General features: G+C 44.0%; 5 protein-coding genes, 1 long non-coding RNA gene and 3 pseudogenes across 18 annotated transcripts; 3 read left to right on the top strand and 6 right to left on the bottom strand.

The window, feature by feature from the left end:
• Positions 1–11,429: 11,429 nt before the first annotated feature.
• Positions 11,430–12,380, bottom strand: LOC114503841 (annotated as a pseudogene).
• Positions 12,381–13,934: 1,554 nt separating this feature from the next.
• LOC114503557 lies at positions 13,935–15,230 on the bottom strand (annotated as a pseudogene).
• A 14,058-nt stretch (positions 15,231–29,288) lies between these two features.
• LOC118502289 lies at positions 29,289–39,869 on the bottom strand. Of its 3 annotated transcripts, XR_004905003.1 has the most exons (3): positions 38,798–39,869; positions 37,846–38,012; positions 29,289–35,157 (listed from the first exon to the last, which is right to left on the bottom strand). It is a non-coding gene; the product is annotated as an uncharacterized LOC118502289 (long non-coding RNA). The 3 variants fall into 3 exon arrangements; XR_004905002.1 differs by lacking the exon at positions 37,846–38,012; XR_004905001.1 differs by lacking the exon at positions 38,798–39,869 and having other exon boundaries at positions 37,846–38,441.
• Positions 39,870–56,687: 16,818 nt separating this feature from the next.
• CDK12 (cyclin dependent kinase 12) lies at positions 56,688–102,521 on the bottom strand. Its single transcript, XM_028519899.2, is given in 19 exon segments — positions 56,688–59,881; positions 63,750–64,202; positions 65,134–65,345; positions 67,145–67,276; positions 67,750–67,866; positions 68,854–68,931; positions 74,518–74,619; positions 75,237–75,293; positions 80,521–80,710; positions 85,841–86,011; positions 86,886–87,025; positions 87,817–87,865; positions 87,868–87,995; positions 94,791–95,049; positions 95,052–95,084; positions 95,087–95,152; positions 95,155–95,284; positions 95,286–95,670; positions 100,870–102,521. Coding segments are annotated over 19 exon segments (4,437 nt in total). The 5' UTR covers positions 101,919–102,521; the 3' UTR covers positions 56,688–59,195.
• A 7,109-nt stretch (positions 102,522–109,630) lies between these two features.
• Positions 109,631–138,535, top strand: MED1 (mediator complex subunit 1). Of its 5 annotated transcripts, none has more exons than XM_036034410.1 (18): positions 109,632–109,874; positions 112,069–112,175; positions 116,044–116,122; positions 117,712–117,766; positions 117,871–118,003; positions 118,714–118,742; positions 121,124–121,195; positions 121,944–122,018; positions 122,646–122,719; positions 123,022–123,111; positions 126,050–126,161; positions 126,674–126,798; positions 127,028–127,146; positions 127,899–128,100; positions 130,265–130,360; positions 130,479–130,584; positions 132,178–132,318; positions 137,628–138,535. In XM_036034410.1, exons 1-18 carry the CDS (start codon positions 109,850–109,852, stop codon positions 137,818–137,820), a joined length of 1,833 nt encoding a protein of 610 aa, XP_035890303.1. In that variant the 5' UTR covers positions 109,632–109,849; the 3' UTR covers positions 137,821–138,535. The 5 variants fall into 5 exon arrangements, with proteins under 5 accessions (XP_028376816.1, XP_035890303.1, XP_035890305.1 ...); XM_036034412.1 differs by having other exon boundaries at positions 137,528–138,535; XM_036034411.1 differs by lacking the exon at positions 137,628–138,535 and adding an exon at positions 132,513–132,676.
• A 1,211-nt stretch (positions 138,536–139,746) lies between these two features.
• FBXL20 (F-box and leucine rich repeat protein 20) lies at positions 139,747–233,017 on the top strand. Of its 3 annotated transcripts, XR_004905000.1 has the most exons (16): positions 140,532–140,902; positions 182,604–182,665; positions 200,148–200,202; positions 202,776–202,850; positions 204,056–204,150; positions 204,646–204,714; positions 210,371–210,466; positions 212,573–212,699; positions 213,808–213,882; positions 216,809–216,939; positions 219,507–219,567; positions 220,126–220,170; positions 223,549–223,605; positions 224,593–224,805; positions 226,275–228,978; positions 229,112–233,017. XR_004905000.1 is itself a non-coding variant. In XM_036034418.1 (15 exons), the coding sequence occupies exons 1-15, from the start codon at positions 140,046–140,048 to the stop codon at positions 226,380–226,382; spliced, it is 1,317 nt and encodes a 438-aa protein (XP_035890311.1). In that variant the 5' UTR covers positions 139,747–140,045; the 3' UTR covers positions 226,383–233,017. The 3 variants fall into 3 exon arrangements, 2 of the variants coding, with proteins under 2 accessions (XP_035890311.1, XP_028376818.1); XM_036034418.1 differs by lacking the exon at positions 140,532–140,902 and adding an exon at positions 139,747–140,093 and having other exon boundaries at positions 226,275–233,017; XM_028521017.2 differs by having other exon boundaries at positions 226,275–233,017.
• Positions 148,149–149,556, bottom strand: LOC114502523 (annotated as a pseudogene).
• A 1,822-nt stretch (positions 233,018–234,839) lies between the features above and the next one.
• Positions 234,840–244,578, bottom strand: LOC114503347 (transcription factor CP2-like protein 1). Of its 4 annotated transcripts, none has more exons than XM_028520870.2 (16): positions 244,377–244,578; positions 243,852–243,934; positions 242,974–243,125; positions 242,767–242,840; positions 241,744–241,849; positions 241,530–241,636; positions 238,772–238,924; positions 238,434–238,544; positions 237,829–237,926; positions 237,550–237,604; positions 237,179–237,272; positions 236,732–236,822; positions 236,210–236,292; positions 235,582–235,727; positions 235,407–235,458; positions 234,840–234,973 (listed from the first exon to the last, which is right to left on the bottom strand). In XM_028520870.2, the coding sequence occupies exons 1-16, from the start codon at positions 244,410–244,412 to the stop codon at positions 234,936–234,938; spliced, it is 1,479 nt and encodes a 492-aa protein (XP_028376671.2). In that variant the 5' UTR covers positions 244,413–244,578; the 3' UTR covers positions 234,840–234,935. The 4 variants fall into 4 exon arrangements, with proteins under 4 accessions (XP_028376671.2, XP_035890316.1, XP_035890314.1 ...); XM_036034421.1 differs by having other exon boundaries at positions 234,841–234,973; positions 236,174–236,292; positions 244,377–244,576; XM_036034422.1 differs by lacking the exon at positions 244,377–244,578 and having other exon boundaries at positions 234,841–234,973; positions 236,174–236,292; positions 243,852–244,029.
• A 9,637-nt stretch (positions 244,579–254,215) lies between these two features.
• Positions 254,216–267,389, top strand: STAC2 (SH3 and cysteine rich domain 2). 2 transcript variants are annotated; one of them, XM_028520702.2, is made up of 11 exons: positions 254,216–254,699; positions 261,078–261,384; positions 261,717–261,814; positions 261,984–262,074; positions 263,105–263,217; positions 263,519–263,591; positions 263,683–263,744; positions 264,182–264,285; positions 264,674–264,725; positions 265,084–265,221; positions 265,701–267,389. In XM_028520702.2, the coding sequence occupies exons 1-11, from the start codon at positions 254,610–254,612 to the stop codon at positions 265,803–265,805; spliced, it is 1,233 nt and encodes a 410-aa protein (XP_028376503.1). In that variant the 5' UTR covers positions 254,216–254,609; the 3' UTR covers positions 265,806–267,389. The 2 variants fall into 2 exon arrangements, with proteins under 2 accessions (XP_028376503.1, XP_035889759.1); XM_036033866.1 differs by lacking the exon at positions 254,216–254,699 and adding an exon at positions 254,803–255,005.
• Positions 267,390–270,904: the final 3,515 nt, after the last annotated feature.

Raw genomic sequence — 270,904 nt, 5'->3', positions numbered from 1 at the left:
CTCCGCGGCTCCCCTAAATAAATGATCTCTCAGTCTCCTGGGTAGAGTCCCTGTCCTCCCTCCACCTCCCCCGGAGTGCAGGCGGAGCAGGGCCCCAGCCGGGAGCTGTCCGACCCCGGGTGCTGACTCTCCTGCAACCTCTCACTTTCCCCCCACAAAGGGAGGGAGCGTGAGCCTGGACCCCCGACTCCCCCCCTCACCGAGGCCCTTCCCAACGCGCTGCCAGGATTCTGGGTAAAATTTGCCCCATTTCCCCCGAGAACTTCATTGTGATTACTTTAAAAATTCACTGGCTTCTCTGGAATTCTCCTAAAATCGCCTCTCTAGAGCAGGATTAAGACATGGGCCTTCATCTCCAGAATTTGCTCCTGTTGGCAGTCTAAGAGGATCTTATAGACCTGTGAATCACCCCTATTCTTGGGAGAAAGCTGTTGACCCATCTTCCTTCTCCCCCGTGTCTTGCGTGGAACATGGAGCAGGGTACGCACGCCAGACCCAGATCCAAGGGAGTCTGGTCTGCTGGTGGCATGGGGCATGGGGCAAGGCCTGGCAGGGGCAACTGGGGGAAAAGCCACTCAGCACCCATCCTGAGGCCCGAGTCTTAACCTGCCCTGGAAGCAAGGCGAATTGAGCTTCTGTCCTGCTCAGCTGGCTCCCCATAACCCTCTCTGGAGTCTGGGGCTGGGCGGCATCAGCATTTAGGTGTCTTGGGGCTGGGAGTAAAGGACCCCTCCATGGGGCTCCCCTGGTCAGACTACAGACCTCTAAGCGTCGTTCTTCAGGCTGCCCCACGCGGCTGTCTTCTGTTTGCAAAGCCTGAGTCCAGCCCTTTTTGACAACTCTTTGGGCTCTGTGTCTGTGGTCCCTTCAGGTGGGTGGGGGTGCCTGGGCCCCTTTTTGGTGGGGATCCCGAGTGCCTTGGCTTTCTGTGGCTCCCCGCCCACAGTAGACACCTCTCTCCCAACTCCTGACCCTCCCCCCGCCCTCCCTGCACTCTGGCTGCACTCTACCCTCTCCTTGCCCTCCTCCCCGACACCCGTCGTCCCTGGCAAGGCGGCGAGATGAGCACGAGAAGAAGATGTGTGAGGACACCAGGCCCCAGACTCCCCCTTGCAGGTCCTTCTCTCTTGCTGGCTCTCCCGCTTGCCCTCTCGCACACAGACAGAAGCTCCAGGAACAGAGGGAGGCGGGAGGGGGGAGATGGCAGAAAGGGGCCAGAGCGGAGGGGAGGAGGGGGCACAAGGGGAGAAGTCACAGAGAGGACGCCCTCCTTGCCCCAGCCTGGGCGGCGGGGATCTCCGAGCACACAGCACCTGGCTCAGCTCCAACCCCAGGGCTGCGAACGTGATGGCTGGAGCCATTGGGGGGGGGGCGTGTTTTTTTCCCTGATTTCCCCACTCCCATGCAAAGTCCAGTGTTTGGAAATGACAGCAAACCAGAGATGTCTCTGAGTCCAAGCCATTTGTCTATCACGGAGAAAGGGAGGAAAAACCATTGCTGCTTCTCCCTCTCCGCTTAACACCGTCCCAGCCCTGACTGCCACGGTCAGCCCCGAGGACTCCCAACGGCCCCCAGCTCTGACTTCAGCACCCAGAGGGGCAACCGGTAAATAAACCGCCACGTGTGGTCCGGGTAAACGGAGCCGCGTTGGAGTCAGCCGCATAGAGGCCCGGACACTCCCCGGGCTCTGATGGGCCGAGTCTGCTTCTCTCTCCTCCTTCAGGGGAGAGTCCGCACGGCTGTGAGCTCGAGGCTCTCCCCCAGAGGCCAGAGATGTCACTCCCTCCTGGGCGACCTGTGTTTTCTCCTCGTCCCCAGAATCTTTTGCCTGAAAGTACCTGCTCCTCAGAGGAATCTGTTGATTTGAGGGGACAGTGAAGCCAGAGGGTAGTTCCAGATCCCACAGTCCAGCTCGGAAAGGAAATGAGAAGCAGGGACAGTGCAGGCCAAGCCTGACCAGCCTTGGCCTCGACCTCCACCCTCAGGCTCCGGGTGTGGCAACAGGGGCCGGCCGGCCCCCAGCAGCGGCCCTCCCGACCCGCTCCCGCGAGCTCTGAAGAGGACGCATCCTCGTTACAGGTGCGGGAAGGGGCAGAGGGGCCTCGGCCGTCAGGACAGCCTTCCCATCTCACCGTCCCTTTTCCCCTTTAGGACCGGGGTGCCCGGGCTCTGGTCACAGGACCAGGGGCGAGGGGATCACCCAAGAGCTGTGAGAAACCTCAGAACCCTGCTCCTGTTCCAAATCCGAAGGCGGTTTCTGTCCCTCATCTGTATAAAAATGCTGGACAGCTTTCCTGGGTGAGAAGTGGTAAGGAAGGGCACAGACACCTGGTGGGTCTGTCCGGCTCTCTTAAACTTTCTCCTCCCTAAGGCGCTGGGACGGAGAGAAGCGCCCTCCCACCGGGAGTGCCCGCAGGGGAGGACGGAGGCGAGAAGGAGAGCGAGCGGTTTCGGGGGGTGGGGTGGGGGTGGGGATGCCCAGGGCTGGGGGCCTCAGTCCCCCAGTGTCGGGTGGGAACCTGGGGCGCTGGTGAGAGAGGTAGAGGAACCCCCGGACGCGGGCTCTGCCCAGGGAGCTGGGGCGTCGCCCTGGGTGGAGAAGCTGCCCAGATGCGCGCCCGGGTGTGGCTCTGGCGTTGCCAACTCGCCCGCCGGCTCCGGGGCGGAAGCGCAGCCTGTCCCCCCCCGCCCCCCGCCCCCAACAGCCCGGGGCTGCAGCTTCCACACCCGGAGCGTGTGCCTGGCCACCGGTCACTCGAACCTTTCTCTCGGCCTCTCTCCACCTCTGGCGGCTGTCTCATTCTTTTTTTCCAGAATTAATTGAATTAGGAAGGAGTCTTTCCCGGGCGCTTCCGCCTCCCGCCCGAGGCTGCCTGCACTACCAGGAGGCCCAGGCTGCGAGGTCAGGTCCCGCCTGGGCCCGAGGAGCCCCCAAGTTCTTCTGGGGACCTGCGTGCCAGTTCCTACCCTCGGCCAAGTATTCGCCAAGGGCACAGCTGGGCGGGGTCTGGGCAGTCGGCCCGGCTTGGGACATCTGTTCTCGCCAGAGTCGCATTAAAGGCGAGGGGTGGGGGGTGGGGGCTCGAAACCAGCCCCTGGATCCCAAGCGGACGCCCGTCCTCTCGACCGCAGGCGGAGGCAGCAAGGGACGGCGGGCTCGAAGAGTTCCTTCTCTCTCCCCTTGGGAAAAGAGAGAGTAGGTGTGGGGCGGGTGGGGTCTTCCCTCCTGCCTTCCTCTCTCCAGCCCCGCAGTCCGATGCCACCAGGAGCCTCGCTGCTGCAGGGCAACGGGGTCCCCCGGCCCCGCGGGAGCAGCTCGGGAGCTCCCGGAGGCGCGGGCGCGCGGGATCCGCTGAGGCTGCGGCCGGCGGGACGTGGAACGGATCCCGCTTGCAGCGAACTCGCGTTCGGTTGGGCTACGAAGCCGCGGCCGGGGGAGGGTTACAAACAACTCAATTAAAACATCGAAAACATTTGGGTTTACAGGAGGGGGAGGGCGGAGCTTTAAAAAAAAAAAAAAACTAAGAAGAACCACAAAGCCCCTAAGCAAAACCAAACCCGAACCCTTAACTACTGATCATTTTGTTCCAGAGACAGAAAAATCTCTCAGATGGTTCTCCCCTGGCGCTGCCACCGAAACAGCTCCCGCCTGGCGAAGCCGGCGCCCGGACCCCCCTTCGCCACCTCAGCGCCCTGGCGCCAAGCCCAGGTCGCCCCCTGCCCACCCTGCGCGCGCGCGCCCGTGCCAGTCTGTGCCACTCAGCCGGTGCCCGGTGCCCGGTGCCAGGCGCGAGGGGAAGGCGGGGAGGAGCCGAGGCTCCAGCTTAAATTCCATGGCATCTGTTCATTATTATACAGTGAGGATTTTTATATGGACAGCTAAATTAAAGACAGATTTTTGCCAGAATTGCAGATCCCATAAAAATGATGACACAGGATGGGGGCTTTTTTTTCTTAAAAAAAAAAAAAGAAAGAAAGATTAAAAAAAAAAAAGTCGGCCCAACAACCGACAACCCAGACCCCTCTGTGCCCTTCTCCTCCGACGTCAGCGAGTAGCTTCGCCCCCTTTGCCCACCTCTCCTCTTCCTCCGGCGGGGCTGCCCAGGGAGACTCAGCCCCCAGCGGCTCTGCACACCCAGCGGCTCACAGACGTCCAGCGGCCAGCCAGCTCGCTCCCCAGCCACCGGGGTGGGCAGAGACAGGCCGGCCGGGGCTGGTGCGAAGGGTCAGGAGGAGAGCCGCTGCAGCCGGGCGGAAGCCCCGGCAAGGGTCGGGAGGCAGGGGCTCTAACCTTCCCGCCCTCCCGGGCCAAAGGGCAGACTGTGGTTTTGGCGGGCTGCCAAGGCTGGGGACAGCCAGCGAGGACCAGGCGTGTGGGGCTCTCCCGCCACTTTCCCCTCTAGTAGAGAGGGTGGTGCAAGGGCTGAGTGCTGGGCGAGATCTGCCCAGGTGTGGCAGTTCTGGAATTTGGGATCTCAGAGGTTCTAGAACGCTGGAACCTGCACCTTGGCAGGATCCTGGAACTCGCGGGCGTTGGGGGATTCTGGGTCCCGCGGGAGGGAGCACACTTCCCAGACTTGGGCGGCTCTGGCTGCGACAGCCACTCGTGTTGGAAGTTCAGGGATGAGGCCGCGGGCGGAGCGGGGGCTACAACAGATTGGGCAGGCACCCAGGGGACGAGGGAAGGAGTAAGGATCACTCTCAGGGATTCAGACATGTCCCCCCCTACCCCAAAGCAATGGCAACCTTTATTATTTTTTTTTCATTAGTTTTTTTCCAGAGAAGGAAAGGAAATGTCTGTGGAGCTCTGCGTCCTCCAGACAGTTGCTGCGCCTGTGTCGGTGTCTGTGACCCTGTCTGTGGGGCTGTCTGCTCGCGTCCCTGGGACTGGGAGCTGACAGAATTCATATCAGAGGAGCGAGCGCAGGGACATCTGTGTGCGGAATGACTGTGCCTACTCGAACCTGCCAATCGCTCCTGGCACGCGCCGGGTAACAAATGCCTGTTACCTCGGAATGCTGGCGGGTGGGGGTGGGGTGGGGGAGGGCGCCTGGCACCACCCCGGCCGCCAGGCCCTGCCAAGTCCCCCTCCTGCCCTCGGGCCCCCTTCCCCGAGTCGGGGGTCCACGGAAGTGGATTGTTCATTAATTAGCAGTGATTAGGAAAGTGGGTGTCTGTGCGCCCGCACGACCGGGTATCCTGGGCCTCCCCGTGATCTCGATCCCCTCTCCGCCGCTGCCCCCTCCTCGTTTTCCGGATTAACTCGGGGTTTCTGCGGAGGGAAGGCTGGCGGCCAGTGGGGGGTGGGGCGGCCCGAGGAGCGCAGGGGAGTGGGTCTCCGGAGGGGAGCACGACGCTGAAGTTGCCCAGGGGAGTTGCAGGGGGCAAGTGCGAAGGTCTGTGCGGAGCGTGTGCCCAGGCCGGAGGGGCGTGGGGTGGGGCAGAGCCCCAGGGAGACGGAGCCCGGAGATCTCCGACAGATGGAAGCGAGACGAGGCTGAGGAGACGCGGAGGAAGGGAGGGACCCAGAGGAGAGGGTCGAGGCCGGGGCAGCGCCGACGCGGCTCTCTCCGCACCCGGAGCCTCCGGGAGCTGGCCCACCCCGCGGGCCTCCCCCGCCTCTTGGCCCAGGCGCGCTCCCTGATCCATCAGCTGGCTCCGCGATCGGAGACGGGGGGAGGGGGAGGGCGCCATGCCACAGCCAGTGCCAGCTGGGGGGGGGGAGGGAGGGGGTTATTGCGAGGAGGGGCGGAGAGCACATCTAAAATTCCGAGACATCTGTTCACCCAGGGAGGAGACACCGGGCTCGAGGAGGCTGGGCGCCCTCGCCCCGCTGGCTCTGCCCGCAGTTCCCGGGGCGGGACTCCCGCACCCCGCCCCGTTCCCTGCCCCAGACACCTAGGCCGGCCGGCGGGGCAGGGCGGAGGGGACGCCGAGCCAGGGGTCGGGCTTGGGGCGTGGCGTTCAGGAAGTGCGGTCCTGCCGGTGGGCCTTCGGGAGGGAAGAGTCGGGGCTCAGAGGAGGGGTGCGTGGCGCAGAGACGCTGAGAAGGAAGGCGTGGAGGGGCGCGTGTCAGAACAGACCTCCCCCGAGCACCCGCGGGCAACCCCCCCCCCCCCCCGCACACAAGCACCCAGACTCCGCGGTCACACACACACTGGGATAGAAAGCCTCCCTCCCCTGTGAGCACACGTAACTGGGCCCCCTCACATGCAGTCACTCATTCATTCAAGCAGCTTTTCCGGATGCTGGGTCTGTATTGGGCCTGGGCTGTGTAGTGGGGAGTTTCCTTCCTGCCCGCCCGGAGCTGGGAGCGCGTGCGGAAGCCCAAGTGCACAGGCCGCACTGCCCTCACTGTCACCTAGACTCTGACCTTAATGGGAGGGGGCCCGCAGGGTGGGGGGGGGGGGGTCCAGGAGCAACCCCAGCCTCCCCCATCCGCATCCGCAAGCAGCTCTCCCCAGGGAAATGGACCGGGTCCAGGAGCCCCAACAAGGGGCTCTGAACCTGCTGCCAGACACTTGTCACCTTTTCACCCCGTCCCCATTGGCAGGAGCCCCTGCCCCCAAGTTTGGCCACAACAAGACCCAACACCACTTCCCTCCGAGCCAGGATGACCACTTCCCGTTCCCGGGCCCGGCTTGGCACCTGCGCCACCACCAGGGCTGCCCTAGCTGGGCCAACAGAGGCCAGGCCTCTCAGCTGGGAAATGTCCATGTGGTTGCTACTTAAAAACTGATTTATGAGGCTGTGGCGGCTGTGGAGGCTTGGCCTGTGGTCCTGGTAGTAATCAAGGGCATATGCCCATCTCGCCTGCCACTGCCCAGCTCGTGAGCCCAGCCCTGGCCTCTGCTCTCCTGCTGGGAGGAGGGAGGCGCGAAAGGCACCAAGGCTCCTCTCTCTTCTAGCCGGTCCTCTCTTCCTCCGCTCTCTTCCTCTTCCTCCTCCTCCTCCTCTTCCCCTTCCTCTCTGCCTCCTCCCTTCATTCCTCCTCCTTCCCTCCCTCCCCTTCTCTTCCTTCTCTCCCAAGTGGCACGGACCAGCCTGTGTGCCGGGCTGGCGCTCACAGCTGCAGCCCATCTGCTATGATTGAATGGTGACAGTGATGAGACAGGAGCTGGGGGGAATGGGAGGACATGGGGGCTGCCCTGCCACCCCCCCCACCCCTCCTGTGCCAGCCCCCATGTGCTTCCTTGACCTGCAGACCGAGACCCTCCCTTAGGCCTACGCAGGGTGGGGCCACCCCTCCCCTCTAAGCAGTGAGGGAATTCCTTCCCTCCCAACTAGATTCCTGAGAAGGAAGAGACTAGAGAGGAGCAGAAAGATAGGTGGAGAAGGGGAAGGGGCTGGGGCTGGAAGGGTGGCCCAGAGGAAATGACTCATGTGTTCACACATGCACTGACTCGGGCGGAGCACCGAGGCTCTGTTCTGGGCAGGAAGGCACCGGTGTGGGTCCCGGGTCCAGCTTTTTCAGGAGCCCAGGGAAACATCCTTGACAGCCCCTGGGGGTGCCTTGTTCCCTAGACCCTGTTGCTTTCCTTACCGTGGGGTTCCCACTCTGTACTCCAAAAAAGAAGGTTTTTTTAAAATTATTTTATTTTATTTTATTTTTATTTTTAGATTTTATTTATTTATTTTTAGGGAGGGAAGGAAGGGTTGGGGGGGGAGAGAGAGAGAGAGAAAGAAACATCAATGTACGGTTGCTGGGGGTTATGGCCTGCAACCCAGGAATGTACCCTGGCTGGGAATCGAACCTGGGACACTTTGGTTCCCAGCCCATGCTCAATCCACTGAGCTACGCCAGCCAGGGCTCAAAAAAGAAGTTTTAGTTACACGTGAAGAAACAGTTCCCAACCGATCCAGTGCAAGACCAAAATGCGGCAACATGGAAGCTAACTTGTATTGGGAGCTTATTACGTATCAGTGGCGGACGTAAGCGTTTTCCGTAAGCTGGTGATCACCACCACCACGCTCTGAAGTTGTGGTTCTCATTGTACCACAGGCCAAGGCACTGGGGCGCGCACACCCAGTCTGTATCCTAGGCTTGGCCTCTTCTTTTTGGTACAAAGTAAGAGAGAGAGAGAGACTAATTATGAGGCCCTGATTTTTTAAAAAGGATTATTTATTTATTTATTTCTAGAGAGGGAAGGGAGAGAGGAAGAGAGAGGGAGAAACATCAATGTGCGGTTGCTGGGGGCTGTGACCTGCAACCCAGGCATGTGCCCAGACTGGGAATCGAACCTGCGACACTTTGGTTCGCAGCCCGTGCTCAGTCCACTGAGCTACGCCAGCCAGGGCAGAGGCCCTGATTTTTAAAGAGCATCCGTATTCTTTCTTTCCCACTCACTCCACTCCTCATGCCTCTCTCGTTCCTGTGCCTGCTTCCCACCCTCAGTCAATCCAGCATCTATTCCCCACTGAACACCCACTCGTGTGGTTTCTCGTCCCGCCCCTGCCAATATACAAAGAGGTGGAAACCCCCAAAAGGCAGCCGCTCTCCCCATCCCACCCTCGAGGAAGCCACAGACACGGACGTGACTGCATCTGAGGCCCCCCTTCTTTGCTAGGGCAGCGGCTGGCCCATGGAGTCCTTCTGCCCAAAGTTCTGGGTGGAGGATGTTGTCGTGAACAGCCGCAGGGCCAGGCTGGCCTTCCAGGGCAATCCGGGCCCCTAAAAGGATCAAGGAAGCAATTTGCTCCACCTGGCGTGTTTCTCCTGGCCTTTCCCTGGACACTGGGGTCTGTCTGGGGGCCTCACGACCTCTCTTGCTGCTGCCGTCTGCATGTCCACCCCCTCCTTCCTCTTTCTCTAGATTCTTTCCTCTTCCCTCCCTTCTTTCATCCGTCTTCACAGTTCTTTCTCCTCCCCTTTTCTCTTTCTGCTCTCCCTCATCCTCCCCTTTATCCCTGCTTGCCACGTTATATGACAAGCCCTTTGGGGAACGCCCCCATCGGAAAGTGGCTATTATTCATGTTTCATAAACTTCACAGCTAAGGGGCTCATGGCGGGACAGCCTTTCCTACCAGGCAACCTCACCTGAGGGGAGTTTTCCTCTCAAGAGACGGAGATAGGAACCCACGATCTAATCTTGTGGATAAGCGCTAAGCAGCCACCAAATCCCTGCAATCCCCCGAACAGACCCCGATCAGCCCACTGCACACTTGTCCCACACAAACTGGGAAGAGACGTCAGATGGGAGCTGTTTGCCGGTCCTGATAGGGCTTGCCTGGCATCTGTCCCCTTCCCCTGCTATTCTAGGGTCCGCCAGGACAAGGAGGCACCTGAGAAGGGGCAGCTGCAGGCCACCAGGCACCACACATCCTGGGCCCTCACCTGCCGTGGCTCCTTACAAACGCTTCCCATGTGGGGCCCTGAAGGGCAAAGATGGATGAATCCTTGAGTTTGAGCCTGCTTTTTGGCAAGGATGGGGGGGGGGGCTGAGATTACCTCCCATCCTCACTTCCTATTGTTCAGACATTCCTTAGTTCCCCTTGGCATCCTCTTCTCTCTCTCTCTCTCTCTTTCTCTCTCTCTCTCTCTCTTGTCCCCCCCTCCTTGATCTGTGGATTTCTCCCACCCTCCCTTCTCTCTCCTTCCTTCCTTCTTTCTTGTGTACCACCCATCCTGGGTCTGGACCTTCTGCAGGGAAGACGGGGTCTGGTTCAGCACCACGAGCAGGTACGCCAGTGGGGTGGGAACCCAAGGTCTACTTCTGCTGGGATCTGTGCAAACAGTGACTGCCCAAGGGCTTCTTTGGGTGCGTGAGTGTGTGTGTGTGTGTGTGAGAGAGAGAGAGAGAGAGAGAGAGAGAGAGAGAGAGGGAGAGAAGCAGAGCCTGTGAGATCGCCTGTGTCTGTGTCTCTCCGGGGCACAGCCTGTGGGTGTCTCGGGTTGCATCTGTGTGTATCTGTCTGTGCTGTGTCCCTGCCTGCTCCCTGTGTCCCTGGCTGAGAAAGGGGACAGGATGAGGACGCTCCGTTCTGGAGGTGGGGGAGGCAGCGGGTGGCTTAGTATCCCAGCCGGGCCTGGGGGCGTCATCCTTGCCCAGACGCGCCAGGCACCATGTGGCATGTGTGCCAGCCGGCACAGGCTGAGGGCATTCTGCCCGGCATGGGGAGGGGGGGGGGTGCGGGGAGCTGGAGACAGGCAAGGAGAGGTGAGGAGCAGAGCTCAGAGCCCCTCCCGCCCTGTGTGAACCCCACTCACAGGCACATGCAGGAGGAAATGTACAAGTCACTTGCCTTTGTGAGGGCTCAGACAGCCACAAAACCGTCCCCTCACACAGACATATCCTGAGGGAAATGCACCGGGGGCAGGCCTTTCTGGTTTGCACACCACCTTTTGCACACCAGTTCCTGCACAGATGCACACACACACACAAACACCGAAGCCATCCTCAGAGGATGGGGGAGGCGGGAATCCCCCCTTTGCCTCATGGGACAGGAGGGGCCAGAATCACCCCTTCACTCACTTCATGGGTGGGCACTTCCTTCCTGGGGTGCCAGGCAACCAGTCTAGGGAACTGGTGGCTCCTGTGACAACTGTCCACCGCCACCAGCAAGTGGGCAGGTCTCCCCAGCACCATGCAGGGCCTGGGGCTGTCGTCAGGAGTGCCTGCCCTCAGCACCCAGGGGCGTCTAGGGACAGAGCGCTGCCTCCGCACTTCATCCGGAAAAGACTGCGTGGGAGATGGAAAGGCGTCCGATGGCCCCTCCCTCCGCCTCCCCGTGGGGCCCTCCTCCCCTCAGTCTCATGTCCTGGGGCCCTGCCTCAATACTAATGGGCCCTGGGACCCTGGGCAGGGCATTCCTCAGTGAGACTTAAATAGGACCACATCTGTAAAGTGGCTAGCTGAAGAGAGCTGTCATCAACTGGTCACTGTTAGTATTGTTACATTAATACAACGGAGAGAGCGGTGAGCAGGATTAGATGAAAAAACGTATTTCCAGCACAGTATCTCACCCAGACTGGGTGCTCAGTGACAGGTGTGTAGTATGGATGCAGTGGCAGAATTTCAGGGATTTGGACAGTTAAAGGATTTAACTGCCCAAGAGGCAAGTTAAATCCCCAAGAGGCAAGCGCTCCCGAGTGCAGCAGGAAGAGTGGAAGTTAGACAAGTAAACAAGCTGAAGGGCAAACTGGGAAGCAGGAGTGGCCGGTGAGAGAGTCCCCTCTTGTGGCAGGGCATCCTTATCTCCATCCCTCAGGGCCAGGGAAGCCCCGAGAGGGTCTCCATTCCAAGTCTGAACTCTATTTTTTACAACATCCAAAAATTTTTTAAAGACTGTATTTATGTATTTTTAGAGAGAGGAGAAGGCAGGGAGAAAGAGGAGGAGGGAAACATCGATCGGTTGCCTCTTACCGCCTGGCCCCCAACCCAGGCGTGTGCCCTGGCCAGGAACCCAAGGGGCGCCCTTCTGGCTCACAGTCCGGCACTCACGCCACTGAGCCATGCCAGCCCAGGCAAAAATTTGTTAGTAACAAGGTAGGATCTGGGGTTGGTTTTGGTAGCCATGGCTTGAACTTCCAGCCCTGGGAGCTTACACAGGGTTTAGTGTGGTTGTGAGGGCTTCCAGCGGGGGCCTGGCCAAAATGCCTGTATAACTCTGGGCCCTTCTGAGGACCAGAAAGTAGGATAGGGCCACCATCGCCCTTGCAGGAGTCCAGGGCCAGCTGGTCGAAGGTGAGGATCTTGCCCCTGGCCTTGAGGGTGCCTCGGGGGCAGCTGCTCACACCAAGCGCACACTCCTTTAGTGGGGCACCTCCTGCACATGCAGGCCATCGTCACGGGTTGTAGTCCCTACAGCTGCAGCGGCTTTGCCCTCCTGCCCAGGAAGCTTCATCTTCCGGAACATCCGGGAAAGGGACAGAGACGGCCCATGGGTGGGACTCATGAACGAACAACCTCTTCAGCACCACTTGCCTGAAGGTGGAGTGGGTGCATCCGGCTAGAAACCTGTACAGCTTGACCAACAGCCTTGGGTAGTCGTCCCGGCTCTTAGGCTCATTGTGTGGAAACTTTTGGTCTTTGCTGTGGGAGATGCCACTGCCCATAACGGCGTCTCCTGCTCCACCAGGTCTGGGTGGGGCGTACGTCTGAACACTTTATCCACGGGTCTCCCCAGCTGTTTCTTCTCTTGGCTTCTCCATTTCAGTAGATGGCAGCACCAAGTCGGTTGCTCAAGCCAACACCGTGGGCATCCGCCCGGAGTTCTCCCTGACCCTCGCTGTCCATATTGACTCTGTCACCGAGACCCGTGGGTTCTCTCTCCGGTGTGTGACCCAAGTCCAGGCTCCTTTCTCAGCACCTTCCCCCAGTCCAGATCACATCACCTCCCATCTGAGTCTCTGCTCTGACCTCCCGCCTTGCCTCCCTGGTTCATTCTCCCCCAGCATCAAGGGTAAGCTTTTAAAAATATAAGCTGTGCCAACAAATAAAAATTAAAAAAATAAGCCATGCCTTTCACTTCCTGGGTAAACGCGGCACTGGCTTCCTTGGCACAAAGATGAAAATCCTACTCCTTTCCAGCTGGATCCAGTCCCTGCCTCCCTCCCCAGGGTCAGCTTCTGCCTCTCCCTCTCCGTGCCCCAGCCTCCCTGGCCTTTCCCTCCACTCCGCGAACACCGAGATCACCTCCCCACCCCGGGGACTGGGCTGCTCTCTCTCTCGGCCCAGGCAATCCCCACGCCTCCCTCCCATCCTGGTCTTGGACAAATCCTTTTCATCCCTCAGTCCTCAGTTTGATCCCTCACCCCGACGATAACCCTTTTCTGACGCCTTTATCCAAAGAGGGCTTCGGGTTATGCTCCAGTTCAGCCTGTCGTTTCCTTTGCAGCACTTGACTTAACTGTTGGCTTGTTATTTGCCTGCCTCTCCCGCTGGGCTGTAAGCTCTCTGAAGGTAGGGACCACCGTACTTGTTCTGTCCCCATGGACAGCGCCGTGCCCGGCATGGAGGAGGTACTTCCTCAATGCATTTGAATGACTCTGAGTTAATGAGTGCCTTCTTCGAGGTGGGGAGGGGGACAGCCAGCGGTCCGCAGCCTGGGCTACAACCTGCTCCATCAGGGGTCTGTCTCATCTCTCTTTCTTTCTCTCAGGAGGCCTGTCTGCCGGCAGCCTACTAATTATATTTTACTTGACTATAAATCTTTCCGTTAAATGTAATTGAAAAACATACCTTTCGAATCATCGAATTAACCTAGCATCCACTCTCAGGCGGTAATTAAAGACTTCCTAGAATCTCCCACTGGTTTGGGGAGAACTGACTCAGAGATCGCCCTCTGCCAGCCCCACATGCGCGGGCGCCAGTCCTCCTGCCCCCGGGACGCAGGGGCGCAGGACCCGGGCTGCCCGCAGCTGGGGCTCAGGGGCTTTGCATGTTGCCTGTCTTCTCCTCCCACTGCAGGGCTCAGACAGCTGGGGGCAGTGCCCAGACCCCGGCCCCGCACTCCTTCTGGCCCAGGGTGTCAGTGTTCCCCTCTCCTGGGCTCCTGGCTCAGCGCTGGCTCGGGCGGAAGGTCAGGCAGGAAGGAGAAAGAGAAGGAACAACTGTTTTCCCAGCACCTTCAGTGAGTCAGGTCTGTCCCAATCAGTCTTCGCAGCTCCCCGAAGACAGGCTGAGGAGACTGACGCTGTGAGAAGTCTGCAGAACGGCAGGGTTAGAGTCCAGACCAGAAGGCCAATGTGCTGGAACCTAACTCATAACGTTTTCTCTCTCCAGAGCCCCAGCGCTGCCCTTGGTGACCTCGGCCCTCAGGCCAGCCCCTCTCCCTTCCCAGGACTCCAGTTCCTCCGCGCTTCTGGTTTCCGAAGCCCCAAGCTCTGGAGTCATCCTTGACAACGCTCTTTGACACCCCGCACCTGATTCAGAAGCAAATCTGTCTGCTCTCCCTTCGAAATAAATCCAGAACCTGAGCTCTTCCCATCAGCCCCCTGCTGCCACCCGGGGCCTAGCTGCCAGGACCGTCTCCTGGACAACCATGGGTCCCGCCTTTGGTCCCCTTCAGTCTGTTTTTGGTACCGCAGCCAGAGTGGTTTTTAAAAATAACAGCTCCATTATTATTATTATTATTATTATTAAAACCACGAATAGGAATTTTTATTTGCTACCATTAAATGTCTGAATTTTAAATAGATTCTTGGACTGGGGGCTGGTATCCATCAGCTCAATCAACTTGAGCACCTCCTCCTCCCCAGCAGCTTTTGCAGTGGGTGAGGAGCTGCGACCTTCACCGCGAAGCTCTGTGCGTGTTCCCCATTCAAGCCTGGGCTTCTTCAGCGTTTTGACTTTCCTAAGAAGGACATCATGGAGCAGATAAAATAGACTGGCAAGGCTTTTCTATGACTTTTCCAGTGCTATCTGGAGCCAGTTTATCGACTACTTCTTTCCTTTTTTTTTCACTATTTATTTACTTATTTATTTATAAAGAGAGAGGAAGGGACAAAGAGAAGGAGAGAAACATCCATGTGAGAGAGAAACATCCATCAGTTGCCTTTCATACTCACTCTGACCCCAGGACCAACCTGCAACCTAGGCATGTGCCCTGACAGGGAATCGAACCCGGGACCTTTCACTTTGTGAGGACAACACCCAACCAATGGAGCCACACCGGTCAGGGCTTGACCACTTTTTTGAAGTCATTTGTCTGCACCTCTCGAGTCACGGTTTCCAGCATTTTCTTCCAGACTGGATGGGCCTGCTGACGCTGAGCAGAGGAGGTCTTCTGAGTCTGATCGCTGTGTTTTTCAGTAAAACCAACACAGAACAGAAGCAAAGACCCATCGGTAGTCTTAACATCAATGTGAGCTTCAGCTATGGTCTGTCAGTTTTTGACCACGAGCACATTTTGTTCTGAGTGAGGTCTGCGGCATGGAGATAAGTCAGGCAGCTTTTGCCCTGACCGTCCCCAGTAACTAGCCTGAATTTTCTGAATGCAGCTTCATCATTCTGCACTTCAAAAATGTGACCCTGGAGACCATCAGATGCGATTTTGGCCCTTTGAGGTCTCATGACTGGTGGTTTTCCAATATTTCTTATATTGAACATAGCTGGTGCTTTCATATCACACCAATCTTTCTTAGAACATGGACCCACCACTTTCTTATTGGCTCCCTTTTTGCCGCCTTTCCTAAGGCGCTTGTTCTTGCCCACCACCGTGGTGCTGCTCAGAGAGCCAGAAGGCAAAACAACAGCTTTATGAAGATATAATTCTGGCCCTGGCCAGTGTGGCTCAGTTGGTTAGAGCATCATCTCGTAATCTGAAAGGTCGTGAGTTCGATTCCTGGTCAGGGCACAAGCCTTGGTTGAGGGTTCTGCCCCCCGTATGGGAGCATGCAAGACACAACAGATTGATGTTTCTCTCTCACATCGCTGTTCCTCTACCTCTCTCTCTAAAAACAGTGAAAAAAAAAGTCCTCAAGTGAGGATTAAAAAAAACAGCTGTCATTCCGAACATGCAATACAACATGTAGATGATTAATATAGACTAGCACACCTGAAACCTATATAATTTTATTAACCAATGGTGCCCCAATACATTCAATAAATAAATTTTTTAAAAGATTTAATTTGCTCATTTAAAGTGTACAATTCAATGTTTTTTTTAGTATATGCAAAGCTACGTGACCATTACTACAATCAATTTTGAACATTTCACCACCCCAGAAAGAAACCTGTACCCATTAGCAGTCCCTTCCCATGCCCCCCATTCCCCCTCGTCACTTGGCAAACAAAATAGATGTCACCTAGTCTAAGAAGCTTCTCCTGGGTGCCCATCCAAAACTGCACCTCCTCTCCTCTCCTGTGCTTTATTTTTCTGTTTAGTACCTACCATTACCTACCATGCTGTGTATGTTACACACTCATTATGTTCACTGTCTACGTCCCTACCCCCGTATTCATATAAGCTTCCTGTGGGTGGGACTTTATTTATAACAGCACTCCCAGCACCTAGGACAGGGCCAGGTGCATCCTGATGCTCAATAAACAAATATTGTGCGAATAAATGAATGAACAAACTCAATAACAAAGGCTTTGATATCAAGGATTTCAAAAGTGGCACCCTTTCTCTAGGTGTAGACGATGGAGACGCACCCTAGGGTCCAGCTCCTGGGCACCCTTTTCCTACTTGGTCTTCTTTTTCTTCCTGCCCAACACACACACTGCACTCACCTCTACCCGCTGTGCAGTCCCCAGCACCACCTCCCTCACCTGTAGACTTGTCCCTCCTTCTCCTCTCCTGCCCTGCCCGGCCCCTGACTCTCCCCCTGCCCTCCCCACTTAGTTTTCACGCCCAGCCCTGGAGAACATCAGACGGATGCTCTTTGGCAGGCTATCAGAAGAAAAATCAGTCTTACCACCTAAGTCCTCCCAGAATGATGGTGTTTGCTTACTTTGCATTCAACCTGGGCCAGGCTCTTAGTTGAGTGATGTAGACCAGTACCGCCAGACAGAACTTTCTGCAATGGTAGAAATGTTCTATTTCTGCTCTGTTCAGTGTGGTAGTCATTAGCCAATATGAGGTTATTAAGCATTTGAAATGTGGCTGTAACTGAGGAAATGGATTTTAAATTTTATTTTATTTTAATTAATTTAAATTTAAATAGCCACATGTGGCTAGTAGCTTCCAGTTGGGGGTGCAGGATTAGACACGTTATTTTATTTAATCTTTACAAGTATCTTGGGGAATAGGTATGATTATCCTCACTTTACTGATGAAAAGGAGTGGCTAATCAAAATGAGAATCCAGGTCTGTTGGTTTCCAGAAGCTTGCAAGGAGCTGTTTTGGGGCTTAGGGGTGCGAGTTATGTACATAAGCGGGGCGTGGAATGACAACCATTCATTTTTTTCATTCAACAAGACTTCGTTGAATCTCATCTGCTAAAGGCTGGGATATGCACACAAATCTTTTCTTGGATATCCCCTGGGACGTGTTTTTATTCCCATTTGACAGATGAGAAAATTGAGACCCGGTTAGATTCAGCAACTACCTGATCTCCCTGCTCCTTCCGCCGACTCTTCCCCACTCCCCTCCTCCAGCCCCAGTCCGGTCTTCCTGTAGGAGCTACAGCGAGCCTTTGAAACATCTGTCTGATCGTGTTTTCCCTCCACTGGAAATTTGGCCAGGGCTCCTCATTTTACTCCCGAGGAAACGAAAGTGTGTACAGAGGCCCATGGGGCCCCATCTGTGCCCCCCTCCATTCTCACGGAGACCCCGCCTGCTGCTGCTATCCCGGGTCGGGCCTACCCGACAGCCTGTTCAGTGGCTGCTCCCTGACAGCCACACTGCCAGTGTCTACCCCTGCCTGTCTTCGCTCCAATGCTGCCCTTCCAAACGAGGCCTACCCAAACCTCCCACTTAAAATGGCAACCTCCACCCCCTAGTCTGAATCACCTCTTCATGAACTTTGCACTCACGACCTTCTCCCGAGCGTGGCGGGCAAGGCTGTCTGAAGGAGTTAGATTTCCCGATGTTCAGAGCAGGGCTGTGAGAATGAAGCCCCTAGCCCGCCCACCCAGCCTTGTCTCCTGCCGTCCTCCACCCGAACCCCGTGTTCTGGTCGGCGCAGAGCATGCGTCCCCTACACGGAGACTTACTTCTTTTGGTGCCTTTGCACGTGCTGTTCTCACTGCCGAGAATGCTCCTTCTCTCCTTGCTCACCTGGTAAACTCCTACTCATCCGTTAAGACCTTGTTCAAGCCTCTGTCCTCGGCAAAGCCTTCCCAGATCCCAGAGCAGGGCCGGTCACATCCTGGTGTTCCACGCCCCCAGCCTTTACCTCTGCTGGTGTCAGGTTAAAAGCCGTAGGCCCAGGCTGCCTGGGTTGGCATTCTAACTCTGACACTCCCTACCTAGCCAGGTAACCTCAGGTAACACACTTCATCTGTCTGTGCCTCAGTTTCCCGATGTGGAAAGTGGGGTGAAAATAGCAGTATCTGTCTGACAGGGGTGTGAGGAGTACATGAGTAACGCTATGCAAAAAATTCACTCCCACACTTGGTACAGGGTGAGTGCCCAGTAAGGGTAAGCTGCCATATTTATTGTACCTGCTTCTCCCCCCGCCCCCCGCCGCCCCCCCGGGGCAGGGCTCAGTTTGAGTGTTTGTCTCCCTAACACGCTGTGTGCCTGGAGGGTAGGGGCTGATGCTGATTCCCGAGGCTGGTGCAGAGTGGACATTTGGCACCTTGGCCTGGATGGATGGTGATGCAGGTTCTCCTTTTTCCAGAGCTTTCTCATGTGTCCCTTCAGATAATCCTATGAGCTGGTTCTAATGTTCTTCCCATTTTACAGATGAGAAAATTGAGGCCTGGAGGTGAATGCCTTAGGCCCCAGTAAGCAAGCAAGTAGCAGAGCCAAGGTCCACCCTGGGACCCAGCTGACTCCAATCAACCCCCGCTGAGCCTCGATGTCCTCATCTATACAATGGACCTATAGCCATTCTTCCCCTCTCGGGCTCACTGTGTGAACACATGTACGTGTAAGGGGAAGAAGGGCGTTTGAGTCTCCCTTATGAACTAGGTAATGCTTTGTCTGAGAACAAGAACCGTTCTGGGGGTGAAGCTGAGGAGTGGCTGAGACTCAAACAGCCCCAAAGCCCCAATCAATTCACCCCTTTCCCTAGGGTTTGTCTGGAGCCTGGGGCCAATTCAGCAACCTGCCCCCTTTCCTGGGCCCACTGCCAGCCCCTCCACCCCTTCCCCCCACCCTTTGACACTGGAAGACAATGGTGGGCAGGCCCAGCCTTTGTGAGAGGGGTCAGGCCAGTTAATCTTGGGCCAGTCGAGGAGGAGGAGGAGGAGGAGGAGGAGGAGGAGGAGGAGGAGGAGGAGGAGAAGGAGGAGGAGGACCAGGGGAAGGGAGAGGGGGCTGCGTGTGGGGGACAGACAACAGCGGGCCTGTGAGGGTCGGGAGGACGTCGGAGGCCAGGGGCCCGAGGAGTGAAAGCTTGAACATGCTTTGGGGAGCGTTTCCTCTGAATGTAGATTTGAGATCCTATTAAACTTGCCAAAAATTTGTGTTAGCTAATGGATTCTTAATTCTGTCTAAAATGAGAGAGGGAAAATTATGCCATTCATCTTGTATTGGTTTGAAATTACATCTGACACCTAATCGATCATACTGTGGAACATTAACTCTTTGGAAGAGACCCAACTTTTCCTCTCTCCCTCGCTTTCCAGAGCTCTCCAGCCACCCCCACCCCGATTCCTTCTTTTGTATTTCATTAACTAAGCAAAGCTCCGGATGCCTCTTGGGGCACGGCCCGGGGTGGGAGTTAGGGAACCGGTCCGTTTGAGCTGGAGGAGATAACCAGGACCCCCAATCCTCTGCCCAAGATCATTGGAGCCCCTGCTTCCAACCTTCAAGTGACCTCCTCTCTCCTCCTGCTTTTTCCTTTGCATTCTGCAATCTGGAGATGCAGATTTGAAGGCATCGGGGTGTGGGGTGACCTCAGAGCCACCTTGGGGGCACCAGGGAGAGGCAGTGAGCCCAGCAAAGCCGGGCTAGCACCTGGGGCTGGGGCAGGGGCCTTGGCAGGGGGCTCACCTGCGACTTGCTTGGCAGATGGGTGAGGAGGCGGAGGGCAGACGACAATAGAGTTGCCTCTGGGGAGCCTGATGCGCTCGGACTGAAAACCCCAGCCCCAGACCTGTTCTTCCAGGGGGAGAGGACTTTCAGGACTTTCTGACAACAGAGAGAACCCACTGGAGGCAGACAGACCTGGGCTGGGATCCTGGCTTCCACTCCTGACAAGCTGTGTGACCTTGGGCAACTTACACAACACCTCTGAGTCTCAGTTTCCTCCTCTGTCAGAGCAGGATAGATAACCTGGCACGGGCCGGGGCGAGAGCTGGATGAGGTAATCCAGGTAAAACTGGGACAGAGCCCACAGCCTGGCACACAGTAGGTGCCCAATAAAGGTCACAGTCACTCCCCTCCCCGCTTCTGCTGCTTCTCTCTGCTCACCTTTTTCCCTTCCACCCCCAGTCCCCTGGCCCCTCCCCCAGGGCAGACCTAGGGGCTGAGAAGCCACAAAGTCAAATCAGGCCATGCCGGCTGGCCAATGTCTCCTCCTGAAAGGACACCTGAAGGAGGCCTGGGCCTCCAGGGTTTCTGCAGTGACCCCCTTCCTTCCTGGAGCCCTGTATCTCCTCCAAAACGTGTGGGGGTTGTCTCCTACAGGGAGGGCTCTCTCAGCAAACCCCACTCTGCCTGGAAGGTGGGGTCCCTTGAGGAAGGGGTGCTCTAGGAAGTGAGGTCAGGAGGAGGGGCACTCCAGCGGGGAGAGGGCACCTTGCATTACTCACACAGCCCGTGTTTTCCAGGGAAAGGTGGATTCGGTGGGAGTGGGAGCTTGGTCCCTTAAAAGCAAGGGAGAGCAAAGGGAACCGAGCGGGTGTGAGAGAGGAGGAAGCAGGGACGTCGCCTCCCCCCCCCTTCCCCAGGAGACAGCTTAGGGGCTTCTCCCCTAAGTTGCCTCTGGGTACAAGGTGAGGAGAGGTTTCCAGGACCCTCCAGTGCCATGGGAAGGGGGGTCATCGTGGAAGGCATGTGGTATGCAGCTGGCCTCTGGCATAGGACAGCATGGCGGGGCTGCTAAGGTGCCTCTCTCATAGAAATCTGGGCAGTCTCTGGGCCCTTTCTTTAAAAAGATTTTATTCATTTATTTTTAGAGAGAGGGCAAGGCAGGGAGAGAGGGAGAGAAACATCAATGCATGGTTGCCTCCTGCACGCTGCCCCTGCCCCACCACAGGGACCCAGGCACGTGCCCTGACTGGGAATCTAACCAGCGACCCCTTGGTTTGCAGGCTGGAGCTCAGTCCATGAGCCACACTGGCCAGGGCGGGACCCCTTCAGTGCAGACTTCACCCTCGTGAGCACCCACAAATACCTGAGTGAGTGTGCAGGGGAAGGGCTCAGGCTGGTTTAAGTGACCAGTCAAGGTCACACAAGGAATCATTAGCTCCTATCAGGTGTCTGTTCCAAGTGCAGGAAATAACCTGAAGTGCCCCCCACTGTATTCCTGGATCTTGTGGAGGAGCCCCACAGTGCTAAGAGTAATGGGGAAAGCTCATCCAGCACTATCAGTTCCAGAGCAGGAACCCAGAACCCAGAAAGCGGGTACGCTGACCAGGGACACCAGGTGAGGCAGGGCAGCCGAGGACACAGGCTCTGACTCCCAGTCCGGCGCTCTTCCCCACCTGCACCTTAAATCTGAGCGACAGTACCCAGTCCCCGCACAGCCTATGCTGCTTCTGGGGAGGGGGCCGGAGTTTGGGGAGGGAGTGAGAAGAGCTGCTGAGAGAGGCTTTCCCTGAAGAGAGGGAGCAGAGGGGGCTGGGGAGGTTTCTTCGCTCCCTCTCCCGCCCCAACACACGTACAAACACACAGTGGCAGGGATTTTATTTCCAAATGTCCCTTCTCTGGGGAGCTCACTGTTTCCCAGGAGACGCCTGATGGAGATGCCCCTTCCTGCCAGCCTCCCTGGCAGCCACTAGGCGGCTGTGGCTCCCTCTTCTGCCTGGAGACGCCACAGCGAGGTCCCATATGGTTCGTATTAATAGGAAGTGGAGCCCAGGCCTATGGGTGCTGACGATGGAGCAGGCCAGGCAGGGGTGGGCGGGCGGCCAGGCCAGTGGGGAGACTGAGGAAGCTGCTCACGGGGGTCACATTGATCGAGTGCGTGGCATGCCTAGATACACATGCTGGCCTGCTCACCAGAGTGAAAAATTCCTCCTTGACATTTCTTTACCCCAAACTGGCAATGTTTTTATTGTGTCTTTACCTTGAATATAAAAGGAATGCATAATTGTTATAAAAATAGACCATTCCGACAAAAATGAAATGAACAAAAGCTCTAGACTCAAATTTTATAATCTGTTTTTTTTCCCCTAGGAAAGCAATTAGCCTCTGGCTGAAGAGTCCAGGACAAGAGCCTGCTGTGTTCAGGAAAAAGGGGGAAAGCATCATAACACTGTGGAATGTTCTAGAATCTGGAAGGTCCTCCTGCAGCAAAAAACCTTGTATGGAAGAAGAGGCTGACCTGTGTGTCTATTTCCCCGCCCCCACCCCCTGCCCCCCCCAACCGGGAAGATCAGGGATTTCAGAGTGCAGTTTCTCCAACTCTGTTGTTTCTGCTGTTCCCACCTGCTGGGTGCACCATGCTGCCCCAGTGTGGTCATCTAGGAAATATGGGTTGGAAGTATAAATTAATGAGCTCCCAGATGGGGAAACAGACCTAGAGACACTTAGTTGCCTGAGTGGCCCAGATCGTGTTCACAAACACCATTGCCGTGGGTCTGGAAAAGCTGGCCTCAAGTTTTCCACTAGTTCCCTCTTTCCGAGGACTGACAGGAGCTAAAGATGGGAGTTGGCTCAGGGGGCCAAGCCTGTGTAAGAAATTTCCATGGTCTGGCCCTTGAACAGAACAGGGCTGAGACATTAGAGGGAGACTGTCAGAACTTGTAGAAAGAGGGACCCCAAGGAGACACAGAGAATGACAGGACTGGCGGAGAACCCCATGTGAACTGAGACATTAAATCCACGCCCTGCCAATGAAGGGGAGAGCAGTTTTGCCCCTCTGCCCTGACAGGGAAGCAGCCCCGGCTGGCAGGTTCCACGTCATCTCCCAGTTAAAGGAGTTGGAGCATACAGAGACTTACCTCCTTCAAGGAGAGAGGAGGGGTCTATCCAACACAGCAGCGGAGATGGAGGCCTGCCTCTCACCTCCCTTTCTCCTTGCCAGATAACGTAGGTAGGGCCCTGCCATCCACGCATGATTCCATTTAGCCATTGACAACTGTCAGAGAGGTCTTAACCCCACTTTGCAGATGAATAAGCCAAAGGCTGAGAATGGTAAAGTGACTTGCCCGGCTCGGAAACCCAGTGGCAAAACTAGGAAGACACTCTCAAGCCTAGCCCCTAGATGCTCAGCACTTGGTTTCCTTGGTGGGGTGGGGGTGGGGGTGGGGTGGCACGACTTTGTGCTAGATTTTGTCCCCGGCTCAATCTGGGGACAGGTTTTGTCCCCTGCTAGATCCAGGGACAGGTTCTCGAAATCACAGAGGCCTCTGGCCTGCCTTTAAGCTCAGATCCTTGCTGTGTCCCGTTTTGTTTTGGCAGACCCTGGACCTGCCTCCCTTGAGAACTATACTTTAGGCAACCTGGGAGGCATGTGATAAGACCTGTGCCATCTGCCCTTGACCTTCACCCCACCCTCCACCCGCCCCGGTAATCAGTGCTCCTTGAAGATGTCACCTTTCCCATTTGGCCAAGGCTTATTCTTCCAAAGTTCTCAGTCCATCACTGTGCTCCCTCTGTACCCCAAACCCTCCATATCCCCCTGGGGAAGGCCCAAAACCTTTGCAGAAACCCGCAGCATTCATGGCCCACGGCTGGTCCACTGAGATGGTGTTGGTCCCGAACACCAAGCCCCAGACGGCTCCGATCCATCTTGGCGCCCTTCCTGCCAATCGGGTTAGAGGTTGGGGTGGGGGCCAAGGCCAGGCTGCTCCCCCCAACCCGCCCTGCCGCCAGCAGCAGAGCCCCAAGGGGCCCGAAGCCCGAGCAGCGGCTGGGGGGAGAGGGCCCGGAAACGGGCCCGCAGATGCCGCCTCTGCCCCCCTTCCTTGGTCGGGGCCCCCACGGTGTCGGGGAGCAGGAGGAATCAATCAGGATAATGAAGCCGCAGCCTGCCACGCACCGCGGGGGCACCGAAGAGTCGGGGCCGGTGCCAAGTCCGCCAGACGGTTCGGAGGAGCGGAGCCCGGCGCGGCCGGGCCGCGGCGACCGCGGCGGGTGCAGTGGCGGAAGCATGGAGCCGGTGAGCTGAGGCCCGACTCCTCGCGCAGGCCCCTGGCAACCGCGCCTTGGCAACCGGGACGCCCGAGAGGAATCTTAAAGCTGCAGAGCACCCTTTCCTCGCAGCCGCCGCCTCCCGTACCCCAGGGGAAAAGGTTGTGCCCAGAAGGGTCGATGGTGGGGGTCAGGCTCTGTGCCTCTCGGGTCTTGGGGGTCCGACCGATATCCTCACTTGTTTGTCAAATGTAGATCGAGCCTACGTGCCCAAGCACGGGCTAGACAATGGGGGAGAACGGGCGTGATTAAAAAATGAACAAGGTCCTGCCAACGGGAGTTCACAGTCTAGCGCGCAAGGCAGACCAGACTGGCCGAGGTGAGCAGAGCCCTGTGTTGCCAGGATAAAGGGGCTTCGGTTGGAGGGCTGAGGGGCTGTTACAAAATATTCCCGCAGCAGCTCCCTTGCTCCAGGCTGTGAGTTAAACGTTTCTTTCCTGTGAGATGCACTATTATCACTGTTATCGATCCCATTTTAAAGATGAAGAATTACAGGCCCTGAGAGGTGAAGGTAGTTAGCTAAAATCTCATTTTATGTTTTGGACAATCTTGGACAATCTGACTCTGGTCAGCTTTCATTAAATCATGATGTCTGAAAGGTTAGACCTGAGTGAGAACCTCCCAATACAAATTGTGGGAAAAAGTAGAGAAAGGATAGCTAAAGGAAGAGGTGGCTAATTTTCCCTTCTTTTGCCGACTACTCTGACCCTGTCTGCCCTGTCTTGCAGGTCTGTGTATGGGCAGAGGGGTAGAAGACGTGACCTCCAGAGGTCCCTCTGGTTCTGTGATTTGATACCTTCTGCCTGAAGCCCAGGCACTGTGCCACCCTTCTGGGCAGCAGTAGTTGGCAAAGAACTACAAACTGGGGGAGATTCCAGGCTTCTGAAGCAAGGGGTCAGGGGCAGTGCGGGGGGGGACTAGGGGGAGTGGCAAGAGGGCTCTAGCAGAAGAAAGCCTGAGTTGATATCATTAGGAAGGCTGGGTCTTATCTCTCCTCCTCTCATCCACCTCTCTGTTTCTGCACATTCATTCAGGTAAGAAATTTGTGCCAGGGCCTGGGGGAGGCTATTGGTGAGGCAACAATCATGCTGGCTTTGGAGCCAAGCCCATCTGGTTTCAAATCCTGGCTCTGTCACTTATTAGCTGTGTTAGCTTGAGCAGGTGACTCGATGTCCCTGAGCCTCATTCAGTTTCCTCAACTGTAGAGACGCTACTACCTACCTTTCAGGGTGATTGGGGGTCTGAAATGCAGTGAGATAAATGTATGTGTGGTGTCTGGCACGTGGTAGATGGGTAACCACTTTAAAGATGTCTTTGTTTATTTTGGTCGTCTGACAGTGGCTCCCAAAGATGTGTCCACATCCTAACCCCCAGAACCTGTGGGTGTTCCCTTCTCTGGGAAAAGGGTCTTTGCGGATGTGATTAAGCTGAGAATCTCCATGTGGGGAGATTATCCTGCCTGGATCGTCTGGCTGGGTTCTAAAGGTCACACCACACATGTCCTTGTAAGAGACAGGCAGAGGGAGATCAGATGCACACAGAAGAGCGGAAGGAGCTGTGAACAGAGGCAGAGATTGGAGTGATGTGGCTACTAGCAAAAGACTGCCAGCAGCCACTGGAAGCTGAAAGGACAGAGTCTCCCTTAGAACCTCCAGGGAGAGCCCTTGGAGTCCTGCCAAAGCCTTGATTTTGGTGCAGTGAAACCGACGTTGAACTACTGGCCTTTGGAAATGTGAGAGAATAAATTTGTTTTAAGTCACCAAGGTAGTGGTAATTTAGTACAGCAGCCCTGGGAAACTAATACACTTACGAAATACACTGGTGAAAGCTAGCACCTGCCCTTTAGGAGCTCACAGGCCAGCGGGACACAAGAGAAGGAGACAATGCATAGGGATGCCCAGACGGCGGGAGGCTAAGGTGGGTAAGGCTGTTGGAGGCAGAGGAGTTAGCCCGGCACTAAAGCAGGAAGGGCATTGCCAGCACAGGAAACTGTGAGTAAAGGCACAGAGGAGGAGAGAACATTGTCTTAGGAATCTGCTCACACATTTGGGACGGTGGGTGCATGGGGATGTGGCTCGGCGTCGTGATAGAAGTGCTGAGGTGGGCAGCAGCGGCCAGAGAGCCAGGTGGCTTCCACCCCAGAACAGAACCTATCCCTCCACTGTGTGCTGGCATTTGGGCCCCTGGTCAGAGAACCCTAGACTGTCAGTAGTGGACAGAAGCCTTGGAGTCCATGCAGTCCAGTCCTGCCGTCTCACATAGGGGAGCTGAGGCCTATAGAAAGAGAGCCCGTCCAGGGAATGAGCAAGAGCCAGATGGTTGCACTGTGGTATCTCTCTTGAGCCTAAGTGTCCCATGTCTGAGGGTCTCAGGGACACTGCCTGGTGGTCCCTCTGTAGCCTACTTCCAAAAAGCACAGGCCCTGTGGTCTCCAAACAAAGAGGGGTGATTTGCATATTATTTACATGTTGCTAATTAGATGAGCGAGGCAGATTCACTCAGCCCCTTCACTTCATGACCCCCCAGCCCCCATCATGTCTCACTCCCATTGAGTTCTTCCTCAGCCATCTCTTGACGTCAGCAACCTCTCCCATAATTCCAGCCCAGGCCTCACCCCTCAAGGCCTCCTACCTAGTCCCAGCCCAACCCCTGCTGTATTAAGTATTTGGTCCTGCCTGGAAAAAGTACCTGGTAGATTTTTAGTATGTGTGCTCTGGGTGAAGTATCTTGGAGCAGGTTACAGTGGAAAGAAAGATGATGGGCTTTCCAGCTGGAGGTTTACTCTGGGAATGGCGAGCAGTGAGCTCTGGTTCTCTGCAGCCCAGGGGCCATCTGAATAGGGCTATGGAGTGGGGGAGGAAGGTGCTCCTTGGGGATCTGGTGGGCAGGTGCCAGCTGCATGCCCCAGGCCTGCCCCAAGCCTCTTGGCTGGCAGCCACAGCAGCCTGTGAAGAAGCTGACTCCTTCTTTGAAGGAGGGGCAGTCTTGGAGAAGGTCAGGGAGCATCCTTTGGCCTGGCAGCCTAACACTGGTTAGGTTGAGGTTACCATGCAAGTTATTGTGGATCCAACTGGGATAGCGCATCCAGATTCTCGGGGCTGTCTTCCGCCCAGCACAGAAAACTGGGAGGCACTGTGTTAAACTAAGCACGTTGTCTCTTTGGGGACAGGCATTCAGTATATATTTTCTGATAATGAGGGGCCACCTGTTTCCTGGAGACAGATAAGGAAGAAAGGGGGTCACGGACAGGCACAGATTCTGCCTCTTTTACCTCCCGTCTGCCCCCTCTTCCCTCTGAAACGAAGGCTACCTCTCCCAGATGAGAGGTCTGAGCCTGTCATCTGATGGTCACCATACTGTAGCAATGACAATGCACAAAATGAGTTCAGGTGCCCCAGAGTTGCTGTGGGGCTGTCACCACCACGGCTGACTCAAGGTAGCTGCCAGGGGCTGGGGCATATTAATGCATTTAGGATTTATGGAAAAACCTGGAGCATAGCTCAGCCTAGCAACTTGCAGAAGCCAGCCTGCTCTGGTTAGGACAGGGGCCTGGATGTGGGAAGAAAGACTGCCCTGCCTGTGTGAATAACTCCTCACCATGCATAGGCGATGTGTGAGCCCTGTGCACCTGTGCTGCAGGCGCGTCAGCAAGCATCCCGACCTGCCCGGACAACCGTATGCTGCGCGTGTCTTCGTGGAATTCCACTCCACCTCCTCTGCTCTGGGCCTTCTCTTCTTGCTTCCGGGTAAAATGGAAAGTGAGGCAGGCAGGTCAGTTTCACCACCCCCAGGCCGGCTCCCTTTGGAGAGTCTCTGCCTCCACTTTCCCATGACATCAAGCAGCAGATCCCTCCTTGGTGCTGAGTGGGGAGAATCCTAGCCCCTTACTGACATAGATGACTCCATCTTGCACCAATCCCTCTGCCCTGGTAGCTCCTTCTTCCCCTGGTGTGCGCCATACCATTCCCTCATGTAGTGTCCAAGTCAAGGAGAGAGGTAGGAGGAAGTGGGGTGATTCTATAGGAGTGGGAGTGGGAAGGGTGGATCAGATACTGTTCGATTTTGCCCGGGTCCCTCTGGAGCACTGCTGCTCATTTAAAATTCCGATTTAAAGCTGAGCGGCTCTTTAAATTTCCACATTAGCATGCCGCCCTGATGCCAGGCCAAGATGTTGGGATGGATTTGGCAGGAACGCCTCTAACAGCGGCAAGCAGCAGCATTTGCCAGCAATAAAACAACGCATGAATAAAAGAAGGCTGGCTTGGCGGCAGCAGCAGCAGTAGCACAGGTAGCCGGTGAGGCCAGGAGGGGCCCACAGACTCGGGGGCTCAGAGGCATGAAGGCCCGTGCGGGGGCGTGCCTGAGTTCAGGCCTCCGTGGCCGTCTTGGCCCTCACCCTCAATCTGCGCCTGCAGTGGAATCTGGGGTGAGAGCCTAGGCAGGATTGGGGTTTCTCCCCTGTGCCTGTCTCATCCTCCTCCCCACAGGGTTATCATCTTGGAGGAGACAGATGTTGCCTTTGATGAGGACACAAGGACTTGGCCCATAGCCCAAGTTGTCCTACTTCATTAGGGGCCCAGAGAACAGGTAGGGTTCGAGAGCACAACACTGCCTAGAGTGGATTCCACATCTATGACCCCAGACACCTGGGGACTGGATGAGGGGTAGCTGTGAGGACTGCACAGTGGGGCTGGGCTGGGTTGGGAGAGCTGTTCTGGGCTGGGCAGGTAGCTAGAATGGGGAGTGGTCAGGGAGAACAAGGAGCTGGCCTAACTTTAACTTCCTGTAGACTCATGAATATTGTTTGAGGTCAAGGGCAGGAAAAGGTCAGATGACAGCCTGGGCGGAAGGCTGGCCACCTCCCAGAGGTTGTTTGGTCCACTCCTTGCTTCCCAGGGTCAGGAGAGTGTAGCCCCAAAGAACTTGAGGCTGCTGTGTCCTGTGTCCCTCTGTGCCAATCACCTGGCTGAGGCTCACCACCAGCCCCGTCAAAGAACAAGCAGCCTGTCGCTCTCTTACCATCTCTCCCTCCCACTGGGTCAAACCATCCTCTTCCCTGAAGTCCAAGGGAAGCGGACAGAAGCAAGCAGAGGGGTGGCAGCAGATGGTCTCTGCAGTCTCTGCTAAGGCGGAAAAGAGACACTTCTCCGATGGAACCCCTCCCTTCCAGCTCACAAGGGATTTCAGGCCCCTATATGGGGAGGAGGTGTTGGCACTCTGAATTCTCTCAGTCCCTGGGGAAGCTGGAGAACAGACAGGCAGGGCCAGGCTGTAGCAGGGCAGAGGCCCCGTGTCCTGGAACTTGGGCTAGTCCTGTCTGATGGCTTTTTCCAAGGAGATGACCTCCCAGGCACCCTGTTCCCTGGCTCATACATTGGGGGTCAGTGAACTCTAGGGTGAGGGAGTGGCTAAAAAGCTGAGTGTAGGCAAAAGAGATATCATTTTGTCATTTATTCATTCACTCAACAAATGTTTACCAAATAGCTGCTTTATGCCAGGCGCTGTGCTGGGCGCTGGGAGCACATGGGTGAACAGACAGACATGGTCGTTGTCCTTGTGGAACTTTCCATCTGGAGGGGAAATAAGATTATTCAAAAAGCTGCACAAATAAGTGTGAAGTAACTGTTCTAAGTGTGCTGAAAGGATATACAGTACCATGAAAGTAGATAATCGAAGGCCTTGGCTGAGCCCAAGTTGCTGAGGATGAGGTTGCAAGGGAGACGGAAGGAGCGGCCAGAGCAGGGGGAGAACTGGCAGTGACATCACAGAATCAGAGGGGGAGGAGGTCAACTGCGCCGAGGTGCTGAGAGCTCCTGAGACACCTATTCGTCCTGACTCCTCACCTGCTAGTTGTGACTACAAGTATGGAAAGGCTCTGGCATCATGCCTGGCTCACAGTTGGTGCTCTGTAGTGTTAGCTCCCTTTCTCCCCCTCCCCAAGCTAAGCCTCCCTCCAGGGACCCCAGCTTTCTGGAACAAAGGAGCTGCCTAGGCTCAGCCTCCTCTGTCAACTCAGGCCCCAAGCCCAGCCACCCAGTCCTCAGTGAGGGATTCCGAGCCTCTCCACATTAGTTCCTTCACATGGAGCTCTACCATTCCCTAGTCTATTTCCTCCTTGCATCGGTCTTCTACGAAGAGGGGATGGGGTCTAGGTCTTGGAGAAAGATGCCATGCTGGCTCTGCTTCTTGAGCTGAGTCTGAGAAGGAAGAGTTGGAATTCTCAGTAGCTCCTAAAGCTGCCCAGGGTGAATCTGAGTGTCTTAGGTAGGAAGAGGGGGAGTAGTGGGAGATGGGGAGGGGGCTGCCCACCCAAAGCGGCGTAGAGCCCAGAGCCTTTTCCATTGCAGACACCCCATCTGTCTCCCACAGAAGGCTCGGGTTGGAGGAGGTGCTGAGAAGGGGGGTATGAGGGTGAAACCGCACAGTCTGTGAGCCAGCACAAATGCAGGGAAGGTGCTGACCCAGAAGGATGGAAGGTCCAGGGTGGGGTGTTGGCAGGACTTTTGTCTTGGCCACTCAGGACTAAAGGTCAGAGTTAGGGGCTGGAGGAGGGGAAGATGATGGGAACACTGCGTGCTACTTTCCCTAGACGGACTTGTGTTTGATTTTGATTTATAGCTCCCCACCCCGCCAACTAGAGGGCAAAGAATCATGCCTCTCTGGCTAAAAAGCTAATGGCGTTCCTAGCCCAGGGCAAGACTGGATTAATGATGCCTCCCTCTTCCCAGCAATTAGACCTCTTCCAGACCTTAAACTAATATTTTAGTTAAAGTTGTCAGTTTTCAGAGTGTTTCCTTTCACATATTACTCTAAATTGATCCCACAAAAGTCCAAGGAGGTAAACATCATTTCTGATCTGCAGATGAAGCACAAGGGAAAGGTTAACTAGGATCACAGGAGAACAGGAAGAGGGGGCTCAGACCCAGGCCTTCTGACTCCACATACAGCCCATAGGCTACACGTAGGCCTTCCTTGCTCCTCATTTTCGGTGATACTATGCAGCCCCCACTGCTAGGTCAGCTCTGGAGCTTCCTAGGAGGGAGCTCAGAATCCCTTCCCTGTGACTGAAAAACTTTGGGAGACACCCAAGAGGCCTTGCTGGACATACATCCACACAGCCCCCTCTCGGATACCAGCATGCAGATGCTAGGAAACCGGACAGCTCCAGAGGGGTGGACCTCCTACGTACAGAAATATGAGAGGGCTCTAGACTGAGAGTTGCTAGGAAGGAGGGCAGGACAGGGTGTGGGGGGTGGAAAGTGCCAAGCCAGGAAGCAGTTTTTAGGGTCCACCCCGGGCTCCTGAACAGACCCTTGGGAAGCCCTGTAGACATCCTCCCCGCACATTCCAAGTTCTCAGTGCTTCCCCCCGCCCCACCTACATACACCTAAAAAAGTATCGCCCCATAACTTCCCTATCTACTCCAGTCTTTTCTCCCACTCTTGCCTGCTTGGGAGTTCTTCATAAAGTACAACTTTATTTCTTCAGCCTGTAGCTCACTCCATCTAAAAGCACTCTAAAACAAGTGCCAAGAGAACCCAAGACAGGGCTTCAGTTATTAAATATAAATAGACAGGGGAGGGGGACTGAATATAGAGACAGATATTATATCTCTCAGTCCCTGCAAGTTATTAGGAAGAAGGCACTAGTGGTTGCTAAGCAACAGGTCTCCATAGAGGACAAGGCACTGAGAGGAAAAGCCTCCTTTGACTGAATTTTGGGGTGAGAGGGTAAGGAAGGTGGAGGTCAAAGGGCTGTGGTCTGGCAGACAGTGCTACTGGGAATGGTTGGTTTGTCCTCTAAGACCAGGCCTCTATTCTCAGAGCCTTAGCAAACTCCACCGTTACAGCCTTCCGGATTGGTGGAAGGAGGCAAGCCTCAGGCAGTCCTCCCTTTCTGCCAGGAGGAGGGAACCTGGTTTCCATAGCAACCTAGAAACAATCCTGGCCTTGTTTTGTTTATGGCTTTTCTGTAGCCCTCTCATGGAGCACTATCATGGACCGCTTTCTCTACCCCTCAACTTCTGGATTGAGGGGTAGGGCCCACAGAAAGGGTAGAGGAAGGGGTGCCACAAAGCTGGTCTTACTTCGACCTAATGTGACCTATTAAGACTCTAAAAGGGTGGTAACTTTCCAGGGGAAAGGGCTTCCAGGTGTCCTCTGACCTCTGCATCTCCTAAGGGGCTGCAAAAAGCAGAGCCAAATGGTAGCATCAGATGAAAATTATGGCCCAGACTTGCTTCCTAGAGGGCTAGTATAGACTGGGGTCAGGAGAGCAGGAGGGGTCGGCCTTGGGTGCCCCTTGGCCACCCACACCCCCATCCTCCTTGACCTGAAGTCCATTGTCATCAAGACCTGCGAATGGAGATAGAGAACATTAACTATTGTCAAGTATAAGTGAGTGGCACCGAGGGGCATAATCTGTTTTTCTAATATGACCACAAGCAGAGTGTTAGAAGAATTAGGCCGACAGCTGCTGGTCCCCCCGCCCCTTCTACCCCCACCTCCTTGCTCTCCCTCTCCCTTCCTCCTCGGCGTTTGCACACACCAATGGCAGCCCAGCCCTGCTCGCGATTTCTCTTAATCTTCCTCCGCCATCCTGCGCTCTTTCCGCAGGCGGTGCTGCGAAGCCGGCAGAGCCCCGCGTCACACCTTACTGCTCTCTGAGATTGCTCCACAGAGAGCTCAAGGAGATGGCAATTCGGTGCTGATGCCGGCTGGCAGCAGTTGGAAGTGGGGAAGGAGGAGAGAGAGGGAGGAGGGGAGGAGGGAAAAAGTTGGCACAGATACCAAGTTTTTCCCTAGAGAGACTGGGGGGCGGGCGGCACGAGAGAAGAAAATGACACAGAGGAAAGGAAACAAGGAAAAAGAGGCAGAGAGAGAGAATGAATTAAAGTTCGCTCAGACATCCACATGTGGACACCCCTACCCCACCTTGCTCATGACCCTCTGAAGATCGCATCGCCCAGTCGGGGTTCCTACACACACACACACACACACACACACACTCCCTCTCTCTCTCACACACACACAGCCAACCTGGAAATCAAAGCGGCCCAGGCATGTTGTGTGTATTTGTGCAAGTGTATATGTGTGTGTATACGCCTGTATGTTGTCTCTGTTTTGGATCGCAGTAGAATGCAGTATGTAAATGAGATGGTTATTACCGCAATGTTCATCAAGCTGAGCCGAGAAGACATTAATAGCCTGATGAATATGCATGTGAATTTGTTAATTAAGTTAATTATTCTGCTGAAAATGCATTCGTCTTCCAAGGACATTTTCCCAATGATTTTTACATGCTCTAGCCATTAGTCATGCTATATTTTATCAGGGAAATGAGTTTGCTTAAGTTGTAAAAGAGAGAGAAAGAGAGGGGAAGAGAGATGAAGAGAGAGGAAGGGTGCGAGGGAAAAAGGAAGAGGAAAAAAATGAAAGAGGAAGGAAGAAAATGCGTTGAAGTTGAGAGTGGGAAGGCGTCCGAGGCCGGCCTGAAGCGTGAGGCCCAGCTGGGCTTTTGAAGCCTGCCCTCAATTTTTATGGGTACCTTACTCTACAAATTTTTGCCCTTTTTTTGATGACAAACTTTTTTTTTCCAGTGCCAAATTTCCAACACATTAATTAATTGTTGTAGCCAATTAACTGTAGTTGTGCAAATGAGTTTAGCACTAATTACCATGCAGTGCCTGTAATCACATAAAAAACTTGCTGAGAGAGAGAGAGAGGAGAGAGGAGGAATGGGAAGGGAGTGGTGGCAGGAGAGAACGGGGCCTGGAGTAGAGAGGCAGCCAAAAAAAGCGAGTGAGTAGGGGCCCTGGTATTTCCTGGTTAGAAGCCATTTTGGCTCCAAGGGAAGAGAGCTGTCTCCTAGCCACATTTAGGACCTCTGACAGTCAGGAGTCTCAGCGGGGTAAGAGCTGGTAAAGAATGGTCTCCCTTGGGTCTAAGAACTTCCAACCAAAAGACAGGCATGCAGAATAGGTATCTCTGGTTGTTTCAACAATGTAGTGCTGACGGCCTCAGCATTTGTCTACATGGCTGAAATTACTGGGTAAGGATGGTGGCTGCCACTGGGAGAACATGTGCCATTTTTTTGATGGGCCAAGGGAGATGGAGAAGAGGGATCTGTGCAGCCAGCCTGGTTCTGGAGCCATAAGTAGATGGGGAAAGTTGTTATAAGTCCACAGTCACTGCGACAGGCCAAGGGAGCAATGGTGACATGGACTATAAAAGAGCGGGTTCCAGCAAGAGGTGGGAGGAGGCAGCCTTTGGCTAGACACAGCTCCCAGGAGAGCAGCCAAACCCTCTCTCCTGCAAACTGGCATCTCTACCATCCATCACGTCTGGGCCAACTCTAGGTTTCCACCTGTCAGTTTCAACTAGTGCCCAGAGGCTGGGGGACAGACCAAATAATTTCTACCACTCCTTCTGACTTAGTTGGAGGGAAAAGAGCAGTGGTGAAATCGGGACTAAACACTGGACTGGGATTTTTGCTTCCACTCTATTTGCCCCCTGAACCACGTTCCAGACACTGAGCCTGTCCAAGGTGTAGTAAGTACGTGTGCAAATGAACTGTAGTTACCCTCACCACAACCAAAACCCAAAAAAGGTGCTGCACCTCCCTTACCCCTTCGGAATAGAGAGCTCGCTCTTTGTCATGGGCCTCAGTTTCCTTAGACCTGTCAAACATACATTAACCTTCACATTTCCAAGGAGGACCTTGCCCACTTCTTCTCTGACACACAGCCAAAGGCTGGATCCTCCTTTTCCCATTCCAGGTCTCACGTCTGTGGGAAGATTTCTTATGGGCTCCACCCACTTCAGTCTTGCTCTTCTCTGGAGAAGGGGAAACAATGTCAAGGACACATGCCATATCATCCCTGCTCTATGATACTGCTACTCTTCTAAACTATGAACCGAATTGACTGAGGCTGCTCCAATGCTCTTCCTGCCTCTGACATCTCTCTTCAAACACACCCTTTTCCCAGTGGCCGTAGTCAAGCTCTCAGAAAGCCTGGTGTAGTGAAAGAGCCCTATTGTCTTAAGTTCCAGGCTCTCTTCTGCCATTTAATAGAATGTGATAGTATGGAAATCACTTACTGTGAGCCCCAATTTTCCTCATCTATGAAATGAAAATAATTATAGTGCATGCGCCCTGGCCAGGTAGCTCAGTTGGTGGAGCCTTGTCGAAATTTGTCAAGGTCGTGGGTTCAATCTCTGGTCTGGGCACACGCAAGAGTCAGCCAATGAGTGCATGGATAGGTGGAGAAGTGGATCAGTGTTTCTCTTACTTCCCCTTTCTCTGTAAAAAACAAACCAAAAAACAGGAAAATATTTTTAAAAATAGTGCAGTGCCAGCCTGAAAGGTTAAGAAACTTAATAGTTGTGAATATAGCTCTGGCCAGCGTGGGTCAGTTGGTTGAACATCATCCTGCAAAGCCAAAACTTGCCAGTTTCATTTCCAGTCAGGGCACACGCCTGGGTTGTGGGCCTGGTCCCTGGTTGGGGCACATGTGAGAGGCAACTGATTGATGTTTCTCTCACACATCAATATTTCTTCCCTCTCTTTTTCCCCTGGTTCCCCTCTCTCCAAAATAAATAAATAACATTTTTTAAAAATTGTGAATATTAAACACTCAACACACCAAGTAAAATGAGGGACTTCATTAATACCTAGCAAGTACAAAGAATTCTTTGACAGGTGACTGGTTAAACTGCGGCACATCCATACAGGGAACAAATGAGAGAACCAAACCATTGGTGCATACGAAAACTTGGATACCTCTCCAGGGAATTATGCTGAGTGGAAAAAGCGAATTCTGAAAAGTTGCATAATATATGATTCCATTTTTAAAATGATAAAATTTTAGAAGTGGAAGATAGATTAGTGGTTGCCAAGGGTTAAGGAGAGGGTGAGATAGGCATGATTATAAAATAGCAGCATGAGGAATCCTTGTGGTATTGGAATTATTCAATGCCTTGGCTGTAGTGACAGATAGTTTTATACAGATAATAAGGTTGCATATAATAATATACCCATGAACAAGTAAAACTGGGGAAATCTAAGTAAGATCAGTGGATTGGAGTCATGTCAATACTCTGGTTGTGATACACTGTAGTATTGCAAAATGTTACTATTGGGTTAAAGTAAGCAAAACGTACAAGGGATCTCAGTGTTATTTCTTACAACTGCAGGGGAATCTACAATTACTTCAATTTAAAAAAAGCTATGATAGATTATTAATGTCTCTGCTGGGGATAAAAGGGAGAAGGGGCTGCAATTGTGTTTCCATTGCAGAATTCCAAAGAGAAAGATTAAAAAATATTGTTCTCATTAGGGTACATCAATAAAATGATCATAACCATGAAGGTGGATATTTGTATCTGTTGACCCAATAATTTCAATTCTTGGAATTCATTATAAAAAATGCATGAAATTTTACGTTAGAATGTTTGTTGTGGTATTATTTAGAACATGAAAATATCTAAAGAATTAAAAATAGTAGATGAGCCCTGGCTGGTGTAGCTCAGTGGATTGAGCAAAGACCTGTGAGCCAAAGGGTTGTTGGTTCGATTCCCGGTTGGGGCACATGCCTGGGTTGCAGGCCAGGTCCCCAGTGGGGGTGTGTGCAAGAGGCAACCACACATTGATGTTTCTCTCCCTCTCCTCCTTCCCTTTCTCTCTCTCTAAAAATAAATAAAATTTTAAAAAAGAAATAGGAGATGAGCCTTATTAATCATGGCATATCTAGGTGATTAAATATTTTATAGACTTTAAACATATTTAAGTACACCCAGCACAATGTAGCACTCAGTAAATGGTAGTTCACTTTACCAGGGTGTTCTGGGCATCAAAAGAGCTAACGTAGGTAAACGTACTTAACAAACTGTAAAGGGCCTGGCAAGTGCGAGCTACTCTAATGGCTGCCTCTCCAACCTTCACCCTGGATGCAGCTGTCCTTCAGGCAGAACACCGCCTGAGGTGCTCTTGGCTTGAGGAGAATGGGAATGGGGGAACTGGGTTACTGGGGAGTACGAGTCAAGGGATTGGGGGTATTTTACTTCCAGGAGACTGCCACGCCGGCTCCACACCAGGAAGAAAACTGACCACTCTCCCCAGCACGCGCACACGCACATATCTGGACTATAACTTCGGGGCACTCATGGAGCCTTTGAGGCAATGTCAGCCCTGCTAACTTTGTAAAAGTGACAGACTTTATCGAACCAACCCCTGCTGACTGGGCACCTACTGAGTACTAGGCACTGTCCTAGGTGCTTCACAAACCTTATTTCACTCAGTTCCCTCCGCAACTGTAAAGGGTTGTTCCCCTGTACTGCAGGCCAGGAAACGCAGTGCTCAGAGGCCAAGCGGCTCACCATGGCAGTGCAGCTATCAACAGCGCTGGGACCCACCTGGGACCGCAGGGCGGTGCCCTGTGCTAAGACTTCGGTGAGGCCCACCTCTGGAGGAGCCCCAGGAAAGTAGCGCTGTCCTTTCAATGCCGCTTGTGTAGGTACAAACTTAAATCCATCCCAGGCAGAAGCAAAATCTCTGGAGAGAAGCAGGCCCATTCTGAAGCCTTACATCCTGTGAGTTTTTCCGTAAGACTAACCTCTATCCTTTACACTAAAATCTGATCCTTCTTCCTCTCATTAGCAATGGAGATAGTGCACATATGATAGGGTGCCCCTCCATGAAAGGTCCTAGGTCAGGAGGGGCTAGAGGAGCTTCTCCTCCCCCAGTTCTGTTGAGGCCATGACTAGAACACTTCAGTCCCCTTGGTCTCCTGCATCTGCTCCAAGGTATCAAACCAAAGACAAGCAGCAGAAAATGGACCAGAAAGGAACAGCCTAACTAGACCAAGGAGACAAGCGTGGACGATGGCCTGTAAGTCCCTAGGGACCTTAGTGCCAAATTCAGGGTGAAGTTAAGGTGGGCCGTTTTTCCCACCAGGCTCAGCAGTTAGCTTCATGTCTGACATCCACCCACCTGTGGAGGTCTGGCCAACATTCCTCATGCCAGAGCTTCTTGTCTGTCTTGATAGGGCATCTCTACAGAGAGGCAGGGGCCGGGGGTTCTGCCACTCAGTATTTATTCCCCCTGTTTCAGTACTACCTCGCTAGACTTGCTCAGGACCAGGCAGTCCACTTGCGGGCCTTAGAGATGCCCAGGGAAGAGAAGGATCATGTTAGGAGAATGTTGGGATCCCAAGGCTAGATCCAAAGTTCTTTCTCTCAATAGGAGAGCCCAGAGGGCAGCTGGGGCCTGAGTCTGGACACACAGATTGGGGAGGAAAAGTCTTGTCCCTCCCTCCCTGCATCCTTCCCCCTCCAGCCACTATTCTACCCAGTTCTGCTGGGGCCCAAGCACGCCCACTGCTCACTTCAACTTCCCTCAAGGCCCACCCTATGGATAGGAGAGGGTTAAAGGCATGGTATGGGCAAGCTATAAATTTCCCATCAGTGTGGGGAGAGTAGGACTGTTGGCAGGGAGGGGGCTGGGCTAGGGGGGAGGGGGAGCTGGGAAAAAGCCAGGAGGTTGTCTCTAGGTAACAATAAACACTGCAAGCAAGGAGCAGCTGTTACACTTACTCTCTCTGCATCACAATGCTGAAATAACACTAATAAACCAGTGTGCCCAATGCACAGGCATACACGCAGCTTAGGGCCGGGCTCCACAGCACCCCTAGGGCTGCCCTCGGCTTTGGGTCAGGGCCCTCGGCACCGGTGGACATACCAGTTTTGGCCTGACTATACTTGTGGGGAGGATGAGGGTTGATGAGTCAGCCTCAGGCAGAGTGCAGAGGCTGGGGGCTCTGGGTTCAGATTCCGAAGGCATTCACTGGTGGAAAGAGTTCAAATGGGATAACTACTGTCTGCGTGTTGGGAGGGAGGAAGGAGAGCGAGAGAGAGAAAAGTACAGGGAACAGACACCTACTCACCATGTCTCCTCAGATTCGAGGGGATGGAATGGCCAGGAGTGGAGTTGGCTTCCAAGCGACATGGAAGAAAACAGGGTCCAAGGCGAGTTTGAGGAAGAGGAGAAGCATGTGGTACTGAGGAGTGATTCTTAAATTTCCCACTCACTCATTTCCTCTAATATTGCACCCCACCTGGTGCACCCCCTCACAGCACCACTTTTACACCAGAGTTAGGTGATCACTGGTTGAGGTCAAAACCGAGCTTTATTGTGGGTATTCCAGCAGGGCCCCTGAGCCCCTGTTGCTGTCAGGGAGAGCTGGGGAGTGGAGCTGGTCCCATTTCCTTCATGAAGAGTAGCTGATTGGACCCTTTCTCCAACCAAAATGGTCTGTGGATCTCCAGAAGCATCCCAGCAGAAGATACCTTACCCCAGCTGCAGAGCAGAGCCACCAGCAATGAAAGGCATAGAAACAGGCATATGAGTACTAGAACTCTGTTGGAGAAGTCCCCTCCTCTTAGCTCATCCTTCTCTCAGTTTAGACAGAGGGTATTTATTAGCACGTATCTGGATACTTGGTATCCAAGATCCCTGCTTCCCTTTGCTGAAACAAGGAGGCCACTGGGACTATGGTCGAAGGCATGGATGGTTCTCCTGGTTCATCTTCTGGCCCCTTGCTGTTGGTGTGACATCAGATATAGTCCTCTAGCACCCCGCTGACTGAGAAAGGATGGAGATGATGCACGCTGCCAACCTGGCCTATAGGGGAAGAGAGAATCAGCACCTTTGAAGACCTAAGGAGCGCATTTCCAGGGAAGAGAGTACAGAGACTAAATACTCCTATAATAATGATTTTTTGAAGGTTTTATTTTTCAGTAGGTGGGGGAAGGTAGAAAGAGATGGAGAGAAACATTGATGTGAGAGAGAAACATCAATCGGTTGCCTCTTGCATGCCCCCAACTGGAGACCTGGCTCACAACCCAGGCATGTGCCCTCACGGGAAATCCCACCAGCAACTTTTTGTTTGGCAGGCCCCATGCTCAACCCACAGAGCCACACCAGCCAGGGTTGTTGTTGTTGTTTTTTTTAAGCAATTTTTTACAGATTTTTATTTATTTATTTTTAGAGACAGGGGAAGGGAGGGGGAAAGAGAGGGAGAGAAACATCAATGTGTGGTTGCCTCTCACGTGGCCCCTACTGGGGACCTGGCTTGCATGCAACCCAGGCATGTGCCCTGACTGGGAATCGAACTAGCGACCCTTTGGTTTGCAGCCCATACTCAACCCACTAAGCTATACCAGCCAGGACTTACTTTTTTTTTTTTTTTTTAATTCCTACGTTGTGAGACGTTAGCTGGGTGGGCACTCAGAGCTCTAAGGCAAGTGAGGGCGGGGAGCAGTAGCTGTATCTGCCTGGAAAGCCCCTCTTCTGGAAGGTGCCCGGGAGCACAGAGCTGCCCCAGCACAAGTGGGTGTCCAGTGTCTTCTGTGCAGCCAATGGTTACAGCAAGAGCAAGAATAACCGGCCTCTCCTTTTCTCACTGGAAGGCCTCTCACTGGGATGCTCAGCCTCCCCTGTTCACCTTCCCATTTCTTTCTCTTCTTTCATAGCTAGGGCCTCTCTTTGCCCCACAACCCAAAAAGATACCTTCATCCAGAGTTCATAGCGGGGGGAAATGGGCAAAAGAGGGCTCGAACAGGCCTGGTCCTCCCTCCCTCTCAGCTGTTTTCATGAGCCGCCCCCAACTGCTATGAGTCACCAGAACCTTGAGCTCAGCTGAGCTGCCAGCAGCCTTCTCCCCACCCCTCCTCCAGCCAAGCAGATACACCCAAAGGGCCCCAGAGCCCACCATCTTCCTACTGGAAGGGCCAGAGCCCCCTTCTTTATTTCTAGGAATCTGCCAACACACATTGAGAAAAGTGAGCAAAGGAGGGCAAGAGATCCCAGCATGCACTCTGTGTGGAAACAGAGAGCCGGCTGCCTGCACAGAGAATGGGGTCCCCAGCCAGGAGAGCTGGTGCACTTGGCCCTACAGCCTTGTTGGCGTGTGAGAGGGTGCGCAGGGAAGAATGGGGTAAGGAGGCTGTTTCCAGAGCAGTTATCACCTCCTGGGTCCCTCTCTGGTCAATTTCTTTTCCTTGACCTCTCTCCCAGGGCACTGATGGATATAATGGGACAGCCACCTCTGAGACGCCTTCCTTGCCCTCCTCCATGGCTGTGGGAGCTAGAGAGGGGATCTGCATGATAACTTTCAAGGTGTCAAAGTGAGAGGGTCAGATATCCAGACCTCGCACCATCCAGTGGGACACACTGAGGGAGGAGGAGGAAAGGGGTCCTACCAGGAGTCCTAAACCTGGACAAATACTGAATTCCTCAATGATTCCCTTTTCTCCAGAGCGCAGGGGATTCTGGGTGCTGCCGCCTCTGTACTACTGCAAGTCTATGCCTCTCTCCCTGCAAAGGCTCAGGGTTTCTTCTGGACTCCAGAGCAGGCTGCAGGCTTTGACTCCAGGGATGAAGATCTGGCACCCTTGGCCGAACCTTGGTAATATGAGGCAGGGTTGGGGGAAGGGAGGCCCTGTTCCTTAGAGAAATATCCAGAATCTAGACTGAATGGTTTAAGGGCCTTTTAGCCCCTCCAATATGCCTTCAATGTTGGAGTAGGGATGGACAAGGAGTAAGAAAGAGGGTCTATAAAAGCCTGACATCTTCTCCCCTCCTTCTTTTTTAAATCCTTACCCAACAATATGTTTATGATCTTAGAGAGAGGAGGTATGGAGGGTGGGGGGAGGGAGAGAAAGAAACATCAATGTGCCTTAACCAGGAATCAAATCCATAACCTTTTTGGTGGATAGGTGACACTCCAACCAACTGAGCCACCCCGCCAGGGCTCCCCCTCCTTCTTCACAGCATGCTCTTCTCCACTGTTCTGTGTTTCAGAGGAGAAACAGAGGCTGTGTAAACAGGAGCCATCTAATAAACACCCGCCCGCCCAAATATTCAATGTGAACAGCCTGCCCTATGTTAGGCAGCCAGCCCCATGGGTAGGACTCCAGGCCTCGCAGGTCCCAAATCTTCCCTATCTTCTCCCCACTTGCAGGCTTCTTCCTGATCTCCCCTGACAGCAGGATCTTTCTTTTCAACCCCGGTGCACAGTTCTCCTACCCTACCCTAACCTCTCCCTGCAGGCTCTCAGGAGCAGCGGGGGAGCTAGAAGGATTCTTTCCAGACTGTTTTGGGGGATGCAAGGGCCCCTTCTTATGCTGTCAGCAGTAGAGAAGGCAGAGAATCTGACAGCCAAGGGGATGACCCTGAGAGTCTGAGGGCAGGGCAGAGTGAGGCTGGGGACACTGAGAGAGGCACACCCCGCGCTTGCCCAGGGCCTCTGAGGCTGTAAAATGGGATGCTCAGGCAGAGGAGAAGGCAATCTGGGAGTGGGAGAGAGGTGTTGGGGGCAGGAGAGGGACTAAGTTTCCACCCACACTGCTTTCCAAGCTCTCTGCCCATCGTTACCCTCATCTCAACTTAGTCTCGTGAAGCATAGAACAAAGAATGTTAAATTTTTTGAGGAAGGAAGATGGTACCAGGAAATGCCACCTTTGGCAACTTGGTGGGAAAGTCCCTTTTCTTCCCTCTCTTCCTTCTTAACTGCAGTGCCTGAATAGTGAAGGAAGCAGGGGGTGGGGATGAGGACAGGAGGAAATGTACCCTTCGCTCCAGCGCGCACCAGCACCACGCGGAGCAGATGGGGCCTGACTAAGAGCTCTGGGGCCAGAGCGCCACATGCAGACAGGGGCATTCTGACTCAGCTTTCGGGCCCGGAGTTCTAGTTCCGTTTCTGCTCTCAGCTCAGACGTGGACACCAGGTATAAGACCACCCCTTACTATATTTTTTGGCTTACTTTTCTCTAGCAGATTATATTACAGCAGGGAAACCTGTGATAAAATCTCAGAAAAGCTGAAATTTAGTCATCATTGGGGGATTTATTTCTAGGTTAAGGAACTGGGGTAGTTGGTGCATTTCTTTCTCTGTGGACCCTATAAAATATGGTAAAATCCCATGGGAGTGGGGGTGGGGTTGGATCTGCCTAGAAGCAAGGAAATGGATGGGATAATCTTGGGAACACGCTGTATAAGGGAAATGTCCCCCCAGTAGTGCACCTGCCTGACTCCCCTGAGTTGCTTCCAAGACTCAGGGGCCAGAGACACGAGACTCCAAGCAGTAGAGGATAATATCCTGCTGACTCTCTTCCCTTGACTTTCCTCTCTGCATCCTATCTACCTACCTTTCCCTGTGCTCCCACGAATTCTTCACATCCAGGAACACAAAGCAACACCAGGACAGAATTCAACTGATTTCTCACTTCTGGGTCTCCTTTTCCACGTCTGTAAAAGGAAGGGTTCAGCGAGATGAGCTCCAAGTTCTCTTCCTAGCAACACTAAGGTTCTATGATTCATACCCCAAAGGCACCAGGCCTCATTTGCATGCTGTTCTGCATATAATCTCCATGGCACTTATTTGATGTCTAAACACACTGAAATATCTCTGAACCCTGCACTCCTCCTCTCTTTTACCAGCCTCTGGTTCTATGGTCCCTAGCTCTGGTCCTCTCTCTTCAAACCTCTGCCCCCCATCTTCCTTTCACCTTGTTTTATAGAACTCACTGGGACAAGCCCAACTTGACAAAACCCTAGGAACAAGGAAACAGCCTCACCTAATATCCTGGCTGCAATTTTGGGCCCCAGACCTGAGTCAACCAGTACAGTTCCATTCTTTCTGGAGCTCCTGGCAGTTGGGGGTAAAGCCTGGCACCTCTCCTCCATGCCTCCCCTCCTCCTCCACCTCACTGCTCTCCATGCCAGAACGCAAAGTGGCCAGTGATTGATGGGCCTGGGTTCCCAGTAACCGCACCCAGTGGCCCAATCCTCCTCCCTTACCCAATCCCTCCCCTGTCCCTATTCAGAGATCAGATTGTCTCATGTTGGTCCCTGAGGTCCCATTAATTAAAAATACATCCAATTAAATGGCAGGTGAAAACGTGCTATTGGAGCTCTCCACCCCCCTTGCCCCAGCTTGGTCCCCCCACTGCCCCCCTTAAGGCTCAGCTGTGCTTTGAGCTGAGAAAAAAAAAAAGAGAGAGACAGAGAGAGGAAGAAAGAGGGAGAGAGAAGAGGAAGACATAGGGGTGGGGGTATGGAGGTGGGGGGTGCTATTTGAATCTCTGCCAGGGTAGCATGTGCCAGCCTGAGAGGGTGGCACTGTGCCCTGATGTCTAATTTCTGGAGGTGTGAGTCAGCTGGGTACCCACTTCCATTTCCCTTAAAGGGGCAGAAGGAAGTCAAAGGGCATGGCTAGCTGTGCTGCCCTCCTCCTGGGCTTGGTGGGTAAAGGGCAGAAGTGTAAATGGTAGAGGGCCCTTAGGTGGGGTTGTGATGTTCAAGGGTTGGGAGAGTCTGTGGCCTCTATTCTTGGCATATCACTGCTCCTCCCCACACTGCAAGGAAGATAAAAAAGAGGCGGCTGGGACCCAGGTGGCAGGGCATGGCAATGTTCCCAAGCCAGGCTGGGCCTACCCCTGCCCACAGGAAAACTGAGAAAAGAATGGAGGAAGGGAGGAAGGAAGGAGTCATAATTTGGGCGGGAGTAAATGGCTCAGATAGGATAAAATATACAAAAATAAATGATTGTATTGGCACTACATCCCCCAGCAACTATAGGTAAGAGGGCCTAGAAAGACTTGTTCTGTTTGCTCTTTCTCTAGGCAAAAAGAAACAGCAGTAGTGTGAAGTCACCTTGACCTGGCTGCCTGGCAGGCTGTGAGTAAGGTATCTCCCTTGACGAGAGCACTGACAACTCTCATTCTCCTCCACACTTGCTATGTCCCCAGCATTTTGTCAGCACCTGCCCCTGCCCCTCCAGGTAAAGTCCTCTGGCCCCAGGCATTGCAAAGCTAAAGGGCACTGAGAGTTGTTGGGAGAGGAGCTAGGGAAGAAGGGGTGGCTAAGGGTGGCACTTAGAATCCAGGCAGGAATGGGGGTGGTTTGCCAACCCAGGGCCCCCGCCTGGCCTCCTTGGCAGCCTCAGTACCTCCTCACTTCACTTTAACGCTAATTGGAGATTTTAATCTGCGCTGCTGCTCTGCTCAGGGTGCTGGGGGGAGCGCCAGCTGTGCAGTAATTCCAGCAGCACCGACTGTTTAATCAAGCTGTCCTCCTGGGGAGGGGCCCTCGGGCACGGGGGTAGGAGGGAGGAGGAGAACCTCTGTCATCTCCCTTAGCCTGTTCAGCCTGGAAGGGCTTCATGGAGACTGAGGATCGATTGTGGGGTACCTCATCCCCACAGGGGCCCCATGGCCACTTGAGTCCCTGGCAGACATTATACTGCATGAGGTCAGTATGAGGCTCATGGGCCAAAGCAGCCTTCCTCCCTGTTCTGCTTTCTGACACCTTTTTCGGCTCAGAGCCCTGGGCTATCCTGGGGTACCCTCCTGCCACTCAGGCTGCAAACCTCCACTGGATTATCCTGAGCTCTGCAGGTTTGTGCTGGGGGCACAGAAGGCTGAACTTTCCCACTCCTTGTCTTCCCTGTCCTCTCTCGAACACATTCTCACTAACAAAGATACTTCTCTTAAAACAATTTTAAGAGATTTTTTTCTCTCTGAAAAGCACAGGTACCCCTGCCCTCTGGGCTAAAAAGTGACTATCTTAGAGGCAGGGACACAGCGGAGTGGACAGCTGGAGGCTGCTCACCCTGAGGGAGAGAAGCACCTGTGCAAGGTGTTCAGTGCCTACAGCTAGGGGGCTTCCCAAGATCAGCTGGGAAAGTACTGAGATATCCAACTGCTAGGGCAAAATGTTCACAATTTCAGGCCATTTTTAAGGAAGAGTGAATGGTACTAATTATTCTTTTGGCTTTTTAGGCCCCACTCAGGCTCTCTTGCGGTCTTGCTGACCTCTGTCTTGGGGAAAGGGTGCCCTCCTTGCCCAAAACTCTATCAGCTAAGGGGCAGTTTTAATTGGTCAGCAGCACCCTCGTGTGGCAGAAACCAAGACTGCAGCTGCCCTAGTGGCCTAGCAGCTTTGAGGGATCAGCCAGGTTGACAGACAGGTGGGCAGGGTTATAAATGTTGGTGCACTCTGTGCCTCAGACTCACTGCCAGACCATTTCCAGGGGCATTTCCTGCTTTCTAACAACTGCCTATGCCTCCATCCACCCCATCCTAACTCCAACTCAAGGTATATGCCTCTCAGGGGAGGGAGCACCTTACCCAGAGCTGGCATTTACTGAAGCCTACTGCTAGTGCTGTCTAGATCGCAGGCATGAAAGAGGCACTGCTGAGTGAGGAGCCCTAAGATCAAAAGGGTAAGTTGATGTCACCTCCAATGGCAGGAAAGGCTCTGGCACCCGTGCCAACTCTCTACAGGCACCAGACAATCCCTGCCACCTGAGCTCAAGACACAGGATCACCAAGTGGTGGGGTCTGCCCTACAGCAATCCAGTCTCCACTCCCGGGGGAGGTCTGGGAATGAACAGGGACAGACTCTTCAGAGTCTGAGATCCTTCTCCTTGGGGATGGACACCAGATAAAACATCTTCCCTCAAAAGATCAAGGTATTCTATAAGGATTCCAGGCCACTGGGCAAAATGCACATCTTCTAGCTTCAGATTTCTAGAACCAAGAGAAAGGTGACCTGTCACTAGACCCTTCCTCCCCAGTGTCAAATACCATCTGTTTATTGGCCACTTCTCCCATACCCACTAAATGGGAAAAATGTTTCTGAACTACAGAAAAGGGGATGGAGATTTAACATCAGGAAGTTCTCAATAAAAGGTTATGGCTAGAAGTCATCAAGGCAGAGAGCTGAGTCAACAAGGCCTTCCTCTTGTTGAAGATATTTAACAACAGAGATAAATACTCCCAGAGAGAAATATGACCCTGCTTGGGGTTGGTAGGTGGGGAGAGGAGCACACCTACCTGGCAGCAAGAAGGGTGAGGCTGAGTACTAGAGGCTGGTGACCTGCCTGGTTCTGTGCATTGAGGACACAGAAACAGCCTGTAGGCCTCTACTTCTGGTGTCGAGCACAGTGTTTGGATAGGTGGATCTCCCATCTAACCTGGAAAGGAGGTGGAGAAGCTGATGAGAGGTAGTAAGAAGGGATAGCACTGCCCTATCCTGACTTAGAATAAAGGAAAAGAAAATAGCTTCTTGGGGGAAACAGGGCTATGTGTATGTATGAGGTGGTAGGTGTGTGTGGCAGGTATCATAGAGGAGAGGCTGAGAGTAACCCATATCAGCAGCCCACCGAAGAGAAATATCCATTAGAACAGGTGGCCAACAGGAAAGAACAGGAATGAAATGACTGCTGATGCAATAAAGGGGGTTAACCCACAATAGCCAGGAGAGAAAAATGGTTAATCAGAAGGTAGGATACCATAAGAGGGTCAAATAAAAAGCTAAGGAACCACCTCTGGAAATCACTGGGAATAAGAAACTTTCCTGAGACAGGGTGTGAGAGAAAACATGTGAGAGAAAACGTGTGTGTGTGTGTGTGTGTGTGTGTGTGTAAGTCCCTTCCAAAAGCAGGCCTGTATCCTCTGATTGACTTTAGGTTCCTACCTGGCTTAAATCTGTGAAAGACATTGAATTTGCCAGGGCTCCGGATATCAGGTGAGACTGATCGGTGTCACCAGATTCCTCAGGGGCCATCCCTCCTGTGGCTACTGCCACCTGTAAAAAAAAAAAAAAGACAGGTTACATTAGACATGAGACAAGGGATTAGACACCGAAGAGGGTCTTGGGCCTTTTACCCAGGAGCATGGCCTTGGTAGGTAACAGTGATGGTGATGGCTACCATTCTTCCAATTCCCTGCAACCTGAATTCACGGGACCCAGAAGAATGTACTTTAAGTATGCTGCCAGAGAGAGTTTGAACTGTTTTAAGAGCCCTACTTCCAGGAAACTAGTTCCCAGTCTAATAAAGTAAAAACCATGGTTCCTATACTTAAAAGTAAAGTTTAAGAATTCAACAGAAATAGAAGCTGTGAAACCCAAAATTATAAAGGGCGACGAAGGTTCAAGGTGAAAGCAAAGTTAATGCAAGGAGATGACTGGAAGAGGCCATTTAGTTTTAGATCAGACCATCCGCTTGGACACAAGTCTCTCTTGTCCAAAGCAGCTTCTTCAAGAAGGGCTCACAGGCCCCCCTACCCCCTCAAAATAATCCTATGAGGCAGAAAAAGGATGTTCACAGGAAGCAGACATGGTGGAATTTGAGTATGTAGGTCTATCATATATTTCCTAGATCAGTGATTTTCAAGCTTTTTCATCCCATGACACATACAAAATAATTACTAAAATTCTGCAGCACACCCCCCAAAATTTTGCTGATCTGACAAAAAAATAGGTACAATTTTGATTCCTTCACATATGATGGCTATTGTGTTGGCTGTTGTCATTTTTAAATTTGACAATCTAAAGGAAAAGAGGTCAGTACCCCTGACTAAATAGTCAGGTATTGCATGTTTTAAAAATTCTTGTGGCACACTGGCTGAAAAGCGCTGCCCTAGGTAAAGGTGGACCAACTCCACCTTCCCCCTGTGCTATCAGGTCGGGTGTGATGGAGAAAACTCGAGGCTTTGTACTAGGCTCTATTTCTTTGTTATTGGGAGACAATGTTCACTTTGCAGACCCACTGCCCCTCTGACCTAGACCCATAACTCTATCACTGAGAAGGCCATATGGTGCCTTTCTCCCTCCAAGATTCTGCTTCCAGCTTAGGGACTCTTCAGCACTCCCCTCCCTGGTCATCAGTGGCTCCCAGGCTCATATGCATAAGCATCAGAAGGGACCTGTAGATACATCTAGGGGAGGTCCAAAGAGGGGAGTGAGTCTTAGCATCAGAGGAAGGTAACTTCAGAACCTGCTGTGCCTGCTGGCCCACTGAGTACATGATCTAGGGTTTAGATCGCTGTGGACCACCACCACACCCCCTCTTCCATCTCATCAAGGGAGAAAACCAGTAACTCAAATTTACAAAAAAAAAAAACAAAAAAAAATGGGGTGGGGACAGGAGTTCCCACCCCCAATTTCCCTGTAATCTCAAATATCCCATTTTACTGTTCTGTAATCCCTCCTACTCTCAGAGACTTCCTTTAGTTTCCCGGCAGGTGAGATGTGTTTTGTTTCTCTCTTCCTCCTGATTTTACTTTTTAATATAACTATATTGCAATGTAAAAGAAACCTGAATTGAGGTTTAGGGGAAATTCCTCGTATTGCCTCAAAGAGTCTTTTCTGGTTCTCCAACCAACCCCCAGAGATGGTGGTGATATGCTCCTTGAACTTGGGAGTAACTCTGAGGGCATTAGGTCTTTCGCTATGGCTGCTATTTGCTTCCCAATAAACCGGAACCCTTCAGTCTAAATAAAAATTAAACTTGTACAATTTGCATGTCATGGAAAAGTTAATCTTTGAGGTAAACATACATAAAGCTTCTTCTCAGTTTGTTTTTTTTTACAAATTTTTTCATGTTTATCTTTCCCCCTCAGTCTGCCTCTCCCCCCTCAAAATCTTACAGCCCTGCCTTCCTTTTCTAAGGGAGCTCAAGGGCTCTCAGGAGTTGGTGATCTTAAAAGTTTGGGGCCTCTATACTCAGGTTAAGATTCTGGTTAACATTCCGGCCACTTGGATTCTAGTCTTGGCTGGCTGCCACTACCTTACTATGAAACTGTGGGCAAGGCACTTCCCTTCCCTAAGCCTCAGTTTCCTGCTCTGTTACCCGAGTGGTTGAGTTGGGTGATCTCTAGGGTCCCCTTCTGGCTCTAGCCATCTATAATTCTATAAGGGAGAAGACACAAATGTCTTTCCATCAGGAAGTGAGACACTCCTGCCCTTAGCACCTTCTCTCTGGGTCAAGGCCATAAGAAGCTCCTCTATAGATGCCTGCCTTTCTCATGCTGGCATAATTAAGGGGAAAACAAGTGATTTAGGAGGCCTTCCTTTAAATGTCAGATTACTTCTATTACTAAAAAGATATTAAGACAGTGATTTAACTCTAACCCTGAATCTTGATAAAGCAGAGAGGAGACAAGGCAGGTATAATGGGCAGAAGAGGGTACAATAAGTATGCCTCCTCACAACACACACACCCTAGACTATTTAAGAGTCTGAGCACATTTTTGGCTTTTCCCTGGAGAGCCCCATATAAGTAATGGCTGCTTCTCTAATACAACTGTGTGTGGACATGTGTAAACACATTCAGAACATCAACATACATGTCCAACCAACGCACTTAAGTTCACTCCTGTTCTCTCCTTCTTTAGACCTATATATGCCTTGTAAGAAGCTATGGTGGGAGCACAAACCACATCCCAGTCTTCTCCCTCCCTAAAGTCAGAAAGGAAGAGACAGTGAGACAGGAGCTACTTGGCTTCCTATAAATTGTTTTGTCCTTCCTCACAGCTGCAATCAGAAGCTAAGGGCTCCCGCAGGCCTTGTTCTGATCTGCTGCAGGCGATGGAGGGTTTTTGAAACGGAGAGGACTTGGCTGCGGCCCCGTTTCAGCTGCCATTGGGGCTGGCTAATGGGCTCATTCGGGAAGACCCCCGCCTGCCACACTAAAGAGTCCCCCGCCGACCCCCTCCCCAGTCCCAACCCAATTAATAAATGGGGGCTCCCACTTTATGGCTCTGGGAGCAGGAACTAGAGATACAAATGACCCCCAGGGAGGGACAGAAAAAGGCCTTCCAAGAATCAAGCCAGAGAATTGTGCATCCACAGGCACATGCTGCCACAGGCTAGTCATATCCCATTTTCAAAGCATTAAAGGGGAAGAAACTGAAACAAACAAACAAACAAAACCACTCTTTTCTTTCCCAGGTGCGGAGTGGGCTAGTACTCTTCAAGTCTACGGGCGCATCCCAGCGATAAACACTCTTTAACCTGGTTTCCGTCCTGAACAGGACAGAGCTCTGCGAACATCTAGGTATACACCACATGCACAACTATTTTCCAGGGGGCGTGCACCCCCTAGACTCCGCAACACTGAACGAAGACACATCCCACCAAGTACTAATAATAAACACTTCCTACTTCTTAAAAACAAAGCAGCTACCACTTTCCAAGCTTTCCTCACCATCAACAGCATAAATGTGGCCTGTGGTCATCATCTTCAGGCTGTCTTTTATCCCTCCCCTCACACTCAAAACTATCACCAAGCCCTGCTAATTCCTATGAACCCACTTCCTTTCTTCTCATTCCAGTCTTACTCTAGTTCAGGTCCTCAGGGCTTCTCACTGAACCAGAAAAATGATTACCTAGGCAAACTTTCCTGCCTCCTTCACTCAATACAGCTGCAAAAGTCTTCAGCATCACATTCACCTCATCATGCTCTGCTGTTACCACTTATCAAATTAAATTCAAATGCCTCATTAGGTCAGCAAGGCTGCCCCTCTGACTTCATTTCCTAATATTCCTTTCCTGTACCACCCTGACTAGTCCATTCATAGCCCTCTGCACAAAACACACATAAACCTTCTTTTCCATGTTTCCCCTCTAAGTACCATCCTCTCTTCTGTTCCATGTTCACTATCTTCATTACCTTCTTTCCTGGTTAACTCCACTTTTTTCTAATTATTCCTTTACTTTGGCTCCCCTATTGCTAATTTTTAAAAAGTACTTTATTAATTTTAGAGAGGGGAAGGGAGGGAGAAAGAGGGAGAGAAACAGTGTGTGGTTGCCTCACTGGGGACCTGGCCCACAACCCAGGCATGTACCCTGTCTGGGAATCGAACCGGTGACCCTTTGGTTTGCAAGCCCGAGTTCAATCCACTGAGCTACACCAGCCAGGACTCCTAATTTTTTTTTTAATACCCCGACTTAATACCAATTCCCTACTTCCCACTCAGGTATGAGACTTATCTCATCCTAGACCTAGAAGCTTCTTAAAGGTGGGATCCTCCATGATTTCACCCCAAAAGTTGCCCTGTACTCAGGATATGACTCAGCTAAAGACACTACTCCCTCTCCACTGAAGCAGCCCTCATGGTATAACTCTTGGAGTACACCAAACAACTACAAGGAGTACAGTCTTAATTCTCAGTGTCAATTTTCAAGTTGTCACCTGCCCCTACCAATACTGAACTTGGCACTGAGTCTTTCCAAAATTACAAATTGTCTCATGACTTCAAAGTGCATTGCAAAACAAACAAAAAAACAAGCACAAGCACCAAAAGAATGTGATTACCTCCTTGAATCCTAGTATATAAACACTATTTTCTCTGAAGACCCTTTAGGATGAGAAGCCCCATTTTATTCCCTATATCTAAGATTAATCCTATCCTCTCAGGTCATGACCCAACTTTCTAGAATGTAAGTCAATCCCAGAGTCACTAGTAATACTGTTCCCTACTGGCCCTGCCTCTAGCCTATTTCTGACCATCACATTTTTTGGAAGGTCCTTAGGAACAGAGAAGTTATTCAAGAGTCTCTTTCAACTATTTAATGAGCACTTCCTTAAATTAACCTCACTCTCAAACCCAACTCTTTACTTCCTCGACTTTAGCCCGATGTGGTTAGACAGGAAAAAGTTATCTGCCACTCCCCTCTCTCTCCTACATATGCTCAGGATAGTGAGATGAATTTGTCTTTTAACTTTTCCATCCCTTAACCTCGGGTGCTTACGAACCAAGGTAATAAAAGCAAAGTGCTTAGCAGAGTACCTGACACATAGCAATTCCCTGACAGTGTTGGTTTCTGCTGGCTCTCCCTTCTTCCTCCCAAGACCTTAGGCTTCTTTCTGGGCCTGTTCCCACCCCACCCCGACATGCCGCTGGCTAAAAATGGCACTCAACAAAGGAATGTCCTTTGGTAGTTCTAATATTCTGGTTAGTTTGCTCCTCTACATACTACCTTCACTTGGATCTAAAATGAAGGGGAGAGGAATAGCACGTTTCCAGGTTGACCTAAATTACATTAAAACTACCTGCAGGAGTTTTAAAACTCCAAAAATAAAAATAACTTTTTAATGTGATGCATCCATATCATTCCCTCCTTATTCCTGAATTGTTCTCTTGAACTATGAAGATAGCAGTGCTAAGCAAAATGTCCCTATGAGTTATTTGTTTAATATAATCTAGCTTCCCTAGTGAAAATGTCTTCATAACATCCCCCAGACTAAGGGTTCCAGGCCCAACCTCCAACCACAAAGATAACACTACTATTACAATGGTGCTTTAATATGGAGCCTCCCTGAAATGAATTGTGAACCTTTAAGGCATTATCCCTGAAATTCCACTTGCCCAACCACATTTTTTTTCTTCCACTACAGTCCTATCTGTCCTTTGTAAGTAATTATATGCTGTCTCTTTCCACATCTCAGCCAGCAGACTGATCTAGTTCTGCTTTCTTCCCATCTCCTCACTTGCTTCCTTTTTAACGAGACCTTTGGCCCCCTAACCGAAATGGCAAATAGTGGTAATAAGGCCAAACCCAGAAGTTCCTGAATTTATAAAAGGGATCAGGCTCCTCCTCAGCTTTGTCTTTAAATTCAGCCTCTCTTCTCCAGAACCAAAAGCATTCCAAACTGCACTAACTTTGGTGGAGAGGGCTGTCTGCCTATAAGATGATCCTCACCAAGGGTAGTTCTGAGACACAGGAGCGAGGAGGATCCACTCCTTGAGACAGCCCATCAGACAGGCTCCTTCAAGGAAGGAAAAGACACCCTCCTCCAAGACCCAGGCTTTGTTCTTCCCTTAGCTGTGACTGTTACATTGTAGCCTTTTTAAGGGCTCTCCATGCTGCCTCCTCAGGGATGGCTGGCTTGGATAAAATGCCCTTCAATCCTTTAGAACAATCAACATTATCTTCGGTTTACAACCATGGCATAACAAAACATCCAAAAAAATCCATCTAATTCTAGGTCCTAGGGAACCTATGTCTATGTTAATTTATGTCATGGTTATATTCTCTTATTCCAGAGAAGTATGCTGCGGCTGAGGGCTATATATTGAGAAAGCTTCACTAACAACCCATCATCTAGAGTACTGAAGACTAACTTTGTATCAGACTCTTTCTCTCAACCTTGGACTACTGATTTTTGAAATAGAGAGTATAGAGACAATCCAGGGGCCCAAGTGTTTTTGGCACCCTGGTGATTAATCATCACAGTATCAAGGCAGCCCTCAGCTGCTTTCTCATGGGGAGATAGCAGGGCCCTCTCCTCACCAAACTTTTACTTCCCACAGACACCATCTGCAACTGAGCTTAGAAATGTCATCAGCAAAAGCAATTCTCAGGATGAGCGAAGAGGATGGAGTGAAGGTTGAGATTCTGTCTTTCCTAGACTAGTAAAGAGTCTCTTGTACCCCACACAACATAAATTAAAAGCTCCTCTCACAGCTCCTAGCAGTGAAAACATGGTTACTTTGCTTTCTCCTTCACCTTTCACCCCGTAAGTTGAGGATCTAGAAGAGACCTTTGTCTTCTGAATTGCTTCTGGCTACTCTTCAAAACTGCATAGCAACAATCACTCTAAATACCTCTCCAGGTTAAGCAACTGATACCTCTGGTAAGGCCTGAGGCATGAGAGTTAGGTAGTGAGCAGGGATAAGGAAGGAAAACAGTGAATGGAAAGAAGGTGGAAGAGAGACAGCTGCATGTGGTGAGAAGTGGTAGGGTAGCCTAGTACTTCCTTTGGGTGTCATGCTTCCCCCAAGGTCTCAACTCCAGCTTGGAGTTTTCCTACATCCGCAAAAAAATGCTACACGGGGACAGTAAAATTAACCTAAGTGTCCAGGAATGCTCACTTTGCCTCTTAGGACAATGAGAAAACTTAGCAGTACCATCTCTGCCCTGAAATGGTTGAGTACTTACTTGAGGAACTCCCCATTTCCACTCTGCCTAGCCCTTCAGTTGACTAAGTTGTGAATACAGAAGTAACTCAGTATCTAAAACACAGTCAAGCTATGGGGCAATTTTTAATAACAATGGAAATCCCAGTTTATCACCAAGAATATTAATTAACATCCTTGAGGCATGAACCTTACCACACAGTTAAGGATACCTATCTGGGAAATGATGGTGCCTAAGCAATTAGGTACTGAACTGTATAGTCTAGTCAGAAGTAGCCTTGGGTGTGAAAAGAGGAAAAAAAGTCCATTAGGTCCTCAGCCTTTAGGCCCAAAATTGAAAAGATAGCCATTGCTATAAAGTGGAAATATTCTCTAGAAGGTTGAAGATCACACTCTTAGCCATGAACTTCAAATATATAGGTTGAAAACCAATTCCTTTTCTCTGGAGGTTAACCAAGAACACAGGATTCCAGGAACACAAACAATCTTGAGCTCTCCATCCTCCTGGATAAACATGTGACAGCCCATACGCAAAGGAACATACTTGGGGTCTCAAAAACACTGGGCAACCCCTGTCACCACCAGTTTTTGAAAATTCAACTTTTTCCTAATTTCCTTGTTCTGGTGTACCCCTTAACTTTGTGTAATTGCTCACCCTGTTCCTAACTTTCTGATACCTGTCTCCTCTTTTCCTGTCTCCTGATGAGTCTTATCTCCTCTCTTCCTACTTACATCACAACTAGCAGGAATGCAGACCATACTACCAAAAAAAAAAAAAAAAAAAAAAAAAAAAAAAAAATTTCAGTGTGCTAAACCATGGAAGAGAAGGGAATGCAATTATCTCCTCAGGTGGGGTAGTAAATAGTTTGGATAATAGGAATTTTAGCCTTATAAACAACTTGGACTCACTTCCTAGATTGGCAATGTCTCAGGAAGTCTCAACACAGCTAGAACACAATTCCCATGCTGACCTTACTCATGGTAACACAGGAACTGGTCAGAGGTGGTGGTGGTGTTGGTGGTATTGCTGGTTCTCAAGAGACTATTCTTTGGTCTAAACACCTTCTTACCAACTTCCCTTGACGACAGGTGAGCTCAAACCCACTTACCTCTCCTTTCAGGAGGAGTCAGGGTACATGAAGCTCAACTCTTTTGATGGCCTGGGACTATCATTATTTGCAAAACTGTCTTCTACTTTGAAAAAATCACATTTTATGGCTTCCTGCAACTTTTTTTAATTCTCTCGTTCCTAGTCTAGTGTTTTGAAGCACCTCTTCAAACCCTAAGAACTTTTTTTTTGGTAGTTTATGTATCTATGGCGATTCTGAAACAAAGAACCCCTAAGATAAAATGGAGGGGAAAAAATGCCTTTTATACCTAATAGGATTTGCTCAGAGGGTACAGATTAAGAAGTAAATGCAATGGAGCAAAACTGGTATAGTAACAGGAAATATTTAATTTTCCAATCTCCACTTTCCATTTTTATAAACTGAAAAAAATGTAATATATTACAAAATATCTGTACATAGACACGGTACACCCGATGGGGGGCAAAAACAAGAGAGAGGAATACAGTGTCAGGAACCTAAATCAGGGCGAGTGTGGTGGCAACTGACACTTTTCTGATGTAGCATTCTCTCTCAAAGCCTACTAGTAACCATTTTAGGACTGTAACTGTATATGCATATTGTATATATATGTATATATATACACACACACACACGTGGTTGGGTGATGTCTATGGCATAAGCTAACAGAAGTCCTACTTACAAATTTGTGCTAACTGCCCTGCTTTTAGACATATAGATCTGATGTCACTTTCAAATCCTTATCATGCCTATGGAGAGTTGAAGAAAAAAACTAAGAAAACTGGGTCAAGAAAAACTGTTTTCAAAACCACAAAAATAACCATGGTCAAACCAGTTTTGCCTCTCATTCATGAACCAAATCAGGTTTCTCATCTGTTCAAAATAATGTATTTAATGGACTTAATAGCTCCGAGGGTACAATACTTAAAATAAAACCACTTTCGAATTATTTGAATTTGTAGTTTTCTAATAGTCAAGTTGAAATTCTGCCAAACCTTTACTTCCATCACGTTTATAGAAAACACAGCTGAAAAATTAACAAATACCTTTTCTTCCTCCACACAGATTCCAGGATACTTAAGTGAGTTTCTTTTTTCCTCTGCTTTTAGAAACAGTCAAAATTACCAAACATTTTTTTCTTTTTCACTTTAAGGTTAGACTCCCAAAATGGGGGCTGGGGGTGAGATGGAATCATGCACACACATACACACGCACACATACACTCACCCCCTTCCCTAGTAGCAGGGATGGGTGAATGGAGCCTTAGGGATATTATTTAGAATATTTGGCATAATTAAAAATAAGAGGTGGGAAGGGAAAAACATTATTGATGACTGATGATAACCAAAATATAATTAAAATATATAGACATTTTTTATTCATATTTGGTGGGAAACCAATTTTTTTCCACTGGATACTTTTGAGTTCTTTAATCAAAAATGGGAATGGGACCCAATGCCTCAAATTCAAATATTCTAAAATACAAAGGGCCACGTCCGAAGACTAAGAAGTCAACAGACAAAAGGTTCAGATAAACTTGAATGCAATTTACCAATACCTTATCAGTGAGCCTAGCAAAGCTAATTGGACACCACTGGTATAAAAAGTCATCAATGCCAAAATGGCTGGAAGGTTCTTTCTAATCAATGTTTGGCCCTGAGGGCAAGGCCAGACCAAAACCCAGAGAATGATAAAGAAATACACACACCATAAATCTACCAATTTCAGTGATGGGGAAAAATAGTCTTCGTGTAAATATCTGAAGAGGGTTCTTCTTTCATTTCTCTAAAGTGTTTTATTAGTGCATCTTTCTCTTACAAGTAGTTTTTAATTTTTTAATATAAGAATTTGGCATTAAAACATGAAACTTCACTTTAGTTCTGAAAACTATTCTTCAAGATGCTGAAGCACATTTGCCTTTTCTTTGTAAAAGAGGGAGCTAAGCTATGTTTCACCAATGTCTAAGCCTGTGCAGATAATTTATATGAATGTGCATGTTTTTAAACACATTATATGCTGGTACTCACAGAGAAATGGAAGCCAGAATGAGAAGTTTCCCAAGTTATCCCACCCTGAAGCTTTTCCCTTTTCCATTTCCTGTTTATAATAAAGAAAAACTCTTGCCATGAAATCATAATTTAACCCTTTTTACCAAAACCAAAACCAAAACTCTCCAGAGGAAAATCCTAAAAGAACTGGCAGGATATACATGCTGAGATATGTATATGTCAATACTATTCTTTCTCATGGTCTGCTCTTTTCAAGTTATTTTTTAAGAAGGTCTTGGGTATTGATATATCTTCAGAAAAATACCCACCCTAAACTAAGTTATATTTCCATGTATTTTTCAGGATTTTTTTCATTTTGACAATATTACAATGCTGTTTCAAAAGGGGTTATTTTTGACATAAAAATATATGTGTAAACAGTATGCTAACTGCTCTTACTGGCCCTCTAAGTGTGAAGGCATAATCAATCTCTAACCCCAGCTCAGCAGCAATGGCCTAGGCTGTCTGCATTTATAAATCAACTTCACCATCAGAGCATGGTTTAAAAAAAAAAAAATTCAGAATTGAAGAGTTACAGAGAACAATATAGGAGTTTGAATTTCCTTTCCTTTATTTCAAAAAAGGTAAAGAATTATCCCAGGTTCTTGGGCATCTCAACAATTTTTTCCAAACAAATGTCTCGAAAAGAGAGACAGAAAAAGAAAAACTCTATAGTCAGGGTGAAAAAGGGAAAAGATGGGGTAAAGTCTACCTACTTGCCCAAGAATGCCACTTTCTGCAGCCTGCTTCAAATGCAGGGAGTGAGGGCATGTCTTTTGCCAAAGCAGAACAAACTTTAAGGCTGAGTAATTTATTTGGAAAAAAGGAATGTTTAAGATGCTCAATGGGGGAAAAAAAGAGTTTACTTGAAAGCAAAAATGTGACGTGGTAGAGAGGAAGGAAACATTTATTTCAATCAGCCAATCACTTTTTTCCCTTACAGCAAAAGCCTAAGAGCAGCTCAAATTTTGTGAACACTATTCTCTTTAAAATATAAAACAAAACAAAGTACTAAATCGAAAAGAACTATTAAAAAAAAATCCAAAACTTTAAAAACCTAAAGAGAGTCTCTCCTGAGCCATCTCAAAACTGAAACTGTTTTCTTTTTCTTCTGCTCAAAGAAGTGCAGGCAATGAACTAATAAAGCATTTACTTGTCAATTTAATGGCCCTCTCCATATTCTCTACTTGTATCTACTAGGTAGAGTTGAAGTAAATGTTCTGGCTCTAACCCATCCAGGGGGAACTGGTGCCAACATCATTATTTTGGAAGTCGCCTGCTTAGTAGCAAGTGAGCAAGGAATACAATGGATAGCTTTGAAGTAGCCAAATGCAGATGATTACCTCACTCTGGCAAATGATTTCATTAAAGGTTCAGAGGACTGGATGGAAGATGGACAGGGAAGGAATCTTTCAGGACACTGAAGTCTCTCTGGATTAGTAAGGAACTCCTCTCCCTCTTCCCCCTCTTGGCGGGACTCTTGTAGGACCCCGATAGAGTTTTCCATAAGCAGAAGACTGAGCTGGGACCCCCCAGCTAAGGCCTGCTCCTGAGCTGCTGGCTCCACTGGTTCCAGGTCCCAGCTCCCCATAGTTTTGCAATTTGGTCTCTGCATGTGCCACAGAGTTGCTGCTTCCCTCAGCCTTCAGGAATGGTTGCCCGACCACTGAGTGTATTGCTAAGGGGACCCTGGCAAAACGGAGGTCCTGGTCCCCTGGAAACTGCACTGACCCTGTACCCTGGTAACTGCTGGACTCCCCAAGGTGGCTCACAGAGCCTGAGAAGGTCCTGTTCTTCACCAGGGTCTGGGCCAAGGATTCTGTCACAGCTGGACCCGAGTTGCGTTCATCAGTGTCAGTGGCACTGAACCCTGTTTCGGGCCCATCAGTGTTTCCATAAGTCCTGTTGGGATGGGGTCGGGTGGAGTATTCCATTGGTCTCATGGCCTGGTGCTCATGTGGCAGGCGGCCAGAAGGCTCTGCTTCAGGCTGGGATAAAAGTTGCAGCAAGGCGGCTGTCACGGCTGGGTTCAACTCCTGGGGGGCGCTGGAAAGATCGCCTTCAACCAGAGGGGGTGGAGGTGGCGGCGGTGGAGGTCCAGGGGGCTCAGGGGGCCTCTTCTCTGGTGGAAGAATGTGAGGAGGACATGCTGTGGAAGGGTTACTTCTTTTAAACACCATCTTAAAAATCACATGTGATTATAAACACAAACACACACACACACATACATACTGCCCAACATAAACATATCAATACAAGTAACCAAAATATATATAGAATAAAATCTTAGGATCAGGAAATGTCAATTTATAAATAAAATCAAGTGATTAATAGCAAAACAGATGTATTCTGGATCTAACAGCTGGTGTAAAAAGATCACATGTTTTAAATATTGTTCTGATTTTTGTCTGAGATTTCCTCCATTTCCTTCCTTAAGGAACTGTTCTAATATGTAGGCTGTTGGCAGCCTCCTGCCCCTTTTTGCTGTTGAATCAAAACATTAATGAAAGTAAAGTAGAAAGAAAGAAGATGAGAGGGAACAATACACAAGCTACAGTCACATTTCTAGGACATAATCTTGCTGTACAATAGGAGACCTTGCGTGGACTCAGCTAATACATTTTACAGAATGTTTAATAATATAAGGTTAACACCTGAAATAGAACTTAGAGAACATACAGGAGAGATGAAATTTAAAAAAAAAAAAAAAAAAAAAAAAAGGAACCCTTTCATTACCATCATGTATACTTGCTTCTCCAAGTTCGGTCCCTCTCCCCATAACCACATTCTAAAGAAAAGAATGTTAACCACCACTGTCATTCAGCGTCCTATGTTACAGTAATTATAAAGACCAAAGTGATTATCTATAATAATTTTCTATTTTGTTTCCCAATCTCCTGCATTTTTTCCATACTATGACTAAAATTACTGTAGCAATAGCATGCAGAATGGACTGTTAACATCTATTTATCTTGGAGACAGTGATAACCAAATATTCAGAAATGTATTAAATACTATATACTCTGTCTTTCCAAAGATCTTTGTCTTTTTCAAACCACTCCTCAGACTTTGCCCTGCAACTGCCCGCTTACTTTCCCCAAGCATGCCAATTGTCTGAAAATGAACTCCTGCCAAGACAGCAGAGTAGAGATGTAAAATGGCATGAGTCTGAAAACATATAAAACCAAGTTGAGTCAAAACAGTGCATTTAGACAGTTGGAAGTCACCCCACTGAAGAAAACGCTTAATGTTTTGAGGTATCTTCCAGACGATGGATTTTTCTTTTTCCTTATTGAAGCATATTTTGAAATGTCGATATAGTCAATTCCTTTTGTCTGAGCTAGTGATATAAAGTTATTACTTAAACAAGCAAAAGGTGGTTTTTAGTTATTAGATATTTTGGTAGCACATTTACCACAATTATATTTTGCAAATATAATCAATAAAGTAAGTATGTATTTCCTTAGTGTGCAGATAAAAGCACTATGAAAATACTACAAAACTGTCAGGGTATGCAGTGGAAGGACGAGGTCAGATGCTATATATAATATACATAAGTAGGACAACCAACGATCCCAATTCACCCAGGATTGATGAGAGGGTTCCCAAATTGCCAACTCTCACTTTTAAAACCAGGACTGTACAGGGTTAAGTTGGCTACCCTATAAATAGCAGCTGCCCAAGTAACTTGTTGACAGACTGGCTGGTTGACTAGGTGGTAGAAAAAAAATGAATTTAAGGACAAAAAATTAGCTATGGAAAACTCATAACCTGAAAAGTAAGCATTCTGAAAAAGGAGAGCTAACTGGACTACAAACATCTATAGATTTCAGAACTTTTTAATGTCAATGCTACATATCTCACTACATAAAAACATCACAGTACCAGTTATTTTTAAAAGTATTTTTTGGACAATACATGAAATAGAACACCAGGCTGTTGTTGTTTTTAACACTGAGGGCAGACAATTTTAAAAATGCCCAACTGCAAAAGTTGTCAAAACTAAACTTACACTTTTCCAGGCTTACTACTTTTCACATTTAAATTCTTTTATGTTAACTAGCCTAGTTGTTTCAATAGAACTAATTCTTGAGCTCAATTTCACATTTATGAGAAGATGAAAACTATTTCAAAGAAGCAAAAGCAGATGGGTTGTAAAAACTATTAAAGGTTAATAAAACTTCTTAAAGGAATTAAAAATAAAGATCACATTAAAAAATCATACTAAGATTTAAAGTGTTAACAACATTACCAATCCTTAACAGTCTGTACTAATGGAGGGCGATATTAATGAAATGTACAAATAACTTAAAAACTTTATTTGACTCATCAGATTTCAACCATAACCTTTCCCCAACAAGTACAGAGAAGCTAAACAGTAGCCAAAGTGATCAATTTTCACCTTCTCTGGTTTATTTAGTCTGCCCTCTGGTGGAAGTGCTAATGAACAGTAAAATGGCCTTAAGAGAGGCAGCAGGGGAGAAACATGACAGACATAGGAAACACCAACTGGTTAACCCACCAGGGGTGAGTGTAATTATCAGATGTGGCATTTTTACTCTCCCCTGAAAAGCAAACCCAACAATTTTTGGCTATAAGGCAGGCCTTAATTTTAGTTCAATTTCATCATTTCGCTGATACCTTGTTGGCGCAATTATTAAGTGAATTTCTTTTAATCACTGTATTATTTAATTTGAACCACTTCTTTCAGGTATTTTGATTATAGCTAAATTTTTTTTGAGGGAGATGGGAGGTGGGTATGAGAGATGATACAAAGAGGCTTGCTTTAATTCTAGATTAGCTTTCTCTTATCCCATGTTTTGAAGTCTCTTAAAAAAACAACTGGAATCAGATGACAGGATAGCAAAGTTAATTAAGAAACACAATTAAGAAGGTACACAAGTTCTAAGTTCTGGCTCTGCCAATAATATGGTTCCAGCAGTGAAACCATAGGTAGGTTAATTTAAATTCCCTGGATTGCAGTCTTCCTATCTGTAAAGTACAGGAGTCAGTTTCATTTATGTTATCTTCCAGTTCTAAAGACTTTACATATGAAAAATAGCTTATATTTTGACCCTATACCAGTGGAAATAAGGCATATACTTTCTGCAACATCCCATATAAAATGTGAATGCAGAACCCTGAAATTGAAGGTTAGTGAATCTCTTCAACCCTTGTACTTCTTCTCATTCCTCAATTCATGAGGTCTTCATGGACAGTGAAATTTCCAAGAAGTTGAAAACACTTTTTAGATAAGATTTTGCAAAGACTGTGAATCAGAATTGATTAGGAAAACTTTTCCTTCTAATAAATTGCATGCTGTGGTCATGTAAGATCGAAGTATAACATATTTCCTTTTTTTTTTTTAATAGAATGCTCATTTCCTAATCTAAAATCCATTCAATTGTCTCTTTCAGGAACACAGCTTTTAAAGGAATCATGTTTATATGCTATTAGTTTTTGAAAAGGAAATGTATAGTGTTATTTACTTATTATTCCCAGATTAGTTTTCAGGAGATTAACAATGATATTTTATTAGGTTTTTCTTGAATGTACCTTTCAGACAAGACTCTGGTATCCAGCATCCACTACACTAGAGTAACATTTACTATTTGCACAATCTGATGATGGTTTGTTTGGAAGGCAGATTTTCAAGTGCAAGTATTAGTTGGCCACTCTATACACAGTGGTTCAAATGCACCACTAGCTATGGATGTGGTTTTTGTGAATTAGAACACAGGGGCTTTACTTACCTATCTCCTAGGAAATGGAAAAACAATCAGTATATGAAAGGTGCTTTGAGAAGCTTTGAGACTTAAATAAAAGAAGCCGGGCAAGAAATGCATCACTTGTTGGTACGTTCTCCTGTAGACTAGGTTACAGAAAAACTGAAACCGAGGCCATTGATGTGAAAAAAGAAATATTAAAGAGACTTTTTAAGAGGATCAACAGCACCTGAGCTCAATGAGATTCATGACCGGTCTGTTTACCTGCTGCCTCCTCCTGTGGCATTGTGGGAGTTCTTCGGGGCCCCTGTGGCCCACTGTTTCTGTCACTGTTGTTTTCCTCCAGGTTGCCTGCTGGCTCCTGGGTTTTCATCAGCTGACTCAAGAGAACTGCCAACATATTCTGCATGTCAGCTGGTGTGCTTGAAGCTTCAGGGGTCTTCTGTTCTGCTGACGGCTGGACCACTGGAGCAGGGGGTGCCTCCTTCAAAGACTCCTCTGGGGCCATGGGCTCCGAGTCCTGCTGCTGGGAAGTGGCTTCCGTTAGGGCATTGAGAGATTGGTTCAGGGCCTCCAGCTGCTGCTGTATCTCAGGGTTGGAGTGGATATTAAGCAGCTGCGCCATCTGAGGGATGCTTAGGTCAGTTTGGCTCTGCAGCAGGTTCAATAACACTGCCAATTCACTTTGATTCAATTGTTGTGTGATGTCACCGAGGCCTGTGGGGAGAGTGAAGCCAATATAAGAGGATAAGGCAGGGCAAAGAATTTTTGCTTTCTTCAACTAACAACAGCAACTTATAACATCCAGTGAATGACATTTCATTTTGAATGTCTCATTTTTCATGCCTCACATCATCAAGACACATTTTGTTACTCTGTATATTACTGCTTAAAAATACATAGACTACCTCAATCATCTCTGTATTGTAAAGTAAAAGTTATTTCATTTTACACTTATTTTTCAAGGTCAGTGATTTTTCTACCCTTACTGTACATCAGAATTACTAGGCTTCTGGCCTCATCCCTAAAGATGTGGCAATTGTTCAGGCTTGTTTATTTTTAAAGCTTTCTGGATGATTCTAACGTGTAGCCGGCATTGAAAACCACGGCTATAGGTGGACAGGGAAGGGAAAGTGAGCCAAGGAAAAAATATCTGTAGTTTAGAAAAACTGGTGGTACCACAAACTATTTTGTTATAAAAGTTCATTATTCTACAGTTTTGGATATATTTAGATCAGATCACAGTCTTCAGAACTAACTACATTTTGCAATTGAGATTTAACATGACTGGATTCTATGAAGGTCTTATCAAATCTAACATATACAGTGCTCCAAATTGTGTGTGTTAGAGCTCCATGGATGAAGAGATCTTAACTTGAATTTGGCTTACCTAATTTACTGATTTATGCCACAGATCCCATGAGGCTATAATATTCCTTATTTCAGAAATAGAAAACAATCTATCATAGGCTTTCTGGACCACATATACAAAATTTGGTTTATCTCCTTTTCCATAAAATGAGAACACCAACCTCTTTATAAATGCTTCAGTGGCTAAAAATTAAAACACACACATCCTTGCACTTAACCTTCAAAACCTGCCAAAATGTGCTTTAAAAAAGCACGTAGTGTCTATCCCAGCACTGACCTATTGCATCCCCAGCCCCAGGCTCCACCTTGCCAGGAGCAGGCTGAGGTGGTGCTGGACTGCTATTCTTCACAGGCTCAGCACTTGTCCCTGAGGTAGTTTCTTTTCGAGAGGTTTTGGATGGAGGTGGCTCTTCTACCACAACACCACTTTGTCGCTGCCGTCGCCGTTTCTTACTCCATAATTCATGGCAATCCTGCCAGTGGGGGAGACTGAAAAAAGACAAAGCAAAGGGGAAATATGTGTGGGAATGTGGTAGTGAGTGAACAGAACGAGATATTAAAATGGGAAGGCAAAGAGCAGTGGGAAACAGCAAAGGTAAGGAAAAAAAAACAGAGAAGTTAGAAAACAAATAGTAGCAGTATAAAAAGAATCATGGTGTACAACAGTCTGAGAAAATAAAAGTCAAAAAGCCCAAAGGATTTCTACAGTGAGAAATAAGGCTCTTGCTAATAACCAGAGACACACCTGCTATATAAATGCCCACATCCAGCCAAACAGTTAAGTCTTATAACTGTTTTTGGTTGGTATAACAAGAAGAAGAATGTTACTGGTCAAATTTCAGTTGAGAATAAATAGCATGGAGATGACTGGCTTGTTAATGGCTACAAAAAGTCCAGGCAAAGTGTGATTTAAATAAGCTGGAACAACATAAGCATATCATGATTAAACACCCTCTGTGTAAAATCAATTTAGGTGTCATTTGGTCTGTGAACCAGACCAAAAACTGATTCATTCTTCTTTCTGCCCACTGAATTTCCTTAAGTGGATATTTTCATTTGTGGGGTTTATGAGAATATTTTAACATATATAATATGTTTCCAGGTTTTCCCATGATAATGCAAACAGTCCCAAGTAGGTCAAATCTTCCTATAATAAAGATTACCGTAGCCAAAAATCTATTACCAGAGCTCCCAAATTTCAGTAAAAAGCTTTATATATTTCAAGCCACATTCAATGTACCAAAATCCTAGTACAATAAATTTCTTTGGAACAATCAAATTTGTAGTTACTACCTATGCATATAGTAACATCCTATTCATTTAAGACACAGACTTTCTATAAGAAAAAAATGCCCAAAAAGTCTAACATGAAAGCTATAATGCTGTCAGTGATAAGTTCAAATATAAAAGATTTTTTATTTGCCAGAATGTGAGCTGTGAGTGTAGAACCTCTAAGGATCTTAGAGAATAAGGAAAATTCATAAAACTCTGATGAAAGAGACACATTCAAAGACCACATTTTCTATTCGAAATTCAGGACATGGGATCTAACAGTGATACAAACTATTTAAAATTAGGACTGTCCTTGTAAGTGTGGAATATACACGGTCATCACAGACATAGGGGATTCAAGTAGATGGAATAATTAAGAGTGAAAACTAGCCCTGGCTGGTGTGGCTCAGTGGACTGAGTACCAGCCTGCAAACCAAAAGGCTGCCGGTTGGATTCTCAGTCAGGGCACTTGCCTGGGTTTTGGGGCCCAGTTAGGGATGTACAAGAGGCAACCAATCAATGTTATCTCCACATGGATGCTTCTCTCCTTCTCTTTCTCCCTCCCTTCCCGTTTCTTTAAAAAATAAATAAATCCTAAAAAACGAAAAAAGTAAAAACTCAAAGGAATACCTTCAAAGAGGTTCTTAGGGCAATAAACTGGGCATACAGAAACAAAAGATAGTTTGAGTCAAATTAGAAGAAATATTGTATCTAAATCTATTCCTTATTTTTTTTTTAAAAAGTAAAGGAATAAAATATCCTATCAATCAATAAACTGGGCATACAGGAACAAAAGAAGATAGTTTGAGTCAAATTAGAAGAAATATTGTATCTAAATCTATTCCTTATTTTTTTTTAAAAGTAAAGGAATAAAATATCCTATCAATCATAATACTATTTGTGGGTACGTCTCCATCTGCAGTTCCTCTTTAAGATCAATTATTTTGAGTTTCTCATCTCCTAGGCCTAGGGGAGGAGGGGAGGTTTAGGGTCACTCCATGAACACCAGCACTTACTCTGGAGGATCCATTTTACTGAGGTCAACATCTTTAAGGAAGTCACTCTGTAGGGTCTGTTCAGCTGTGCAACGTTTGCTAGGATCTAGTGTCAGCATGTGGTCCAGTAAATCCAGTGCTGCTGAAGGAATGCTGTGGAAAGGAAGAGAGAGAAAACAAGTTCACAATGACCCCACAGTTCTTAAACCTGTAACCTTGCATCAAAGGTCTCCAAATTTCCAGTTCCATGAAAAACTGTGGAAAGGGGGTTGGAAGCTGGCTAAATAAGCAAGCAGGTTTTTTCTTCCACAGAGAATTTAAGAAGTGCTATAACACAAGTAGAAAATATGAAGCCAGCAATTACATTCTTTTTATCTTGGAAAGATCAAAAAGACATGAAAAAATACACATATTGTTGAAAATAAGTTTTCTATCATTTAAAGCCTTCAAAAAAGAAAACTACAAAAAGGCTGTGACAGAACTTTGTTAAAAAATAAAATGTTTTCCTATGGTGTGCTGCCATAATAAATTGGGACAACACTAACTCCCTAAACCAGGAAAAGGCCAAGTATAAACCAAACACCAGTCAAACACAGAAATTAGGTATATATTTTTACCAAACTCACAAAGAGAATTCTTCTCGTAGACGCCTTCTATATTGCTTCTTCGGTTTCATGGTATTGAAATAGGGCAGCTTGATAACATCAGGCCACACAGCTGGACAAGGGCTACCACAGAGTCGACTGAAAACAAAGCAGAAAGCAGAAATAAAAAAGTGAGTAAGTCAGCATCATGAATTCTGGAGATTCTAGAAGCAGAAACGATTACATCCTGAGAGCTTATTAAATTAGATGGCATGCAGAAAGAAAAACCTGACCTCATTGCTTTAAGGACAGAGGATTAGGACAAAAAGAACTGGTTACAAGACAATGACGAGAAAATAGTGGCAGAATAGTTTAAAATGATCCAAGTATTTTGTTTTGTAAAACATGTTTTTAATTCTCCACACAGGTTTTCATTACCAATTTTGTTCAGTTCAGTTAGTGTTAATTACCAAGGGCTGAGCTGGCCCTATAATAATATCCCTACAGTAAAAACTCACAAAAGAAAGACTAAGGCTGAAGATTTTGATGGAAAATTGAGTTTACTGCATAACAAATAACAAGTTATATACTACCTTTTAAAAAGTCTACATTAGCTGGCTGTACTCTTTCCCCTTATCTTATTGAATAAAACAACCCAAATCCCACCTTGACCCCAACCAAGCCTTTCTGAAACCCTCTATTATAGGTTCTATTTTATAATTATCTGCATACATGTTGTATCACTTACTAAACTCTGAGCTCTTTGAAGGCAGGGACCTACTTTATTTATCTCTGAATCCTAAAGTTTAACAGAGAAAAAAATTTGTTACAAAACAGGCTCAATAAATGTGTGCTGAATAAATATGATCTTACTCTAACCTAAGAATAGAGTAACTATCCTGAAAATGACATGCTTTTATATGAAGAATAAAAAACATGCAAAATAAGATCTAAAAAGTAGGTGGAATACAACTACTTTATATAGAGCACATTGCAAAATACATGGTAAACCTGAGTGAGTAAAGAGAAACTTATGTGGACACAAGGAATACAAAATCATTTAGCAGAATGGTTGAAAAGTGTTAGAAATTAGAGGACATGACTAACTATCACACTTAGGCACTCAGAGCACATGCACAATTATACCTGATCAGTTCTAGCTGAGCCAGTTCCAGGTTGGCTTGAAATATAGGCTTCTTTGTAAACAGTTCCCCAAGGATGCATCTAGAAAGAGTAAAATTGAGAGGTCAGAAGAGAAATCCCTGAAGCCTAATTAAAGTGTGTCTCAATAAACTTTTATAGTATATATAAACTTTTATAGTATATATACCATGTTGTAAATCAACCCAAAATTGCAGTGTCTGAGTTTCGTAACAGAAAATATATTTCTTACAGTGAAAATAGACACTATAAAGGATTTAAATTTGCCAGCAGATCAAATCCTTGCCAACTATAAAAGACAGTCTATATATAAGCATAGAAAAAGAGTCAAGAGTCCTTTTCTATATATTTCATTGTAAATTAAGAAAATAACTAAAGACTAAAATATCCATGCTTCATTTTACAAGGATGCTCAGCAGTTCCTACAGTGTAACTATACTATAGCCCTCTTGGCACTATTTGTAAAAAAAAAGTTTATTGTCATTAGCCAAGAACAGTTTCAACAGGACTGTCACAAATACATTATGCTTAAACACCTTTATCATTTTGAAAAGACCTTTCAAAAACTATATTGACATATTTAGTCTCCAAATTTTTCTCCACAAATTACTTATTAATTCCAAAAGGAAAACTAGTAACAATTCAGTGGGAGGAAAGACAACCAAGTGACCAAAGTTAACATCAGTAAGAGGCAAACAGGGTTTATGTTAGTACAAATGTGATACCTGAAAAGAACACTTATAGAGTGAATATTCCAGCCAAAAACTCATAACCTGAACCTACTGAATCTGTAGTCTTCAAAAATGTAGAAGTTATGAAAGACAAAGAAAGATTAAGGAACTATTTCAGATTAAAGATGACAACTTAATGTAATAAACGATACTGGATAGAATCCTCTATCATGTGAGGTATTGTTTCCAGGACATTATTTAGGGTAGTGACAAAATAAGAATACGAAATGATGCCCTGGCTAGCGTAGCTCAGTGGATTGAGCGCGGGCTGGGAACCAAAGTGTCCCAGGTTCGATTCCCAGCCAGGGTACATTCCTGGGTTGCAGGCCATGACCCCCAGCAACCCCACATTGATGTTTCTCTCTCTCTCTCTGTCTCTCTCCCTTCCCTCTCTAAAAAATAAATTAAATCTTAAAAAAAAAATACGAAATGTTAAATATTGTATTAAATATAGTGTATCAATGTTAAATTCCCTGAATTTAATAATTATATGATTATTTAAGAGATTATCTTTGTTCCTAGAAAATGTACATTAAATATTAAGAGGGAAAGGAGCATGATATATACAACTACTTTCAAATAGTTCTGGGAAAAAATATTTGGTATATTTATAAACATACATTTTATTCTATTTATATATTGTAATACATACATACATACATACGTATATACATAAGTGAATATAAAAGCAAATGTGTCAAGATGTTAAAAATTAGTGAAGTCCTGGCTGGTGTGGCTCAGTTGGTTAGAGCATCATCCTGTAAACCCGAAGGTCATGGGTTCAATTCCCGGTTAGGGTACATACTTAGGTTGTGGATTTGGTCCTGGCTGGGGCATGTACAAGAGGCAACCGATCCATGTTCCTCTCACATTCTCACCCTCCCTTCCCCTATTTCTAAAATCAGTGATTATGTCCTTGGGTGAGAATTTTTAAAAAAATTAGTGAATCTAATATGAATGAATCTCAATATAATTATGTTGAGTAAAAGATGAGAGAGGAGCCCTGGCCAGTTGGTTCAGTTGGCTGGAGGGTCGTTCCATAAACCAAAAGTTATGGATTCAATTCCCAGTCAGGGCACACACCTAGATTGCATGTTTGATCTCCAGTTGGGAAGTGTACAGGAGGAAACTGATTGATGTTTCTCTCTCACATTGAGGTTTCTGTTTCTCTTTCTCTCTCTCCCACTCCCTCTCTCTCTCTCTAAAACCTATAGACATATCCTCAGGTGAAAATAAAAAATTAAAAAATCAGATAAAAAACGATGCAAGAGGAAAAAAGAACATGCGCTCACTGTATGATTCCAATTCTATAAAATTCTAGGAATGAAAATTAATCAACAGTGGTAGAAAGAAGAACAATGACTGCCTGGGAACGGGATGGTATAGACAAGAGATTACAAAGCAGCAAATGGAAACTTGTAGGTGATGGTTTCACTGGTTTATACAATATGCATATGTTAAATATATAGTTTATTATATACCTCAATTAAAAGGTTAAACAAATTTAGTAATTCTGAAAAAGGCTACACTTTGTATTGTTCTTGTAAGTTTTCTGTACATTTAAAATTACTTCAAAATAAACTTAAAAACAAATGAAAAATATGAATACTTTATACTTTTCTGTATGCATGAAATATTTCACTTTTTTAAAGTGGGAAAAAATGCCCTGGCTGGTGTAACTCAGTGGATTGAGCATGGGCTGTGAACCAAAGGGTCATGGGTTCAATTCTCAGTCAGGGCACATGCCTGGGTTACGGGCCAAGTCCCCAGTGGGGGGCATGTGAGAGGCAACCACACACTGATGTTTCTCTCCCTCTCTTTCTTTCTCCCTCTCTCCCTGCCACCAAATAAATAAATAAATAAATCCTAAAAAAAAAAAAAGAAAAAGAAAAGAAAGAAACCATTAAAAAATAAAGTGGGAAAAGAAAAAAAATGGACAAAGAAGTCTCTTTGCTCTGTGTTTTGATATGAGACGTATTCAAAAATACAAAACCAGTGTTTATATATATATGCTTTTACTTAAAAATTATAGCTTGACTAAATTTCAGAAAGCAAAACAAACCTAGCTCTTAAAGTTATTCATACCTTCTTATTAGTATCTGTTAATGTTAATGACAAATTCTTCTTATTTGTGTCAAATCTTATCCAGAGATAAAAAAGTAAAATAAAATTTAATTGTTTCCAACATTAACTGCCAAACAAAATTCCAAATACAGTGGCTGAGAGAAAACCTAACCAACCAACCAGCCAACCCAGCTGGGTTTTGAGACTCTAAGTACAATGTATTGTACTAGTCTTTCTAGTTTCTCCCCAGAATTTCACATTGAACTGCTCCAGCAATTCTCTGAAATGAGTATCGTACAAAAATATCTTCAGAGAGACTACCTTTCATCACCAAGTAGTAAGCTCAATTCAACGAGTCATTGTGCTTTAAAGAAAGTCTAATTTTCTATAATTTTGATTTACAATTGTGTTTTTGTCTTTTCTTTTTTTAAAATTTCAGTTTCCAGTCCTTTAATGGGGAAGACCATCATTATGCAATCAACACTTTGCTATCACACGAAGGTGGCAGGTTGCAGAGACTGAAATAATAGTACCAATAGAGCTAAGAACTTTCCCTGTGCATCTTAATGGAGCGTTAACTTTAGAGCCTAGTTGTGACAATTTAAATGCTAATACTATTAAAGCAAATAGTCCAGAACATAAACACACCCAGCTTGAGTCAGTAAAATTTAACTAAAGCTTCATTTGAGTTAGATAGGCTACCATAGAAATAATGCTGTCTTTCTCCTTCACCCTTTTGAATTTTGAAATAAAACTCCTACAGTGCCCCCTTTAAAGAATGTTATTAATAGAGGCAAAGAATGGGGAAAAGTGATATGCTCCACTGGCAAATATGTATGTCAGAAGCCTAAAACACTGAGGTTAAAGACCATGTATGTATGCATAAGTCATAGAGCGTAAGAAACAATTAACAAATATTCCCCTTACAAACAAATGGTAAATATTTTCAACACAAAGGAACTAAGACTCCTTGGAGCAAGGGTGTCAAACTCGTTTTCACCAGAGTCCACATGAGCCTTGAGGTTGCCTTCTAAGGGCCCAATGTAATTTTAGGACTGCGTAAATGTAACTACTTCTTAACTAGGGGCAAGGAGTTCAGAGCTGCCAGGTAGAAACAAGGTGCCAGGCCAGATAAAACAAGGTGGAGGGCCAGATTCGGCCCTCAGGCCTTGTGTTTGCCACCTATGCCTTAGGGAAATGGCGGATGCCAGGTGTGGGGCAGGAAATAAAGAGGATGAGCCTGGAACCAGAAAAAATAGAATGTAATAAAAGACTACTATGGATGTATCAAAAGGATTCAAGAATTAACCTGAATAAACTCCCACCAGCCAATGACTGGACAGTTTGCACAGGACTAAGGATGATAACCATAATGGAGTAAAACACATCATATGTTTAGTTCCACAAGTTCATTATGAAACTTTATAAAGAACAAGGCCCCAAAACCCTCTCTGGTCATCTTTAGAGAATGCTAGGAAACCACCTCTTTATCTTGTAACCTGGTAAATAAAAGAATTAAACCTTTTCCATATCACTTGTACCTATGGTTAGCCAAATAAATGTTATTTTTATTCCAGGAAGGAATGTTATAATTAGAATATCACCATCACAAAACAACTACAAATGAATTAATGGATATGGATCATTAATAGCTGATAACATTTCTTTCTTTTAAAAAATTTTTTATTTACTGATTTTAGAGGGGGACATCAATTTGTTGTTCCACTTATTTATGCATTCCTTGGTTGATTCTTATATGTGACCTGATAAGGAGATCGAACCCCGCAACCTTTGGGTATTGGGATGGTATTCCAACCAACTGAGCACACCCAGCCAGGGCTCGCTAATGCTCACTGATAGTATCTCAAAAAGAGACAATTATATATTATGTAAAGTGGTGTGTGTGCATGCATAAATCTGCCCTAGTAGGAACATTTTATCAGACATTGTTCAGAATTGTCTGTATAAGGTGGTAATAAAAAGCAGACTATTATGTAGTGGATTATTTTACTGTTTTTAAATTCTTCACAGATACTGTACCCAGTTATTGCCTGTACTCTGGGCAGAGGCTCCTGGTGTCTCCCATATACAACTCTGATGTACCATTGACAATATAATCTGTCAGAAGTACTCAAAACCATTTGTAAAGTAGATTCAGGGTCAGTGGGTGATTAGGAATCAAACCTGAATTCACCCACAATTTACAGAAAATAAAAGGAACAGAGAACCATGCTGAAAAATACCATCAGGAGGATGTAATCAGCAGAATCCAGACTGTGGGAGACTTCATAGAACAAATGACCCAGTTTCTTCTACGGAAACTGTAATGGGGGTGAGGGGACCCAATACAGATAGAGGGAGAATCTATAATTAAAAGACTTCAGATAATCAATGGAAATCCGTGGATCTTATTTGAATGTATTTGGATCCCAATTCAAACTAAATTAAAAGAAATAAAACGACAATTGGTGAAATGTTAAAAAAGTATTTCTGCCCTGGCTGGTGTGGCTCAATGGATTGAGTGCTGGCCTGTGAACCAAGGGGTTGCAGGTTCGATTCCCAGTCAGGGCACATGCCTGGGCTGCAGGCCAGGTCCCCAGTAGTGGGGTACACGAGAAGCAATCACACATTGATGTTTCTCTCCTTCTCTTTCTCCCTCCCATCCCCTCTCTCTAAAAATAAATAAGTAAAAATTTAAAAAAGTAGTATTCAACATACTTCTCTGAAATCCAAGAGATTAACCCCACCCTTTTGAACTTAAAGAAAAGCTGCAAAAAAGTCAATGTGGAGAGAGAACACGATACAAGTTCAACATGAGAGTTACAAACAAAAGAAAAAGTGAAGGGAGCCTTACCCACAGCTCCAAACATCTATGGCTGGTGTATAACGCTCCTCTCCCAGCAGAAGTTCTGGAGGTCGGTACCACAGAGTGATGACTTTATTTGTATAAGGGCGACTAAAATGTGAAAAAACAAAACAAAACAAAACAAAGACAAAAACCATGACATAAATTTACAATGGCTTCTGATGCAATATACTTGTACAATTAAATGCAAATAGAAATAGCTGTCAATTGAAGATAGGACTTTCAAAACAGCTCCATAGCAACCTAATAGTTCAAAAGTAAATTGGACAAAAGTAGGAAGGGAAGAAATAACTTCCATTCCAATTTGGGTTGATTCCTTTTAGTCTAAGGCTAATCTAAGAATTTTGATAGAGCCCTGGCTGGTGTGGCTCAGTGGATTGAGCACAGGCTGCAAACTAAAAGGCCACCAGTTTGATTCCCAGTCAGGGCAAGTGCCTGGGTTGTGGGGCCAGGTTCCCAGCGGGGGCCACGTGAGTGGCAACCACACATTGATGTTTTTCTCCCTCTTTTCCCTTCTCTCTAAAAATAAATAAATAAAACAAAAAATATAGAATTTCGATAGAATTTACTGTCTACAATCTAGGTAGTAACACATTTATAGAATTAGGGAACTCAGACACTTGTTACAACTTGCAGGATACTAGGATATCCAAGAATAAAAAATATTCTTTCCTATTTCCCACATGTAATTTTGGTGAATGTCTCACCTTTCTTCAGAGTTATAGAGCCGAGCAAGTCCAAAATCTGCTAGTTTGATCTGCCCGCTGTAAAACAAAAACAATTATTTTCATAAGTAACAGCAACAACTTCACATCATACCTAAAAAAGGCAAAGATTGATTTAGGAATTAAAAACATTACACAAAAATTAATTTTAACCTCTGCTCTTTGTTGTACTTTTAATGGTCACTCTCCCAGGTTAAGTATCTTTTGACTACTCCAATTTACAAACCTTAGGGTTGTTTTTTTTTTTAACTACAATATTTTTGGATTTGACTCAATTAAATATATCATTTATTTCTTGGCAAACAACACTGACTAAAACCTGCAATACTAAATACAAATTATTGAGGGGGAAAAATGGACTGTTCTAGATTAAGAAAGACTTAAGAGACCTAACAATTTTATCCAATTCATAATCTTTGACTGATTCTGGTTTGAACAAACTAGGTATACAAGACATTTTTCATGTAACCGAAAAAAATACAGGCTCCAGCAAAAGTAACAATTGCTTGAGTGTGGTTGCTAGGGTAATAGTATAGGTATAGTAATTTATAGTTTTAATTTGAACATTTCATCTAAAATGTCATATGGTGTGCTTGAGTGTGATATTGTTATGTTACAGAGTTACATGCTCATGGTTTTGTAATAAAAGATTTTGTAATAAAAAAGGGGTGTTACTTGTGCCAGACACTGTATAATATACGGACTGAATGTTAGAAGTTAATAGGTAATAGTTAATTTGTCGGAGTATTTAGGGTCAAATGTAATGATGTCTGTAATTTACTTTAAAATAACCCAAGCAGAAAAATAAAAAGCAAATATAGTAAAACATTAATTGTATATGTATTAACTAGTAAATTATTGTCTTGATTTTTTATTGTAATTTGACATTTTTCATAATAAACAGTAAATAACACTGTGGCGATAACAGATTTGTTTCAAACAGGCAACATAACTTTGATCAGAGCAAACAATTTTTATGATGAATGAGACCGTCTACCAAAATAATGCCATCACTTCCTTTACCATAACAATATACAACTATGACCTTAGAGGGGCTCTCAAACTTTAGTATGAAGTAAAAATCACCTGGAAAGCTTGTTAAAGTATCCTGGCCCCATTCCCAGAGATGCTGATTCAGTAGGTCATAGCCCCAAAACCTGAATTTCTAACAAGCCCACCAGTGATGCCAGTGCTGCTGTTCTTAACTATACACTTTGAGAACTACTTCCTTGAAGGGATCATACCTACATTTCACTCTACTAAGTATTCTGTCTTTGATGGTGATGTCAAGTAATATTTTAATAACTGCAACACAAAATGTTGGGAAACTTAAAAAAACCATTTATTATTTCAGATTAATCATATTTATCTAAATTATTTTGTAGACTATCTATTTACATGTACAGCTTGTGTTATCTCTTGGGGAATGAAAAGCCAGCTCACTCCTTTTTTAGAGATTGGGGATATCTCAGGTGTGTGACAGATCAGATAGAAAGATGAGATAGAAATGAAAAAAGAGGCTATGCTGTGAGGTGCTCCTCAAAGTACCAGCAATAGGACAGAATAGTAAAACAAAGTACTACAGGCATACAGTATTTCATTGGTCTTTGATTTATTTGTACTTTCATCAACACAAGACAAGACCCTTCACCAGCAAAAAAAAATTAGGAGTCACTGAAGGCTCAGAAAATAGTTAGCATGTTTTAGCAACAAAATATCTTTTTAAATGTTCATTGATTTTAGAGAGAAGGGGGAGATACAGAGAGAGAAACATCTATCAGGTGCCTCCCATACAAACTTCCTGCAACCCAGGTATGTGCCCTAACCGGGAATCGAACCTGCAATGCTTTGGGTATACAGGATGATGCTACAACCAATTGAGCCACACCGGCCAGGGCCAAAGTATCTTTTAAATTAAGGTATAGCCCTGGCTGCTGTGGCTCACTGAATTGAGTGCCAGCCTATGAACCAAAGGGTTGCCGGTTCGATTCCCAGTCAGGGCACATGCCTGGGTTGCTGGCCAGGTTCCCAGTTGAGGGTGTACTAGAGGCAACCACATATTAATGTTTCTCTCTTTCTCTTTCCCTTCCCCTGTCCCTAAACATAAATAAATAAATTCTTTAAAAATAAAATAAAATAAATTAAGGTATTTACATTTTCTTTAGACATAATGCTATTGTACTCTCAATCGGCTACAACATAGTGTTAAAGGTAACTTTTATATGCACTAGGAAAACAAAAAGTTCATATGACTCGCTTTACTGCAAATTTGCTTTATTGCGGTGGTCTGGTACCGAACTCGCAATACCTCCAAGGCATGCCTGTAACAACAAAATTTTACATTAAATCAACTCTAATCATTCCTAGTTAAGATTAAGGATATCTTACCTACTTGCTCCAAACTTCATTATATTTTAAAGCTCAATTTATAAGCAAATTCTGAGAAAAGCAAAAAAGAAAGAAAACGACTGACTTGAATACAAAAAGCATTCCTCAAATTTCTTGGCATCCTTATTCTGAAGGTCTGAGATGGGGTCTGAGATGATCCAAGACTCAAGGCATACAACAGACTGCTTAAAATGGCAATAGACCTAGGAAAAAGGCTAGACCTAACATCACCAGCACCTAACATGTTTCCTAATCCATCCTCTCTCCCTTCTCACTCTCGGTAATGACCTTCACTGAAAACAGAAGTCACCAGGTGAGAGCTACTTAACATCCTATTACTTACAAACTTCTTCCACCTATAATCTTCTTTCTTTTCCCTCAATTACAGAACAAGTGTGTCAATCTCTTGTTAAAGGATAATTAACACCTATATTTGTGGCTACTACCACCTGCAGCCTTCATCTCAACTCCTCTAGAAACTTGTTCCTTTAAATTATTTTGGATCTTTCCTGAATCTTCAACTTCTCTTGATTTTCTTTTCCATTAGCATTTAAATATTCTCAAACCTCTGCATCCTTAAATAAAAAATTAAAGTGAAAAACTAAAGACACACTTACCACCATCACTTTCCTATTAATTGTGTTACCCACTTATCCCACACTGTCTCCATTGACCTTTTAATCTTCAGATTCTCTTAACTCACTTCTTAAACTTGCCTATTTTGCATTCATGATATTCTTTATTTTCTTCCTATTTCTCTGATCATTCTCTTGGGTTCTATCTTCTTACATCTTTTCTATGCTTGATAACCCCTGAATCTGCATATACTGCTAGTCTGGAACTCCCATGTGAACTATTAGTCCTGTTCTCCTACCCTTTCTCATCAACTGCTCTTTCTTGTCCAGCTGAAGACTCCTTACAATTCTCTCCAGGCCATCTCACCCAAAGTCTCTGTGTAGCCAGAATTAAATGGGTAAGAGCAAAAGTTGAATGGATCATACTAGACCATGAGACTCCTACAACCCACTTAGTTTCCTGAATTTTCTGAATGTGGGAAGATGGGAACAGGGAAGGGCCTGACCCAACCAGAAAGGACACCAAGCAGGACTTCAGTTATTCCCTGGCCTGAGATAGCCCCCACTGAGAAATAAAAGGAGCAGAGGAAAGTATGATAATACTATATAGTCCAGGAAAGCTACAAGCTGATAGCCATCAAGTTCTTGAAGCCTTACTATTATGGGTGTAGATTAACCAAGCCCAGCTTTAATGAAAATTGTGGGTCATAGAGATAGCAACAGAAAGAAATAATCTCTTAACACCATATTTTGTCTCATCAAGATATTTAAGTATGTATTAAACAAATATATACAGTTTATATATTTTTAATTTAAATAATGTATTAATTATACAATTTAAAAACAAAGAATTAAATTAACCAAACATCCTTCAGTGGCTGTCACCTACAAAGTTTAAGCTCCTTAGTGACACATACAAAATCTTTAAATTGTTTCCCTGCAACTGTCCAACTTTACCCTTCCTGCCCTAGCAATACCAATATTTTAGTTTTCTGGATTATGTTGTATTATTTTCACATTTATGTGCTTCTGTCTGTGCAATTTCTTTTGCCTAGAAACTTAGCCCTCTGTTGTCAGTCTTTCTGATAAATCCCTACACAGCATTCCTCTAGATGGCATCCTCCCAGGTGCTCCCAAATTAAAAAAAAAGGGGGGGGGGAGATCTTAATAAATGTGTATTTTTTTAATTTATTTATTTTTAAAGAGGGAAGGGAGGGAGATAGAGAGAGAGAGAGAAAAAAACATCAATGTGCGGTTGCTGGGGGTTATGGCCTGCAACCCAGGAATGTACGCTGGCTGGGAATCGAACCTGGGACACTTTGGTTCCCAGCCCGCGCTCAATCCACTGAGCTACGCCAGCCAGGGCTAATAAATGTGTATTGAATTGAGTTATTTACTTGTTTAGCTCCCTACTAAACTCAGAGCTCTCCAGTGACCAACCATCCCACATGGGATTTTGAGTGCTAAAACTAGGAGAGTCCTGGGCAGCCCTGGATGACTGGTTACCCCACTACACAAAGACAGAAAATACAGAATCATTTCATATTCCTATAATAGATAACGTTCGTTGAATATAATTGAACAATGGGTGAATCAGACAAAGATGACTGTAAACAGCCCCATTTCCTAAAAAAACAAACCCTGGACTGATTTCAATAATGCCAAACTTGCTTTTTATTCCTCAATGGATAGGGCTATCACCAAAGATTACTGTGCATAAAACCTCTAATATTACCAATGTAGTTTAGGTAAACAGCCAGAAAGGAAGAAAGCAAATGATAAAAACTTCTGAAGAATCAGCACTGTTCCTCACCAAATTCATGTCTGCCTACAATGCTAAAACATGGAAGTTTTAAGTACTGGTCAGAAAGGTCAATCACCAACTGTACACCTGTGTTTACTCTGAAATTTGCTAACTGAGAAAGTCTCAAAAAAAAAAAAAAAGAAAGAAAGAAAGCAAGTCTCAAGAACAGCTAAAACAGCAGGCATATGTTTCTCCCCACTAAACAAGGGAGAGTTTCATTAAGAATACTCATCTGAATATTTCTGTAGGATGTGAATGACTCCTTAAAATGTTTGCAATTTACAATCTTACCTCTGTTAATTCCTTACCAACAATGAAGTCTGGAAACTGCTGATCAGGATAACCCTATTATAAGTTGTTCCTACAGTACAAACCTCAGATGTATGTAAATAAAAAAACTGTGTTATTGGGTCTACCTATCATCCCAATTTACTAACTTAAACTAAGAGGTTCAGAAGAGAGAAAAAATGCTTAACCTCATTTGGTTTTACTATGTTACCTGTTGTTCAGCAAAATGTTAGAACACTTAATATCCCGATGCAGGAAATTCTTTTTATGACAGTAATCCAATCCTTCCATTAGCTGTTTCATGAATGACTTGATATGATCCTCAGAAAAGTGCACCAAACCAGATTCTAGCAGTCCCATTAAGTCATGGTCCATATACTCAAATACAAGGTAAAAGGCACCTACATAAAAGAAAACATTAAAAAGAATAGTAAAAGAACATGAAACGACAATGCCCTAAATTTTAATATAATTTGGGAGTTGACCATGAGGCTCTCTGGAACAAATGCGTAATTTTATAAATGAAGAAAACTGAAACTCAGAGTAATTGAATAACTTGCCCTTTCTAATAATAACTAACAGAACTACTAACTGAATTTATCTTCTGACTCCTTATCCAGGGCTCTCTAGATTACTATGTCTTGAGGGGGACAAGTGCTTCAGTCATATTGTATAACTATTTTTTTAATTTAAGTCCATTGGCTAAGTATAGACCTTGGGCCAAATCCAGTCTGTTTGTCAGTTGTAAATAAAGTTTTCTTTGTAACTCACAACCATGCCCATTTGTTATATTGTCTATGACTACTTTTGTAGAAGTCTGTACACCTTAGTTAATAGGAGTCACACAATATGCTAGGGTAGAATATTTATAATATTTGGTATAAATTATTAGTAAAATTCATAATATGTAAGAATTGAAAGAAAAATGAATCTAATTAAATTACCTAAATTTACAAGTAGATAAAAAAAGTGCACTAAAAAAACTTTAAAACATTTGAAATTCACACTGTCGTGCCACTTTCAACAGCGTGCCTGATAGAGAAAAATATCACATAAATTCTAGACCTAGTTAAAAAATGAGATATTCAGTCTAAAAGTCTGTCTCCTAGTAACACAAAGGCAAGAATTCTCAATCTAGGAGGCAGGCTTCAAGGACTTTGAACTCTCTGAAATGTGCAACATTAAAAAAAAATATGCAGTACTAAAAAAAAGATCCGTCTTTGATGAGGACCATGACCCCCCCCCCAAAAGCTAAGAACCACTGCAATAAAGGAGTATCTTAAAGAGACTTGGCTACAACCTTATACAAATGAATAAGAAAAAGTCAAAAATTGCAAAACATAAGTAGACAAAGGACATAAAAGTGACAACCCAAAAAAGAGAAAATAAGTAAAACTGAGAAACACAGGTCAAACTCAGAAGTAATAAAAGAAATGCAATCCAAGTCCTGGCCAGGTAGCTCAGTTGGTTAGAGCATTGTCCCAATATGCCAAGGTTGCAGGTTCCATTCCTGATAAGGGCACATACAAGAATCAACCAATGAATGCATCCATGTTTCTCTCTCTCTACCTCTAAAATCAGTAAAAAGAAAAAGAAAAAGAAAAACAAAAACAAAAAAGAAAGCCAGTCCTAGCTGGTATGGCTCAGTGGATTGAGTGCTGACCTAGGAACCAGAGATCAAAGGGTTTCTGGTTTGATTCCCTGTCAGGGCACATGCCTGGGTTGCCGGCCATGTCCCCAGGAGGGGGCAAGAAAGAGGCAACCACATATAGATGTTTCTCTCCCTCTTTTTCCCTCTCTCTAAAAAAATAAATAAAATCTTTTTAAAAAATCAATCCAAAATATCATACTTCACCTATCAAGATGACCAAAAACAAAATGTGCTCCATTAAAAAAATCAATACATAAAAAATATGTACTCAATGTTAGGGAGAATAACATGGGATAGACACTCACTGGTGGGACATAAATTATTATTCTCTTCCTAAAAAGCAACCCAAACATTAAATATGAAAACCCCTCTGACTAAATATTTTCTCAGAAACTATTAAAAAATAAATCTAGACCTTGGCCGAGAAGCTCACTTGATTACAGCGTCATCTCATTAGCAAAGATTTTGGGTTTGCTCCCTGGCCAGGGCACATACACAAATCAACCAATGAATTATAAATAAGTGGAACAACAAAATTGATGCCTCTCTCTCTCTCTCTCCACCTGTCCCAACATCCTCTCGCTCTCTAAAAGCCATAAATAAAAAGTTTTAAAAGAGAAAGAAATCTAAATGTAAAGATTTATGCACAAAGATGCTCAATGCAGTGCTCTTACATATTTTTTCAAACTGTCAATTGCTCAACAGGGACTGGTAAAGAAAATTTGTATTCATCTATCTTTATGCACAGTTATTAAAACATGTTAATAATATAATAAATTGCTCATGACAAGCTACACAACACTAAGTATACTTTGATCTCAGTAATATTTAAATACTTATAATATAAAGTACTAGAAAAAAAACATGTGCTCTGGTTGAGTAACTTAGTTGGTTAGAGCATGGTCCCAATATGCCAAGCTGTGGGACTGATCCCCAGCCAGAGCATTTATTTTCTTTTTCTTTTCTTTTTTTTTTTTTTTGATGTTACTTACTTTTAGAGAGAGTGGAAGGGAGGGAGAGAGGGAGAGAAACATCAATATGTGGTTGCCTCTCACACACCCGCAACTGGGGACCCAGACCACAACACAGGCATGTGCCCTGACTGGGATTCAAACCAGCAACCCTTTGGTTCACAGGCTAGCACCCAATCCACTGAGCCACACCGGCCAGGGGGATTGACATTTTCTTTTGCTTTTTTTTTTTTAAGATTTTATTTATTTATTTTTAAAGAGGGAAGGGAGGGAGAAAGAGAGAGAGAAACATCAATGTGCGGTTACTGGGGGCCATGGCCTGCAACCCAGGCATGTGCCCTGACTGGGAATTGAACCTGCGATGCTTTGGTTCGCAACCCACACTCAATCCACTGAGCTACGCCAGCCAGGGCTCACATTTTCTTTTTTAAAAGATTTTACTTATTTATTTTTAGAGAGAGGGGAAGGGAGCGAAAGGGAGAGAAACATCAATGCGTGGATGCCTCTGACATGATCCCAACTGGGTACCTGGCCTGTAACCCAGGCATGTGCCCTGACTGGGAACTGAACCAGCGACCCTTTGGTTCACAGCCCGCACTCAATCCACTGAGCTACACCAGCCAGGGCAACATTTTCTTATTCTTTTATATTTTCAATTTTTCCACAATGGGCATGCACTGCATCTATCCATTCATTATCTTATTATTTAAAAAAAACAACAACAACAAAAAAACAACTTCAGGAACTACTATAAAGGACATATGGACAAAACCAAGGGGGAGAGTGGAAGCAAGGGAGGGAGGTGGGCTTGGCTGGGGTGGGGAGGAGTAATGGGGAGAAAATGCAGACAATTGTAATTGAACAACAATAAAATTTTTTTAACTTGTATTTTTTTAAATCTTATTTATTAATTTTTAGAGAGGGGAATGGAGGGAGAAAGAGAGGAAGAGAAACATTAATTTGTGGTTGCCTTCTGTGCACCCCTTACTGGGGACCTGGCCTGCTACCCAGGCATGTGCCCTGACTGGGAATCAAACCGGTGACCCTTTGGCTCACAGGACAGCATTCAATCCACTGAGCCACAGCAGCCAGGGCACAACAAAATATTTTTTTTTAATATTTTATTTATTTATTTTTTAGAGACGGAAGGGAGGGAGATAGAGAGAGAGAGAAACATCAATGTACGGTTGCTGGGGGTTATGGCCTGCAACCCAGGAATGTACCCTGGCTGGGAATCAAACCTGGGACACTTTGGTTTCCAGCCCGCGCTCAATCCACTGAGCTACTCCAGCCAGGGCTAATAAAATATTTTTTTAATAAAAAAAAATAAAAAGCCATAGCTAATAAAAAAAAATTTAAACAGGCATGGCAAATTATTTAAACAGTTCATAATGGCATGGTCAAGTCTCTCTCCAGAAGCAATCAATTAACATTTTCTTGTGCATCCTTACAGAAACTACACAATTAATTACTTTTATAATCAGAAAAAGTTAAGACATGCCAGGATATAAACCTAATATCATATCTAACTTACATAAATTTATCTAAATACTGTTGCATAAGCAGAATTTCCTTTTACTTGCTTTAAAACTATTTCTACCAACATGAAAGGTGCTACTTCTCAGGGTTATTTAGTATTTTTTTTAAAGATTTTATTTATTTGGAAAAGAGGGAGAAAGGGAAAGAAACGTCAATGTGTGGTTGCCTCTCGCACACCCCCTGCTGGGGATCTGGCCTGCAACCCAGACATGTGCCCTAGACTGGGAATCGAACTGGCAACCCTTTGGTTTGCAGGCCAGTGCTCAATCCACTGAGCCAAACCAGCCAGGGCTGAAGGTTGTTTTTAGAAATATCTGCTTTGAGCCCTGGCTGGCATAGCTCAGTGGATTGAGTGCGGGCTGGGAACCAAAGTGTCCCAGGTTCGATTCCCAGCCAGGGTACATTCCTGGGTTGCAGGCCAGAACCCCCAGCAACCGCACATTGATCTCTCTCTCTCTCTCTCTCTCTCTCCCTCTCTCTCCCCTTCCTTCCCTCCCTAAAAATAAATAAAAATAAATAAAATCTTAAAAAACAAAACAAACAAACAAAAAAACGTTCATCTTAAAAAAAAAAAAAGAAAAGAAATATCTGCTTTGAATTCTAAACTGTATTGGTTAAAAATTACGTAAAAATATGGATGCACATAAACAATAACCAGAAAGGATGATGTAAAAATGAGAGTAAGAGGCCAATTCATATAAAGAAAAAACTGATGGTTGCCAAATAGGTGAGGGGTGAGAGGATGGGCAAAAAAGGGAAACAGGATTAAGCAGTACAAACTGCCAATGATAAAATCAGTCACGGAGAATATAGCATAGGGAATAACGTATACCATAGGGAATATAGCCAGTAGTATTATAATAACTACATATGATGACAGACAGTTACTAAATTTGTGGTGATCACATCGTAAGGGACATGAATGTCCCTAGTCACTATGTTGTACAGCTGAAAGTAATATAAAATGTAAACTATAATTAAAAACAAATTTTAAAAATTAGAGTAAATAAACCTGGGTTTTATTTTCATTATTATAATTTGTAAAAAAGAGATTTTAAAACATTGGTTAGAAGAGAATCTTATAATTGTTTATAACCTGGCCGTATTAGGTGGTACAGCAGACTCTAATTTTAATAAATAACAATGATTTCTAAAAGTATAAGAGTACTCTGATGAAGAATGGGAATTTTATAAAATGAGCACTTTTCAGAACAGGTGCAATCCAGTAACTAACATCTTAATTCTGGTACAGGTTCAAGGAAGAAGCTTGAGTCTAGTACAAATTGTTAAAACTATTCAAACAGGCAAACAAGCTAAGATAGGAAAGTAAGATGTAGCAATCTACCCTATACACAGTTCTTTGCACATACCTTTGTCCTTCTTGAAATCCAGTGCATCTTGTTTATCTGTGACAATTTCCTTCATGTTCACAACACTTCGGTGGATTAGCTGACGAAGAATTTTGATTTCACGAATGGCTGTGATTGGGAAGCCTTCTTTCTCATTGTCTAGTCTCACCTTCTTCAGGGCCACTAGCTCTCCTGTCACAGTAAATTAAAACTGTTACATTATCAATTACCATTTGTTGACCACCATCATGAACCAGCCAATACATGCCCTTACTTTGAAAGACAGACTTAATGCCTATTTTAATGCTTTATACAGATACTTTTGCATCTTAAAAAATAAATCCCTAAGTTTTCTTTCTTATCTTTAATTTCTTTAAGATTTGAATTTTTAATTCCATATTCAGTTAGGCCTAAAAATTTTGGTTATTAAAATACACCAGCCCTGGCTGGTGTGGCTCAGTGGATTGAGTGCCAGCCTGTGAACCGAAGGGTTGCTGATTCAATTCCCAGTTAGGGCTCATGCCTGGGTTGTGGGTCAAATCCCCAGTAGGGGGTGTACCACAGGCAACTACACACTGATGTTTCTCTTCCTCTTTCTACCTCCCTTCCCCTCTGTCTAAAAATAAAATAAATTTTAAAAAATCTAAATAATAAATAATAAAATACACCAATAATTCAACTACATCATTTTATCTTCAAGGACTAATCCCTTACCAAAAAAAGAGCAACTTATTTGTGGGGGGGATCGGAGTATAAGGGGACTAAATGGTAATAAAAAAAATCCATAAAAACATAAAAAATAAATATATCAAAAAAGAGCAACTTTTACATTTTATTTTTAACCCTCTCTTAAATTCCAAGCAAACTTTTAATAAACATTCACAATAAACAACAAAGAGAGGGTTTTTAAGCTGTAATAACTATACTATTCTTTTGGAAATTTCAGTATATTTTGTAACTTCTGAGACCAAGTTAGAACTCAAAATGTGCTTTTTCTAAATCTTCGTAAGACATTAGTACTGCTAACTTTTTAAGCTGACACCTACAATTTGTAGGCAGTATTTACCTGTGTCTTTGTCCTTGGCTTTATATACTTGGCCATAGGTTCCCTCTCCAATAATCCCAATAATGTCAAACTTGTCCACACAGCGTTTTCCCCAATCACTTTCTGTTTGTCTTCTTTCTCCGTAACGAGGACAACAAATTCTAAAAATGGCAAAACAAAATTAAAAAGTTATATTTAAAAATTCAGTCTACTCAAATAAAACAATTCTTTTATAATTTCTCTGACTCCTAAATCTTTTATGAATTTCTTTATTTAAAAGGCAGGAATTAAATAATATGAAAAAAGTAGTTCAAATGGTCTCTCACAATGGCTAAAACACAGATTTTTTTTTTACTACAGAAAGACGTAAGATAAAATAATAGATTTGCTGCTTACTTTCTTACCTCTTGATTATTTGCTTCCTTAACTACAGAATGGGAAAATAATCCCTACAACATAGAATCACAATAAAGATAAAATATAAAATTTTGGCAATAAAACATGCTCAGTAAAGGTAACTTTTTATTGAGAGAGGAATGCTAACAATCAGAGATCAAATCCAAATTCTGATTATGACATGGTAATTTATGTGATTTAAGTAATGGGTACATGGTTGACAAACCCTGAATAAAAGAGCTTTTTTGTCTTCAATATTCTAAATATTATGAAGTCAAAAGATACAATGGGATCAATGTTCATGGTATATTTGGATTGGGGAAATTATTGTTTTTCTGAAAACAAAACAAACAAAACAAAACACCCAGCTAGGTTATCTGCAGATGCAGATGATGGGTCTCCTAGGTATGCTTTTATCCATTAAATAAAAGATATACATTAGACCCAATCTTCTATGATTCCATTGGTGCGGGTTGTGTAAGAAAGTGTGAGATTTAGGTCCCAAGGTTCCTCACTGTAATAAAAAGCTGAATTAAGGATAGGTCCCTCCAAAAACTCACTTTGGTCTTTTTTATATGGTTGTTGAGGTGGTGTGACTGCCTTTGTTCTGGAGAGTCTGGAGGAGATGGATCCCCACCAGGAAGCTCTGGAGGGTGAGGGAGGTCCGTGAGTAAGTGACGTGGCCTTTGTTCCTTCTCCTTCTTTACTGGTTTTGAAGGCAGAGTTTCTTTTGGACTAAGCAATAGAGATGAAGAAAAAAAGATTGCAATTACTTAAAGGATATGCAAATAAAACTTTCAAATATTAGAATGTCTGGCTATTTAAAGATTACAACGATTTTACTTTTAAAGGAAAAAAACCCCTGTAATACAAAGTAAGAAAAAAAGAGTTTATCAAAGTTAAAGATACTTGAGTTTTGCAAAGAGAAATCTATGGTATATTAAAGAAACAATAAAAATTTTATAATATACTTGTAGGTCCTTTAACAAACTATCCTTTAATGCCCTTCCCAAGATTCTATTTGGATTTTTTACAGATGAAATGAAACGCAAGAAGTAATCATCTTAAATATGCAAAGTATCACTGCAACTCAGGAAGTCAGCAAACCTACTCCATATTTCAGCTGGCAAAGATTTAAATAACAAATGAAAGCTCACAACATAAAAAACACTGTATTGCTGAAGATGTGGAGAGAACTTGGAAAAAGAAATAAAGTTAAACTGGAAATCAAAATTAGTGAAAAATACACTCACTTATTCCATTGGTTTGGATGCAAAAAACAACCATATCTGGCCAGCCAAAATGAATAAATAACTCTAAAACTAAAAAATATAAGAGAAAGAGTCCAAGCAACTATTTCAGTATTATTAAAGCAGGTAAAGCAGAAGGTCTCTCATGATAATAAGTTACAGCTGTCAGTGGGAAGAAAAGAATGGCTTTTCTGGAACAGATTAGGAACCTCAGTTTTGAGATCCAATCTTTTAACTATCTCAATTTATTTATGAGTAAAAGAAGGATTTTGTGCAATGCATGTCCTCAGAAAAAATAGTACAGCATACTAATTCATGCCTACAAATAAAACCATCCTAGATAGTAAGCCTTTTCTGTTCCATCAATAGTCTCAGAAGGCTGAAACAGATGTGAGAATCCTTGACTTTTGACAAGTGGTCATAAAAAACATTATTCTTTTTCTTTTTAAACCACATTGTGACTTAGGCACCACATTTCCATTCATAAAAGTTGCTAGGTTACCTTTGTTTTTTGCTCTGAGTTACCTTCGAAGAGCTTTACAAGATGCCTAGTCAAGCTTATAATTTTGCTAAACAATGCTTTTCTTTGGAAAACAAGCTCTCTGGATAGTTACTCCCATCAAGTTGGTTCAGTTTAACATACTAATAATTTCCAGAGGCCAGGTATATGCAGTTGGTAACTACGAGGGATGGAGGCTTAAGAGTAGAACTTAGAAGATTAAACATAATCTTTCACGAATACTTCCACAGAACCATAAAGAACAGTTTTATCCCTTGCAATCTACCCTTTAAATTTTTTTTTATTCATTGATTTTCAAGAGAGAGAGGAAGAAGGAACGAGAGAGAGACAGAGAAACATAGATTTGTTGTCCTACCCATTTATGCACTCATTGATTAATTCTTGTACGTACCCTGACTGGGAATCAAACCTGCAACCTTGGCATATCAGGACAATACTCCAACAAACTAAGTTACCCAGCCAGGGCTGCAATGTACCTTTTAGAAGCATACTGCTGCCCTTTGTTGTGAACAATCTCTAAAAGCTAAAGCTATCAATTTTCATCACTTTTTAAAATCCTCACCCAAGGAGAGGAAGAAAGGGGTGGGCGCGGGGGACGGGAGGAAAGAGATGGAGAGAGAAATACCTATATGAGAGAGAAACACTGATGGGCTGTGTTCTGTACATGCCTGGACCAGGAATTGAACCTGCAGCCCTCTGGTGTACAGAATGATGTTCCAACCAATGACCCACCTGGTCAGTGCCCAATTTTCATCATTTTAATCTCTTGTAAATCAGAATATAATCTAGATTAGTTTGTATCCTACCAACCAGATGGCGTGCAAAGAATGATCTGAAACTGTTAAATCACTGATATGAGATGAACTTAAAACATTACAATTTTCACGACTTTTTCTACCCTGGGGTTAAGCCTATTACCAGGAAACTTTTGAGTCAGGATACAATATTGATTTTAAATTTCCCCAATTTTTCAGACATTCAGGGAAAGAAAACTTCTCATTTACCAACTAATGTCAGATAGTCTTTTGTATTTCTCAAAAACTATGTTTTAATTTTATTTTTCAGTTACAGCAGTTTACATTCAATATTATTTTATATTAGTTTCAGGCGTACAGCATAGTAGTTAGCAGAATGTTCTTTAAAAAATTATTTATTTTTAGACAGAGGGGAAGGGAGAAAGAGGAGAGAAACATCAATGTGTGGTTGCTTCTCGCGTAACCCCCCTACTGGGGACCTGGCCCACAACCCAGGCATGTGCCCTCCTGACTGGGAATCAAACCAGTGACCCTTTGGTTCACAGGCTACTGCTCAATCCATTGAGCCACACCAGTCAGGGCAGAATATTCTTTATAAATTTCAATTCTTCATGACTCAGAAATACATTACCTCTTGGTTCTGCTTCACTAGAATCAAAGTATCTGAATTCTCTCACCATCATTTCATGTAAGTTCAATCTATGTTTTATATTTAAGGTCTTGTTTTTCTCCACTGTTTACGGGTTCAAATATAATTTGCTACTGTGAAAATACACATTGCTCTGGAAAAACAATCACATTATTAGCACTTTTTTTTTTCAGGAAAGAATGAGTATTTGACAGGATGTATATGTCTTATTAATTCAAGGCATACAAATAGAATACAAGCCAAATCCTGTTTCAACAAATTCCAATGTTCCAAAAGCCTTAGAATAATGATGGCCCATAAAAATGCAATACAACATTATGGTCTTTAGCCTTTAGTGTAAGGCACTCAGTAAAATATAGCTCTAAATAGTTCTGAGGGACATATGGATGCCAAGAGATTCCAACATAGGGAAGCAGATACTGAACATCTAAGTCATTAAAGATTCAATAACAGGAAGTGTTAATCTACCTTCATATCAGTACTTCCTGGTTCCCCATTTATACCTGCAGACAATTCACACATATGGTGAACAGGTTGTATAATGTTCATGTATAAAAATTTACACAAAGTTGCCCTGGCTGGTGTGGCTCAGTGGATTGAGTGCTGGTCTGCAAACCGAAAGGCCGCCAGTTTGATTCCCAGTCAAGGCACGTACTTGGGTTGTGGGCCAGGTCCCCAGTTGGGGTTGCATGCAAGGCAACCACACACTGATGCTTTTCTCCCTCTTTCTCCCTCCTTTCCGCTCTCTCTAAAAAGAAATATAATTTTTTTAAAATTTACAAAAAGTTGCCAAGGTCCAGGACTGCCCAAAGTTTAACAGTCTCTTTAAAATTTATGATAGGATTATCATAAATTTTAGGATTAGCCCTGGCTGGCATAGCTCAGTGGATTGAGCACGGGCTGCAAACCAAAGTGTTGCAGGTTCGATTCCCAGTCAGGGTACATGCCTGGGTTGCAGGCCATGACCCCCAGCAACCGCACATTGATGTTTCTTTCTCTCTCCCTCCCTTCCCTCTGAAAATAAATAAATGAAATCTTTAAAAAAAATTATGACAGGATTCAATCTATACAATGTAAACATCTCTAATATGTCTTTATTGTTAAAAAAGTATGAATTTACATATCAACTACTTAAAAAGAAAATTAATTTCTTCATAATTTAAAAAGTATAACCTAAATATGATCATTTATCCTCTTCCTCTTAGAGCAGGTTTCGTAAAAGTGATTTATTTTACAAACTTCAATTAAAAATTTGAGTTGATGACATTAAAAACAGGGACCAGGCATTCTATTAGCAAAATCCTAAATCAAATTTGAACGCTCATACAGATTCTTTCTTTTCTATGAGAGCTCAATACTTTATAAACAGCCTTTAAGAAGAGTGTAGGCTCTACAGAAGTCTAATAAACTCCAAATGAATAAGGCTATCAAAAAATAAAGTAAAATAAAAAGATTTTAAAAACTCTATGTGGATAACTGAAAATTTAAGAGCATGCAGAGATTCTAATGAACGGCTATGTTCATGAAGAACATATTATATTGAAGTAGGTGTTTGGCAGCCTTTGCTTCTTGCAGCCAAGATTTGTAAATCATGAATCAGAAAGGCTTTTGCAATACCTTTAGTTAAACTCACTCCTGCATTCGATACCAGGGTAACACACTCCTGTCCAGTCCATATGTTTGAAAGAAAATTTTCATTCTTTTCCCAAAAGGATTTTAATTAAAAGAAGAGAAATCCACCCTGGCTGGTGTGGCTTAGTGGACTGAGTGCCAGCCTAAAAACCAAAGGGTTGCCAGTTCAATTCCCAGTCAGGGCACATGCTTGGGTTGTGGGCCAGGTCCCCAGTAGGGGTGCAGAAGAGGCAATCACACAGTGATATTTCTCTCCCTCCCTTCCTCTAAGGATGAATAAATGAAATCTTTAAAAAAAAAAAGGGGGGGGACAAATTCTCTATACAAGCTTTATATATAATCCATGTGCCAAATGATTTAACTACAGGCCCAATGTCATTTGACTCTGGCTCCTTCAGCAGTTTTACTTATTCATTCAAATAACCAATATTTACTGATTGCATTCTATGTACCATGCATAAAGCACTGTGGGCAATAAAAAGATATGTATCATATTCTCAACATTTAAACTGCTTCAATTTCATATAAGATAGAGAAGACTATGAGTGAAATCCATAAACAACTTTCAGATTTCTTCCTGAAAAGTTTTCTTACATAAAAATTATTTTTCATGTGAAAGATAGGTGCAACTGGTACATGGATAGAGTGGCACCCCCCCCAAAATATATATACATACATATATGTGTGACCAAAAAAACCATCTTTAAAATTTAAAATTAATATACAGTGAAAAAATGGTGGTAGAAATCTTCATTTCCATTTTTCTACCCTTAATTATTTACTTGTATTATATGTGAAAAAATTGATAACCTTCATTTAATTACATTGGACTGAAATAAAATATAGACTTTCAGAATCAGAACCGATATATAATAAAAAGTTTGCTCACTTCATTCTCTCTCATAAACATTCTTAAAGATAGCCACAAATATTGAACTAAGCACTGAATGTTCTTACTTTATCCTTCATCCCCAATCTGAAATACAGAAATCCTATGTGCCATTTATCAACATCATTCCATATCTGAAAATTTGCACTCTACATGACCCACGGTAGGTAGAATCAAGTTACTTGGTTAGCTAAATAAACATTTCCAAACAAAGATTCTTAGCCACACTAATTTTGTGCTAGTCACTATATAAATTAATATTTGAAGTTCTTGTGGGTAAATAATGCCCTAGGGTCCCTCTGGATGATTTTCAACTGACAATATTACTTTCCCAGCAAAAACTATAAAAACACATAGCCTGTATCTATAAGTATATTGTGTACCTCAAACAAACTTTTCTACATAAATTTTGGGTTCTATTCTTTTCCTTTGTAGTTCTCAGGATGTGGCAGAATTTCATAAATACCTATTAATATTTTTAAAAGCATGTGGAATTTTTCTATAAAACCAGATTTACCACCATGATTAGTATTGGAGCCATTCTTTTAAATAGTTCCTTTCTTTCCTCCTTCATTTACTGCACTTGCACCTTCTTAAAAGCACAGATGGTAGTATGGAAAAATATAGACCTAAAGGGCTGAAATGCATCACTGTTCAAATTACCTATGTCATTTGGAAAGCAATGGAGGGTTGGGAATTGGTCTAAGATACATGATCAGTGGTGCTTATTTTTGTGCTTACAACAAAAGTTCAGTGCAGTGAACTAAACTCATGTCCTAAAGAACAAGAGGGAAGGGTCTCGGTAGGAAAAAACGGTAAAACAAACACTGTCATGGCATATGTCACTGCTAAATCATGTTTAGTGGTACTTGCCTAGCTATTCCTGCCAAGAAGTTAAATAAATGTATTTCCTATTGCCTTCCATAAAATCAGATTATGCTCCATAATCATTCAATCAGTTCTCAATACTCAGAGGACACATTAAAATTACAGCTTTTCCCATCACCCCATTGTAAACTTACATTCTAATTAGTAAATATTCTACATATTGTTCTTGTGCTTCCTATAGAATAACTTTTTTTTAAGCAAAACTTTTTTGATACAGTTTATTTTTCTCCTAGATCAGGAGGGGAAAAAAAAACAGCTATAAAAGACATTTTGGGCACCACTGATGATATTCAATATTATTTATATTGTTATTGATATTATTAGAGACATACTAAAGCACTCCAGAAGTGTCAAATATCAACAGTTAAGCAAATGTGGCAAAAAGTTAACAACTGGTAAATCTAGGTGAAGCATATAAGGGTGTTAACTGTATCATTCTAAAGTTTTTAGAAGTTTCAATATTGCCCTGGCTGGTTGGCTCAGTTGGTTGGAGCACAGTCCCATAACTTAAGGGTAGCAGGTTCAATTCTGGTCAGGGCACATTCTGGGTTCAGTCCCCAGTTCCAGTGAATACGGGAGGCAACCAGTTGATGCTTCCCTCTTGAATGAATGTTTCTCTCTAAAAAACAGTGGACAAATGTCCTTTGGTGAGGATAAAAAAAAACTTTCAACAAAAATTTAAGGAGAAAAATGCTATTTTTTAAAATTGAATCAGAATTAGGCTTATCAGTAAATAACATGAGAAAAAGAGTTACCCTTTGTAATTCTTCCTAAGTAATGTCATAAATAAGGACTTTTCCACTGAAAACTGATCAAAGGCATTTCCTATTCATAAAAGCGTTGTAAATAGCCATGCATTAGAGTAGTTTTAACAAAGTTTGAGAACAAAAAATGTATTACACTTAGATCAAGCAGGTTAAGTTTTCTCAGTTAACTGTGGGACTTACCTATCCATGTCATCTTCTCCAAGTAGTAAGGGTGGGAGGGGCAGAGGAGGCAACGTTGATGTTTTTAGGTGTGGAATAGCAGCTGTTACAGATAATTGAGTCTTCATAGAAACCTGTACAGGGGGCTGAGAATTTGCCTGAGAGGACAGAGCAGATGTCCTTGGGTGAGTAGAAGGGGGCAAAGCTGAAGTGCTAGAAACAGGAACCTGACTAAATGCTGGTTGGGGAGGAGGCAGAGGTGGTTGCTGTGGAACAGCTGTAGTGGAGGTAAAGGTGGCAAAGGGGGTGTCTGAGTGGAGGGGTAGTAGTTGGTAAAGGAGGTGGAGAAGAAACTGTGGGGAGAGGCGGAAGGGTCTCCTTTCTGATGTCTCTGTGTCTTTTGGAGTAACAATCTCCTCCTTCAACACCATTGGTTTAGAGTCTTTTGTTCCCTCTACTTTCAAATCTTTAAGAACAGGATGCTTCTCAGAGTTCTCATCCACCTTTACCTTTCCCTGTATCTAAAGAATTTTTGGCCTCTGCGTTTAGATGTGTTACATTCATTAGTTCAGTATCTGGGGCAGATTTTTCCAATTTTAAACCTCTGGGTAACTTTTTAGACTCCAAACCTGTATCCTTAGCTTCTACTGAACTGTTCTCTTTTCTAGCCAAAATAATAGGTGAACCCTTGGATTCCTTTCCATCCATTTTTGCTGCAGCAGCAGCTGCTGCTCTTTCCTTCTTCTTCCTACTGAGTTCAGCTCCCAAGCTGGAGTTCAATGGAAGCCTGACAGGTGAGATACTGGAATGTCGACTACGTGACCCGGATCTCTTCTTTTTACTATGAGAAGATGAGTGTCTTGAATATGCGGGACTTCTACTTCTAGACTTCAAGGATTTCCTAATGGAAAAAGAAAAAGGCAATTTAATGAACAGGCAATAGCAATATAAAAGCAAATATATCAGTTATGGAAAACTGTAACTTAAAAAACCCACTTTTGCCCTGGCTGGTGTAGCTCAGTGGATAGGGTACTGGCCTGTGGACCAAAAAGTTGCAGGTTTGATTTTAGTCAGGGCATATGATTGAGTTTCAGGCCAGGTTCCCAGTTGGGGGCCTGAAAGAGGCAACTGATCACACATCAATGTTTCTCTCCCTCTCTTTCTCCCTCCCCCTCCATCTAAAAATAAATAAGTAAAATATTAAAAAAAAAAAAAAAAACAAGCAAAACCCACTTTTGAGCCCTGGCCAGGCAGCTCAGCTGGTTAGAGTGTTGTCCCATGCACCAAGGTTGCAGGCTCCATCTGGGATCAGGACACATACAAGAAGTAACCAATGAATGCTTAAATAAATTTGAACAACCCATCAATGTTTCTCTCTCTAAAATTCAACAAAAAAAAAATTTTAAGCCCCACTTAGCAATCTTAAAAACAGATTAGGTATCAAGCCCTGGCTGACGTAGCCCAGTGGATTGAGCTCGAGCTGCGAACCAAAGTGTCACAGGTTTGATTCCCAGCCAGGGTACATGCCTGGGTTGCAGGCCATAACCCCCAGCAACCGCACATTGATGTTTCTCTTTCTCTCTCTCTCTCCACCCCTGCCCCGACCACTCTAAAAATAAATAAATAAAATCTTTAAAAAAAATAGATTAGGTATTGAATAATAATAAACTAATATTGGTTCATTAATTATAACAAATGTACCATACTAATGTAAGATATTAATAATGGGGAAACTGGGTGCCAGGACATGGAAGAACTCTGTGCTATCTTCACAATTTTTCTGTAAATCTAAAAATATTCTTAAAAAGTTTATTTAAAAAATAGATTAGGACAAAAGCCTGTATAACAATATATTTCAATCCATATAACACTAAAAACTATTTAATTTAAGGAAGGCAGATTGGTATGTTTCCCCACGCTAGAAAATAACTATATTCACAATATTTACTTTTAGAATTTTGGTTTAAATTTCTCATAAAGTAAAAACGTAAGTCATACTTTATACTAAAGGTGGGTTATATTAATTAGGAAATTAAAAGCACCATAATTCACATAACCTCACCAAAATGTAAATTTTTTAACTAGAGAACTATTTAATGGACAGATCCCAGGAAAATATTTTTTCTTGTATCCTCAGTTTATAATTAAGTTGTGCCTATACTAAACAAACCCCCAAAATATAAGAGTTAGACCTTAACAAAATATAGAAACTAGAGAAACTGTCTTACCAAAATAATTTATTAGAAGTTCCCAAAAATATAATGGCTTCTGGTACTTTCAAATATATAAAATGATTTCTAATCAACCTTTTAGGAACTCATAAAACAAAGTATTATTATTATTACTATTATTATTTTTAAATCCTCACCCAAGGATATATTTATTGATTTTAGAGGCAAAGGGAGAAAGAGAAACATCAATCAGTTGTATACTGTATGTGCTCCGACCAGGGATGGAAACCAGAGCCCTACAACCTTTTTCATGTATGGAATGATGCTCCAACCAACCAAACAACCCAGCTAGGGCAAGCAAGATATTACTGCATGTTCAATTTATTTTCATTAAGGAAGGTTTGGGAAGTGAAACCTCATCTAATCTATGAGGCAGATCATTCTCAATTGAAACCCAACTCTTACTAATTCTTTTTGCTTTTTAATATAGGCTAATGTGCTTAGGTTTCATGGTGAAGGGGGGGTGAAATTAGCACTATAACTGTAATTGAACAAAACTAAATTTGCCCAGTAGTCCAAAACAAATTGTTTTCATTCCAGATCTTCAGTATCTCTCTTCATCTTTAATCATCAGTAAGACTAGCATGAATCAAAATGTTTCAAAACAAATAGCATATATCTGTAGGGGAAACAACTCATGATGTTAATCATGGTTTTCTTACTGTTCTTTGGAAATTTGCTCTGAGAGCTTCATAGATGTATGAAGTTGTTATTAGACCCAAAGTACTCAAAACAATAATGACAGCATACATATGAAATGAGGATACAAACTATTGAAAGTAGTTAAGTGGATTTACCAAATACCCACTTACCTTTAAGAAAATTAATACTTCTCTTGTAAAAAAACTAGCTGAAACAAGAGGTTTTCTCTGAATTATAGCTGGGACAAAACTAACACCTCTATCCCAGGAAAAACTTCTAACATCCCAAACACTAAGTAATGTCAGAAACCATGCTATACAAAGTATTGTCTCTATAATCTTTCAACTCAACTAAATCCTAAGGAACTTTGCTAAACACCCTTGAATTTCTGAATAGAAGCCTATTGTTAATGGGACATCTAGATGGGCCATATAGTTAAGGTATTTTTATGATACAAATGCTGTATTTGAGATCCAGACACACTCTTCAAAGGAATAAAAAAAGGGGTGGGGGAATGACAACAAATAGGTAAATTAAGACAACAATAAAAAATTTGTCCTCAAAAACAAATGTATTTTTCTGCCCTGGCTGGTATGGTTCAGTGGATTGAGGGCTAGCCGGAAAACCAAGGGGTTGCTAGTTTGATTCCCAGTCAGGACACATGCCTGGGTTTGGGGCCAGGCTCCCCGGTAAGGGGGCTCAGGAGAGGCAGCCACACATTGATGTTTCTCTCTCTCCCTTCCTCCCTTTAAAAACAAATGGATAAAATCTTTTTTTAAAAAATGTATTTTTTCCCTGAATTAAGTGAGGTTCCACCCATATAAAATGAAATTGCCACTATTAATCACTACTAATTTGGAAAATGCAACGACCTTGCATTTCTGCCAAAGCATTTTGTCTTTTTAATTTTGACTGGACTCCAGGTGGGTGTCAGGAGGTGGGTATAAGGGGACTAAATGGTAATGTAAAAAAAAATACAATAAAAAACTCATAAAAAAGTAAAAATATAAAAATGTTGACTCTTTCCCAAATAAAAAACACATAGAATATCATAGAAAGGACCCGTATGTTCCTCTACTCTTACACTAAGAAATTTTTGCACTTACTGTTTGGAATTCCAATGAATGAGGAAAAATACGTAATACACAAGAGAAGCATATGATGGTCTTTACCAATCAACTAAAAATGTGCACACAACTCTAGGATTATTATATACTGCTTATATTTGTGCCCTATACCATTTAGTGTGTCTCTTCTTTCTTGATTTTTTTTTTTTACCATTCCTACTCTAGTTCCAATTAAGTGAATAGAAGACAGAACTTGAGATATAAATTCAAAAGGAATCACTGCAAAGCCATAGTTCTTACTGAAACTTGTTTTAGTGTTTTAACCTAAATGTACTTCTATATTCCCAAACTCCACAACAATATAAATTCTCAGAATAGCCTTACTAAACTACTCCCTCAAGAAAACAAATATTCTGAGAATACTTCTTAGGGTTCCTTAAAAAACTAAACAACTTTACAAATAGTACACTCTTAAGATATCCATTTCTCTGTACATAAATTTTACCTCTCATTAGTAATGAACTCTAGCTAATAGTATTCCCGTTAAAACATTTATAGAGAAGTACACTGATGTCAGCAACTTACTTTGAGATAAATCAAAACAAAAGATGGATTGACAGAGACATAGACACTCGTAAACGTAAAACATATGGCAAACATTAATTGCAGAATGCAAGTGGTACAAAGCTCTGGCCAAGTAGCTCAGCTGGTTAGGGCATTATCCTGATACACCAAGGTGTGGGTTGGATTCCAGGTCAGTGCACATACAAGAATCAACCAATGAATGCATCAAGTGGAACAACAAAATTAATGTTTCTTTCTATATCTAAAAAAATCAATTAAAATTTTTTAAACAATACAGATGGTACATTTATGGGTCCTCACTACAATTCTTTTACCTTTTCTGTGTTTGAAAAATTATAATAAAATGGAGGAAAAAAGACTAAGGAACTTCAGCCCCTGACAGCTAGGAATTCTGCAGCTTGATCTGTTCAAACTAGTTTATGAATAATTATACAACTTGAAGTCAGCAAAAATTAATCATATTGGCATATAAAAGATATGCACAGGTTTTTTTCAGATTAGAATAATTTCTCTATTGGTATTCAACAACAACATTTTCCTTTCTCATAGAATTTACTGACTGGCTCCAGGTACCCGGCACTGTGCTAAGAACTCCATATTTACTAATTTAATCCTCACAACAACTCTAAAAGTTGGTGGTTATTATTCCCATTTTACACATGAAAAAACTCAGGCATGGAGAAATTAAAGTATTTGCCAAAGGACACAAAGGAAGATTAGGATTCCACTCAGGTATAACTCCAACGCCCATTTTCTTTTGTGGACAAAAGTGAGTCCATAAAGAAGGAGGTACATCTCATCATCTACAAACAAGAACAGTTTCCTGTTCATTCTAACAATTAAATTTCAAACTAACATTCCTTTCTTGCAAAAATAACACAGTAAGGGCACTATAAACATTTTTTAGAGAAAGCCTTTGAAAATTGCCACTGGTTAGAGTAGGTCAATGGTAATGCTGTAAAGAAAATCAAATTATCGTTGGAGTCAATTTTCGCTAGGCTCTACCATCAAAAGGAAAAAGGACTAATCAGCTGAGTTTCAACTAGAAATATCTGTGAAAAGACAGGAGTCTTTTGTAAGCTATCAAGTTATTGTCAATTAGGAAATAAACTTAAGTTTGAAGACTCAGCGAACAGAACAAATGGTAGAAGACCTAAGCAAACAGCCTCAAGATAATTCAAATGAAAATTTGTCTTTAATCAGGTCCAATTAAGTCTAAAGTACTAATGCCAATGTCATTTAAAATTTTAAAACAAAGCAACAGAAATAGCTAGATAAGATTTGGAAACCAGTATCAACTCTATGCATTTAACAGAAGCCTATGGTTTTTCTCACACAGGAGCTTGCAGCTGAAGATCCTGCCTCTGGAAGTACCTACCTTTAGCAGTCTTAGGCATGTAACTTTCTCCACTTCTCAAATTCTGGTTTCAGAAGAGACCAGATTCACTCACTTGAATGACTGGCCAACAGTAAAGTGTTCTTAGTCAATAAACAAGGAAAATTTCAACAAAGCATTGCTAATTGCCAGTTCGTTATAACCCACCCTAAGAAAGGACTGTTAGGCAAATTGCTCACCTGGGGAGTGGACTCCGACTCAGAGAACGTTTGCTGGTGAAAGGGCTACTGGACCTCCTTCGACCATAGGGACTGGGTGACCTCCCACTGTAAGAGCCACTCCTTTCATAACTGGACGACCGTCTCCGGCTGTAGGGACTCACAGACCTCTGCCGTCTACTGTAGGGACTGGGTGACCGGGTGCTGGACTGGTAGGCCGAAGGCTCCTTGTAAGGTGGGCTAATAGACTGCCTTCTTGAGGTACTTCCAGGACTTTTCTTGTACGAGTCATAATTGCTGGAGGTGTGAGATCTTGGGGGACTAAGATCATAATCTTGGCCATACGAAGCTCCTGAGGGGCTATCATCTTGCTTGGGGCTATCAGACCATTTCCTGTGGGGACTCCTGGATCTCCGTTTGGGGCTGTCCACTGTTTTATAACTTTTGGGTGTTTCCCTTTTCCGATGACTTTTACTCCGGTCTTTGTGCCCAGCCTTCAACTCACGTTCTTTCCGGGCCTTCTCCTTGTGCAGTTTGGATGACCTGGATTCCTTGTTGCTGCTGCTTTTGGAAATCTGTGCCTTCCCATAGTCATCATTTTCCTCATTGGAACGCTTTGAACTTCCTGATATCCGGTCCTTCATCGATCCCGACTTGCTGGAAACTTCCTGGGTTTTTTCTTTTTCTGTCTGTTTACTTTTTAGTAAATCCCGGGAACGTCTGTGCTGGTGGTGACGATGTTTGTGCAAGCGGTCACTTCGATCAGTTCCACGACGTTCATCATTCTCCCGCCTGTCTGTTTTCAAGACTATGTCGTCAGAGAAGGTGTCTGAATCAGAGCTGATGTCATCATACTCCACCAAAGGTTTGATCATTGTACCCAAAGGTGCTGCTTCGGGGGTCACCAACCCCATGTCTTTGGAGTGCTTGGACTTGTGCCGCTTGTGCTTCGACACCAAGCGGTGACGCTCTCTGCTGTTGGAGCTGCCACCTCCCGATGACGGCTGCAAAGTTCCAGAAGCTCCTCCACTCCCGTCCTTCTTGCCCCCATGTCTCTCTGGATTGGGCATCCCCTTTCCCCTGGCCTCAAAAGGGGGGAAAAGTTCCCCAGCACTCCAAAAAGTAGCCCCCACCCTCCCCCCAACCCCAACCCCACGCCTACCAAAGCGCTCGTAGAAGGGGGTTGGGAGGGAAGAGACCGCGGCGCAGGCTCCTCCTCCCTCCCGACTCCTCGGCACCCTCCTACATGAGGGTGAAGGAGCCAGGGAAGAAACGAGAGTTCCTCAGCAGCGGAGTTGCGAGACAACCGGCAGCCGCTCAAGTCCGTTTGCCCTCCTCCCCACGCAGAGCCAGTCCTCGGTCCCGGGGGCCGGGGAGGTCGAGGAAGTAGGAAGCCGACGGCCCGGGGCTGTAGGGCCGACTTCAGCTCTAAAGCCCTGTGAGGACTACGCGGGCCTTCCCCCTACCCGGTAGCCCGGCTCGGGTGGCTTCCTGTCGCTCGGGTTCCGCGGCCTAGGGGCCTCACACCCCCTTTGTCCCTCGTTCCTGAGGGAGCTCCTTTTCCTGCCTCCTCCTCACCTCAACACCTCACACACTCACTCGCTCCCTCACAGACTCAGTCACACACTAGGTTAAACCGAAACGGCACTTGGAGGAGGGGGAGGGGCAATCCCAAGAAATATCGCGAGAATACTAAGCTCGCGGTATTTCGTGCTTCCCTTTCACCTCTCCCTACGGCTTGATCCAAAGGACGCGAGAGCAAGTAACGAGGACCAAACGCGATCCTCTGTATTCTCGCGATAAGCCCCTCGCTTCCCATTTGATCAAAGCTTTCTGGGATACGGAGTTGGGAGAATTTTTTTTTATTCAAAACTTTATTGGTAACTCTTTGAACAAATAGTCGGCAGACCGGCGCAAACTAATTTTTTCATACCTTTTAACTACCAGGAATGTTAGATAGGACAAAGGTCTCAAGGTCTGGGTGGTTCTTACTAAATGTTACTCTTGCTGTTAAAATGTAGCACGGTATTTTGCAAATCATCTGAAAAACTGGGTGAGCCCTGATCGGCGTGACTCAATTTCTTGGGCGTGGTCTGCAACCCGAAAGGTCCTTGGTTCGATTCTGGTGAGGGCACGTGTCTGGGTCCTGGGTTGGTCAGGTAGGGGTGAATGCGAGAGGCAACCGGTACCTGTTTCACTTTTGCACCCATGTTTCTCTCCCTCTCTCCTTCCCTTTCCCTCTCTCTAAAAATAAATAAATATAATTTAAAACAAACAACCAACAGGATGAGCTTGACAGGACCCCAATCAGCCAACTGCAAAGAAATCAACAGTGTGATTGACCAAAAAGTGTTTATAAGCAATGGCTAAGCTTCCCTTGGGGGTTGGGATATGTATCCCCTGTCTCCTCGTTTTACTTGTTGCAGATAAATAAAACTACCTTGGGACCTCTCATCTCTGAATGGAGCACTTCAAGCCGTAGAACCCTTGGGTTCGGCAAGAGAATGAAAATAAAGTCTACAGGACACGGCAAATGTAGAGACGTTTCTTCTCAAGTCCCTAAATATTAACAACGCTTACACCTACATAGCGTAAAATACGTGCATTATCTCTAATTTTCATACTACCCTGCAAAACAAGATAGTCTCATTCCTATTCTACAGATAAGGAAACCTAGACTCAGAGGAGTTAAATAAGTTACTCAAGTTAATAAAGTTAGTACAGCAAGTGCTAAAGATGAGATTCACATTCATGTCTGACACTAACGCACAAGCTCTTTTCATCGTGGGGCACTCTTTCCAACTGGCTTAAAATCTAAGAACCTGAAAGGTCATCACCCCTTGGGATCATCTGTGGCTCTCCTGGAGTTATTGAGCCTTATATCTTCACACAGAAGATTATAACTCTGAACAAGAAAAGTATACTATTTATGCACAAGAAAAATAGCATCTTACACTGCCTCTTATTTTTTTACCTTTTGAAACGCCTTTGCACACATTAACTCATTCCATCTTCACAGCAACTCTCTGAAATAGGGTTGTGTATGATAGGAAACTAAGGCACAGAAAAGTTGTGACTTTTCCAAGCTTATTCATTCTTTTCTTCAACAAATTTACCTGTGAGATTTTGAGGCCTTTCTCTGTGTAACAGTGCCCACTAAGGGCCCTTAAAGAAGATGTAGACGATATATTCATACCAAAGATACATCATGAGAATGATACAGAGCACTGCCTGGGTTCAAAAGGTGGTTGGGAGTATTATGAGAAAACTTTATAAGGAGCAGTTGAGTTGGGCCAAGAATAGATAGGATGTGTATAGACCAGAAAATTAGGAGACAGAAAACATTCTAAATTAAGAGAAAATAATTCACTCTCAAAAATCACTCCCTGAAAATGGTCTTTTTAAAAGCTTTTGGTTACATGGGTACGAAAAAAAAGTTTTTACTTTAAATGTTTGACTCCATAAATCTTCATTACAAATGAACAGAACCAAACTTTTCATGACAACTCTTTTAAAAAAGATTTTATTTATTTATTTTTAGAGAGAGGGAAAGGGATGGAGAAAAAGAGGGAGAGAAACATCAATGTGTGGTTGCCTCTTGTGCGCCCCCCTACTGGGGACCTGGCCCACAACCCAGACATGTGCCCTGATTGGGAATTGAACTGGTGACCCTTATGGTTCATAGGCTGGCGCTCAATCCACTGAGCCACACCAGCCAGGGCTGGTGACAACTTTTTAATCATCTGTGGAAATAGTCAAACTAATGCTACCAAGAAAAAAGAAAGAGAAAAACCAGGATAGAAGTAAGTACTGGAACGCAGGTGTGGTAAATTTCCATAATTACTGCACGAGGGCCTGGATGTAAAGGCCTCCGCCAGTGTCTTACATGATGGCAGATGGCTTCAGGTTTAATGGGCCAATTAGATGAAGTGATTGGCCTATCTTATTAAACACTGGCATGAGCTCAGCAAAATTACTCTGATTTGTTTTCTTGTAAGATCAAGTTTATGACCCAGATACACCGACGCCCACAGTAAGATGGAAAAGTGGGGATGGCAAAAAGAATTATGGCAATGTGTCAAATAAAATCTTGAGAAATAAAATTTGTCATCAAAATTAACCAGCATTAATTGTACTTATACCTATTAATTATGTTTCTTACCTATTGAAACAGACTACAGACCCCTAATAAATGAATGAATAAATGAGGCTTTTTACTGAATCTGTATATGCTATATTTTTATATCACCTTTCAATTTTCTGCAGAATTCATTTAAGCCTGTCAATAAATATCAGCTGAAACAATAAACAACCTGGTGCAGTGGCCAGGAAGGGTATTACTATATTCATTTACTAAAAGATAAAACCAACACTTAGAGGGAGTTGGAGCATCTTTACACTAAGTGTAGTTAGTTCTAGGGACAGGGACAGCTCTTTCTTTAATCCTAGGCCAGCATTCTTTTGATTACACTGTCTGGTTTTGGTGGAAAAAAATTCTATTCTAGGAAATATCAGATTGTGTCCAACTTTTAAAACACAAAATCTACTCTCACCTGCATGCTTTGACCCCAAAACTGGGGAGAATAGTGTTTTTGTAAAATAAGGACTGTTTCACTCTACTGAAAAACAAAGAAATTCCAAGACTGCATGGTTTAGTTTATTTGCATGACCCCCCAGGGCAGGGAGTCAGGGCAAATCAATAAACCCCAAGATCAGTCAAGTGATAATTATACTTTCCCTCTAAATTCCCAAAGCAGCTCAGAAAGTTTCTGTTTAAGCTGTATACAAAGAAACTATTTAACTAAAGTTACAATAATTTATTATCCCTCACTTATAATATGCCTATTTCCCCTTCTTTTTAAAATATTTTATTTATTTATAGAGAGAAGAAAGAAAGGGAGAGAAACATCAATGTGTGGTTGCTTCTTGCACACCCCCTACTGGGGACCTAGCCCACAACCCAGGCATGTGCCCTGACTGGGAATCGAACCGACAACCCTTTGGTTCACAGGCCAGCACTCAATCCACTGAGCCACACAAGCCAGGGCCATTGTCCCCTTCTTGCCATATGAAAAGATTATTCCTATCTGCATATTGAACACTTTTCTGGTTTAATGACATGTCTTAACTATCTTCTTGAGTACAAAATTTTGACAATGTTATTTCATTTGCATTTTTAGATGAGATATTATAACTTATTCTACTCTGTGACCAAAATTTGGCAAAGTTTACTGTATTTTTAAGCTTTATAAGGTTTAAAATTTTCTACCTATAATTAGTACAGACATTATTGTTTATCTGTACAGAGAACTTCCATGAGGAATCATAGCTGTGTATCTAACATTGATACTTTAGGCGTAATAATAAAGTAAACATTTTTTGAGTACTTAGGATTATTGTGACCAATTGTATTTGGAAAAGTCTAAATCAAATGAACCTAGTCCTGGCCAGGTAGCTCAGTTGGTTGGAGTGTTGTCTCCATACACCAATGTTGCAGGTTCTATTCCTGGTCAGGGTACATATGAGAATCAACCAATGAATACATAAATAAGTGGAACAGCAAATCAATATTTCTCTCTCTCTCTCTCAAATCAATAAACAAAAAATTACAAAAAAATAAATCATCAATTCCCAGTCAGGACACATGCCTGGGTTGCAGGCCGCGGCCCCCAGCAACCGCACATTGATGTTTCTCTCTCTCTCTTTTTCTCCCTCCCTTCCCTCTCTAAAAATGAATAAATAAAATCTTTATAAAAAAATAAAATAAATAAATCAGATGAGCCTATCAAACACTGGGTCTGTGTTTTCATGTTTATATTATCAGTTCCTAATATACAAATATTAGGTCTCCATAGGTGCTTGTTGAATGACAAGCACTTTGACAACAGGAAGGGAACATAAAATATGAATTGTTGTCAGTCTCCCTCCTGGGAGCAGGCCCATGCCTTTCTTCCCTCTCAGGTGTTCATTTCCTGAACTCTTAGGGTCTCCACATGACTTGCAACAAGGGGAGCAATGGGCAGCAGCAGCTCCACCTGGGCTAATCCCTAGAACCTGTCTCCAAGGCTCCTTTTCTCTGACTTCCAGTGGGCCAAAGCAGTCCCACCTAGGCTCTCTCCTCCTGCTTCTTCTACCCTAAGCTCTTCCTTGTTGCACTGTCCCCAGCTTTCATAAACACACTCTCAAAATAAAAAATATATATGAATTATCTTTGAAAGTTCTCATTTGGATACATGCTCTCTATACTTCATAAATTTTAAGATTGCTAGATTCATATTATATAATATTCAGAACATACTTATACTTTATACTAAAAAATATTTGTTGACTGAGTGTTCTGTATTTTATCTGGCAACCCTACCAAATTATCCCAACAATATGCACTGAGTCTCTGACATGAGAGCCAGGGGCTGGGCTAGGCAATGTCACTACACAGTAATGAAAGAAAGACCCAGGACACCTGCCTAGAGTTGATAGTCTAGCAGGGAAGACAGGCACTGAACAAATCATCATGGACTTAGTTAATTTTAATATTGAAAATGTTATCAGATAGACAATAATGTACCCCGGCTGGTTTGGCTTAGTGGATTGAGTGCTGGCCTGTGAACTAAAAGGTTGCAGGTTCGATTCCCAGTCAGGGCACATGCCTGGGTTGCAGGTCAGGTTCCCAGTTGGACGTATTTCTTGCACATCACTGATGTATTTCTTGCACATCAATGTTTCTCTCTCTTTTTCCATCCCTTCACCTTTCTCTAAAAATAAATAAATAAAATCTTTAAAAAAAGAGATAACAGAAGCTCTGATCAAATCAGAGGTTAGAGAAGGCTTGCTCCTTTTCTTTAGTCCACAGGATGTTGAAATCAGAATGAGAGGGCCTTAGCGAAGTAAAGGGAGTGGGTAGAGAAAAGCCTCCTACAAGTTAAAATAATCTTTTCAAGGAACTTGGGGGAGAAAGGAGTATAGGAATTTTCTACACTGAAGAGAAAGCCAGTGTGGCTCGGCACTGGCAAGGGTAAAAGAACTGGATCTAGAAGGCTTGGTAGGCCCAGTAAAAGACTTGACTACTAGACCCAGGTACAGTGCTAGATAGTGGGGATTCAAAAATGAGGGGCAATTCCCACTCCAAAAACTCACTTTGTGACTCAAAGGAATGAATATAAGGGGAATAGAGAAGAAATAAAGTTTGAAATTTACTTTCAAGGAGCATGGCTAAAGATAACTTTGCGGCAATAAACATGTTTCCAGACATTTCCAAAGGCTTGTTCTTGTTAAATTTATGCTGCTATGCCTGCTCACCTGAACTGCATTTACTGAAGCCTTGTGAACTGCATTTTGGAAGTGTGGGGAAAGTCTGAGACATTGGAACCAGCAGAAATTCATTGCTTAAGATCCTTACTGCAAACCAGGTAAAATCAAACTTTTCACCGTTTATTTTCAAGAATGTGAATGGATAGAAAAAGAACGTTAAAAACAAGTAGCCTTAATTATGTTAAGAAGTTTCACCCAGGTGCAGCTCAACGGATTGAGTGTGGGCTGCGAACCAAAGAGTCGTGGGTTCCATTCCCAGTCACGGCTCATGCCTGGGTTGCAGGCCAGATTCCCAGTAGGGGGCACACGAGTACAACCACACACTGATATTTCTCCCCCTCTTTCTCCCCTACTTCCCCTCTGTCTAAAAAGAAATAAATAAAATCTTAAAAACAAACAAACAAACAAAAAACTTGTGGAAAAAAAAAGAAGTTTCACCCAATGCTAGGTAGCACTGTTGTACTTTTGCCTGGCTCTCAAGCAGTTCTGTTAGTCGTGAGCTAACATCTTGGTATTACTCCAAATTTCACTTTGTGAGGATTTACTGATACAAGAGATATGACTACATGTTCCTTGCAACTACAAGCTAAACTGCTTATTTTCACTATGATTACAAAAAGGGACACAATCAGTTGAACGCCTTTGGGACCCTTTTAGTCCAAAACTTTCCAGATTTTCAAAAATATTGTAATTGCTCAAGAAATATTTCTTTAAAAAAAAGAAAATGGAAATTAAGTTTTCTGGTTTGGCTTGTAACGTCGTGTTTCAAAGAACCAATATCTTTTTTATTGCATAATTATTCCATCTAGTATCTCAAGAAAGCATATTATATTTAATAAGATATTGCTGATACCAATATTTTTCAAAAACCTAGTGTTTCAGGAAAGAGAACCAGGGATTTTATTTTTTAAATTTAATCTTTATTGTATTATTTTCTCCATTATCATTGAGTCTCCTTATACCCCCCCCAGCAATCACCACACTTGTCCAAGTCCATGAGCCCTTTTTCCTCAATACCTCCACTCCCTAACCCCACCACCACTCCCAGGCCCCCTTCCACCTAGCTGTCATGACAGATGATAGCTGTCATTTATCTAGTAGTCTGTCCCTATTTTCCTTGTTAGCTCTGTTTGTTCATTAGATTCCACATAGAAGTAAAATCGTATGCTATTTCTCTTTCTCTGACTGACTTATCTCACTTAGCATAATGTTCTCCAGGTGCCTGGTGTGGCTCAGTGGATTGAATGCTGGCCTGCAAACCATAGAGTTCTCCAGGTCCACCCACACGAAATATCAGTCTCAAGAACAACAGACGACTGTCACCTGCTAACCACCATACCTACCGGCTGTAAGTCTGAGACCAGCGAAACCTAAGGAGAGGCTGGGTTGGTAAAATCTCGCGAGAAGAATAGCAGTAACCCTTTCTCGCGATAGTTTGGCACACCTCGCTTTCCCTCTCTCGGAGGATCACTGTTAATCTCGCGATCTTTGGGAAGTTCCGTTGGGGAAGATGGCGGCGGCCGGGAGCACCCTTCTCTTTTTGCCGCCAGGGACTTCAGACTGAACCTTCCTGGGAAGAGTGGGGAGTGCTGGTGCCCTGCGTCCTGGGAGCCCGAACTAACTTGATTCCCCCGTTAGTGGTGGGGGACGGCTTATCCTCTTGTGTAGGACTCAGGCCTTCCCCACTGTCAGTATGAAGGCTCAGGGGGAAACCGAGGGTGAGTAACTGAGGGGAAAAGCAGGGGGGCGCGACACGGCTGGGGGGAAGCAGTCTGTGAGAGGAGCTGGGGTCGGATCCGTTCTCGAAGGCCACTTTCCCGGAGACGTAGAGTCCAGGAGGCGGGGTTTGTGTGAGTTTTAGATTTTGATTGCCTTCCCTGGTGGTGGAGATCTCCGACTTGGGGGTGATGGGGGCTCCCAACTTCCGTGAAGGTTTCCTGCTTAGATAGGGGCAGTTATTGGTCCTCAGAGCATTTTATCCTAAAATTATGGAAGACCAGGCGAGTGAATATAAAATCATTCTTACACATCGTTCTAGAGGAGACGTCTGAATGACATAAGAACAATAATACAGAGCTGTTCATCCAAGTACTGGAGGGTGTTTTTGCGTGAGTGAAATGATTAGGTCCTTATGGTATTAAAAGCCAGCGGTTCCCTAGAACGTCACCGTGTTCAGATCTTGTACTATTGTATATTTTAAAAAATGCGTTCGGTTTTCAGCTTTTCAGTGGCTGGACTAACTTAGAGCTGAAAACAACTTTTCTGTGGAACCTTACTTTGATTCTGTCAAGTTCTACACTGCAGTTTAAATGCTTCCACAGTATTTTGGACAGTTCTGTTACTAATACAGCTCATTGTATTACTTTTTTCTTTTCTACTTTATTCTGAACTTTGTAGATCAGGGACCTTGCCTTACTCATCATTGTACATTCCCTGGGATATGAATGATTGCTCAAAAAATGTTTGATTTGAGCATTCATATAAAGATACTTGTCATCAGCCTTCACAAGGAAAAGAGGAGGGATATGTTTTGAAGTGGAGAAAGAAGAAAGATTTGCTCCTTGGGTGCTGAGGAATGACAGATGTAAAACGAGGCAGGAATTTTGTCTAGTTTGCTCACTGCCAAATCCTCCTGAATGTAAACTAGTGCTTGACTGAATGAGTCTTGAAAATGGGAATTCCCAGAAATGTGTCCAGAACTGTAAACTGGCTGAAATAGAACCATTTATCCAAAAGATGAGGGCATTGGAGGAAGGAGTTTGGATCTGGGTTTAGAAGATGTCACTGCCTCAAGTCTGATTGCCGATGTTCTATTTATTTTTTCAGTAACACCTTTTCTGTAGTGTTCCTGCAACTAATTAACTTTCCCCTTTTAAATTTCAGTAATGTGTGTCTTTTTTGGTTTGTTTTCAATAAAATAAAGTTTATTTAGAAAGTTACAGATGTAGTAGAAGTCAGCCAGCTGGACTTCCTAGACTCAGGAAACAAGTTACAGAGGCAAAAGAAGGGCCCTGGGAGCTTAGGAGAGAGAAAAGCAAAAGTAACACACCTGAGGGGAAGAAGAAGGGGAAGGGAAATCTCCCTGGAGGAAGAGCATGCTGTATCTTTGTTTTGAAGAGCATATATCATTTTGCTTTGTGTGATGGTTATTTCAGTGTTAACTTACCCACATCCTTCACAGAGGTCATCCTGTGATTTTGCGTTGCGCATTGTGTTTTTGCATTGTCAGTGGTCTCGAGCACAGGTCCTTGCTGATACTAAGCAGTACAGGAGTTAGAGGGGGGTTTAAGGGTGGAGGAGGTTCGTTTACATACTTAGTTCTGGAGCCAGTCTTGTCTACCTTTCTCTTACTGTTGCTGGAAACTCATCCTTTAGATATTGACATCTTCTCTGTCTATATAGTTTTAGTTTGGATTCAAATAGAAATATGAATGACAAAGCCTGTTTTCTTGATAATACCTATAAATTGATCTCTTAAAATTATGAAAAAAGATTAAGAAGGTCTATATTTTCAAATTGAAAATCAACTTTTCTTACTAGGCCATGTTCAAGTGTACACTCTACATATATTGTCAAGGGATTTCATATATATATATATATATATATATATATATGAATGAAATGGTCTTATAACTAAATTATAGTCCTGATCCTGAAACATGATTAGAGGTGGTTCTTTTTTGGTTCTCATTAAAAGGCCAAATAGAAAGTAGTCCTATTCTGTGGTGTTTATTAGATTAGACCCATAATTTGTGTGTCTTCCTGTCATTAAAAATAAATTCTTTATATGTTTTGAAGTGAATGAGATTGAAAAATATTTTAACTGGGTTCTTGATGTATGGGGGTTTTGTTTAGAAGGAAAACTCTAAGGTCTTAAGAGTTTCTAACAATGTCTTCTGATTTATATCGTAGAGTCGGAAAAGCTGAGTAAGATGAGTTCTCTGTTGGAACGCCTCCATGCAAAATTTAACCAAAATAGACCTTGGAGTGAAACCATTAAGCTTGTGCGTCAAGTCATGGTGAGGATTGTTGTGTGTGCTTGGATAATTATTTAATAAGCAAAGCTCCCTGTGTCGAAGTTTTCAAACTAGCTATTATAATGTGTCTTTGGTTTTTATTATTTTTTTAAGATTTTATTTATTTATTTTTAGAGAGAGGGGAAGGAAGGGAGAAAGAGAGGGAGAGAAACATCGATGGATGCGTGAGAGATACATCGATCTTGCAGGTCCCCAACTGGGAACTTGGTCTGCAACACAGGCATGTGCCCTGACCCCTCATTGAGAATTGAACCCCAGTGACCTTTCGGTTCATAGGCTGGCACTCAATCCATTGAGCCACATCAGCCAGGGTTGTCTTTAGTGTTATTTATCATAAAGTTGATAGCTACCATTTACTCAGGTGTTTTAAGAGTCTACCTAAGAAGGAGGTAGATTAATAAAATTGTGTTAATCATAAGTTATAGTATACTGGGGTACTTTAGGCAAAGGTGCTAAGAAAAACACCAATAAGAGACACACATGATAGACTGGAATAGAGACATTTATTCTTCACTTTCTGTCAAACTCTTTGATACTAATGTGATAGTAGTACTTTCATTGTACCTATACTAGGAGTTGAGTTTGCAGTTCATTTTTTTTAAAGATTTTATTTATTTATTTTTAGACAGAGAGGAAGGTAGGGAGAAAGAGAGGTAAAAAAACATGATTGGTTGCCTCTCACACACCCGCAGTTGGGGACTGGCTTCCCCTGACAGGTTATCAAACTGGCACTGAGCCACACCAGCCAGGGCTGCAATTAATTCTTAATTTACCTGTTTACTCCATCAACCTTTTTATCTGTAATACTACTACTCCTTCCTGAGTCATTCACCCATAAGTCAAGCCCTTAGTTAAGTGGAAGACAGGGAGGGTAGGGGACTGGATGTTAAAACTTCATCCATGTGATTTCAGTGGTGGTCAAGTGATATAGGAAAACTTCTGTGCTTTCGTACTGTTGTTTCCAGTTCACCTGAGCAATGGTTAAATGGGTGTGTTTACTTGGTGATAATTAATGGATCTCTTTGGACTCTTGTATCTTTCTGTATGTATGTTTTACTTCAGTGAAAGTACCCTCTCCTCCCCCCAAATCTTACCTGGGTCCAGAGTAAGCTCAGTTTAGTAGATTTATTAGTATTTAAAATAATCATATCAGGATAACACTATCAGAAGAACTGACGTTGCTGTTAAAAGACCTGTATTTTTGGCTGCTTAGCTCAGTTGGCCAGAGCGTCATCTCAGTGCACCAAAGTTGTGGGTTTTATCCCGGGGACAAACTCAGGACAAGAAGCAACCAATGAATGCCTAAATAAGGGGAACAAAAAACTGATGTTTCTCTCTCTCTATCCCTCCCCCTGCCCCTGCTTTCCCCTTTTTCTCTAAAATTAATCAAAATTAAAAAAGCAAAGCAAAACTCTGTATTTTAGGCTTGACACCAGTGCTTGCTACTTATATGACCTTGGGCAAATTATTTAATATCTCTGAGTTTCAGTTTTCTCATTTGGAAAGTAGAAGTGCACAATACCAGTTTGCTTTTCCACATACATTAAATGCTTCATTAATGTTAATTGGTCCTTGGAAACTGCAACTTTAAGCGAAATGACATATAGCAAAACCAGTATTACAGAAGGCTGATGTACGCAAGAGTTAAGTTCCTAGGGCATAGTTCTGGTCACAAAACCATCACCAAACTTCTAAATAAAGACACAAAACACTTCTAATATTAAACACTGAAATAAATGTGAGCCATACATACATTTAAGAAATAGTAATAAAAACAAGAAAATTATTTTCCAGCCTGCTTATTCTAGTTCAGGGTCTTGGATGGCCAGAGCCTATCTTCGAAGCTCAGGGTGCAAAGTAGGAACCCACAGTGGACAGCATGCCATTCATTCCATTGTGGGTGTACTCACACACACAGTCATACTCACCCAGAATGGGACAGTTTAGATGGGCAGTTAATCTAATGTGCATGTCTTTGGGACATCGAAGAAAACTGGGGTACCCAGAAAAAACCCACATGAACATGGGTAGAATGTGTAAACTCCACACAGGCAGTGGCCTCAGCCAGGAATCAACTTCTGTTTTCTCATCAACGTTATGAGACGAAGTTATTCAAGGGCCTGCTGTAGTTCTGTGGTAAGAATCAAATCAGATAATAGATATTAAAGTGTTGCATTGCTAAAATATTTCTGTAACGGTAAATTCTACAAATGTATGTACATTTTGTGGCTCAGGGTTATGCACATAAAAGGTATTAAAATGTTTTATTTTTAAAAAAAGATTTTATTATTTATTTTTAGACAGATGGGAAGGGAGGGAGAAAGAAAGGGAGAGAAACACCAATGCGTGGTTGCCTCTCATGTGCCTCTTACTGGAGTCCTGGCCCACAACCCAGGCATGTGTCCTGACTGGGAATTTAACTGGCGACCCTTTGGTTCACAGGTTGGCACTCAATCCACTGAGCTACACCAGCCAGGGCAAAAAAAAAAATGTTTTAAATAAAAGAAGGGCAATTTTTACAGTCTGGGAATTCAGAGGTTGTCATTTTTATACTACAGGGCAACCATATTCTAGCTTGAAATGTGTTCTGTATAATTGATATTGTCATTAGAGAGACATCATGACAGGACTTTTAGGTGGCTACTAAGAACTGCTTTTTGGGGTACCAGTGCCTTGGTTTGGTCACCAAAACTCCCATTGTCTACTTTTTACTTTTGCTGATTCAAAAATGTAACTTTATTGGGATGTCAGTACTTCGAATTGTTTTCAACAACTGACATATTAACATATCTCAGTAGATTAACAGGTAAGTCAGAATAGCAATTTATTTAAAACAGAGGGTCTGTCTTTTCAGTTACCAAAATACTGGTAATTCATTGTCCAGAGCACCCCCTTGTCTATTCAGGGTACAGAGGAAGCCAGATTATTAATTAATCAGATGTTTGTTTTGTAAGGTTGGAATTAGAGCAAAGGGAGATGGATTTAGAGCATGGAAAAACCTGAAAAACTATCCTTGTATCATAAAACTTCACATTTCTGGGGATTGGAATGTTGTGCAGAGAAAAGCTCTTCCCTGGCTAGGGTCAGAAAAACCATGCTGTTATTTTTTCGCTCTTTACGAATCCCTTTTCTGGACTACATAATCTGTTTCTGAGAGTCAGTCTGCTGTGACTATGGTGAAATCATATTTCTTAGATTACATACAAATCATCTGATTAGATTTGGGGATTGCCAAATTTTGTGAGTTACCCCATTTAACTGAGTAAATCTTATCGTGTAGTTACTTCTAAAGGAGGCTAATCTCATTTGTTACATTTTGATTCTTCCTAATTCCCCTCCCCCTGAAGGTTATCTTATTTTTTTTAAAGATTTTATTTATTTATTTTTAGAGGAGAAGGGAAGGAGAGAGACAGGGAAAGAAACATCAACGTGTGGTTGTCTCTCATGCACCCCACTCTGGGGACCTGGCCAGCAACCCAGGATGTGCCCCGCCTGGAAATCGAATCTGGGAATCAAATCAGCAGCCCTTTGGTTCGAAGGCCAGCACTCAATCTGCTGAGCCACACCAGCCAGGACAGTTGTGGGAATGAATACTTTTCCTACCTTCATCGATATGGATATGGATGTATCCATGTATTGTATGAACTTTCCTCCTTTGGTTGTATGGACAGAGTAACAGAAAAAGTATATTTAAAAAAAGTTTATAGACTGATCAAAAGTATTTACATATTATAGGATATAGTTTATAGACTATCCTGAAGTATTGGTACTAGGATAATATATGTGTTTATCTGAAACACTGTTGGCTTGATTAACTTTTTACCTCAATTTTTTTTCCCACTTAATACAGGAGAAGAGGGTTGTGATGAGTTCTGGGGGGCATCAACATTTGGTCAGCTGTTTGGAGACATTGCAGAAAGCTCTCAAAGGTTTGTAATCATCTTTGAAATATGCTGATTTCTTAAAACATGCTATTTAAGAAAATTACACTTACATTAGATATATGGATTGAGATAGGTCAGCTTTCTATGCTGGGCGTTGTTTTTACTTTTGTTATGAAATTGAGATGAGCTCTTGCCTGAACTTTTAAAACATTTTGATTTTATTTTGGAGGTTGGTAGAGACTCCAAAGATAATTGGTGAAGTGTAACTATAGATAGCAGGGGAAATTCTTTTTTTTTTTTCCTTTACATGTTTTTTTTCTAATTAATTCTTAATAAGAAGATGGACATTTTAATGTTAAAAGGCTTTTATTGTGTTTATGGACAGATGTTTTCAGGAAAGCAAATGTAAAATTTAAATCCTGAGCTTGATTGTTCATACTTATAATTAGCTCTTCTATTTTTTGGGAGAAAGAAAGTGAAGTAAGATTTTACTCTGATGCATCGCAAATGAACCTTATTCAGCTGAATTTTTTTTTGTTTGTTTAATCCTTACCCAAGGACATTTTTTCATTGCTTTTAGAGAGAGGGGTAGGAGGGAGGGAAGGAGGGAAAGGAAAAAAGGAAGAAAGGAAGGAAAGGGAAAGGAAAGGAAGGAAAGAAAAAGAAACATTGATGGGAGAAGAGAGAAGCATTGCTTGGTTGCCTTCTTGTACACACCCTGACTGGGGATCAAACCTGCAACCTAGGTAGGTTTGCCCTGACCCGGAACTTGAACCCGGGAACCTGAACCCATGACCTCTTGGTCCATGGGACAGTGCTCCAACCAATGGAGCCGCACCCACCAGGGGGAGTGATGTTTTTTTAATTATGGTAAAACATACATAACATAAAATTTACTATTTTAACCATTTTTAAATGCACAGTTTATTGGCATTAAGTACATTCACATTGTTGTGCAACCATTGTCACCATCCATCGCCAGAGCTAGTTATTTATTTATTTATTTATTTGTGGGGAAGGGAGGGAGAAAAAGGGAGAGAAACATTGATGTGAGAGTAAAACCTCAATTGGTTGCTTCTCCTATGTGCTCCAACCAGGGACCAAACCTGCAACCCAGTCATGCACCCTGACTGGGGATCAAACTGGCAACCTTTTGCTTTGTGTGATGTTGCCCAACTAACTGAGCCCCATTGGTCAGGTCATCTCCAGAACTTTTTTATCTTCCCAAACTGAAACTCTGTATCCATTAAATCATAACTTCTCATTTCCCCCTCTCTCCAGCTATTAAGATATTAATCTTTATTACAATCATTAGCAAATAACTGTCTTTTTAAAATTAAAGATAACTTGTTCCAAATGAGTAATGAAAAAGGGCAAGGACAAAGGTCCAATGGTGTTTTCCAAATAGATTTTTTGGTTATTTGTTTGTTTTTTGGCTTTTTTTTTTAATCCTTATTACTGCATAGGCCACAGCTAACCCTTACCCAGGTGACCTTTGTGCAAATCATAAGCATTTAATCTATTGAATGTGTTTATCACTTTGAGAGGATGGATATACTCGGTATTTCTGTCTTTGAAGAATATAATTTTATTTGGAGCATCCTTTGTGATTTCCTTTTTTCACTGTTTCATAGTAACATCTTTACCAGCGATGACTGACCGTTTGGAATCTATAGCAAGACAGAATGGGTAAGTAGACTATCTGTAGGCGGAAATGTTTACCTTAGTGTTGACTTTGGGTGGCTTTATTTATGTGTCTTCTATTAATTTTTGTTTTGATTTGTTCCTGCTAGACTGGGCTCTCATCTCAGTGCCAGTGGCACTGAATGTTACATCACGTCAGATATGTTCTATGTGGAAGTGCAGTTAGATCCTGCAGGACAGCTTTGTGATGTAAAAGTGGCTCACCATGGGGAGAATCCTGTGGTATGTGTTGTCGATATTTCACTGGAATCTATGGGGTTTACTTAGAGACATTAATTTTAAAACGGTTGGGGTTTGAAATAGCTTGGGTTTAGAATTTTTTCATGAGCCACTGTAGAGGTGATGTGATGGGTTATAACATCAATAGCTATAGGGTGGAATTTAGAGTAATATGGGTCCATCTCTAACATTATTCAAAAGCTTTGACAAGTGGAAACCCCAGAGGAACCCTTTCCATTTCCTATACACAAACATGACTTGCATTTGAACTACAGGTGTTGAGGATTTAGAGATAAATAACAATGTTCCTTTCCTCAAAGAACTTATAATAATCAAGATGGACAGATAATCTTGTATATAGCTGATGTCTCTGAAAAATCCTGTAAAATAGATGAATCTAAAATGTGTGTAACCAAAGAATTGAATATGAATTCCAAGGATAGCATTAAAGAGAGGTCCTAATATTTCAAACAAGTTCCTGAAAGTTGATCCTTTTATAAGCTATTTCATATACTTTGATCTTTAATCTCCCACCCCAAACCCATGGTTTACCAAATAGGAAGAAGATATTTGTTGATATCTGGATAATAAGGACCTTCTATAGTTTTAATGTTTTTGTTCTAAAGCATGTGCTGCTAATAAGAGAAAAATTATTGGTATCTTCAAAGGTCTTAAAGTAGTTTAATGTTTTAACATAATTTCTTTAATTTCAGAGCTGTCCAGAGCTTGTACAGCAGCTAAGGTAAGCAAGTGATATATTCCATGATATTGGCTGACGATGCTGTTCTTAGAGCTGGGTTGGTTGGTTGGTTGGTTGGTTGGTTTTTTGTTATAGCTAGGTTTTAAGGCTGGTCTAAGGTTACCTTCCTTGGAGACTTGGAGTGGTGAATACACAATACAGTATACAGTGTATTATAGAAATGTGAACCCCAAACCTGCACAGTTTTGTTAACCAGTGTCACCCACAGTACATTCATGAGAGGTGGGGTGGGGGGTGGGGACAGGAATTACCTTCCTAAGGAACAAATTCATTTTCTTGGGTCAAGATTTTTCAGAGTCTGTACTTGTTCACTTTCAGAATTGGCTTAGCTTGATTCCCTACCCTATTCATTCTAGCTCAGGGTTTCTCAACTTTGGCAGTATTGACTATTTGGATTGGAAAAGCCTTTGCTCTAGAGGGCTGGAGTGCACATTGTAGGATGTTGAATATCCTCTCTCTCGACTGGTTGCCAGTGGTATCTCCTGTTGTGACAATCAGAAATATCTCCAGATAGTGCCAAATGTCCCTGGAGGGCAGCAGTCACTTTCGTTTGAGAAGTACTCATCTAGCTTTTGAAATTCTGTATGGAACAAGAATACTATCTAATTGAATCAGAGAAGGCTTGAGGAAATTGAGTCTGTGCCATAAAAAAAACTTTTTCCACTTAATTTTGAGAAAAATTGCTTTGCTGTTAAGGCATATTGTGATATATTCCCATCATAGTATAGTGCTAGGTTTGATGAATCTTTTAGCAATTGATGTTTTGTTTTTTTTTTCCTCCTGGCTAATTTTTTCCCTTTGAATTAAATGGAAATTTCCATACTTAAACCCAGAATTAACTCTCTGGGGACTTGAGAAAGTAATTACATCAATTTTATGTTTTAAATACAGTGAAGTTTTCAGATGACACATGGACATGTCTTAGGGTGGTAACATTGAGGAACTAAGTTTTATATGGAGGTTTCTCAGTGATCAGTTTAATGTACTTATAACCAAATGCACCAAATTTGAACCAGCTCTTAAAAACTGCAGTTTGGCCCTGGCTGGTGTGGCTTAGTGGATTGAGTGCCAGCCTGCAAACTGAAAGGTTGCTGGTCTGATTCCTGGTCAGGGCAGGTGCCTGGGTTGCAGGCGGGTCCCCGGTTGGGGACATGGGAGAGGCAACCAATGGGTGTATCTCTCACATATCAATGCTTATCTCCCTTTCTTTCTCCTTCCCTCCCTCTAAGAATAAATAAATAAAATCTTTAAAAAAATTAAACTTGTAATGCAACATAAAAAAAAATAAATTTTCTGTGATTTAACTGAATCAATAATTCTAGCAAAGCTGTATTACCACCTTAGTCCAGAAAGATGGACATTGGCTTAGTCCATAAAACCAGTATTTTTGGTTCTAATCCGGAGTAGGAGATTACTCCAATTTACGAACCAGTGGTGTTCTAAAGTTAATTTGTGGGCATGTTTGGAATTGAGAACCTCAGCCTTTATACCTGACATTTTTAGTCACTCTGTATGGATTGTAGGGAATATATTTTGCTGCTGCTCTGTTTCTTTTTACTGCCTTCAGGCACTTCTGGCTGTAAGTATTCAATACATGCCTGACCAAGTATCTGACATTGTCAGAACAATTTAGCTTTCAAGAGACTTTTTTTTTTTAAGTTTGAAAGAAAGATACAGAGAGAGTTGTTGAGTTGTGTTGGATTCCTAAGTCTGCCCACAGAAGCTATTTGACTAAGAATCCAAGTCAGACTTCTTAGTTCTTGAAAGCCAGGGGTCATGGTAGTACTAGTTTTGTGTTCTTTTTTCCCCCTAGGGTAGATCTAGACATAGGACCTTTGGAATATGTGGTTTGCCTTCACAGTACCCATCGAATTTTCTCTAGGTCATCCATCTCTCTCTAGTGTTCATTTATCCTCATTGTTCTTATGTTTCCATTTACTAACAAGTGTTCTATTTTCTCAATTTATTTACTCCATTTCCTCTCCAATCAAAAGTGGTTTTTTTATCCTCATAACATCTGGTCTTCTTAGTTATGTATGCAGAGGAAAAGGAAGTGATTTATTTAAACCAAGTCTCATTACCTAGAAGCAAATTAGTATATAAGTTACCAGGTCTTTTTTTATTATATTTTAAACTGTTTATTAGGACCTTCTCCAGAAAAATGGACAGAGAAAGGAAAACATTTCATTTGCTTTTGCTACTTTTGATTGACTCTAGAAAACTGGCTGGGGCTAAAAACAGTAGAGCAAATTATGAAAATTATTTTGATATAGCCATGATTTTTGGAACATCGTTGTTAAGATAAAGTAGTAATTATATGTTTTATTCTCCCTCCTCTCTCCCCTTCCCTGAACTCCTTGTAGGGAAAAAAATTTTGATGAATTTTCTAAGCACCTTAAGGGTCTTGTTAATCTTTATAACCTTCCAGGAGACAAGTAAGTACTTTTTTTTCTTTGCTTTTGTTGGAAAAACCAGTGTATATCTATAAATTATTGTGTGGTTAGAAATTTGCCAAGTCTTCTGCCTTACCTCATTTGTGATATCTAATAATGACAATCTATAGCTCAGCTTCTAACTCTTATGTTTTTTAAACATATTTTAAATAAGTAGTATCTGCATTGAGAGATTATCATACTGAAAGAAGATGATAATCCTTGAAATGTCTTCAACATATTGATTTCTGTGCTGAAAGAAATTAGTTCTGTAGAACTGGCTTGTCATTTTTACTTTTATGGTACTTGGGATTCTGTTAATCTACTTGGCTCTTTTAAATAGTGATAAAAATTAGCTTTGAAAGAGCACTATGGATTGATTTTTTATTTTTTTTTAAATTTTTATTTTTTTAAAATTTTATTTAAAAAATTTTTAGTTTTAAATTTTTTTTTTATTTTTTAGAGGGGGAAGAGAGGGAGAGAAACATGAATATGTAGTTGCCTTTTGAGCGCCTCCTACTGGGGACCCGGCCCACAACCTTTGGTTCACAGGCTGGCACTCAATCTACTGAGCCACACCACCCAGGGCTGAAAGAGCACTATGGGTTTAAAAAACCTTTTTAAAAGTTTTTAAATGGCCATTTTACTTGCTTCCAATATAGACTTGCGCTCTAGCCTTTCTGTATTTGTTTGTGTGTATGTATGTATATATTTTAACTGTTTAACTCTTGTTCTCTTCACTTACTTTCAGCAAACTGAAGACTAAAATGTACTTGGCTCTCCAGTCCTTGGAACAGGATCTATCTAAAATGGCAGTCATGTATTGGTAAGACTGGCTAAGGTGACCATTCTGTATGAACCCTCTGGGTACCTCGTTCCTAAAGTTTTTCACATAGGGGCTCGTTGCCAGGGTCCTATTATACAGGGTTGGGCAAAAGTAGGTTTTTAGTTGTTTGTATGAAAAAGAATACAATAATGAATAAATAATACAAGAATAAACTCTGTGTTTTATGTACTCACGACTATAAACCTAACTTTTCCCCCCACACTCTATATATCTGTATAATGGATGTACATTATTATATATCTATATTTTACCTACATTATACATCTTGTACATTTCCTTTCACTTCTCAAATGTTGACTGCATTCCATTTTCTGAGTTTCAGTATCCCCAAGTTGTTGGTTGATATTCCCTAGGTTTTATCTTAAGACTTGTCAAACCTGGGCTCCATCTAATAAATAAGAGTAGTAATTTTTGTTTGCCACATTATATACTGCTGTATACTCAGAAATAATCTCTTCACTTTGAATATGAAATATAGTTGTTATATGCACAATTACAGGACAGAGTCGTTACTCTAAGTCTTTTAAGAGCTGAACTCATTTTCACATGGTGCAGTAATACCTGCAGGGCTTAAATACAAGCAAACATAGGTCATCTGTCTTGCAGGAAAGCAACCAACGCTGGTCCCTTAGATAAGATTCTTCATGGAAGTGTTGGCTATCTCACTCCAAGAAGTGGGGGTATGTGATCCTATTTTGCTTATTTAGAAAAATGTCTAACTTTAGTTGAGGAGTCATTGCTTAAAATTTTACCTTGGGTTTATAAAAGCAGAGGGAGAAAATCACCAGTAATTTTTGTATCTTTAATAACTTCTAAGGTAATTAACATCTGTCTTTACTAAATTTTATTTTTTTAATTGTGAAGTAAATTGTTTCTCCTAGAATCAATACTTATGCATCAGTCATAGTTTATAAGTTACTTTTGGAGCATGAGTCTGTATTTTACTTGATGAAGATGTAGTGATAAATGTTATTTTTCATAGGTCATTTAATGAACTTGAAGTACTATGCCTCTCCTTCTGACCTACTGGATGATAAGACTACATCTCCCATCGTTTTGCATGAGAATAATGGTAAGACTTCAACTGTAAAACAATTGCAGATTTTGTCCCACGTTTAACAAGTATTTTTAAGAATGTGAATGCCTAGCCCTGCTTGCACTTTCTGGTTTGCTACTCCATAGTAAGTTTGCCATCCCTACAAAAGTTTGCACCTGATGTAGTTACATGCACACACACACGTGCGCACCTACCTACATATGTATATGTATATATATACACATACATAATAATAAAAGCTTAATAAGTGCTGCTGTTGAATAAGTAAATGAAAAGATATAAACCACCTGACTGGAAAAAATCCCTTTTAATTATTACTTCAAAGGTGAAGAAATCAGCCAACTTACTAAAGAATTACAACAATGCGACTCCTGGCCAAGGTGGAGGCATAGGTAGACACACTGTGCCTCCTTGCACAACCAAGATAGGGACAACAACAGTTTAGAAATAGAATAACAACCAGAATTGACAGAAAATTGAACTGCGTGGAAGTCGGACAACAAGGAGTTAAAATAGACCTGTTCATCCAGACCGGTAGGAGGGGCGGAGTTGGGCAGCCAGTGCGGGTTGTGGGTCGTGGCACAAAGAGCATTGGGACTGAGTGTGTAAGGCATCCGGGGCTCACAAGACCACAGTGGGTGGACCCTGGGCGCAAGGTGGAAACTGGCAGACCCAGCGAGGCGGCAACTGTGAAGCAAGGCACTGCATGCAACCCAGGATCCCAGTGCTGGGAAATACAGCCTTGGGGCACTGACTGAAAATACTTGTGGGGGGTTGAGGCGCAGGGAGAGACTCCCAGCCTCACAGAAGAGGTCGTTGGAAAGTTCCACGGGGTGCACAAGCCCACCCACACAGGAAAAAGCACCAGAAAGGCCCAGTTTGCTTGGGGGAAGCAGCAGAAGGGAATGTTGTCCAAGGAGAACGGAGCGAGTACCATTGTTCCCTCTCGGAACCCTCCCCCCACATACAGTATCACAACCCAACGACTGGGTTGCCCCACCCTGGTGAACACCTAAGGCTCTGCCCCTCATAAGCAACAGGTGCGACCAGACCAAAAAAAAAAAAAAGGCTCAAACAGAAGAACAAATGAAAGCCCAGAACCAATACTTTTAGGTGACTGTGAGACAGCCAACCTGTCAGATCCACAGTTCAAGGCACTGGTGATCAGGATGCTCATAGAATTGGTTGATTTTGGTTGCAAATTAGGTGAGAAAATGAAGGCTACAATAAGTGAAATGAAGAAAAATGCACAGGGGACCAATAGTGATGGAATGAAAGCGGGGTCTCACATCAATGGAGTGGACCAGAGGAAGAAAAAAACATACAACCTGAGAAGAATGAAGAAATAAGAATTCAAAAAAATGAGAGGCTTAGGAACCTCCAGGACATCTTTAAACGTCCCAACATCTGAATTATAGGGGTACCAGAAGGAGAAGAGGAAGAGCAACAAATGGAAAACTTATTTGAACAAATAATAAAGGAGAACTTCCCCGTTCTGGCTGAGGAAATAGACGTCCAGGAAGCTCAGAGAGTCCCAAAGAAGTTGAACCCAAGACAGAACACACCAGGGCACATCATAATTACATTACCCAGGGTAAAAATGAAGGAGAGAATCCTAGAAGCAGCAAGAGATAAGAAGACAGTAACCTTCAAAGGAGTTCCCATCAGACTGTCAGCTGATTTCTCAAAACAGACCTTACAGGCAAGAAGGGGCTGGAAAGAAGTATTCCAAGTCATGAAAGGCAAGGACCTACATACATCCCAGATTGCTCTATCCAGCAAAGCTTTCATTTAGCATGGAAGAGCAGATAAAGTGCTTCTCAGATAAGGTCAAGTTAAAGGAGTTCATCATCACCAAGCCCTTATTTTATGAAATCTTAAAGGGACTAATCTAAGAAAAAGAAGATAAAAAACATGTATAGTAAAATGACAGCAAACTCACAATTATTAACAACCACACCTAAAACAAAAACAAAAACTAAGCAAACAACTAGAACAGGAACAGAACCACAGAAATGGAGATCACATGGAGGGTTAGCAACAGGGGAATGGGAGGAGCAGAGAGCGGGGAAAGGTACAGAGAATAAGTAGCATAGATGGTAGATAGAAAATAGACAGGGGGAGGGCAAGAATAGTATGGGAAATGTAGAAGCTAAAGAACTTACGACATGGACAAGAACTAAAGGGGAATGTGGGTGGGAGGCAGTGTGTGGGGTGGAGGGGAATGAAGGGGTGAAAATGGGACAACTGTAATAGCATAATCAATAAAATATATATATATATAAAATAAGAATTACAACAATGCATGTTATTTTCTGTTTGCACTTAAATATACTAAAACAGAATGAGAAATGCCCTAATACCTTATTTGGTGCCCTTGTAACTTTATTCATTGATTATCCCATAATCATAATTTTATTTAAATACATTCTAAAGTTAGAGAAAAAGAGTAAATATCAGTAAAATTTTTTCCTTTGCATTGTTTTCTGTTTTTTTTTTGTATGTTTGTTTTTGTTTTACTTACACACAGAAATACGGTTGGTTAGAAAGGTAACTTCTACCCTGGCCAGCATAGCCCAGTGGTTTGAGTGCCACCAACCTATGAACCGAAAGGTCACTGGTTTGATTCCCAGTCAGGGCACATACCTGCATTGTGGGCCAGATCCTCAGTTGGTGTGAGAGAGGCAACCAATCAGTGTATCTCTTACGCATTGATGTTTCTCTCCCTCGTATTCTCCCTTCCCCCCTCTCTCTCTGAAAATAAATAAATCTTTTAAAGAAGGGTAATTTTTGCATTTCTAAGTTATATAGGTATTAAAGTATCTGATAGACAAAATAAGGCTGCCAGATTATACAAAAGTTAGCCTAGTTCTTTTTTTTTTTTAATATTAAGATCCTTTCCTTATAATTTGTGTTACTTTGGAGAATACCCTTTTTCTTTTGCTATTCCCAGTTCCTCGATCTTTGGGCATGAATGCATCAGTGACAATTGAAGGAACATCCGCTATGTATAAACTCCCAATTGCACCATTAATTATGGGGTCACATCCAGTTGATAACAAATGGTAAGTCAAATATAATTAATTCTAGGATAGCAATGTCTATTTTTTCAACTTCAAGCCCAGAATGAAACAACTGTTACTTTCACTTGACTTCTCCCTAACTTGACTTTCGAGAGATTGCCTTTTTGTTATATTCATGTAATTTCTTTTTTCAATGTCTATTTTAATATTCCTCTCTGAAGTCTGCTCATAGAACATATTCTGTGTCCTGAGAGAGAGAACTGTGCTATAATTCCTCTGGTTTAATGATTGCTGCATTTTTTCTCATGGGACTTATGTTGATTTGGAGTTATGTTGGAGTGATAATTAGAGGACATGCCTCAGAACAGACATTTGATTAAATATGTTAGGGTTAACAAATAGGATGTTCCATAGTTGGGGGAAGAAAGTTCAAAGAGTGAGTTTTGATAGCCTTGGTGAGCATGTTTATATGATACAGACATGTCTAAGAATGGGTGTTGAGATTTCTCATTTTCATATCAAGTCAAAATCCAACCCTCCACTTTTGTTTGAAGGACCCCCTCCTTCTCCTCAATCACCAGTGCCAACAGTGTTGATCTTCCTGCCTGTTTCTTCTTGAAATTTCCCCAGCCAATACCAGTATCTAGAGCATTTGTTCAGAAACTTCAGAACTGCACAGGTGAGTTTTAAGCATCAGGAGCTAATCTTGTTATGAATTCGAAAAGCAAACTTAGACCTCTTTCAGTCTTGAAAGCCTCAAAAAAGTACTGATGGGTATAAATGTCATAGTGTTTTGTATTGAAGTACTTTTTAAATAAATGGACAAAGTAGAAGTTATGAAGGAAAAATTAAGCTGTCAACATTTTGATCTTATTGTGATCATTATGTTGATCCTTTTTTCTCCCCAGGAATTCCATTGTTTGAAACTCAACCAACCTATGTGCCCCTTTATGAACTGATCACTCAGTTTGAGCTGTCAAAGGACCCTGATCCTGTACCTTTGAATCACAACATGCGATTTTATGCTGTAAGTAAGGCCCCATAAACTACTGTAGGTTATGTTTGGACCCAAGATCCGAATCTTCCCTTATAGAGTTACTGAGGTCAGATAACCTACTTTAGGACTGCTGGATCATATCCTATTTCCTCAGTCAGGCAGGAAATTACAGAAATCTCTGGAACATACTGAAGAAAGAACATGAGCTTCTAAGTCAGGAAACGGCACACATTTCATTTTTGAAATTTCAGATGAAACTCTTTTAATGGTATTCTGAACTTGTACAAGCTTGTAAATAGGTGTTAAGCATTCTTATTGTTTAATTTTTTTCAAGTGCCATGAGCTTTAATCTGGAAAATGCTGGAATGAATAAATTAAGGAAGGTTCCAAAACCTTATCTGTACCTGAGTTTATTGGCATGTTTGGTGATAGTGTAGACTAAAATAATAGTTCCTGAATTCTGGCTGCATTTTAATTATATGTCGAGTATTTTATAAAAATAGATATTTTACTTATTGTTCAGGAACCTCTTTTATATAGATTTCTGAGGTAATTTTTATGTTAGCTACATTAGAAAACCACTAGCACAACGTTTACAAAAAGCCTTTTCGGCCGAGTATGTGGCATTTATAACACCAGCTAACCAAAGAATTAACAGTGGAGTTCTGTTATCCACCAAGAAATTGCTGTTGAATTTTGAAGCAATGGGTTTTTTTTAGAATAGTTTGTGATCGGAGTACAGTGGGTGAGTAGCATTAATATCCTTTGTTCTTTTTGCTTAGGCTCTTCCAGGTCAGCAGCACTGTTACTTTCTCAACAAGGATGCTCCTCTTCCAGATGGCAGGAGTCTACAGGGAACCCTTGTTAGCAAAATCACCTTTCAGCACCCTGGCCGAGTTCCTCTTATCCTGAATCTTATCAGACACCAAGTAGCCTATAATACCCTAATTGGAAGCTGTGTCAAAAGAACTATTCTGAAAGAAGGTACTGCCTTTCCTTTTGATATACTTACTTGTAGATGTAAACTGAAAACTCCAGTTTGGTGACCCATCACATTGCCTATGGAACTTTTAAAAAATGCAGATATGTGGCCCTGGCTGGTGTGGCTCAGTGGATTGAGTGCTGGCCTGTGAACTGAAAGGTCACCGGTTTGATTACCACTCAGGGCACATGCCTGGGTTGCAGGCCAGGTCCCCAGTTGGGTGTGTGCGAGAGGCAACCAATCGATGCATCACTCTCACACATCGATGTTTCTCTTCCTCCCTCTCTAAAAATAAATAAATAAATCTTTAAAAAATACAGCTATTTGGTTTCCATATCCACATGAACTGAATTAGAACCTCAGTGGGAGGTGTTGGGAATCCATTTTAAGCTCCACAAATAATTTGATGGAACCAATCTATAAATTGGCATTTGGAAGCTACTGTGTTTTGGGAGAGGTGGGGGATGTTGCAGTGGATACTCTTTCTCTGCATATAGTGATATAATTGGGTAGCTAAGGGCCTGAACCTTGCATCAGAATATAAAGTAGAACTTCGGATGCTATAGGAAGAGAGGGCTTCTTCATATCTAAATTTTAGGTTGTTAGGACAGTGCTTTCAGTCCTGATTATATTTCCCTGTTCTTTTGAGAACTTAACTGTATAGTTTAAAAAGGAGTGAAACCTGTGCCCCTTTCTTTTTCTCCCAGGATTCTGGAATGGTGGTGTTTTTCCAACGCAGTTTGCTATTAGAAGCTTTGATGTGAATGTTGGCTGTTCTAGTTGACCGTAGTTCCTTTTTACCTTAGTTGTAAAGCACTTCAGTAATAGAGATATGTCAATGCAAATGGTAGGTAAGAAGAAACAGGGAAGGTAAATCAGGAGGCATTTTTTTCTGGGAATAAGAATTGCTTCAGAAATGAAATTTTAGAGAGCAAACACAAGTGTGCTTATTTCTACTTCATGTATTCAAATCCTAGGAGAATTCTCCAAATAGCTTCAGGGCATCTAAAAGTGAGTTTTTTTAAGTTAGTTATGAAATTAATCCTACAGAGATGCTTTCTGCCAAGTATGTGATCTTTATCTCTGGGCTGCCAGCACGTTTGCCGTAGGAACATATGATGGCAGATATGTGTGCATTTGGCTTAAGTATATCATTTTAGATTGTAGCCCTGTATCCCTGCTCAACAGATTATGGGTTGCACAGCTAACAGCTGCAAACACTGATAGAAAGCAGGGCTTATGGCAGTTGTTCTAGATGTCTGCTTATCAAATAGAATGAGGAACTCCTTTTGGTCATATTTATATTCAGAATTCACTTTTAAGGCAGCTTGTTTATAACTGTCAAGGTCTTTAACAATTTATGGATTACTATAAATGCCTTCATTTTAGAAAACTGAAAGTTAGTTACTATTTTGTTTTGGAGTATTTATAACATAAACTGTCAGATTCCTTCTATTACCTGTGGATGACATAGTAGGTATATGTGGGAGGAGCTCTGGTCTGAAGTGCTTCCCCGTCCACCACAGATGAGAAATAAGTTGTCCTGGACACAGTCTTGCTGTTCCGGCAGGGAAGGGGTGGTGATTCCCTCCAGTGGAGAATTCCCTGAGCCCTTCTTCCAAATGGCTTTTATTGGGAATGGTATGTGTAGGTGTATACATGCATAGTTCATTAAACAATGTCATAAAGGCTATAGTCATACAAAAACAGGTATTATCTATAGATAACAATTGAAGGAACACAGAGATTTGTCACAGGTCAGGGTCTTTTAAGACATGTTTCATGAGGTAAGGAGTTTATTCCTTATACCTTGAACTTAAACATCCAGTTTATATCACTAGGACTATAAAAAACAAAGCAGAGCGAGCTTCAAAGGATACAATGTATTTATCGGGCCTGATTCCCACTGGAACCCTCAGTGTTAGAGTCGGGTCATGTCTGCCACCTGTGTTTTCACGTGGTTTTCCAGGGAGATTTACTAGCCCCCTTCAGGGCTTACTTTCGTGGGGCTACAATGTCAGAAACCACACAGGGTGGTCCCCAACAGGTACAAGATCTAGTTTCCAAGGGAAAGAATTTCATTCTTTACACCTAGGGATTATCATTTACTTGTCTCAAGTCTTATTATTTGGTTAATTATTTTATGACATTTTCTTTGTCTTTTAGATTCTCCTGGGCTCCTCCAGTTTGAAGTGTGTCCCCTTTCGGAGTCCCGGTTCAGCGTATCTTTTCAGCATCCTGTGAATGACTCCCTGGTGTGTGGTGAGTTGTATGGGTGGCTGCCACCTCTCATGGCAGCAGTTTGGTCTTTATCTCTTTCTGAACAGAAAGTCAAAAGCTGAATCTATCTCAAATACTTCCTATATATTTTGTCTTTCAGTGGTAATGGACGTGCAGGACTCAACACATGTGAGCTGTAAACTCTACAAGGGGCTGTCAGATGCACTCATCTGCACAGATGACTTCATTGCCAAAGTTGTTCAAAGGTAGCACTGGCCCTTTTCCATCAGAATCCCAGTAAGAGGTATATAATGATGACTTGGACATTTAGGAGGAAAGCACTTAGTCACTGCTTCGAATTTACCCTTCTCTGCTTTCTGATTCAAAAGCAATATAAGCTTTGGTTTTTTAAATATTATGAGGGTAACGGGAAGTAAGGTAGGTAACTTCAGGTCTGGTGTTAGTGTTCTTTTAGGAGGGAGAGAGCTGAAGTAAAATGTAGATTTTTTTTTCCCACTTATTCTGTCACTTCTTAACATATGTAACATGTCAGTGGCAGTGTGTGGGAAGATAATTAAGCCAGTTAGCTTTCCAGAAACATTAATATGTAATTGTGAGATTTTTCTTGAGCAGTGCTGGGACCGTTTTGTAAATAAATTTTACTGAAACACAGCCATGTCTGTTTTATTTACATATTGTCTATAGCTGCTTTTGAGCTAAGATAGCACAGTAGTTGGGCAGCTCTTCAGATGACCACATGATCTTCAAAAATCTAAACTGTTACTTGGCCCTGTAACAAAGGTTGCTGACACATTCTAGAGCAAAATGTTTTCAAATGTAGGGTTTCTAAAAAGAAATTTATACGATAGACAGTGCTTTGCTTTAAAATAAACAAAATTTTGCCCTGGTTGGTGTGGCTCTGTAAATTGAGCACTGGCCTGCGAACCAAAGGTCGCTGGTTTGATTCCCAGTTGGAGCACATGCCTGGGTTGCAGGCAGGGTCCCCGGTAGGGAGCATGCGAGAGGCAACCACACATTGATGTTTCTCTGCCTCTCATCTTTCTTCCCTTCCTCTCGCTAAAAATAAAAGAAATAAAATCTTAAAAAAAACCCCACACAAGATTTCACCCTAGCTGGTGTGGCTCTGTGGATTGAGCACCAGCCTGCAAACCTAAAGGCCACTGGTTCAATTCCCAGTCAGGGCAGATGCCTGGGTCCCAGGCCAGGTCCCCATTTGGGGGCATGTGAGAGGCATCTGATCTAGGTGTCTCTCATACCTTGGTGTTTCTCTCCCTTTCTTTTTCCCTCCTTTTCCTTCCCTCTAAAAATAAAATCTAAAAAATATATATATAAAATAAACAAGATTCCATACCAGTGGTAGCACTTTGCACAGTATAGTTTTCAGGTGATCCAAGCCATTAAGGTTTAGAACTTGATGGGTCAAGAGATTTTTCCACTGGTTCATTAAGGTAAATGTATATTCCATTTAATTACATGTGAAACTCCAAAAGGAGGGCATTTTATTAATGAGTTAATTACTACCAATTTTAGTGCATTTTAATAGCTAATTATTTGGATTCTCGTTTATGGTTGGTTTGTTTTTGGTGGTGCTTCAAAAGAGGTTGACAATTAGCTATTGGTCCAGGTTCTTTTGGAATAAATACCCAAAGCTCTGGCATTTTATAGAACTGTTCCTGCCTGTGGGGTCACTCGCCTTATCTGAAAACTGCATTACTGCAAACCCCTGATGATATATCTAAATCTCAGGCAAAATTAAAGCCTGTTTTCCTAATGAAAAGTTGGTTTTATTCAGCAACTAGTGCAGTGTTAACTTTGTTTTTTCCCTCTTATCTTAACAGATGTATGTCCATCCCTGTGACGATGAGGGCTATTCGGAGGAAGGCTGAAACCATTCAGGCCGACACCCCAGCACTGTCCCTCATTGCAGAGACAGTTGAAGACATGGTGAAAAAGAACCTGCCCCCGGCTAGCAGCCCAGGGTATGGCATGACCACAGGCAACAACCCAATGAGTGGTACCACTACACCAACCAACACCTTTCCGGGGGGTCCCATTACCACCTTGTTTAATATGAGCATGAGCATCAAAGATCGGCATGAGTCGGTGGGCCATGGGGAGGACTTCAGCAAGGTGTCTCAGAACCCAATTCTTACCAGTTTGTTGCAAATCACAGGGAACGGGGGGTCTACCATTGGCTCGAGTCCGACCCCTCCTCATCACACGCCGCCACCTGTCTCTTCGATGGCCGGCAACACCAAGAACCACCCGATGCTCATGAACCTTCTTAAAGATAATCCTGCCCAGGATTTCTCAACCCTTTATGGATGCAGTCCTTTAGAAAGGCAGAACTCCTCTTCCGGCTCACCCCGGATGGAAATGTGCTCGGGAAGCAACAAGACGAAGAAGAAGAAGTCATCAAGATTACTGCCTGACAAACCCAAGCACCAGACTGAAGATGACTTTCAGAGGGAGCTATTTTCAATGGATGTTGACTCACAGAACCCTATCTTTGATGTCAACATGACAGCCGACACACTGGACACACCACACATCACTCCAGCTCCAAGCCAGTGTAGCACTCCCCCGACAACTTACCCACAACCAGTACCTCACCCCCAGCCCAGTATTCAAAGGATGGTCCGACTATCCAGTTCAGACAGCATTGGCCCAGATGTAACTGATATCCTTTCAGACATTGCAGAAGAAGCCTCTAAGCTTCCCAGCACTAGTGATGATTGCCCACCCATTGGCACCCCTGTTCGAGATTCTTCAAGCTCTGGGCACTCTCAGAGTGCCCTCTTTGACCCTGATGTCTTTCAAACCAATAATAATGAAAATCCATACACTGATCCAGCTGACCTTATTGCAGATGCTGCTGGAAGCCCCAGTAGTGACTCTCCTACCAATCATTTTTTTTCTGATGGAGTAGATTTCAATCCTGATCTGTTGAACAGCCAGAGCCAAGGTGGTTTTGGAGACGAATACTTTGATGAAAGCAGCCAAAGTGGAGATAATGATGATTTTAAAGGATTTGCATCTCAAACACTAAGTACTTTGGGGGTGCCAATGCTTGGAGGTGATAATGGGGAGACTAAGTTTAAAGGCAACAGCCAAGCTGACACGGTTGATTTCAGTATTATAGCAGTGGCTGGTAAGGCCTTGGGTTCTGCAGATCTTTTAGAGCATCACAGTGGTAGCCAGAGTCCTTTATTGACCCCTGGGGACTTAGGGAAAGACAAGACTCAAAAGAGAGCAAAGGAAGGCAATGGCACCAGTAGTAGTAGTCTGTCGGGGCCAGGATTAGATAGCAAACCAGGGAAGCGCAGTCGGACCCCTTCTAATGATGGCAAAAGCAAAGATAAGCCTCCAAAACGGAAGAAGGCAGACACTGAGGGAAAGTCCCCGTCTCACAGTTCTTCTAATCGACCTTTCACCCCACCTACCAGTACAGGTGGATCCAAATCTCCAGGCAGTTCAGGAAGGTCTCAGACTCCCCCAGGGGTTGCCACACCACCCATTCCCAAAATCACCATTCAGATTCCTAAGGGAACTGTCATGGTGGGCAAGCCCTCTTCTCACAGTCAGTATGCCAGCAGTGGTTCTGTGTCTTCCTCAGGCAGCAAAGGCCACCATAGCCATTCTTCCTCCTCTTCCTCATCATCTGCTTCCAACTCAGGCAAGATGAAAAGCAGTAAATCAGAAGGTTCATCAAGTTCAAAGTTAAGTAGCAGTATATATTCTAGCCAAGGGTCTTCTGGGTCTAGCCAGTCCAAAAATTCATCCCAGTCCGGGGGGAAGCCAGGCTCCTCTCCCATTACTAAGCATGGACTGAGCAGTGGCTCCAGCAGCACCAAGATGAAACTTCAAGGAAAGCCATCCTCACTTATGAATCCTTTAAGTAAACCAAACATATCCCCTTCTCATTCGAGGCCACCTGGAGGCTCTGATAAGCTTGCTTCTCCAATGAAGCCTGTTCCGGGGACTCCCCCATCCTCTAAAGCCAAGTCCCCTATCAGTTCAGGTTCTGGTGGTTCTCATATGTCTGGAACTGGTTCAAGCACTGGCATGAAGTCATCTTCAGGGTTAGGATCCTCAGGCTCATTGAAAACTCCCCCATCATCTAATTCTTGTACAGCATCATCATCTTCCTTTTCCTCAAGTGGCTCTTCCATGTCATCCTCTCAGAACCAGCATGGGAGTTCCAAAGGGAAATCTCCCAGCAGAAATAAAAAGCCATCCTTAACAGCTGTCATAGATAAACTGAAGCATGGGGTTGTCACCAGTGGCCCTGGAGGTGAAGATCCAATGGATGGCCAGATGGGGGTGAGCACAAATTCTTCTAGCCATCCTATGTCCTCTAAACATAACATGTCAGGAGGAGAGTTCCAGGGCAAGCGAGAGAAAAGTGATAAAGACAAATCAAAGGTTTCCTCCTCGGGGGGCTCAGTGGATTCATCTAAGAAGACTTCAGAGTCAAAAAATGTAGGGAGCACGGGTGTGGCAAAAATTATCATCAGCAAGCATGATGGGGGATCCCCCAGCATTAAAGCCAAAGTGACTTTGCAGAAACCTGGGGAAAGTAGTGGAGAAGGGCTTAGGCCTCAGATGGCCTCTTCCAAAAACTATGGTTCTCCACTTATCAGTGGTTCCACTCCAAAGCATGAGCGTGGTTCCCCCAGCCATAGTAAGTCACCAGCATATACTCCCCAGAATCTGGACAGTGAAAGTGAGTCAGGCTCCTCCATAGCAGAGAAATCTTATCAGAACAGTCCCAGCTCAGATGATGGCATCCGACCACTTCCAGAATATAGCACAGAGAAGCATAAGAAGCACAAAAAAGAAAAGAAGAAAGTAAAAGACAAAGATCGGGATCGGGACAAAGACCGAGATAAGAAAAAATCTCATAGCATGAAGCCAGAGAGTTGGTCTAAATCACCCATCTCTTCAGACCAGTCCTTGTCTATGACAAGTAACACAATCTTATCTACAGACAGGCCCTCAAGGCTCAGCCCTGACTTTATGATTGGGGAGGAAGATGATGATCTTATGGATGTGGCCCTGATTGGCAATTAGGAACCTTAGTTTTTAAGACAAAAAACGTGGCCAGAGAAAAACAAGTTTATAGGCAAACCATCACACGGGGTGAGCCGGAAAGGTCTGATTTTGTGTTTAAGAATGTCTTTGACACTAGGCTGGGTGAATTAGAAAGACATAGCCAGACCCTACTAGAGAGATCATAGGTTTGATTACTAAGAATCACTGTTCCTTTGCCAGAAAAAAAAGTTAAAATATTTGCTTAAGAAAGGGGGGGGGGGGGGAGGGACATAGGGAAAGGGAAGGGTGGGAAACCGTTTTGTGGGAAATACTCATATATATTTTTTTCTCCCCTTTCCATTTTTAGGCCATGTTTTAAACTCAATTTTAGTGCATGTATGTGAAGGGCTGGGCAGAAAATGAAAAAGCAATACATTCCTTGATGCATTTGCATGAAGGTTGTTCACCTTTGTTTGGGTAGCTGTCCATTTGAGGCATGGACAAATGAAGGACTGGTTATTTTGGACACTTAAGTAATGTTTGGTGTCTGTTTCTTAGGAGTGTTTGGGGGAGGGAAGATAATTTTAGCTATTTATTTGTAATATTTTAACCCTTTATCTGTTTTTATACAGTATTTCCTTCTAATTCTGTGAGGTTCAGGGTCAAAATGATGGGAGTGAAAAGACCAAGGCTTATTTGGTTGTAGGGAGCTTGTAGCTTGTGCTGGTGCTATAGCATCAAGCCCAACCAAATTAGTCAGAGCCCACCTTTGACATTAAAGAGAAAAACCAAAAGGTATATTTTTTTCAAGGTTTTTCAGGGCATTCAAACATCATAGGAATATTAGGAGTTACCTCCCTATGGAATTAATTGATTTATAGCCTTTTTCCTTTACAAAAAAAGTCTGGGCTGGCTTTTTGGGATGTAAATGTGTTTTCAGATGCAGTAAGGTTTAATGTGGGACAGCCTCCCTGACCCAGAGTGGCATGAAAACCATTGCAGAATTAATAGTTCTCCTATTTCCACAATGTGCCAAAAGTCCACACCCCAGCATTTTGTTTGTAGGAGAACTGATGCCATTCCTGAGAGCTGGACTCCTTTCTCTTCACAAGGAGGAGTCCAGACTTTAATCACTCATGCTCCCTTAGATAAAACAGTAAAAAAAAAAAAAAATGCAGCCATAGTTCACTTAAAACAATTTCAAGCTCACTTGAAGGGGGGCCTGGAATGCTAGGTGGGCATGAAAATAAACCCTTGCTACTGTGTAGCAACACAATTGGACCTTTACGGAGGAATAGGTCTGAGTCTGGATTCTGGGGCACACCAGTAAGAAGCCCTTCTCATAAATGTAAAAATCCAGGAGACCATTTGAGTGCAACACAAGTTCTCAGTATTTGGAGGGTCCTCTCAAAATTCTGCGGCCTTACTTTGATTTTGACACCTGCACTGTGCCATTCCTGATGATTCCATTCAGGATCTGTATCAGCAGGACGGGGCACGGTCCCCAGCACAACTCTTCTGGATTAAAACAAAATGACAACAACAAAAAGCCAGGTCATCAATTTGTGTATGTTTGTGATAAATGGAGTGACTTCATCAGATATTGAAGAAGATTTCTATATTCAGCTCTTTCTGCAGGTTGGAGTTAGCATAGAGTTGGAAAATCAGCTTTGGCTTTCTTCCCTGACTGTCTCTGATTTCCTCTAGTGGTTTCCCTTTTCTGGTCATCAGCTCTCAACAACTCTGCCACTTTTGTGTCCCAAGGTAATAAGAAGTAGGAAACGAAACATTGCAAAGTGGAGCAAGAAAAGTTATCGGTTACCGTATCAGAGTCAAATGTCTTGGGTGACACTAAGAAGGACATGGGCAAGGTGATACCAGAGTGCTTTATCTTGTGATGCTGATACAGTAGCAGCCTCTCAGACATACAACCAGGTTGGATTTCTCACAAGTTTCTCACCTAGTTTTGAATCCTATCCCATTGGTTTCTGCAGGAAAAAAAAAATACATGCCTTTTAAGTTTGTTCTGGGTGGGGAAAATCTTATGGGGAATGTACTGCATAATATCAGGGGCTCAGCTCCCCCAAGCAGAGCTAACAAATACCAAAATGAGTAAACTGGGAAGCTTTTTCTCTCTTTCTGTCTTCATCCCAGATCAAAGGATCCCGAGTTAGGATCTGGATGAAGGATAAGCCCCTGAATTGTCGATGGGCACACCCCACACTCTGACCCAGCATCTGAACTTGCTTAACAGGGAGCCGGGGCTAAACTGCTTCACCCTGCCTGAGAACCAGGGAGCACTGCATTTCTCCACAGGGTGGAGGAGAAGAGGCAGAATAAACCGAGCCTGGGACACCTCCCTCCTGTCTAGGTGTGCTCATTCTCCTGTTTCAAAAGACGGCAAGGATGTGAAGTCAACTTCTACCTGTCTTCTGCTGGCGTCTTAATGTATTCTTTGACCTGATTCCTCTTCTGTCTTTTGGCACATGTTAGGGGTCCTTGGTTAAAACCTGCTCTGATGTACATGAACATTTCAGGTTCAAAATCAATGTGTTTTCAAACAAGTATTGTTGGGGTGGGGGGTTGGGGGGAATGAAGCAGGATATAATTGCCAAAACCAGGCTTCAGGTTGGTGGCTCTTGGAAAGATTTTCCTTAAGGCCTAGGTCTAAAAATTTAGTGCAGCAATATCATGAATTCGTAGAACAAAAAACTTTCAGGGAGTCTGTGAGTCCCACAGTATTCAGTCAAGTTATTTAAAACAGATCCCAGTATGGGAAACTCATTCACAAGCCGTGGGCAATCTCATTTTCTTTTACCTTTCTCTTTCTTTTCAATCCTCCTCCCTTATTTCTACCCTTAAGTTAGTTTTCTGAGGGGTAGGAAGTACTTAACATCTCAGAAACTAGGTTGGGAAACATGCTCAGCTGTAAAAAGTTGGGTTTTAAATTTTGAGTTTTAAAAAATGTACATCAGGAGCAGCTGGGGAGGGTTTTTTCTAAAATCTTTCAAGTTTGATTTTCTGTGTGTATGGCCATTCTGTAAATACTTTGGGGTTTTTCATTTTTTTGAAAGGAGACACAATCTGTGGGATTTTTTCCCCTGAAACATTACAAAAGAATCTGATTATTTACATGCAAATAAATTTCTTTGATAAAAAGTAGTATGCCTATGTAATCAGTTTTTAACCTCTGAACAATTTTCACTTATTCAGCTTTCTAAAAGTCTGGTCAACTAAAATTTTAACAAAAAGTAAAAGTCTTGCCTTGGCTGGTGTGGCTCAGTGGATTGAGTGTGGGCCTGCAAACTGAAGGATTGCATTTGACTCCTGGTCAGGGGAGGTGCCAGGTTCCTGCTGGGGGTGTGCAGGGCTTTTGAGAAGCAGCCAACCGATGTCTCTGTCCCTCTCCCTCTAAAAATAAAATTAAAGTTAAAAATAAAAATCTTCCTTCAGTATTAGTCAATGTAGGTTAACTGGAAAAGATTGTTGAAATATGGAAACAGACCTGTAAAAGTTTCGTTTGATTTATCTACCCAAGCCAGTTTTACTATTTCCTGCACACCTTAGTCATCAAATTCATCGTTAATTCTTGCTGTGGAGAAAACTGCTCTTAGATGAGCCATAACTCCAAGGCTGTTTTTACATGGCTGAAGTGAAGCAATAACATTAGAAGTATCTGTGAGGGGGAAAACAAACATCTAGACCTGGGGTGTGGACCTGAGAATGAGTTTCTGAAGCCTGGGTTTCTTGCTTAGGAAAGGAAGTCCTTTCTAAGATAAAGAAAAAAAAAAAATGCTCGAAGAGTTGGGGTAATAAGCCTCACAGCTAAAATATGCCCATTTTTAAAGCTCTCCAGGACTATTCTTAAACTCGTAATGAGATCCATAACAAGACAGTCATGAAAACTGCGAATTAAGAGATGAAAAATAATTTTTAAAAAGGTATGAAGACAAACGGTTATCTCCCTTGGAGTTAGCGGCGGTGCTGCCAGACCTACTGGAATTTATCTTTGGGATATGATTCTGTATGGGATTGTCGCTGTTTTAAGGGTAAACTCACTCCTTAATTAATGGAAATCCGGTCATAAATTTCGTGACCTTGCGGGCTGGAGTTGCTCAAGTATATGTAATGACACAACCTAAGGAGTCAGACAAATGTCATCGTTTCCTCCCGGCCAGCGCCCCCGCCTACGCGCCCAGACACGCTTGTTTCTCCCGCCAAAGTGGCGTCGGGATCAGGTTCTCACCAACCAGAGCCCTGATTGGAGGACGGGCAGGCAGTAGAGCCCATTGGGCGCCAGCGGCGGTCGGGTGGCTAAGAGGCGGGGGAAGCCAAAGGCCCTTCAGCCTTGCCCGCCCCCACTTCCACCACAGCGCGCCCCTCCCCCAGCTAAAGGAGTAGTCGGCCAGCTCTAGGACTGCACCCCCCTGACCCTAGGCCGCAAGGTGCGGCCTCGCTGCATATCCCCGCAGCAGCGGACAGCGCAGTTATCTCCCTGCTTTCCTGATCCATGCATAGGGAGACCCACGCCCCGCAGCAGCCCTTCAGGCCTCCCTGCAATACCCGGTAATGCAATCCACGGGGGCGGGGGAGGCGGCGGCAGCTGTAGCAACGGCGGCGGCGGCAGCAACAGCAGCACTGCCCCAATCTAGAGACAACCAGAAAGAGGAAAATGGCTCCGAGCAGGGACCGCCTGCTGCACTTTGGGTTCAAGGCGACAGTGAGTGATAGGGGAAGGGAGTTGGGTGGCCGGGAAGGACGTGTGTGACAGCACAGGCTATCGGGGAAGAAGCGACAAGACTTAGGGGCCTGGGGAGAATAGACAGAAAGCTCAAGTGCTTGGTGGTTGGTGTGTGCTCCAAGCCCGCGGAGGGGAGGAGAACAGGGGGCTCCGGTGCTGCGTGCAGTTTTCCTCCTTTGCTCTCCCGGGTCCGCGAGCACGCGCGCACTAGCACCCGCCCCACAGCCCCTCCCATACACAAATACACACAGACAGATAGGCACTTCCCTGCCTCTCCAGTTCGCGGTGGGCCTGCCCGCCTGGGAGCCGCGAGCGGGTGCACGCCGCCGCCGCACTCCGGCCGCTCCCAGGCTGACTGTCGTCCGCGCCGCCCGGGAGTGGGGGAGGGGTGGTCCCGCGCCGCCGCGCGCTCCTCCCCCTCCCCCTCCCCACGCTGTTCCGAGGCCGGGCGACTCTGCCCAATGAGGAGCGGCGTTGCTGGCAGGTGGAGAGTGTTTTTGTTTTGGGTTGAAGTTGAGGCTGAGGAGAGAGGAGAGCTAGCGACGAGCAGTCGTCGCCCCTGCCGGCGCCGTGGTAGGTGGAGGAGGCCCAGCCGCAATCGAGAGGTCTCTCCTCCCCCTCCGTCGGTCGCTGCCCGCCGCTCCTCTGCCTCCTCCGGGTCCCGGAACTCCTGGGCCTGCCCGGGGCCCCTCGGCTTTGCACTCCGCTCGCCGCAGCGCCCGGCCCCGGCCGCACCCGCCGGCCCCATGAGGAGGGACGTGAACGGAGTAACCAAGAGCAGGTTTGAGGTGTGAGCTTGGGGCTGGTGGGGGGGGAGACTAGGGTAGCGTGAGGGAGGCGATTCGCACTCTCGTGTCCCCCCAATTCGCTCCCTGCGGAGCCTCCTACCTTGCTTAGCGCCGTCACGCACCGGCCGCTGGGGCTGCCTGACTTCGTTCCCCATCCTCGCAGCCCGGCTGCCCTCGCCCTCCCGGCTGGTGGCCTCCTGCCTCTTCCACCCCGCGGGCCCCGGCGGGGGATTAGCTAGCTCTGGCGCCCTAATTCTCCCCTCCCCCCAGTATCACTCCGCTTTCCATTCTTTACACAACCCTTGGCTTGCCTCCCTCCACCCGGCGGAGAAAGCATCACAACTCCGATCGACCGGAGCCTGCTTTTCTTTCCGCCAGCCTTTTCGTGAATCGAGGGGGGGTGGGGGAATGATGGGTCAGGGGGCCCGTTGTCCGAGTTTGAGAGACGTTGGTTAAACGAGGGAAGTGGAGGCGGTAGGCCGGGACGAGAGGGACGACCACGGGTTTTCGGTGCTGAGTTTGGTTGGGGTATTGTTCTGATACTTCCTCTTCTTTCCCGTCGGTACTTTTGTAGCTCATTGTTTCTGGAAACTCTTAGATCTGTACAGGCTTTGCGATTGGGACGGAGAGGTCCGGGAGACTTCAGAAAATTCATTCAAATCTGTCTGTATCTGAGAACTTTTCTGACGGGAGAGGATTCTAGTCGTGAAATTGAGAAATGGATGAAGAAATAAGGAAACATCTGAAGGCGTCTTTAGAGAGTAGTCACGGCGTAGGGAAGTGATTCCTTTGGGAAGTGAAGTAACGACAGATGAATTACAGTAGTAGAGTCATTTACAAGAAGGTTTATCGCGGGGATTGAGAGAAAGTAAGTTCTGCGACCAGAAGAGAAAATGTTACCTGGCCTTTTCTGGCAGAGAATCAGGCTGACCTGGGATCACTCACAGCTCAGTGTACATCTCACTTGGTGGTTTTCTTCATTTCCAATTGAAGGATGAAATTGTAAGACGGTGAGACAGAAGTTGCAGGAAACTTCCTAACTAGGTGCACAGGGTAAAATTTTTACCTAAAAGTCTTCTGTTTAGTCGATTGCTTGATTTTTTTTTTTGCTTATGGGAGAATGTTTTAATTTACCCACAAATATCAAGATAGGAAGTGTTTGGGGGAAGTTTAAATTCAGAACTACAATATTGTTGTTGCAGGCACGGAGTGGAATGGTCTCCCTCGGGTTTTCATATTTAACTTAATCACAGGAAGAAAGCATTATAGTGGATATGATTTGGTATTTATTGGGTTGGCCAAAAAGTCCGTTACATTTTTTTCCATAAAAATAAAAGACACATTTTCATTTTCACCAATAACTATTGATTTCGATATTTTGAGTATGTCAGCTATCTCCTGCTATTGGCTTCTAGTGGGTAGAGGCCAGGAGTGCTGTTAAACATGGTCCAATGCATAAGACAGCCCTGCAGCAAAGAATTATTTGGCCAAAATGTCAATAGTACCAAGAAACTTCCCAAACCACTTTTGACGCATCCGATCAGTCACAGCACCACCACCATACACTATACAAATCCTTTTTTTTTAAATTTTAGTAGTGTTTTTACCTTTCTTGAACTAATAAAGCATAGTAAACCGAAAAGGTTGCTTATCTTCTTCCATCAGCAGTATTACAATGGCTGCACAAAAATTCACCAGTTTTGATAAGTTTTTTTAAATGCACGCTGATATGACAGCTGTCACAATACACTCTTAACAAAATTGTTTCAAATGAGATTAAAGACAACGAAGCACTACTAGAGCCACCATAACAACTTTTGGCCAGCGCAGTACTTTCACAGAACTTTATGTTGCCCTAGTGTACAGAGACCCAATAAGCTTAATTTTTGGTGTTTGCATACTCAGTACTGCTGTAAAAGTTGAGGCTATCATTAAAATTACTGAACAGACATTTAGCGTTAATAGGAGTCCTGAAGATTTGAGTGGGGGTTAGCCTTTTGCCATTGCAACCAGCTCTTTATTATTTTGCTGTTCACTTTTAGGTTGTGTAACTGTCAGAGTTCTTTTGTAGAACTATAAATTATAAAAATTTTAAAAATTAAAATACATAAATTATAAAAATTTATAATTTAATTTGTAGTTTATCCATAGTAGTGGTACTTAAAAATTAAGAAAATTTAATTGCAGCATCGCAGGTTTGATCCCCAGTCAGGGTACGTGCCTGGGTTGCAGGCCATGACCCCTAGCAACCACACATTGATGTTTCCCTCTCTCTATCTCCCTCCCTTCCCTCTCTAAAAATAAATAAAATCTTAAAAAAAAAGAAAAAGAAAATTTAATTGCTTTATTAAGCATAGCTGTTTGGTATGTAACTGGCAGTTAAAGCTTTCTAAATGTTTGAGAAAATAAAAAAAAATTAAAAGGGGAAAAATCCTCCTTATACAGTATTCATGATCAAAATGTAAATGAAAAGCTACTCTTAGTATGTGAAATGTTCATGCCAGAATACAATGAGAAGGGCTGGAAATGATATGTGTTAATGAGCTTCATTGTCTGAGTATTTTTAAAAATCATTTACTTTTCTCTTTATGAAATTTACTGATTTTTAGAGAGAAAGGAAGGGAGAGAAAGAAGCATCAATTTGTACTTCCGCTTATTCGTGCATTTATTGGTTGATTTCTTTATGCACCCTGATGGGAGGTGGAACCTGCAACCTTGGCATGTGTGGATGATGCTCTTAACCAGTTGAGCTGCCTGGCCAGAACATCATTTACTTCTTTACTGCCCTCATTTACAGATAGTAAAACAATAAACTATTTGATCTTTTATGAAACAGGAAACTTATTGCTAATTCATTGAAAACATTTTCAATATTTACTTTCAATGGATTGAGGATGTAGGTAACACATAAAGGACACTTTTCATATATAAAACATTTACATCAATATTTTTTAAAATTCTCAAAATATTCAGAATGCATCTTATTTTTTCAGAGTGCCTTTTAAAGGACTGATTATTTTATGATTGTAAGCAGGTATCTGATCTCTGAGAATTTTTGTGAGTGCAGGGAATTTTTACACCAAATAAGTCATTTCAAATTAGTTATGGCTAACACAAAAGGTGAAAGATTGTTTACTTTTTCTTGTCCACATTTTTTTTCTTGTAGAAGGAGCATAGCTGAAACATCTTTTTATAGGAAATATCGTGTATATTATGCTTTAGGATATGGTAACTGGAGACCACACACTTTAAATCTCACACTCAGGAGTAGTGCTATAGAATAAAAACATTAAGTTAAAAATCAAGGGAGAAGAGCACCTGTTAGCCAGATATGTAGCGTCCTGTAAATAAATAGCCGAAGTAAGATGATTGTTAGATAAAAGAGAGAAAAAGATAAAGATGTGAAAATTATTGCTGTTCATTACTATATCTCTTTGACATTAAATCTGTACAATAATAGCCCTAAAAAGTAAACATTATATATGCCCAATTATTTTAGTCTCTTAACTGAAATTCATCACTCAGGTACTTTTAATTTTAGTATTTATAGTGAACTTAGTTTGGTGGCAAATTTTGATAATTCAAATTTAATAACCGTTCTATATTCTGGCACAGAGGTAGGTGTTTTTACCTGTTACTTGTAATTCTCACTATTCCCATTTACATGTGAGAAAAGCTAGGGCCTGAGAAGTGTTCGACAGCCAGTAAGTAGGAGAGCGAAGATTCCAATCTGCATTTTTTGACTCCACTCTATTGTTCTGCTCTGTTTTTAGCACAAGTACCATAAAAGCCCATAAAGTGTGTGGAGATGAACTTCCTAAACTTCTTCATCTAGTGTATTTTATCTTATCTTTGCTTTCAAGAGAATGAAGCTACCCTTCATCTTAAGTTCTATAACCAATGTTATCTTAACACTCACTGAGATTAGTGACAGATGTAAATTTAGATTTCTTCCCAGTTAAACTCTACTTTGTCATACTCTTAGTAGTGCCATTATGAGAATAAAGTACTATTGGAGGAAAAATTCTATCTTATGTGAGTTTATTTTAAAATTTAACATTAAAAAAGTTACAGCGATAACATTGACATTCACATGCCATTTTACAGTTTAATCAGTACCTGGAGATATTAAGACTCATATAGTTAGGAAGTGATAAGCTCCAGTTTGGGTATTTTTGAAGTATTGTTCATTACTGTTTTTCATTATACCTCACTGCTGCCCTGATAAATCTATACGATTGCAGCCTGCTTCATTTTATTAATTCAGTTTGTTCAAAGTAAGACAAAATCATAAAATGCGGAATGGCAGAAAGAATATCGTACATTCGGACTTGAGGGAACTGGGTATTAGTCTTGATCTGAGCCACCGACTATAGCTTGGCTCATTTCTTTTCACTTCTCTGGTTTGATCATTTCCCTCCTTTGCAAAACAAGAAATTAGAATCCATTATTAAGGTTCCCTTCTTTTCAGAATCCTATAAATCTGTAGTTTTTGAATAAAAGCAGAGGCCCATATTTCTTTGGCCTTTTCTTCTGAAACAGCTACTCTGATATTTGGTTAAAATTTGTAGGCTCAGTTGCACAGTGCTAGTAAGGCTGCAATAATGACCTTCCCTCTCCTTAACGTTTTATCTTCTAATGTAAAGAACATTTTGCATAGTAAATAACTATATTTTCTAATTTGGTGCATGTGGAAAATGGTATATATTTTTCTAAAGACTGAGAGTTATTTGTTTTGCTCTATTTGAAAGGCCTTGCAATGAGAAACAGTACTGGTAATGCTAAGGTCTTTTGTTTTTAACACTTAGAGATTGGTTTGAAAGCAGTCTAGTATCATAGAAAATCCAAATTAGAGGGCTATGCTTTTTAGGCGCATTCAGACAATCTGCCCTTTTTGAACAGTGTTACTGATGTTTCTTTATTGTATAATCATGGATCCTTTTTCATTATTTAAAAATGAACGTGTTTGAATCTTCCCAGTCTTTATAGAGATAAACCATTATGCATTGAAAATTATGTTTTCCATTAAGTTGTTAAAAATTTTTAACGTGGCAAAAAAAACTTTACAGAAAGTATTTTTGATATCTAAGTCATACATTCGTAGATGTAATGTTCCTGTATTGAAGATTTTCATTCATTGAATCACTATTTCTGCAAGAAGTATTTTTGCATTTTTAAAGTTTGATGTTCTTGCCCTGGCTGGTGCTCAGTGGATTGAGTGCCGTCCTGTGAACCTAAAGATCAGTGGTTTAATTCCCAGTCAGGGCACATGCCTGGGTTGTGGAACAGGTCTCCAGTTGGGGGCCTGCGAGAGGCACAGATTGATATATCTCTCACATATCGATGTCTCTCTCTCTTTCTCCCTTCCTTCCCCCTAAAAATGAATAAATAAAATCAATAAAGTCTTATGTTGTTGTGTTTTAGGTCATTTATTAGTTTTAAGCTATTAGTGTCTGTGTTGCTTTTTAATCTTAAATTTTAAAATTCTTCTATTGTCCTCTGCAGAGTTGTCTCTTTTTAAATTTTAGTCTTTTTTTTTTTTAAGATTTTGTTTATTTATTTTTAGCAAGAGGGGAAGGGAGGGAGAAAGAGGGCAAGAAATATCAATGTGCGGTTGCCTCTCATGTGCGCCCCCTCACTGGGGATCTGGCCTGCAACTCAGGTATGTACCCTGATTGGGGAATTGAACCCGCGACCCTTCGGTTCACAAGCCAGTGCTCAATCAACTGAGCCACACCAGCCAGGGCTAGTCTCATTTTTCTTACAAATTGGTAAGTACTTTAGTTACAAGCCAAGGATTCCATTCCTAGCCCTTAGATGACTGTTTCCCAGCTGGTGACAGATTGAAAACTGAATTAAAATTTTCAGTAATCTAACTACTACTGCAGTTTTGGAAAGGTATTCTTAAGATGTCCAAAATAAAATATTCCATTACACCAGGAAAACCCAAGGGAAGGAGGAAGAAGAAAGAATGCCCTTAAACTGACCAAATTTAGCTGATTGTGCATAGTTGTCTTTACACTGTTTTTCTATTTGATCTTGTAGGCATAGTAAATTCTCAGATCAGACCCCCTCCCAAAACTGACTCAGAAAAATGAAGGCATTCAACTATGGTTTTACAGGTTTATGTCTTAACACACTTTGACTCACTTGGTAATAAATGTTAATAGCAACTAGCAGTAGGTGATGATACTCAACTATGCAATAGCATTTGTGCTTCATCTTGCTTAATAACATAACTTAAAAAAACAAATATATGTATTCAAAATTAACCCAAAACAAATTTGAATTAGCTTTTGAAGACTGTTTCTGTTAAAAGAATGGCTTTGCTGCGTAGTTATTTTCAGCACATATGAAATAACTATTTAGCAAGTATGTGAGTTATACATATAGGTGTCACCTCTTTATTCCCTAATTGTATTTCCTCCGATTTGATTCTGTTGGCATTACAATAAGTCTTATGCCTGACAGTTATAATCAGGTGGAAATATAATTAATTTAATCAATTTTTGCTCAGTTTAAGTTGCTATGAGGTTAAAGTCACCTGTTAAAATAAATCATGGTAGACCAGGATTTAGTCAGTTGTGAAACAGATATTGGCAGTGTTTTGTTCTGTCATTTCTATCCTTGATCCCAGGAATTTCTAGTAAAAACTAAAAAAGAGAAACCGAACACCATGAAAATAAGTAGTAAATTGATCTTATGTATTACTTTGGTGTTGAGACAGAAATCATATTTAACAGCATGGAGGTGAAGGTTGATAAATATATCAAACACCTGCCCAATATTATAGAATGAAATGTATCACCTTTTTGCTGGAGAGTCTGCTTTCTGGTTAACTGTAAGATGCAGGCAGATATAACCTCATAATCAATTAAAAGTAAATGGAAAAGCATTATCAGTTCCTTTTTTTCCCCCCAATAATTTGCAAGAAGAAGATGCCATAGGTGCAGCTCTTCTGAGTGCTTTGAGTTTGCTTTCTTGTCTACAGAGTGAGGGGGTATATGTGGCAGGAGGGACAGGCAAAAAGAAACAGCAAAATTTCTAGATCAGGGTAGTATTGTTTTGTAATTGATTTTAAAGAAAGGAGAGGGAGAGGTCTGTTGTTCTACTTACACATTCATTGGTTGACTTTTTTTTTTAAAGATTTCATTTATTTCTATTTAGAGAGGGGAAGGGAGGGAAAAGAGAGGGAGAGAAACATCATTGTATGGTTGCCTCTTATGTGCGCCCCCCTACTGGGACTTGGCCCTGCCTGGGAATCCAACCTTTGACCCTTTGGTTTGCAGACCCGACTTACACCAGCCAGACTAAAACATTTTTACAGACTTAAAACTGTCATTAGTGCATTTAGATTTTGGTGAAAGAAAAATTTAAATACTGCTACAATAATACAATGATAACAAAAATTGACCAGGTACTGAAGTCATGTTAGTGAGCTACCATCAGTTAAATACAAGAAAAATAATTTTTTGGTGAATTAGTTAAACCTTAAAGAAGATTGTCCATTATTTGAGAATAATTGCTTTTCAGACATACTCTGATACTCAAATTCACTTTATAACAACAATTATAAATTAACCTTTTGATTACATCTTTCTTAAAAAGTTGTCAGATTTCCATTTCTTTGGGAGGTATTTTCACCAATGTGCTGTTCAGTTTTACAGGTTAAACTTTCTTCATTATTATTAGGAACTTCATACATACAAGTGAGATTGCCATTCATTGCTTTTTTGTCTTTTCAAAAAGACCCAGGAAGACTTACTTGCTAGACTAAAGCTGATGTCTTTAAAGGCATGCAACAAGAAAATGATTGCATATCCACAATGATTGTACAGAAGCCACTCAAATACCAATGACATCATCAACAGGCATGTTCTGCCACTCTTGAAAAAGAATAGCTGAACAAGTCAGAACTGATGTTGTGAAGAAGACAGTGAATTGGAGTCACAAGGGAAGTGTTGGATAAGTCCAGGGCCCTGCCCAGGTGTTCAGTCTGTGTGCTCACACAGAATATGAGGCTCAGCAGCAGGGCCCACTAGGGCTGCTGCAGCACAAGCACAGGCGTCCCAGCGAACAGCTCCTTGATAGCAGTGCCCAGACCCTTAACACAGGAGACTGAAAATGCTGCGATCACAGATCAGATCATGATACACTTGGGCATGACGGTCCTCCTGTGGTGGGTTCCCACCACAAAGAGTAATATCAAGGACACAATGGCCACAAATGTGGGGTCACAAAGACCCCAAAACCTGTGCTTGTGAGACATTTTATTTAAAGTCTCAATCCCCTTCTCTTTTTGAGCATGAATGACCATAATGGTACATCCTAGAATACTTAGCAAACATCCATTTTTTCCCATGAAAATTAAGTCTTTCTTTTAGAAACTATGACTAAGGAATAGCACTAGGATGCTGAGAGTGCCTAACACAGTTGCTAGGGTAGCTGGTGCACAGGCATAGGCAGCAAAGTTGGCCGTCTCACTGGCTCCCACTGACAGCAGTCCAGCCCACCACAACCATTCTTTAAGGTATGCATGACCGTCTTGACCTGCTCTCATGGAGCCTTTTCTGGCACATCACAGAGGCCTCCCCCGCCCCGCCCCAGTGAAACTCCCTCCAGTGAAAATGCTGGAGCTCATAGCCAATCCCAGAGCAGTATAGAGGTCGTATTTTCAGCCCCCTGGCACATTTTGTTTGTTACTTAAGAAGTTCAGGTAACTCAAGTTGATCACAGGACAGAGAATGCTGGAGGCAAGATGATGCAGTCTTCAAATTCCAGTGGCAGACTGACCATGCAGCTTCACCTCTGATATCCCGTTGTGGTCACCTCCAGTCACTCTGCTCACACAGGTACTGTGGGCTGATCTATTGGACTGGCAGGGCCACTGCCTTCAGTACCTTTGTCGCTGTCAAATAGAAGGTGCAGGCATCCGGGGCTGCAGACTTACGCAGACTCCTTCGTGGGGGAGCCCTGCTCTCTATGGTTTTAAATGCTTTGGAGGAATTTACTATTTAAAGGAAAATTTCTGTTATAAAGGGAAGAATGTAACTCATTATCTCTTTATTCATCTAATTGTTTTATACATTGGGTTTATTAAATATGAACACCTATGAATTTTAATTAGTTGTACAGTAATAAGTTAGTGTTTTAATCTGGAGTTTATACTGGAACCATTACTGTATTCATTGTTAGGCAAATACGGATAAATGTCTCCTAAGGTGAGAATCTCACATCAAATTGTGAGTTAACATTTAAAATTTTATTTATTTATTTTTTAGGGAGAGGTGACGGGAGGGAGAAAGAGAGGGAAAGAAACATCGATTGGCTGCCTCTTGCACACCCCCAACTGGGGACCTGGCTCACGACCCAGGCATGTGCCCTGACAGGGAATCAAACCTGTGACCTTTTAGTTTGCAGGCCAGCACTCAATCCACTGAGCCACACCAGCCAGGGCTATAAGTTGACATTTAAAGCACTAGATCAGTTAGCTTATACCCCAGAAGCTCCATTTTCTAATTTGCACAAAATTGAATTATGGTGCAATTGAGCATGCTCAAGTAGAGATGCATTTATTTTTGAGAAAGAGCACTGTGTTGTTAATACCCTTTTCCCACATGCGTCCTTATCTGCTGTTTGAAAATTGTTCTCATGGTCTTTGAAAAAACTTACATTGTCACTTAGTTCATTTGTAGGAAAGAAACCTGATATATTTTGGAATTCTCCATGGATATGTTAAACCATTAATACTAGAACGTTTTTTAACATCATTAACAGTAACTTCAGAAAGTTAAGGGACTTAATATTCAGTATTCTTAGTCAAAGCTGGCTGAATTTATAAAAAAGAAGCTTCCCAAATCTAGATCTACACAACAACAACAAATGCAGTTTTACTGAGGTCAATATATTCCTTAAGAAAGTGTAATTATGTTTAGATTAAAATTCTCAAAAGGTAGATTCGTAGGCCCTAGGTGACATAAATTTCACCTCAGCACATCAGTGTCTGGTCTAGACAAAAAAGTTCGTCCTAAGTATAGGAATCAAGATCACTGGGACTTAGTGTTGGCACTACTGCGAACTCACACTGAACCCTAGGGAAAGCCATTTACCTCTCTGTCTTTGCAGCTCTAAAGTAAGGTTTCTAGTATCTATTTCTCTACCTTAATACAAGCTGGATTAATGTTAAAGATTAAACTTAATATTGTGTGTCAGTTATACCTCAATTAAAAGAAAAAAAAAGATTAAACCCAGAACTCTTACCTTTTAATAGTACTCTTCCTGAATAAAATGAACATTTTTTTAAAGATTTTTAAAATTTATTTTTAGAGAGGAGAAGGGCGGGGGGAGAAAGAGTGGGAGAGAAACATCAATGTTTCCTCATACTACTTAGAGGAGATGCATCACACTTGAATGCTTTTAAAGGAAAACAAAATCCATTGACCCTGCTTTGAAAAAATATTAGCACTTTACTACCCGGTGTGAGGATTTATTTTTAAGCATACAAGTATGAATTATTCTTCTCTGTGGCATTTCCTCCATGTTTACAAGGAAGGACCAAGGGGAAAAAATCAGCAGGTTTTTATTAGTAATTTCTTTGGTTCTACTGATACATCTTTAGGGAAATGAAACAGCAGCACTGCTAAGGTAGAGCTAATCAGAGTAACTGCTCCTCTCTAAAGTGACATCCCTCAGAGACTTCAGCAAAAATTAAACAAGGTTAGGGAAAGAATAACAGGGAAGTAACTCTTTCCCCAGTAGTTCCAGGAATTCATTATACAGAGTGTGGCAAACGTAGGTTCACAGTTGTGAGTATGCAAAACAGTTTATTCTTGTATTATTTAATTATTGCATTATTTTACATACGAACAACTGTAAACCTACTTTTACCCCGCCCTGTATGACAGAGGGGAAAGGAGGAAGAGAGGGAGAGAAACATCAGTGTGTGGTTGCCTCTCGCACATCCCCTACTGGGGACCTGGCCTTCAACCCAGGCATGTGTCCTGACTGGGAATCAAACCAGCGACCCTTTGGTTTTGCAGGCCAGCACTCAGTCACTGAGCCACACTAGCTAGGGCTGTGTTTTTAAGTCAAAGAATGAGTCTTTTTAAGGAATTTATGAATGACTGCATAATGCTGATCCTCATGTATATGTATGACCCTTATATATATATATGTCTGTATATATACACGTATGTGTGTGTGACCATATATTTCAGACTATTAAGATAGATGTACCCTCCCGCCATTTGGGAGGAATAATGGTTTTTAATGCTGCTGTTAAGTTCTGTTTACATTTACATTGGTGAGATGTTACGTTACTTATGTTATTAAATATTTTACCACAATTTTTGCTTCAAAAATGTTTTCCCTATTTTCCTCCTCTAAAACCTAGGTGCGTCTTGCGGTCCAAAAATACAGTATATCCTAACCCTCCTTTAGTAGGACAGATATTTTGAACTATCTAAAGTAATGGATAGTGTTTTACACATTAAAGAGAATGTTCCCATTATTTAATTTGAACTTTAAAAAAATCTTGTATGTTAGGTACAGGAAATTTCTCTGCTATTTTATAGAACATAAATGCTCTCTGACTCTAGGGCATGTTGAAAATAGGTTGTTTTGAATAATTTACCCATTATTCTTCTTTTGATTTATAGCAGGCATTTATAAGATGTTTTGTTTAGATTAAGTAACACTTGAATCTGTGGCCATAGATTGAAGCAAAGTTAATTTTCTGAGGACTACAAAGGATGAGGTTTGAACCTGTACTTTGGCTTATTAGCCACATTTACTAACCAACTTAAGTAACTCTCCTGCACAACCATGAGCAAATATTCTGTGTAAACCGTACCAAGCAGCAATTTCCTTTCAGATACCCATGCAGTAAATCACTGTTGGACCAAAAGCTGTGGGTACTCGTATACCATCCATATGTCAAGTAAAACTTACCTGATTACCTTTTTAAATTTTTTGTTTTTTAGAGAGATGGGAAAGAGAGGGAAAGAAACATTGATGTGTGAGTGAACATGAATCGGTTGCCTCTCGTATGTTCCCAGCTGGGGACCCAGCCTGCAACTTCAGCATGTGCCTTCACTGGGAATTGAACTGGCGACCTTTTGGTTTGCAGGTCAACACTCAGTCCGCTGAGCCACACCAGCCAGGGCTGATTACCTTATTTATTATAATTCTTCTTCATAAAGATTAGGAGTGAGATACTAAATGAGTTTTATATGTATTTGTAGAACCTTGGATATAAGTTTATAAGGTTGTTCATATTCAGCCTTTTTGCAAGTTTTATTCTTTGGTTTGACTTACAAAATCTGGGCTATATTTTACTCAATTTCACATAGTATATTTTTGAAGATGAAAAGTAGAAATACAGCCTAGCTATGTAGCTCATTGATGAGAGCATAGTCCTGATGCACCAGGGTTGTAGGTTCAATCCCCTGGTCAGAACACATATAAGAATCAACCGGTGACAGCGTAAGTAAGTGGAACAACAGAAACCGATTCCTTCCTTCCTTCCTTCCTTCCTTCCTTCCTTTCTCCCTCTCTCTCTCTCTCTCTCTCTCTCTCTCAGATTAATAAAAATTTTTAAAAAATGTTAAAGTTAGCTCTGGCTGGTGTGGCTCAGTGGATTGAGTGCAGGCCTGCAAACCAAATGCAGGGCATGCGAGAGGCAACCACACACTGATGTTTCTCTCCCTCTTTTTCTCCTTCCCTTCTCTGTCTGGAAATAAATAAATAAAATCTTTAAAAAAAAAGTTAAAGTTAACATTATACTACTATTGAGTTAAATAACAAAAATTTAGGATATAGTGTTTTATGAATAAACAGATGTCCTTAGATGAAAGATTAGGTAGATTTAGTGGAATCAAAGTAAGGTTTTAATATCAGAAAGAATACCAAGAAACAAAATTATCATATTTCAGAGTGTTTAAATGATTTATTTCAGTAAAGTGGAATTTTAATTTAAAATTACCCCATCCATAAAACACAAGGTGTTATGGCCAAGATCTATCTGACCCTGCTAATCACAGTCAAACATATATTCAAATGAAATGTGTAATTAACTCATATATTACCTTTTTTAAAAAAAATTGATTTGAGAGAGAGGAAAACACTGATTTTGCTGTTCCAATTATTTATGCATTCATTAGTTGCTTCTTGTTTGTTCCCTAATTGGAGACCGAACCCACAGCCTTGTTGTGTCGGGACAATGCTCTAACTGAGCGAGCTACCTGGCCAGGTCAACCTTTTTAGTCTTGATAATACTACTTACCTAACTATGATTCAGTTTTATTCTATGATTTACATGTTGTGACTGTTGTCAGGTGGTTGGAATTTTGCCCCAGTATAGAATTATTTCAGAGATGAATTAAGGTGAGTATGATAAACTACAGAATTCAATGTGGCATTGAGTCTGGGAACTAGGGCAGAATAATGTATATTTGTTCCAGATTATCTTCATTGGAAAGAGTGTTTTCCTTCTGTGGAATTGGCTTTGGGTGCACATTCAGGTTGAAAGTCCGTAGACAACTGAATAATATTTGTAGGCAGTTGTTATGTTTAATGCCAGTGGTACTCTTAAAAAGAGGAAATGATTATTCTGCTACTCGTTGTTACCTAGGTTGTGGGTTTGATACCTGGCAGGTATATGTACGAGAGGCAACCAGTGGATGTTTCTCTCTCATGCTGATGTTTCTCTCCCTTCTACCTCTCTCTAGAATCAGTAAGCATATCCTTGGGTGAGGATTTTTTTAAAAAATGATTAGATTGAAGTCTAAATAAAACTTACCTAAGAACTAGCTTAGTAAACTTTCTTACAGCTTTTATTTACTGTGGCTGAGTTGTACTATGGCTGATTAAATGGTGTGTAATCTCTGTGAAGTGTTACTGAAACTGGAAGCATCAGCTGCCTGTCCCTACCAGAACCAGTAAGTAGAGACAAGGATTGAATCTTTAGGAGCGCTTTATTCAGATGCCGGTGATCTGAGAAGGTAGCAGGTTAAAATCTGTCTTAACCTCTCACCTCAAGCTGAACTTTTTAAAGGGGGAAGGAAAGGGTAGGTAAAGGGTTTGGAAAAAGGTTATTCAGATAACCGTTGAAGTCTGGAGGTGGTTTTCCTAATATTTCTTTATCTGCTGATCAACAGTTCTTTATCTCAGTCACTGATGTACTCTCCCTGGAACACGATGGCTCAGATATGATCTTCCTGGCGTGTAGATCACGCCACGGAGGCTGAATTGCTTGTCGATGTAACTCTTGGAGTTATGTAGATTGTGCATTCCATTTCCTGGAATAATGTGCATTAATCACTTAAGCCCATCAACTATAATTGAAGCTAAAATCTTTTACTCTTGAGTTCCCCTATCATTACTATTAACTGTGAACAGCACCAGATGTAACTGACAAAGTTACACTGAGGTCTTTCAGTTCAGCTGAGAAAGAATTCAGAGCCAAGAACTCTAATTTCATTATAAGAGAAAATGTATTTAGACTGTCACAGAGATGGAAAAAGTGACCCAGCTGGGCTGCATGGACTCAGTAAAACAAATTAGAGGCAAAAGAAGGGCCCTTGGGATTTGGGAGGAAAAAAAAGCAAAGTTTTGCATGTTGAGGGAAGAAAGGGGGAAGGAAAGGCTAGGGCAGAGAGGGAGGGAGGGAAAAGGGGATGGGAAGGGAAGGAGGAATGTGAGAATAGGTGCAGGCTTGCTTGAGAGTGTGAGCACAGGGTCCTTTGTTTCAAGGGTTTTTATCTGGTTTCCAAAGGTGGGGATTTTAGGGAAGGTCTTGGGAGCATCTCAACAGAATGTTCATCAGTTTTCCAGGTATGTTCTTTCAGGGAAGTGGTCTCTACTGATTGGTTGGCCCTGGAGGGGAATTTTAGTTATTGCAGCTGGTCCTGGTGTCAGCCATGGCCTTGGTTTGCTTCCTCTGGTTTTGCTGCTTTTCTGGGCCTGAAGCTAAAATACTGCTGAAGCCTAGATGTTATCTCTACTTTTACCAAAACTCTGTGGTCAGCAGATTCAGCGCTTTGCTCTTAAGATTGTTCGATGCCTCTCTGACTGGTGTGGCTCAGTGGGTTGGGTGTCTGCTGATTCAATTTCGGGTTGCAGGTATGCACGAGGCAACTGATCAGTGTTTTTCTGGCACATTGATGTTTCTCTCCCTTCTCCTCCCTCTAAAAATAAATAAATAAAATCTTTTCTTAAAAAAGATTATTTGATGAGGGCCAGAACCTTGTTTGTCCTGAGGGCTTAAATCTTAAGGGAGTGGTCTTGCAAGGGCTTGTATGGGAGTTGTATGAGGGCTGTTGATCAGCCCCCTTGTTTCTCCTCTAAGGGTGTCTGTGACACGACTAGTGACATACAGGGGAACAAAAAGTCAGGGAAGGGTCTGAACCTCATGACCAGCTATATGTTAGGGGAGGAAAGGTCACCCTGGGAGCAAGGTCCCACCCTACAATACTTGTTATTCCAGTTTTGCTCATAGCCAGGCGTGCTGTTCCTACTCTGCTCTTGTCTGGCCTAACTGGCTACCATATCCTTACCATTATTTTACCCAAAGGAAACTTTGGCATCAACCTCTTTGCTGTCCTAAATTAGACTCAAGTCCCTCAGTTTAATGTGTGTTAGTGACATGTCTTCTACCTGTTTTTATTTTACAAAAAGACAGTTATGTAAGGATGGGTCTGTGGTTTAAATTGCGACTAGATTGCCTTGGCTGGTATGGCTCAGTGGATTGAGTGCTGACCTGCAAACCAAAGGGTTACCGCCGGTTCAATTCCCAGTCAGGGCACATGCATGGGTTGCAGGCCAGGTCCCCAGTAGTGGGCTCACTAGAGGCTACAACACATTGATGTTTTTCTCCCTTTCTCCCTCCCTTCCTTCTCGCTAAAAATAATAAATAAATAAATAAATAAATAGTGACTAGAAACAGTAGTTAAATTAAATTGTTGCTGTAGTATTTGTTCTTGAAGAGAACTTATCACCTTAAAGAGAGTTTTGTAAATTTTTAACTTACAAATCCTTCTGTAAGTTATGTATTTAATAGTATTGTTTTACATGGCTTTATTCATATTTTATAAACAAACAAGATTATACTGGGTATATGGTTTAGCAACTTGCTTTTTTTCTTTTTTTCTTTTAATTAAAGTATGTTTTTGCTCTGGCCAGTGTGGCTCAGTTGGTTGAAGCATTGCGGGTTCGATTTCCAGTCAAGGCACATACCTGGGTTACAGGTTCAATCCCTGGTCTGGGTGTGGGTGCATACAACCCCCAGTACCTGGTTTGGGTGACAGTGCCTGGTCTGGGCACATACAAGAGGCAACCAATTGATGCTTCTCTCTCACATTGATTTTTCTCTCTTGCATCAATGTTTCTCTCTCCCTTACTCTCTTCCTTTCCTTCTGTAAAAGCAATGAAAAAAATGTCTTTGGTGAGAATAATAAAAAATTAAAATAAAATTTAAATTACATAATGAGTATATAAGTAAAATATTATTTAAACAATTCAAACATTTTAAGTATGATAAAAATTCTTCCCATAGCCCTGGTTAGCATGGTTTATTTGGTTGGGCGTCGTCCCATAAAGCAAAAGGTTGCCAGTTCCATTCTTGGTCAGGGTACATGTCTGGTTTTTGGGCCTGGTCCCAGTTGGGGGCATGTGCAAGAGGCAGCAAATAGATGTTTTTCTCTTACATCAATGTTTCTCTCCATCTCTTTCTCCCTACCTTCTCCTCTCTCTACATAAATAAATTCTTCCTATAAAAATTTTTTTCCTTATACGGCCCCTAATCCTCATCCTCTCCTTTCTGTCCCACTTCACCTAAAAAGATAAGGGCCATTTTTAAACTGATGAGTATCCTCCTCTATACTTTTTATATAGCATTACTTTTATATGTGTATTTACATACCTAGCCTCATACAGTGCCTGTCATTCTAAAACTTGAATAATGTGTCTTAGCTTTTAACAGCTACGTAGTATTCCATTATATGGATATTCTAGTTTGTTAGGCTAGCTATTAATGGACCTTTAGGATTTGTCATTGGCATCACAAACAAAAATGGAACAGATGTTCTGGTCCATGCCCTTTGGTGTACATGTGCAAGTGTTCTTTTTTTTTTTTTTTTTAATATATTTTATTGATTATGCTATTACAGTTGTCCCATTTCCCCCCTTCTCTCCCCTCCACCCTGTACCCCCCTCCCACCCACATTTCCCCCTTTAGTACATGTCCATGTGTCATACTTATGAGTTCTTTAGTTTCTACATTTCCCGTACTATTCTTCCCCTCCCCCTATCTATTTTCAACCTACATTCTATGCTACTTATTCTCTATACCTTTTCCCCCTCTCTCCTCCCCCCACCCCCCTGCTGCTAACCCTCCATGTGCCCTCCATTTCTGTGGTTCTGTTCCTGTTCTAATTGTTTACTTAGTTTCTTTTGGTTTTGCTTTAGGTGTGGTTGTTGATATTTGTGAGTTTGCTGTCCTTTTACTATACATGTCTTTTCTTTATCTTCTTTTCTTAGATAAGTCCCTTTAGCATTTCATAAAATAAGGGCTTGGTGATGATGAACTCCTTTAACTTGACCTTATCTGAGAAGCACTTTATCTGCCCTTCCATTCTAAATGAGAGCTTTGCTGGATAGAGCAATCTGGGATGTAGGTCCTTGTCTTTCATGACTTGGAATATTTCTTTCCAGCCCCTTCTTGCCTGTAAGGTCTCTTTGGAGAAATCAGCTGACAGTCTGATGGGAACTCCTTTGTAGGTGACTGTCCCCTTACCTCTTGCTGCTTCTAGGATTCTCTCCTTCGTTTTTACCTTGGCTAATGTAATTATGATGTGCCTTGGTGTGTTTCTTCTTGGGTCTAACTTCTTTGGGGCTCTCTGAGCTTCTTGGATTTCTTGGAAGACTGTTCCCTTTGCCAGATTGGGGAAGTTCTCCTTTATTATTTGTTCAAATACGTGCTCAATCTGTTGCTTTTCCCCTTCCGATTCTGGTACCCCTATAATTCGGATACTGGAACGTTTAAAGGTGTCTTGGATGCTCTTAATCTTTTCCTCAATTTTTTGAATTCTTATTTCATCATGCTTTCCTGCTTGGTTGATTCTATCTTCCTTCTGGTCCACTGTATTGTTTTGAGACTCATATTCCTTCCTTTCACTATTGGCTCTCCTCCGCGTGTCTTCCTGCATCTGTTTTATGGTAATCTGCATTCTTTCATCTAAATTTCGTCCAAAATCCACCAGTTCCATGAGCTTTCTGATCACCAGTGTTTTGAACTGTGCATCTGATAGATTGGCTAATTCTTGGTCGCTCAAAAGGATGAGTCCTGGGGGACTGATCTGCTCTGTTGAAAACATGGTTTGTTTGTTTTTTTTTTCCCTTGTCTCTCCTTTTTTTTTTTTTTTGGTCTGGTTGTTCTGGTTACGGTGGGGGGCGGAGCCTTAGGTGCTCACCGGGGCTGGGCACCCCGGTCGCTAGATTGTGACGTTATATGTGGGGGCAGGGCGGGAGCGGGAGCGGGGCAGGAGAAAACAATGGCGGTAGTTCCGTTCCCCTGGACTCAGACCCTTGTCTGGGCTTCCGGGCTGCGAGCTCTGCCCTGGTCCACAATCGCTGCCCCTCTGGGTCTGCCAGCCGCAGCTTGCGTACTCAGGGATCACCGCTGCCTTCTTACACGCCTGATGGCTTTTGCGCCGATTTCGCGCCAAACCTTCCCCCGACCTCCGGCACGCTGCCGACCCATGCGTGCCGAGCCAGCCCTGCGCCCGAGCAGCCCCGCGCCCGCCTGGCTCGTCTTCTCCTACCAGTCCGGATGAACGCGTCTACTTCAACTTCTTGGCTGCCTGACTTCCATTCAGATAAATCCTCTGCCGGATCTGGGTGTTATTCTGATAGTAAATTATTGTTGTAAATTATTGGTTTTCTAATCTTAGTTGTACGAGGAGGTACGGTGCGTCCACCTATTCCTCCATCTTGCCGGAAGTCCCCCGCAAGTGTTCTTTATGAATACCAAGAAGAGGTATTTCTGGGTTATAGGGAATATCTTTTTTAGATTTACTGTCAGATTGCCTTCCTCATTTATGTTTTGGCCTATAATATATGAGTGAACTTGTTTCTCCACATCTTTACCAACACATGATGTTTCCCACCTTTTCAGTAATAGATGAAAAATTGTGTTGTATTTTTTATTTTGTATTTTTCTCATTACTACTAAAGTTAAGTGTCTTCCTGTTTTAGTCTTTATGTTTTCTCAGTCACTTGTATTTCTTTTATAAATTGCCTGTTTTATTCCTTGTCAAGTTTTAAAAATTGTGTTGTGTCTGTTTTTTTTTTTAATCCTTCTTAGGCATTCTTTATATTGGATACTAACCCATTGATTGGGCTTATCTCTTAACTTTATGTTTGCTTTTTCTGTTTATTAAAAAAAAAAGTGTTACTCAAGCTGGTGTGGCTCAGTGGTTTGAGTGGTGGCTTGTGAATGAAAAGGTCACTGGTTCGATTCCCAGTCAGGGCACATGCCTGGGTTGTGGGCAGGTCTCCAGTGGGGGGCGTGCAAGAGGCGACCACACATTGATGTTTCTCTCCCTCCCTTCCTCTCTCTAAAAAATAAATAAATATTTTTTAAAAGTGTCCCCTAATCACAAGATTATAAACATTCTTTCATATTTTGTTCTGGTATTTTTATAGTTTTTTTACATTTAAATTTTTTTACATCTAAGTTTTTAAGCTACCTGGAGTTTATTTTGTAAAATAGAGTTCTTACTGAACTTTCACCCTGTATTGACAGCCAGCTCTTCTAACACAGTTTAGTCCATCTTCTCCCCACTGGTGTTGAAATGTCATTTTCTGTCATAAAGCTAATTAATTTGACTTCAAAGGTCTGTTTTTGAACTGCATTCTTTCTTCCATCTATTTTTTATTGCTAGTATATTTTAATTAATTGATTTTATACATTAATTTGGAGAAATTGATACCTTTATAATCCATACTTTCCTTCCCATTCAATGAACATAACATACAGCGTCCTGCAGAAGTAACACTTGGTTGAGTGTGGTTGGTAGGTAGGGTAATAATGTGGGTGTAATAATTTATCGTTTTCATTTGAACATCTCACCTAAAATGTCATGTGGTGTGCTTGAGTGTGATTGTTATGTTACAGAATTACATGCTTATGATTTTGTAATGAAAAGGGGATTTATTTGTGCCGGACCCTGTACATTTATTCAGTTTTTATTAATAAGATTTTTATAGAGTTCTTCCTTTAAGATCTTACATAGTTTCGTTAGTTTTATTTCTATATGCTTTATACTTTACAATGTTATTATAAATGGACTTTTCTTTCTGTTACATTTCCTAATCATTAATTTACTCAGCAAATATTTGTTGAATACTTTATATGTGCTTGATATTGTCAGAGATACTGAGAGTGTAAAAGTGGATAAAACACAAAATCTTGCCTTAATGGAGTTTAAAATTTAGTGAAGGGAGGTTGACACAAAACTTATAAAAAAAAGTAAATACATATGTCTGATCTAGTAAGTGCTATGGACAAAAAATGAAGGCTAGGGAACAGAAAGAAGGGCCTTGGGCATGGTTTATATTTTACATAGAATGGTTAAAGAAGACTTTATCATTAAGGTTAATTTGAGCAGACTTAAAAAAATGAAGGTGGCAATGTGCTTGATGTATTCTAGAGACTGAATATGTAGGTCATTATAGCCAGATCATTTGAGGTTGGGTAAATGTTGTAGGAACCCCACAGAGAGTTATGAGTGAGGATGGAGAAGGTAGGTTGATTGGAGACCAGAGCAGACCAAGAATGGCCTTGTTGGACGTGTTAAGCTCTGGATTTTATTCTGACCAAGGGAAGCCATAGGGATTTTTGAGCAGAAGAACGTGTATAATTCATGTTTTGAAATCACTCTTGCTTTATGGAGATGAGAGTATAACTGGTACTCAAAACTCTTGCAGTAATCTTGTATGAAGTTAATTGTGGTGGAGGTATTAGAAGTAATTAGATTCTGGATATATTTTTTAACAGATCTGGTAGGATTTGCCTTCATTAGAAAACTGTAAAGTTTGTGTTTTTGTGTGTGTGTGTATGTGTGTGTTTGTATTCATTTGTTTTATCCAGTTTGGGTGCTCTCAGCTGCAAGTAATAGAAAAGACTTTTTCTTGACTTAAACAATAAAGCATTCATTATCTTACATTATGAGGAGTACAAAGCAAAGCATTTTCCCAGGATTAAGAACTATGGTTTAAGAGAGGTGTATTTTCAAAGAGTTCCATGGAAAGCTGGTAAATCACCTGGGCCCATGAATTTGCATCTAAGAAGTACAAGGAAGCTTAAGTGAGCACCACACTTTGGGTAACACTGACCTGGAGCATAATAAATAGAATGATTTTGGTGTTTAGTTTTGAAGCACAACTATGGAATCGGACTGCCTTTTGGTGTACGGGACAATGCTCCAGCCAGCCAAGCCACACCAACCAGGGCTTATTCCTTTTTATGTCTGAATAATCCATTGTATAGATGTACAATATTTTGCTTATGCATTCGTTGAGTGATTTCCATCTTAGTGATTTCCATCTTTTGGCTATTGTAAACAGTGCTATGAATATTCTTACCTCAGTATGTATTTGAAACCTGTTTTCAGTTCTTTTTCTTTTCCCCAAGATTTTTATTTCTTTTTAGAGAGAGGGGGAGGGAGGAAGAAAGACAGGGAGAAAACATCAGTATGTGGTTGCCTCTCACGTGCCCCCTACTGGGGACGTGGCCCACAACCTAGGCTTGTGCCCTGACCCTTTGGTTTTCGGGCTGTTGCTCAATCCATTAAGCCAAACCAGCCAGGGCTCCTTTCTGTTCTTTGTTCTTTTAAAGCTCTTAGTTTATTCATCGTCTATTGAAAAATCTGCACAATCATCACAGATAAAATCACTGAAAAATCTTTATCCTCCCCCCCGCCCCTTTTTTTTTTGGGGGGGGCCAGCACCAACATTGGCTGTTGCAGTCCTCCTGACTTCATTCTACCATTGCTTTCCTTTCTGTTTGCTTGAGGTTGTCTTCTCATATTGGCCCTGTCTTGCAAGGCTATGTTTGGGTTCATTTTTCTTGCATATCATAAACCGTGCCACCACCAAAATGGGTTCTGAATCCAAATACAAAGATAACATTTGGTCGGGTCTTACACATTTTGGCTAGTTTTTCCAGAATTTCTGTCTTAGGTGTACTGTTGCCTTCCCAGGGTACAGGACATCAGTAACCATTTGTTTCTGCTCTACTTCCGATCAACAGAAGTGGTCTGTTGGTCATAAACTTGCCGATCTGGATAGTTACTGTGTCCTTCATGATGGCGGCCGGCCGATCTTCAAGTAGCCAGGGAAGGGTCAACTCTTTTGGGTATGTTTAGGGGTGGAATTGCTGGGTCATGAGGTAATTTTATGTTTAACATTTGAGGAACTACCAAACTGTTTCCCATCTCAGCTGAACTGTTTTACATTCTACCAGCTATGTACAGTGGTTCAAATTTCTCCATATCCTTGCCAACAGTTGTTGCTTTCCCTTTTTTTTTTTTTTTTAATTATAGCATCCTGGTGGGTGTGAGGTGGTATCTCATTGTGGTTTTGGCTTGTATTTCCTTAATGACTAATGATGTTGAGTATCTTATGTGCTTTTTGACCATTTGACCATTTGTATATTTTCTTTGGAGGAATGTCTATTCAAATTCTTTGCACATTTTTAAACTAGGTTATTTGTACTTTTATTGTTGAGTCATAAGAGTTCTTTATTTTGAATAGTAGATCCTTCTGTATGTTATTTGCAAATTATTTCTTTGCATGCATTGTAATTTTTTGTTGAAAATTGGACATTCTGAATATTAAAAGGTGGTAAATTTAGAAATCGTAGTTGTTCCCCTCTCAGGTTTGTTAATGCTGCTTATTATAGTATTGTTTATTTAGTGTCTTTTTGGAATAATACTGAAAAGTGTGTATTCTTTGTCTTCTGTGGCCACCAAAACCTTTGTTCCATTAGCTTAGTAGTCGGCTAATGATTGTACAGAGATTTCCTTAAATACCTGCAACCAAAAATTCTCTTTATAGAGGGTTTTTTGGTACATTTTAGGGTATGCCCTTGACGTTCAGCCAGACAGTTTACAAGTATGCCTAACTTACTTAGCCTTCACTTCCTGCTTCTGCAGAGTTTCAGGGTCAGCCAGAGGTGACAGGTCAGGGCCTTCTCAGGTCTTTCCTGGACAAGTGCACAGGCCTGGGCATGCGTGTGGCCTTCCAGATTCCCAGGAATATTTTGGAGCTTTCTTTGCCCTTAAGGGCATCTCATTCTCTGGCCCTTTTCTCCCAAGCCCTTTGGTTGGTCCATTGTTTACTCCAACTGTTACCTATCATCACTCAGGCATCAGTGAGTAAAACATCTGCCTATAAATGTGCTGGACACAGTGGGGTAGTTTCTTTAGCACTAGGCCCCTTCTGAATTGGATAAATAAAGACAAGCCATTTGTGTTGGTCTTCCAGGGAGCAACCAGACAGGTGAAGACAAATTTAGGATACCTACGATATTGTACTTGGAAAAAGAGATCTGTTTTGGTTCCTCGGTTACCAGCAATGCAAGCTGTTATTTTCAAAGCTATTGCTGATTTGGGGATTATGGTAAATTAAAATGGCACAAGCTTTGTTTTTAATGAGATTCAACCTTTTTTCTTGAATGTACACTCCTAGGGTTGTTGCAAACCTTTGGTTAATTCCCAAAGTTCAAAACAAAATTTGTTTTGCTATTTTTTTGGTTACTGACTTTTATGGAGAGGTGAGATTTTAAAATCTTTCATTGATGTTGTCTGTAAGTACACTTTTCATCTGTGTCTTTTGAAAAGACCTAATTCTGGCTCCCTGGTTTTGAAATACTCTAATTATACTAAAAATGTACTTTCTCATTTTCTAATTTTTATTCTGTAGAAGAGTGGCCATAACCAGTAGTTTGGCTATGTCTTTTCCTAATCATTTTTATGTACTACTTATTTTTAACCACTAAAGTTACTGGTACTAATAAAGTACTAATAGAGTGAATTCACATAGTTATTTCCTTTGTTCCATATTATAGAAAAGTAACGAGATACCAGCTTAGAGTCTATCCATTTCATTTGTATAAACTGAATTATTTCCAGTTTTAGATTTATAAGATGTATAATTAGCTTCTAAAAATCGTAAAGAATGCAGACAAAAACAAAAACAGAAACAGTAGTAATGACCCAACATATTGCAGAGGGAATTTGGCAAGGAAAAACAAAATATTAGTTATTAGTTTTAAAGTGGCAATATTAATATGTGGTTACTGTGACTTTAGAATGAGTATAATCTGAAATAGCAAGAAAGCATAAAATCATCTTTACTTTTAAAGAAACATATAACCATTCAGTGAATCTGAAATATATTTACATTGTGGCTTGTGTGGAAGGTACTGTTATTAACCTGCCTTCTAAAAGCTCATAGCCTAGTAGGTTAGAAGGCTGTGTTAACACAGTAAGAAAAATGTAAGCTCTATAGTAGAACCATAACCAATGTGCTGTGGACTATAGGAAAGTAAGTTAACATGGCTATTTAGAGAATGTTAGGATTTCTGAAGAGGTCTGAAGTAAAGCATCCCTTACCCTTGCTGAAGTTCTGAACAAATGGAGAAAACAGGAGTGACATGTGGGGGCCAAAATAACACTCTTAATACTAACAGATACCAAGGTGGAGGACATAGGTGTGTGAGCCTTTTAACTGAAGTCCTTTACCCACCTAATTCCAAAAATTGCTATACTGGAATAATAAACTCACTCTATGCAGGGGAGTGTTTGGCCCTAAAGAAGTAGAGTATAATTGCTCCACACCTGGAAAAGGTGGAAACATAGAGATGGGCCAGGTTTGCTCTTCATCTAAGATTAACTAGCCAGGTAAGTTCAGATAAATCACTCTGTCTCTATCAGTGAAGAGGGACAGAGAAGCCTTGAGTATGTTTAGAGAAGATTTCTTTTAAAAACCTGAAGTGGGAAAGAGGCGTTTCTCCTGCAACAGAGAGGATCAGTGAAACTTTCATGGAGAATATGAAATTGGAGCAGAGCATTAAAAATGGAAAGATTTCCAGGTAGAAGATATAAAGCCACAGAGTAAGAAAGTATAGGCTCTGTTTGAAAAACAAGTAGTTTCAGTTAACCCAACCATTTGAGTTCTTGTGTTATCCTTTGGGAGTTAATTATCAAACATAAGCTTTTAGTGCTTGAATAGCATTGGCTCGTTTTCAAGGTTATTTGAATTAAAAGATTACAAACATCTTAAAACCTTTCTGGTTTTAAGACAGCAAAGTAAAATTGTTTCCAGGCTCTTTTGAAAATACATAAAACAAATATAAACTCCATCTTTGAAACTATGACACATCTGTAATCATACTTCTGTGTAAAGAGGGAAGCAGAAAGATTAAGTGACCTAGTATAGGAGAGGAAGGTCAAACTCAAGCGCCTGTAGAGGAAAGAATACTGACAAGAGGGAGATTATAATCTGTACACAAGGACCCCTGCCTGAAAAGCACAGAGCATGGAGGTACCATATACCACAGATCGGGGCTGAGGATGGGAGGGAGGCTGTCTGAAAGTCTGCAATGGGAGATAAACACCTTTTAGTCCCCTGTATTCCCTCAGTACTCACCCTTTTCACCCTGAGCTGAACAGGTGGGCTGCTGCCATCAGCCTTGTAGAAGTCAGGAGATTATTCTTTGGAGGAATGAATTTGAGAGGTTCAGGACCCAAGACCCCAAACCCAGAGATGATGGGGCTGAGATATCACACTGAATAGTGGAACCACCCAGTCTCCTTCCCTTACCTGGTTCCAGAATTCCATCAGACGCGTAGGAAATTAGAGAATCATCCTTCTTGTAAGAGAATGGCCCCAGAGAAAAAATGACTGAATTTTTCAATTCTGCATATATACCAACAGGCTCATGCCTACCAATGCTGATTTTTTTAAAACCATCTGTAAACATGTTTATGTTCATTTTTTTTATGACTGATGGCAGACAACCTCATAAAGTTATTCATGACCACATTTTGTATAGAACTCTGTCATAAAAGTACATTCTAGGGAGTTTACAAAACCCTTGGATGAGTAAAATTTGGGGGCAAGGAGGAGAGGGCTAACTAATAAAAGGTAGCCAATGTTATTTTTAAAAATATATGGTATACCACTGATATTTTTAAAATAAAATATAGATTAACTTACACCAAATTTGAAGGATATAATTCCAACATTTAAAAGTGCAGTACATGTAAATTTGTGAAAAATCTCATTGTCTTGATTTTTTTCATTTTAGATTGCCATTGATTTGGGAGGATAGGATCAGGCATACTGCCACAGAAAGAGTTCACAAACCTGTGTTCTCCATTAAATCCTAATTTGTTTATACACCCAATAACGACACTGGACTGCTTTTTCCTTGGTCTACGCCGTTTTTAATTTTGAAATTTTTTTTTGTTTAAGAAAACCTATTTTAGCACATTCTATAATCCTTATGTTAATTACATTTTTTAATTTCTACTGGTTCCCTTTCAGATTTTTCTCTTTTTGTTTCCAGCTCTATCAAGAGAATATTGTAGTCACATATATTGTGTAAGTTTGAGGTGCCCGGCGTGACGTGACAGTCACTGTGCTGTACTTGAGATCTGCGGCTCACTCGTCTGCACCTGGGAGTTTGCACACTTTGATCGCCTTCACTCATCTCCCCCACTCCCCAGGCCCTGTCCTCAGTTCCAGGCCGTAAGAGTGAAATGACATCTTGTAATTGACAAGAAATCGCGTTCAACCACGCCTGAGTTTATATAAATAAGGTGACTTTTGGAAAGCCCGTAGGTAACTTTAAGATGAGACTGGTTGCCAGGATAACCAACCAGGACTAGAGGGTTGGACTTTTCAGTCCCACTCCTCATTCCCCTCCCCCTTTACGGTTGGAGAGGAGAGGGGCTGGGAGCTGAACAGTAACCAGTGGCCAGTGATTTAATCAACCATACCTATGTAACAAAGCCTCCATAAAAACCCAAAAGGACATTTGTGTAGGTGGCATCCATGTGTCAGGAGGATGACACTCCCCAGTACTTATGGGGATACAAGCTCTTGTGCTTACGACCCTTCTGGACCTTACTTACCCTGTGTGCCTCTTCATCTGGCTATTCATCTGTATTCTTTATAATTTGGCAAATGCAAGTCCTCTGAGCTTACTAGAGATGCTCTAGCAAATTATTTGAACCTGAGGAGTGAGGTCATGGGAACCACCAATTTACAGCCAGTTGGTCAAAAAAGCACAGGTAAGCCTGGACTTGCAGTTGGTGACTGAAATGGGGTAGTCGTGTTGGACTGAACACTTACGTTGGTATCTGATTTGGTAGGACACCCAGTCAGTGCCTGCTAAGGCCTGGAGAATTGCTTTATGGTGTTGGAAAACACACATCAGAATGCGGTTGCGATCAGGAAAGATGCTCGAGATGATCTCTTTTTTTTACTGCATTTGTTGAGATTTATTTTGCAGCCTAACATGTCCTGTCCTGGAGAATGTGTATTCTGCTGCTGTCGGATGAAATGTCCTGGATATGCCTGTACGGTACATTTGCTCTATAGTATTGCTCAATTGTTTCCTTATTGTTTCTCTGTCTGGAAGGTTCTATCCATTGTTGAGAGTATGGTATTAAAATCCCCTGCTACTGTTGCATTGCTGTTTATATCTGCTTTTGGCTGTTTTAGTGTTTACTTTATATATTTAGGTGCTCCAGTGTCAGGTGCATAAATATTTTACAATGGCGTTATCTTCTTAGTGAAGTGATCCCTTCAGCATTATATAATGACCTTTTTGTCTCTTGGTTCCTTTGTTCTGTTGGTTCTGTTAGTGGTACAAAACTTAATGTCATCTAGTTCAAGCTCTTTCTCAATGGCAGAATCAACTCTGACATCCCTGACTCTGGGAAGGCTGGCTGACCAATAGAGGGGAGAGCTCTCAGCTTTACAGATTTATTTTAAGCCAAATCCATCTTAATACAGATTGTCTCCATTCTTCTGTGTTGGCTATCTGGAATAATTTAGAACAACTTGATTCTAAAGGACAGTTGGTCAGACAACCAATATGTTCTTTCATTCCAGACTTTGAATATGCATTCCTCTTGTCTTTACCATTTTCCCCAAAACTTAGTTTTAGAGCCTCCTAGTATCTCAGGGTCCATCTTCTACATGATATTTAGTCAGCTGTGGTATCAGAGTTGTTAGCAGCCACTCAGAATATAAAGTAGGGTAGTTTTGTCACTTGGTCTGTTCCTTTGCTTCTTATTAATGTAGCCTAAGATTATACTTTTTCTTTCCTTTTCAAGTATTACATAAAGTTACATAACTGACTGTTGATACAAAACTAAAACTCCGTAAGTTTTTTGTGAAACCAAGTTTCCTGTTTTGTATTTATGTAACTGGTAATTGCTTAGTTTCTGTTCAGTTAGTCTTGGTACTATGCTTTCAACGTCAAGTTGAGTCCTTATTCTGTTATTCATGTTCTTATTTTTCATCATGAGTCTTGTGGTCTCCACACATTTAGTAAACATTATTTATGATTTTACCCAAAACATCTAAAACTCGTGCATGAGGATTTTGGTTAAATATGGAAGTTTGACTCAATATTTCTATTTCCTTTTCAAAGCACTAACATTATAATAAAGGAATAAAAATAGGCATAAGGCCATAAGGACAGAAATTAGTGGAAGAAGAAACTATGATCTTTAGATGAGAAATTTCAACTATGTTTAGATGATAAAAAATGGATTGACGAGTGGTAAGTGATTTAGCCAAGTGGAGAAAGGTACACCCTGGGTTGTCTTCAGGGACAAGCAAGTTTACCCTACAAAATTTCTCAAAAGACTCAACATTTAGTAGCAGAAAGTTTGGAAGGACAAGGATGAGGCTTCAGATTCAAAGTAGGTAATGGCTGAAAGTTTTATATTAAGTGGTTGAATCCTATGCACACTATTTCTTCTCCATCTAGGAAATTAAGGATTGATTTTTTCTTCCAGGAAGGTGGAAGCTTAGGGTTCTGTATCCAGGAACATCACATGAACAAGATAGGGACATTGAGCCAAGGAATTAAGTGGTAATATACATACACACCACATACATATACAATGTGCCCAGGAATTTCAAATTCTTTGAACGAACAGTGAACTTCCATTTTGCTTCTTAATGCCATGAATAGGAACAGACAAAGATAACCAGATAGTTGAAGAAAGCCTCCAAAATGAGAAGGCAAACATAAAAGAGACAAGGCAGAGAGTAGAGGGGGGGAAAAACTGGGGGTGGGGTGGAGGGTGAGAAGGGGTATTAATATTTAAGAAACACAATGTTTCATTTTCTAAAGAGCAGGATGCTATTTTGAACATCTTAGCTACTATGTACTTTATTTGTCTCTTATCTGAAATAAGGGAATGCTTTTTCTACAAATAAGTAGCATGGTTACATTAAAATATTATTACTTTAGAAATATTTTCTGTAGCAGTAAGATGACTTAAAATGTGTTGCTGTGAGTGAATTGTAAAATTACTGTCTGACATATGTCTTAGAAAATTCCACATATTCTTCCAGTTTTCAGTTTCTGGCACATTGACTAGAATTTGTACATGAGGAAATCAAACCCTGCTTTCCCTTGATTTACCAATCCCTGTGGCATTTTGGAATATGAAATTCAGTTCATTGCCTACTACTCCTGACTCAAATCCCATTATATGGCTTGCAGTATCTGCTTCTTAGTTCTTTAGTGTGTATTTAGGTGGAGTGGGACTGGGGAGAGTGGAAGAGGAGAGGGAAGGACATGTAATTATATCACTACATTGAATTTTTCATTCTTTGCTTTCACTTCGAACTTCAAAAGAAGTTTTCAGTAGGGCATGGAAGGTTTTGTCAATGCAGGGACTTCCAAACCTGTAGAACTTTAAAGAATCTATTTCAGCCAAACTGAGGACATTCCTGGAAGCAAGTGCTCAAAGTGCTTCCTCAAAGTGCTCTGGAGAATGGCACTTTTGTGGTTCTTTTTATACATTTGGAATCAAAGGAGGGAAGGAATCTATTGGTGGTAGATTAAGGAGGTGAGAAAGCAAGGCAGAGAAATCCCCATGATTGAATAAAGAGTAAAACTCAGAGACTTAACTTTTACACTGGTGGGTACAAGATCAGTAACAACTGCTGTGCATTGGAACAAGGTATGCAGGCAATAAGATCATGTGTTCCCTTGAGGGTGGTCATGCCTCCAGGGGGGTCTGAAAAAGAGGATTTCTCTGGCATTTCAAAGATGTAACCTAGATGCACAAGAACAATGGACAGAGCTTGCTTAAGACAAAGATAGAGCTTTACTGAAGAAGTTACAGGCCTGGGGTGTGACTGCCCACCCGGACCTGCCCAGTGAGGTATTTATGATCAGATCACTCTTTGGGTTTACTTCGGTCACTGAACTTGTCAGATTTATTACATAGCCCCTATATCTTGCACAAATTCCAGGAATGAGCAGTACCCAAAATGAATTCCCGTCGTACCCAGTGATTCATCAAGTTCATGGAGTCTTTAAGGCCCTAGAATGTTGCTGGGTACAGTTAAAACTGAGTAGATGAAAGAGATACTCAACAGAGAACTGAATAAAAGTGTATACTTATTTTAGACTGAGAGCAATGAATTGGTAGTGGGTATAGATTTTGGTTAAGTAAACAGAAGTTGGGATGAAAGGAAGCTTGGAATATTGAGTCAGATGTTAGAGGTGTCCAAAGCCTAAAGTTTGATCTGTTAAGTAATGTGTCTGTTTTCTAAATGTATCCCTTCCTTGGTGTTTTATCTAGGGATTTCTTTCTTAGGGTAAATTTAGTCATAAGACGGTAATGTGCTGGCAGTAGTTTTCTTCTAAAAAGCAGTTATATTTTTGTTAGGGGCAAGATGTTAGGTGGAGGAATTGCAGACTTTTTTATTTTATGTTTATTTAGCCATACAAAAATGTTTTTCCTTTTAGATTCTGGCAAGAAAACCAGCCAATCAGAAAAACATCTGGTGTTGGCTTAGCTAGGGAATGGCATAATCAGTAAAAATTACTTATAGAAAAAAAAGAGTTTAAAAAAACTTCAACTTTGGATTTTCATTTTTAATAAATTTTTTGTCTTTTAAAAAAAGATTTTCGGGGGACAGGGGAAGGGAGGGAGATAGGGAGGGAGGGAAACATCCATGTGGGAGAGAAACATTTATCAGTTGCCTCTCATGCATGGCCCTATGGGGGACTGGGCCGGTGACCTTTCACTTCCACAGATGACACCAGCCAACTGAGCCACACCGGTCCTGGCTGGATTTCTTTGTAAAAAAATTATCCTTCCTCTCTTACTAAAAATTTTCTCCCACTGAAAGATTTGACTTAATGTTGGGCTATCTTTGTATGTCTCCGGTTTTATTCAAATCTGTGAAATTTAGATCATGAGTCATAAACTTTTTAAACATAGAATCTGTTTTTGTAGCTTTCACTGTTAACAACCACTCTAAAACTTAGTGGCTTAGAACAGTTATTTAGTTTGGCAGTTCTTCTGCTGGTCACTGGAAAAGGTCAGTCATCTGGTAGCTTGACTGGGGCTTGAATATCTAAGATGGCCTCACTTGCAGCCTGAGACCTTGGTGTCTCACTGTCAGCTGGTAAGTCTTTTCTGCATGGTCATCACTCAGAAGTTTATCCTGTGTTTTCTTGCGTGGTGGCAGGAACGTTTCTAGAGGGTGAAGCTTCAGTGTCAATCTTAAGGCTTACCCTTGAAAATCATACAGCGTTAGTTTAATTTCCCCACAATCTTTTGGTCAGAACATGTCACCACATTAACTCAGATACAGAGAATGGGAAAACGGACTCTACCTTTTGAACAGAGATGCAGCAAAATTAGATTGCATATGGCCATTGCCACAAGGAAGGTAAGATGAATTTGGAACCTTTATTATAAGATTCTACTACGGCCTCCCCTCTGGCTCCAATGAGTTACATGCTTATCACATTCAAAATATCCCTTCCCAAAACCTTCCAAGTCTGATTCAAAAATAAGTAAACGTAAAGACCTGTAACTTGTTATCTGCAAAACATTCAAAGATGGTGAGGGGTTCTCATGTGCAGTTCCTCTTGATCCAGAGACCTGTGAACTAAAAAGAAGTTATCCACTCCATGTATGTAACATACACTGTTGTCACAGAGGTAAAATAATGGTGATAGACATTCACCCTAAAAGGGAGGAGTAACAGAGGCACAGTGGCAGTTGTTGGTCCGTATCAATTCTGAAGTCTACCTGGGCACATGTTGTCAGGGTCACCTCCAGGAGCAGGAAAGGTGTCTTGATAGGTGCCCAGTGCTGCTTCCTGGGAAAGGTTCTCATATCCCTTGTTCTCTGTGACTCTTGTTATCACGTTCTAGGCTTTTAACACTGCTTTCTGAGAGGTCTCTCCTTTGACATTAGAAATGCCTTTTGAAGCTCAGTAGTTTTCTAAGTGTACTTTACTTCCTATAGAAAGTTAGGAGACCTGAATCCTCATTTGATTTTGAGTGGTCTCTGTCCCTTTTTTAATACAGCTGGTAAAACTTTCTTTAAAATTCTGGGATTTTCTGTGAATCTGATTTGTGTTATTCCATGTCCCAAAAAGCTGCATCGTTACAACACATTTAAAGACAGACTTCTCTCTATTTTGGTTATGTCAGGCTACTCAGGAATAATTCCTTTAATTTTCTTAGAGGACTTTTTATGTAGCTGAGAGAGTTAACAGGGCATGGATCTAAAAATTTTTGAGGTCTTAAAAGGAACTTACAGCCACCTCCTTGATCTGACATTTACCCTGAGGGTAGTTCTAATTTTGAGAATCTTAACTGGCTTGAGAGACAGAAGATGAGGAATAGTTTTATTTTCCAATCTAGCAAGTTCTAGGCCCTCTGTATTTCATCCGGAATTTTTTGTAAGCTGCACAGTTCTCTCTTTAGCGTGTTCCTTACTGTACTTTATCACATGTAGCTAAAATAAGTCAGTTACCACTTTCAAAGCAGCCAAATAAACATGTTCAAAGACAAAAGGAAACTGGGTTTAAATCATTAAAGGAAAGCATGAGAGTGACTCATCAAAACTGAAAATGTCAATAAAGAGAGAGAAATTATAATAAAAAACGACATGGAAATTGTGAAGTTGAAAATAGAATACCTGAAAAAGTCACTAGAGATACTCAGTAGCAATTTGGAGATGTCATAGAAAGAGAATCAGTGAGCTTGAATGTAGAAATTACCCAGTTTGAAGAAAAGGATGAAACAAAATAAACAGAACCTCAGAGATCTATGAGACAAAAATATACCAACATACATGTAATAAGAGCTTCAAAAGGAATGGGAGAGTCAGAAAAAATATTTGAAGAAATAACGGGTGAAATTTTCCCAAATTTGACAGAAAACATTTATCTATACATCCAAAAGTCTCAGTTATCTCCGAGCAAGATTAACACAAAGAGATCTACACCTGGACACATCTTTGTCAAACTGTTTAAATTCAGTACAAAGAAAAAAGTCTGGAAAGCAAGACAAAAATAATGATATGCAAGGGAACAACAATGCAATTAATAGCTGACTTTTCATCAGTAACAACAGCAGCAAGAAAGCAGGTGGATGACATTCAAAGTAGGGAAAGAACATGAAAGGGCACCCTCAGAAAAATGAAAAGACAACCTAAAGAATGGGAGAAATTATGTGCAAATCATATGTCTCCTAAAGGTATAGTGTTCAGAATATATAAAGAACTCATACCAAGTCAGCTGTAAGAAAACAATCTGGTTTTTAAAAGGGCAAAGGACTTGGATAGACAACTTCCTCAAAGAAGATATGCAAATGTACAAAAACATGAAAATATGCTCAACCTCATTAGTCATTAGGGAAATGAAAATCAAAACCACAATGAAATAGCTCTTCACACCCACCAGTATGTATATAATTAAAAATGGGAGGCAGGGAAGAAAATAAGTGTTGTCACTATTAGGTGGAGAAATTTATAACCATGTTTGTTGCTGGTGGTATTGTAAAATGGTGCAGGTATGGGGAAAATCTGGCAGTTCCTCAAAAAATTAGACGTAGAAATATCATATGACCCAGAAATTCTACTTCTACATAGATACCAAAAGAATTTAAAAGCAAATACTCATAAAAATATTTTTACATAATGTTCGTAGTAGCAATATTCACAATGGCCAAAAGGTAAAAACAATCCAGGTTTTGACAGACAATGACAGACAGACAGACAATGGATGGACAACATTTGGTTTATCCATACAATGGAATATTATTTAGCCACAAAACAGAATGGGTTACTGAGACATGATACTATATGGATGAACTTCCATAATGTTATAAAAAGTGAAATAGGCCAGACGTAAAGACTTACTGAATGATCCCATGTATGTGAAATATCTAAAATAGGGAAATACCCATAGTGATAAAAGGAGAGTAGAGGTTGGCTAGGTCCTGGGGATGAGAGGACATGGGGTGGTAGGTCTCAGGGCTGATTACTCCTGAGTTTGAGGTATGCTGGGGGAATGAAAAATTTTGAAACTAAAGAGAGGTAGTAGTTGTACAGCATTGCAAACACTCTAAATGCGACTGAATTGTACACTTTATTTATTTTTTTAAAGATTTTATTTATTTCTTTTTAGAGAGGGGAGGGAAGGAGATAGAGAGAGAGAGAGAGAAACAGCAATGTGCGGTTGCTGGGGGTTCTGGCCTGCAACCCAGGAATGTACCCTGGCTGGGAATCGAACCTGGGACACTTTGGTTCCCAGCCCGCGCTCAATCCACTGAGCTACGCCAGCCAGGGCGAATTGTACACTTTAAATGGTGTATTTTATGTGAATTTTCCTTCAAAAGTAATTCAAAAAAATAAAAAATTTAAAGTAAATTCCATATCCAGCAGAGCTATTACCAAAAAATTTAGGCAACATTCCCTGAACGGTGTGGCTCAGTAGGTTGGATGTCCCCCTAAACACAGAAGAAGGTCACCGGTTCGATTCCCAGTCAGGGCACATGCCTGGATTGCGGGCCAGGTCCCCAGTAGGGGAGCACGCAAGAGGCAAGTACACGTTGATGTTTCTCTCCCTCTCTAAAAATAAATAAATAAAATCTTTAAAAAAAAAAAAGATACAACCCACAGAATGGGAGAAAATATTTGCAAATCAGACAAGTAGATAAAGGGCCTGTGCATATAGAGCCCTTAAATCTCATAGTAATAAGACAAACCAAATAAATGGGCAAATGATTTGAATACACAATTCACCAAAGAAGTCATTTGAGTGGCTATCAGCACACTAAAAGATGACCAGCAACATTAGTAATTAGGAAAATGCAAATTGAAACTGCAGTGAGATACCATCAGACTGGCTGCAATTATAAAGATAGACAATAAACAAGTGATGGTAAAAATGTGGACAAACTAGACCCCTCATATTGCTGATGGGTATGTAAAATGGTACAACCACTTTGGAAAACAGTTGAGTTTAAAATAAACATACCACCCAATACAACTGAGTAATTTTGCACCTTAGAATCTGTTCATGAGACATGAAAACATTTCAACCAAAAGACTTGAATGGGAATGATCAAACGAAATCTTAACAATTTGCGACAGCATGGTTGGACCCAGAGGGTATTGTGTTCAGTGAAATAAGTAAGTCAGAGAAAGACGAATACCATGTGATTTTACTTCCATGTGTAACCTAAAAAACAAAACAAAATTGAAACAGACTCATAGAAACAGAAAGTGGACTGGCGGTTGCCAGAGGGAGGGGACTGGGTGAAAGAGGTGAAGGGAGTAGGAAGTACAAATTGGTAGTTACAAAACAGTCACAGGGATGTAAGTGCAGCATAGGGAGTGTAGTCAGAAGTATTGGGGTAACTATGTACACTGCCAGTCGGCTACTGGAAATACCAGGGAGACACCTCGTAAAGTATATAATTGTCTAATAACTTCTATGCTCTGCACCTAAAACCAATACAAAATAATATTGAAAGTTAACTAATTGGGAAAAGGACAATGATCATAGCAGCATTATTCATAATAGTAAAAAGGTTGTAATAATCCACTTTTGCCACATTTACTGTGAGGTGAAGACCATTCTCAGCAGTCAGACTATTGACATTCCAGAAAGTGCCGACATCCCTCTGAAGGGACATACAGGTATTGTGAAAGGCCTCAGAGGCACCCTGCAGAGGGACTTCAGTCGCATCAATGTAGAACTCAGTCTCGCTGGGAAAAAAAGATGGGGCTCGGGTTTTACAGATGGTGGGGAAATAGAAAGGAACTGGCTACCATTTGCACTACCTGCCGTCACATACAGAACAGATCAAGGGTGTTACACTGGGCTTCCATTACAAGATGAGGTGTGTGTATGTATGTATGTATGTTCATGTCCCCATCAATATCTTTATTCAGGACAATAGTTATCTTGTCGAAATCAGAAATTTCTTGGGCAAAACAAAAAACCCATGGGGTTCTGATGAGTTCAGGGCAATGCTTGTTCGGTATCTCAAGCCCAGAAAGATGAGTTAATTCTTGAAGGAAAACAACATTGAACTTGTATCAAATTCAGCTGCTTTGCTTCAGCAAGCCACAACAGTTAAAAACATGGATATCAGAAAATTTTTTAGATGGTACCTGTTTGTGAAAAAGGAACAGTTTAACAAACTGATGAATAAGATTTGAGTTATCCAGCTATAGAAACAGGAGGGGGCCAGATTATTCTTCTAACTTGTGATATTATAAAGATGCAGTAAAAGCCATGTATCGATTTGGGGTGGTTGAAGATTGTGGTAATCCAAATGCCTGTCAGCTAGGAATGATTAAACAAAATACGACATTTCATACACTGGACTACTATTCAACAATAAAAAAGAATTAATTAGTATTGCATGCAGTAACATGGATGAGCTTCAAAAACATTATGCAGTATAAAGAAAGCCAATTGCAAAAGGTAACATGTTTTATATTTCCATTTTTTTAAATGTCCAGAAAAGGAAAATCTACAGAGCCAGAAAATCTATTACTGGTTGCTTGAGGTTGGAGCCACTGGTGTGGTTCAAGGGATTTAGTGCTGGCCTGTGATCCAAAAGGCCACTGATTTGATTCCCCAACAGGTTATATCCTGGGTTGAAGGCTGGGTCCCCAATTGGAGGCATGTAAGAGGCAACCAATCGATGTATCTCTTGCACATCAATGTTTTTCTCTGTCTCTTTTTCTCTCCCTTCCCCTCTTTCTAAAAATAAAGAAATAAAATCTAAAAAGAATACACCTTTTTAATAAAAGCATTTTTATTTATTTATTTTTGGAGGGAGAGGAAGGGGGGAAGAAAGAGGGAGAGAGAAACATCAATGTGTGGTTGCTCTTGCGTGCCCGTTGTTGGGGACCTGGCCCACAACCCAGGCATGTGCCCTGACTGGAAATCAAACTGGTGACCCTTTGGTTCGCAGGCCAGTGCTCCATCCACTGAGACACACCAGCCAGGGCCACCTTTTTTAAAATCTAAAAATATGTTTATAAATTAAGCTGCATGTATCAGAGTTTCAGTTTAAAAATGGCTTAAATATGGTCATTTATTTTTACGTACAAAGTCCAGGACCGTGCTGTCTCTATAGTCATCTGCAGGCATTTTCCAGTTTTCTGCTTCTCTTTAAAACTGCCCCTTCAACTTCATGATACAAGATGGGGTTCAGTTATTCTAACCCCCACATTTCTTTCTTTTTAAAAAAATTTTTGTTTTATTTCTTAGAGGAGAAGAGAGGGAGAAAAACAACAATGTGTGGTTGCCTCTCGTGTGCCCACTACTGGGGACCTGGCCTGCAACCCAGGCATGTGCCCTGACTGGGAATCGAACCAGTGACTCTGGTTTGCAGGCTCAGTCCACTGAGCCCCACCAGCCAGGGCCTAACCCCACATTTCAAGCAGTAAAAGAGGCACACTGTCTTTCTTTAAGGACCCTCCTGAAATTGCAGTCATCACTTTTTCTTATATGCCTTTAGCCAGAATTTAGTAACCTGGCATTAATCTAGCTGCAAAGGAAATAAAACCTTCTTTCCATACAGCCCTATGCTAGCTAAAAATTGGGAATGCTGTTACTCTAGAGGAGGAGAATGGATATTGGGGGATAGCTAGTATTCTTCTGCCAAAATACTCATGAAATTTTGTATTCTATAAATCTTCAATAATACAGATCACATCTTTTAAATGTTTTGGGGATTTTTGGAGTTGGTAACTATACTATTAAATCAATTAAATTATCAGCAGGGGTCACTGTTGAGCAAGTATTTATTTCTTTTCTCTGTTCAACCTGTCATTTTCCACCCGGAAAATGGATTTAAAGTTTCTGGATCTTGTTTGTTTGCTAAGCATTTAAATTTATTATGTTAGTAAACAAATCCCCAAAATGTGCCAAAGTAAAATTCAAAAACTGATAAGCTAAATTAATAGGAAAAAATACTATTCAGGAACTTTATTAGATGATGTAATTAAAATTTGTAACGAGTGGTTTAAAAGTTGTGTTTTCAGCTATATAATTATAGAAAAACAATTATAGTATTATGCAAAGCAACAGTAAGTGCTGCCCTGGCTGGTATGGCTCAGTGGATTGAGCACTGGCCTGAGAACCAAAGGATCGCTGGTTCAATTCTCAGTCAGGGCACATGACTGGGTTGCAGGCCAGGTCTCCACTTTGGGGTGCATGAGAGGCAACCACACATTGATGTTTCTCTCCCTTTCTTTCTCCCTCCTTTCCCCTCTGTCTAAAATTAAATTAAAAAAAAAAAAAACAGATTCCCTAAGAATGTCACATGTTTGAACAGTCACTTCCTCTATGACGATTATAGCTTAAATCCTTCATAGATTTGTTGTAAGTTCATTATAGCCTTAATCTAATGAGTTTTGCCACCCTTTGTATTTTGCATGAGAAACCGAGAGTTTGGATTTAGGTGAAATAGTAAAATCTGTAAAACATACATTTGATTGCTTCTGTGAAATATTTTACAAATGATACCATCAACTGCAGCAGAAACCATTGGGGTTTCCTAGAAAACATCTGAAATTATCATGTATCTACCTCTACAATTGTTTTTTCTTTCTTTCTTTTTTTAGTATTGTTTTCTAATCTCCATTGTTATGACACTTCAAATAATAAAATATTCTGATTATCTGTAAGACTGTAATTCCTTGGGTTCTGAGATACTCAATTTACTTTAACTAGTTCATTGGTTCTGAAACTTTTAGGAGGGAGTAGCACCTGGAGGGCTTATTAAAGTACAGATTGTCCCTCTTTCCCTTCACCTCCTCCCCAACCCCAGTTGCTGATTCTATAGGTCTGGGGTACAACCCAAGAATCTGCATTTCTAACAAGGTCCCCCTTGAAACTGATGCTGCTGGTCAGGTGACCACAGTTTGTGAACCACCGATCTTATCCTTTCTTACAAACTTGGAGTAGGGTACTTATATGCAGAAGGATGATAAGGGAAATATAAACCTGACATATGTCCTGTACATCTGGTGTTTCCCAGACCCTCCCAGGATACGGTGTATTCTTTTCTCCATTCACATACCTTCATATTCCCACAGAGACAACAGCATTCAGTCTGCATAGACTGAAGCAAGGAGAAGGTCAGCAGCCATGTGTGAGTGTTGTTTCTTTGCATATCTGGAGTTGTGGAAGAGGTATATGATTCTTTTAATAGCTTCCACCAAAGGGTAGGTATTGTCGGGAAGCAGATTATTCTCTCATCAGATTTTTAGGCAGTAGCATTACTTTTATTATAAGATAATAAAATTGTGCTCAATCCACTGAGCCACATCAGCTAGGGCAAATTTTAGCATTTATTTTTTAATATATTATGGTACAAGAAATTTTATGTAACAAATACTAACAAAACACAAGAACAAATACAAGATATTTCAAGTACTACCCAGGTATAACACCCATCTTTATTTTCCCTCAAAAATTTGGGCAAAAAAAATGTGCACTATACATGACAAAATATGGTACTTCTACTTTTGGGGGGGGGATACTTCTACTTCGTGAGTTAGTTTTTTGTTTTGTTTTTTTTAAGATTTTATTTATTTGTTTTTAGAGAAAGGAGAAGGGAGGGAGAAAAAGAGGGAGGGAGAGAAACATCCATGTGTGGTTGCCAGGGCCCCAAGTGGGGACCTGGTCCACAACCTAGGCATGTGCCCCTGACTGGGAATCAAACCAGTGACCCTTCAGTTCTCAGGCTGTCACTCAATCCACTGAGCCACACCAGCCAGGTCTGTACTTCTACTTTGAATCATGAAATGCCAGGATCTTATATATGACTCCATGCCTTTATACATCTTACTGCTAGTCTTTTTCTAGTTACTGTCTGGCCTTCCTCACATCCAGTTTAGATATCATTTATGATTAGAATTGTTTCATCTTTTGCTCTCACATACTTCTTGTCATTTTTTGCTAATAATAAGATATTTGCCTGTTTCTTTGTTCTTTGTAGAGCAAGAGCTCCTTAAGTACAAGGATAACGTCCTTTTCTTTTCTTTCTAACTCATTACCTAGAAAAGTGTCTGCCTGAAGTCAGGGCATCTGAATATTACTTAATGAAGTGTATTTGATGTTTTTACCGTACTTTTGGGGCAGGGTATAGCTATTTGTTTTTTATGTACCTTATTAGACAAGCTTATAGAGTCATAATCTCCTGTGTGGAAGAAATGGTTTTGATTGATTTGTTAAATGAGCACTTGAGTGCATTAAGAATGCTTCTGGTTGTGGTTGTGAAGCATTGTTGGTTTGCTGCATGATGTATAAAACTCATAAGAGAATGTCCCCTATCCCAGATTTCATGGCACCTCCTCAAACAAGTCAATGTGAGTTTTTATTTGGGAAATCACCTTAATGGCATTTGTATTTTATTTATTTTTAGTTTTTTAAATTCTTTTAAGAGCTTATTTAAGTCAAACTTGTTACATATGCTAGGAAGCAAGATCTCAAATGCTTCTCAATGGCATTTTTATTTTATTTTAAATTTTATTTATTGGTTTGAGAGAGAGAAAGAAACATCGATATGTTGTCCCACATATTTATGTATTCTTTGGTTGATTCTCGTATGTGTCCTAACCTGCAGCCTTGGCCTACTGGGAAGACGCTCTAACCAACTGAGCTACCTGGCCAGGGCTCCTTAATGGTTTCGCTCCCTCAATAGTATTTCAGGAGCCCTGGCCGGGTATGAAAAATGGCATTTTGAAACTGAGCAGTGATGTTGTTTTAAGCAAGTAAATCTTTTGTAATTCAGTTTCCTTATATGTAAAATGACGATTAGGAATAATATGAAGATTCAATATGTCAATACATGGAAAACACTTTAAACAGCACCTGGCACATAGTGTCATCCTTCTCACTGCTATTGATTTTCTCTAAAGAGAGAGGACAAATTAAATGTCTCAAAGATGTTTCAGAGCCTAAAGAGTTTCTGAAAACATGACTTTGGCTTATAATACACTGTATACTTACTCACCTCTCTCCTAAGAGGATTACCTGTAAACTCTTGAGTTGAACGTAATAGAATATTAAGTAACAACAAAATGTTTTATTTTTGCAGATGTTCTCAAATAGTGATGAAGCTGTAATCAATAAAAAACTTCCCAAAGAACTCCTATTACGGTAAGTCTGAATGCTAATTTTATGTTTCTGTGTGTGTATATATATCATTTGTCTGCTTAAAAATTTACAGACTTACTGCTTTTTTCATATATGTATGAACTAGATTATCTGAATTTATAAATTTATTGATTCTTTTGTTAAATAATCTTCCTGTGAATTTTCTAGATATAAATAAAAATTTTGGATGTTTAACTTAGAAACAATTTTCTGCTACCCAGTTTCTAGCTATATATGATTTTGTTTACTCATTTTCCCTTTGCCCTACTTTTATATAGAATGTGAAAGAGGTAGTGTATTTTATTTCATTATAGTACTAATTTTTTTAAGACTTGATTCTAATTCATCCTTTCCCCCCATTTATATTTGTAACAAAATATTACATTATTCTGAGGTGCTGTATAGAATGATAATGACCCTTTATTTTATTTTATTTATTTACTTTTAGAGAGAGGGGAAGGGAAGGAGAGAGAAAGTAAGTAAAATGTTGATGTGTGAGAGGAACATTGATTAGCTGTCTCTTACATGACCCCAAAGAGGGGCCAGGCCCACAAACCAGGCATGTGCCCCAACTGGGAATCAAGCCTGTGACCTTTTGGTGCTCAGTCCACTGAGCTACACCAGCCAGGGCACAACAACCCTTTATCTTAAAGATAAAAGGCAAGTTATTTGAAACCCTTCTTTTCCTATAATACACATGGTTCTACCATTCTTTTTAAAAATTTTTATTTATGGATTTGAGAGAAGAAAGCCAGCACAACACTTAAACAAAAATCATTGATTTTTAGAAGGGAGAGGAAACATTGATATGTTGTTCCACTTACTTATGCATTCGTTGGTTGATTCTTGTGTGTACCCTGACTGTGGATTGAACCCACAACCTTGGCCTATTGGGATGATGCTCTGACCAATTAAGCCAGGGCACCATTCTTTCTTTTAATGTGTAGAAACTACATTTAGGATCACCCATAATATAAAACACACAGGTCCCGATTTACATACATCTAACTCAGGAATCACCTAGGGAGCAATAGGCTCCAGGGGACTTATTTTTGGAGCTCGTTATTTGGGCACTTAATTACAACATTCTTTGTTTACTTACGTGGAATATTATGACTAAGAAAGAAAGGATATTCTCTTTTGCATTTATAAGAAGTTAACAAGTTCCTGTGTTCAGAGGCATCTACTTATTGCTCTTACCACTACTGCAGTCTGGCCAGCCCATAACTAGCCTAGTGTCTGCTTCAGGGTGGAAAATAATCCCTGCTCTAGTCCTGGTGAAGAAAAATGTTCCTGGCATTCCTTCGTACTTGTATGTCTGAGTCCTCCACTGTATTGCAAGGTCCTGATAAGCAGGGACTATATCCTGTAAATCTTTATGCAGTACCTAACACATGGGAGATGCTAAGAAAAAAAAAAAACTGAATTAGATTGGGAATGGATTTTTTTAATGGAAGCAATGAATATGTACAAACTGATTGAGTAGTTTAAATAATAGTTAACCCCTTGACTGTCCAGGGCCATGGAGAATGGGTCCTGAATATATTGTGTGATATCTTGAGTATCCCTCAAATTTCAGCAAAATTTAGCCATTTTAAAGAGAAACATTTTTAAGTAGGTTATGTTCTTCACGGTTATTATATGCTGAGTATACTAAGACATACTTTAGGGTTTTAAAATAATTTTTTATTGATCAGTTTTTACAGAGAGAGGAAAGGAGAAACATTGATTTCCACTTATTTATGCATTCATTGGTTGATTCTTGTATTTTTTCTTTTTTAATTATATTTTATTGATAATGCTATTACAGTTGTCCCCCTAATTTCTCCCCCTTTGCCTCCCTCCACCTAGCCCCCCCCCACTCCTGCAGGCAATCCGCATACCATTGTTCATGTTGATGGATCATGCTTTGCAGGTTCTTTGGCTACTCCATTTCCTATACTATGGTCTACATCCCCAGGGCTGTTCTGGAACTACCTATTTATACTTCTAAATCCCCTCACCTACTTTCCTATATCCCCCTCCCATTTAACAACTATCAAAATGCTCTCTGTATTCTGTCTCTGTTCTTCTTGTTTGCTTAGTATGTTTTTTAGATTCAAGTATTGAGAGGTATGTATTTTGCCATTTTATTGTTCATAGTTGATCTTCTTTTTCTTAAATAAGTCCCTTTAATATTTTGTATATAATTGGTGTGGTGATGATGAACTCCATTAGTTTTTCGTCTGGGAAGATCTTTATCTGCCCTTCAATTCCAAATGATATCTGCTGGATAGAATAATCTTGACTATAGGTCCCTGCTTTTCATGACTTGGAATATTTCTTGCCAGTTGTTTCTAGCCTGCAAAATTTCTTTTGAGAAATCAGCTGACAGTTTTATGGGAATTCCCTTGTAGGTAACTAACTTCTTTTCTCTTGGTGCTTTTAAGATTATCTCTTTATCTTTAACCATTGGCATTTTAATTATGATGTATCTTGGAGTGGGCATCTTTGTGTTCATCATGTTTGGGACTCTCTGTGCTTCCCAGACTTACATGTCTATTTCCTTCCAATAATTAGGGAAGTTTTCTTTCATTATTTTTTCCAATAGATTTTCAATTTCTTGTTCTTTCTTCTCCTTCTGGCACCCCTATGATATGAATACTGGATCGCTTGAATTTGTCCTGGTGCTGCAGCTCAGAGGCAGTGAGACCAAGAAGCTGCTTATACTATCCTCGGTGTGTTTGTTTGTTTGTTTGTTTGTGTTTTTGCAGGGAGGGGGTAGATTCTTTTTTCTTCTTCTGATTGGTTGTGGTGTTTTTTTGTTTTGTTTTGTTTTGTTTTTGCTTCCTTGTTTTCCAAATCATTGATTTGAATCTCAGCTTCATTCACTTTACTGTTGTTTCCCTGTAAATTATTCTTTATTCTAATTAGTGTATCCTTCATTTCTGACTGGATCTTTTTTATGCTGCTGAGGTCTTCACTAAGTTCTTTGATCATCCTTATAACCAGTGTTTTGAGCTCTGCATCTGATAGATTGCTTACCTCCATTTTGTTTCATTCTTTTTCTAGAGCTTTGATCTGTTCTTTCATTTGGGCCTTGTTTCTTTATCGCCTCATTTTGGCAGCCTCCCTGTGTTTGTTTCTGTGTATTAGGTAGAGCTGCTGTGACTCCCTGTCTTGGTAGTGTGGCCTAATGTAGATGTCCTGTAGGGTCTAGTGGTACAACCTCCCATATCACCCAAGCTGGGAACTCAAGGTGTGCCCTTTGTGTGGGCTGAATACACTCTCCTCTTGTAGTTGAGTCTTGGTTGCTGTTGGCAGGTCAATGGGAGGGATTTACCCAGGCCAGTCAGCTGCAAGGACTGGCTGTGACCACTGACCACAATCGTCTGCCCTCCATGGAGAATCAGCTGTGCAGGGGCAGAGTGGTGGTGCTCTGACATGGTCTGTAGCTGTCCACTGGGTACGCAGGTGCTGGGTTTTCCCCAGGTAGTGTAGGCCAAGGTCAGCCCCCACCTATGTTTTGCCCGGGACCACCCAGCCTGAGCTATAAAGCAATCTGAGAAGGCTGCTAATTGTGTTGGGCTTGGAGATTCCCAGGTGAAGCTAAGCTGTGAATTTAGACTGGCTGCTGCTAGTGCCAGGCCTGGGGCCACTTAGCAAGAGGTTTAGGGGCTAAGGGCTCACTGAGGCTGGCTGTTGCTTTTTTCATAGGATTTTAGGAAGTTCTGAAGCATGAGCCAAGACCTGCCACTCATATGGAAAAGCAGCTTGAATGGGCCCATGAGTTGGGTGGGACGGTGTCTCTGGGGATCTCTAGGGCAGGGCACACTGTGTTACCAGGTTGATGGAGTCTCAGATATGGCACCAGCCTGCTAGCTTTGTGGGAAGAGGGTTCAGAAAAGGGACATTGGCCTCTGTCTGCCTTTCTGCCTGGGAAAAAGCTGTTCCCCAGCTCTCACCTCGATGTCAGACACTTCAGTTCCCCACTGTATGCCACTGGTACCTTTCAAGCTGCTACCCCAGTGCTGGAGCTCAGATGGAGTGAGTCTGATTAAGTCTGTGTGTGGGTTCTTTAAGAGGAACTGCTTGAGGCTCTAGCAAGTTGCTTCTACTAACTCAATCCCCACTGGTTTTTGCAGCCAGAAGTTACGGGGACTTACCTTCCTAGCACTGGAACCCTGAGCTGGGGGGCTGGTATGGGACTGGGACTCCTCATTCCCAAGATACCCTTCCTGAATTTTTATCCACTACATATGGATATGGGGCCATCCCATTCTGTTTCTCTGACCCTCCTATAAGTCTGGATGGATGTGGTTTCTTTAATTCTGTAGTTGTCAGACTCCATTCAACTTGATTTCTGATGATTCTGAGTGGTGGTGGTTCTATATTTTAGTTGTAATTTTGATGTAGTGTGGGGAGATGAGCCGTATTTACTTATGCCACCATCCTGACCAGAAGTTCCCCCAATTCTTACATGTTTTTTGAGTGGGGATCCAACATGCAACTTTGGCATTTGAGGATGATGCTCTAAATATCTGAGGTATCCAGCCAGGGCACTTCAGGGTTTTTTTAGTAATTGCCATTAGTTTTGAATACTTAGCATAATTTTGTACTGCTGTAGTTTACCTTACAACCCACTAAGATTTAGGGAAATTATTTGACTCTTCGGTAACTGGCCATACTACGTTATGGTTTATGTTTTTCTGTTTTTACCATGAAACTCAAACTCCTTACTGTGTCCTACAAGACCCCTCATGATCTGGCAGGGGAGTAATATGATTTGGTTTGCATTTTTAAAGGATTCGTCTCGGTACTATGTGTTGGCCAGATTAGGGGATAGGAGTGGAGGGCAATAAAAAGGCTAGTAAAGAATTACAGGCAAGAGATCAGGATGACACAGAGAACATGTTCTGTAACTTTTTAGACTACAGCATTGCTCACTCCTGCCCTTTCTAGCTTTAGTCGCTGTCTCTTATTCTTTTGAGACATAGTCAGCATACAACATTATATTAGTTTCAAGTGTAGAACATAATAATTCAGTCTCTGTATATATTTTCTAGTGATCACCAGGACAGATCTAGTTAATATCTATCACCACACATAGTTACAAAATTGTTTTCTCGTACTGAGAACTTTTCAGATCTATTCTTGTAACAACTTTCAAATATACAATAGAATATTGTTAACTGTAGTTACTGTGCTGTATACCATATCGCCAGGATTTATTTATTTTATAACTGGAAGTTTGTGTCTTTTGACCACCTTTGCCCATTTCACCCACCCCCTACCGCTGGCAACAACCAGTCTGTTCTTGTGAGTTTTGTTGTTTTCTTGTTGGCACTGAAGAGTTATGCAACTCCATGTTAGCGATGCCTTTGCTACTTAGCTTAGCACATTGCCATTATCCGTGTGAGGAAACGTTAGGAATATCTGGCTCTTTTTCTAGGGTGTGGAAAAGAGTAGGCATGAGTTGAGAGGTTGGAAAAAAAGGAAGATTGAAGAAGGATAATGTGTTCCTGGCTTCTCAAATTTGAACGCTGGAGATATTTTTTTCTATAGCAACAATTTTGTGAATGAGAATTTGGCTCTAATTTACATGTGTTATGTTGGAACTGATCCTTGTGTACATTATAGTTTAAATTGGCTGCTTTCTAACCTAGGCAGGGAACCTAACTACCACATATGATATGATTTCTGTGAGGAAATGAGCTTGAGTTCCAAATCGATTCTGTACTTACTGATGGGAACATGTTCCTTCCTAAATTGGAGACAGTGAAACTGATATTCTGAGAAAGGAGGAAGTGATTTGACACCATAAACCATACTACTTATGAATGCATTTAAGTGTGTAAAACACAGATTTTGTTTAACCATTAAAGATAAATTTAAAAAAACCTTTTCGATATCTTTAACACTATATCAAACATGATTAATTTATTGAAATTCATTGAATGTGATATTTCCTAAAATTTAAATTTTGTTTAAAGCATATAGGGCATGACTAGAACAGCAGGTGCCCCTAAGAAGTGAAACCAGGTAATTGGAAGAAAGGAATAGAAGAAAAACTTACTTTTCATTAGGCTTTTTTGTATCTTTTAGGTATTCTAATTTGAACTCTTCATTTTGAAATAGCTGTAAAAATAGTACGAAGAATTTTGAGAATATCCTTCCCTAAGAATTAATATTTTATACAATTAAACAATAGTTATTAAAATTGGGAAATTAGCGGACTTCCGGCAAGATGGAGGAATAGGTGGACGCACCGTACCTCCTCATACAACCAAGATTAGAAAAACGATAATTTACAACAATAATTTACAATCAGAATAACACCCAGATCCGGCAGAGGATTTATCTGAATGGAAGTCGGGCAGCCAAGAAGTTGAAGTAGACGCGTTCATCCGGACTGGTAGGAGAAGACGAGCCGGGCGGGCGCGGGGCTGGCTCGGGTCGGTGGCGCGCAGAGGTCGGGGAAAGTTTGGCGCAAAATCGGCGCGACAGCCATCCGGGGGCGCAAGAACGCAGCGGTGATCCCTGAGTACGCAAGCTGAGGCTGGCAGACCCAGAGGGGTAGCGATTGTGGACCAGGGCAGAACTCACAGCCCGGAAGCTCAGACAAGGGTCTGAATCCAGGAGGACGGAACTATTGCCATTGTTTTCTCCCGTCCCCGCTCCCGCTCCCGCCCCCGCCCCCACATATAACGTCACAATCTAGCGACTGGGGTGCCCAGCCCCAGTGAGCAGCTAAGGCTCCGCCCCCCACCGTAACAAGAGTGACAAGACCGGGGGAAAATAAAAAAAAGGAGAGACAGGGGGAAAACATGTTTTCAACAGAGCAGATCAGTCCCCCAGGACTCATCCTTTTGAGCAACCAAGAAATAGCCAATCTATCAGATGCACAGTTCAAAACACTGGTGATCAGAAAGCTCACGGAACTGGTGGATTTTGGGCGCAATTTAGATGAAAGGATGCAGGTTACCATAAAAGAGATGCAGGAAGATACGCGGAGGAGAGCCAATAGTGAAAGGAAGGAATATGAGTCTCAAAATAATAGAGTGGACAAGAAGGAAGATAGAATCAACCAAGCAGGAAAGCATAATGAAATAAGAATTCAAAAAATTGAGGAAAAGATTAAGAGCATCCAAGACACCTTTAAACGTTCCAATATCCGAGTTATAGGGGTACCAGAATCGGAAGGGGAAAAGCAACAAATTGAGCACGTATTTGAATAATAAAGGAGAACTTCCCCAATCTGGCAAAGGGAACAGTCTTCCAAGAAATCCAAGAAGCTCAGAGAGCCCCAAAGAAGTTGGACCCAAGAAGAAACACACCAAGGCACATCATAATTACATTAGCCAAGGTAAAAAACGAAGGAGAGAATCCTAGAAGCAGCAAGAGATAAGGGGACAGTCACCTACAAAGGAGTTCCCATCAGACTGTCAGCTGATTTCTCCAGAGAGACCTTACAGGCAAGAAGGGGCTGGAAAGAAATATTCCAAGTCATGAAAGACAAGGACCTACATCCCAGATTGCTCTATCCAGCAAAGCTCTCATTTAGAATGGAAGGGAAGAAAAAGTGCTTCTCAGATAAGGTCAAATTAAAGGAGTTCATCATCACCAAGCCCTTATTTTATGAAATGCTAAAGGGACTTATCTAAGAAAAGAAGATAAAGAAAAGACATGTATAGTAAAAGGACAGCAAACTCACAAATATTAACAACCACACCTAAAGCAAAACCAAAAGAAATGAAGTAAACAATTAGAACAGGAACAGAACCACAGAAATGGAGGGCACATGGAGGGTTAGCAGCAGGGGGGTGGGGGGAGGAGAGAGGGGGAAAAGGTATAGAGAATAAGTAGCATAGAATGTAGGTTGAAAATAGATAGGGGGAGGGCAAGAATAGTACGGGAAATGTAGAAACTAAAGAACTCATAAGTATGACACATGGACATGAACTAAAGGAGGGAAATGTGGGTGGGAGGGGGGTACAGGGTGGAGGGGAGAGAAGGGGGGAAATGGGACAACTGTAATAGCATAATCAATAAAATATATTTTTTTAAAAAATTGGGAAATTAACTGACATAGTACTATTTAATCTATAGACCTCTTCAAATTCTTCAGTTGTCCCAGCAACATCTTTTTTCTGGCCCAGTATCCAATCTAGGATTAGACATTCCATTAAATTGTCATGCCTGCTTAGTTTTCTTTAATCTGGGACAATTCCTTAGTCTTCCTATGTCTTTCATAATCTTGATACTTTTGAACTGTTATTTTATAGAATCTCTCTCAATCTGGCTTTGTCTAATGTTTCCTCATGGTTTGATTTAGGTTATGCGTTTTGGCAAGTGTATTACCAAAATGGTGTTGCGCCCTTGTCCATGTATCATAACAGGAGGCACATACGTCACTACGCTTACTACATGTTAACTGTGACCACTTAGTTAAGATAGTGTCTTTCTCCACTGTGAAATTATTTTTCCTTGTTACTGGTAAGTATCTTGTGCGATGTCGAGACTATGTAAGTTTCTGTTAAAAAAAAAAAGAGCCTAATAAAAATTATACAACCCTTGGTTTGGTTAGATTTTAAGTTACATATTACATCATTGAGTCCAGCATATATTAACCTACCAGGAGGACAGTTGTGTTCATAGAACCGTACTGGTTCCTTGTAAATGCAAGGCCACAGCCAAGTTACCAGTGAATTAAGCAAGTATTCTTGTTCCCTCCTAACTTTAACACATTCTCTTTCTTCCCTTTTGAAACAAAGTTTATTATGAATGCTGTAGCAAGCTGGAAGCCACAGTTCGCATAATGTAAAATCAGTTAGCGGGACTGACAGTACTCTCTTTCAGAACAGAGCCATACGTATTTGTTTAGGAGTACCTCTTGAAAAATGAATGTCAGTGTTTAGAAAACAAAGAGTCTTGTGTATTTTCCAAGAGCTACTATATAGTGATTTGTTCCTCTGAGATTTCTTGAGCTTGATGTTGATGACTGTAAAAATGACATGAGGGATAAAACTGCTGGAGCCCACACATGCCCTTTCAGCTATAAAACAAAGTACAGTTTCAGAAGGAGGGTTATTACTACTTACAAGAATCTAAAATATTTTTCATTGTATTTTTCAACTGTTGGAAGTGTTGTGACATAATTATCATGTAATATATAATATGTATGTGAGAGTTGGTAGAAGATGAACTTTTTGGACTTAACATGGAAGAAATGATTGGCTGGGATTTTTTTGTCTGAAATAGATAATTGTGCTGTGTTGGGGGGTACCCAAGAACACCCCTCAGGTTTGGTAATTTACTGGAAAGACTCACAAGACACATGAGTGTGTAGTCACACTCATGGCTGTCATTTATTAGAGGGAAAGGGTGCGAAGTTAGTCAAGGGGAAAGTGCAGAGGGCAAAAGAGAGGAGGCCAGACAAGCTTCCAAGAGTCCTTTCCCAATGGAGCCACACAGAATGCACTTAATTCCTCCAGCAACAAGTTGTAACAACATAAGTAAAATAAACTGTCAACCAGGGACGCTCACTGAGGGAATAGTGGGAACTCTACCAAAATTCAGGTTCTTGAAATGCCATTCAAGGGCCAAAATTGCAAGCAGGCCTTTCTAAGGATAGGACTATTTTGCTAAGTCTTATCTGCACACATACTGTCTCATATTTTATTTGAAGAAGCTTAGAATGTTGATGATACCTTGCAGCTTTTCATTCAGTTTAAGTACCAGGAATTCAGGGTAGTTAGGGGTGTGTGTGTGTGTATGTGTGTTTTCCTTCCTTTTACTTATTAATTTTTCCCATTTTAAAGCAGTCAATGTTTATTAACTGACCAGATTACAAAAATAACCATAGTAGATACCGTAGTTCATCTTTCTCATAAGCAGTTGATTTGGTTTTCCCTGTTGCCAGCATCTCCACCTTCTACAAAATAGGTGGTCGTCTTCTTCATTCCACCTCATGGAAGAGAAAATTCGAAGGGCTATAGGAAGTTGTTTGCTTCTTTGAAGCATTTTCCACCAGTATAGACCTGGTGAGTTAGATCCTCCATGCAGATGATGTCATACTTACCAAGAGATCAAGCAGTATGTTATCTGTCAGGGCAGTTTCCTTTTTGTTGATTTTGCCATAATCACACTCATAGATCAGTTGATTTACTGACTTCAGGTTGTGGTACCCCATGCAATACAAGGTCTGTTTGAAAAAATTCCAGCCATTAATATAAGCAGAACAGTTTGTGCAACATCAGTGTAACCTGGCAACCAAGGAGAGTAGACGGGAATGCACATGCATGAACAATGACGACTGCACTGCATTAGTCAGTGGGGGCTGTGGATGCCATTGAGTGAGCATGTGTACTGTGTGCCCATCACATTCAAAGTGACTGAGTGAGTAGAGCAACAAATCTGCATCAGATTTTGCATTAAGCTTGAACATTCCTCTTCAAAAACTATTCAAATAATTCAGAAGGCCACAGCTATGGGCAGCTGGCAATTGGCAGTTTCATCACAACAACGTGCCTGCTCGTGCATCACATCTTGTGCAGTTTTTTGTGTGTGAAACATCAAATCACCCACCGGTGATTTGGCTCAGCAGCCCTACAGCCCAGATTTGGCACCCTGTGACTTTTAGCTTTTCCCAAAACTGAAATTACCTTTGAAAAGGAAGACATCTCAGACCATTGATGAGATTCAGGAAAATACGACGGAGCAGCTGATGGCTATTGGGAGAACTGTGTGAGGTCCTAAGGAGTCTACTTTGAAGCGGAATGAGGCATCCTTGCCCTACATACAATATTTCTTGTATCTTCTTCGATGAATATCTCTAGTTTTCATATTATGTGACTGGATACCTTCTGGACAGTCCTTGTATATGGTTCCACTATGCCTTGTTGAGCCTAACAAAGGGGCTATTGAAGATGTAGTGAAGGGGAAGGAGCTTCAGCACCTTTCAGACCTTTGGACTCACACCATTGATCCCTCTGATCCTGATGACAAATGCCAGTTTGGGTTCTGCCAGGAACATAGAAGTTGCCAGCTCTTCTTGCCATCCAGGCTTTGAATCTCAGTTCTGCACATCTGCCTGTATTCCTGTGATAGTGCTTAGCTTCTTCATACATAAGCTTCCTCCTTGCCTTGGGAAGCATCTTGTAGGCAAACTGCTTTCTCAGGCGTGCCTGATCTTCAGCTCTGCAAAATTCCTTTGCTTTTTTCTTGGAGATTTCTGGCACAGCAGGAACAACTTCTGTTCTGCACACTCCATGGTTCCAGCTAGCGAAGAGTGTTTTCCTTTTGCTAAATGACAGAATCCAGTGTCTGACCTCCTAGATTCTGTCATTTACTAACTGTAAATTGAGGATTTCAGTACCTGCCTCTTTGGGCTATCATAAGGATCAAAAGGGTGGATAAATGTAAAATGCTTAGAAGAGTGTCTGTCACAGAGTAAGAGCTATAAAAGTGTTAATGTATGTTACTAGTTCTGTTTTTTACCCATGGACCATAAAATGATGTGATCAGGTTCCGGGACTACCAAAAGTGATCATCCCTCAACTCTAAAGTGCAAATTGGCAGATGTCTTAATTCAAAGAATACAAAATCTCCCTGGCTGGTGTAGCTCAGGGGATTGAGTGCGGGCTGAGAACTAAAGGGTCACTGGTTCAGTTCCCAGTTGGGACACATGCCTAGGTTGCAGGTCAGGTCCCCATTCGGGGGCGCATGAGAGGCAACCACACATTGATGTTTCTCTCCCTTTCCTTCTCCCTGCTTTCCCCTCTCTCTAAAAATAACTAAATTAAATCTTGAAAAAAAATACCTATAACCTTTAAAAAAAAAGAACACAAAATCAGTCTTTCTCTTATTCAGCATTTAGTTTTCTGGCCTTCTCAATTATCCATGACAAAGCCAAAAAAACAGGAAGTAAGGAGGAAGATCAAATGTGCATTTTACCCAGAGGACACATGTCAGTCATTTCTCAGGCTCTATTTACTCTTTCTCTTTAGACACAGTTCATACACATTTGACTATGAGTTGGAGTAAATAAAATTGGAATCAGAAGAATAATGCTGATAGGGGATCCACTGAGTTTTAAGAGTGGCAATCTGACAGTAAGTGAGAATATATAAAAATAATAAATAGAAACATTGAAAAACATTAATAGTACAGGGCTATTTACTTAATGAAAAGATAAGCAGGTTTTAATCACCCGTTTGGGTTTCACTGTATAGGATGGCAACTGGTAGTGTTCATGAAAGCTCTGAGGTGCTAAAGTCATTAAATTATAGTTCCTTAAACTTTTTTTCGGTGAGAGGGAGAGTTCAAGTGATATATTTATTTATTTACTTACTTACTTTTAGAAAGAGGGGAAGGAAGGGAGAGAGAGGGGGAGAAACATCAGTGTGAGGAACATTGATTGGCTGCCTCTAGCATGCCCCAACCTGGAACCTGGCCCACAACCCAGATATGCGCCTTGACCAGGAATCAAACCAGCAACCTTTTGGTTTGCTGGATAATGCCCAACCAACCGAGCCACACCGGTCAGGGCTCAAGTACTGTATATTTCATTAAATACCAAGAAACTCAGTATAATTTATTTTACAGTGATTTTTAACAAAAGAGTTATGTATGTAACTCTTTATATAAACATATTTAAGATATTTTTTGTATATAACATATGCATGGTACATTTTCATTTGTGTTTGCTACTACAATTAATCTATATGTTTTTTCTTTGGTGAGAGAATCAAAACTGTGTGTTTTATTTTGCATTAGCAGCCAGATACCACATGCTAACCAAAGTCTTCGTATTCCTTCAACTTTTTTTCTTTATTTTTTTAAAGACTTTATTTTTGTAGGAGTTTTAGGCTTACAACAAAGTTGAGAGGAAGGTGCAGATTTCCCGTATTCCCCCGCCCTTATATGTGCATAACCCTCATCATTATCAATACCACTCACTAGAGTGGTGGGTTTTGGTTTCGGTTTTTTTATACCAAGGATGAATGAACACTGACACATCATGACCCACAGAAGTCCACAGTTTATGTTAGGGTTCACTCCTGGTGGTGTAAATTCCATGGGTTTGGACAAATGTGTAATGATGTGTATTGTTACTGCCTTAAAAACTCCTCTGTACTCTGCCTGTTCATCTCTCTTTCCTCTCACCACTGGTCACGGATCTTTTTGTCATCAGTTTTCTTTTTCCAGATTGTCATATAGTTGGAATTCCCTTAAACTTTTAATATAGGAACAAACATTTACTGAGTACCTGCAATATAGCAGGCATTATGTTGGGTATAGAAATTAAAAAGAGTCACTTTTCTCAAGAGGCTTACTGAGTAGAAAACAGATGTGAAAAAAATCAATATAGAGATACAGTGGAGGTCAGCCCAGAGCAGCTATTTCGGTCTTTTTCATCTCATGGCACACATAAACTAATGTCTAAAACCCTGTGGCACAACCAAAACATATTTTTAGTTGATTTACAATGAAAGTAATCATAGTAATTACCTACCCTTTTTGGTCCAAAGTGACTTTTAAAATATCAGGTGTCTATATTTGTATATAAGGATTTGTGATAACCAAAAATTAACCAATCAGATGCAACCTTATTGTGCAATGTGACTAATAAGATGCAACTCTATATTATATAACCTGTATATGTATGGTTTAAGACAGGGCGTTCACACCAATGGCTATTGTTCTGTTGGCTGTTATGTTTTTATTTGACAGTCTAAAGGAAAAGAGGTCTTTGTCCCTGACTAAATAGTCAAATATTGCATGTTTTAAAAATTCTTGCAGCACACTGGTTGAACTTGCTGGCCAACAGCTTTACAACAGGCTCACATGTAGGACTTTACAACCAGCTTTGGAGAGTTCAGAAAATGCTTCCAAGGAAATGAGACATGCTTAAGGAGTAAGTGCTGATTAATTAGACAGCAGGGGAGCGAGGGAGAGGACATTTCAGAACTGGGAGAGATTATTGTTTTTCCTTTTAACTGAGACAGTTTTTGATTTAGGTATACCAAGATATGAGGTTCTAGGTTTTTGGGGGGGGGGGGCTGTTTGGGGTTTTTTTTGGTAGAATATATAATAGTGTAGTATAGGATCTTTTTTTTGCCCTAACCCTGTAATTTGTACTATTACTTATTTTGGAGAATTTACAAGCTTTGCACACATAGTCCATTAGTAAATTGGATGCCACCTGCCTATAGAACTTCATCTCCTCCCTGATTTGCTTTTTTCTTCATGATTGCCATTTGCTTTTTTTTAAATATTGCCAAGCTTAATAGTCCATTTCCTGGAGCAACAAAAAATGAAAAATACTCTGAAGAGTAAATTGGATGTTTTATTTTAGTCAGAGGGAGACTTCTGCCCTGTTTAGCCCCAAATTTTCTAGCCAGTAGAAGCTCCTGTGATACCTCAGTATCATGGTAATGGTAGAGCATTAATAAGACATGTGTTAGACACACTGCCTATGTGTGTGTCCTATATATGTAATTGTACACACAGAGTTGTTTGTGTATTGAGATAAGAGCCACCTGGCTATGGGAAGGTACTGTTTTGGGGGGGGGGGTTTCCCCAAGTCTTTTTTGTCTTCTACCATTAAACATTCTAACATCATGAGCTCCCTCCAGATTGATCAGCTTGATATTGTGAAGCTAGATTAATAGCCCTAAAGTCATATCTCTGTTAGATCAGGGCTCTCTTGGGGGCCCTATGAAAATAAAAATATAAACAATAGTCACTGGCTTAGTATCAGCTACATATATTTAATTGGGCCATGATGTATTTTTCAAGCTAATTTCTACATTTGAGCTTTGAACTATAATACAATTATAAGGCAGAAACGAGTAAGCTTTAGGAAACTTGTGACTGTTAAATTCAGAGACACAATTCAGACACTGTGTCCGCCAGCTTTAGTTCACTTGGATGGAAGATGTCATCTTTGTGTTACATTAATAACCAAGTTGTATAGAGCGCTATTATAGCTTAATCTCTAAGTTGTTCTTGTCTGAAGAGTCAAACTTGATCCTAGATCATAACTTGATCCTAGAAGAAAACCTTATTTAGAAAATAATCTTGCCATGGCTGGTGTGGCTCAGTGGGTTGAGTTCTGGCCTGCAAACCAAAGAGTCGCTGGTTTGATTCCCAGTCAAGGCATATGCCTGGGTTGCAGACCAGGTCCCCAGTTGGGGGCCCATGAGAAGCAACCACACACTGATGTTTCTTTCCTTCTCTCTCTCCCTTCCTCTCTCTCTCTAGAAAGAAAGAAATAAAATCTTTATAAAAAATTTTTTTGAAAAGAAAGAAAATAATCTTAAGAAATCAGGCTCAATTTTATGAATATTATCTAAAATTATGTTTTTAACACTTAGTTTCTTGAAGCTTATGCGTTTCTGCCTTATAATTGTATTATAATTCAAAGCTCAAATGTAGAAATTAGCTTGAAAAATACATCATAGCCCAATTAAATGTATGTAGCTGATACTAAGCCAGTGACTATTGTTTATATTTTCATTTTTAAATAATTTCAGATTTACTGAAAAGATTGCAGAAATGATTCAGAGAATTCCCATATACCATTTACTTGGGTTCCCCAAATACTAACTTTTACCTCACTTGCATAATCATTTTCTATTTTTTTTTTTTTTTTTTGTGAACCATTTGAGGTAAGTTGTAGATGCAGTGTTTTTTACACTCAAGATATCAATGCGTATTTTCTGAAAACATATTTTTGTACCTAAGGACAGTACGGTAATCAAAATGAGGAGATAAACACTGATGCAATACTATTATCTAATCCACAGATTGTATCACTGTTTTACCATTCATGTCCTTTATTGGAAACGGGGATAAAAAGTTTTGTCTTCCTGATTCAGGATCCAATCCACATCCTAGACCACAGTTATTTCAAGTATTAGTTACTTGTACCTCTGAGGAACTGAATGATTTAGTGTGCCGCACGGGGGATTTCCAGATATGAATCAACTGGGTTTGCATAATCTCTGCTGAATATAATTGTGGTTAAAATAATAGTTAAGTACCTGGATAACAAGACCAATTGTTTGTGACCTCTCCATATTTATGAGAATAAGATCATTTCAGAAACACCTAGGAAACTTATTTTTCCATTATTTATGACTGGGGCGTGTGCATCTGGTATAAGAACAGTTTCCCATTGAGATTCAAGTTCATGGTGATGAAAAGAGACTTGACTTTGGATGGTGAGCACACATTCCAATATACCAATGGTGAATTGTAGAATTGTACACTTGGAACCTATATAATTTTTTAACCAATATTACCCCAATAAATTAAATAAAATTTTTAAAAAGAGAGGTTCAAGTTCAAAAGGAAGGAAGAGTCAAAGGACAGCCCTGATTTAAGAAGTGGTAGATTATCTGATCTCGCAGAGATTGTGTCTGCCAGCTTTAGTTCACTTGGCATGGAAGATGTCATCTTTGTGTTACATTAATAACCAAGTTGTATAGAGAACTGTTACAGCTTAATCTCTGACTTGTTCTTGTCTGAAGAGTCAAAGCTCAAGTAAGTCCATGAGAGCTACAAGTATCATACATTGCTTTTAGCAGAGTTCCCCACAAGATCATGGATAATAGCCCTAATGTCATACCTATACCTGAAACCCTCTTCCTTAAAACAGGGGTCTAGTAAACCTGCATCTGTAGTTTGATCATAAAGACACTAGCATACAGTTTTAATGACCGAGTCCTCAAACTGATGGTCTCTTTTGAGGAATAAGAATTGTACAATTTTTAGGGTGGGTCCAGGGGGTCGGGTGGGGTGAAAATGGAGACAACTGTACTTGAACAACAATTTTTTAAAAAGACAGGAAAGAAAGAAGTGTGCAGTTTTGAAAATGCTATAGTTTTTATCAGACATTAGACAAGTATCAAAACTCTAAATTCACAGGAGGCTTTAACACTTTTATGTGGCCAAAGGTCTTCATGCAGTAACTTTTAAAATTTTTTAACAAATACTAATTACTCATGAGCTCAACCCTTTAAAAAAAAAAACAGAAAGTAGCCAGTAATTATTAAACTTTCAAATTCTTTAAAAAAAAAAAGAAAAAAGAAAGGTAGCTCTGGCTGGTGTGGCTCAGTGGATTAAGTGCTGGCCGGTGAACCAGTTTATCGGTTCAAGTCTCAGGGCACATGCCTGGGTTGCAGGCCATGTCCCCAGTGGGGAGCACGTGAGAGGCAACCACACATTGATGTTTCTCTCCCTCTCTTTCTCCCTCCCTTCCCCTCTCTAAAAAAATAAATAAATAAAATCTTTTAAAATACATAAATGAATGAAATCTTTTAAAAAATTGTGTTCGAAATATTTTACCATCCCTTGTATATAATTGAATTAGTATGGTACTTATACATACATTATCAAGTAAAAGATTACTTTCTCCCTGTGTTTCATATGGGCAATATTTTTCTTCGTAAATTCCTCTACTTTATCTTATAATAAAGTTGTCTCTATCTCTTTTTAGGATATTTTCTTTTCTGGATGTTGTTACCTTGTGTCGCTGTGCTCAGGTCTCCAGGGTAAGATTGGTTGACATGGTTACAGGGGCACCCCTTCCTGACATGGGTGATACCAGCTTCTGTATGTAGTAGGGGAACTTTTTACTTGGGTTGTTAGTTGTATGTTAACTTTCAAAGGATGTTGTTTTACTCATGGCATTCCCAAACCCATGTAATTCTACTATTCTATTGCATGTGCCATTTGCAATTTTTTGGCGCTCTTGACTATTTGTAAAATACAAACAGGAAACATTTCGAGGAGAAATTATTAATAAAAAATTAGGCTCTACTTAGAATTGTAATAAAATAGTGTTTCCTGGTTCCTGGTTCATTTTATATACATACATATACATATGGAAGGCTTTTGAAGGTCTATTTCTCATGTTATCTCCCCACACTTTTTTTTCTCAAAAGATAATAGGTAAAATTTATTATTTTTTCAAGGTAGAGCCAACTAGATTCTGTTCTCAAAGTCAGTTTCTACATCACACTTCATTAGCCATTTTTGGCAGTTAACTTCACTATGATAAAACAGTGAAACATCATAATCTTATTGACTGCCACTAATATAAAGAATAGAATCTCTGTTGTGGAAAACATAGCTTTATGAACCATTCCTGCTCTCTACTGTAATATGGATATATAATAATCAACTTGCTAAATGGATGTGTGCCTACAGTTACCATCTTTTTATGAACTGGACAGTGGTACAGTCCTGGGTATTGGATATGTAACACGGTTGCATCACAGAGCACGGAGTTGATCTCTGTAGGCCGACCCAGGTTTTCCTTGAACTTCCCAACGCCACTTAAAAAAATAAACAAACCACAAAACTTGCCAGAGAAAACTCACTTTGTTTTGCTAACTTTAATGTAATTTCTGCATCCTAAAAGCCTTACTAAGTCTGTGCATCAGCTATTTTGGAAACAATCAGTAGTGTTTTGATGATTTATGACATCTCTGTCCCTGGTATTTAAGCGGTTGCCCTAGATACAAATGAGTGGGGTTTCCTTTCTGCCTCCATATGAAGCTGAGGTCATCTCTGAGAAACAGTATACTCAGACCAGTGTCTAAACATGTTTAATTGCAACATCTTGTCTTAGCAACATTGATTTGAGCGAATTTTAATTGTTTCATTGGCAGGTTTCTCTTTCCTCTTAATATGTTTTAACTTTAAATAAAGAAAAGCACAATGCCAATTTTCAGTTTTCATTAAATCTGGATAGTACATCAGTAGTTACCTTATTGTTCTCTGTACTGGAAGTATTTAATTAATTTGCTTAAAAAAAAAACCCCAACAGACTCTGAAAGGGAACCTGTTGTTCCTAATTTTAGCCTCAGTTTGGCATGTTTCCTGTTCCTGGAGAAAGTGGTATAAGGAAGTGAGAAATATCAAACCAAATCAGGGGTATATTTATTAGCCCAAGAATCTGTTAAACATACGAACTCTTAAGTTTTATCTCTTGTCTCCCATGTTAACCATTTAAGAAACCATTGGAAAAACAGGAAGCTACTAAAGGAAAAGTACCATTGAACTACTGAGAAAACCTTAAAGATTTCTAGAATAATAGTAACTTTGTTTACTTTCGTACCCCTGACAGGTTTCTTGCTTGTTGTGTGACACTTATCTGGGGTCAGTAAGTGTACACAGTTTCCTTTTTAAAATTCTAGTATCAAATCTGTGTTTTGATTATTATGATAAGAAGTGATATTCTAAGTTAACAGCTCAACAATAGTAAAACTTTTGTTTACACTTTAAATTCAATAGGAAAAACTTTTAGAGGCTTCCTGATTAAAATACATAATGATCCACAACAAATTAACTCTTACTGAGTCATTTTTTCACCTAATTCTGAAAAGTTGAAAAGCCAAAAAGCCTCCTTTTAGCTTACTGACAAAACATATGAGAAGTCTTAAACTTTCCGTTTTAAAACTACTAACTGAATCCAGTTAGAGGGAAAGATGGCCAATTGAAAAACACGCCTGAGGCTTTAATTTAAAAAAGAAGGAAGGAAGGAGGGAGGGAGAGAAGGGAGGGAGGGAGGGAAGGAAGCAAGCACAGTGCTAGCTTTCATTAAATCTGAGGAAAGCATTAAGACCCTGTCAGGTAGACAGAGAAATGATACTGTCTTTTGTAAGTTCCACGTCTCCGTATCATAGTTTCGAGTCTGACCAAATATATATGGAACATAGAATATTCAGAGGACTGTGTCCTCTTTCTTTGGTTTCACCCTCATTTGATCCTTGTTGAGGGATAGAGTAACAGACTTGCCTTTCATCAGCCGAACTATATCTCATTTTTGGATTAGAAACTAGAATCTTCTGGTTAGAAAACAGTTTCTGGCTATGATACTTAATATAGTCTGTCCTTTCTCCAGTCCCCTGAGATCTTAAGTAGCTGCTAATTTCTGTATCCACTCATTTTTGAAATCTCTAATTGGAGAATAAAGTACGAATAAGGCTGACTCATGGGAGTTAACGGTGGGAGGCTGAGAAATGTTTTGGTCAATGTCAGTCATTAGTAGACTGAATTATGAACTCCAGTATTGCTTATTTTGCCTCCTGCACATTTTGTCTCTTTTTCTTCAAAATAGGCCTGGAATGTTCTGGCTCTGGATGGCAGTAACTGGCAGCGAATTGACCTGTTTGATTTCCAGAGGGACATTGAGGTATAATTACGTCGTGTGTGGCCCCATTTCTCCTGTTAGAATGTAATTACAGCATGGAACAGATTAGCCCCAACCACCTAGACCTCCTTTCCCTGGGGAGACAAACTATTAATTTTAGTGTATGTAAACTACATGGGAGCCCGTAGTGTTCACAAGAACTTACTCATTTTTTGAAAATAAGCAGAACTATTTTACTGAAATAATACTTAGCTGTTTGTATTAATAGGATCAAAAGAATTTTTTTTGTGGTGGAAATTTAAACCTGTATTTGCTCATTTTAAGGAAATCTTTTATATTTGTTTATTGAAGAATCAGTCAACTTGTTGGGGTATGGTATTTACATAAATTCTTTTTAGGATGAGCATTTTGTTTCTTGGAAAATCTGTAGTGTTTGTGGAGAATGAAAGAGAATAAAGTCAAAGTTATTTATTGAATTGTTTTTCTTCTCACTTCACACCTATATCTTATCTCTTGGTATTGCCTATGATTTCTAAAATGGAGAAGCATAATGGCTTAAGATTAAATTATTTTAACCTCAATTTGAGCTCTGTGGTCCTTGGTCTTCTCATCAGAAGAATGGAAATAATAGATTCTTCATTGTGTTAAAGGGATTGAATGAGATTTAAATTTAGATTTATAGTTTGTTTGTTTTTTTAAGTTCTAGTGGAACTTAATTGTCTTGAGGATCCATGTAAGAAGTTTTTAAAAGCCTCACACGAACTTCTCATTACCTTCAAAAGTGCTTTTAAAGTAATACTCACTGACATTAAGCTGAATTTTTATGTTTTTCACAATTTACTGATCTTACAGAAGAGAATGTTTAAAGCACCGTGGCCCATACAGGCATTCAGCAAGCTTTTTGTTAAGTGTTCATTGAGTCCCTGCTGTAATTACAGTGCTATAGTAAACACTTTGGAAAGAATACAGACATAATAAAGAGGGTTAATATCCTTCAGCAGCTGCAGTTTAATCAGGAAGGGCAATCTACCTTAATGTAGACATGAGACCTTACATAGACATGTATCTTAATATAGGCATGAGAGCTACAGAGCACCATCTTCTCAGATACAGAACATCTTACAAACTGATTAAATAAATAACGGTATTGAGTTTAGGCATGTTTCAAGCAGATGCATTAATCAGGAAAGCTTTCTTACAGTTCAACGTGATGGCATATCTTTTTGTTTAACTGTCATTTTTTACAGGGCCGGGTAGTGGAGAATATTTCAAAAAGATGTGGGGGCTTTTTACGGAAGCTAAGTCTCCGCGGGTGTCTGGGAGTAGGAGACAACGCGCTAAGGTGAGAACGGAACTGCTGACTGACTGACCTTCCTGACTGCAGGCAGCAAGACCATCTCGACCAGAAAAGGCTGAAATGATTTTAAGCTATTTATAAAGTTACAATTTTCTTTAAGGTATTCTGAACCCAAATATACATACATTGCTTATAACACAAAAATGCCCAGTAGTGGGATATATATATGGTTTTAAGAATAAAACAAGAACAAGTACCCCCTCCAAAAAGGCCAGATTTTCCATGTTATAAATAGTTCTCTTGAAGTCTTGAGTGAATTTTGTTTATTCAGAATTAAGGTGATTTTAACCTTGGTTGACAAAAAGATCAAAAAGCTTGTTAAAAATTTATGGCTGAAAATTAATTTATTTGTAATTGTGAACTACTTTTGTACTAATATCCAATACTACTTTTAATAATTTATATCTTTTTTGTTAATTTCTTAATACCAGAATTGTGCATTTCATTTCAAACCTTTTACTTTGTTTCTTTCCTGTAAAGGACCTTTGCACAAAACTGTAGGAATATTGAAGTACTAAATTTAAATGGATGTACAAAGACTACAGACGCGTAAGTATTTTGTGTTTAAGAAGGGTAAGTCATAGCCCCCTGTGTTTTACCTGTACTGGCTTGAAATGCATGCTACTAAATGCGTGCTATGAAATTTAGCAAATTTCATTTTGGTTTTATAGAAGAAAGATATTTTTAAAGGAGAAAGTGACATTAGAGTAGAAATGAAATAAATTTGTTTTAGAATCTGGCCCAAATCCTGTCTTGATATTTTGAGGGAAACTTAAAAATTATAGTGAATATGCAGTAGAGATGATAATAATACATTAATTACTAGGAAAACCTGTATTTCAAGAAGATACTAGTAGCCATCATTCAAAAGACATAGTAAAGGTAAACAAATAATTCTATAAAAAGATGTAAATCTTAAAAAACAAGACTAAACAACTCGTGATAATTGATATGGACATCATTTATTAAATAACTTTAAATGTCCTGTGTTTGTGTTGGCCACAACATAAAAGAAAGAAAACTTGATCCTTCATCCTTGTGAGTGTATAATCACAGACACAGTAGACATCGAAGGTAGACATAAAAAAGCCCAAGGATATCTATTGGTAATAACATGTATCAAATAACATTTCAGTATTATGTAGGGAAATTGTTGCCTATAGGGAAGTGAGGTGAAGTCATTGAAGGAAAAGCATTACTTTCATAGAGAAGGGCCAGGATGATTCACTGAATCTTCCTGTTCCAAAGTCCTCGTAAAAGAGATGGTATTGCTAGAACTGCTTGAGTGAAGGAAAGTAGAAGATACTCCAAGCACAGGGTGTAGACATTGTTTCTTTTATCCCTTTCTTTGAGGTCACCATATTGTTAACAAGGACTAGCTTTTAATTGATTTTACTAAGTATTATTCCTATGGATTGATTTGGAATCTTTGATAAGATAGATAATTTACTAAGCCCTACCCTGACTGTGACTCGATGCCAGTAGCCCAACATTTACTTTAGATAAATTAACCTGTTTCTGTTTTTCCTTTGAATATTTAATGTTATAGACATTTAGAATTTGAACACTAGGTATCTAAAAAGTGACATATAATTTGCACATTTTTCTAGAAATTTTTATACCAAAGACACACTGGCAAAAATATGAGATTGAGGTACAAGGATATATTCATTTTTACTGTTTATAACAACAAATACTACATTATTCTTAATAACAAAAGGCAGAAAACAATCCAAATGTCTATCAGCAGAGGACTGGTTAAGAAAAGGAACTGAGGCCCTGGCTGGTGTGGCTCGGTGGGTTGAGTGCCAGCCTGCAAACAAAGGCCGCTGGTTTGATCCCCAGTCAGGGCACATGCCTGGGTTGCAGGCCAGGTCCCCACTTGGGGCCATGCAAAAGGCAAACCGATAAATGTTTCTCTCCCTTTCTCCCTCCCTTCCCCTCTCTCTAAAAAATAAACAAATAAATATGTTTTAAGAAAAGAAAAGCAATGTGGAAAATCTTTCTGTAGTACTCTGGAGTGATCTCCAGGACATATTGTTGAGAAAGCAGACTGCAGAGGAACTTGTATAAAAAGATACCTTTTGTAGGGCCAGGGGATGTAATACAAATATATGTCCATATTTATTAATATTTTCTAGAAGAAACAATGGGAATGTAATTAAAAACTAATAAAAATAGTTACTTATGGGGGAGAGAAAAAAACATGAAGAGACAGGGATGAAAGGAAGATCTGAAGTATCATGGTTTAATAGTTTTACTTTAATACCCATGAAAATGTTTTTCCTAATTAAAATATAAATTAAACTAAAAAAGTAATCAATTGAAAACAAAATATGAGCCCAGCAATGTCAAGTTGCCGCTAAAACCACCAGAAAGAAGTTACTTCTACTGACTTTTGGCTTCTTAGAACAAATTTTAAACATATGCCAAAGTAGACAAAATTGACTCCATCAGCCATCTTCACATTCATAATTAAGAAGTGATCACTTTATGGCTAGTTTTGTGTCATCTTACCCCTTCATTTTATCTTATTTTGAAAAATGTCCTAGATATCATATATGCATTTCTAAAAGACTTTTAACCAAAACACATTAACTTCATCATTCCTGTGGGGAAAAAAATATCTTAAAATCATCAGATAGCTCCTGGTCAGTGTTCAGATTTTTGCTCGTTCTAGTAATTTTAGAAACAATAATTTAAACATAATATAAAAGAAAAAGATACAAACTTGAAGGATCAAAGATGGAGACTTTTACTTCTGACCATGACAGTTAACTGCCCTCCTGCTGTAAAAAGCAGTTAAACTGTACGAAACATAGAAGACAGCCGATTTGAGGTGCTGGACAGCATGCAGGACAGGAATGAGAAACACATAACATGAGCCCTGTGATTACCCCCGCTCTCTGCTTGGCCACATTCTCCAGATAATGGCACAAGGAGAAGGAACTCAAGCAGAGCACAAGATTCTGGCTGACTTGAAAAGAAAGAGATTAGAATTCAGGGAGATGGCGGTGGCTGGAATTTGTGTCTCGAAAGGGAGGAACTACTCAGTAAATGTCTACAGTAATTACATAGGTTTGAGTGAATAGTAAACTACATATGCACATATTGACACCCCACAAAGCTAGGCCAAGAACGTCTAATAAGGAAAGAACAATTATACTAGGGAAACTGTAAACTGAAGAGTTGCCAGGATATTATTTCTTTATATATCTGTTGGTCCACCCGAATTGTGATCAAATATTGAAAGAAGAAATAATACCAATCTTCAAACTCATTCATTTAAAAAAGAGAGAGAGCGAGAGCTGCTTCGTGACTCATTATATGAAGCCAGTGTTTTTCTGATACCAAAGCTGGCAAACAAAGACATCACAATAAAAAGAACTCTACTGATATATATCTCTCAAGAACAGAAATGCAAACATACTTTATTGGTTTTTTTTTTTCTTTTATATTTATTTTTCTTATGTTTATTGATTTTAGAGAGAGAGGGGAAGGGAGAGAGAGAGAAGTGTTGATGTGAATGAGAAACATTAATTGGTTGCCTCCTGTATGCTGAAGGATACCAACTGGGGATAGAACTGGCAAATTAGGTATGTGCCCCTGACTGGGAGTTGAACCCCCAACCTTTTGGTGTACAGACGATGCTCCAACTAACTGAGCCACACCAGCCAGGGCCATACTTTAAAAAATTTTAGCAAACTGAACCCAGCAACATATAAAAGGGTTTTGGATAATATCCAAGTGGGATTTATCCCAGAAATACAAGTGTGTTTTAACATCTGAAAATCAATTAATATAATATCCCAATTAGTAGAATAAAGGAAGGGCCAGCAAACTTTACATATGAGGTCAAATAAGAAAATGTTTTAGGCTTTGTTGGCCATACAGTCCTTGTCATGACTGCTCGACCTGCTGATGTTTTACAAGAGCAGCCACAGACAACACATAAACAAATGAGCATGGCTGTGCTCCAGTAAAACTTTATTTCTGGGTGCTGAGATTCGAATGTCATAGAATTTTCATGTTACAAAATAGTATCTTTTGATTTTCTTTTAACCATTTAAAAATATCAGAACCATTCTTGAATTGTGGGCTGTACAACAGTAGGCAACTGGTGAGATTTACTGCCTTCTGGAATGAAGAACAAAAACTACATGATCATCTCAATATGATAGTCTGTAAAATGGCCCCCGGTACTTCCTGCCTCCTCCTAGTATTCGCACCCTTGTGTGATCCTTTCCCTTTGAGCATGCTCTGGACAGAAGGACTCATTTCTAACAATAGAATACTGCAGAAGAGATTGGATGTCACTTTGGAGATTCAGTTGCAAAAAGACTGCGACTTTCTGTCTTACTCGACTTTTTCTCAGGGCTCTGACTTGGTGGGGAGTAGGGCACGTTGCCCTGTTTTGGGGTAGTTCTGTGGAGAGGCCCAAGTGGCAGGGGACTGTCTCTGGCCAACAGCCAACGAGGACCTGAAACCTACCAAAAACCAAATGAGTAAACTTGGAATTGGATCTTCTGAGGTCTGCCAAAAGCTACTTAAATGAGCTTGGAAGGGAATCTGTACCCAGTTAACCTTTGAGATGATTACAGCCGTGGCCAATACCTTGATTACAGCCTTGTGAGAGGCCTGAGTCAGAGGCACCCTGCTAAGCGGCCTGTGCCAGTATTCCTGACCCACAAAAACCGTGAGATAATAAATGTTTGTTGTCGTAAGCCGCTCACTTTGGGGCAATTTGTTATGCAACAATAGGTAACTAGTACATCATTAGGTAGAAAAAGCACGTGAAAAAATCCAGCACCCATTCATGATAAAAAAAATTCTCAACAAACTAGGAATAGAAGGGAGTTTCCTCAATATGGTCATAGGCATCTATGAAAAACATTGCTAACCATCATACTTGATGCTGAAAGACTGAATCCTTCATGCTAAGGTCAAAAGCAAGGCACGGATGTTAACTCTTGCCATTTCTATTTAATATTCTATTGGAGATTCTAGCCAGTGCTGTATGTTTATTACAAAATTGCAAAATAAAAACCCAGTACAAGATTACACTCCGTACCCACTAAAATAGCCATAAGCAAAAAAGGACAGACCAGTGCCAAGTGTTGGCAAGGATGTAGAGAAACTGGGACCTTCGTAGGTTGCTGGTGGGAATCTAAAGTGGTACAGCCGCTTTAGAAAGCAATTTGGCAGTTTCTTAAAAAGTCAAACACAAACTTAGTATATAGGACCTAGTAATTCTCCTAGGCGTCTAGCCAGGAGACATGGAAGCATAGGTCCACACAAAAACCTAAGGAACATAGCAGCCAAATAGAATGTAAGGTTCTTACTTGGATCCTAATTTGACCAAATCAAATGGACAAAGGCATTTATGAGAGAATTGGGGGAACTTGAATATAGTCTGGATATCAGACATTAAGGAATTAAAATGCTTGTCCATTAGAAATATTGCCTGAAATATTTACAGGTGAAATACACCTGGGATTTGCTTTAAAATGCTAGAATGAAAAAGGAGGGAAATGAATGAAATAGAATTAGTAGAATATTGATAAATATAGAAGCTTAATGATGATACATATTGCTTTCTCTACTACTCATTCTTGTGTATATTTGAAATTTTTCATAATAAGTTAAAAAATGAAACTGAGAACTCAACCACTGCAGAAAAAGAGCTTTAAGATATTCATAAACGAAAGTAGGAAGTAATGTTACATAACTTAGTTTGTTTCGGCCCCATATTGGTCCATCCTCTGTATATCTTGCAAAAAGCCAATTATGCTACTGCCACGCAACATGTTATCTTAAGCAGAGATTTCAGTCTTCATGTCTCTGCTTGCTAGCTGGTCTGGTACTAGTTAGCTTTCTGGTGTTCCCGGATTTGCAAAATGCATGTAGAGTAATTATCGGCACATACACAGTTTGCTGTTAATGGGTATTACCATTTCCAAATACAAATAAAGTACCATCTTCCCCTCACGCAAATCCTCATACATGACAGCCTTTTTCATCTTTTGTAAATGGCACTGGTCTCTTCCTTAACATGAAAGATCCCAGGATTTATAACTGCTTTTATTGGGGGTATGGAAATTTTACAGTTCTTATGTATACACATGTGTTGAATGAGAATCGTGTATGATATACTAAGGATGTGTTATTTGTTTGTTTATTATTTTCTCCTTTTTCCATTTTTCAGTACATGTACTAGCCTTAGCAAGTTCTGTTCCAAACTCAGGCACCTTGACTTGGCTTCCTGTACATCAATAACAAACATGTCTCTAAAAGCTCTGAGGTAAATTTCTTATAATAAGATTATCCAATAATCAGAACAAATACTTATTTTTTTTAAATAACTGATATAAAGTTGGAATTGAAGGAAAACTATGTTTTATGTATATATACTGCAGTTTAGAATAGATCTTTTGTTTTACCAGTAGGCCAAACTCCAGACAAGTAAAATGACTATAAAGGTGACTAGGATTTCTGAACAGAGGAGTATAATTTATACTTGAATGGTTAGATTTTTATGAAGGCTTCCTCCCCTCCCCAAAAATGACACATATTATAGCTTAGTGATTAAAACAGTACTCTGGAGTCAGGTTATTGACCTCGGGCACATGTAAACCTTGTGAGGTTTTCCTTATCATCTCATAGATTTGTTATTAAGATTAAACAATATCATCATTATTTGAAAATACTAAGCCAGACTGTATAAAGTTGCCAATATTCCAACAGCATTTGTCTTGTAAATGAAAGTTTTATCTCTTTCAATCTAATATATATCAATTGCTTAGCACTTGAGTGTAAACACTCAATAAGTTTTAATTTTTTTAATGTTAATGTATTTTTTAAAGTACATTACAGAAAATGTATCTTAAAAAGGAAGATGAAATGCCCATTCACTTTGTAACTTTACTTTTTTTAACTTTATTGTTGATACTATTACAGATGTCCTCCTTTCCCCCTACTTTGTCCACCTCCACCCAACCCCACACCCGCTTCCCTCTGGCCGTCACCACACTGTTGTCTGTGTCCGTCCATGGGTTGTGCGAATATGTTCTTCGGCTTATCCCTTCACCTTCCTTCATCCAGTTCTCCCCTTCTCCCTTGCCTCTGACAGCTGTCAGTCTGTTCCATGTATCCACACCTACAACTTTACTTTTTGTCACCCTTTTATAGTCCCATATATTGGTTACATTTATAAATAGTAAGAATTAAGCTATTAAAAGAAGAAATGTAAATTTAGTTAAGTAGAGTATAAGTAATCTAAAAATCTAGATGTTCCTTATTAAGCAAATATGTGTCTAAGACTTGCTGTGTAGGATAATAGAATAATACAACAACATTTATAGTTTATAATATTCACATAAATGATTTTCACTTATTTGAAAACCTTGTGAGGTAGATGTAGACAGAACAGACACTTTACAGATAGAAAGTCTAAAACATTTTTGAATGCCAGGTAATGTGATTCAACCATGGGATGTGACTGAGTAAGATAATTGTCACTACCCTTGTGTTGCTCAGAGTCTGGTGAGAAAAAAAAAACACTAAACACATCATCATCTTACTGTGTGGTTAAGTGCTGTGACAGACGTGCAGCAGTTTAGGGAGAACACAGAAATGGCTGTGGCTAATCTTAGATTAGGAGAGATTCCGGGCGATCTTCCTAAAGTGACTTGCCTGGAGTCACACTATAAAACAGTTAAATCAGTGTTCTCCAGAGAATGTCGTAGAGCTTGGGACTCTTCCATACTTCAAATCTGAAATCAGAGATCAAAGATGAAGCTAGTGTTTGGTAGAAGCCAGAGATCAAATACAATATATCTTAAATTCAGCCTGTGGAAATAGTACTTTAAATACTTCCCAGACAAGGAAAATTTACAGATCCTCCCTAATTTTTTAAGTAAAAGTTTAAATGCCCTTGTTAGTACTTTATAAGTAATAGAATTATTTGATAGAGAATCTAGGTTTGACTCTACACTCCTCATTAATTACTTGGTTAACTTGAACAAGTCACTTAATTTTCATTTCCTATCTAGAGAACTTACAAGTATGTGATAAGTGCAAAAAGAATATAATTTGCAATGTATAAACCTCCATTAAAATCTACTGTATCTGTAAAACAGTATTGTGGTTTGCGCTTGTTAGTTAAGCTGGATTTGAGCTAGCCCTCCTAGTGTTACAGTTCCACATGAACACCACAGACATTGCTCAGCCCACTTTTATTGTTATGGGATTTCCTGTGTTCTAAATCTACATTAAATAAACATGTATATTCTTGTGGGAGAGCATGGGGCTCTATCCATTTCCTGACGAAATGGCCAATAAAATGAGACTTTGGTATCTTTGAAATTGGATTTAGTCATATGTTTGTTTCATTTTCTTTTATCCCAAGTGAGGGATGTCCACTATTGGAGCAATTGAACATTTCCTGGTGTGACCAAGTAACCAAGGATGGCATCCAAGCACTAGTGAGAGGCTGTGGGGGCCTCAAGGCCTTATTCTTAAAAGGCTGCACACAGGTAATAAATACTCCATGTGGTGCTTATGATAGAGAATGATAGAGAAACCATAAACTTGACAGGCAGCCCCAAGATGTTAACCTAAAGAATATGTAATTGTTTTGTATTATTGACCAAAGACACGTGTTTACCAAAAATTAGTGGGTTTTTTAGAGTGAAAAAGAAAGAGAGAATTAACATCTGACCAAAGATAAATTTTTGTTTTTAGGGGAGGCGGCCTGGAGAGACAAAATTCATTTTGAGCAAGCACCATAGGCAAGAAGGGTCTCACACAATTGAATCTGGAAGGAAAACTTGCCGTGCCCTTACTGCCTCAGACCTTGGGCTGGGTAGGCGAGGAAGGCGGCTTGGCAGTTTTCGCTTGTTTTTAAACCACCAGAAGGTTTTCTTAAATGTGTCGAGTATACAGCAAACCTACATTTTACAGCATGGATGCTTATTTCCTGCCGGTCACATTACAAATCCAACTAATTTTGCCATTAAAAAATATTACTGGAAGGAATTGGCATGGAAATCAGTGGGTTGCGGAGTGACTGACAAAGTGTAGGGCTAGGCTCTTGTTACCTTATATTTTTAATGGTTGTTCAAACCATGCCTTGGATTCGATTGAAAATGCCCTCATTCTTTCACTGTGATGGGAGATGGTCCATTGTTTGAAACAGAACTTTGGAAGTATGACTATCATAAAACAACAGCTTGAGCTTCTAGTTATTAATGGAAGCCTGAAAAATATTGATTGGAATGCATCGTTATAATCAATTACTTGCCATCTGTTCTCAGCACTGTACTCCTGGCACTGATCTTCCAGCAGCAGATAAACTGTGGATTCTTTTCCCGGCTCCTGCTCCCCACAATGTAGGGAGTATAGAAATGTGAAAATTCTTTCAGTTTCATAAACACTCAGCAAAATGCTGTAAAGCATATCTGTCAGAAGAAAAACCCACAAGACTGATCATGTGAATTACACTTTTATGTAATCATGTGTCGTGGTTCCTTTGAAGCTTGGTTGGCTGTATTTAGACTGTGTTGATGAGTGTGTGTGCTTAAATCTCTGTCCTTTAAAACAATGTCAGTAATCATTTTTTTCTCTCTCTTTTTAATCTTTTAGCTAGAAGATGAAGCCCTCAAGTACATAGGTGCACACTGTCCTGAACTGGTGACTTTGAACTTGCAGACCTGCTTAGTAAGCATCCTCCTTCTAGCCTTTCTGTATTACTAATCAATTTCTGTATTATCACTGTAAGAGTTTCAGTCATCAAGACCAGTGGTTTTTTCTAGTTCAACCCTGGGGACACAGTAGACACAATTGATTCTTTACCTGCTTGATGATACTCACTCCAGGGGTTTTGACACAGACGAGCAGGTAGCTTATTCAGAATTTCAAATAGGCTAATTATAACTTCACCCCTTTCTTTCCTACTTAAGAATACTTTTTAGAATTAATTATTTACAAACTTCAGTATATAAAGTATGTTTAGTAAATTAATTGCAACCCACCAATTAAGATCTGTCAGTGAGTCGTAACTATTGGAAACCACTGATCTAAACAGATGACAAGCAAAATGTGCCCTGTAAATTATATTCAAGTAGTATTTGTAGTTCACATTTGGTTTCTTTTAGACTACTAATTTTTATGTGTCTGTCCCAGAACTCCTCAGTTTTTACTTAGAGAATTTGTTGAAACTATTCACGGTCCTAGAATGTTGACAATATGTCTTCAGCTTTTTTATATTGCCTTGAGAAGTATATATGTGTGTTGCTTTGGAGTGAGAGCCTCAGTGAAGAAGTTGGTGAGGGTTTTCCTTATTTTTACTAAGCCTTTTGCTTATTACACTCTCTCCTTCTTGTTTAATCACCTACAGCTTGAAAACATAGTGGCTATCGGGTATAAAAATGGTAATTTTAGCCCTGGCTGGTATGGTTCAGTGGACTGAGTGTCGGCCTGCAAACTGAAAGGTCACAGGTTGGATTCCCAGTCAAGGCACATGCCTGGGTTGCAGGCAGTTCCCCAGTTGGGGGCGTGCGAGAGGCGATCGATTGATGTGTCTATTGCACATGGATGTTTCTCTTCCTCTCTTTCTCCCTCCCCTCCCTTTCTCTGAAAATAAAATCTTTTCTTAAAAAATGTGATAACTTTAAAGGTGCTACATTTTGTGCAATTTAAGCAACTTGCCCTTCCAGCTCTTCCAGGGTTGTGCTCTTTGATAATGATCTGCTTAAGTGGCTTCTGGAGACTGAATTAAAAGAATGACATTCTTTTTTAATTCTGACCACCTCTTCCTTTTAATTCTGATTGCCATAGCTGCTAACTACCAGAATTTGCATAATTTCATTTATGAAACTGAAATATTTGGCCTGAGAGAAAGAGCTTATACAACTATTGTAAGCATATAACCTTCATCTTTTTTTTTTCTTTTATAGGCGCTTTATATAACCTTCATCTTACAGTGGCAGGAAAAAACTGTTTGGGGCATCTTCAGATTTTATTTATATACATACACACACACACATTCTGTATATATGTGCATATATGAGTATGTTGCATGCACATTCACACATATGCATAATTATTACATATATACCATTCCTATCATTTACTCTTTTAGTTTAATTTCCTTTGCCATTCCAACAGACAGAAATCATAGTTGATAAGCATAAAGAACTAGTTCTCTCATGTGTTTATTGTACTGTTTTCCTTCACTCAGATATTAGGGCATGAGTCACTGTCATTTCTTTCTTACAATGTGAGGAAATGTGATTCTCAACACTCACAGGACTTCACGTTCCTGTACAAACTGAAGTGACCAAAGTACATCCTTGACCCATTCTCTTTTTCTTGACTAATTTGAAAACATAAGAGTTCAGTAAATTTTATTCTTTTTCTTAAAATTTTATTTATTTTTACAGAGAGGGGAAGGGCGAGAGAAAGAGAGGGAGAGAAATAGCAGTGTGTGGTTGCCTCTCGCACACTCCATACTGGGTCGGGGCCTGGCCGGCAACCCAGGCATGTGCCCTGACTGGGAATCGAAACAGTGACCCTTTGGTTCGCAGGTTGGCACTCAATCCACTGAGCTACACCAGCAGGGGCCTAAATTTTATTCTTTTTTTTTTTTTTTTTTTTTCCTTTTCAGCGGTCCTTGCAGTTTAAGGACACTGGTTAAACAGAGATGACAGCTTTTCTGAGGCTCACTCAGACTTAGTCTAGCAGGGCAAATTGGAGTTCTGGTTACATCTGATCACATCCAACATGTTAAGACATTTATACATGACTTGTTTTTTGTTTTTGTTTTTTTGTTTGTTTGTTTGTTTTTTTACCCTTACCTGAGGACATGCTTATTGATTTGGGAGGTTGGGGAGAGAAACACATCAATGTGAATGAGAAACATTGATCTGTTGCCTCTCATACACACCCCAACCTGGTATCAGGCCCACAGCCTAGGTATGTGCCCTCGCTGGGAATTGAACCTGCAACCTTTTGGTGTACGGGATGGTGCTCCAATCAACTGAGCCACCCCACCAGGGCCTATATGACTTTTTTTTATGTAACATCTTTTTTTCTTTTTCATTTTAAGATAATTTATTATAACATAGAAAACTGTATTTGAGTTGGACACAATTGTTTATCTCCATAAATTAGAATATTCTTCACTAGAAAACAAAAATACAGAAATAAGTGGATTTGTGGTTGATACGAGATTGCAACTGCCATCCACAGGTTGTTTTATGTTTTTAGTAACTTAGTATCAATTTTGAACTTGTTCATATGTTTATACTATTAAAATACTGCCACTCTTGTTTTGTAGGTTTTAAAACCACTTAATTGAATCTACACCATAATGCGCCCCATGCCATTCCCAGTAAAAGAATCCTATTATAGTTTCCTCCCTTTAGCCCCCAAATGGGCACAGATTCTCTTGCAAACTTAATGAAAAGGAACTGGAAGGAAGAAACAAAGTGTGTTCATTTTCTTTTATGTGTGCTACTTGATTAATATTAAATCTGCTTTTATTTCTTTTTGGTATTTACTTTCACTGAGATAACTTTCTTCCCTTCATTTTGTTCTGCTAAGTTACTAATATGTGTGGGGGTTGTTTGCTCTTGTTTTTTAGCAAATCACAGATGAAGGTCTCATTACTATATGCAGAGGGTGCCATAAGTTACAGTCCCTCTGTGCCTCCGGCTGCTCCAACATCACAGATGCCATCCTGAATGCTCTAGGGCAGAACTGTCCACGGCTTAGGTAAACATTTCTTGTTTAGCTCAAAAAGTCGAGAAAAGAACAGAGGCCTCCTTCGCTTATATTTATTCCTTGGAACCCTGAAATCTTTAAGGTAGACCCTGAAAGGCCACTAACCTTTTAGATGCCCTCCTTGCCTTATACTTTATTTGATTGCATGTAATTGTCCTGCATTAAGAGATAATAGTCCCCATTTTCTGCTTCCTGCTATACATACTAGAAAAAAAATCATTTTATCTTACTGCTTGAGGAAAGAAATAAAGGCATTTTGTCTAATTAATGCTTTAATAGACAGTCCCTGGCTTAAAATGGTTCAACTTATGATTTTGACTTTAAGATAGTGCAAAAGCAATACACATAATAAATTACAGATATATTCAACATTTTGTTATCAAATAAGCTTGTGTTAGGTGATTTTGCCCAATTGTACGCTAATGTAAGTGTTCTGAGCACATTTAAGGTAGGCTAAGCTAAACTATAATGTTTGGCAGGTTAGGGGTATTAAATGCATTTTCAACTTAACATTATTTTCGACCTATGAAGGATTTGTCTGGACATAACCCTATTACAGGTCAAGGAGTATCTGTAATTCCTTCCTGAAGAAAGATTTTGAAGGCCTATTCTATGGTCACTTATATTGTAATAGTGATGCAAGGTGCATAGCAGAGAGTATTGGAAAAAAAAAACAGCCCCAAAGGAGAACTTTCCTTATGCTGATGAATGGTATTTTAGAGCAAGCTATATTTCTTTATGGCTCCACATATCTGGCTAAATATAGGATTGGCTAAATATTAAGAATGCTGTGTTAAGGGGGAAAATCAGGACAACTGTAATAGCATAATCAGTAAAATACAATTGAAAAAAAGAATGCTGTGTTAGCATGCATATGGTATCAAACCAATATTGATCCTGTAAGAACACACAGCACGCTGTTCAATCTCCATATACCTTTTTTGTTTTTCTAAATAAAACTTGTATTGTACTTTTATGTTGGACATGTCAGCAGTTGTTTTAAATGATTCACAAGTATTTATTTAATCTTTAAAGACCATATAAGCACTGTTATTACCTCCATATTATAGATGAGAAAACTGAAGCCCAGAGAAGTCAGGTAACCTGTGCGGGTCCCACAGCTAGGAAGTGCAGGAGCAAGGACACAAACCCAGGCTGTCTTGCTTCAGAACCCATTAAACTCCTTGTTTTACATGTAATAATCATTTGAACCAGTAAAACCTTTCAAAACTTTTTTTGTAATCACCTGGCCATGGACCTAATTATAATTAGTAGAAGAAAATTTGCCTACAATATCAAAATTCCTTAATAGATCATAGACTTGTTGATCAAAATTAGTAATGTTAGAAGCCTATAGAGGTTTATTCAAGAGCTAAGGAAATAGCCAAACTCTGTCTGAAAATACTGCCCGTTCCCTTTTTGTCTTAAAGAGAGGGATGCTCATTCAGCTTCCTCCTACTCCATGGTTTATCTGCTAGAACAAAAAGGGTCTCAAATGCGATACTTGTGTTGGGTTCAATCAGTTCATGCTTTTCCGTTAGATACAGCATTTCATTTCTGATTGATTGTCGGTTGATAATGATTTTTTATATGTTAGTGGATTTTTTTTTAACTTCTATAAGTAATTTGTAAGCAAACATACAAATATTCTGTGGTACTATCATGCAGATGCCACGAAACTTTTCCCAGAAAAGGTTTTTTTTTGTTTTGTTTTGTTTTTTGAGATTTTATTTATTTTTAGAGAGAGTGGATGGGAAGGAGAGATGGAGAGAAACATCAATGTGTGATTGCCTCTGGTGCACCCCCTACTGGGGACTTGGCCTACAATCCAGGCATGTGTAGACATGTGGCCAAGGGGATGGAAATGGCAACCCTTTGGTTCCCAGGCCCACGCTCAATCCACTGAGCCACACCAGCCAGGGTAGAAAAGCTACTTTTGATTCCCGATCCTGTGGTTGGTATTTAGGTTGGTGTTTAGCAATTCCTGAGTAGGAGAGTGGCTGCCAGCTCAGCTTCCCTGGCCTCTGGGCCTCCCTGGGAGCCTATGGGAGGAAGCTTAAGGGTATTTTTTCATAGCTATGGAATTTCATATTTGGGATAGTCCTGTAATTAACCAGTTTCTTTATTACATTTTAAAAATCTGTTTAAATCTGAGTAGACCTATGTGTAAAATAGGGAAAGAGAATAATTTACTTTAGCAACAGATTAACAGAGTATTTGCATTTCCGTGTTCCAGGAGCAGGCTGCCCTCTGGGGGTAAGCAGATATGCCGTCAAGAAGCCTTTTAAATGCATTTCTCATACATTTTGGCATTAACTACAAGCTTCTATTGTATTCTTCTGATTGCATCACTCTGAAATGTGCTATTTACAAGATCACTTTATGATGACTCAATGAAAATGAATGGCAAGATCTGTATACAGACTTGCTTAGCCTTTAATGTCACTACATTATATGTTCCTTAGGGAATAGGAGGTTGTTTTCTTAAATTCTGGCTGTTTTAAATAAATGCAGTTTTCAGGGACCAAGGGCTTGACTTTTGCTTTGTTTTTTAACAGAATATTAGAAGTGGCAAGGTGTTCTCAATTAACAGATGTGGGCTTTACCACACTGGCCAGGGTGAGTATTTTCTTCAGGGTCTGTGTAGGTTTTGTTTGGGACTTTTATTTCAAAAAAATGAGCAAGGAGAGAGAATCACATCTGTGGAGAATTGAGGATGTGGGATGTGGGGCCCTTTACCTGCAGCTGGCATTCCTGAGCTGTCTCATGCAGCAGCTACAGGCTTGTGGAATACGCACTGTTCTGGAAATGCAGGCGTATATTGGGTTATAACTGTCTTGGACCAATGTAATGGGACAAGGGGAATGGTGTTTGCCTTCAGGCAAATTGATATATTTTTTTAATATTTTATTTATTTATTTTTTAGAGAGGGAAGGGAGGGAGATAGAGAGAGAAGCATCAATGTGCAGTTGCCGGGGGTTATGGCCTGCAACCCGGGAATGTACCCTGGCTGGGAATCGAACCTGGGACACTTTGGTTCCCAGCCTGCACTCAATCCACTGAGCTACGCCAGCCAGGACAGGCAAATTGATACTTAATACCACTTAGTTTTCTGGCCTTAAACATTTCCTGTATTTTAAATGTTTGTATTGTAATGTTTGCTTTTGTATCTTACAGAATTGCCATGAGCTTGAAAAGATGGACCTAGAAGAGTGTGTTCAGGTAAGATTGTGGGTTTTTACTCACAAGAAAGACAGTACGATAAAAACTTGTATGACATGCACATGGCAGCGTCCATTTCCCTCCCCTGATGTAGTGCTGTGCCTGGCAGCACGGCTGACTCTCCATCTACTGAGGTGTCCCCCAGGCACACCGGGCAGATAACTCATGGCTGTGTGTTGAGGAATTGGGAAAATATATGCCATGAATAGGGTTGCCATTGGGAAGAAAGAAGGCCTAAACATTAAAGCTACAAAGATACTTCCTTAGACCTACAGGGTTTTGATACTAGTAAATAATTAAAGCTGCATCACACTGAATAGCACTACCCCTTTCTAGCTTGACTGGATGGTGGACCCCTTACTTCATTAGCCCTGGAGACCTGACTCGGTATGGAACCCTGTCCTTCAGGCAGGCAACCAGATATCTCCTTATCAACCATTTCTTTTCTTACCAATTTAAGACCTTTGAGATTAGTTGATTGGGGGTGAACTAGAAAGAAGATAGAGCAGTGAATTGTTTTAATGGTAAAAATAAGGACGATTCTCAGGTAACCATTAAGGTCAATTTTTTTAATTACTTGTTATCCGACACAACTTAGCAGCTATTAGTTCTTATATTGAACTAAAACTTGTTTATGTTCATTTATCTCTAGCACATGCCTGAGTGTCCTGTGCGTCCTTCCTGGTGTTAGTCCTTCTGAGTGATCAGCGCACACCTGCCTGCCCCAGCTCCCCGCCCTTTTGATATTTCTTAGCCCCTGTGAAGCTGTATATATTAGAGTAGTGTAATGTCTCAAGAGTTAGAAGAATTTGAAAAGAAGCACTGATTTATTTTTTGTCCTAAAATAACTATAAAAAACTGTTCTTCCTTTAGGAGTTTTTCCCTCCTGAATGTTCATAGGTAACCCAGATTTCAGCAGCCCTTTGTGCCACCTTTGGGAAAAAACTGACACCCAAGATACCAATCCTGGCAAGGCTTATAAAATATAGGTCAACCATCTAAAAATTTAACAACATTCACATTAATGTTTTTTTCATGGAGCAGTGTCTTATGGTTGTTTTCTGTGATGGTTCTAAGGAGGTAGAACAAAAAGTCCAGTGGGTAAGTTACTAGGGCACAGATTTTCATTCATTTCAAAAACAAAACAGTTTTTAATAGACCTGTTCAAAGATTAAGACTAGAGAATACTAGGACTTCTGGCCAAGATGGAGGTGTAGGTAGACATACTTCGCCTCCTCGCACAACCATAAGAAGGATCACAGCTATAACCTCAAAACAAAACAAAACAAAAAAAAAAAACACAGAACTGCCAGAAAATCAAACTGTGAGGATTTCCGACCACCAAGGATTTAAAGAAGAAATGTTCATCCAGACAGGTAGGAGGGGCAGAGACAGACAGGGAGCTGGGGCAGAGAGGATGCAGTGTGGCAGCAGCAGCAAGGAGGTGGCGGCGGCCAGCAGAACAGGTGGTCCCACATTCATGTGTGGCAGATAAAAACCAGGAAGAACACCTGAGGAGAAAACCATCCCAGCCCTAGGCCAGATCACAAAGCCCAGGGTTCCAGCACCAGGAAAATAAAGCCTCATAACTTCTGGCTATAAAAACCAGTGGGGGTTGGGGTGGTGGAAGAAACTGCCAGTGTCTCAGGAGAGTCCGTTTAAAGGCACCCATGGTCCTAGGATGTATACAAACCCACCCACTCTGGGAACCAACACCAGGGCAGCAGCTGGAGGGGCACCAGTCACATACAGGAAGTGGGTGACGTGACTGGAAATGGGGCAAGTGCTGAGCAAGCAGCATTGTTCCCTCTCTGACCCTTCCCTCACATACAGCACCCCAAAGCAGCGAAGAGGGTTCCCTCTGCTCTGGGGAATACCTAAGGCTCTGCCCCTTACAAACCAAGACAGGGAGCCAAAGCAGCTCTATCTAATACACACAAACAAACACAGGGAGGCTGCCAAATTGAGGAGACTATGAAATGTGGCCCGAATGAAAGAATAGATCAAAATTCCAGAAAAAGAACTAAGTGAAACAGAGACAGCCAACCTATCAGATGCAGAGTTCAAAACACTGGTGATGTGGATGTTCAGAGAACTCACTGAGTGTAGCAAACTCATAAGGGCAGAAATGAAGGCTACGCTTAGTGATATCACAAGAAATCCACAGGGAACCAACAGTGAAGGGGAGGAAGCCTGAGCTCAAGTCAGTGGTTTGGAATGCAAGAAATAAAATAGTCAACCAATACAGAAGGAAAAATAAGAATTTAAAAAAAATGAGAGAATAAGAAGACTCTGGGACGTCTTCAGAAGTGCCAACATCAGAATCATAGGGATGCCAGAAGAGGAAAAGAAAGACATTGAAAACTTATTTGAAAAAATAATGAAAGAAAACTTCCCTAATTTGGCAAAGGAAATAGACATATAAGTTCAGAAGGCACAGAGAGTCCCACACAAGATGGACTCAAAGAGGACCACACCAAGAGACATTATAATTAAAATGCCAAAGGTTAAAGATAAAGAGAATCTTAAAAGCAGATACTTACCTACAAAGGAGGTCCCATAAGACTGTCAGCTGATTTCTCAAAAGAAACTTCACAGGCAAGAAGGGACTGGCAAGAAGCATTCAAAGTGATGAAAAGCAAGGACATACAGCCAAGAGTACTCTGTCCAGCAAAGCTGTCATGTGCAATTGAAGGGCAGATAGTGCTTTCTAGACAAGGTAAAGCTAAAAGGAGTTCATCATCACCTAGCCCTTATTATATGAAATGTTAAAGGGGCTGATTTAAGAAAAAGAAGATCAAAACTGAACAGTAAAATGACAACAAACACAACTATCAACAACTGAATCTTAAAAAACAAAAACTAAGCAAACAACTAGAACAGGAACAGAATTATAAAAATGGAGATCACATGGAGGGTAATCAGCAGGGATGGGGCAGGAGGAGAATGAGGGAAAAGGTACAAGGATTAAGAAGCATAATTGGTAGGTACAAAATAGAAGGAGTGTTAAGAATAGTATGGGAAATGGAGAAGCCAAAGAACTTATATTCACAACCCATAGATATGAACTATGAACTAAGGGGGGTGGATTTCTGGAGGAAAGGGGATTACCAGGTGGAGGAGGAAAAAGGGACAACTATAATAGCATAATCAGTAAAATGTACTTAAAAATTAAGGCTAGAGAATACCAGATGTGTTGAAGCTTAGCTTCTCAAAAAGCAGATTCAGATAACCGGTGGGATTTCAACCTCAAGATTTCGTTATTTGATAGTTTATCAATCAGATACCAGTTTAGATTACATGTGTAGTCAAGAATGAGGTACAAGCCATGAGTTTGTTTGAAATTACACCTAAAATAAACCTACATGTTTCTTTCAGATAACAGATAGCACATTAATCCAGCTTTCTATACACTGTCCTCGACTTCAAGTATTGGTGAGTTTGACTCGGAAAATTTTATGTTTATTAGATTTAATCAGAACCTAGCTCTTGCTTTCCTCTTGGTGTCTGGCTACCGTTTGGGGAGAGTACGTTTTTCCAAATTGCCAACTTATAGAGGACCAAGGAAGGAACTGAAAATTTAAATGTTTTCTTTATCAGTACTTACAGATTGTTTTAAAAAAACAACCTTGGAAACTGAAAGCTGAAGTGGGAAGTATGAGTTCTCTCTCGCCCATGAATTACTCTCTAAACTGAATGATGGTTAAATTTCGAGAGGTCCCAGGGACAAGATGGCCCAAAACATAGTTTGCTTCACCTTGAGACCAAAACAAAAGCAATCAAGACTACTGCAGGGAGTTCTCTGCTACTGCTTCTAGTAACACTGTGGGGAAGACTTCTGGCTGACCATTCTGTATCTAGGTTTGTTTTGGTGTATTTGGTGATACTTTACTGTCCAAAATTGGGTAAAGGGTTTTGAGTTTTCACGTGTAGAAATAAATGAAGGCCTTAAGGAAAATTGATAAAGTGAAGGGATTTATGTGAAGAGAGGACCACACCTGACAGCTGTAAGAACCAACTTCATTTAATTAACTGGGCATCCCTGTACCAGGTAATTGATATTTAGTCCAAATTCCAGAAATATTGGTGTAGGAAAAGCTTGAGCCCTGCTTGTTCATGTAAAGAAGAAAAGTGTTCATTTGTCTTTGGGGGAAATAATCTTACTTTGTTTATGGAACTGTTTCAGTCATTACATGAATTCGCAAAGTATATTTTGAATCACACAGAAATGTGGATCATTGTCAAAAGCAGGACCCCGGCAACTCTAGTTTGCTTTCTGCACTTTACCGCGTGGGTCTAGTGATGGTTCCACATACATCAAAATCAAACCTGAAAGGTCTCCTCTCTGATGGTAGGCAGGCCTCTGGCTAGGAGGATGCCATAAGGTATTTCAGTGTCCTTCCTTGCTCTGTTTGGCCGCAGAGTCTGTCTCACTGTGAGCTGATCACAGACGATGGAATTCGTCACCTGGGGAATGGGGCCTGCGCTCATGACCAGCTGGAGGTGATTGAACTGGACAACTGCCCACTAATCACAGACGCGTCCCTGGAGCACTTGAAGAGCTGCCACAGCCTTGAGCGGATAGAACTCTATGACTGCCAGCAAATCACTCGGGCTGGAATCAAGAGACTCAGGGTAAAGATGGCTGCCTCACTCTCCAGCTTTCTTGTTCTCGGCACCCTTTCCTCCTTTTATTTTTTTAGATTTAGATTCCTGCAATTATTACATTTACTTAGACATTTAGCAAAGGGGGAAAAGTGGAGGACAAACCTAAAGGCAGATAGTTTCAGCTGGAAATTTAGTAGGAAAATACCCACTGAAGGGGAGACAAGGAGGCCTCCTCCCAGCAGAGTTTCTCCAGTGATGTCCAGACTTGAATAGCATGGCTGGAGTCTAAAGCGTATGCCAGGTTTTGGTTCTAAAGGAAAGAGAGAAATAAAGAAAATATTTAGTTAAATAGGATTTAGTAATTTAATTTGTATTTCCTTTCACATCAACCCCTTTTATTGGGGTTTTTAATTTTTAAGACAACAAATGGATCAGGTAATTCTCTCCCTTTTTCTTTGTGCCCCACCATAGTAGAGACACCCATGTATAGCCAAATGACCAGAAGACAGGTTGCCAGCAAGGAGGTTATAAAAGGCTAGATGAATCTGTGCATTAGAATATTCAGCTCAACAGACATTTATTGGAACATCTGCTTCACACCTGCTGTGAGAAAGGCACTGTGCTTAGTTATCACTTACAACCAACCTCTTAAAAAATTCCATGTTGGCCAAGTGGCACCCGATCATGTAAAGGAGCACCAACTCTCACCTTGATTTCCGCTTGGCCTCAGTCCCGCCTCCCCCATCAGACCTGCACGACTGAGCACGACTGCATTGGGGACTCCTTGCAGCCAGGTTTCTTCTGCTCGCAAAGAGGAGAGCCGCAGGTCAGCCACAGCCTCTTCTGTGGCCCACTCGTACTGGGCTCCTGGCTGTCGGGAGCCTCTTCCGTCTCTGAATCTTCAGAGTCTTTATATGCTCTTCAGGTCCCTTACCACCTCTTCCACTTGAACTTAGCTGTTTATGTGCACGTCCAGACTGTAAAGTCCCTAAGAGCAGGATTCTTCATCTTGACCGTCTTTGTACCCCTCTAATGTAACTAGTACAGTGCCTTGAACATAGTAATTATTCAGAAACTATTCGTGTAGTAAAAACTAGAAGTATATTGTTAAAAGAGGAAATTTTGGTTTTTTAAATATCAGAGGAAATACTGTCTACAGTGACTTGGAATAAAATCGTACTTTAAGCTTATATAGTTTATTTCAACTATGGGAACCAAACGAGGAATCTCCTTTGGCACAGGTTAAGAAACTGATAGGAAGTTTTTCCCCCATTGTAGTGTTATGGAAGCAGGTCCCAAAGTTATGCGAGGTGAGTTAGTCATTTAGAATAATGTGGGATACAGAATAGAACTCAGGCCTCTCAACGTCTGGCTGCTAGTGTTCAGCTTCTGGCCTGCTTTCATGGCCACTCAGCCCCTCAGTGTTTTTTCTGAAAAGCGACATTGCTCTTTCTGTTTAAGCCCTCTCTCTTAGTAATGTTTCTGTCTTGTTTCAGACCCATTTACCCAATATTAAAGTCCACGCCTACTTCGCACCTGTCACTCCACCCCCATCAGTAGGGGGCAGCAGACAGCGCTTCTGCAGATGCTGCATCATCCTATGACAGTGGAGGTGGTCAACTTTGGCGAACTGAGTATTTAATGACACTTCTAGAGTTACCGTGGAGTCTCCAGTGGAAGCGACCCCAGTGTTCTGGGCAAGGGTTACAAAGTGAGGCAGCATCCAGATCCCCAGAGCCACACGTACACACACATACCCACGCTCACCCCACCCATTCTAGCTCTGTGACCGGGGGACTAAAGATCGTGCTGGCTTTAACAAGTGGATTGGTAACACTTTACCATTCCTGTTGGACGTACCCAGAAGAAAATTACAGGCGAGGTAGGGGAAGGGGGCATTCCAGCAACCCAGTGTTACTGCTACTGCAGTTTCTTTATTTTGTTAAGGGGTTTCTTTGGCAAATTTGAAAAAGCAACTGCAGTCCTCCAGGGTCAAGGAAAGCATAGAAAAACAATATATGTTATATCCAGGGACCAGAAAGGAAATTTCTTTGCATCCTATAAATGGTAGCCATCCATTGTGAGATGACTACACAGCTTCCGTGCTTCCTCGTTCCCATGCCAACATGCTGAGCATGCTCACAAAGAAGGCTCCTCCCTTCCACCTTCTGTTTTAGTGTTTGGCCCAGAGGTTTCCTAAATGACTTCATTGAAATCGCTGTGGTCCAAATGTGATTACTTATTCACTCAAATTGTCGCTCTCTGTGGCACTCTTGTGCACCTGTGTCCTCCGTTGCTCCCTCCTGCATCCTCGCTCAGTCTGTCATCTGTTCCTAGTCTGCCTGCTCACAGTTGTTACTCTTTTGCTGTTGTGTTTACAGTTTGCATTTTGGATGATTAGTTGGGGTTACCAAACATTTTTAAAAGAGCCATTATCAATAAATATTTTTTTAATTCTAAATTTTACCATTAGGGGACCCTGCCTGAATCTTTGCCAGTCTGAAGGGAAACTGTTACAGAAGCAAGAAAAGTTATGAAAAGAATTTGAGCTAAAACTATTTTGATGAAAGTAAACTTTGCCCTTTGGTTTCTGTTACATCATGTGCTCTGTGATACGCATGGTATGCCCAGTATTCCCCTGCACACCTTTCCCTCCGTCAAGTCCCACTGGCTTAATGAGGAAAGCAAAATGCATTACTAGCAAAGAGTGGAATGGCAAATCCCAAAACTGAGCCCAAAAGCTGCCACCACCCAAGCTCAGACATGTTGCGTGTTCCCTGAAATCTAGGCATGATCAGTAACATCTCTGATTTGGGTCTGTGAGGTGGTTTTCTTTTAGCAGGAATGCTGGTAGAGCAGCTGTACTGTCTAGCTCATCAGTCTCCCCCACACCCCCGTTTCAGCCCATCAGGAATGCAAGAATGACCCTGTAACAGCTGGTCAACTGCAGGTCAGTGTTGGCGGTGTCATATCTAATATCGAAGCCTCAAAGGACCAGAACCTTTTCAGAACCTGTCATCCGTATATCTCTTGTGCTCCAGACTTCCCATGAATGAAATATGAGTGTAGGCAGATGGAGAAATTGGGGCAGCAAAAAGGAAGTAGGGGGTTCATTGCCTCTGCCCAGCCTGGTTATCAGACCTGAGGGCAAGGTAGAATATTCAGTACCCATGTCTCAGTCAAAGAAGCTTCCCCTCCCCCACCCCAAAAATCGTGCTGGATGAGTTAAATGAGTTTCTGAAATAGTACAGGTAGATTTCTAAACCCCAAGGTTAGAAAGCTTGTATGATTTTTTAATAGGTTGACTTTTTTTTTTGCCTTTTAGAACATTAATGTGCAGCCCCCCGTGACAGTAGATCATCTGCATGACCCAGATGGTTAAAAGACTTGTTTTAGTGCTTCAAGTGCAACGAACATGTGTGAGAGTTACATGTGATTTATTTCCTCCCGGGCAGTCACATGAAAGGGTCTTAGAAATGTGTATTGACCCATCAGTATTTAATGTTATATTTATTTTAAATTCTATTTAATTATTCCCTTTTAAAAACTCAAATTACTTACAGTTTTCATTCCCATTTCCCCTTATCCTGTTTTCAAATTACAGTGTAAGAAACATGCTTTTTAAAGTGAGACTCGCTCTCCTGGCTATACCCCACACATATCAATGTGTATACTTGTACACACACTTCCAAGTGTAGTTCACATGACATTTGGATCCCCAGGTTACTCATTCAAACAAAACTAAAAAGTAATATTTAGGAGCCATCTGCGCCAACATAATTTTTTTATAGTGTCTGAACAAATTGACTATAAAACCCCGATTGATCAGTGAGTATGGATTTGAATTACCAAATAGTTGAGACTGTAAAGGTACTTCTTTACTTGAAAAAGTATATATAAGTTTAAAAGACCCTACTCACCAGCGCTGAGTGTCCTGGAAATGCTGTTTCTCTCCTCAGAGAGTGTACCCACGTACAGGGCCATGTGGACTTGCCCAGGTGACCCCTACCTGTCTGGGCAGAGAACAGCCAAGTGACAGAGTAAAAGCCTGGGGCACGCAGCAGTATGTGGTCAGGCAGGAGATTTGTTCCTTTCTCAAGAAAACTTCAGGCTTGGAAGGAAATACGTTTTTTATGCCAGTCTACAACCTATGCCAGCCAGCTGATGCAATGTACCAGGACTTTGAGAACCCAGAACATGGTAAGTTTTGGTCAGGTGGAAAGGGTCCTGATGTCTTCCTGTTTCAACATCAGGGACACTTGAAAATTTAGTAAGGCTTCCCAGGTGTAAGTCTCCTTAGGAAAAGCTTACTCTTCCATTTGTCTGACTCCAGAGCCCCTCCACACTATGCCTTCCATAATGAAAAACTGCAGCGTGAGCAGAGAAGAGAGTTGGAAGAAGTAAGAAGGTACCTTCAAAGTCATTGCCATAAACCTGCCGATAGCCAGGAGGATTATTGCAGTGTCCTCTGCAGAGAGTCTAAACATGCAGATCATCGTTTTTCCAAGCAGCCTTTCTCCCCTTACATTTTCCAGCATCATCTGCTACATCAGTATCTTCTACATCCTCTTCATTGGCCCCATCAAAGTGATTCCAGCTATTTTTCTTAATTGACTTTTGCCATGTCCTTCTTACACCCATCCTCACTGTCTGTTTAAAGCCTCCCTCTCACCCCCAGTAATGCTGCTTGTCCCTGAGTTCGCCAGTCTGGCTTCCTCCATGGGTCCTCGTCCTGCCCCAGGCAGACTCCTGGGCAGCCTTGCCTGCAGTGACTGGTGAGGCCCGGGCGGCGTAGCACTGGGTACGCTTCGATGTTTGCTTACTGGATTTGAAATCAAACCTGGATGTGAGCGGTTAAAGGGGATCTGGCTTCATTTTTTTCTCCAATATTTGGAATATGAAAGTACATTGTACTTCATGTAAAAAGGGTTTTCTCCTATTCTGCTCTCTAGTGGATGTAAAAGTATTTCTTAAATGTGTTTTGTAAATGTCCACGTTCATGAAATGAGTTGATTTGGCAGACATAATTTAGAAGTTTTACGTATTCCTTGTATCACACATCTTAGAGGGATACCTGGTGAATATTTTTATGATGCTTGATTTTGGGCTTTCCAAACTGAACAGTCAGTATAGCTATAATGCTATCGCAATCAAGTTCTTATATTCTAATTGCCTCGTGAAATGTGTTGTTACTGGTGTGATAGCTCACGAACGCCGTGGGCGGCTAGACGAAGGTTGCGATGGCGCCTGTCTCGGTTTGAAGCTGTTGGGAAATATGATGGTGTCACTGGGAAGAAAGGGGCGGTTCCCTGCCATCTGTATTGGCAGCATCCCCTTAGGGGACTGGATTGTTCTTGAGAGAAAGAACACTTGCCCGTCGTGGTGGCAGACCCTTGGCCATTTAATACGTGCTGTGCTGAAAGTCACGGACTGCTTGTGACCGCCGCCTGGGAGAGAGGAGGTCGATCTGGTCTGCCTTCCGCTCCTTGTGTGCCTGGCGTGTAAGGGTAGGTTTCTGTCCCTGTTGTGGGTCCTGCCGACAGACTCTTTCAGTGGTATGCTTTGAGCGTCTGGAACATTTTATGAAAAGATTGCCCTGTCTGTCTGGCCCACCAGTTCTAGGATCTTGACCCACCTCAAACCCAGGCCATGTGACTTAGCCAAGTTTTGTTTGAGAAGAGGTTTAGGATGTTTGGCTGGACTTGAAGCAGAGCCCTTCCTCTTACAGTGATCTAGGAGCAAAGGACCCTAAAGCAGTAGGAGAATGAGGGGAAATGCGGAGTCTCCGCCTTGCCTCACCTTTATTTCTGTCATAAATTTTAATTGTAACGTTGGAAGGTAGAAAAAGACCATGCCAAAGACCATGTCAGTAGTGTATGATTAATAAAATTTGGCTGTATTTGCTATCTCCAGATGCCCTGACTTACCATCTTGGTTCTCTAGCAAACAGTGTCCCTCTAAGCTTGCCTTGTCACTTGGGCCCTTGTGTCTGCCAGAAACTACCATCGAGGCAAGTGAGTTTTCTGCCCAAAGGACTTTTTGCCCACTCAGGGCAAATCTGCCTATTTTGTCCATTTTCATGCTTAGGAGCATCAGTTGCACTTTTCTGAAGCATCTGATCCTTAAGAAAGTTAATAAAAACCTCTCAGCTGAGTCAGTGAATCTTTGGAGCCCGAGAGAGTTATACTCAATTTTCAGCAGAAAAAAATGTGTCGGACAAGCTCACACGTGGGATGTTAAGAGGACTTCCACAACGTACTCCTTGCGCCTCCACTTCGTGCGTGTCCTGAGTTGGCCCCAGTGGAACTGGATTCCCGGGTGCTGGCCCTCAGTGCTTCCTCCTCCACCAGCCTGGTTCACCGCCCCTTAGGAAAAAGAACCGTGAGCAGCCGGAATGGTGTCGACTGCCCCTGTGTTTTTCAGTGTCTTATTTTGAAGAATTGGGGTGGGAAAATGGTAGGTGAGATTCTTAAAGTAAAGGAGAGAATCGGTTCTGGAACTGGAATGCTTTGCTCAGATATGAGCATCTGCTCTGAACATACAGAAACAGCCGCTTCACATGCGAATGGGTCCGAACCGTTTTTACTGGCAGTGAGAGCCGCTTTCCACACACCTAACCAGAGTCGCCCACGTGGGGGCCGGCACCACAGGAACAGAACCCCCGGGGCTTCCCAGCCGCTTCTGGGCACGGTGGTCGCCGGGGCGAGCGCAGGTAGGCAATGTGAGTCCCCACCCCAAAAAGAGGTGGGAAGAGAGAGGTGTCCAGACAGGCCTTTCCTCTTATGCCATACCCCAAGAACCCAAGGAAACCCTTGAAGTGATGTCTTTTTTTGTTAATTAAAGCGGAAGAAGAACTTCGCCCCACTAAGTTTCGCTTGTCATTGTCTCTCACTACTGTCTCTTATTAATTCCGATCCGTACTGCACTGCCGTTCACACCCACGTATGTGTTTCTGACCTTGGTCTAACCCTTCTCAGCACCCGAAGTCACTGTTTTGTTTTGTGTTTAAGGCACTAGTGAATGAGAACCTAAAGTCTTAGAAAATCCTACTTGAAAAGGAGTTTCTAAATGGCATGGTTTGATTACTTTACCTTTCCTCCCTAAAGACTTGAATGATTTTCTTTCCTAGTGCTATATAATAGATCTGTAATAAGTGAAACCTTTGCTGCTGCTCTTCTGGGTTTACGAGTTTTCTCCTTCCCTTAAGAATAATTTATCTGTTCTTCTCTGGTGACTGTTAATTTCTAGCAAGTGCAGGGAGAGGCGAGCCTGAGATTTCTTCTCTCACTCCCCTTCCCGCCTGGCCCTGAATTACACACTGACCTCTACGACTTCTGTGGGATGGGGCTCATCAGAAGCTGCTTGTGTTTTTTCTCAACTCGTTGCAGCTCTTGGAGCCAGCCCCTGCGGCTCTGGCTGCCCAGCACTGAGGGTTACTTCTTAGTTTTGCCTTTCTCCATTCCTGTTTCATGACTCAGCCTTCAGATGCCTCCCACTCTGGCCGCCTCCATCTTCCTCCCAGGAATCACTTCCAAGTAACCTGCCTTGGGCATTTCCCAGCTGCTCTCCCCCCTTTGCCCCCCTTGCAGTGGTCCTGAGAGCACAGACCTGAGAAGGAGGCCTGTGTGGTGCTCGGAGCACTGTGAGGACAGTCCCTGCCCGGCAGACTCTGCTTGGGGACAGAGATAGATGGGTAAATGGTGCTGTGGGAGACATTTGTGTCTTCACACCAGGCTCTTCCACCACCCGCCGCCCTCCCCCCCCAACTCCCGCCCGCCCGTACTGGCCCCTCTCTGATCCCAGCCCTTGAGGGGGGAAATGCAGAGAAAAGGTGACTGGGAGTGTCTGATCCCAAACACCAATGTCTGGCCGAGGCCTGCCCTGGAGTGCCTCCAAGTGTGGGCGCTGCTGCTTGCCGTCTCCACCAGGCCTGCCCAGCACTTAGCCAGCCGGTCCCTGGGACCAACACGGTCCCCTACGTGGTGACTTCACACCAGGTTCCATTAGCTTTCCAAGTGACTGTTTCCACCCCATACTTTTGGCACTTGAGGTTGCGGGGAAGGGAGCGTTACTCAAAATAAAATCCAAGGTGGCAGTAGAGGATTCCTTCTGCTTTAAAATCTTTGGACTAAAAAGAAATGTTTTTATATATAAATATATAAATTGTTATGTAACTATTATTGTTTCCTGTATGTTCTAATTTTGTTTTATGATGTAATTAAAGGAAATAAGCTGTGAAGACTTTTCATTTTGCTGCGGAAATAGCCTGACTTGGAGCTGTGATTCTTAACTTTCTTGAACCCTAGAACTGCAGAGGCTCCTGAGGCTGAATGAAGGGGCTTCTTTTGGCATCCTTATATTTTTAAATATTATGTAACTAGTAATCTTTATTTAATAACTCATTAATAGCCTTTTCTAATACCTTGAACATGTCTAAGAAAAACAAAAGACATATAAATCAGTTTCTGAAAATTTTTGTCTTACTTTGATACTAACAGTTCAACCCGAGTCCCTTGCCTGTGCTGAGGGATGCCCTTACCTCGGCTAGGAAGGAGTGCGGGCGGGGCAGTGAGATGGCTAGGCGCACGGACTCCCAAGTCCCATCGCCCGGCTCCCACCCGAAAGCCAGGCGTCCCATCTCACTGTTACAGTAGGGGTAACGGTACTTCGAATTGTGACGATTGAAAGAGTTAATAATGGCACGCTGTAAACACATGTTACCTGCTTTTATTCACTTCAGGAAGTAATTTCAGTGTCTGGTCTGTGTTAGAGGCTCCTAGGTTGAGAGATACACAGAAGTTAATGATACGGGGTCTCTGTCCTTTTGGTGGAGGTGCGCAGTGGAGCCAACCCTGCCATCTGAACTTGAACCTCAGGGCGTCTGTCCTGCCGTGAGACACCCCTGGACAGCCCTGTGGGCTGACAGGCCCTGCTTGAAATCGATGGATCCTGCACGAGGCAAAGGCCCGGTCCGAACTGGTCATCTACGTGAGGCCAACGGGGTCCCTTCCAGGGGTACGAGCAGGTGCCTGCTCAGTTTTCCATATTGAATCATCCCTGAATGTTGAGGGAGGCACTTAGTGGGTCTCCAGGGGTAAGTAGACTTCCCCTTCCCCGTCCATTCTTAGTTCAGCCCATGTTTAGAGCCAGTCTCCTTCCCAGCCTCCCTAGCCAGAGGCTGTCTGGTTTAAAGCTCACCAAAGATGGTCAGTAAATGGTAATTATTAATAAGAAATTAAGCAGGTAATCTTTAAGAAGGTGCCTTGGCCTGTTTTCTACTCCGTGCATGTGGCTTTTCCCAATTCGGTATGTTTGAACATGGTAAACATTTCGAGAGAAGGGATGAAAAGTAAGAGTAAGATATGGCCTAGTATCACTTTAAAAAGCACTTAATGTAAAAATTTCTACTTGGAGAAATATCCACCAAAAAATCAGTTTCAGGTGGATTACAGATCTTAAAAGTAAAATGCAAAATTAAAATTTAAACTTCGAGAAATGTTTATAGCCTTAACATAGGGAAAGACTTCTTAAGACCTACAAATTAAAAGATTAATAAATTCAACTACATTTTAAAAATGAAACCCTGTGGCCTTAGTGTTCAAGAATAGCTATGGTATTTCCCAGATATCTAGAACCAGTCAGATGAGCACAGTGATAGTTGAATGGTCTTTTGGAGGCTGAATAGTTTTTGCCGAAACTAGTTGAAAAAAGTAAATCCAGCCACGTTGATTTATTCCTTTGTCCCAGACCCCGTCGCTTGCCTTAGTCCACAGTTTAGGCAGAAGACATTTCTCCAAGAGAACCGTTCCACCAAGAAACTTGAACAAGCATTTAATATGTATGTGGTGTGTATTTGCAAAAATGAAAGGGGTAAGTAGAATTTTAAACACAAAATAAGGAGCAGAAGCTCATCATCAAAACCATTTCCTGGGTGTTTTGCCCCAGGCCTGGCCAGCTCAGCTCCTCCTAGGAAGCTGGGTCCCAGGGTCCAGCAACTGTGGGTGCTAAGCAGAAGAAATGTGAGCCTGGGGGCTGCTGGCTCCTCCCCAGGGGGAGGACACAGGGTGGTTTGGCTCTTCACCTGGACTGGAGCCTGGTTAACTTGGCCCCGGAGAACCAGGCTGGTGTCCGTCTGCTGCTGCAGGGCGCCCCTGGGCCTAGGTCAGAACCAGGTAGTAGCCATCTGGATTCTGCACTGAAAGCAGTAAAAAGGGCACCGCTGGGTTGGGGCCGGCCCCCAGCCGCTACCGCTGCACTGCAGCAGGCTTCCACACCCAACTGTTCATTCAAAGCCATGTTTTCTAGGGAGCTGCCTGTGGACTGGAGCGTCGTGGGGGATGGGGGTCGGGGGGAGAGAGCGGGTATCCGAATAACCAGAACTACCAGCTGACCGGTCAGCAAGCATCTGCCCTCCTGCCCCCTGTGATTGTTGCAGGTTGGGTGGGGCAGAAGAGAAACAGGGTCTTCCTTTGTAATAACTCCCTAACAGAGAAATTGGGGCACTTTTTTCCCGTCTTGAGAATGCTTTCTTTTCCAGTCACGGTTTTCCTGAGCAATAAATAGCTTTTTAGCTATATGAATCTCTGTCCCTCTGACAAAAAGCTAGCATCTCCCTCTAAAACCCCTACCTTTCTTCACCACAGCCACAAAGTATGATTCATCCTTAAGATTCTGAACCACCTGCAAGGGAGAAGGGGTCACTGGGACAATTTGGTCCTTACAGCCAAACAGGCCAGGGTAGGGAGAGGGAAACAGGTGAGCCAGACCTTTATGGGTCCGTATAGGGCAGCGCCACCCCTTTACCTGGTCGCTGAGGAGAATGAGAATCCCCCCAGGGCCCTGGTGGAAGAGACGATGGATCTGATTGGCCGGGAGTGCTAAGAGCTCTGCCAGTTTCCCCATCAGCTCTATGGCGCTGAGTTCATCCAGAGAAATCTCTTGATAAAAGCCTGGGGTGTGGGCAGCACAAGGGCAGGGGGTTAGTGGGGGAGGGGCTCCAGGGGTGGCCCCGGTTACCAAGAGGGTGCAAGGGGGTGGGGGTGAGGGGGGAGAGTGAAGAAGGAAAAAGGCTTTGGATCCACTTAGTCTTCACCTATTCCTCGTCTTTGGGGAGGCCTCAGACTGAGGGGAGCCCCCAGTTGAAAGAGGAGATGGCTGTGTATGACTGAAACCCAAGTACGCTAAAAGGATTGGAATGTTGTAAACCCGCATACAAATAGACAAAATCAAACGGGGTTAGGGAGGAAACAACGGAGGAATAAACCCAGCAAGACATCCTGGAAAGAGGGCTGATCTGGTCGTGGGAGGCAGGGAATCCTAAGGAGGGCCCTCTGGTCCTAGGAGTGGTGGGCCATCACCCTCTCCCCAAGCCAGCAGAGATTTCATGCAGCCACACCTGAATTTCTTCTGGAGAGAGAGTCCGGAACCTCACCTGAGTCAGGGTTCTTAGAAACCTCATTGTCTTGCCTAGAGGTCTCCTGAGCCACATACAAAGTCAGCCGGTGTCGGATGGGCCTGGGCCAGGAAAACAGTCTGAGTATCAGCCCTTCATATCCGAACTAACAGCTCCCCCTTTGAACCCCCATCCCTGGGAGAGACCCTGCCTCCTCCCAGATCTCCAGGGAGAAGAAAAACATGAAGCATTTCTCAAGCATTTAATGAATGCTGGATACTGGGGGATAGAAGGTGAGCAAAATCTCGTCCCCAGAAATTGAGTGAAGCATATGGGACGGCCACAGAAGTCCAGGAGCCTAATGTGTCAGCCCAGCCCTGCCAGCCTGTTCTGTGCCTTTAGGCAGGCCAGTGTCCTCTCTGGGCCAGAGTTTCTTCCTCTGTGGAATAAGGATCCTTTAAGATTGCCCCTTGACTTGAACATTCTATGAAACATGACTCCTAGCTGAAGTGGTAGGTGCCACCAGAGTGGGAAGGGACCCTGGCTGGCAGTGCCCAGCACCTGGCTCTGAGGGTATTGAAAAGGCGGATCCCGTCGGCAGCCCCGCAGATCTGGATCAGGTCCTGCCGGGAAAGCTTCATCAGATCAGTGCCTGCAGAGGCAGACAGGGCCAGGTTGGGGGAAGAGGCCTGGGCACACGGTTGGCGAGGGACACTGTCCGATGTTAGTCTGCAGATAGCCCTCGTATCCCCGGAGAGTCAGACTTAGATTCAGACCCCCCGCTCTGCTGCTTGCTGGTTGTGTATCCTTGGGCAAGTCACTTGACCTTTCTGAGCTCTGTCCTCAATGGGTAGTGTGTAAATTATATAGAAGGATAGAAGAGAACCTGGCATGCATGGTACCGGCAACACTTAGCCCTCAGTAGAAGTTAGTTGAAGGGCACAGAGAAGCCAGGACAGAGGCCGGCTTCCTGCTGAGTGTCCCACCCTCAGTCCCCTACAGCCTCACCAGTGAAATTGGCTAGAGTCCGGCAGTAGCTGGAGAACCTGTGCCAGTGTAACCACTGCTGCGTCTCCAGGACGGAAGCTCCGGGGTTCAGATCCTGAGACATAAAGAAGGCAGCCTTGGTAACCCCATGGACCCACAGACTGAGAAAAAGGGGTAAGGGACAGAGCCCCGCCCTCGGGGGCCCCAAGTCTGAGAGGAAAGGCTCATCCTGCGGGTGGGAAGTGCCCCCTCCCATCAGGGAAGTTTTGTGACCTGTTGGCCATACCACATCCGTCCACCAGGGGGCAGGGCCACCCTACTCTGGAGCGTGAGATGAAGCTGCTGAGAAGGCTTTAGGACAGAGAGTGGATAATTGGAAAGGAAAAACTCACCTCAGCTGGGCTGCCCCCCAAGGTGTCCAGAATGAATGGGGGTGAACAGCAGAACCTGTGGGGGAGTAGAAAGTCAGGGGCTCTGCAGAGCAGTGCAGCCCGCTGCCTGCCCTGGGAGGCAGAGCTGGCCAGGTGTCATCCCAATTGTTCCCGAGAGCACAGGGCTGAGCCTCTCCCCCAGCCTCAGCACACCACCTCTCAGCGCTCCCCTCCCCTCCCCGATGTCTTCTCTTCACTCTCACCCCAAAGGGCTGGTAGGCGGTGTTCATCCCCACTCACCTCTCCGGGGACAGGAGCTTGCAGGAGTGGGGGGAGGTCAGAGCCAGAGGGCTGAGAGCCTGGTAGGGTCCTGCACTGGGCTCTGGCCATGGGGAACACTGTGGGCGAACAGCAGCGTGGGCCCGGACACCCTGAGGGCAGTGGTGGCTGTCCCTCACCTCCCCCGTCTGCCTGTCAACAGCTGACAAGGTGTCTCCCTTGGGCCAGACTTGGTCCCTGCCCTAGGAGTCCGTGACAAGCAGGTTAAGTTTCCACACGCAGGAAGAGAGAACACTAGCCTGCAGGTCTGGCTTGGAGGGTTGGGGCAGACTTCCTAGGGGAGCTAGCCAGAAGCAGCAGCATCAGGAAGGGAGGCACCCCAGGCAGAGGGAGCAGAAGTGTGGTGGCAGCAATGGCAGGGCACAGGAGAGGCAGCCTGGAAGGTGTCAGCTCCTGGAAGTCTTGAAGAGATGGTGCACTATGTCTTTGCGGGGAGCAGGTGGAATCACAGAGAGGGGGGTGACCGTCCTGGAGTCGCCGCAGCCCGTGGGGCCTCAGTTTCCCCAGGTGTACAATGAGGATCTTTCCGCCAAACCTCTCTTCCCATCCCTGCCTCCCCAACACACCTCCACGAAGACTGTGCTCTCACAGGCAGTCTGATACTTGTGTCTCTCGTGCAGGGGCTGCTTCTCGATCTTCTCCCGGTCAGTTTTCAGTTTGCGGTCAGCTCCTTTGGGCTACAAGAGGGAGGCATGGAGACCTCGGAGGCCCCTCTGACCTGTACACTTGTCATCACAGAAGGGACTCTCAGAAAGAGATCAAGCCCCATGCCTCTGTGTGCAGAGAAGGGAAGGGTTCCAGAGATGGGACTGGAGGCTGAGGGCCCACGGCCAAGTGAGCCAGAATCCACGCCGCCAGCAAGGCCCTGAGAGGGAGGGGGGAGGGGACCCAGCGCTGCCTTTACCTTGAACACCTTGATGAGGCAGCCAGCTGAATGCAGGTGTTCAGGTGGAAGCTCCTTGTCACTGGGCTTGAAAGTGTCAATCTGGAGGCGGAAGGGGACACCTTTCTCTCCACCTTTCTTCCGAGGCGTGAACTCGGTGCTGATGCAGTGAACCTGAGGCGGGGAAGAAGCAGTGCAACTCCAGGTCCCACCTACATTCTAGGGGTTCCACCTAAAACCTCTTGCCTGCCTGTCACCTGCCAGCCACTTTCCATTCCCAAGCAACGTCTATGTGCAAAGGGCAATTTGACTAGGTTCTTTCTCGTGTTCAGAATCCTTCAGCAGCTCCCCAAGGCTATGGGATGAGAAGCACAGTTCCTGCCCCGGCACAGGAGCACCTGGCAGGGTCAAGTCAAGCCTCGCTGCACGGCTGCTCTCGCCCATAATGAACCCGCTGACCCATCTAGACAGCCTGCGCCCTGCACTCCCGCAGCACTCTCCCTGGGACTCTCCCCCTGGAAGGCTCTCACTGCTCACATCTGAGCCAAGACAACCCATTACAGGGTGGGGTTGTCAGTTAACATTAGGGATGCCCAGTTAAATTTGCACTTTAGGTAAACAACAAATAAGTTTTTATTAATTTTTTAAAAGATTGTATTTATTTTTGGAGAGAGGGGAAGGAAAGGAGAAAGAGAGGGAGAGAAACATCAATGTGTTTCAATGCCTTTCACACACCTCATACTGGGGACCTGGCCCACAACCCCGGCCTGTGCCCTGACTTGGAATCAGCTGGCGACCCTTTGGTTCACAGCCCAGGCTCAATCCACTGAGCTATACCAGCCAGGGCAACAAATAACTTTTTAGTATAAGTATGTGCCATGTATTTATTACATCAGATATACTGAAAAAAAATCTTTATCTAAAATTCAAATTTAGCCCTGGCTGGCATAGCTCAGTGGATTGAGCCCGGGCTGCAAACCAAAGTGTCGCAGGTTCGATTCCCAGTCAGGGTACATGCCTGGGTTGCAGGTCATGACCCCCAGCAACCGCACATTGACGTCTCTCTCTCTCTCTCTCTCTCTCTCTCTCTCTCTCTCTTTCTCCTTCCCTTCCCTCTCTAAAAATAAATAAAATCTTTAAAAAATAATAAAAAGAAATTCAAATTTAACTGTCTGCTTTTTTTTTTCTTTACTCCCCCCCACCCCAAATCTAGCAGTCTACTCCAGGAAGCCTTCCTGGTCTGCTCCCCACATGGCTTGTAACCTCTGGGCTCCTCTTAGTACCCAGATTCCAAGGGCAACCAGGGTCTTCCCCTCCGTTCACACCCGCTGCTCACTACCACCTTCCCACAATCCTGCGAAGAGCAGTTATAGGGTCTAACTTCAAGAGTGGGGAAACGGAGGCTTCCAGAGAGTATGTGATCTGGGCAAGGTCCATTCTAGGAAGGGGTGGAACTGGCACTGAGCCACAGCTGCCTGCCTCCTCGTCCAGGTGTTCAGACCACAGGGGGCACTCAGAAATGGACTCACAGGTGACTTGGACAATATTGTTTGATCAGGAAGGGAAATCTACTCAACACAGCAAATGTGGGGAACACTGAAAAATATAGAAGGATGCAGGCCTCTCCTATCACTCGGCCCCTCGGGGACACACTGCTGGCGTTCAAGCATTGCCTCCTCCTGTCTTTTCTCTGGGCAAGAAATGGGGGGAAATTGTGTACACACACACACACACACACACACATTTTTGGTTTTTACAAAATAGAGATTAAACTTGAAATACAAGTTTGTATTCTGCCTATTCTTTACACACAGGGAAGCAGTTCTCTTGTGACGAACTATTTCTGAGTTACCGCTTTGATGGCTGCCCAGCTTCCACTGTAAGTCTCTACTAAACTTACTTAGAAGTCAGCCCCCTCCTGAGGGACATTCTGATTATCCCCAGACTTCTATAGGACAAATTTCTTTAAGTGGAGCTACTGGGTAAAAAGGTATGAATATTAAATTTAATCAATGTAAGGGCCGCCACACCTGCAGAGCGGGTGTGCCGGTCTGCATTCTCAGGAAAGGAGAGAGTCGTTTCCCCAGCCTTACCAATCACAGCTTTCTGAGTCTTTGAACAGCTATATATATAAAATATTTTTAAAAATTCTTTTTCAATTACAGTCAACATTCAATATTTTTCTTATTCCTTTGGGTATAGAGCATAGCGGGAGACATTTATATAATTTATGAAGTGGTCTCCCCCAGTAATTTGAGTCCCCACCTGGCATCGTACATAGCTATGACAGTGTTATTGGTTACATTCCCTATGCCGTACTTTACATCCCCATGACGTATGCGAAATCTTAATGATCATTTTATGAGGCTGAACTGTCTACATTTGGTATCTTTATATAAACTGTCTGCTTACACCCCTCACCTATTTTTCTACTGGGCTTTCATCAATTTCTTTCTTATTGATATAAGAGAACTTTTTATATATCAAGGATATAATACATTAGCAACTGTTTTTCCCATTTCGTGTCTCCATTTCGCCCAGGTATAGCAGACCATGACTTTGTATGAGGCTACGCCCTGTGTTTTGGAGTTTCTTCCGTTGCTTTAATATTCGACAGGTCCTGCCTTATGATGAGATTCCATAAGCCTTCATCCATACTTTTTCCTCAAGGTGTTTTCTGGAAGTGATTTCTTCTTGTCCTGTCACCCCCACCGAAAGTCCCCGTCCTTTCCCACCGCGGCTGCTGCCCCCTCCACGTGACTGGCAGCTTCAGGCTCACCTGCAGGAAGAGGGAGGTCCTCTTGGCCGGGTCCCAGTGAAACTCCACCGCGTTGAGCTGTGAGGGCGGCGCCTGAGGTTCTATCAGCCCCACGGACAGCGGCACATCTGCAGGCACAAGGTGGCAAGCGGGGAGCAAGGCTCCTCCCTCCCCGGCCACAAGGGCTTCCAAGCCAGAGCGTGGCCCCAAAGGGTCCACGGCCCCTCCCACTCACCGATGTCGAGGATGCGGTCCCCGGGCCGGCTCCATCTCCACCCATCCAGCTGCTGCTGCTCCGTGTACTGCAGGCGCCGGTCGTGGAACACCACCCGCGCCACACTCTGCGGGCGCAGGCGGGCGTGGCGCGTGGGTCAGAGGGTTCCTGGGTGTGTGGGAGGCACTTCCCGCACCTGGGTAGGCCAGCCATCCACCCTCCCTCCCCCCACTTGCTTCCCACTCCCAATGGGCGTAGTAAGTCTTAGAATCACTGCGTTTGTGTCCAGGTGCCCACCTGCCCCTCACTCACAAACTGTAAGGGAACTTAGAGACCCTGGGCCTCGGTCTCCTCATCTGTAAAATAGGGGGGTTCATCCCTCCCCACTCTTAGTCACTCGACCCGTCTCTTTTCTTTGCAGCGTTTATCAATTTGCAATTTGTAAATCACCTTCTAATCACATATAGTTTGTGTAATTACACATCTGTCTCGCTCAGTAGAGTGCAAGCCCCCTGAGGAAAGGAACTACATCTGTTTCTTTCCTGCCGAGTCCCTGGCTCAGAGAAGAACAGTTTCTGGCCATAAATGGGAGCTATGTGAATCATTTTCTGAGGGAAGGCGTCATCCAGTTCTGCTACTTACTGGCTCTGTTTCCTTGAGAAATACCTAGCCCCGGGGTGTCGAACTCATCTTCACCGGGGGCCACACCCGCCTCGCGGTGGCCTTCGAAGGGCCGAGATCATTTTAGGACTGTGCACATGGGACTACTCCTTAATAGTTAAGGAGTTGAAATTGCACTCAGCCCTTGGAAGGCTACCGCAAGGCGGGTGTGGCCCCCCGGGTGAGGATGAGTTCAACACCCCTGACTTAACTTCTCTGTGCCTGTTGCTTCAACAATTCCTGCCCATCACTGTGAAGGTCAAATTAAAAGGCGGACTTGGGAGGGTTCTACTTAACAATGACATCACAGTGATGACACTGGCTTCCTGCCCAGAGGGACAGTCATACCCAGCCTTTGCCAGATCTGGGAGGAGATGCACCTACCTTCAGCAGCCGGGGCCCCTGGCTGGCATCACCGCTCTTGGAGGTGCAGAGCATCTGTACCTCGTAGGACTGGCCTGGGAGAAGTTAAGGGGATGGGTGAACCCCGCTCTGAGGGGCAGAGATGGTGCCCACCTCCCCAGCCCACCGTGGCACAGCCCCCAGAGCTGGCTGCTCCGCTAACCCCTTTCCTTCCCAGGCCCAGCGTACCCTGGTTCAGGTAGGTGAGGGCCTCCTCCTGCTGCTTCACGGCTGGGGAGGTGGCTGCACAGAGCACATACTGGAATGTGGGGCTGGGAGGCTCCGTGCTGGGGATGCTGGGCAGCTCCTCCTGCTTCAGGTAGGGCAAGGGCAGGGACTCCCTGCCGGGGAGAGGAGAGCACTGCCTGCTTTCTGCCCTTTCCACCCCACCCCCTGTGGGGCTGACTCTCTCTGCCAGGTCCTGTCTCCAGGGAGCCTCCGGTGTCCTGAGGCAGGCACTCCAGCAGCAGCCAGGGCCAGACGGGCCCCCCTTTCAGCTCCTGTGGCCTCCAGGAGACCCCCGTTTAGATGCAAGTCCCAGCCCTGGCTGGTGTGGCTCAGTGGATTGAGCACTGGCCTGTAAACCAAAGGGTCGCAGGTTCAATTCCCAGCCAGGGCACATGCCTGGGTTGTGGGCCAGGTCCCCAGTTGGGGGTGCATGAAACACATCCACACACTGATGTTTCTTCCCCTCTTTCTCTCACCCTTCCTCTCTGTATAAAAATAAATAAATAAAATCTTTTTTTTTTTTAAAGATTTAAGTCCCAGATACTCCCAAACATCTGCAAACAGCTGGAGTCAATTACTTGTTTGCAACCTTAGGGCTTGCCTGATATCAAGTCAATGCCCAACCAAAGTATCCTGAGCAGGTAGTGGTCAAAGTGTTTTGAGGTGGCCCAGGACCCACTGAACTCCAGGTACATTTGACCACTGCCCACCCTCCAAGGAACCCGAGAGCAGGAAGCCCATCGCCCTCCACCTGAAATAGACGGCCCCACCGTGTCCACCACAGCTCAGAACAGGGCCTTCCTTTCCTGGGGACCCAGGGAAGCAGGTCTGGCCCTTACCTGAGCAGGCTACTTGGAGGCCCAGAGTACAGTTCCCCAGGGCTGGGCCACAGGTGCTCCGGCTGGTTGTGCCAAAACAGCATCTTGGAAAGGGAGCAGGGCCAGGTGTGTGGCAGAGAGCTCCACACTGGGTTGGGCTGGAACCACTGGGCGGTCCACCTGGGGCCTCAGCCTCTATATGCAGAAGCAAACCCACTAAAGGGTGGGGTGAGGCCTGGGGCCTCTGATTGGCTGAGCACCCAGGGGTTGAGGAAACTCTGGAACTATTAGGCAGCCCGAGCTGGGGGTTAATGAAGAAATGGTGTCCCCAGTGCTCCCTACCAATCATTAACTTGAAGGGGAGATGGTGGTACAGCAAAAGGAAGTCACAAGGATGGACGCCCATGCCCCCACCGTTCCCCAAGAGGCCGGGAGACAATGAGGGGCATGCTCAGGTTTCAAGATTGGCCCCAGACCCATGAGCCATGTGGAATCCTGAGACCTATGGGCCTGGACACTCCTCGTGACCCATGGAAAGAACCTGACCACTCCCAGGGGACAGGACAAGCAGACATGCAGCATCACATGGACCTGCGAAGGGTCTTTGCCCCTCGCTGGCCTCGCACCCTCCTCTCCTCTGACCCCCACACACAGGTGCACTGATGGCAGGACACCTGTCCCTTTGCTGGCGCTGCCCGGCCAGGGGACTGGAGTTTACAGGACATAGTCCGGCTTGCTGTGGAAACAACTTGGGGAGGGAAAGCCCGCCTGTGGGGAGGAGAGGGGTGTGCTTGGTGGGGGACTGGTCCCTGGTCCCCAGGCAGTAGAAGGAGTGGGGCTCCAGTGGGGTGGGTTTCTTTGTCCCTCCTCCCTCCTTCCGGGGGGGTAAGGGGTGGATTGTGTTTATGGGCAAATACAGTCTGCCTGGGGGAGGGCTTCCTTCCTCGTGATCTGCCCCTGTTTTCACTGTACACAGACAGCCCCAGCCCCCGGTGCCCACCCACCGACTTCTGTGTTTGGTATAAACAGACAAGGGCCTTGCAGAGAGACAAGGCTCTAAACACGCAGCCTGAGCTCAGGTGATCCTGGCTATCCCGGCTTTGCGATCCGAGGAGCCTGCCTGCTGGGGGGAGGGAAAACCACAGCGTCCCCTGCCCCCACACCTGGCAGGGCACCTCCATCTCCAGGTACCTGGTCCTTGGTTTCTGTACCTGCTTTCTCTTTCTATAAAGCCAGGCAAAATGGAAGAGGGGAGAAGAAGGGAATGGGAACATGCCTGCCACTGGGGGCCAAAGAAGCCCAAGCACCCGAGATCCTGTGATAAGATCCCAAAGACTTGGAGGGCTCACCCACCGCTCAAAGCCGGATTCAAGGCAAAGAGACCTCCACGGAGCCCTCCAAGGTTGGGCAGAGAAGGATCCCAGGAAGGCCAGGGGAAGGGGCAGGGGCGGGGCCCTGGCCTCCTTAGCCCTGGCCTGGGAACAGCAGGGTACGGAGGGCAGAGGAGATAAGCAGGTGGATGGAAGTAGAAAAGGTGGAGGCTGGTGTGGGCCCCCTTTGAGGACATCCCCAGGAGCAGGTCCTGGGAGGGGACTCCAACTCCAGCACCCAATCCCCTGCCCTCTCACCCACCCTCCATGTCCCAAGCTGCTGATCTTTCCCTCCCCTGCCCTGGGTTCCGTCTCTGCCTACTGGCTGCTACTCCTTCCTTCCACCCTTTTGCACCTCTGTCCCCACCCGGGTGTTTCTGGGCCTGTTCCTGGTTTTCTGCGGCTCTCTCTCTAAGGAAAGAGCCCGGGCCTGAGGCAGTGGATCCCGGCCACTTGCAGCCCCGCACCCCTGCACCACTCTTGCACTGTGCCCCGTGGCCAGCATGGCAAAGGGTCTGAACCACCCACCCTCAAGCCCAGAGAGGCCCTAGGAAACTCCTGGTCCAGGCAGCCCACCCTCAGAGAACTCTCAGGCCCTGGCAGGTGTGAGGCGCCCCCCACCCCACCCCCGCCAGGAGGCAGAGGCGTGGCCCAGAAGCCCTGTCTTTGCCTTTCTGCATGGGAGCGAGGCCTCTCCCCGGCCCAGCGCCCAGCGTGGTGGTGGTGGGGATTAATGGGAAGTCTGTGGCGCTGAATCTTTTTCCAGGGTTTGAGGTAGTGGGGGGACACCAGCAAGGACCCCAGTGTCCCGAGTCCTGGGGGGTACAGACAGGACTGTCCTAGAAACTTCCCCCCACACAGACAATTTCAGGGCAAATTTTTTGGGTGCAATTTTTGAAACAGATTTTTTTGCCACCCAGAATGCTCTGTCATTTTCTAGGCCATGGCATAACTCCATCCTAATAATACCCTCTTGGGTTCCTTAAGCCAAGAAACGAACTTTTTATCTGTAAAAATGCTGAGAAATAACAATTCCGTGTCCTTTTCTCCTCTAACCAAAACATTTCGTTTGGTTTTGCTTTCTATCCCCAGGCTACATTTGAACTTGGAGAGTTGAAGAATGAGGTCTACCCCTCCCTCAAAGAAAGAGGGGCTGAGAGGAAAGGTGTCATTCATTCATTCATTCAACAAAATGTTATTGAGTGACTACTATGTACCCCTCTCTCTCTCTCTCTCTCTCTCTCTCATTCCACACAGTATACCTGGGTGGGTGGAATCCTGCCTGTAAAGGGCTCAGGAGACACCTTTTGCTACCCCTACACTGGTGGTCAAAAGGCCTCGGCCCTGAGTTCCAGGAGAAATTATTTTAAAGAAGAAGGAATAAGAGCACAATTTTTTTTTAAGATTTTATTTATTTATTTTTAGAGAGGGAAGGGAGGGAGAGAGAGAGAGAAACATCAATGTGTGGTTGCTGGGGGTCATGGCCTGCAACCCAGGCATGTACCCTGCCTGGGAATCAAACCTGTGACACTTTGGTTCGCAGCCCACGCTCATTCCACTGAGCTACACCAGCCAGGGCAGAGCACGATTTTTTAGACATCGTGTCCGCGCACACACACGCACAGAGGAAGCTGACAATGCCATATGGCAATTCCTGTGTGATCTGTGTGTCTGTGAACACAAATACCTCCACCCCCAAGAGGCGGTCCCTCTTCCCAGTAAAGTGTCTCTGAGGACTTGAGGTGCCCAGCTCCAAAGGGCACCACACTTAACAGCGCCCCCTAGAGTTCAACAATGCATAGTCCTGGATCTAAACCCCTAATCCTTTATTACCGAGAATCCTCTCGACCACCAGTAAATCTGGCCTTGGAAAGATACCCTCTCCTCTTTTCACGCATCAAACTTACTGCCTGCTTCTTAACCCTTCCGGCAGCACAGCCCGTTGGGGTTTATGTTCTCCATGTCCGTTCTCTGCCCTTCACCAAACGCCTCCACAGCAGTCTTCTGGGGTGCAGTTTATTCTCTGTGTACTTTGTCTATTTCCCCCCCAAAGAGTGGAAGTCCCTTGAGGGTAGAGACTACGACAGTTTTGCTAGTGTTGAGATGAAGGGTATGTTTGTCAAGATAGACTGAGTTCAAGTGCAGCCGCGTGGCTTTGGGCGAGTAACTTAACCTTTGGGAGCCTCGTGCTGCAACTACGGAAAGAGGACCATGAGAGCCCCTCCCCCGCAGGGCAGGCGTGGAAAGAGGACCATGAGAGCCCCTCCCCCTCAGGGCAGGCGTGGGGACCGAGTGAGGTGAGAGCTGAGCCCTCGGTGAGTGGGGGTGTCTGTCTTCTGTGTGTCCCTAGTGCCTCGTGCATCACAGGTTTAGTTATTCAACACTTACAGGTTTATTTCCATAACATATAAATATACAGGGCCTGTTTGTCAAATAAACTATTCCTCAGTGCTTTTCAAACAGCCTACCTTCTGAGGAAGGTGCTATTATTTTATTACCCTCCCCCATTACCCAGATGGGGGAACTGAGGCTCAGGGAGGTAAGTAGTCATCTCAAGACCATGCAGCTAAGAGAAGACGGAGCCAGGGTTTGAGCCCAGACTATGTGGGTCACAGTCCCTGTTCTTATTCACTGTCCTGTGCCCCATTCTACCTGATAGGCTTAGTATTGAATTTTAAAATCAATCTCCAGACAGCATTCCAACCCGGAGAGCTGAAGAATGAAGTCTACTTCACCCCCAGAGAAAGAAGGGCTGATCCGGGAAGCACTTCTCATCCATGCGATCATTCATTCAACAATTCCCAAAGATGTATTAGACCCAGGGGCCTGATTATTCCCATGATGGCAGCGACTCGGGGCCTTGCTGAGCTTCGACCTTCCCAGCTGCAAAAGGGGGACAAAACGCTCTCAGCCCCACTCCCAGGCTGTGAGCCCTGAGGGTGAGTCACACAGAGGGCAGGGGCCCGGCTGCTGCAGTGTTGATCGGTGGGGGGAGGGGAGGCTGATGGTGGGGAACGGGCAGGAAGCAGAATTTATGGTCTCATCAGGTGCGGCTACGACGAGGTCCTGCTAGACTTGGGTATTCCCTTGGGATAAGCAGCACGTGGAAGCTTCAGGAAGGAGGGAAAAACATTGCAAGCAAGAGAAGCAGCTTGCTCTGGGGGGTTAGTGTTGTGCGATCCGGGCGGAGAAAGCCCAGTCCCATTGCTCATTACAACCGCCCTGCGAGGGAGGGAGGATGGTTCCCATTTAGAGCAGGAAACAGAGGGCCGCACCTCACCCAAGATGATTAGCTAGCAAGATGGGGGCTGGAACCTGAGTCACCTCGCTGCTCTGCACACCTACCACCTTCCACCCAGGCCAAGACACAGCATTCCTTCCTGCCCATCCCTAGCCTTTGGCTAGAGGACCCTAAGAGCCCACCACTCCGGCTCTCCGTTTCCATTTTGTTGCCTTTGGGAGCCAGAAGGCTCCCCCTAACACACAGGAACCACTGCGCCGCTCCTCTGTGAAGAGCGCGCATGATCCCCCCTCGTTCTCAGCGCTGTTCCCAAGCCGGGCTGCGAAAACCCCTGGGCGGCCAAGGCCCGTCTTCCAGGGCACCAGTGACACACGATGGTTAGTGCTTAAAATAATTTTTCGGCAGGAAAACTCCCATGGATATTCTCGGAGTCAAATGCAAAGCTTGCCCAAACATTTAATATAGAGCCTCGTCTTTAAAATGCTCTCAAGTTCTGAGTGAACCACTTTGCCAGCTCTCCGCCTCCCCAGCCCCCCGCCCCCTTCCTCCACGGCTCTGCTGGGCTCCAGCGGGTGAGTTTGAGAAGCCGCTCTGTACAGGAAAGTCAGCTTCCTGGCCCAACGTTCGAGGCCATTTGTCCACTTTTTTCTGCCTTCCCCTCTCACCGCTCCTCCTCCCTCTTGTTTGCCTGCCGCTTCCAGAACAGGCTGTTCTGTTTCACGTCCCTGCGCCTCTGCCCAGGCTGCTACCTCTGTCTAGAATACGCTGGCCCTTCTGCCTTTCCGTGCGCCTGTCAGCTCAGCTTCCAGCTCATCCACCTCTGCCCCCAGGGCTCCCTACCCGCAGCTCTGCTCAGAAAGACCCTCTGAATTATTTCTCTCCCTGGGTCAGGCCTCTCGTGCAGGGAAGGACCTGGTGTCCCAATGCCCATTGCCATTCCAGGCACGCACTTAGTAGGACCTCATGGTTCAGATGTCTCAAATGTAGACCCTCAAAAGCAGGACCAGACACTCCCGGGTGCAGGACATCCAGTGTTGCTTTGCATATAGCCTGCAGGGGGCGGTATAGGCCCAGACCTGTTCCATGCTCCCCCATGCTGCTTCAGTTAGCTCTAGATTTTCCCAGCCAGAAAATCTAGAAGTTAAAGGGCTGGACCCCACGCAAGGAGTTACAGGCAGGTTCCACCCTCCCTGCCTCGAAGTCTCCTTGGCATCACCACCCCCACGCTTCTCCCACATGTTAAGTCAGAGTCACCTCTAACCCCAGATCCAGCTGCTTCCAGATTTCACCCTCCCTCTTTTCCACCAGCTCTCAGCAACAGCCGCCACCCAGTCGGTGTCCAAGGCCCCTCTCCAGCAAAAGGATCCTCCTTTAATAGTTTGGGGTCCCCCAGTGCTCATCTCTCTAAAATTCTATCTCCTGAGAGTACCCCCAGTCCACTGGGCTCCACCCCCTTGCTCACCCCAAAGGATAATATTCCTGTTACCTTGGTAACAGACATTTTGCAGGTGGGCAGGGGGAATGAATGGGCTAGAGAAAGAAAGCAGTGGCTTCAAGACGCTATCAGAGGCTTGGGAGGTGGGTGGTGGGAAACTGGTGCAAGGGCTGGGGAGGGGCAGCCAGGGGCTCCGACCCACCCACCATGGCTGCCATCGGCCATGTATCCCCAGCCTCAAGGAGAAAAGACAGAGTAGAAGTGGACATCTTCCTGGAAAGAAAACTTTTCTTCATGGAGGAGGGGGACATATCCCCAACCCCATCGTCCCCCTCACACGAGAACAGGACTCCTGGACAGCCCGGGCCTGTCAGAGGACAGGGCCGGGACTGTGTACACTGGAGCCCACATTGCTCCCCGCCAGGGAGCCTGGGGCACAGAAAGAGGGAACAGCTCACTCAGCGCGTGGTATGGACAGTGCCACAGGCAGTGGGAGGGCGGCTCTGTGCCAGTGTCCTGAGCTCCAGGGGTTGGTGGCAGCAGGGGGCGGAGGGGCCCTACTCCAGCCCCTGGGGACCTGGCTGTCCCAGATGCCACAGCCGGGAAGTGTGTCAGGCACTTGCGTAAGAGCCTTCTGTATTTCCATAAAGTCATAATTACTGATGCCTGCCATGAGCCTTAGCTCATTAGAGTGGCATCTGCCCCTGCGGCCCTGGGGTGGGCTGGCAGGGGGAGGTGAGGGAGACTGGGCAAGGTCGGGTGCTCCTGGTGTGCTCTGCATCCCCAGCCCCAGTCAGCCTGTCCCCAGTGGGGAGATGAGAACCCAGACGTAGACTCCCCCACCCTGGGGTGTCAATTCTAAAGCCAGAGGGAAAGGCCAGCACTCATAGTTTCAGCTTGGGCTGTCCTTGGCAACCCTTGGGGGCAGAGGCCATGGTGAGAGGGGCCTGGGCTGAAGGTTTTCCCGGGGGGGGGGGGAGAAAGAGGTCAGTCCTTGTGGAAGGAGTAGCAACCCCTCACAGCAGAGAATCTCAGCCTCTTGGTGGAGGGATCCTGGGGGTCATTCAGACCAGAGGTTCTTAATCTTTGGGGGACCTTAAATTCTCTGAGGAGCAGTTGAATGCCCCGACTCTCCCGGGGAAAGTGCTTATCCTCCAAAATTTCACGCAGCTTCAAGGGGTTCATGAATTCCCTGAAGCTCACCTGTAAGTTCAAGGTTAAGTATTCTTTTTTTTTTAAGATTTTATTTATTTATTTTTAGAGAAGGAAGGGAGGGAGAAAGAGAGAGAGAGAGAAACATCAATGTGCGGTTGCTGGGGACCGTGGCCTGCAATTCTGGTATGTGCCCTGACTGGGAATCGAACCTGTGATGCTTTGGTTTGCAGCCCACGCTCAGTCCACTGAGCTATACCAGCCAGCTCAGGATTCTTTAAAAATAATAATAATAACAATTTATTGTGCAAGTACTCTGTGCAGTTCTTTACACATATTCACTCATCTAATCCTCAGAAGAACACTGAGAGATGTGCAATTATCGCTTCACTTCAACTCAGCTTCCCATTCCAGCCTGATGTGGTCCAAATCTGCCCCTCTAAAAAGAAGGAAACCAAAGTCCTTCCAGAGAACAGCTCTCTGCCCAACCTCGCAGGAGAGAAAGAAAGGGGCAGACAGACCCTGCCCCAGTGGCTCAGCTGGTTGGAGTGTTGTCCTGTACATCACAAGGTTGTGGGTTCGATCCCCTGTCAGGGCACACACCCAGGTATTGGGTTTGATCCTAGGGCAGAGTGCATACAGGAGGCAACCGAATGATGTATCTCTCACATTGATGTTTCTCTCTCTCTCAAATCAATAAGCATATCCTTGGGTTAGGATTGTTTTTTTTAAAGGGCATACTGGGATGAGGATCAGGCTCGCTCAATGTGCTGGGCACTGTGCCCCACGCAGTCTGTGACCTGGTCCATCCCTCTGTCCCTGGGCTCCTGAGGGCCCAGTGCCCACTCTCACTCATGCGGTTCTCCTAGTAAGATGCACCCCAGTAGTTCTATCTTGACTTCCAGTCTAAGTAGTTCCGAGAGTGTGTCTGCCACTCAGCCCCCCATGACCCCTTGCCCCCTTGCTTTGCCCGCTCCTCATTTCAGCCCTCTGAACCTGAGCTGGGACAGTGTCCCTCCTTCTCCAGGAGAAGCCAGTCTGGCTGCGCCTGCCCTGTCCCTGAGCCACTGCAGCAGGAGTTGTTGGCGCTGAGACAATGACTCAGACTCAGTTCACGAAAGACTTCTCCAAAACACTTCCAGGAAGGACATCCAGAGGTCATGGCATCCAGCCCCCCACCTCCTACCCCTCACTTGCCCCACCTCAGGCTCCCGATGCCAAGATCAGATGGGTCCAGGCCCCACCAACTTTCCCGGATTTCCTTGGTCACTGGTACCACCAATTCCCTCAGGGATTCTTCCCCCGGTTTCAGCAGAATCTTTTTCTGGGTTGGCTCCCCCATGAAATAACAGGCTCCAAATGACCCAGGGAAGTGAGGGGAAAGAAGCTCTTTCTTTTCTCTGCCTCAGGAAAAGCACTGGGAAGGGACAGATATTCCAGAAGAAAGGAAGGAAAAAAAGAAAATTAATTTCCCCTGCTTATCTTCTCCTTCATTCTCCTAACAGTGAGGCAGCACTATGTCCATTTTGCTGATGAAGAAATTAAGACTCTAAAGGGTTTAGTTACTCACCCAAGGTCACAGTTAATTAGTGACTATGCAGAGACTGGATTCTGAGGAAGCCCAGAGTGTCTGCTCTTTGGGAGAAACAGGGGGACCTCCCCCCCCGGAGGTCTCCCAATGCAGAACCCATGCTTGCTCCAGCTCAGGATAGGTGGGGGACCTGATGATGCTGAGGGTGCTCTGCGTGTTCTTACATCTCAGCTGCCCAGGGAGGGGGTTTAAGGGTGACCTGGGCTGGGCAAGAGGGAAAAGGACAGGCCTCAGAGGAGACTGAGAGAAGGCTGGTCATGAGTGGGCCTTTGGAGACTGGTTCGAGGCCAGCTTCTGTGGAAGCTCCTTTCAGGAAAGCTAGCGCCAGGGAGTCTGCAATTGTATTGGGTGGATATGGAGGGAGAGGGGGCTAAGCCCCCACAACCACGTTTGCCCTTGTCCTACTTCTGCCACTGTCAAATAAATCTCTATTCTTGGACACAGTAACCTGAGCGGCGCTCCAGTGGTGAGCTCATCCTTGAGAGGACAGGGGCCGCACGAAGGGCTGGGTGTATGGGCAGACACAGGGTTCAGCGTCTCCTCCAGGGCTGGCACAGAGGCACGACCTTCTTGAGTACACCGCCCCCCACCCCCCTCTCATCACCCGCGGCAGATGAGGAGGAAAGAGACTTAGACCCAGAAGTCTCTCCACCCACAACCAGGAAAGGAGTCTCACAATCCCCTAACCTCCCTCCCTTTCCTTGGACAGACGGAGGGATGAAGCTTGACCTTTTGGTCAGGACAGGAGGCGAGGGAGGGGTACTCAGGGAAATGGCAGGTGAGCAACATGCATTATAACAGCTGCCCTCAGAAGAAGCGGATAGAGGACTCCTTGGAGGGCCAGACCCTGCTTCCCCTGTGCCACCTTTCCCTACCCCCTGATCCAACTCCATTTGTGGCAGGATCTATAGGAGTGGGGAGGCATGTCTTGGAAAAGTTTAGAGGACCTCCGGTTCAGGGACTGAGGCCACTTCTCCGCTCAAGTCCAGACAATAAGACGGGAAAGTGGCACAGTTATCCTGCTTTCCATCCACAAAAGAGCAACTGTCAGGCCTGGCCCTTGATACATGATGTTAAGCTGTCCCTTCTCTGCTTGAGGAAATCTCTACCGCTTAGTCCAGGGTGTGTGCATGTTGGTAGAGAGTTACTTTAGGGCAGAGAGACATCCAGGTGTCGGGGCAGAAGGGTCCCCATTCTACCTCCACTTCGCTATCAGAAAGTCCTAATCTGGGTCTCACTCTCCGCTATCCTGCAGATGCAACCTATTCCTATTCTCCCAACCCCATACAGACTCTGGTGATCTTCCGAGACATTCCTGAACCTTGTCACGCCACCCATTCCGGGTTTTTCAGTGTAAAACTGCCCCCTCCACCTCTTTACCTTCCAAGCCCCGCCCCATCTTTTCGAACCCCCCAGGCTCCGCCCAGTTCGCCCTCAGAAGCAGCCAATAGCTGAGAGCCTAATTTGCATAGAGGCTCGAGGGAGCCGCGGAGGAAAGGGGGAGGGACAAGGCGACCTCCTAAATCAAAGTTGGGAGGCGAGGACTGGGCGGAGGGGGCTGCCGGGTGTGGGGCTGGGACCCGTGGGGGAGGGGGAGGAGGATGGGGGGCGGGCGCAGAGGACGGCGGAGACTGCCGGACACTGACAGCTCCATTGCTCCCTCCCTCAGCTCAGTCCCGCGTCCCCACTTCCCTCCTTCCTTGGCTCGGAGCAGCATCTTCTGCAGACCCTCGGTCCTCACGCCCCGGGTCGTCCCTCTTCCGCCGCCCCGGGCAATTACTACCCCTCGCCGGGCAAACCCGGAACTTTCTCCACCAGCTCACGGGAGTGAGGGGCCGCTTTGCCTGGGCGGGTTTCTGCTGGGGTTCACTGGGGAGCAGTCTGCGGAGAAGGGCTTCAGGGTCCCAGAGAGACGCCCGTCACCCTCAGCCTGCCCCCCAGCGGGCCGGCCGTCGGGTCTCCGGACCTTGTCTTCCCCTCCACCCCAACCATGACCGAAATGAGCGAGAAGGAGAATGAACCTGATGACGCGGCCACCCACACACCCCCGGGCACCGTCTCTGTCCTCCAAGAAACCAAGGTAACTCGGGAGGCACGAGGCCTGGACCCCTGTCCGGTGCGCCCCCGGCCCGGGCGCCCTCCTCTGGACGCGGTCGCCACTGTGGGCTTTGGGTGCCCTGGGGTCCCAGTATCGGGGCGGGCGTGTTTGTTAAGGCTCCGCGCTGCGACCCGGGTGGAGTGGGTTCGCGACGACGGGCCACAAGGAACCCCCATCACACAAGCACGACACGCCCTTGCGCGCGTGATGAGCGGACGCACTACCGCGACCCTCCAGGGAGGTTGTAACTCGGCTTTGTTGGAGGGAATCGGCGCAGCGAAGGCGGAGGTAGAGTGTGTGTATCCCTGTGTAGCGAGTGTGGGCCGGTGTACGCGCCCGTGTGTACGTGCGAGGCGCACCCCTCTGGTGTCCGTCCGCCAGGTCTCTGGGTGTAGCTCAGCCTGCCCCTCTCTCTGTGTCTCTCTGAAAATGTCTCTACAACCTGTTTGTCTCTGTCTTGGCATCTTTCTGTGTGCGTCCCTCCCGGGTTCTCTCGGCGTCTGCGTGTGTTTATCTCTGAGTCTCTTTGGCTGTCTCTGACCCGCCGCAGTCCTGCGTTCCCCGCGCCCAGCCGGGTTCGGCTGGGGGACGTGAGGCGGCGGCTCAGGGGTGCGCAGCTTCCGAGTCCGCGCTGGGGGCTGCGGCAGCGCAGGCCACCGCGGGCGGGGGCTGGGGGACTGCTGTTGCGGCTCCAGACCAGAAAGGCAGCCCCACCCCCCACCCCGGGAGCGGGACGGGAGTGGGGTGGTTTGGGGAGGGTAAAGGCAAAAAGAGAAGTCATTGTAATTAATGAATGTCATAATTAACCCTAATTATGTATGATTGTTACTCCTGCGGGAGTCACAATGAATAAATTATTCCCCGGTGAAGTCTGGCTGAGCCCAGACTCCTGGCGTTGAAGCGGATGAGGGAGAGAAGCCTCTCACATGCTACGGGCACCTCTCCCCCGCGCCCCGCGCCCCGCCCCCTCCCCAGTCTGCTCCTTCCCCAAGTTCTACGTGCTCACAACTGACCCGCAAGAAGTTCTGCGGGAAGCAACCTGAGCCGACCTGGGGATGTGGAGAGAAGAAACAGCTGTGTCAAGGGTGCTCCCTGCCCCCTCCCCAGACTACAGGCCAAGGCCCCTTTCCCTCCCCCTTCCACCCCTGGTATTTGGTTTCCACCCTACTCCTATTATCCAGATGAGGAGGGAGGTGGCGGGAACCAGAAATGGATGGGGTCTTGGCTCCTCCCGGGTATCCCTAGCTTATCTATAGTTCTCTCCAATGTCCCTCTTCCTCTTCATTCTGTCTTGACCATCTCCCCAGGATATAAGGGTCATTCAAGGTCAAGGTCATCAGGGGAGTGACCAGGGGGAGATGAGTAGGGCCAGGGTGGAGTCCAGCTGAGGCAGCCCAGGAGGCTTCTCATCCCTAAACCAGAGGCACTCAGTGGGCCTCCATGTCTAATTCTTCAGATATACACTTGACCTTCTCCTGCCTCCTTCTGTGGACTCTCAGACCACACAGTTAACTTCCCTCCAGACAGTCAAGTGTCTACTGGGAAAGGAAAGAGGTGCTGGGGCGGGCGGATATTGCTTGGAATATTTGGGACAGCTTCTTTCAAGCAGAGGGAACCCAGGCCGAGTCCGTCTTGAGTTCCAAGGCCCTGAACTCAGTTGCCTGTAGTCACCCCGGACAGACATCCCCCCTAGGTGCTCCCAGGGGCTTAGGGGCCTCCCAGGCCCTGCCCTGCCCCCCACACCGAGGCCTGACAGTCCTGCCCCTTCCTGAAGAGCTCGCCACAGCACGCAGGTGTGAAAGCAGGCAGGAGCCCTCAGCGTGCTGCCTCAGCAATCAGCAAGCTGCAAGCTCAGCTGTGCGGAGACAGGGAGGTCTGGGCCTGGCAGGTATGTGCCGCCCTCCTCCCAGCCCAAGGGCCCTCCAGTGCCATCACCCCCGGGTCTGAGCCATGGATGTCCCGGGAGTAGGGGAGCAGGGGGCTGCACATCTGACCTGGCCCCTCTGTGCCGGGCCAGGTGGAGCCCTGCACCTTAGCTCCCCAAGCTGTACCTCACCCTCGTGAAGGACTCAGTAATAGCAACAGGGTCAGGAGGGCAGAGGTGGGCAGAGGGAGAAAAATTCAGGACCCTTAGCCAGCCTCCTTCCAGTCTCAAAGAAACTTCTGTCTCCAGGCTGTAGAGAGGGGGAGAAGGAAGGAAGAGGGGTGGTTGCTGTCCACCCAGCTCAGTTTGAGGCAGGTGCAACGGAGGCAGCAGGTACAACTTCCCGTCAGGCAGTGAAGCCAACATCCCAGGCTTGTATATCAGTGTCTGGGGCTCAAATCCAGCCTTCTGTCCACCCTAGGGGTGGGTCTCACCCCAGCATCCAAGCTACTCAACGACCTTCCTAGAGTCGTATCACCTTTTCTGGGTCCCCATCCCATAGTACCACATCGGGCTTGCCATCACCCCCTTTGATGCCATCGTTGGGAAGACTCTGCCATGCCAGCGCTGCCATCTGAGTCAGCTTGTGCCAAGTCTGCCACCACCCACCGCCTCCTGCTTTGTGCCCTCAGGCACTGGTGGGAAGTGAGGAGGTACTGTGGAGAACTGAGGAAAGAAGGAACCGTCTAGGATGCGGGGAAGTAGGAAGGAGGCAGGCAAGCCAGGCCCTGACTCCGGGAGGGAGTTCGGAAGAACGGGCCTGGTGCTTCGGGCTCCAAGCCACACAAGCCCCTGGTACATTGGGACGGAATAGGATCCGGGTGGTACAGCTCCCCAGGGTACATGGAGACTTCTCCCCATGCCGAGGAATGGGGCCTGGGACAGTGGGCACTCCAAAAAGATAGCTGGAGGGGAGACGGGGAAAGATCATTTCTGGGAACTAGAAGTCCCAGGAACGGGAATACCTGGCCAGGCTGAGCCAAAATGAGCATTGCGTAGCCAAGCCAGGTGTCTCTGGAGTGGGCAGGTATCAAGCAAGCCATTTGGCAGGGGTGTCCCCTTCCTGCCCTCTGGCCACAGCTCTTGACATCTGCCAGCCACAGCAGGTGGTACCTGGGGCCCACAGCTGAGCCAGGGAATCTCAGACGGAGTTAGTTGGGGCTGGCCTGGTGCTGGAGAACATTTGGTTCCAGAGACCTCTGGAACCCCGCAGAGGTGGCTTGTGGCACTGAGGCCAGGGCGCCACGGGAAAGGGCAGGGGCTGGAGAGTGAGGCGTGTTACAGTCATCCTGTGAGGATTACCATGAAAACAATGGCTTGGGAAGGGGGAACAGGACTGATATCTTAAACTACTCGAAGGACTGATGTGTAAGAGGGAGGAGCCCTTTCTGGAGCTGAGGGAGGAACAGGAGCTGACAGGCAGAAATTGCAGGTTTCAGCTCCATAGAGGGAAACACTTCCCAGCCATTGCAGCTGCAAAGACCGGCTGTCCCGAGAGAGGGCCGTCAGACGACCATTCTGTGGGGACGTGCAGGGCGGCAGGGGAGGGACTGCTCTAGATGACCAGTTTTCCAAGTCCCCTCTAACCCTGAATTTCATTATTGACCTGGTAACAAGCCCATGGAGCAACTGAGGGGCAGAGGTGAGGGCACAGAGCAGCGGGATGCTCCTGATCACGTGGGTTCAACAGCTGAAGCCACTGGTTCAAGTCTTGGCTCTGCTGCTTAGCAGCTTAGGACCCACGATGAGTAAGTGACAATGCCTATGAGCCTCAGTCCCTCACCTGAAAGGTGGGATAATTGTCACCACCGCCGAAGTGAGGGCAGTGCCAGGACTAATGAGGTGTAGCACAGAAAGTGCTAGCTCCCTTCCAGTCCGCTGACAGCAACAGCGCCTAGTTACAAGTTCATGTTTTTGGTTGTGGGACCCAGAACATTGCATTGCTTAGAGAGCACATAGTCCTGCCTCCTTCCCCTTGGATGTGGGGAAACTGAGGCTCAGAGAGAGGAAGTGGAGCGACTTGCCTCTAGACAGCAGGGTTAGTTTTCCCCCGACCCCAGCATACCCTTCCGCCAACCTCGGTGCTCTCTGTCCGTGGCCCCTGGGCAGTGGTGGTTCACTCGCTTCTCCGGGCCTGTGAGAGCCCCCAGCACCGTATTTGGCCCATAGAACACATTTGTGTTCTAACGATTGTCTCCCTGGCCCTCCACCTCTGCCCCAGCGTGCAGGCATCTGGGGCCTGGGGCCCTGAATCTCATACACACACAAAGAAGCCCACAGTGCTGTCCAGGAAGCTGCATTTGGAAGGAGTTAGGCAGCGCAGTGTGCCAGACACCCCAGGGCTCTGGCTTCCCAGCTGGCACACTGGGCCTGCCTTGTGCCCAGACATCTCCCTCTCTGCTCCCCACTCTGTCTTGCTGCCTGCTGACCTCCCCGGGGCTAGAGGGGCTGCCACTTCCATCCTCTTGGCAGGGATGTCAGGCTGGCAGCCATGGCACACAGGCTGCCCGGTGTGCCAGCTGGGAGCCCTGGCCAAGTATCCCTGTCTGAAGCCAGGCCTCTGGCAGCCTTTTTCTATCACTGGTGGAAAGGAAAGAGCAAGGGCAAAGGGGGTCTCGACAGGAGGGGAGTGGGGCAAGGATCCGGCTAGAGAGGTTTCCAGGCCTCTCTCCGGGCAGACTCAAGAATGGTATGTTTGCGTGAGCAGTGGAAATAAGGCTGGCTTCACTGAAGAATCCACCCCACACTCCAAAACACGGGCTGCATTTAGGATTCCAGCCATGGGCTCATCAAGTATTAAACACATGTTGACTGAGCACCTACTTTGTGTCGAGGCCCTGTGTCGGGATTTGGAGCAGCTGTCCCTGCTCTGAGCTCACAGCCTCTTGGGAAAGGATGAAGTGAATGGTAACACAGACCTGACGAGCTATAATGGAAGTCAGCACTGGGTGCTCTGGGCCCCGGGGGTGGGAGTGGGAGTGGGAGTGGGCTCCACTAAATGGAACGTGCAGGAGAGACAGCATCCCAGAAGAGGAAGACTCACTGGAAATCCTGAAGGAGAAAGAGGGTATTCACTGGATAAGGCAGAGAGGACAAATTGAGTCAACAGCTTACAGGCTTGAAACACGGATCAGCTGGAGTCCCTGTAGCCAAGCAGCAGGTGGAAGGCAGTGTTGGAAAGGGAGGTTTGGTCCTGGCTGGCATAGCTCAGTGGATTGAGCGCGGGCTGTGAACCAAAGTGTCGCAGGTTCGATTCCCAGTCAGGGCACATCCCTGGGTTGTAGGCCACGGCCCCCCAGCAACCCCACATTGATGTTTCTCTCTCTCTCTTTCTTTCTCCCCCCCTTCCCTCTCTGAAAATAAATAAATACAATCTTTAAAAAAAATTTTTTTTAAAAAAAGAAAGGCAGGTTTGGCAGGTTGCAGAGACTCACGTCTGGGGGAGGGCCTTGGCTGGGTCCTGAAGGGCCATGAAACGTTTTTACCAGGGTCAGGGATCCCCTCCCTGGTGGCTGTATGGGGAGCAGGAGGAGGCGAGGGGCTGTGGCCCCAGCTCAGACTGGGGGTGCTGGGCCGGGAACTGAGGCCAGGCTGTGCAGGTGATGAGGCAATGGGGGGGGGGGGGCTGAAGAGGTGTTTGAGAGGGAATATTAACCCTGAGGAGGAGGGTCCAGGATGACCACTCCCCTGCTGTGCAAGAACACGGGTGGGAAACTGGGGACGTGACTCCCAAAGTACTTTATGTATTTTTATAAAGAGGGGAAGGGAGGGAGAAAGAGAGGGAGAGAAACCTCTCATATGCATCCTGCCCAGGGACCGAACCTACAACCCAGGCATGTGCCCTGACTGGGAATCAAACCGGTGACCTTTTGCTTTGCAGGAGGACGCTCAACCGAGTCACACCAGTCAGGGCCCGAAGTATTTTTTTGTAACGAGTAAACGGTGTACCCATACAGTGAAACCCTGTGTAGCCATAAAAAAGAATGATGGAACTCTTTATGTATTGGTATGGAATGATTTCCAAGATTTACTATTAAGTTAAAAAAAAAAAAAACCAAGGCACAAGAAAAATAGTATACTACCATTTCTGCAATAAGAAAAGGAAATGAAACCTCTTAAATTTGTTTCTATTCAAGTTCACATAAAAGTTTCGATTTTTTTTGAAAAATGGGAACGCCTGACAATACTGGGCTGGTCATTCAGACTAACCTTGGTTAGCTAGGAGACCAGCGGCTGCTTGCTGGCTGTGCGCTTTGCCACAGTCCCCACTCCTCCTAATTGTGCCCCGCTCAGCCAGAACTCCTTTGCTCACGGAGGTTACCGTAGGCATCTGGGGTTGTGGCCCACCTTCTGGGGTTGCTGACCAACAGAGACGTCCTGGAGGGGAGCCAGCCCCCCTCTCTGCCTTCTGTTCACAGCCCCTCTTTCTCTCTCAGCTCCAGCGGTTCAAGCGCTCACTTTCTCTCAAGACCATCCTCCGGAGTAAGAGTGTGGAGAACTTCTTCCTTCGCTCGGGCTCTGAGCTCAAGTGCCCCACGGAGGTGCTGCTGACGCCCCCGACCCCTCTGCCCACTCCCCCCACACCGCTGGCATCCACAGATAGGGGCCTACCCACCCCGGCGCCCTCCCCGTGCCCGGCCCCGCGCCCCCTGGCACCGCTCAAACCGGTGAGGCTGCACAGCTTCCAGGAACACGTCTTCAAGCGAGCCAGCCCCTGCGAGCTGTGCCACCAGCTGATCGTGGGTAGGTGCCCGAAGCGGGCAAGGTGATGGGCCAGGGTGGGTGCAGAGAGTGGGCCTGTGGCACTTCCTGACATTCTGGCCTCCCAGCCCCATGACAAATGAGCACCACTGGGGGAGGGTGGTGGCCCGGTGTCACTGTGTCTACTAACAACTCAGGCTCCCATGCCAGTCCACGCCCTGGCTGTTCCAGGGGTAGCGGCTGGTCCCGGAGGCTGGTGTGAGGACGCCCAACCCCCGCTCTCTCCACACTCCCTGACCTGCCTCCTTTGCTCATGGCCCCTGGACATGTCCTCTCTGGACTAACCTCTCCTTCTGAACTCGACTTCTCCCCAGGAAACTCCAAGCAGGGCTTGCGGTGTAAGACGTGCAAAGTCAGCGTCCACCTCTGGTGCTCCGAGGAGATCTCGCATCAGCAGTGCCCAGTCAAGACGGTGAGTGGGCGCCCTGCAGAGTCGGCCCGCTGAGAGCCCCCGGGACTGGCCTGTGGGGCAACGAGCGAGCGCCGGTTCCCACGGGGGGTGGTCCCTGGGCGTGGGGAAGGCCAAGTGCTCGGGGGGCCGTGACATCCTCGTGCCCTCTCTCTGCCCCTCCTGGCCACAGTCCTCCTCCTTCCGTCGCAACTTCAGCTCCCCGCTCCTGGTGCACGAGCCGCCACCAGCCTGCGCCACCAGCAGAGAGTCCCCACCCACTGGTGAGTGTCCCTCTGTTCCTGGTCCCACTGGGGCGTGATGACAAAGCCGTGCCTCCCTCACAGGGGCACCTGAGTCACACTGGCACTGCCACCGCTTCCCGACTCTGAATGCCTCCTGTCCTGGACGTAGGGTTCATTCATTCATTCATTCATTCAGTTGTTTGCTCTTCAACAAAAACTTTACTGAGCACCTACTAAGTGCCAGACACCATGCCGGGCACAGGGACACAGCACTGAAGAAGGTGAAGCTCATAGTCTATAAGGAAGCCAGACGTGAAGTGGGTAACTATAGCAATCATCAGGCAATCGCCATTCAGACAGATGCCTGAAACAAGGCTAGGGACTACAGAGAGGGTGGAACAGGCACCGCCCTCGACCACTGGGACCAGGAGGGCATCTGGGAGGTTAAGGGTGGGGAGCGAGTGCGCGTGCGCGGAGGGTCTGGGGCGGACCGCTGGGGCAGGGGGTGTGACCCGAGGCAGACTGGGGCTGAGACCGAGGGAGTGGGGGTAAGAAAGTGTGACGGGACCCTGGGTGCAGGGCCTTGGGGTCCGTTTTAGGATTGTTCTTTGGACTTTATCCCAAAGGCAATTTTCGTGTTTTTGTAAGAGCATTCTGGCTGCCGTGTGGGTTGGAGGGGCTGGAGCGGGAGCATGGAGAGTAGTTGGGAGGTCGTGCCGACTGTCAGGAGAGAGTTTGGTAGCTCTGACCGGCCTGGTAGCCGTGGAGGTGGAGAGACGTGGATCGATTCCAGAACCATCTGGGAGGCGGGACTAAGTGACAGAGTGGTGCAGGCAGTGAGGAGCGCGAGGGGTGGAGGTGCCCCAGGTTTCCGCGTGGGCTCCACTGGAGGACATGGAGCTCCCCCTGTGACGAGGGAGAACGGGTGGGGCAGCGGAGGGGAGACAGGAGCTCAGCCTTGGCCGTGCTGAGCTGGAGCCGGCGGGGCAGCCAGGGCTGAGGTATGGCGCTCCGGGGCTGAGCGAGGCTGGCGGCCGGGTGCCCGGCCCTGAGGGTGGATCCTCCGCAGGGGCCAGCGGCAAGGTGGACCCCGTCTACGAGACGCTGCGCTATGGCACCTCCTTGGCGCTGATGAACCGATCCAGCTTCAGCAGCACCTCTGAGTCCCCCACGCGGAGCCTGGTATGGTGGGCCCCAGTGGAGAACCTCAGGGGAAGGGTTTGTTTGTTTATGTATTTATTCATTTATTTATTTTTAGAGAGGGAAGGGAGGGAGAAAGAGAGAGAGAGAGAAACATCAATGTGAGGTTGCTGGGGGTCATGGCCTGCAACCCAGGCATGTACCCTGACTGGGAATCGAACCTGCGACACTTTGGTTCGCAGCCCGCGCTCAATCCACTGAGCTATGCCAGCCAGGGCTGGGAAGGGTGTTTTGAGAGTGAAGATCGAGGGGCTGAACCCTCCCCTTTTTCCTCTGTCCCCAGAGTGAGCGGGATGAGCTGACTGAGGACGGCGAAAGCAGCATCCGAAGCTCTGAGGAGGGCCCTGGTGACAGTGGTGAGTAGGGGCAGGGACCAGGGGCGGGGAGGGGACACAGTGCGGTTGCTCCCTGCTGCCTCACGCCCCGGCCTCCCCCTGGCACCTGCAGTATTCACAGCTCCTGTGGAGACCGAGGGGTCAGGACCAGAGGAGAAGAGCCCTGGACAGCAGGTGAGGCGATGCTGGCACCAGCCCCAGCAGGCAGGTGGGAAAGGGATGTCACTTATCCTTGTCACTGACCCATAGGTGGCTGAGAGCAGGGTGGGTGGGAGTATCACTTCTCCATCCTTTATCCTCGGTCTACAGGGAGGGCAATGCTAGGGTGAGTGGGCACAGGGGGCAGGCAGCGCGACACAGGGGGCAGCCTGCTGCACCCTGGGTGGACCACTCCAGGGTGCAGCAGGCATTGGAGCACCTCCCTTCTCCACGGGCCCAGTCCCCCCGGGGTGTGTGAGTGCAGCTGACAGGCCAGGCGAGGCTGACCTCCCCCTGTCCTTGACCCAGGAGCATTGTGTCCCACCTCCGAACCCCCAGGTAGCAAGGTCAGGCAAGTCAGCGGAGTGAGGAGGGTGTCAGGCTCCCCTCACTGACCCCGAGGTCTTCCACAGCCACAGCCCCCCAGACCGCCCCTGCGGAGGGACGCGGGGCCCATGTACTCCTACGTGGCTCTCTACAAGTTCTTGCCGCAGGAGAACAACGACCTGGCCCTGCAGTGAGTCTTCCTGGCGTCCAGCCCTGCCGGGCAGCCGCCCGGCTCCACCCTCAGGGCCCGTCACCCCCAGACCCTGGGTCATGAGCATGAGGGGCCTTTGGGACACTTCTCCCGGCAGAGCTGAGGCTGCTGGGCCCGGAGGGAAGCAGAGATGCCCAGGGTCCAGGAGGGATTTGGTGCCGATGGCATGGCCCCAGCCCCCTGCCCCCGCTCTGTCCTGGAGAATGTCTCCTGTCCCTGCAGCCACAGGGGTCCTCTTTCTGAGGGCATCAAGAGTCCCCCTTCAGCTGAGGGGGGCATGCCGGGGATCTGGGGGCCCAAGACTATTGCGATGCGGAGATGGCCAGCCCACCCTGCCCCACCTGCTGCCCTGGCTCTCTCCTCGCAGGCCTGGAGACCGGATCATGCTGGTGGACGACTCTAACGAGGACTGGTGGAAGGTGACTCTCGGGGTGGGAAGCAGAGGGACCCTGGTAGGCATCTCACCGACCTCTGCCCTCAGTGGGCACTGCCCCACCCCCTCCTCAGGCCCTGAAGACCACCTCTCCCCCAGCCACCGGCCCTAGCCAAGCCTAGGACCAACCCTCAGTCCCTGCTCTTGCCTTGACCCCACCCCCCCTCAGCCCTGTCCCTCTGTCCCCCTAATGCCCTTCCCGTTGCAGAAGCCACCCGACTGGGGGCCTGAATACAGGGAGCTGAGAATCTACCACTGGCTCTGAGTGGTCACCGGGTCTAGAGAAAGCCGTTGGGGGCGGGGGGGGGTAGCGGCACTGGTGCTCACACCAGCCTCATCCCCAGGGCAAGATTGGCGACCGAGTTGGCTTCTTTCCAGCCAATTTCGTGCAGCGGGTGAGGCCAGGCGAGAATGTTTGGCGCTGCTGCCAGCCCTTTTCCGGGAACAAGGAACAGGGCTGCATGAGCCTCAAGGAGAACCAGGTGAGTGCCGAGTGCCGGGCCGCGTGGCGGCAGTGCGGCTGCCTGTAGTCTCCCCTGCTGGCATTCGGGGTTGGTGGCCACAGGCAGGGGGCTCAGTTACGTGAGAGACAGCTTGGGAGAGAAGAGGAGCACTGGATTAGGAATCTGGAGGCTTGGGTTTGAATGCCGGCCACGCCTCTGGCTGGTTATGTAACTTCGACAAGTCCTTTCCCCTCTGTGATGTGGGAGTCGGGCCACGTTAGAGCAGCCGATCCCAAGGGTCAGCCCAAAGTGCTGCTCTGCGTCTGCTGATGTGCCGGCCTTGCCGCTGCATCCTGCACCCTCACGGGGTCTGCTCCCATCACCCCAGCTGAGGTCTCCAATTCCATCTGATGCTGGTCTCATCATTCCCTGGCGCGGGCCCCCTGGGAGCCATAGCAGGACTTGGGGCCAGGGCTGCAGGCAGCGCCAGGCCTCAGCTTCATGTCTCTCTGGCTCAGATCTGTGTGGGCGTGGGCAGGAGCAAGGATGCTGACGGCTTCATCCGCGTCAGCAGCGGCAAGAAGCGGGGCCTGGTGCCAGCCGACGCCCTGACCGAGATCTGAGAGGAGCCAAGAGAACCCAGATGCCACCCCTGCCCATGCCTGGCCCCCCGCTTCCGGTCCCAGCAGGGGAGCTGGGCATCTGCGCGTGTTTCTCCTCCCTCTGCCTTTCTCCCAGAGGTCACGCACTATGGCTTGGGAGTCTTCTGCACTGAGGAAAGTTTCATTTCAGGGTTCTCAGGGTGTCTGGAGAGAGACATGCTCCTCGGGGACTTGGGGGTGGGGGAGGAGAAGAAAGTGGGTGGGGACGGGGAAGCCTCAGGTGGGCCTGGCAAGTGTGCAGGCACCCCCCAGGCCAGCTGCAGGGCTGAGCCTAGCCCTGAGGGGCACCCTCAGGGGAGCTTCCCTGCTGCAGCTTCCAGAAAGCCTTCCGTGCGCACACCAGCTTTGCATGACTGGCCTTCTCTTAGGCCCCAAAGACCACTCCTCCTGCAGCCACCCACACTAGCCAAGCCTAGCACCGACCCTCCCACCTTGCTCTTGCTTTGACCCCCTCCGCACAGAGCCTCTGCTTGGGTCCATGTGTGTGTGACCGAGCCAGCCCCCTGCAGGCGGGGCCTCAGGAAGGTGCCTTCCCGTCTCGGCCCTCCGCCCTGGTTGGGAGGGGACTCAGGGCTATGGGAGGGCCCTGAGTCCACCTCCCGGTCTCACTGCCTCTGTCACTCCATCAACTCTCAGGAAAGTTCTACAGGAATCTCTCCCATTACTTGAAACCTGGGCGGACAGAGGAGGGGAGGGCTTGGGTCTGGGGAGGGTGTGTGACAAATCAGACTGTCCCCCTGAAGAGAGCAGTCACCACGGGGCAGCCCCACCCTGCCCTTGCCCACTGGAAAAGGACACCCAAGAGCAACCCGAACACAGAAACCCGACTGAAAACAAAAACTGGCCCACGCTGGGTCAAAACACCCCCAATTCATCATCAGGACTCTAAGAGCCCCAAGAGCAGGACCAACCGGCTAGGGTAGCCTTCACAGGTGGCCCCAGGAACCCCCCGTGCCCTCAGGGCTGACCTCCAAATGGCCCTTCCTCACCCCTCTCTCTGAGCTGCCGGTGACAGGTGCCAGGGTTACTGTTGCAGGGGTCCCTTTTCTGGCTGTCTTTGCTGCCTGGCCCTGGACAGAGAGCTCTGGGAGGAAGAGGGAGTGGGAGACAAGGAAGGTGGACCACTGTCTGGCCACCAGGAAAGGAGGGGAGGAGGCACCCTGGGGGAGGGGTGAGCCCACGCAAAGAGAACCCCTCCGGTGCAGGTTGCTTTTCTCTGGTGCCAACCGCCCTCTTCCCCCCAGCTCAGAGCCTTCTCTTGTGCCCTTGACCGTGCCAGCTGATGCCAACCCCCCATCCTGGGCACAGTCATGCTCTCCCATGCAGTGGGAGGAACATCATCTTACCCACTGGTCCCTGCCCCTCTTCTCCCTCCCACCCCCGCGCAGAGGGAGACTCAAGCCTCACTGCCCTGTTTGCTGCCACGAGCCCCCCTCAGCAATACCCCAGGGGCGGCCTGATGCCCACTGTACATAAGGCTGCATGATGGGTGTGCTGGGGCGCTGCTGAGCCCCCAGACCCCCAATTAAATGTTTCTTGTCCCAACCTGCCTGCTCTGTGTTATCTGCCTGGGACAGAGGAAGAAAACGGACAAGGGGCGGGGTGGGGGCAGCCGGCACTGAGAGGGGACAGGCCTGAAGGCAGAAGAAAGTGTTGGCCTCTGGGAGGCTGTGTCCCAGAAGGGGTCTCCAAGCCTCCTTGCTCCCTTTCATTCGAGCAGCTCGAGGCGCAGAATCCGGGAGGTGTTTGAGAGAAGGCAGTGGGGAGAGAAAGAGGAGAAGAACGAGGAAAGAAGGGACGAGGGTTTGGGGGACGCTGGAGGGAGGCAGGATGGGGCTGTGGCCACTTTCTGGTTCCACGCGCACCTGCGTTGCGCAGGGGGCGGGCGCACACCTCTGCGCACCAAGCCGGCTCCTGCCCACGCGGCGGTGCCCTCACAGGCCAGTGGGGTCCAGGGTCTGGGGGCTCAATACCCACCCGAGATCAGCCTCGCCTCCGCAAGCTCCCAACCCCGAAGCACAACCGTTGGCGGCGGGGACAGTCGGGGACAGAGGGGCCCCGAGATGACTCAATCTGCCTGTCATCGGGAGCCTGGCACGAAGCGGGGGCCTGGGACGGCGCCCCTCCCGCAGCGGTGCTCGCCGCCCACCTGCTCCGGGCAGAGCTGCCTTCCTCCCCTCCGCCCGCCCAGCTCGCGTCAGCGTCACTGGGAGCACGTCCTGTGCTATTTATAGGCGGAGGGGAGTCTCGAGGGAGCAAGAGGCGGGCCGTGGGGGTGCCGGGACAACGCGGTGCTGCGATAATGCAGTGGGCGGGACCTCTCCTCCGGATAGGCACTCACCGGGGTCTGCTTTCCAGCCCCCCACGCCCAGAGCAAGGTAGGCCAGGTGGGACCAGGCCCTGAACTTTCTTTGGGCCCTTCGCCCAAGGAAGGCCTTAGAGCTGGTGGGGGAGAAGGAGGAGGATGACACCCTTCCTAGGACAGGGGACTGATGATGAGAAGAGGGATCACGGATCTGGTCCAGAAGCTTAGAAAGGGGGGAACTCACATATACAGGCACTACTGTGTCCCAGAACCAACACAGGAATTTCATTTTATTCAGTCTTCTCAATGACCCAGTGAGGAAAGTGGTGGTGTCCCTTTTCACAGGTAGAGAAACTGAGGCCCAGAGATAACAGCTGGCTTACTCAAGGTCATAGAGATTATCCTGTCCAAGCTTGCCCCTTTTATACGTGGGGAAACTGAGGCCCAGATGGACAAGTGACTTGCCCAAGGTCACCCAGCAAAGTAATGGTCCATCCTGGCTCAGGTATATCTCTGGCAGTCCAGCTCTTCGTGCACTGGACCCTGGGTCTTCCAGTGACTTAAACCAGCAAGATGGAAATGGAGACACCCTGAGACGCTGGGCCAGGGGCTCCAAGGATCAAGCACCCGCCCCAATAGAGACAGTGAGAGCCTTTCAGAGGAGCTTTCTGCACACCCCACTTGCGTCTGCCACCAGCCAGCAGCTGGCCTGGAACCCACCCCCTTCCCAGCCCATTTGCTGCACTGCTGAGCACAACAGCTTTTTCGGGTGGTTGAACCACTGACAGCCTGCTCACAGCCTGAGAGCTGGGAACAGCTGGTGCCCCCACTAGAGCCTCTGCCCGCCTCTGTGCCCACTCAGGGGTGGGGCTGGACCAGCACCACCACTGGCCTGAGGCAGAGGATGCCCAGGAACCTGCTGGTGGTGCCAACCCACCATTGGGTGCTGTTGTCTGACCCACATGCGCCCTCCATCCTCCCACCTCAGCATGAGTTTAACTGTTGGGGATAAAGGTAACCTGGATCCAGGAGAGATGCAAAAAAGGGCGAGTCTGGGAGCCAGATACAGGAAGCGTAAAAGGGCAGAGAGATGGGTACCAGAGGTGGGGGAGGAGGGAGCCACAGCCTGAGCCCTCACGGTGTTTGCAGGGAGCCAGCCTCGGTGGTCCCTCTCTTAGCGTCGCAGAGAGCACAGGGAAGGGGCTCAGGGATCCTGTATTCCTTTTCCAGCTCATGGCTGTGCAGCAGCTGCTGCGTGCAGCCCCACTGCTGCAGCCCACCCCGAGTCACACCCACCGCATCCGGAGGCATCAGAGGTGGGTGCTCGTGTTCACGCGTTCACGCAGTGCTGAGGTTCTGGAGAGTCGTTGGCCTCCCTGGGCCTCAGTGTCCTCCTCCAGACGTGAAGTTGGACTTGCTCAGGGAGTCTTCCTGGGGGCCATGAACCCCTTTAGAGGGTATGCAAAATTACATAATGGGACCAGTTGTATGCTCTTGAGAGAATGGACATATCTTTTCATCATAATTTCACAAGTTTTGCCCTGACCAGTGTGGCTCCATTGGTTGGGCATTGTCTAGCAAAGCAAAAGCTTGTCGGTTTGATTCCCGATCAGGGCACATGCCTAGGTTGCAGGTTCGGTCCCCAGTTGGGGCACATGCAAGAGGTAACTGATGGATGTTTCTCTCCCACATCAATGTTTCTCTGCCTCTCTTTCTCCCTCCTTTCTCCTCTATCTAAAAAGAATGAAAAGAAAAAGAATTTCACAAGTTTCCAGGATTTGGAAGAGATCCAGTTTAGACAATCTCTTTGCTGGATGGAGGGAGGGGCATTGGGGGGGGGGGGCTTCCTCAGCACTGTCCTGGGAAGGGGTTGGAGGCCCATGGTGGAAAGAGGTAACTTCAAGGCCTGGGGTGAGCTTCAGAAAGAAGTAACTAAACCCAAAACTTCCCAAGAGATACGGTCCCACAACCCACGACCCTTCCCTCGCCCCACCCGCAATATCCCCTCAAAATCAGTCACTTTTCTGCAGCAACCTGTGAGAGAACAGCGCCATCTCCTGGTCCAAGGTGGAAACCGGCTTCTGTGCTGCACCTTGTTCTTTCCGCCGTCCCTTCAGCCCTGCACCGCCTGAAGCGGGTGGAGGTGGAGTGGCCTCCGGTGCCCTTCCTCCTCTGGTCCGTGACTGGGAAGGAGATGTCCCATTCTCCAAGCTGAGAGCTTGGCCAAGGCCCTTCCCCTTCCAGACCACAGCTTCCCTACTTGGGACGGCAAAGGATTAGAGCAAGAGCTGTGACAACAGGGAACCCACAAATCAGTGCCAGTGTCCCAGACTGATCCGCGTGGACGGTGGTCTTTTCTGGACATTTCTCACCTCCCCACCATGTCCAGACTGGACAAGGACAATTGAGGCAGAGGTGGGGAAGGGTCTGCTGCCCTCAAGACCACTTTAGCCGTTTCCCCCCCACAAACACAGATGAGGACATTTGCCAGGCACACCCCCTGAAGGCTGTCTGGTTTTGTGTTGCTCCCCCAAAATGAGAATTCCTCGGGAGAGGGTGGAGGGCAGGGAGGTCACTAAAAGGGGCATCTAAGTCCTGGCTGTGTCCAATGTAGAGGTGGCCTGTTCTGTGCAAACTTCCGTCGAGATCCCACCACGGTTGTCATTTCTGCACGTAACTGGCTGGCTGACCCCTCCCACCTGACACCTGGCCCTCCAATTGCTCTGCTAGTTCTGCCCTCCACCTCAACCGCCTC

Source organism: Phyllostomus discolor, chromosome 8 (assembly GCF_004126475.2).
Source record: "Phyllostomus discolor isolate MPI-MPIP mPhyDis1 chromosome 8, mPhyDis1.pri.v3, whole genome shotgun sequence".
Classification (NCBI taxonomy): domain Eukaryota; kingdom Metazoa; phylum Chordata; class Mammalia; order Chiroptera; family Phyllostomidae; genus Phyllostomus; species Phyllostomus discolor.
The sequence above is the reverse complement of the archived record's forward strand: the minus strand, read 5'-3'. Positions and strand labels throughout refer to the sequence as shown.

What these genes read in the sequence shown, in the direction of transcription:
- MED1 (XM_028521015.2), top strand. Translation starts at nt 109,850, where the DNA reads ATGAAGGCTCAGGGGGAAACCGAGG. An exon ending in TCTATAGCAAGACAGAATGG is followed by an intron (nt 117,767 to 117,870) that starts GTAAGTAGACTA and finishes TGTTCCTGCTAG; the next exon opens with ACTGGGCTCTCATCTCAGTG. An exon ending in TCTCACTCCAAGAAGTGGGG is followed by an intron (nt 122,720 to 123,021) that starts GTATGTGATCCT and finishes TATTTTTCATAG; the next exon opens with GTCATTTAATGAACTTGAAG.
- FBXL20 (XM_028521017.2), top strand. Translation starts at nt 140,576, where the DNA reads ATGAGGAGCGGCGTTGCTGGCAGGTGGAGAGTGTTTTTGTTTTGGGTT. An exon ending in ATTTCCAGAGGGACATTGAG is followed by an intron (nt 202,851 to 204,055) that starts GTATAATTACGT and finishes CATTTTTTACAG; the next exon opens with GGCCGGGTAGTGGAGAATAT. An exon ending in GTCCTCGACTTCAAGTATTG is followed by an intron (nt 223,606 to 224,592) that starts GTGAGTTTGACT and finishes GTTTGGCCGCAG; the next exon opens with AGTCTGTCTCACTGTGAGCT.
- LOC114503347 (XM_036034421.1), bottom strand. Translation starts at nt 244,412, where the DNA reads ATGCTGCATGTCTGCTTGTCCTGTCCCCTGGGAGTG. An exon ending in GGACCTCCCTCTTCCTGCAG is followed by an intron (nt 238,925 to 241,529) that starts GTGAGCCTGAAG and finishes TCCCCGCCTCAG; the next exon opens with GTTCACTGCATCAGCACCGA. An exon ending in GCCTCATCAAGGTGTTCAAG is followed by an intron (nt 238,545 to 238,771) that starts GTAAAGGCAGCG and finishes TCCCTCTTGTAG; the next exon opens with CCCAAAGGAGCTGACCGCAA.
- STAC2 (XM_028520702.2), top strand. Translation starts at nt 254,610, where the DNA reads ATGACCGAAATGAGCGAGAAGGAGAATGAACCTGATGACGCGGCCACC. An exon ending in CTAACGAGGACTGGTGGAAG is followed by an intron (nt 264,726 to 265,083) that starts GTGACTCTCGGG and finishes CCTCATCCCCAG; the next exon opens with GGCAAGATTGGCGACCGAGT. An exon ending in TGAGCCTCAAGGAGAACCAG is followed by an intron (nt 265,222 to 265,700) that starts GTGAGTGCCGAG and finishes TCTCTGGCTCAG; the next exon opens with ATCTGTGTGGGCGTGGGCAG.